The 288,358-nt window shown below is 45.2% G+C and overlaps 1 protein-coding gene across 1 annotated transcript; it reads left to right on the top strand.

Moving 5' to 3' along the window:
* The first annotated feature begins 99,911 nt into the window (after nt 1–99,911).
* Nucleotides 99,912–220,970, top strand: LOC140186299 (prostaglandin G/H synthase 1-like). The gene is made up of 11 exons (XM_072240392.1): nt 99,912–100,021; nt 100,121–100,171; nt 137,828–137,944; nt 143,713–143,856; nt 193,665–193,808; nt 201,327–201,508; nt 207,845–207,928; nt 208,905–209,151; nt 215,025–215,311; nt 217,481–217,628; nt 219,469–220,970. The coding sequence occupies exons 1-11, from the start codon at nt 99,994–99,996 to the stop codon at nt 219,825–219,827; spliced, it is 1,791 nt and encodes a 596-aa protein (XP_072096493.1). The 5' UTR covers nt 99,912–99,993; the 3' UTR covers nt 219,828–220,970.
* Nucleotides 220,971–288,358: the final 67,388 nt, after the last annotated feature.

The following is a 288,358-nucleotide window of genomic DNA, read 5'->3' as shown; positions in this document are numbered from 1 at the left end:
GTGTTGTGTGCTGTGTGTGACTGTGTGCTGTGTGTGACTGTGTGTGACTGCTGTGTGACTGTGTGCTGTGTGTGACTGTGTACTGTTTGCTGTATGTGATGGCTGTGCTGCGTGTGACTGTTGGTATTGTGTTTTGCACTTTGGGCCCGGAGTAACACTGTTCAGTTTGGTTGTATTCATGGATATTCATGCGAGATTGAACTTCAGCTTGAACTGCACTGCATTTTTCTGTGGCTTTCACATTTTATTCTGCATTCTGCTGTTGCTTTAGCTTACTCTACCTGTGCTGTGTACTGATCTGCTGTATGCAAGACAAGATTTTTAAAATCAGAATCACATTTATTGTCACTGAAATTTGTTGTTTTGTTGCAAGAGTACAGTGCTAAAGCTTCTGCTGGTCCGGATCACACATGGATGTTGCATCCTATTGTCCAGGAACGCAAGTCAGGGCAGTACAATATGGAGAGCAAGCTGTCACCCATCTAACAAGCTCCCCTTCTCCACACAACTGATGAACCCAAAGGAACGGCAGAGGCTGACTCAGTTTGGTAGCAGCAGCATCACAGGAGTTGCCAGTCAGTGTGGAACTCAATGTAGGTCTGCCTTAGGGACTCCAGCTCCGGATTTTTCCTTGGGATTTACTCCTGAAGCCTTCCCCGTGAGAGAGTGAGAGGGTATAGCTACAAGGCAGTGGAGGTTTGAGATCAAAGTTTTCCTTCTCCTAGATGAGCTGCCAACCACGGCTGCCAAGCCCCATCTGCCCAAAGCGACTGGTTTTAAGGCGCCTGTAACCCACCTTTGCCCCTTCTCCTGTCAGTAGGAACAGTTGGCAGGTCTGATAGCTTGCTTTCATATTTCATCTTTTCCCTCCTAATGATTCTTTTAGTTGCTCTCTGTAGAGTTTTAAAAGTTTCCCAATCCTCTATCTTCCCACTACTTTTTGCTTGTTGTATGCCCTCTCTCTTGCTTTAACATTAGCTTTGACTTCCCTTGTCAGCCACGGTTGTACTATTTTGCCATTTGAGTATTTCTTTGTTTTCGGAATACATCTATCCTGCACCTTCCTCATTTTTTCCCAGAAACTCACTCCATTGCTGTTCTGCTGTCAACCCTGCCAGCAGCTCCTTCCAATTTACTTTGGCCAGCTCGTCTCTCATACCACTATAACTGCCTTTACTCCACTGAAACACTGCTATGTCAGACTGTACTTTCTCCCTATCGAATTTCAAATTGAACTGAATCATACTGTGATCACTGCCTCCTAAGGGTTCTTTTACCTTAAACTTCCTAATCACCTCTGGTTCATTACATAATGCCCGATCCGGTATAACTAAATCCTTAGTAGGCTCAATGACAAACTGCTCTAAAAAGCCATCTCGTAGGCATTCAACAAACTCTCTTTTGTGATCCATTACAAACCTGATTTTCCCAATCGACCTGCATGTTAAAATCTCCCATACCTCTCATTGCGTTGCCCCTTTGACACGCCTGTTCTTTTTCCTGTTGTAATCTGTGGTCCACATCCCGGCTATGGTTGAGAGGCCTGTATATAACTGCCACCCCTTAACCAAGAAAGGATGTACTGAAACTGGAGAGGGTCCATGGGAATAATCCTGGGAATGAAAGGGTTAACACATGAAGCGTGTTAGATGGCTCTGGACCTGTGCTCACTGGAGTTTACAAGGATGAGGGGAGAGCTCATTGAAGGGTCTAGTTAGAGTGGATGTTACCCATGGCGGGGGAATCTCGGACCAGCGGCACAGTCTCAGCATACACGGACGTTCCTTTAGAAAAGAGTGGAGGATTTATTTCTTTAGCAAGTGGGTGGTGAATCTGTGGAATTCATTGTCATGAAAGACTGTGGAGGATGAGTTGTTGGGTATATCTAAAGCGGAGATTGATAGGTTCCTGATTAGTCAGGGTGTCAGGGTTGCAGGGAGAAGGCAGGAGAATGTGTTATTTATTTTTTTTATTAAGATGCAATGTGGAGTTGGCCCTTCCAGCCCTTCGAGCCACGCCACCCAGCAATCCCCCGATTCAACTCCGGCCCAATCACAGGACAGTTTACAATGACCCATTAACCTGCCAACCGGTACGTCTTTGGACTGTGGGAGGAAACCAGAGCACCCGGAGGAAACCCACGTGGTCACGGGGAGAACGTACAAGCTCCTTACCGGCAGTGGTGGGAATTGAACCGGGGTCGCTGGGACAGTAAAGTGTTGTGCCACCATTGCCTGAATAGGGTTGGGAGGGGTAATAAATCAGCTGTGATGGAAAGCCAGAGCACACTTGATGGGCCAAATGACCTAATTATGCTTCTTATGGTGCTGGGCTGGTAGACTTTCTGGACTACTGAATACTACTCTGTACAATTCTGGTCATTTCTACTAAAGTAAATAGAGTGCAGAAAAGATTTACCAGGTCGTTGCCTGGACTTGCGGGCCTGCATTACACAGAAGTTGTGTAGCCGAGGACTTTATTCTTGTAATGTAGGAGATTGAGGGATCACCTGATAGAGGTATATATTATCATGAGGTGCATAGACAGGGTGAAAGTACATAGTTATTCCCCCAGGTGCTAAAAACAAGAGGACAGAGGTTTAAGATCAGAGGTGAGAAATTTAAAAGGGAAACAAGGGAAACTTCTTCACACAGAGGGAGGTGCCTATTTGGAATGAGCTGCCAGAAACAGTGGCTTTGGCTGGCTCATATCAGCATTTAAAAGCTTTGACAAGTGGGCTAACTCAGGTGAGGGTAGCCGGCGGGTCTCATGCCTGTCCCAGCTCGTAAAGTCAGCTCTGATGGACCAGGCAGATGAGATCTACAGTGAAGTCCTACGGCCAGGAAGGAGGATCTGCAATGCTCCGTGGAGAGCGAGGGCATGATGAGGAAGAGAAGACGTCATGGTCATCCACTGCAACCAAGGAAGACCCCAGTTTGTGATGACTACTCGTACCACTGGACCGGAAGCTGAGGTCGAGAGAGTGGAACTGTTATATGACCTTCCCGCTTTAGACTCTCCTGCACAAGTTTCTCAGTCATCATTGGGTATGATGGACAACCTCCACATACTGTAAGTACAGGGATAGGAGAAGTTTAAGAGCTTTTGGCCAAACATAGTCAGATGGGACAAGCTTGCTAGGCAACACAGTCAGCATAAACGAGTTGGGCCAAAGGGCCTGTGTGACTGTGATTCTGTACCAAAATACATATTTAGTTCACTTCTTTCACCTTTTACACAATAGAACAATAATATTTATGGTGAACCCACTGAGTTTGAAGGGAACAAAAAATATACAGGCATTCTGAGGGGTATCAATAGGGTAAATGCAGACTTTTTCCACTGAAATCGGGTGAAATGAGAGCTAGAGGTCATAGGTTAGGGGTGAAAGTTGAAACTTCACTCAGGGGATGGTGTGTCTATGGAATGAGGTGCAGCGGAAGAGGTGGATACGAGCTCGATTGCAGCATTTAAGAGAAATTTGGCCAAGTACGTGAATGGGGTGGGGGTGTGAGGGCTGTGGGCTGGGTGCTGGTTGATGGGACCAGCAGAGAAAAAGTGTGGCCTGGTCTAGGTGGCCCATGTCTGTGCTGTAGATGACTCCATAACACTCTGGACTCCAGTTCGGGCTGAATATCCACCCCTGTTCCTGACGCCAGGCATTCCAGATCCTGAACACAAAATAATCTGCAGATGCTGTGATCAAATTGAATGATCAAATCATTCCAGATTCTGATCTGGGCTTCTTTGACATCCCTTGCTCGTGGCCAGGACGGATGACTCACGTTCTGATTGACTAATATGCCATCTGGATGCTGAGCAAAGAGGAGTTTTACTGTGCATACCAACTTCAGAAATTATTGCAAGAATAATCAGGAAATGTTTGTGGACTTCAGGAAGGGGAAATCGAGGGAACACGCACCAGTCCTCACCAGGAGATCAGAAGTGGAAAAGATGAGCAGTTTCAACTTCCTGCGTGTCAACATCTCTATCCTGGCCCAACATATCGATGCAGTTACAAAGAAGGGACAACAGCGGATATATTTCATTCGAAGTTTGAGGTGATTTGGTATGTCACCAAAGGCACTGCAAGCTTCTACAGATGTACCGTGGTGAGCATTTTAACTGTTGCATCACCATCTGGTATGGAGGGGCCACTGCACAGGATCAGAAAAAGCTGCAGAAAGTTGTAAACTCAGCCAGCTCCATCATGGGCACCAGCCTCTCCAGCATCCAGGACACCTTCACAAGGCGATGCCTCAAAAAGACAGCATCCATCATTAGGACCCCGACCACCCAGGACATACCCTCTTCTCATTACTACCATCAGAGAGGAGGAACCAGAGCCTGAAGACACACACTTAACATTTTAAGAACAGCTTCTTCCCCTCCTCCATTAGATTTCTGAATGGACAATGAAACCAGGAACACTACCTCACTAATTTTTCCTCTTGTTTTGCACTTAATTGATTTAATTTTCTTTTTTTATATACTTATTGTGATTTATAGTTTCTTATTATTATGTACTACAATGTACTGCTGCCGCAAAACAACAAATTTCATGACATATGCCAGAGATATTAAACCTGATTCTGATTCTGAACTTAAACAGTCTTTGTATAATCAAATATTCAATAAAAATAAATAATTTTGTAGGAAGGATTGAAACAGTAATTAGCTTAACAAATATCTAATGGTGAGTAGCAATGGTTTAATTCTGTCAAAACGAAAGTAGAAAGTGTTTAATTACTGGAAGCAACACTCTGACAAACTGTACACATACGTCTCTTCAAACACATGGTTTAGTTTTGGAAGCCAGATTTGTTGTGTGGCAGCTGCGAGATCAGCGGACCATTCTGAAGCAATTTTTTATAAAATAAACTCTTAAATCAGGTAACTGATCCCATAAGGTAAATTATTTCCTTCCATCAGATGTCTCTACAAACAACTGACCTAAAGAATTCACTGTAGTTAGTCAAACATGCAGTCAATTACAGGGGAAGTTCAGCCCAGTCGAAAGAAAGGTAGAAGTTCTTCGATGGCACACATTGCCTTCCTTAGACAGAGCTTCTTTGAATGAAAGTGGTTAAAATGTCATTTCAAATCTGCTGGATATCACGATTGGCTGATATAGAGAGATTGTATATTTAGTTTTGTGTCTGTGGCAATTTCCTGACCTCCAGCCCTGATCCTCTGCGACGTGATGTTTAGTATTGATCCTTCTGTGAGTACTGTACTCACGGCCTGTCTCCGTAGAACCTTAAACTAAGCTATTGTTCAGTTTTCTGATTTGTGACTGCAATTAGGTTGGATTTGAAACGTCAAAGCATATTTTAGTCCAACTTAATTAAGAAATCAGAAACTCAAGGGGATTCTGGTGTTTCATTTATATCCAAGGGACGTTGTGGTCCAGAGCAGAGTTAATATATCTATTGAAATAATTTTAATCAGTTCTTCCCTATTTGTAGTCCCCAGTAGTTTGATATTGGTTTTGTGTATGATCCATAATGATTGGACATTGGTAATGTAGAATACTGCATGTCTGGTTCACTGTTTCATTAGTGAGACTGACGGTGGGGAAGCTGTGTGACCTCGGTTGCAGCTTAGGCCTCATCTCTTGGGGTCACCTGCTGCAGCTGCCCAGGGGAGGAGACGTCGGAGGCGGTGTGGCACCGGTGTCCTTGCTGGGTAGGGGACTGACCCCGGCCACTGGTGCTGTCCTCCAGTATTTGCTCGGTTGAAGACAAGCTGGAGCGTTTGTCTGTGGACTGCAGTGAGTGTCTTCTTGCCAACAACATCCATGCACCATCAATCTAAAGGACATGACACCCAGGAATTTGGGCTAGATTATTATTTGTTGGGTGTGACTGCCTGTTTACTGCTATCGTAATTATATGTGCCACATATGCCTTGTGCTGTGTTTGACTGTTGGTACTGAGGTTTGCACCTTGACCTTTAGACTAGGGGTTCTCAACCATGTTTATGTCATGGACCAATACCATTAGGCATGGGGTCCATGGACCCAAGGTTGGGAGCCCCTGGCCCAGAGTAACGCTGTTTCATTTGGCTCTATTCATGGGTATTCATGTATGGTTAAATGACAATTAAACCTGAACTTGAACTTAAAAGGGGATCTTGTACATTTATTTGTCACATGTATATTGAAACATCAAAATATACCGTGAAATGCATTGTTTGCGTCAACTACCAACATAGTATGAGGAAGCGCTGGGGGCAGCCTGCAAGCGTTTCCATGTTTCTGCCGACAACATCGTATGCCCACAACTCACTAACCCCAACATGTCCACAACTCACTAACCCCAACATGTCCACAACTCACTAACCCCAACATGTCCACAACTCACTGACCCCAACGTGTCCACGACTCACTGACCCCAACACGTCCACGACTCACTAACCCCAACACGTCCACGACTCACTAACCCCAACACGTCCACGACTCACTAACCCCAACACGTCCACGACTCACTAACCCCAACATGTCCACGACTCACTAACCCCACACAAACAACAGGAATTCTGCAGATGCTGGAAATTCAAGCAACGATAACGGATGCTGCGTTTCAATGTGAATGTGTTCAATGGTGGAAAGGGCTTTACCCGTGATGTGCTGGGCCGTAACTACTACTTTTTTTAGTATTTTCCATTAAAGAATATTGGTGTTTCCATACCAGGTGGTGAAGCAGCCAGTCAATATACTCTCCACTACACAGCTGTAGAAGTTTGTCAAACTTCTAGATGTCATGCCAAATCTCCACAAGCTCCTACGGAAGCAGAGGCACTGCCGTGCTTTTCCATAATTGCACCTGTACTGGTCCCAGGACAGATTCTCCAGCTGTGTACAAACATCTATTGATGCTTCTGGACACATCTTCAGTGACGTTCCTGGAATCATCGGGTGTTTCGGGTCTTTCAACATCATACACCCTCCTCCAGGTGACCCAGCCGGGGCTGATCAGACCCCAGCTTGTGTCCAGATGGCTAGCTACTTATGACTCCATGGCTCCCCTCTTTTGAGCCACAGCCATCTTGAGACCCTCTCTGCCACATCGGTGGTACTGTGGATGGCTCTCCTCTTCCTCTCTCCCTCGATGCCCAAATTGCTGAAGGCTCTAGCTAAGGAATGGGCTGCGAATCCCCTACAACCAACCTCCACTGGGAGACAGCTCGCTCTCCATCCAGCCTGCTGACTGTTGCTGACCAGTCCTGCGTACTTGGAGAGCTTCCTTTCAAAGGCCTCTTCCAAGCGATCTTCCCATGGGACTGTCAGCTCCAGCAGCACCACTTGCTTAGTAAACTCAGACACAAGAACAATGTCTGGGCCCCAGACAGTCCTTCCAGGTGAGGCGACACTTCACCTGTGAGTCGGCTGGGGTGGTATACTGCGTCCGGTGCTCCTGATGTGGCTTTCTATTTACTGGCGAGACCCGACGCAGACTGGGAGACCATTTTGCTGAACACCTATGCTCTGTCCGCCAGAGAAAGCAGGATCTCCCAGTGGCCACACATTTTAATTCCACATCCCATTCCCATTCTGACATGTCTATCCACTGCCTCCTCTACTGTAAAGATGAAGCCACACTCAGGTTGGAGGAACAACACCTTATATTCCGTCTGGGTAGCCTTCAACCTGATGGCATGAACATTGACTTCTCTAACTTCCGCTAATGCTCCACCTCCCCCTCGTACCCCATCCGTTATTTATTTTTATACACACATTCTTTCTCTCACTCTCCTTTTTCTCCCTCTGTCCCTCTGACTATACCCCTTGCCCATCCTCTGGGTCCCCCCCCACCCCTGCCTTTCTCCCCAGACCTCCTGTCCCATGATCCTCTCATATCCCCTTTGCCAATCACCTGTCCAGCTCTTGGCTCCACCCCTCCCCCTCCTGTCTTCTCCTATCATTTTGGATCTCCCCCTCCCCCTCCCACTTTCAAATCTCTTACTAACTCTTCCTTCAGTTAGTTCTGACGAAGGGTCTCGGCCTGAAACGTCGACTGTACCTCTTCCTAGAGATGCTGCCTGGCCTGCTGCGTTCACCAGCAACTTTGATGTGTGTCACTAACCCAACATGCCCACAACTCACTAACCCCAACACGCCCACAACTCACTAACTCCAACACGTCCACAACTCACTAACCCCAACATGCCCACAACTCACTAACCCCAACATGTCGACTCACTAACCCCAACATGTCCACAACTCACTAACCCCAACATGCCCACAGCTCACTAACCCCAACACGTCCACAACTCACTAACCCCAACATGTCGACTCACTAATCCCAACATGCCCACAACTCACTAACCCCAACATGTCCACAACTCACTAACTCCAACACGTCCACAACTCACTAACCCCAACATGTTGACTCACTAACCCCAACATGTCCACAACTCACTAACCCCAACATGCCCACAACTCACTAACACCAACATGTCCACAACTCACTAACCCCAACATGTCGACTCACTAACCCCAACATGTACATCTTTCGAATGTGGAAGGAAACCCACGCGGTCACAGGGAGAAAGTATAAAATCCTTAAAGACAGCAGTGAGAATTGTACCTCGTCACTGGCACTCAAAATGTTACACTAACCACTATGCTACTGTACCGCTCTGTAGACATAGAGACAAAATATGATTTATCACATTGACAATATGATTTATTTATTGATAATTTGATTTATGATTTATCATATTGACAAAGTCTGCATTGGAGGCCCGTGACTCAGTAGGTCACTCACTTGCAGTTCAGGAAGTTATGATGCCTCCCAATAGGATATTTTCATTGGTGCATCAGTAAAAACTGACAATGAAAGCTCTGGAAGAAGTACATTGGATCAGTGTAGACAAGCACTTAATGTTTGGCAGAGTCATTTTGTGCTGTTTGATGCCATGACTATAACAGCCCAAAATCAGTTAATGGGAGTGGAGCATCAATAATTTGTCATTTGTAATGCTGAGGCTTCATCAGACACTAGTGAGGCCTCACTTGGCATAGTGTGAGCAGTTTTGTGATCCTTATCTAAGAAGAGACGTGCTGACATTGGAGAGGGACAAGAGGAGGTTCATGAAAGTGATTCCGGAAATGAAAGGGAATGAAATATGAGGAGTGTTTGATGGCTCTGGGGCAGTACTTGCTGGAATTTAGAAGAATGAGGGGGGACCTCAATGAAAGCTATGGAACGTTGAAAGGTCTAGATGGAGTGGATGTGGAGAGGATGTCTCCTATGGTGGGAAGCCTAGGATCAGAGGGTACAACCTTAGAATAGATGGATGTCCATTTAGAATGGAAATAAGGAGAATTTTCTTCAGCCAGAACGTGGTGAATCCGTGGAATTTGTCACCACAGGCAGCTGTGGAAACCAGGTCATTGGGTATATTTAAGGCAGAGGTTAATAGGTTCTTGATAAGTGAAGGCATGATAGGTTATGGGGAGAAAGCAGGAGAATGGGGTTGAGAGGGAAATGGATCAGCCATGGTGAAATGGTGGAGCAGATTTGATGGCCTAATTCTGCTCCTAAGTTTTATGGTATTATGGTCTAACTTATAATAATATGGACAAATATTTCCATATTAATTAATTTTAGATTTCACAAATATTATGCACACTTGGTGTAAACATCTCCTGGGTTTCAGAGGGGCATCAATTGAGGATATCAATCTTGAAAAGAATGAGGGGGTATCTCATTGAAACCTATGAAATATTAAAGGGTCTGGATAGAGTGGACGTGGAGAGGATGTTCCCTATAGTGGGGAAGTCTAGGACCAGGGGACACAGCCTCAGAATAGAGGGGCATCCATTTAGAACGAAGATGAAGAGGAATTTCTTTAAGCAGAGGGGGGTTGAATCTGTAGAATTCATTGCCACAGATGGCTGTTGAGGCCAATTCATTGGGTGTATTTAAAGTGGAGGTTGATAGGAAAAAAATTATACCAAATCCTTAGAAAGAGGTGACATAGGATTGGAAGATGTAGAATCCTTGTGGGTAGAGTTAAGAAACTGCAAGGGTAAAAATACCCTGATGGGAATTACATACAAACTTCTTAACAGTATCCAGGATGTGGGCCGCAAATTACAACTGGAGATAGAAAAGGCATGCCAAAAGGACAATGTTACAATAGACAAGGGGGATTTCAATATGCAGTTAGATTTAGAAAACCATTTTGGTGCTGGGTCCCAAGAGAGGGAATTTGTAGAATACTTACCAGATGGCTTTTTAGAGCAGCTCATGGTTGAGCCCACAAGGGGAAAAGGAATTCTGGAATAGGTGTTGTGTAATGAACTGAATTGATTAGGGAACTTAAGGTAAAGGAATGCTTAGGAAGCAGTGATCATAATATAATAGAATTCACTCTGTAGTTTGAGAAGGAGAAGCTAAAGTCAGATGTATTAGAATTACAATGGAGTAAATGGAATTACAGAGGCATGAGAGAGGAACTAGCCAAAGTAGATTGGAAGGGGGCACTAGCAGGGATGATGGCAGAACAGCAGTAGCTGGAGTTTCTGGGAGCAATTTGGAAGGTGGAGGATAGCTACATTACAAAAATGAATAAGTATTCTGAAGGGAGAATGAGGCAACTGTGGCTGACAAGAGAAGTCAAAAGCAGCATAAAAGCAAAAGAGAAGGCATGTAATACTGCAAAAATTAGTGGGAAGTTAGAGAATTGGGATGTTTTTAAAAACCAACAGAAGATGACTAAAACGCCATATGGATGGAAGATAAGTCACCTGGACCAGACAGACTCTACCCCACGGTTCTGAAAGAGAGAGCTGAAGAGATTATGGAGGCATTAGTAATGATCTTCCAAAAATCACTAGATTCTGGAATGGTTCCGGAAGACTGGAAAGTCGCAAATGTCACTCCATTCTTCAAGAAAGGAGAGAGACAGAAGTAAGGGAATTAGTTTGAGCTCAGTGGTTGGGAAGATGTTGGAGTCTATCATTAATGATGAGTTTTCGGGGCACTTGGAGGCACATGATAAAATAGGTCAAAGTCAGCATGGTTTCCTCAAAGGAAAATCTTGCTTGACAAACTGTTGGATTTCTTTGAAGAAATAACAAGCAGGATAGACAAAGGAGAGTCAGTGGCTGATGCTTACTTGCATTTTCAGAAGGCTTTCAACAAGGTGCCGCAAATGAGGTTGCTCAACAAGATAAGAGGCCCTGGTATTACAGGAAAGATTCTAGCATGGCTAGAAGATGGGCTGACTGACAGGAGGAAGCAAAAAGTGGGCATAAAGGGAGCCTTTTTTGGTTGACTGCCAGTGAGTAGTGGTGTTCCACCGGGGTCAATATCGGGACTGCTTCTTTTCACGTTATATGTGAATGACTTGGATGATGGAATAGATGGCTTTCTGGCCATGTTTGTGGACAATACAAGGATAAGTGGAGGGGCAAATAGTATTGAGGAAGCCTGCAGAAGTGAAGAATGGGCAAAAAAGTAGCAGATGGAATATAGAGTCGCGAAGCGTTTGGTCATGAACTTTAGTAGAAGGAATAAAGGCATAGACTATTTTCTAAACAGGGAGAAAATTTAAAAGTCAGATGTACAAAGGGACTAGGGAGTTCTCATGCAGGATTCCCTGAAAGTTAACTTCAAACTTCAAGGTAAATTTATTATGTCAGCATATACAACCCTGAAATTCATTTTCTTGTGGGTGTACTCAGTAAATCCAATAACCATAATAGAATCAGTGAAAGACTGCACCAACAGGGGAGGACAACTAGTATACAAAGCCAGGTTGAGCCGCTGGTAAGGAAGGTAAGTACAATGGTTGCATTGAGTTTGAGATGAAAGTGTTTAATAGCACTGGGCTTGTATTCACTGAAGTTTGAAAGAATGAGAGGGAAACAAGTCAAATATTGAAAGGGTTAGATAGAGTGGATGCGGAGAAGATGTTCCCTATATTGGCTGAGCCTAGGACCAAAGGGCACAACCTCAGAACAGGGAGACGTCTATTTAGCACTGAAATGAGGAGGAATTTCTTTAGCCAGAGGGTGGCGAATCTGTGGAATTCATTCTCACAGCGATTAGTGAAGGCCTAGTCATTGAGTATGTTTAAGGCAGAGATTGATAGGTTCCTGATTGGTCAGGGGTTAAAGGTTACAGGGAGAACATGGGAGAATGGGGTTGAGAGAAAAACCACTCATGATGGAATAGCAGAGCAGACTCGATGGGCCCATTGGCCCAAATCTGCTCCTGTACTTTATGGTCTGATGAGGCAATGAGCTTCCTCCTTGGTTACATCTGAGGCTTCTGTTTTATTTTCTGGGCCAATTGTTTTCGTTTCAGCCACGTTCTGCTGCTGTGACACCGTCTCTCAGATCTCGCCTGCCGAGCATTAGGCTTGAAAGCTCCTCTCCAGTGCCATAGATTAAGACTGACTCCTAATCCCTGTGGGCAACAGAGATCAGGAAAAAAGATTCCGAGATTGTGGTGGGATTCACATATTTTATACCCGTCAGGTTAATATAAGCAGACAGGTTTATTCCTGATGTTTGCGGAGTTTCCTTCCCTGCAGCTGTAACTTGTAAAATTGTGAAATCCAGGAAAGAGTTTTGAAATGTTTGTGTGGTCCTCCAATTCAGGAACTAAAAATTGTGTCGCTGTGCGTGCATCAGAGCATGAGTTGTTTTAGCGTGCAGTAGATGGGTATGGCCCAAAATCAGTACTCTCTGTACCAGGGTCATTTACACCTTTTACAAGCACAAGACACTGCTCGATATTAAGAACGTCAAGTACTGCAGCCCTATCCCATCAGCGAGTTTCTCGATCATGATGGAACACATACCATGTTGTCACCTGGACCTGTTGTGCGGGGGCAGTGCGCGGTCCAGCAAAGGATGCAAATGATTGTCCTGGGCGTTTTTAAGGTGATCGCAAGACTCTGTTGGACATTGGTAAAGTAGAATACTGCAAGTCTGGGTCACTGGTTCAGTAGTGAGACTGTCGGCAGGGGAGTTTTGTGTGGCCTCGGTTGCTGCACGGACCAGGTCCTCATGCCGTGGGGTTGCCTGTCGCAGCCGCTCAGGGGAGGAGATGCCAGAGGCAGCTGTGTCCCATTGGATTCTGAGCTGGGTTGGGGGCTGGCCTTCGGTATCCGCTTGGTGGAAGGCATGCTGGATTGCATACATCTGTGGCCGCACTAGTAAGTGCTGAGGATCTGCTGTGGGTTTGTTCATGCAAAAACGTGGCTCCAGGGCATCACTGAGCTGCAGGCCATGACATTCAGGGACTGGGGCTGTATTATTATTTGTGTGACTGTTTTTTTTATTGCTATCATAATTATATGTACTATATGTGCTGTGTGCTGTTGGTACTGTGCTTTGCACCTTGGCCCCAGAGGAACACTGGTTCGCTTGGCTGTATTCATGTGTATAATCGAATGAAAATTAAACTTGAAAATCCTCACTGGAGATAGAGACTGATGAATGAGTGAATTCTCACCATCGAAAGAGGAACTTTGAATCATATAGACTCCACAGAGAGCAAACTTCTCAGCTTCAAACAGGACTCGGCACTGTTAGGATTGCCCTGTACATTCAGTGTGAGTGTGTACTTCTACATCCAAGACCATATCAAACAGGTCAGCATCTCCAGAGCAAGAGCCAGCAGCCTTTCACTAACATAAGAATGAATAATGCTTGAATTTCAATCACAACGGAGGCACGCCAACAACTCTACTTCAGTAGGATTTTGAGGTGATTTGGAGGAGGAAGGAGAAGATGGCGGTGCGACACAGTGCACGTGGCCGTTCCGAATGATATTGTATCTGTGAAGTAGGATGCCGTGCACAATCCTGATTTGATAGATACAGATGTGAAGAAGCACGAAGGAACATCTGGAGAAACTTCTGAAATGCCTGCTTCGCTGCCGCTGCTACTGTGCGATCGAGAATCTCCGGGGGGAAGACCCCAAATCCTCAGCCTTGCCTATTGTTTGTTGCTGGGGCCGGGGTCGAAGCGCTCGGCAGAGATGGTGCTCGGTGCTTAGTGTCGGAGAGCTGGTTGGAGGCTCGGAGTTTTCGGACGGATTCAGAGTCGGACTGTGGTCGGATGCTTCCAGGATGCTGCACCGGCAAGTTGGCGGCGCTGGAGGTTTACCGTCTGTGTGAGATGATGGGATTTCGAGAGACTTTGAGACTTTTACGGTGCCCATGGTCCGTTCTTATCAAATTACGGTATTGCTTTGCACTGTTGTAACTATATGTTATAATTAGAAACATAGAAACATAGCAAATAGGTGCAGGAGTAGGCCATTCAGCCCTTCGAGCCTGCACCGCCATTCAGTATGATCATGGCTGATCATCCAACTCAGAAACCTGTACCTGCCTTCCCTCCATACCCCCGATCCCTTTAGCCACAAGGGCCATATCTAACTCCCTCTTAAATATAGCCAATGAACTGGCCTCAACTGTTTCCTGTGGCAGAGAATTCCACAGATTCACCACTCACTGTGTGAAGAAGTTTTTCCTCATCTCGGTCCTAAAAGGCTTCCCGTTTATCCTCAAACTGTGACCCCTCGTTCTGGACTTCTCCAACATAGGGAACAATCTTCCTGCATCTAACCTGTCCAATCCCTTTAGGATTTTATACGTTTCAGTAAGATCCCCCCTCAATCTTCTAAATTTCAGCGAGTACAAGCCTAGTCAATCCAAGTCACCCTGCATCCTCTTAGCATCCTCCTCACAGCTAACACTGCCGCCCAGCTTCGTGTCATCCGCAAACTTGGAGATGCTGCATTTGATTCCCTCGTCTAAGTCTTTAATATATATTGCAAACAACTGGGGTCCCAGCACTGAGCCTTGCGGTACCCCACTAGTCACTGCCTGCCATTCTGAAAAGGTCCCGTTTATTCCCACTCTTTGCTTCCTGTCTGCCAACCAATTCTCTATCCACATCAATACCATACCCTCAATACCGTGTGCTTTAAGTTTGCACACTAATCTCCTGTGTGGGACCTTGTCAAAACCCTTTTGAAAATCCAAATATACCACATCCACTGGTTCTCCCCTATCCACTCTACTAGTTACATCCTCGAAAAATTCTATGAGATTCATCAGACATGATTTTCCTTTCACAAATCCATGCTGACTTTGTCCGATGATTTCACCGCTTTCCAAATGTGCTGTTACCACATCTTTGATAACTGACTCCAGCAGTTTCTCCATCACCGATGTCAGGCTAACCGGTCTATAATGTGGTTTTTGTCAGTTTTTCAGTCTTGGTTTGTCATGTGTTTTCTGTGATATAATTCTGGAAAAACATTGTATCATTTCTTAATGCATGCATTACTAAATGACAATAAAAGAGTGTCCTCATAATCTAATCTAATGTCATCCAAAACTCCAACAAATACCTGTAGATATAGCATGGAGAGTATTCTGACTGTTTACATCACTGTCTGGTCTGGAGGGGCCACTGCAGAGGAGCAGAATAAGCTGTAGGAAGTTGCAAACTCAACCAGCTCCATCATGGGTACAGCCTCCCCAGCAATGAGGACACCTTCAAAAGATGATGGCTGAAAGAGGCAGTGTTCACCAGCCAGGACCTGACCTCTTCTCATTGCTACCGTCAAGGAGGAGGTACAGGAGCCTGAAAGACACACACTCAATGTTTCAGAAACAGCGTCTTCCCCTCCACCATCAGATTTCTGAGTTGTCCATGAATCAGAGAACTCTGCCTCATTATTCCCTTTTAACGTGCTTTTTTTTGTAATTTAAGGATATTTATGTATTTGCACTATATGGCTGCTGCAAAAACCTTTTCATTCTGGTTCCGAGTCCGCTCCACCCCTCACTGAGTTCACACTCAATCTCTTACCTTGCATTCACTTCCCTGCACTAACACATATCCTTCGATTCCTCTAGTATCCAAAAAATTATCGCTGTCTACTTTCGATATGCTCAGTCACTAAATGACTGAGGCTCCCAGCTGTTCACCACCCTCTGGGTGAAGGCTTCTCATCTCATTCCAGTCCTGAATTCCCATTCTGACATGCCTATCCATCACCTCCTCCACTGCCACGGTCACATTCAGGTTAGTTTAAATAATCTCCAACCTGATGGCACAAACATCAACTTCTGGTAATTTCTCCCCCCCCCGCCTCTTTTTCCATTCCCCATTTTAGTTCCCCTGTCAGCTCATCTCTTCTCCTCACCTGCCCATCACCTCCACCCGGTATCCCTCCTCCTTCCTTTTCTCCCCGGTCCACTCACCTCTACTATCAGATTCCTACTTCTCCAGCCCTTTACCTCTTCCACCTATCACCTCCAGTTTCCTTGCATCATCACCCCCTCCCCTACTCACTTATCTCCCTCCTCTCCTGATTTCAGCTATCACCCGCCAGCTTGTACTCCTGCCCCTCCTCCAGCTTCTTATTCAGTTTTCTGCCCCCTTCCTTTCCTGTTCTGATGAAGAGTTTTTGCCCAAAACATTTCCACAGATACTGCCTGACCTGCCGAGTTTCTCCAGCATCTGTAAAATCTCTTGTATTTGGCACATGGATGATAGAAAAGCGGAGGGTTATGTGGGAGGGAAGGGTTGGATTGATCTTCGAGTAGGTTAAAAGGTTGGCGCAACATTGCAGAGGATTAAGGGAGATTTGATAGAGGTATAGAATTATGAGGACTGTAATTAGGGTCAATGTCAGCAAGAATTCTTTCAATGAGGTTAAGTGAGACTAGCACTAGAGGTTATAGGTTAAGGGTGAAAGGTGAAATGTTTAAAGGGAACCCGAGGGGGAACTTCTTCATTTAGAGGGTGGTGAGAGTGTGGAACCAGTTGCCAGTGGAACTGGTGGATGTAGGTTCACTTTCAACATTTAAGAGAAAATTGAATAGGTTCATTGATGATAGAGGAATGGAGGGCAATGGTCTGGGATCAGGCCAATGGGACTAGGCATTTCAATACAGACTAGATGGGCCAAAGGGCCTATTTCTGTGGTAGTGTTCTATGGCTATAACATTCTGGGCTGAAGGGCTTGTGCTGTTCGATGTTTCTGAATAGCTGTGTTTGTAGTTTGAGACCCCTTTAGAAACTTCTCTCCTGCATCCACTCTGTCAGACCCCATTCGAATCTTGTTTGTCTCAATGAGATCACGTCTCATTCTTCTGAACTCCAGACAGCAAAGGCTTTTTTTATGATTAATAACCACGCAACAACAGCACAACTAGGCTGCAGCCAAAACTTCCTTCAATTCTGTAACGTGAATCTCAGTTAAGCAATGAAATACAGGATGCTAGAGTGATCAATAATGTATAGCATTTCTGCAGACTTTGCTTTTTGAGAAGATGATGTGTTTTCAACGCATGACCATGTACATATTTCCTGTATCACTTCACCTTATACAGCCTCTCGTTCACTTGAAAGCCATACCTCTCTATAAACCTCTCTTTTAATCCCCTAGAGGCCCTCCGTTGGTCATGGTCGACCTCGGATACTGTGTCCTAGCTGTCTACGCGATACACAAACCAGGGCAGTACGATACCGCGTCCTAGCTGTCTACGTGATACGCAAACCAGGGCAGTGCGATGCTGCGTCCTAGCTGTCTACGCGATACACAAACCAGGGCAGTACGACTTGGAGGGCAGCAGGCGCTCCCTCTCCACACAGCCGATGAACCCAAAGAAACGGCAGAGGCTGACGCATCAGCAGCGTCGTAGGAATTGCCGGTCAGCATTGAACTCAACGTAGGACTGCCTTCAGAACTCCAGCTCCGGATTTTTCCTTGGGGTTTACACCCAAAACCTTCGCCGTCAATGGGTATAGCCAGAAGACAGCGGAGGTTTGAGATCAGAGGTTTCCCTCTTCTAGTTGAGCTGCCAACTACGGCTGACGAACCCCATCTGCCCCAACACAATTTTCCCCACTTTACGTATTACATTGACTAAGTGTCTGTTCTGACAGACCCCAAGTCATTGAAGCAAACTAGAGATGGGAACATGAACCCAATGTGTTATACACCCATGGAACAGGCTCCGCAGTAAATTATAGAAACCAAAGATAATGAATTCTTAGCTCTGGCATTTGCCTGTGATTCTACTCTTTTCACTGGGGTGTATGGGGTGCCCAGGGAGGGGTAGCATCTCTGGTGACGGGGCTTGTTGGGTCCACTCTGGGGCAGCTGACTCACTCACAAGTGAAAACAGAGCATGCCCACAACTCACTAATGGAATGTGAGAGGCAACCCATCCAGTCATGGGGAGAAAATACAAATTCCTTACAGTCAGTGACGGGAATCGAATCCCTATCAGTGACCGGTGGCTGGCACTGTAAAGCAATGCGCTAACCGCTTCACTACAGGGCCTGCGCCTTCACACCATCAGTACATAAATGAACACAGACCATAGACCAGTACAGCACAGAAACAGGCCCTTCGGCCCACAGTGTTGTGCTGAACAAATTAAATGCCCAACTAAGCTAATCTTTTCTGCCTATATGATGTCTGTATCCTTTGAGTTGTTGCTTTTAGAACGTCCCTATCATACTTCTCCTGTGCGTTTTCTCCAGGTGCTCCAGTTTCCTCCCTCAATCCAAAGATGTACCAGTTAGAAAAACTGGCCAAGAATTAATTGGTCATTGTAAATTGTCCTGTGATGCGGCTGGGGTTAAATTGGTGGGTTGCTGGGTGCTGCGGCTCGTTAGGCTGGATGGGCCTGTTCTACGCTGAATCTCCAAATAAATAAATGAATAAATATTTGTCTCCACAATACCCTAGGCACCCACTACTCTCTATGTAAGAAACGTACCCCGTACATCTACTTTGAATGTCAAGTTCATACTCTCCGGTGTTAGACAGATAATTACTGCATCATCAACATTCTGTGCTGTGTCGTATGACGTGGGCGATCGTGGCCTTTCCATGACCGTGATTGTTCTTGGCCAGTTTTTCTACCGAAGTGGCTTGCCATTGCCTTCTTCTGGGCAGTGTCTTTACAAGTCAGGTGAGCGCAGCCATTATCAATATTCTTCAGAGATTGTCTGCCCAGTGCATAACCAGGACTTGTGACTTGCACAAGCTGCTCATACAACCGTCCACCACTGGCTCCCATGGCTTCACGTGACCCTGATCGGGGGACAAAGCTGGTGCAAGGCCCAAGGGTGACCTGCAGGCTAGGGGAGGGAAGGAGTGCCTTACCTTCTTTGGTATCTCCATCTTGCCACCTAGATTACTACGAAGATCCCAGTAGATGTCTCTCTGTCGTCTGGAATTGCAAGTTTGGGAGCTGAGGATTACTGTCCCTCCTTTAACCACGATGGTTCACCATTAGCGGGACACTTTTGCAGCTCAGGGCATTCTGGAGCTTGGAGATCAATTCCAGCGCCATTCTGTAGGAGCTTGTACGCCCTCCCCGTGGAATGCATGGGTTTTCACTGGGTGCTCTGGTTTCCTCCCACAGTCTGGGCAGGTTAGGTCATTGTAAATTGTCCCGTGACTAGGTTAGGGTTAATCGGGTTCGTTGGGTGTCGCTGGGGCAGTGGGGCTCGAAGGGCTGGAAGGACCGACTTCGCACCGTATCACTAAATAAATGAATAATCTCCGCTTTAAATACACCCAATGACTAGGCCTCAACATCACCTGTGGCAATAAATTCCACAGATTCACCACCCTCTGGCTAAAGAAATCCCTCCTTATCTCTGTTCTAAAGAGGTACATCTCTGTACGGGAGGACAGGGAGCACTGCTGGCAGCACACCATGAGTTTGTTTGGACATCTGTGGTCTTTGTGAGCAGGCACAGTAGCCTAACATTATTAATAGCATCAGCAATTCCTGCTGCTGTCTGCAAGGAGTTTGTACGTTCTCTCCAAGACCCCGTGCGTTTCCTCTGGGTGTTATGGTTTCCTGCCACATTCCAAAAACATACAGGTTAAGGTTAGTATGTTGTGGGCACGCTCTGTTGGTGCTACAAGCACGGCGACACTTGTGGGCTGCCCCCAGCTCATCCTCGGAGTGTGTCGGTTGTTGATACAAAGCAAGGCACTTCACCGTGTGTTTCGATGTGTGCATGACAAATAAAACAAATCCCTCTTATGGAAGCCTTCAGTTTACTCATAACTTCCACTACAAGATTTTCTTCAAAAGCAAGTACGTAGCTTACGTCCCCCATTGAAGATTCTTTCCCTGTTGAGGTACTGGAGCAGAGGAGTACGGAGATTCAGTTTCTTCAGAGCGTACATTTCATTGCACCTTCCTTACCATTCCTTAACATCGAAGAGCAAGAGGCCAGCAACCAGACTACACTCGGACTGCTGAGTTCATTTCTGGCTGCCTCATTATAGGAAGGATGTGGAAGCTTTAGAGAGGGTGTAGAAGGGATTTACCAGGATGTTGCCTGGATTAGAGAGTGTGTCTTATGAGGAAAATTTGAAGGAGCTAGGGCTTTTCTCGTTGGAGTGAAGATGAGAGATGACAAGATGATAAGAAGCATTGATGGAGTGGACAAGCAAAGGCTTTTTCCCAGGGTGGAAATGGCTAATACAAGGGACATAATTATTTGGTGATTGGAGGAAGGTATAGGGGGTTTCAGAGTTCGGTTTTTACAAAGAGACTGGTGGGTGTATGGAATCATGGAATGCATTGCTGGGGTTGTGGTAAGAACTTGTAAGAGAATCTTAGATAGGCACATGAATGAAAGAAAAATGGAGGATTATGTGTGAGAGAAGGGTTAGATTGATCTTGGAGTGGGTTAAAAGGTTATCTTTTGTAACTACAAAACATTAAACTAACTCAGATCCAGGAGTCCGGGAAAGCTGGTCTAACGTCATGCTTACTTTAAGCGAAGCGCGCACGTCTCAAGTGGTAACAGAATGACGTATGCAATTCACATATTTATACAATAACCCGTAATTAATTATTGAAACGAACAAGAATGCTTAATCAACCATTATATGTACAAACGTTACTGAAATATTAAATACACACCATTGGGGGCCGAAGGGCCTGTACTTTGCTGGACTGTTCTATGTTCTGTATTCATTTATTTGTTGTTTTAATCAAGAATAATTAAATTAAAAATCAGTGTAGCATCTGACCAAAGTTATACAGCACAGGACACATGAACTACCACACACTTTTGTCAGAAGCCAAGATGTGGGACAAGCTGGAAATTTGACTTTTCCGAGACATGCCTAAGAGTCTGGTTATGTTATTTGTGTAATCTGGATGATAAATATATTAACACAAAAATAAACGTGTTCTTTAAGTGCCATTTTGAGTTTTTTCACCACACAAGGTCATATGCAAGGAACAGGACCCCCTGAGGAAGTCTGGGATTAGCGAGAGACCCTGACTGTGTTTGGGCTCATTAAACCCCAAGGCTATCCTCCCTCCTGTGACAGGTGAAACTGTCTCGGGACTGAGGAGAGGTGCATAAGGCTTAGTAAATGTTAGGGTAGCAGAACAGCTCCATAGGAACGCAAACATTGTTTACTTTAAAGCTATTTTGCGGCATAGGAAATAGCTGTCACCGAATTAAATAATAAACCTTCAGCTCTGAGCTAGAGCAGGCACGGAACAGAAAGAACATCTTTCACTCTGAGAGCTCGCTGCCGTAGGAAAGTGGTGACGGGCAATCCAGAAATTAGGACAAATTACCCGCTCGGCAGCACTTTGTCAAGAAATGCAAATGTTACAGGTTTGTGGATGAAATTAGTTCAGCACTTGCAGACTGGCAGCCAGTCTAACAACAAAACCTCGTTGACCACTGCCTCTGAGTACTGGGTGATACCCACAAAATCTCTTTGGTAAATATATCAAAGTTCAAGCACATTCATTATCAAAGTAGTTGTACAGTCCTGAGATACAATAGAATCAGTGAAAACCTGCACTCAAAGACTGACAAACAGCCCGTGTACGAAAGAAGACAAAGTGTTCAAATACAAAAATAATAAGTAAGTAGATCGAGAGATAGATAGATCCATAGACAGATAGATAGATGTAGTATTGTGCAAATGTCTTAGGCACAAATATATAGCTAGAGTGCCCAAGATCTTTGAACAATACTGTAGTAACTTTATATATTGTACTGCATGGCTGAGACAAAAAAAAACAAATTTCATGACATGTGAGTGATGATAAGCCTGATTTTGATATGGGTCTCTATAGTGGATTGAGAGTGAGAAGGGGCAGGGAGAAGGGAATCATGTTTGGGAAAAGGGGAAGGAGGGAGTGGAGAACATCAGAGAGACATTCTGTAATGATCTATAAAACAATTGTTTGGAATCAAACAACCTTGCCTGGTGACTCAGGGCTGGGCGTGTCTGCACCCGTGCCACTCCCTACCCCTGGCACTCCTCCTCTGCCACCTGTCCCACACCCCTCCCGTGGTGTTCCACCCTCACCATTCCCAACATCCTTTGCTCCCACCAGATTTACAAATTCGGATTCAGATTCATGTATTTCTCGGCGTCGAAACAGAACGTGAAATGGATCAGTTGTGTAAACAACCAACACACCCGAGGATGTGCTGGGGACAGTTCACACTCCCGTGCCAGAATTTGTGGTACCACAGTAACTCAGTGGTTAGCACAATGCTATTACAGCTCGGGTGTCGGAATTTGGAGTTCGATTTTGTTGTCCTCTGTAGGAAAGTTTGCATGTTCTTCCCAAGTGCACTTGGGTTTTGCCCGGGTGCTCCAGTTTCCTCCCACAGTCCAAAGACGTACCGGCTAGTAGGTTAATTGGTCATTGTAAATTGTCCTGTGGCTAGGCTGGGGTTAAATAGGTGGGTTGTATATGGTGACATACAGTATGTACTTTGATAATAAGTTTACTTTGAACTTTGAACATGCTTCTTAAATGCTTTAAATTTTACAATACAAGTATTTTTAAAAATGGGTTGTGCTAATGTTGCTTCTGAAGAAGGGTGACATGGTTGTGTAGCAGTTAACACTTCACAGTGTCAGTGATCACCAGTCAGGATTTGCTTCCCACCGCCGTCTGTAAGGAGGCTGTCCATTCTCCCTGAGGCTGAGTGGGTTTCCTCTGGGTGCTCTGGTTTCCTCCCACATTCCAAAGACATACAAGTTAGGGTCTGCAAGTTGTGGGCATGCTATGTGGTACGGGAAACGGTCATTTAACTATATCGATGTATACTGCCAAACGAGAGAGCATTTCTCCAGACCAGGGTATAAAGCACAGTAACACAGATAGCACACATATAACACAATAACTTAAGAAAGTTAGAATTAAATCTACAAATGAATTATGCATAGATAAATAAAGCAAAGTGCATAAATTAAATATTGTAGGTTGCAGAACAAATTAACCGGTGGCTCTCTGAATGTGATGCAGCCGGGAGTTCAGAACCTTAATAGCCTGGGGAAGAAACTGTTCCTCATCCTGACCATTCTTGTTTTTATACATCGGAGTCTCCTGCCTGATGGTAGTAAATCAAAAAAGGATGCTGGATGGATGGGTGGGGTCCTTGATAATACAAAGAGCCCTGCACAGGCAGCGCTCCTGATAAATGTTCCCGATGGATGGTAGGAAGATCCCTATGATCCTCATGGCTGTTCTCCCAGTCCTTTATAGGGACTCCCGGTCCGATGCTCGGCTGCTCCCATACCAGATAGAGATGCAGCTTGTCTGGACGGCCTCAATATTCGATGTACATGTGACAAATAAAGCTAATCTTTAATTCTTATATTGTTTCCTCATTTTCAACTTAATGACATAGTCTAAATGGGAATAAAAGATCTACTCCTGGGGCAGAGGCTGGAGACGGCAGCTCGGCAGATATTCTTGTTGTGTGTGAAAGGTTGATTGTCCCTGTGGCTTTCACTTTCATCACATGACTTTATACGTCTTCCAGACAAAGATTATTCCTCTCCCCGGGATGAGGTCTTTGGAACTTCTGTAGCTCTGGGTTTTCACAAGATGGGATTGCTAGCCCTGTGCCCAGCCCTCCTCCTTTTGCAGCCGTCCATGGTGGAGTTAACAAAAGATCCATGCACAACATTTTATCTGTAACTGTGGCAGATCATGAAATAATTACAGATGAGGAAGTCCATCTTCAATTACCCGAAATGAGCCAAGCACTCACATTGTAAAATACGATTGTTTTTAAAAATTATTCCCAGATTTTTGCTTCCACTGCTCTGACCATGGATCATCGCCTGTGTGGAGGAGAATTTCCTGAAATCAATCCTAAAGTTGCATTTACCAAGTTTAAAGCCTGAGTTTCTTGCACTGGTCCACATGATAAAGTATTACTGCTAAATAATACTTGGAATCTACTTTTCATTACTTTACGGCAAGTAGGAACAGATTCTGATGTACCCTGTGTTCGTGAATTGGTATGACCAGAGTCCGAGGCCTATTTTTTGGGGTACTGCCAATGGCAATTCTGGATTTCAAGGCCTAGTTTTCAGTGATCTGTGTCCTGGGATCGAGGCCCGAAGGTTGACTCGGAAATCCAGAAGTTGAGGCCATTTGGCTAGCGCCAAGTATTTGAACGTATACAAGTCCACTGGAGAGGTCAAAGCCCAATGTCTGCAGGCCTGAGTCCACTGGAGGCTTCAGGCCTGTCCTGGTGTTAGAGGACCGTGTATGTGTGTGGGTAGGAGGGAGGAAAGGGGCTTGTTTAGCTGTTGTTTTGTTGCTTGTGTGTGTTCTGTGTTGTTCTGCTGAGCATTGTGGGCAGGTTGTGTTGGTGGCGGAGTGTGTGGGGACACTTGCGGGCTGCAAGCAGTTCAATCCAGGAATGTGTTGGTTGTTAACACAGATGACTTATCTCACTGTTTGCTTCGATGTAGAAACTGCGTGGGTTTGCTCTGGGTGCTCTGGTTTTCTCTCTCAGTCCAAAGACGTACTGGGTAGTTGGTTAAATGGTCACATGGGTGTAACTGGGTGGTGTAGACTTGTTAGGCCAGGAGGGCCTGTTAAACTATAAACATCAGCCTGCAATGAAAGAATTGCATTTCTATAGCAACTTAATGGAGTACTTTCTGAAGAAGTCACTAAAGTCATACAGGAAATACAGTGACCAATTTGTACAATAAATCCCCACGAAATGACTCTCACTCCTTCTCTTCTCACCTATACGAGATGCTGGAAACCCAGAGTAACACACACAAAAAGCAGGGGGACCTCAGCAGGTCAGGCAGCATCTGTGGAAAACAGTTACTGTTTCAGGCCAAGATCCTTCTTCAGCACTTCACCTCGCCTGCTGCTCACCTCCTTCCGGCGCCCCTCCTCCTTCCCTTTCTTCTATGGCCCTCTCTCCTCTCCTATCAGATTCCTTCTCCTTATTGACTTTACCTCTTCCACTTATCCCATCTCAGCTTCTCATTTCATCCCCCCTTCCTTACCCACCCACCCACCTTCTTTCTCACCTGGCCTCAGCTCTCATCTGCCAGCTTGTGCTCCTTCCCCTCCATCCACCATCTTATTCTGGTTAGTGTCCCCTTCGTTTCCAGTTCTGATGAAGGGTTTCAGCCTGAAACGTCGACTGTTTATTCCTCTCCATGGATGTTGTCTGACCTGCTGAGTTCCTCCATCATTCTGTTTGATTTGCTCTGGATTTCCAGCATCTGCAGAATCTCTCGTGTTTAAGATTCACCAGGATAAGATCATAACCATAAGATATAGGAACAGAGTTAGGCCATTTGGCCCATGGAGTCTGCTCTACCATTTCATCATGGCTGATCCATTTTTCCTCTCAGCCCCAAAAACCTGCCTCCCCCATCCCTGTATCCTTTCATGCCCTGACCAATCAAGAATCTATCAACAAATATACATAAAAACTTGGCCTCCACAGCTCCTCATTTCTATACTAACAGGACACCCCTCTATCCTGACGTGTGTCCTCTGGTCTTAGACTCTCCCACCATAGAAAACATCCTCTCCACATCCACTCTGTCAAGGTCTTTCACCATCCGATAGGTGTTAATTAGTTCACCACTCACTCTTCGGAATAAGGGGTGAACTAATTGCCCAGAGCCATCAAACGCTCTTCATCTGACAAGCCAATCAATCCCGGAATCATTTTTGTGAAGCTCTTTTGAACCCTCTCCAGTTCAGCATTTCCTTTCTAAGATAAGGGGCCCAAAACTGCTCACAATATATTAAGTGGGGCCTCACCAGTGCTTTATAAAGTTTCAACATTACATTCTTGCTTTTATATTCTAGTCCTCTTGAAACGAATGCTATCATCGCATTTGCCTTCCTCACCACAGACTCAACCTGCAAATTAACCTTTAGGGAATCCTGCACAAGGACTCCCAAGTCCGTTTGCATGTCTGCTTTTTGTACTTTCTCTCCATTTAGAAAATAGTCAACCCCTTAATTTTTTCTACCAAAGTGCGTGACCATACACTTCGCAAAGTTGTATTCCATTTGCCAATTCGTTGCCTATTTTCCTAATCTATCTGTCCTTCTATAGCCTCTCTAATACCTCAAAAGTATCTGCCCTTCCACCTATCTTTATATTGTCTGCAAAATTTTCAACAAAGCCATCAATTCCATCATCCGAATCATTGACATATAATGTAAAAAGAATCGGTTCCATCACAGACCCCTGTGGCAGCCAATCAGAAAAGGCCCCTTTTATTTCCACTCTTTGCCTCCTGCCTCCTGCCAATCAGCCACTGCTTTATCCATCTTTCCTGTAATACCATGGGCTCGTAGCTGGTAGCCTTGTGTACGGCACCTTGTCAAAGGCTTTCTGAAAGTCCAAGTACACAACATCAACTGATTCTCCTTTGTCTATCCTGCTTGTTATTTCTTCAAAGATTTGTCAGGCAAGATGTTCCCTTGAGGAAAACATGCTGACTAATATTTTGCATCAGTCTTCACTGTAGAAAATACTAGCAGTATGGTGGAAATTCCAGGTGTCAGGGGTCATGAAGTGCATGAAGTTACCATTACTAGGGAGAAGGTTCTTGTTTTATCATGTGCCTCCAAGTACCCCAAAAACCACATCCTTAACAATCGACTATAGCATCTTCCAACCACAAAGATCAATGTAACTGGCCTATAATTTTCTTTATTCTGCTTCTCTCCCTTTCTGAGGAGTGGAGTGACATTTACAATCTTCCAGTCTTCTGGAACCATTCCAGAATCTAGTGATTCTTGAGAGATCAATACTAATGCCTCCACAATCTCTTCACCCACCTCTTTCAGAACTCTCTGGTCCAGGTGACTTATCTACCTTCAGACTTTTCGGTTTCCCAAGAACCTTCTCCTTAGTAATGGTAACTTCATGTCCCCGACACCTAGAATTTCCACCATACTGCTAATATCTTCCACAGTGAAGACTGATGCAAAATACTATTCAGTTTATCCATTATTTCCTTGCCCCCCCGCCATTACTACCTCTCCAGCAATGCTTTCCAGTGATCCAATATCCACTCTCGCCTCTTTTTTACACTTTATGCATCTGAAGAAATTCTTGGTATCCTCTTTAATATTATTGGCTAGCTTACTTTCATATTCCATCCTTACCATCTTAATGACTTTTTTAGTTGCGTTGTGTTGGTTTCAAAAAGCTTTTCAATCCTCTAACTTTCCACTAATTTTTGCTCTATTATATGCCCTCTCTTTGGCTTTGATGTTGGCTTTGACTTCTCTTGTTAGCCATGGTTGTATCATCTTGCCTTTGGAATACTTCTTCCTCTTTAGGATGTATATATCCTGGGCCCTCCAAATTGCTTCCAGAAATTCCAGCTACTGCTGCTCTGCCATCATCTCTGCCAGTGTTCTTTTCCAATCAATTTTGGCCAACTCCTCTCTCATATCTTTGTAATTCCCTTTACTCCACTGTATGTTGTCTGGGATCCAGTTATAAGGAGACTGGTGTTTTTTTTTACCAGAGCAGGGACCTATTAGAGATCACCAAATCATAAGGGCCTCCAAAAAGACCACAACTTTGTTGTGGTTAGAGGCTTGTGTGCCTCAATGACCCGAGAGCTATGTTGGCTGGAGTCAGGGCTTTATGCTTTGGCTCTTGGTAGGGTCACCCATGCCAAACAGGTCAAAGGGAGAGGCCAGACTAAGAGTGGACCACCAATCCTCCAGGTTCAGGGGTTCAGATGAGGGCTAACAACCCGGATCAGTCAAACAAAATTGTTACAGAAACAGCAATGAACAATCTGAGTGTGACAGTACTCCCAAATCTCCACCCAGGACTTGCATGACTGATGGCAGTGAAAATCGAGTGGAAGATACTGACACGATGAAGGAAATCCGGAACACTGCCAGAGACGGAGGGGCCTCATTGCTGGCCGAAACACCAGGGGCATCTTGGGCAGTAAGTAAATCACGTGGGGGAGTTTTGGAGTCGATTCTAGCTCTTTCGCATGGTAGGGGTGTCTAAGATAATTGGGCACAAATAAAAAAGCTGAGAGGTTGAAGATTAGAAGGGACCTGAGACCATAAGAACATAAGGCAGGAGCAGGAGTAGGCCATTTGGCCCATCAAGCCTCTCCAACATTTTTTCACCCAGAGAATGGTTGGAGTCGGGAATGGTGGTGGACACCATAAGACATGGGAGCAGAATTCATCCATTTGGCCCATTGAGTCTGCTCCACCATTTCTTCAAGGTCGATTTATTACCCCTCTCAAACCCATTCTTTTGACTTTTCCCTGTAACCTTTGACGTCCTGATTAATCAAAAAACTATTAACCTCCACTTTAAATATACCCAATGATTTGGCCTCCACAGCTGTCTGTGGCAATGAATTCCACAGATTCACCACCCTCTGGCTAAAGAAATTCCTCCTCATCTCTATTCTAAATGGACGTTCCTCTAGTCTGATGCTGTTCCCTTTGGTCCAAACTTACGCACTATAGGAAACATCCTCTCTACATCACTTTCAATATTTGATAGGTTTCAAAGAGATCTCCCATCATTCTTCTAAACCCCAGTGAGTACACACCCAGAGCCATCAAACTTGCCTCATACCTTAACCTTTTCATTCCTGGGGTCATTCTCTGGACCCTCTCCAATACCAGCACATCTTTTCTTAGATAAGGGATCAAAAACTGCACACAATACTCTGAGTGTGGTCTGACCAATGCCTTCCAAAGCCTCAGAGACTGTCAGAGCCAAAACTTCATTCACCAGAGCTAAGAAAGCTATGGACCGAATGTGGTGAATTGGATTAGAGAGGTAAGGACAGAGTGATCAGACTGAATTAGACAGAATGAATTAGAGTGGTAGGGACATGGACAGAATGAACAGAGTGGGCCGAGAGGCCTGTTTCTGTTCGAGGGCATACTATCACTCCAGTCAGGGAGTGTTTTCCCCAGGTTCAGATTCATTTATTTCTCTGCATTGAATCAGAAAGTGAAATGGGTCCGTTGTGTTAACAACCAACACACCCGAGGATGTGCTGGGGACAGTTCACGCTCCCGTGCTGGAATTTGTGGTGGCACGGTAACACAGTGGTTAGCACAACGCTATTACAGCTCGGGTGTCGGAGTTCGGAGTTCAATTCCAGCGTCCTCGGTATGAAAGTTTGCACGTTCTTCCCAAATGCACCTGGGGGCTCCAGTTCTGTCCCACATTCTGAAGGCGTACTGGTTAGTGGGTCTAATTGGTCATTGTAGATTGTCCTGTGGTTAGGCTGGGGTTAAATAGGTGGGCTGTGGGGTGGTTTGGCTGGTGGGGTGAGAAGAGACTGTTCAGCACTGCATCTCTAAATGAATAATCATGCGGAACGGACGCAGCAAAACAGAACACAGAAAGCAACAGCACAACAAGCCCCATTCCTCCCCCCCTCCCTCCGTCCCTCCCACCCACCCTCACATATACACAGTCCTCTCGCCCCAGGACTAGCCCCGAGATGGCTAAAGTGTTTGCTCATTAAGTAATTGGGTTTTGAACTCCTCAGCATTCCTGCAGCCAATCCAGGAGGGACCACATCCGGCCTGGGATTGAAGCCCCCGTGTAAAAACAATGTCATGATTTGGTCAATGATGATGCTCCGAGATCACCAAAATCCACAGGAGAAACAGGAGGGATATCAAACTGGAAAATGATCAAGGATGGGGTAAACAGTTAGCGTGGTCTTTGTTCAGTATGACCCACTCGTGGTCCTTTGAACTGAGGAAATTGTTGAATCTAGTTACGGGGCTGCCAAGCGTCAAGAGGCAGGGCTAGATGAGACTGTGCCCAGTTTTTATAATAATGCGGTCACATCCACATCATTTTGTCCCTGTCGACCCTTACCAATTTATGTCAATGCACCATTGAAAGCAGCCTATCCAATGCACAAACAGGAGAAAATGTGCAGATGTTGGAAATCCGGGCAACACGCACAAATTGCTGGAGGAACTCAGCAGGTCAGGCAGCATCTATGGAAACTAATAAACAATCGACGTTTCGGGCCGAAACGCTTCAGCAGGACTGGTCTGGACAGTATTTTGTGTGTGCTGTCTAGATGCATCAACTGGTCTGCCTGTGACTGCAAGATACAGCAGGGAGTAGTGGACACAGCTCAGCACATCACGGAAACTTGCCTACCCTCCATGGACTCCATCTGCACTTCTCACTGCCTCGGTAAAACAGCTAGTATAATCACATTTGGGTGGCGACATGGAGATCCATCTCTACCCAAGGAGGAGGTGTAAAGTGCTCCATCCCTCTGCTAGCCTGCAAATCACCCTAGGGCAAGATGTAGCACCTGCTTAACCCTCTCCCTCCCGATCAGGGCCACGTGAAGCCATGAGAGCAGCTGATGGTTGCTCGTGAGACCAGCTGGTGCACATCACAAGTCCTGGTTATGCGACCACTGACACCAATCTAGGAGGAGCATTGATAATGGCTGGGGTCACCCGTCTTGTAAAGACACTGACTACCACTTCTGTAGAAAAATTTGCCAAGAACTATCACGTCATAAAGACCACAATCGCCCGGACCTTATGACGCAGCATGTAACAAACAAATGAGTGATTAATCAAAGACCCCACCCACCCTGGTCACTACCACTTCGTCACCCATTCCCTACAGTCCTCAGCTCCCCTTCAGTCCAAAGATCTGAATATATTCCCTGACATTACCGCCCTTGCATCTTACCTTATTGCCTGCACTGCACTCTCTCTGTGGCTGTCACACTTTATTCTGCATCGTTATTGTTTCACCTTGTTTACCTCACTGCACTGTGTAATGATCTGATCTGTGTGACCAGTGTGCAAGACAAGCTGTTCACTGGATCTCAGTACAATGATAAATAAATTTACCAATTTACCTCTCTCTGTCCATCAATCACCTCATGCAGCATATACAAACTTATATTTGATTTGCTGCTCCATTTAAAGTTTAGCCCATTCATGTAAATCATCTTTGGAAAAATGATCTGATGCAAATGGCCATTTAATATTGAAGGAGCTCTGACACAGGAAAGCAGCACCTCACTGTCCAGGCCACACACTCTTCTCACTGCTACTATCAGGAAGGAGGTACAGGAGCCTCCACACCACCAGGTTTAGGAACAGTTATTACCCCTCAACTATTAGTTTCCTGAACTTCACTCACCTCAACTCTGCACTGATTCCACAACCTATTGTCTCATTTCTAAGGACTCTATTTCCTGAGGAGACTGAGGTCCTTTAACATCTGCCGGATGATGCCGAGGATGTTCTACGAGTCTGTGGTGGCCAGTGCGATCATGTTTGCTGTTGTGTGCTGGGGCAGCAGGCTGAGGGTAGCAGACACCAACAGAATCAACAAACTCATTGGTAAGGCCAGTGATGTTGTGGGGATGGAACTGGACTCTCTGACGGCGGTGTCTGAAAAGAGGATGCTGTCCAAGTTGCATGCCATCTTGGACAATGTCTCCCATCCACTACATAATGTACTGGTTGGGCACAGGAGTACATTCAGCCAGAGACTCATTCCACCGAGATGCAGCACAGAGCGTCATAGGAAGTCATTCCTGCCTGTGGCCATCAAACTTTACAACTCCTCCCTTGGAGGGTCAGACACCCTGAGTCAATAGGCTGGTCCTGGACATTTCCTGGCATAATTTACACATTACTATTTAATTATTTATGGTTTTATTACTATTTAATTATTTATGGTGCAACTGTAATGAAAACCAATTTCCCTTGGGATCAATACAGTATGACTATGACAATGACTATAACTCATGTTCTTGATATTTATTGTTTATTTATTTATTCTTTCTGTATTCGCACAGCTTGTTGTCTTTTGCACAACACACATCAAAGTTGCTGGTGAACGCAGCAGGCCAGGCAGCATCTCTAGGAAGAGGTACAGTCGACGTTTCAGGCTGAGACCCTTCGTCAGGACTAACTGAAGGAAGAGTGAGTAAGAGATTTGAAAGTCTTTTGCATGTTGTTTTTTTTGGTCCATTTCTGTTACGTGCTGTTTTTCATTGATTCTATTCTATTTCTTTGGTCTACTGTGAATGCCTGTGGAAGAGTTAATCTCAGGGTAGTATATGGCGATATATATATTTGGAACTATGAGCAATCTTTGGAAATATGAATCATTTGAACGAATCTTCCATCCGGTATACATGCGCCATCACGTTAGCATCTCACATCGCCCGTCTCCTCTGCGTTCTCGCAGGATCTGCTTTCTCGGTGTTTTTGTCTTCCCCAGCTAACAGAGATTCAGTCCATAAGTGGACTGGCCGCTTGCAAACCTGATCCAGGTTTTAATAAAACCCTTCTCTTCCTTCTCTGCCTCTCATACGACTAATTTCCTGTGGAGTGTGTCAGGGCTGACAGAATCCTCGAACATTCTGTCTCCTTGAACTCATTGTCCCAAAGCTTCTCTCCCGTTCCTCAGATTGTTGTTGCAGCTACTGCCCACATTACCAACAGTAACCAAATGACTGCTCTTTACATTCCCCCTTGCTTGGGCCATTGGGAACTGTGGGATCTCAGTTTCATATCCGCTGATCTCAGGGGGGACTATCCCGTTCTTGCATTTGGAGTAATGTCAGCAATTCTGGGGGCCGTATCTAAGGAAGAATGTGCTGGTCCTGGAGAAGGTCCCAAGGAGGTTTACTAGAATGATTGCTGGAGTAGAAGGATTAATGTAGGAGCAGTGTTTGATAGCTCTGGGCCTGTATCGCTGGAGATTAGAAAGAAGAGGCGGTGGGGGGAGGGGAATCTCTCTGGATACTAAAAAGCCTCAACCGAGTGGCGATGGAGAGGATGCTTCCAAAAGTGGGAGGACAAAGATTTCCAACCTTTTTTATGCCATGGACCCTTACCATTAACTGAGGGGTCTGTTGACCCCAGGTTGGCAGCTCCTGGTCTAGAATCAGAAGGAGCAGCCTCAGGTTGGAAGGACAACCCTTTAGAACGGAGATGAGAGTAGAGACCAGCACTGAACTGCAGAGTTTACCAGCATTCCTCAGTTGGCCTGATTGGTGTACGGGAGATCCAAGGGGCAAATTCCGCACACGCTGGAAACCAGAAAGAAACACAGAGATATACTGGGAAATATTCAGCAGGCCAGGCAGCATCTGTGGGGAGAGAAACAGAGTTGTTGCTTTGAGTCAATAAACTTTCATCAGAATTTGCATAATCTGCATAAACACAAAATATTCTACAGATGCTGGAATTCCAGTGTAATACACACAAAGTGCTGGGAAATATTCAGTAGGCCAGGCAGCATCCTTGGAGGGGAATAAACAGTTGAACTTTCAAGCTGCAATTCTTCATCAGAACCCATTTCAGCGCACGATAGCGTAGTAGCTAGTCTAACACGAAACAGCAGCAGTGACCTGGGTTCAGCTTTCACCACTGTCTGTAAGGAGTTTGTGTGTTCTCTTCGTGACCACATAGATTTCTTCCAGGTGCTCCAGTTTCCTCCCACGTTCTAAAAACGTATGGATTAGGAGTAAGTTGTGAGCATGCTCTTTTGGCAACGGAAGCAGGGCGACGTTTGCAGGCAGACCCCAGCACACCCTTGGACTGTGTTGGTTGTTGACGCCTTTAATCTTTACTGAGCAAGCTGCTGGAAGTTGCCGTCTGAGGAGTCTTGTTGAGTTGCTGCAGTGCATCCTGTAGACAGAGCACACTCTGTTTCAGTGCTGGGGGTGGGTGGCATGTCACCAAAAGGTCTGATATTTCAAAGCAAAGTCAAACTCGAGTTTATTGTCTTCTGTACAAGTGCAGGGAAAAACTTGCTTGCAGCACCACAGGCACAGAGCATCAGATAAGCAGGTCACAAGAAAGACATAACTTTCATGTAAGTGAAACAAAATTATACAAGTAAGAAAAGTTTGGAACATAAAAAGTCAAATGAATAAACAAAATCTCATTTGGCATTGAATATCCTGAGTGTTTTTGAATCTGCAAATATTAACTGTGGTGCTGGTGACAGTGAATCAGAATCAGAATTAGGTTTAATATCACCAGTATATGTCGTGAAATTTATTGTCTTTGCAGCAGCAGTACAATACAATATATGATAAATAGACAAAAAGAAATGTAAATTACAGTAAGTGTATGTATGTACATTAAATAGTTAAATTAAATGAGCTAAAACAGAAATAAAAAAAGGTAGTGAGGTAGTGTTCATGGGTTCAATATCCGCTCGGAAATCAGATGGCAGAGGGGAAGAAGCTGTTCCTGAAGCGTTGAGTGTGTGTTTTCAGGCTCCTGTACCTCCTTCCTGATGCTAGCAATGAGAAGAGGGCAGGTCCTGTGTGGCGGGGGTCCTTGATGGTGGAAGCCACTTCTCTGAAGTTTAAGGAATGGTTAGGCGACGGCACAAGATGCAGTCAGCATACTTTGGATGTCAGACTCCTGTAGCCATGAGCCGATTTCCCTTTAATAATAGAGTGAATGTCTTATGAGGATAGGCTGAGCGAACTAGGATTTTTCTCTTTGGAGTGAAGAAGGATGAGAGGTGAGTTGATAGAGACGTATAAGATTGAGTGGACAGCCGGAGACTTTTTCCCAGTGAGGAAATGGCTAATACGAAGGGGCGTAACTGTACGTTGAATGAAGGAAAGTAAAGGGGGTATCAGAAATAGAGTGCAGCGGGTGAGTGGAATGTACTGCCGGGGGTGGCGGTAGAGACAGTCAAAGAGACTCTTAGATAGGCACACGGATGATAGAAATTGGAGGACTTTGTGGGAGGGAGGTCCTATTTATTTATTTGGGCATACAACGTGCAACAGGTCCTTCTGCCCCAACGAGCTGCACCACTCAACAACGCACCGATTTAACCCTACCCTAACCATGGGGCAATTTAACCCTACCCTAATCATGGAGCAATTTAACCCTACCCTAATCGTGGGGCAATTTATCCCTACCCTCATCGTGGGACAATTTAACCCTACCCTCATCGTGGGACAATTTAACCCTACCCTCATCATGGGACAATTTATCCCTACCCTAATCATGGGACAACTTACAATGACCAACTACCCTCCTAACCACTATGCCTTTGGACTGTGGGAGGAAACTGGAGCAGCCGGAGGAAACCCAGCCACTCGTGGGAAGGACGTACAGTTCCTTACAGACAGAGTTGCCGCCGAACTCTGTGCCCCAGATATAACAGCGTAGTGCCAACCACTGCACGCCAGTGGCGCAAATGAATCTTCGAGGAGGTGAAGAGGTCAGCAGAACATTGTGGACCGAAGGGCCTGCAGTGTGCTGTACTGTTCTGTGTTCGAACCTCGCCCTGCCTGAAGCTTCCAGCCACAGCGAGAGTTGGTGGAGTACACACTGGTGTCTGAACCTGCAATCCCTCCGACCAGCGAGTCTCTGGTTTACGGCAGGACCCACAACCACCCATGATGCGCCTCACTTTCAAAGTTCAAATAAGAAACAAATATTGAGGTCGGTCAGGAAGTCTGTTAACCAGTAATCTAATACGAAGGAAGGAAGGACACAGGAAAAAGCTTTCAGACCTTTCAGCAGTCATATTCATCATTTTCCACCATCCAAACGTACCAGCCACACACTGCTTCACTCAACTAAACATCTTTCTTGAGAGAATAAATGCTTCCAGGTTCTCTCGAACAAGGGTCAAGGAAGCATCTGCTGCCAATTATCGGGGTGATGCTGTGCGGCTTTGGGCTGGTTGCCAGGGTAACTCAGTCACAAACAGGAAGTGATTGGAGGTTTGAATTGGGATGTCTGGGGTACCCTCCTTGAGTCAGACGGTTTCATGAACTTGACTAGATTATGCCAGCTTTGGGACGGTTATTAGGCGGCACGATGTTCACAATGCTCATAGACTTATCGAGCGCTCGAGCACAGAAGCAGACCCTTTGGCCCATCTAGTCCATACCAGCCTCATCTGCTAAAGTACTTCCCCAATCTATAGACCCACTTTCAATGACTCTTCATCTCATGTTCTTGAGACGTATTGCTCATTTTTTTATTAATATTATTTAGCTTTTTTTGTCGTTTTTTTGATTTTACTGTGAACGCCTGCAAGAAAATGAATCTCACAGTTGTATGTATGGGGTGACATATTTGTACTTTGATAATAATTTTACTCTGAGCTTTTGAGGGTTAGTCTCACCTACCTGCACCTGGTGTTATGAGCCCTGTGGGACTCTGCAGCGAGTCGTGGAGCACGGGTCTAGATTTCTTCAGCACCTGTATTCACTAATTGTTGTCTTAAGTGGCATCGTTAAGCCCCCTGTGCCTTCTGTTTAGTCTTGCCAAGTTAATTGTGACTGACATGGGTTTTCTGCATTCCGTGCTTATTTAAAGCGGTCCCTTGTTTTGTGCTTGGCAGAATCCGCGTGGGTTTAGAACGATTTGTCGTGTGGTGTTATTTGGCTGTGCCATTGGTGCTCTGTCGGTATCCTTGTGATAGTGAGCTCTTGTTTCATTCTCCGCATGGGAGTCTGCTGTTCCTCCTCACCTGGGTAGTTGCCAGTGCTCATCGTGACACCTGGAGCATTGACTCCCATACCCCTCTCGTCCATACACCTATCCAAACTACTCCTAAATGAATAGTCACGCACTTTAGTACAAGGAGTAAAGGTGTAGACTAGTTTCTAAATGGGGAATAAATTCAGAAATCAGAGGGACTTGGGATGCAGAATTCTCTAAAGGTTGAGTTGCTGGTGAGGAACCAACGTTCGCATTCATTCTGAGACAATCTGAATACAAAACGTGATGCTGAGGTTTTATAAGGTATTGGCCAGACCGCACTTGGAGTATTGTGAGCGGTTTTCAGTCCTTTATCCAAGAAAAGATGTGCTGGCAATGAAGAGATTCCAGAGAAAAGTTTCATGAGAATGAACCCAGAAATGAAAGGGTTAATGTAGGCGGAGCATTTGATGGCCCTGTGCCTGTACTTGCAGAAGTTCAGAAGAATGAGGGGGTGGGAGTGGGATCTCATTGAAAGCTATCAAATATTAAAAGGCCAAGATAGAGTGGTGGTGGGGTGGAGATATGTCTCTACCAAAGGAGGTATAAGGTGCTCCTTCCCCCCACTAGCCTGCAGGTCACCCTAGGACAAGTTGTAGCACCTGCTTAGTCCCCCAACCCCCTCGATCACAGTCACATAAAGTCATGGGAGCAGCTGGTGCATGTCATTATGCGACCACTGGTTATGTGACCACTGATGCCAGGTAGACAATCTCTGAAGAATATTGATAATGGCTGGGGTCACCCATCTTGTAAAGGTACTGCCCAGCAGAAGATAATGGTAAACTGTTTCTGTGGAAAAATGGAAAAATTTGCCAATAACAATGATGGCCATGGAAAAACCACAATCACCTATGTCAGATGACATGGCATATAATGAGGATGATGATATATATATATATATATATATATAAAAGCAGTGGAAAAAGTGAGCAAAGATACTGAGGTTGTGTTCATGGGTTCAATGTCCATTCAGAAATCTGAAGGCAGAAGGAAAGAAGCCGTCCTTGAAACATTGAGTGTGTGTCTTCAGGCTCCTGTACCTCCTTCCTGAAGGTAGCAATGAGAAGAGGGCATGTCCTGGGTGATGGGGGTTCTTGTGATGCATCCACCTTTTTGAAACATCGTCTTTTGAAGATGTCCCCTATGCTGGGGAGGTTAGCGCCAATGATGGCTGAGTTTACAACATACTGTAGCCTTTTCTGATCCTGTGTAGTGTAAGCACACGTGTGTAGCTCAGCCTTCCTGGTGCAGTGTGGAAGATGCTCTTGGACAGTGCACCAGCTCAGAAACTGATGTACTTCAGGGCAGCACCGTGGTGCATTGGGTACAGCCAGAGACCCCGGTTCGATCCTGACCTCCGGCACTCCCTGTCTGGTGTTTGCACATTCTCCCTGCCACTCGCTGGGGTTCAGGGTCTTTCACCCCAAAGATGTGCATGTAGCCAGGTTAAATATCCGCTGTTAATCCCCACTACTCCTTCGCTCAGAGGGCGGTGAGAGTGTGGAACGAGCTGCTGGCAGAGGTGGTGGATTTCAACATGTAAGAGAAATTTGGATAAGTATATGGATGGGAGAGGTATGGAGGGCTATGGTCCCGATGCAGGTCAATGAGACGTGGCAGATTAATAGTTGGGCATGGACTAAATGGGCTGAAGGGCCTGTTTCTGTGCTGTGAGCTCTATGTAAGTGGCAGAACGTGATGGTCGTTGTGCAGTTGACTGGAACGTGGAGTGTGTCGGATTAGTGTAATGTGATTGTTGACTGAAAGGCCTTTCTCCGCACCGTATAACTTTGTGACTCCATCTCAATCCCACTCAGTGTTCAAGGGGTTAACCTGGTTTATTCTGGTTAAACCAGTACTGAACCTCCTCTTTATTCCAGAGTCCAAACTGTCAATCCTTCCCACCGCACCAAACATGGACACAAACCTTCTGTTGATTGTGGTGCGGGGTTGGGATCGGTGTGACTGAATGGAAGTGGTGTTGTGGTACAAGGTAATGTCACAGAGCTACACGTCGTGCAAAACAGGCCCTCCAGCCCAATCGTTCATGCTGACCCAGTGTCCTACCTGGCTGCTCCCAATTGCTTGCCTTTGACCCACACCTCTTTAAATCTTTCCTCTCCATACTGTGATCTATTTAGTGGCAGGAACAAAGGGCCTCCTGATGCTAAAAGATCAAAGATGAGCTTTATTTGTCAACTGTTCATCAGAACATTGAAACATACAGTGAAATGCACCATTTGTGTCAACGACCCACAAAGTCGGAGGATGCGTGTAAGTGTCACCACACTTCTGGCGCCAGCGTGTCATGCTCACAACTTACTAACCCTACCCGTACATCGTTGGAATGGGGGAGCACTCGTAGGAAAACCGCGCAGTCACAGGAAGAACGTACAACGTTCTCACAGACTGCAGCGGGAACTGAACCCTGATCCTACAGCTGGCTCTGTGAAGTGTGAGTGTCGCCACGCTTCCAATGCTAACATGGCCACAACTTACTAACCCGAACCCTAATCGGTACGTCTTTGGAATGTGGAGGAAACCCACACGGTTTGAACCCCGATCTTGTATCTGGCGCTCTAAAGCACTGCACTACAAACGCATGACTGCTCTCTTTTCCCTTCCTTGGTGTCCAGATGCCAATGACTTGGATCCCAAATGCACTTAATCTCCTGTGTTCACTTCTTACACTGTGGCAGTGTCTAGGCAATCCTAATTTTCACAGATGCTCTGTGGAAAGTGCCCTATCTGGATGCACCACAGTTCGGTATGGCATCTGGACTGCTTGTGAATGCAAGGAACTGCAGAGCTGCAGACAGAACCCATACTTGGAACTGTGAACACAGCTCGGCACATCACTTGTACTAGGCTCCCCTCCATGGACTCTACACTGTCTCACTGCCTCAGTAAACCAGCCTCCCCATACGCACTCAGTTCTCCTAAAGCTGCCAAACCTTCTGGGCTGGTTAGAGGTGGTGAGACATGCTATACAAATGCAATTCTTTCAAAGTTCAGTGCTAATTTATTATCGGAGTATGTAGAGTTCATTTTCCTGCAGGCATTCACAGTAGAACAAAGATATGCAGTAGAATCAACGATAAAACCACACACACACACACACACACACACACAATCAATATGCAAAAGAAGACAACGTAAATACAAAAATAACAACTAATAGTAATAAATAAATAGTAAATAGGTACGGAGGAAATGAGTTGTAGAGTCCTGGAAAGTGAGTCCATAGGCTGTGGGAGTAGTTCAGTGATGGGGTGAGTGGAGTTATCCCCCCTGGTTCGAGGGGTAGTAACTGTTCCTGAACCTGGTTGTGTGAGTCCTGAGGCTCTTGTACCTCCTTCCCGATGGCAGCAGCGAGAAGAGAGCCTGGCCTGGGTAGTGGATGCTGCTTTCTTGCGTCAGCACTCTGTGAAGATGGTGGGGAGAGCTTTACTGCGTCGGACAGCAGTTTACTCGGGACAGGCTGCAGTGAGAAACGGCCTCGTGAACAGAGAATGGGACGCTCTGATACCGATTCTGGCTTTGTATAACAAAGCGCCGCACAAGGTTCAGCCGCCGCCGTGCAGAGCAGCAGTGCATTAGCTGCCAGCTTTCATCTCTGCGCCTGAGCTTGTTGCTCCGGTAACACAAAGCTACAAACCTTCCCTTTTGAACTGAGCGGCTTTAATGTTGGAGATTGCGTCTCCCTCGCCAGGAGTCAATGTCGGGAGCAGGGAACTGATGTTTCATATTATTCAGAGTGTCCCAGTACGCAGGCAGAATTATATTGTAACAGCAACTCAGGAGAGAGATTCAAGATTGTTTAATGTCATTTCCAGTACACAAGTATAAAGGAGAACGAAATAATTGTTACTCCAGATCTGATACAGCACAAAAAAATCTACAAAAGATAAAGACACAGTATTAAAAATCAGTAAATATGAATGCGTCAGAGCGCTTGTAGACATTGATTGTATGTCCATAAAGTAACACTAGGCTCTACACAAGGGATAATAAAGTAGTGGAGTTAGTGGGTGGAAGTGGTGATCAGCCTTACTGCTTGGAGAAAGTAACTGTTTTTGAGTCAATAGCAATTAATATTTTTGAAAAATTCTAAATAAAATATTATACATACTATTTATTACAACTTACTATAAATTTCACATTGCATATTCAGACATATGTAACGTGAAGATTTTCACTCCTCATCTATGTGAAGGATGTAAGAAATAAAGTCAATTGAAGATGTGGTGGTGAAATGTCTAAGTAAGTGTGAGCACAGACATTCCTTAAGGAAACAAATCTCTTCCAGTCATTGCAGTGTGTTCCCACTGACTGACAGAGAACTGGACAGGTTTTATAAAGATGACAGATCTAAAGGCGAACTTTATTTGTCACATGTACCTTGTAACATCAAAATGTACAGTGAAATGCGTTGTTTGTACCAATGACCCACACAGATCGAGGATATGTTTGAGGGCAGCCTGCAAGTGTTGCCACACTCCCAGTGCCAATGTGACATGCCCACAACTTACTAACCCTAGCATACGTCTTTAGACTGTGGGAGGAAACTGGAGCACCCGGAGGAAACCCACAGGGTCATGGGGATAACGTATCGCCACCACAGACGCTGCCGTAGAGTCGGGCAGCTGAAAGGAGGTGGCAATCACGCTCATGAGAATGAAAAAGCTCCAGCCAATTAGAGTTTCGTTGTAATTGTATTTAACTCCCTTTCATTTGTGCCAGTCTTGCCATGACTGGATCAAAGCACAGCGACAACCAGTAATATGCCAATCAGTACGTTACTGTGCTGCCCTTTACGCTCCTGTGCTGCCCTCTACGCTACTGTGCTGCCCTCTACACTACTGCGCTGCCCTCTATGCTACTGCACTGCCCTCTGCACTACTGCACTGCCCTCTACACTACTGCACTGCCCTCTGCGCTACTTTGCTGCCCTCTACACTACTGCACTGCCCTCTACGCTACTGTGCTGCCCTCTGCACTACTGTGCTGTCCTCTATGCTACTGCGCTGCCCTCTACGCTACTGTGCTGCCCTCTACACTACCTGGCCATCCTCATCCTCACGGACTCTTAAGGTAACACTCCCTACTTATGTTAGTCCATGTTCCGGGAAAGGTGAGTTTCTGAGAAGGAAGGTTAGTGATTTAGGTACGTGCTGGTAAAACAGTGGTATTAATTTAGTTCCAGGTTACTGGTTTTCAGCTGTAGTGACAGCATTAGTTTTTAGTTAGTTTGAGAGTTTTTAGTTACCAGCCCTGTTATTTTCCTTTGTTCTGTACAATCCTTATTAAACCTCAGTGAACCGTTTGTTCTCTGTCTGTGTCTCCCCTGCTGCACTTGGGCTGTCACTGAATTCCTATCGGAACATACAAACTCCTTACAGACCGTGGTGGAAATTGAACCTGGATCACCGGTGATGTCAGTGTGGACATGGTGGAGGATTACAAATACCTGGGGATATGAATTGACAATAAACTGGACTGGTCAAAGAACACTGAGGCTGTCTACAAGAAGGGTCAGAGCCACCTCTATTTCCTGAGGAGACTGAGGTCCTTTAACATCTGCCGGACGATGCTGAGGATGTTCTATGAGTCTGTGGTGGCCAGTGCGATCATGTTTGCTGTTGTGTGCTGGGGCAGCAGGCTGAGGGTAGCAGAGACTAGCAGAATCAACAAACTCATTCGTAAGGCCAGTGATGTTGTGGGGATGGAACTGGACTCTCTGACGGTGGTGTCTGAAAAGAGGATGCTGTCCAAGTTGCATGCCATCTTGGACAATGTCTCGTCAATCCAATATAATGTACTGGTTGGGCACAGGAGTACATTCAGCCAGAGACTCATCCCACCGAGATGCAACACAGAGCGTCATAGGAAGTCATTCCTGCCTGTGGCCATCAAACTTTACAACTCCTCCCTTGGAGGGTCAGACACCCTGAGCCAATAGGCTGGTCCTGGACTTATTTCCTGGCATAATTTACATATTACTATTTAACTATTTATGGTTTTATTACTATTTATTATTTATGGTGCAACTGTAACGAAAACCAATTTCCCCTGGGATCAATAAAGTATGACTATGACTATGTTACGCTAACTAGTACACTACTGTCCCGCTCTCTACTTTCCCCGGGCCACCTTCATCCTCACGCATCCTCTCTCCCCCATCCCAGCGTCCCGATTAAGCAGGCTGACAGCTGTTGGTTGCACCGTGGACGGGATTGCTTTGCATTGCTAGACTGGCACAGTGGAACGTAAGCGGCCATTTGGAGAAGTGGGATTGTTCAGTAATGATTCCAGAATGCTCAGTCCTATTCTCAGCTCAGAGTCAGGACCGGGATTGTTACCAGTGTCCGGTATTGTGTGAAGAGAACGTGGAATATAGAACACTGCAGCTCTGTACAGGCCCTTCGGCCCACAATGCTGTGCTGATCCTTTAATCCACTCTAAAATCAATCTAAACCTTCCCTCCTGTATCGACCTCCATTTTTCTACACACGTGATGTGAAATTTGTTGTTTTGCTACAGCAGTACAGTGCAAGGACATCGAAATGACCAAGTGAGGGAGAAATGGCATATGCAAATACCCAAATCTGAAGTGTTACACGTTGTTAGGTCAAATGTAAAGAGACAGAGCAGTGTTCAGGGCAACACAGTGTTGGTGGGTAGAGGGGTCTTGGGGTCCAAGTTCATAGCTCGCTGAAAATGGCTACGCAGATCGATTGGGTGGTTAAGAAGGTATATGGCAAGTTACCTTTGTTAGTTAAGACATTGAATTTAAAAGTTGGAAAGTTGTGTTGCAGCTTTATAAAACCCTGGTTAGGCAGCATCTGGAGTATTGCACACAGTTCTGCTTGCCCCGGAAGGATGTTGAGGCTCTGGAGGGGGTGCAGAGGAGGATTACCAGGATGCTGTCTCGATTAGAGGGCCTGTGCCATAATGAGAGGCTGGAGAAACTTGCTTTGTTTTCTCTGGAGCGGCAGAGACCGAGGGGAGATCTGATAGAGGTTAAAAGATCATGAGCGACACACACAGCCAGTCTTTTTTCCAGGGCTGAAATGTCTAACACCAGAGAGCATGCGTGAGTGAGGTGAGAGAAGTGAGTGAGGTGAGAGAGGTGAGTGAGGCGAGAGAAGTGAGTGAGGTGAGAGAAGTGAGTGAGGTGAGAGGTGAGTGATGTGAGTGAGGTGAGAGAGGTGAGAGAGGTGAGTGAGGTGAGAGAGGAGAGTGAGGAGAGTGAGGTGAGTGAGGTGAGTGAGGTGAGAGAGGTGAGTGAGGTGAGAGGTGAGTGAGGTGAGAGAGGTGAGTGAGGTGAGTGAGGTGAGAGAGGTGAGTGAGGTGAGTGAGGTGAGAGAGGTGAGAGAGGTGAGTGAGGTGAGAGAGATGAGAGAGGTGAGTGAGGTGAGTGAGGTGAGTGAGGTGAGAGAGGTGAGAGAGGTGAGTGAGGTGAGAGAGGTAAGAGAGGTGAGTGAGGTGAGAGAGGTGAGAGAGGTGAGTGAGGTGAGAGAGGTGAGTGAGGTGAGAGAAGTGAGTGAGGTGAGAGAGGTGAGTGAGGTGAGTGAGGTGAGAGAGGTGAGTGAGGTGAGAGAAGTGAGTGAGGTGAGAGAGGAGAGTGAGGAGAGTGAGGTGAGGTGAGAGAGGAGAGTGAGGTGAGTGAGGTGAGTGAGGTGAGAGAGGTGAGTGAGGTGAGAGAGGTGAGAGAGGTGAGTGAGGTGAGTGAGGTGAGAGAGGTGAGAGAGGTGAGTGAGGTGAGAGAGGTAAGAGAGATGAGTGAGGTGAGTGAGGTGAGAGAAGTGAGTGAGGTGAGAGAGGTGAGAGTGGTGAGTGAGGTGAGTGAGGTGAGAGAGGTGAGTGAGGTGAGAGAAGTGAGTGAGGTGAGTGAGGTGAGAGAGGTGAGAGAGGTGAGTGAGGTGAGAGAGGTGAGTGAGGTGAGAGAAGTGAGTGAGGTGAGAGAGGTGAGTGAAGTGAGTGAGGTGAGAGAGGAGAGTGAGGAGAGTGAGGTGAGGTGAGAGAGGAGAGTGAGGTGAGAGAGGAGAGTGAGGTGAGTGAGGTGAGAGGTGAGTGAGGTGAGTGAGGTGAGAGAGGTGAGAGAGGTGAGAGAGGTGAGTGAGATGAGAGAGGTGAGTGAGGTGAGAGGCGAGTGAGGTGAGGTGAGGTGAGAGAGGTACAAGAGGGCAATTTCAAAGGAGAGGTGAGTGAAGTGAGTGAGGTGAGAGAGGTGAGAGAGGTGAGTGAGGTGAGAGAGGTAGAAGAGGGCAATTTCAAAGGAGAGGTGAGTGAGGTGAGTGAGGTGAGAGAGGTGAGAGAGGTGAGTGAGGTGAGAGAGGTGAGTGAGGTGAGAGAGGTGAGTGAGGTGAGAGAGGTGAGAGAGGTGAGTGAGGTGAGGTGAGGTGAGTGAGGTGAGAGAGGTGAATGAGATGAGTGAGGTGAGTGAGATGAGAGAGGTGAGAGAGGTGAGTGAGGTGAGAGAGATGAGTGAGGTGAGAGGTGAGTGATGTGAGTGAGGTGAGAGAGGTGAGAGAGGTGAGAGAGGTGAGTGAGGTGAGGTGAGAGAGGTGAGAGAGGTGAGTGAGATGAGTGAGGTGAGTGAGATGAGAGAGGTGAGAGAGGTGAGTGAGGTGAGTGAGGTGAGAGAGATGAGTGAGGTGAGAGGTGAGTGATGTGAGTGAGGTGAGAGAGGTGAGTGAGGTGAGTGAGGTGAGAGAGGTGAGTGAGGTGAGTGAGGTGAGAGAGGTGAGTGAGGTGAGAGAGGTACAAGAGGGCAATTTCAAAGGAGAGGTGAGGGGCCAAGTCTTTTCACACAGAGAGCGGTGGGTGTCTGGAATGCCCTCCCTGCGGTGGTGGGAGAGGCAGGTACATTAGGGAATTTTAAGAGACATTTAGATAGACACGTGAATGTGAGGAAAACGGAGGGGTATGGACATTGTGCAGGCAGAAGGGATTAGTATAGTTGCCCATTTGAATACTAATTTAATTGGTTCAGCACAACATTATGGGCCGAAGGGCCTGTTCCTATGCTATACCGGTCTGTGTTCAGTCAATGTTGCCTTTGTTCTCCTTTCCACTGATGCTGCCTGACCTGCTGAGTTTTTCCAGCTTGTTCTGCTTTGATTTCAGTTCTGCAGCATCTGCAGTATTTTGCTTTGGTACCACGATCCGGCCCTGGTTCCCGGGCAGCTCCTTCACACTCCAGACTGACCTCAACCCCACGAGAGGCTTCTCCAAATGGCCCCCTGGGTCAGTGGTCTAGATGTTGGAAATCCAGTATCTGCAAGTCTGCAAGACCGGGCTAGGGACTGAAGGTTGGCCCGGAGGGAGACTGTCTTGGAGTTAGAGGCCTGTCGGTATGTGTGGTGTATTTAATATTTCAGTAATATTTGAATAATATTGCAAACATATTGCGTGATTAAGCATTCCTTGTTCATTTACATAATTTATTACAGTTTAAATAGTGTGAATGGCGTATATCATTACTACACCATGACATAAGTAAGTGCTTCACTGAAGGAAACGTAGGTAAAATCAGTCGGCCCATTTTCCGGCTCGGTTTCCCATGTTTCTTTTCAATGGGTTTCTGGAGTTACAAAACATAACAAGTGGGTGAGTGGGAAAGGGGATTGTTTTTCTGTTGCTTGTGTTGTTTTCCTGAGTGTGATGGGTATGCTCTGTTGGTGTCAGAGTATTTGGCGACACTTGCAAGCTGCCACCAACACATCCTTGGGTGGTGTTGGTTGTTCAGGCAAACGACACATTTCACTGTATTTTTCAATAAATAAATGAATCTGAATGTGATACTGAATCACATCACCCACACACTCACAACCCGTCAAAGATCTAACATCACACCTTCCTCAGAGCCACTCCTTATCCTCATTCACTATCAGAACACCTGTTTCTGTGTAACACTATCTCACTAACATCTGCTTGTAGTTCCAAGTCACACTCTCTTCTCGCTGTTGCTATCAGGAAGAAGGTCCAGGAGCCTCAGGACTCGGGCATAGTTATTACCCCTCAACCATCCAGAACCAGCAGGGGTTCACTCAACCCATCACTGAATTGTTCCCACAGCCTATGGACTCACAAGAATTATTCATCTCATGTTCTTGATATTTATTGCTTATTTAATTTTTTTTTTCTTTGTATTTTGCACATTGATTGTTTGTCTTGTTGGGTACAGTTCTTCATTAGTTCTATTGTGTTTCTCTGTATTTGCAGTGAATGCCCACAAGAAAATGAATCTGAGGGTAGTTTATAGTTTATAATTTACTTCCAACTTCTCTCCCTGTATAGGAACAGTGACAATGTACAGCCTACTTACTGTATCTCCTCAAGTGACCCAGATAATGGACCCTGGAACTCAAACCCAATGGCTGCAGAGATGTAGTATTACTCAACGTGATCTGATAAGCTCTCTTATTTCTGGGTATTATTCTGGGTATCTGATAAGCTCTCTTATTTTTAGGTATTCGACAGAAACAGTGAGGGAAACAGGCTGGGAAGCCAGTTACACATTTTGTAAAAAGTTTCAAAGCATTTTGTATCAAATCTGGGAGGAGCATGTGGCTTATCCCCGAGATATGTGGAGAAGTCGTTTGATGTCTTTTGTGCGACTACTTTTTCGTTAGTAGACATAACAAGGCAGGCGTCTCTTACCTTAAGTTGAAAACTGGTCTCCCACATCATTTTGCAAAGCAATAAAAGCACTCTCACAGAGGTAGGCCAGTCTGTGGGTCCCTCTCACAGCATAATAGGTAACTATGTTAAACATGTGGCTTTTTGTCATCCACGCCCTACCAGCAGAAATAACTGTGTCTTCACCTGATGTTTATCTGGCCGTGCGGGCCGACAGCTCCCGTAATGGCTCCAATCCCACTCCAGAACTCCCTGTTGTCGGAAAGGCTGCTGCGCGTTGTGCAATGCATGTTGTTGCAACATGTGGACCGCCTCGCACCAGCACTAAGCCAGGCTTTTGCAAACCCAGTTACATGTTTATGAGATTATGAGAGGCATCGCTAGAGTAGACAGACAGTATCTTTCTCCCAGGGTTGAATGCCTAAGACCAGAGGGCATGTATTTAAGGTGAGAGGGTTAAGTTCAAAGGAGAGGTGAGGGGCAGGTTTTTTTAACAGATGGAGTGGTGGGTACCAGGACTGCACAGCCTGGGGAGGTGGTAGAGGCAGAAACATTAGAGAATTTTAAGAAACATTTAGATAGACACATGAAAGTGAGGGAAATGGGAGGATATGGACATTGTGTAAGCAGAAGAGATTAGTTTAGTTGGCCATTTGATTACCAAGTAATTGGGTCAGCACAACACTGTGGGCCGAAGGGCCTGTTCCTGTGATGTACTGTTTGATGTTCTGTGTTTATTTGTTGAGATACAACATGGAACAGGCCCTGCCAGCCTTTCAAGCTGCGCAGCCCAGCTATCCCCCAATTTAACCCCAGCCTCACCCCTGAACACTTTACAATGACCAATTAACCTACCAACCAGTACATCTTCAGACTGTCGGAGGAAACCAGAGCACTTGGAGGAAATCCACAGGGAGAATGTACAAACAGACAGTGGCAGGAAGAAGAAGAAGAAGAAGAAGAAGGAGAAGAATACCTTTATTGTCATTGTTGTGGAGCAATGAAACACAGTTTAGCAGCTCAACGTTTTGCAGCATGACAAAGAATATATACATAAAATAAACTCTAAAACCTCAGGAGTGCAGTCCAAAATTAATAATATATGGATGGGGGGGATAGGACTATTGCACACCTGCCATTCCTGGAAGTGTGATGCATTTAGCTGCCGCCGTCTTAGGAGGGGGGCAGGAGAAGGGAAGGGGGTGTTATACATTTCACTGCTTGTGGGTAGAAGCTGTTAAGGAGTCTCTTTGTTTTTGACCTTAATGCTCTGTACCTCTTCCCAGAAGGTACAGGGGAAAACAGGTGATGTCCAAGATGAGTGGGCTCCTTTGAAATACAAGTAGCCTTCTTTTGAAGTCTGCCAGTATAAATGTCTCTGAGGGAGGGTAATCTTGTGCCAATAACCTGCTCTGCTACCCTCACCACCCACTGCAAGTCCTTCCTGTTCTGTTCTGTGCAGCTGGCAAACCACACTGCACAGCAATACGTCAGGAGGCTCTCTATAGTTGTCCGATAGAAGTTGATCAGCAGGTGATGAGGGAGGAGAGCGTGTTTTAGCTTCCTTAGGAAGTAGAGCCTCTGTTGGGCCTTCCCCACCTGAAAAGAGATATGGGCAGTCCAGGTGAGGTCAGCCGAGATGTGGACGCCGAGGAACTTGAAACTCTCTACTCTCTCCACCTCGTTCCTGTATATGTGCAGAGCGGAGTGCTGGACGCGCTTTGATTGAACCTGGGTCACTGGTACTACGCTATTGTGCCGCCCCAAACACGTTCTAAACTTTGAAATAACATGCAATTTTCTAGATTCAAGATTCCAGACCATTTATTGTCATTCATCAGTATATGAGTGTAAAGGACACAGAAATGATTGTTACTCCAGAATTGAATTGATTTTATTACTTACATCCTTCATATACATGAGGAGTAAAAATCTTTACGTTACATCTCTGTCTAAATGTGCAATGTGCAATTTATAATAAATAGTATGTACAACAGAACGGTCAATATAACACAGAAATACATTTGTATCAGCATGAATTAAGCAGTCTGATGGCCTGGTGGAAGAAGCTGTCCCGGAGCCTGTAGGTCATGGCTTTAATGCTGTGGTACCGTTTCCCGGATGGTAGCAACTGGAACAGTTTGTGGTTGGGATGGTTTGGGTCTCCAATGATCCTTCAGGCCCTTTTTACACACTTGTCTTTGTAAATGTCCTGAATAGTGGGAAGTTCACAACTACAGATGCACTGAGCTGTCTGCACCACTCTCTGCAGAGTCCTGCGATTAAAGGAGGTACAGTTCCCACACCAGGCAGTGATGCAGCCAGTCAGGATGCTCTCAGTTGTACCCCTGTAGAAAGTTCTTTGGATTTGGGGAGTCATACCAAACTTCCTCAACCGTCTGAGGTGAAAGAGGCGCTATTGTGCCTTTTTCACCACACAGCTGGTGTGTACACGGCACGTGAGATCCTCAGTGATGTGTATGCTGAGGAATTTAAAGCTGTTCACCCTCTCAACCCCAGAACCATTGATGTCAATAGGGGCTAGCCTGTCTCCATTCCTCCTGTAGTCCACAACCAGCTCCTTTGTTTTTGCAACATTGAGGGAGAGGTTGTTTTCTTAACACCACTGTGTCAGGGTGATGTCTTCTTCTCTGCAGGCTGCCTCATTATTATTTGAAATTAGGCCAATCAATGTAGTGTCATCAGCAAATTTAATTAGCAGATTGGAGCTGCGGGTGACAACACAGTCATGGGTATACAGACGGTACAGGAGGGGGCTTAGGACACAGCCCTGAGGGGCTCCTGTGTCGAGGGTCAGAGGGGCAGAGGTGAAGGAGCCCACTCTTCCCACCTGCCAGTGATCTGACAGGAAGTCCAGGATCTAGCTACACAGGGCAGTGTCAAGTCCGAGGTCTCCGAGCTTCTTGTCGAGCCTGGAGGGAACTATGGTGTTGAATGCTGAACTGTAGTCCAAAAACAGCATTCTCACATAAGCATCCTTCTTCCCCAGATGTGTAAGGACAGAGTGTAGAGCTGTGGCTATTGCGTCATCTGTCAACAGGTTATGTCGGTAGGTGAATTGTAGGGGGTCCAGTGTGGGTGGTAGCATGTTGCAGATGTAGTCCTTGACCAGCCTCTCAAAGCATTTGCTTATGATTGAGGTGAGTGCGACAGGACGCCAGTCGTTCACATGTTATCTTGGTTTTTTTAGGTACAGGGACAATGGTGGATGTTTTGAAGCAGGAGGGCACTCCACACTGGGAGAGGGAGAGATTAAAAATGTCTGTAAACACCCCTGCCAGTTGTGCCGGGCACACTCTGGGTACCCGCCCTGGGGTGCCGTCCGATCCCATAACAACTGTCCGCTCGTTGGAAACACCTGCGTACTCCGGCCTCCGAGATGACCAAGCTGCAGGTCACATCAGCGGCTCGGTGTTGGCAACATCGAATCGAGTGTAGAAAAGATTTAGCTCATCCGGGAGAGAGGCAGCAATGTTGGAAACTCCACTACACTTAGCTTGGAAGTCTGCGATGGTGTGCAGACCTTGCCATAAGCTGCGTGTGTTGTTGGGGGAGAGTTGTGTCTGGGTCTAGTCTCTGTGTTGTTATTTCGCTGCTTTGACTTTGCGCAGATCGTAGCTACACTTCTTGAGTTCCCGTTGGTCACCGGCAACGTAAGGTCTGTGTCGCAGGCTAAGTGCCTCATTGGAGCTGTTCCCTCTTTATTGCGTCGTTTCCTGTCAGAATCACCTCAGGTACAGATACTCCTGCACCTTGTGCACAAGCAGTCCATCAGGCCATAAGACATAGGGGCAGGATTAGGCCATTCAGCCCATCGAGCCTGCTCTGTCATTCCATAACGACTGATCTATTATCCCTCTCAACCCCATTCTCCAGCCTTCTCCCTGTAATCTTTGAGTCATACAGTGGTACCGCACATAACCAAGCCCTTCAGCCCTTCTCCTTCATGCCAAACTGTTTATTTGGCTAGTTCCATCGCCCTGCATCTGGGCCATTGCCCTCCACACCCCTCCTGTCCATGTAATCCAAATTTCTCTGAAATGTTGAAATGGAACCCATGTCCACCACTTCCACTGGCAGCTCGTTCCACACTCTCACCACCCTCTGAGTGAAGAGGTTTCTCCTCAGGTTCCCCTTAAATATTTCACCTTTCACCCTTACCCCATGACCTCTACTTCTAGTCTCATCCAACTTCAGCAGAGAAAACCTGCTTTGACACCCTTATTAATCAAGAACCTTCATCCTCTGCTTTAAAATGCATCCAATGACCATATCCAATGAATTCCACAGATTCAGCTCACTCTGGCTAAAGAAATTCCCCCTCATCTCCGTTCTAAAGGGACATCCCTCTATTCTGAGTCTGTGCCCCCTGGTCCCAGACTCCCCCACTGTAGGAAGCATCCTCTCCACGTCCACTCCATCTTGGTCTTCCAATATTCAATAGGTTTCAATGTGATCCCTCCCTCTTCATTCTTCTAAACTGCAGCAAATACAGGCCCTGAGTCTTTGAAGTTAAACGATATGTGAACCCTATCATTCTTCCTCATTGAAGCTGAATGCTATATTAACCCTTATCATTCTTATTTTTATCATTAAAGTTGAATGATATATTTCTGGGATCGTTCTTATGGGTCTCTCTCTAATACCAGCACAAAGGGCCCAAACCTGCTCACCGTGTCACAATGTCTCTGCACGTAACCTAATCTTATCTATATATACGGCTACATTCAAACAGTTACTTGCACAATTGCTTTTATACAGATATTTATCGTGTTTATACTGTATTGCAGCCTACGGAGAAATCATCACCCTAACACAGTGTTGTCAAGAAAACAACCTCGTCCTCAATGTCACAAAAACAAAGGAGCTGCAATTGTATTTCTGGGTTATATTGACTGTCCTGTTGTACATACTATTTATTACAAATTACTACAAATTGCACATTTAGATAGAGATGTAACATAAAGATTTTTACTCCTCGTGGATGTGAAGGATGTAAGAAATAAAGTCAACCGAATTGAATTGTGGTCTGAATGTCGGCATCAGCTTCTGCACAGCGGATAATTAATGGCTGGGCTGCCGAAGGAGCGAGGTTTGTCTACGATGACTCACACATCAGAGCCTCTGCCTGTGTAACTACAATTCCCTGTCCTCAGAACACTTTGCCAGGAGCCCTGCGGGCCTCTGTGGCCTGATGTGAGGTGCCGGGCTTCTCAGGTTCTCGAGCTCACGTCTTTACTAATTGTTGTCTTAACCAGAGTTGTTAAGCCGCTATGCTTTCTGTTTCGTCATGACAAGTTAATTGTGACCGCCACGGGTTTTCAGCATTCTACGATTATTTAAAGTGGATTCTCGTTCAATGCTGCTTGCAGGGTCCATTTGTGGAGAATGATTTGTTTCGTGGTGTCGCTCGGCCATGCCTCTGACGCTCTGTTGGGATTCCTGTGTATAACCTCTTGTTTCTTTCTCTATGTGGGAGTCCACTGTTCCATCACACCTGAGTTCATTCCTGCTAGTGACCACCGTGACTACACTTAGTCACTTTGTGAGAGAGGAAAACTATTGAATTACATACCCGAGATGAAAAGTTATACTTAACACATTACAGTTTCAGCAGAGATTAGAATATCGTGCATCTGGGGCAGTCATGGTACAAATATTATAATTTGTTGGACTGTATTTTCATTGCTTTATAAAGATACAGTGACAATTCTTCAAAGCCTACGTAACAATCGCTGTTACATTTTCTCTTTTTAATTTCTCGCTCACAATCGTTTGCTTTTTTCTCAGTTGACCCTTCTCCCCCACTCTGTCCTGCTGAAGGGTCTCAGCCTGAACCGTTCACTGTGACTCCTCTCCACAGATGCTGCCTGACTTCCCGAGTTCCACCAGCATTTTGTGTATGATTCGGGTATCCGTGTTGCACCAGCATCTCACCTCCCGTCCGTCTGTCTATTCCTCTCTTTCTCACACACACACAGACTTCCATTCTCACTGCCTATTTCTCACTCTCTCTCCCTCACGTTCCCAGACAAGCTCTCTGTCCCTACCTCCTTCGCTCAGTCAGTCACTCTCATGCTGCTCCTCTCGCTTTCTCCCTCTCCCTCTCTCTCTCTCTCTCTCACACACACACACATTTGAATCCACAAGTTATTGTTCATAAATTAACATAAAATTTGGAAGCATCATCGGATCTGCGGGTTCAAAGTGTACGCCAGACATAAACTGCCGATGAAGAAGCCAGGAAATGTTACGAGCTCGCTGATGTCACATCGATACACTGACCAGGAGTACAAGGTCACTGATGTCGCACTGATACACTGACCAGATTACATCTCTCTGATGGCACACTAATACACCGACCAGGTAAGCAATCTCTCTCTGATGTCACACTCAAACATTACCAGGTGTCCCATCTCTTCCTTATGTCACACTGATACACTGACCAGGTGTACAGTCTCTCTCTGTTGTCACACTGATACACTGACCGTGAGTACATTCCTTGCCTCACAGAGCGAAATGAAATGTTTTGTCCTTGGTGCCTTTGGTAATTTCTCTGTGCTCGTAGCTAACAGGTGCAGGAATGATGGTCGAATTGCAATGGCTGGACTTTTTGGGAGCAGTTAGGAAGGTGCAAGATAAATGCATGTCAATGAAGAACTCTAACTGTAGGATGATGCCACTGTGTTTGAGAAAGCAAGTTAAAGACTACAAAAAATCATTACAGAGGGCATATAATAGAGCAAAAATTAATGGGAAGCTTTTAAAAACCAACAGAATGCAACTAAAGTTGCCATCAGGAGGGAGCAGGTGGAATGTTGGGATCATTTGAATGGCATGATTCTTACCCTATCTCTTTTGGTTTTAGCGGTGGTGCCACAGTCGTGTTATCCTTTCGGGCGCCAGCTCTCAGCGTAAGTATTTCATAGCTCTGTCGCCATGACAGAAAGTCTACGTTGGTGAATTCAGACGGCCACTGAACACCAGCATTGCAGAGCACAAGAGAGACTTTACAAAGTTGAGAGCAGAACAAAGCACGATCACTGAACACTGCCTATCGTGTTCATGTAGAGCAAAGTTTGATGAGGCCAGCATCCTTGGCAAAGAAGAGAATGCCTGAAAGAGAAAGACTAGGGAATCACTGGAGATGGAGTATGTGGGGGACCTAAATGTCTGTTCTAAGTGTGTGGAGATAGATCCCGTCTGGGACCACTCATCTTTAAAGAGGGTTTGGCCTAAAGTATCAACCAATCAGAACAAGGACAATTCAGTCTAACAAATCAGGAATAGGCAATTCAGATCCAGCCAATAAGTGGGAATGGTACTTGACTAACAATGGCTGAGGAAGACGGTAACGTCTACTGTTGAAATGTTGCAGTCAGTGTCTGTAAGTACGTGACTGTTAAGGCCAAAGGATAGCGTGGATAGATTTGATAACCAGGCACAACGCTTCCACAGTCAGTGGGCATGACATGTTGGTACAGGAAGCATGGTGACTCTTGCAGGCTGCCCCCAGCACATCCTTGGTCTGTGTTGTTTGTCGACGCAAATGATACTTTTCACTGAATGTTTCGATGTGCCTGTGACAACTGAAGCTCTCCTTCGAAATCAGGACACCAATCTGATGGACCCCAGGCAGACCGGTCTGCAAAGGACTGGACTAACCTATCACACACATTAGCACCAAGTGCCCTGGAAGTCGTGGGAGGGGATTAGTTATGAAGAGGGTCTGATGTTTTCTGTGGAACCTCTCCACCATCACCAAAATATGCACGGCTCCGATCTAGGGAGAGGGTCTGAGTGGACAGAGGCAGTGAGGAGCTGGAGAAGATGGGGAGATGTCCTGGCCTCCCCTAACCCAGGCAGCAAATCCTGGTAAACCTCTTCTGCACCCTTTCCAAAGCCTTGGCATCTCTTCCTATAAATAGGGCCATCAGAACTGTTTGCAATACTCCCAATGGGGGCCTAACTAGGTTTATAAAGCTGCAACGTTACTTCCTGACTAATAGTCATTGCCTTGATTAATAACTGCAAGCATGCCATACACCTTCTTAACCACCCTGTCATCTAAGGATTGGGAAGACATTGCACTGAATAGATGCATCTGGAGGAAATACGTTCAAGAGGGAGCTGTGCTACGTGAGAACGACCTCTGCTGTGACGCAGAGAACAGACGGGAGCTGTGCAAGGAGAGACTGAACAGCGAAAAGACCCAACCACTGACCACGGCCACCACTCACCCCTGGCTACAGTCCAGCAGAATGTGTGGGTCCCAGATCGACCCCTGCAGCCACCTCAGGACCCACTGATAGACGACCCTTTACAAGGACATTACAACTAACTCAAGTGATCACATTACTTATACCATGAAAGTGCTCTCGGGTTGGTGGAGGGATGGGGGTCTCTGGTCTGGTGACAGGAAACCCACTGGTGGTTTATTCAGCTCTGTAGGCAAGCTAACCTGTACTTTCACACCACTGAAAGGGACAGTGGGTCACAGTTAAGAAACATGACCGGCTGCAATAGCTTCTCTCAGTCAAGGATCTGACAATCCAATTGAGTGTAATTTTCAGTCCTGGAGATTGCATTTCATGCCTGCAGATAAAGAATTGAAACAAATGGGACCTGATGATCAGAAATCTCAACTTATTTCAGTTTGTTGTGAATGATGGGCGAGGCTGAAAGGCTTTCTGTTGAGTTATAATTGAACACATCGACACGGAATGCCTCTGCAGGAGAGCAGTATCCTTCACCAAGGGTCCCCACCACCCAGGATATGTCCTCTCTTCACTGTTACTGTCAGGAAGCCTCTGGACCCACACCACCAGCTTCTGAAACAGTTATCTCCCCTCAACCATCAGGCTCCTGAACCAGTGTGGATAACTTCACTCACCCCAACACTGAACTGATCCCACAACCTACACACGCCCTGTCAAGGACTCTACAACCCGTGTTCCCAATATCATTTATTACTTTATTTTTGTATTCTCACAGTTTATATTCTTTAACACATTGGTTGCTTATCTCTCTTTGTTGGTGTGTAGCTTTTCATTTACCTTATCGTATTTCTTTGTCCTAGCATGAATGCCTGCAAGAAAATGAATCTAATGGTAAGATTCCATGCTGTATTTCTAAATAAACAAACAGACCTTTTGGCGGCAGCAACTACTAATGGACAGTTAGCCAAGAAGGTGGTGTTTTTGAAAGCAGGAACATGGCGAACTGAACAGCGAAGGTTAAACCTGGTACTCTCTCAGGCTGGAGGGGCATCGCCTCACTCCGTCTCGGCAGCCTTCAACCTGATGGCATGAGCACTGATTTCTCTAACCTCCGGTCAATTTTTCCACCTCCCTCTTCCCTCTACTTCAATTACCCACTCTGGCCTCTGACTATTTCTCCTGACCCCTGCCTATCACCTCCGCCCGGTGTCCCTCCCCCTTCCCTTTCTCCCATGGTCCACTCCCCTCTCCTATCAGGCACATTCATATAACCATAACCATATAACAATTACAGCATGGAAACAGGCCATCTCAGCCCTTCTAGTCCGTGCCGAAATCTTACCCTATCTTAGTCCCACCGACCTGCACTCAACCCATAACCCTCCATTGCTTTCCTGTCCATATATCTATCGGATTTAACTTTAAACGACAACATCAAACCTGCCTCAACCACTTCTGCTGGAAGCTTGTTCCACACAGCTACCACTCTCTGAGTAAAGAGGTTCCCCCTCATGTTACCCCTAAACCTTTGTCCTCCAACTCAGGGGTCCCCAACCTTTTTTGCACTGCAGACCGGTTTACTATTGACAATCTCCAGCCCTTTACCTTCTCCTTCCCCCACCCCCACCTTGTTATCCTGGCACCTTTGCCCCCTTCCTTTCCAGTCCTGATGAAGAGTCTCAGCCCGCACGTTAACTGTTTATTCATTTCCACGGATGCAGACTAAACTGCTGGGGTTCTCCAGCATTCTGTGTCTGTTGCTCACATCCGAGATCCTGGTCATCGGATTCAGATCTATTTATCAGATGTACATCGAAACGTCTAGTGAATTGTGTTGTTTGTTGACAACCAACACAACTGGTGATTCACTGGGGGCAAGTGTCACTGCGCCCTCCGGCACTGACATAACCTGTCAGCAGTGTTCAGCAGAACAACACAAACAACAACAAAACAAAACTAAACCAGACTACAACAGCAAAACAAACCTTTGTCCGAACTCACATGTACGGAGAAGCCTCCAACCCAGAACAGGCCGCCTCTGGGCCTGTAACTCCTGTCCCTGGATTCACAGATCAGGCCTCCATCTTGGTACTGCCCCCCAGGACTCATATGTTTGACTTTTGGGCCTTAACCTCTGGACTGGTATCGACCTCCAACCCCAGTGACCTGGGCCCTCATCACTGCCCCAGTGGTCTATGACTTCTAGGCTTCTGCCTCCAGACCTGTCAAGCTGTGAATTTCTACCTTTGGCTTTGCCCTCTGGACTTAGTCAGATTTAACCACTGGGGCATCACTTCAGGATTCACATGGACCTGTGAGCTCAGTTTCCCAAAATGGTGAACAAATCTACTGAAAAAATGTAGGCGTCCGATATTCCTTCAGCAAGTAGATTCTGGGGTTCATGAGTCAAAAGTATAATCAATTTAACCTGATGCACAAAACAGGTTTATCATCACATGTGCCAAGGTACTTCGTTTTGAGTGCCTTCCTTACTTCAAGGTGGTGCAAGGGAAAAGCAATGAGAGAATGCAGAATAAAGTGTCACAGCTACACAGAAAGAGCAGTGCAGGCTGGCAATAAGGTGCAAAGTCATAACGAGGTGGATTGTGAGGTCAGCAGTCCATCTTATTGTTCTAGGGGACTGTTCAATAGTTTTATAACCGCAGGATAGAAACTGTCCTTGGGCCTGGTGGAAGGTGATTTTGTACCTGCTGCCCGATGGGAGGGGGAGAAGTGAGGATGTCTGTGCTGGGAGGTCTGGTTGTCTCTGAATGGGACATACATTCCTGTGTTGGGCTCTGACCCTGTTACTTCTCATAATACACTCTTGACCAATTGGTCTGCTGCTACCAAGCAACAAACTTCACCTCATAATTTGTGTTCATAAATGTGATTCTGGTTGAAAGTTTCAAAGTAAAGTTATTATTGGAGTACGTACACCACACACTTCATCTTCTTGCAGGCAGCCACAAAACAAAGAAACACAGTTGAATTCACGAAAACCCCGCACAACCAAGACCAACAAACATCCAATGTGCAAAACAAGGACAAATCGTGCAAACAGATAAAACAAATAACAGACAGAGCATGAATGGCGGATTGCCCAAAAGTGAGTCCGCAGAAATGGAGCCGAGTGGAGATGGTCCAGGAGCCCTGTGCGGCCCACAGCTCGTCGCTGAGGTGAGTGAGGTCAATCCCGGAGCCCCGCAGCTGCAGGGCAACACCACCCCCAAACCTGCCGGCGGTCAGGGTGCTGATCTGATGTCAGAGATACTCCTCGGACTGATTGTTGTTTGTACAACACTCAATAACTTTAAATAACTTTATAGTTGCCAAGTTGAAAGCTCTGGGATACCCGATCAATTCTGAAGACTGGAATTGGTTTATTATTGTCACATATACCAAGATCCAGTGAAAAGCTTGTCTTGTATACTGTCCAGACTGATCGGATCATTGAGGTAGAACAAGGTGAATCAATAACAGTGCAGAATAAAGTGTAACAGCCACAAGAGAGAGTGCAGTGCAGGCAGATGGTAAGGTGCAGGATCATAACCAGGAGTCTATCTTATCATACAGGCAACCGATCAATCGTCTGATAACAGCTGGATAGAGGCTGTCCTTGAAGCTGGTGGTGCGAGAATGTCTGGGGTGGGTGGGTGGGGTCTTTGGTTTTGCCAGTTGGGAGAGAACGTCTCGGGTGGGTGGGTGGGTGGGGTCTTTGGTTACACTGGCTGCTTTACTGAGGCAGTGAGAGGTGCGGACAGAGTCCAGGGAGGGGAGGCTGGTTCCTGTGATGTGCTGAGCTGCGTCCACAACTCCCTGCAGTTTCTTGTGGTCACGAGAGAGCAGTGACCGTACCGAGCTGGGATGCATCTGGATAGGATGTTTTATGGGGTGCATCGATAAAGACTGGTGAAGGTCAACAGGGAGCGTTGGAGTTCATTAATTAAAGTTATTTGAAATTTTAAACATTAAACCAACTTGACACAGCAATAACAAGAAGTAATTTTCTTTGGTGGGAATGGTCAGGAAAGGAAGGGACATCACATAAGGACAGACACTGGAAATCCTGAGCCGCACACAGAATGCAGGTTCGCCAACACCCATGGAATCGCACAAACAATCGACATTTCAGGCCAAGGGCCATCTTCAGCACTGGATAGGAAGAGGGAAGGAGCCGGAATGAGAAGCTGGGGAGAGGGGAAGGAGTACAGGCTGACTGGTGATAGGTGAGACCAAGTGAGGGGGAAGGTGGGTGGGTGGGGAAGAGGGGGAAGGAGTGTGGGGGGAAGAAGGGGGAAGGTGGATGGGTGGGGAAGAAAGGGGGAAGGTGGGTGGGTGGGGAAGAGGGGGAAGGTGGGGGGGATGAGGGGGAAGGTGGATGGGTGGGGAACAGAGGGGGAAGGTGGGTGGGTGGGGAAGAGAGGGGGAAGGTGAGTGGGTGGGGAAGGGGGGTAGGTGGGTGGGTGGGGAAGAGAGGGGGAAGGTGGGTGGGTGAGGAAGGGGGAAGTTGGATGGGTGAGGAAGGGGGGAAGAGGGGAAGAAACAAGGAGCTGGGAGGTGACAGGCAGAAGGAGGAATCAGATGGACAGGAGAACGGACGATGGGATAGAGTGGAGGAGGGACACCAGAGGTCGGAGATGGGCAGGTGAGGCGATGAGGAGGGGTAAGAGGAGATCCAGAGTGGGGAATGGGAAAAAAGAGGAAGGGGTGGGGTAATAAATTACCAGCTAGAGAAATCGTTGTTCATTACATGATGGGTTTGAAAATCAGGAAATGAATAAAGGATTTAAGATCAGCTGCAATGTAATTCAACAGTGACCTGTTCTTTGCTTCCGGGGTCTCAAAGCAGAAGGTGCATCTGGTGGGTCAATGTGTTCCTGCTGTCACCTAAAGTATCTTAGAGGGATTTCAAGTTTTAAAACCACCTGCGAACAAAATAAAGCAGGGGTCTCTCTAAACTTTTACAACTCACACACACGCACACACCCACACATATACACACACACTCACACACACATACAGACATATACACACATACACACTCATACATACACACACACTCACACACACATACAGACATATACACACTCACATACACACACACACACTCACACACACATACAGACATATACACACATACACACTCATACATACACACACACTCACACACACATACAGACATATACACACATACACACTCATACATACACACACACTCACACACACATACAGACATATACACACTCACATACACACACACACACACACTCACACACACACATAGATACACACACACATACACACTCACATACATACACACATGCATGCACACATACACAGATATACACACTCACACTCACACACACCAACACACGGTTCTTTAACTGCAGTACTGGCTGTATGTACTCTTCGACCTCCAGTGGACTCAGTGAGAAGGGACAAAGGTTTTGGGGGAATGAGGAACCATGGCAAGAGGCTTCCCTTCAACGAGAAGACCATCTCGATTTGAAAGTATATCACCACTGGTCTAAACCTGCAACCCTCCCGTCTCCACCCTGAACAGAGACTTGTCGCAGGTAGATAGGGTTCTGAAGAGAGCTTTTAGCATATTAGTTTTCATAACTCAGGGTACTGAGTATAGGAGTGGGGGATGTTATATGAAGTTGTATAAGACGTTGGTGAGGCCTAGTTTGAAGTGTTGAATGCAGTTTTGGTCACCTACCTCCAGGAAAGATGTGAACAGGGTTGATAATTCAAGTTTAAATTCAGCTCATTGTCATTCAGCCGTACATGTGTACACCAGCAAACGAAACAATGTCCCTCTGACCAAGGAGCACAGCACCGTACATATAGCTCACAAACATAACACACAAAGTAATATTACCATCAATAAATTAACAAATAATTAGGTGCGTTTATGACACAAGTTAAAAAGTAAACAGTAAATACGTGATGAGATCTGGGTGATGGCAGGGAGTTCGATGGTCTTATCACCTGGAAGAAGAGGTTGTTTCCCATTTTAACAGTCCCAGTCCTGATGTTACGGCACCTCCTGCCTGATGGTAGGGGTCGGAGAGATAGTTGGACGGATGGGAGGGATCATTGGGAGTGCCAAGGGTCCTTTTAATAAATGTTCAGTGGATGGAGATAGACCCTGATGATCCTCACGGAACTTTAGTGGGTCTTGCAGTCAGACGCCTCGTAGTTCCAGTGATGTAGCTGGTCAGCACTCCTGATGGCGTTGCTGTGAAAACCGGTTGAAGTGTGTGGGGAGAGTGAAGGAGTCTCACTCGCCTCAGTCCCCTTGGGAAGTGGAGATGCTTCTGAGCTTTTTAATTCTGTTACTGTTTTACCTTGTTCTACTGCAATGCACGGCGTAATGAACAGTAGCAAGACAACCTTTTCACTGTATTTCAGTAAGTGTCACAATAAACCAATTCCATTCCACAATTTGAACAAAACAACACAAAATCTATTTCAGTGCAAAGTGATTAGTGTGGTCGTAGTCAATGTCCCTCCAGTGTTTTTTACAGCTGCACGGACCAACCATTGCACTGAGCCCGAAAATTGTGCTGCACTTTATATTAACATTATATAAAAGAAAGTTTCCGCTGCAGGGCAATGAAGGCTATGTGCACGGGAACATTTCAGTTACTGGGCAGCCACACAGCTCATAGTGTTGCGGTGCTGAGATTGTGACCAAGTCAGTGATTCCTGTGAGCTGTATCTTGCTGCAGCCTCATCACCAGATCAGAAGCTACAGGAGCAGAATTTAGTCATTCGGCCCATCAAATCTGCTCCACCATTTCATCATGGCTGATTTATTTTCCCTCTCAACCCCATCTCCTGTCTTCTTCCCATAATTTTTCATACCCTGACCAATCAAGAACCTATCCAACCCTGCATTAAATATACCCAGTGACGTGGCCTCCACAGCTGTCTGTAGCAATGAATTCCACAGATTCACCACCTTCTGGCTAAAGAAATTCCTCCTCATCTCTGTTCTAACGGATGTCCCTCTATTCTGAGGCTGTGCCCTCTGGTCCTAGGCTTCTCCACCATAGAAAGCATCCTCGTAACATCCACTCTATCAAGATCCTCCACCGTTCCATAGATTTCAATGAGGTCACCCCTCATTCTTCTGAATTCCAGTGAATACAGGCCCAGAGCCATCAATCACTCCTCGTATGTTAACCCTTTCATTCCCAGGATCACTCTCATGAACCCCACCTGAACCCTTTCCAATGTCAGCACATCCTTTCTTAGATAAGGGGCCCAAAGTTGCTCACAGTAAAAACAAAGGCACAATGTTAATCTTTGTAGAACGTGTGGCATTAATAAATAGATGTTGGTTCCAGTCATCAGCTCATTCCTGACTGTCGTCTTGTTCTGGATGCACACACACCTATTCAGGGTCTGAACAAGTAAATGCTCAGAGGCCTGCCCTTTGGAAGGACAGAGTGTGAGAACAGATGATGCAGGTGATGGAACACAGTTGAACAACCCAAATTATTTCGTTAAAGATTCAGTGTGGAGCAGGTCCTTCTCGCCCTCTGAGCCACGCCGCTCAGCAATCCCCGATTTAATCCTAGCCTAACCACAGAACAATTTACAATGACCAATTAACCTACCAAAGGCCGCTCCCTCCCCAGACTTGCTGACCCCTCTGCGACCTCTGCGACCCCTTTGACCTCGCAGGCCCAGCCTTAGCTTCACGCTGCTCTGAGCCCCCTCTCCTGTGGACCAGGTCTCCCCAGGCATTTCCCCACTCCCTTCCCTTCCAATCTCCCAATCTCCTTCAGCCGTTCAGTTCTTCAGCCATCACCACCACTTTCCTTTACAGCAGATTTTGTATTCATAAGACATGGGAGCAGAATTAGGCCATTCGGCCCATTGAGCCTGCTTCGCCATTCCATCATGGCTGATTTATTATCCCTCTCAACCCCATTCTCCTGCCTTCTCCCTGTAACCTTTGACGCCCTGACTGATGAAGAACCTATCGACCTCTGCTTCAGTTACACCCAATGACACAGCCATTTGTGACAATGAATTCCACAGATACACCAGCCTCTGGATAAAGAAATTCCTCCTCATCTCTGTTCTAAAGGGATATCCCTCTATTCTGAGGCTGTGCCCTCTGGTCTTAGGCTCCCTCACTATAAAAACATCCTCTCCACATCCACACTATCTAGGCTTTTTGAGTTCAACGCTATTGCAGCTCGGGAGATCAGTTCCAACATTGTCTGTAAGTAGGTTGTACGTTCTCCCATGACCATGTGAGTTTCCTCTGGGTGCTCTGGTTTCCTCCCAAAGTCCAAAGGTGTACCGGTTAGCAGGTTAATTGGTGATTATAAATTTTAATCATTTTATTCTTTTTCTTTTGTTCTCCTTGTGTCCCTTCCTACGTTGTTCTGTGTAATTTGTGTTTTTATATAGTTTTTTCTGTGTTTCTGACGCTCTACGCCCGTGATGCCGCTGCAAGGAAGTTATTCATTGCACCTGTGCACACATGAACTTGTGCAGATGACCATGAACTTGACCATGACTTTGAATACAGTCGATAGTTCCTACAGACGTTCATCCACTGGGCTGTACCTGGGATGAATCTGTCTAAATGCCAGGGAGCCAGGGCCATGTCCACACAGCGGGACCGGACTCACACCCATTTGCACTGAAAAGCAAAATAACAGATACCGTGCACCCGAGACACGGAATACCAAGGTGAAGCATCGACTCTGTGGACGCTGCCTGTCCTGCTGAGTATCTCCGTTACTTACCTGTTCTGCACTGGTGGCAGAAAGGTCGGTCTCTGTCGACAGAGCTCTCGAACAGGACAACACTGTGGAACGTTCTTCCACTACGCAGTCAGGCACACAGCTGCCCTGTGACAGCAACAATCTGCAGAGTTGTGGTTGTGCATCGGGTAGTAAATTTGACTCCAGATTTCATTTCATTATTTCTATTTAGTTATTGGTTGATTGATCCATTTATTTATTTACCTACTATCTATATATTTGTTTATTTATTTCCCTCATGTATATCGAAACACACGGTGGAAGGTGCCATTTCTATTAACAACCAACACTGGTGCCCACCCGCAAGCATCACCACACATCCCGGCACTTAGAAACAGCAATAAATGGGAGAATGGAGTTGAGAAGATTCATAAATCACCCATGACTGAATGGCAGAATGAACTCAATGGGCCGAATGGCCTAATTCTGTACAGTACCTATGTCTTATGACCATTTGTCTCCAAGGAGCGATGCCTCAGAAAGGTGGCATCCATCGCTAAGGACCCCATCACCAGGACATGCCCTCTTCTCATTGCTACCATCAGGTAGGAGGTACAGGAGCCTGAAGTCACACACTCAGTGATTCAGGAACAGATTGTTCCACCACCAGATTTCTGAATGGACACTGAACCCATGAACTACTTTGTTTTTCTTTTTTTGTACTATTTATTTTACTTTCATATATATATATACTTACTGTAATTTACAGTTATTATTATGTATTGCATTGTACTGCTGCCACGTCACAATAAATTTCAGACATCTGCCAGTGATATTAAACTTGATTCTGATGTCTCTGACTTTCACCTTTCACGGACTCATCCTGAGCTGCTAAATATTTTGAGCATTATTGCTTTATGGATCCAGGAGGAGCTTGTCTGGAAGTTGGGGAATGTGGATTGTTGATGCAGTTATCAGTGAGGCGAGGAAATCTAGGCACTGGAAATACTCCTTTGTGCTGGAAGAGGTCTGGGCGTTGCTCCTGGTCACTGGAAATTTGCCTTCAGATGGTGGATGTCTCCCTCTGGTGGCCGTTCACAATATTACAGAAATAAACCGAAATCAAATACTCAATCTCAAAGTTCAAAGCTTAAAGTAAATTTATTAACAAAGTCAAACACGAGGAAATCTGCAGATGCTGGAATTTCAAGGAAAGTATTAACAAAGTACATATATGTCACCGCACACAACCATGCAATTCATTTTCTTGTGAGCATTCATAGTAAATACAAAGAAACAGAAAAATAATAATAAATAAGAAATAAATATCAAGACTTTAGATAAGGAGACCTTGAACTTGAGCTCACAGGCTGTAGGAACGGTTCAGTGTTGGGGCGAGTGAAGTTATTCCCTCTGGTTCAGGGTCTGGTGGTTTGGGCCCTGAGGTTTCTGTACCTCCTTCCTGATGACAGCATCGAGAAGAGGACGTGGCCTGGATGGTGGGGAATCCTAATGGTGGACGCTGCTTTCTTGTGACAGTGCTCCATGCAGATATGCTCAATTGTAGGGAGGGCCTTACCGGTGATTGATTGGGCCGTACCAACTATTTTTGTAGGATTTTCAATTCTAGAGCATTGGTGTTTAGAGACATACAGAAGTATAGCAAAGAAACAGGCCATTCAGCCCATCTAGTCCATGTTGAAACCGTTTGAACTGCCTACTCCGATCGACCTGCACGAGGACCATCACCCTCCATACCCCTACCATCCATGTAGCTATCCAAGCTTCTCTTAAACATTGAAATCGAGCTCACATACACCACCTGTGCTGGCAGCTCATTCCACACTCTCACCACCCTCTGAGTGAAGAAGTTTTTCCTCATGATCCCCTTAAACATTGCACCTTTCACCCTTAGCCCATGACTTCTGGTTGTGCTCCCACCCATGTTAGAAATAAAATCAGAAAGGGCTGAGGGAATTGTTTGTGAGTACAGAAAGTACATTAATACTGAAGTCATATATTATTTGGAAGGAACAGGGAAAGACCCACGCCCGTCAGAGAGGAGGCTACGTAACATCCACACCAGGACCACCAAACTCAATGCAGTAACCTTCCCCAAGCAGTAAGGCTGATCAACACCTCTACCCCTCTGTACCCCCAACCACCACTACTTTATGCAGTAGGGAAATTCTAGGCAGCTTCATGGTCGGTTACATGGTCAGCGCAATATTGTGGGCCGAATGGCCTGTTATGTGCTGTAACTTTCTAATGTTTATTATTTCCTATCAGAGCCACCTTGTGTACAAACACACCTGTGCTTAACATTACTTTATAATATAATAGTTAGTCTCGTGAGACCACGGATTTGTGCCTTGGAAGGTTTCCAGGGTGCAGGCCTGGGCAAGGTTGTATGGAAGACCAGCAGCTGCCCATGCTGCAAGTCTCCCCTCTCCACGCCACCGATGTTGTCCAAGGGAAGGGCATTAGGACCCACACAGCTTGGCACCGGTGTCATCGCAGAGCAACGTGTGGTTAAGTGCCTTGCTCAAGGACACAACACACTGCCTCAGCCAAGGCTCGAACTAGCAACCTTCAAATCACTAGACAAACGCCTTAACCCCTTGGCCACATGCCATCACAACATTACTTTATGGACATACAATCAAGCTATGTATATAAACGATCTTACATATTTATATTTATTGTGTTTTTAAATTATTTTTATTGTGTTCTTTTTCTAATTCTGTGGTTTTGCACTGCATTGGATCTGGAGTAATAATTATTTTGTTCTCGCTTACACTTGTGTGCTGAGAATGGCATTAAACAATCTTACCTTGAATCTTGAAAATGTTGAAGCTGCAGGGTAGCAGATGATTTAAGCTCCTTCATGGTAGTCCTGGGTGCTGATGAAGGGTCTCAGCCTGAAATATTGATTGTTTATTCCCCTCCATAGATGCTACCTCATCTGCTGAGTTAAAACACTCCAGCATTTTGTGTATGTTGCTCTGGATTTCCAGCATCCTCTGTATTTAAGTAACATGCATCTTTGATATAACTCCCATAAAGACTCTGGAGAGCATCTGTGAATGGTGCAGGGTATGATTACGTTGCTCTCCAGGGTGGTCTAGGGTGGGGGCAATGATCCACATATCCTGAAACATCAACTGTCCATTTCCCTCCACAGACGTGTGTTCCTCCAGATGTTTGTATGATCCAGAGGCTGGTGAGACTGTGGAACAAGATGCCAGCAGAAGTGGTGTAGATTTGCAGGGAACTTGGAGGGTTTTGAAGGGCTATGGTCTGGGTGCGGGTTGATGGGACTAGGTAGAATAACAGCAAGGCATAGACTAGATGGGCCAAAGGGCCTGTTTCTGTGTAGTGGTGCGCTATGACATTTAAGGAATGGCTTCTTACCCTCTGCTATCAGATTGCTAAATGGACAATTAACTCTTGAACAGTACCTCACTAATTTTGCAACACACATCAAAGTTGCTGGTGAATGCAGCAGGCCAGGAAGCATCTCTAGGAAGAGGTGCAGTCAACGTTTCGGGCCGAGACCCTTCGTCAGGACTAACTGAAGGAAGAGCTAGTAAGAGATTTACTATCTCTTACTCCTGTATCCAGTAAACTAGCCACTGAGTGTACAGTATGCTAAATTGAGTGTTATGTAATGAATCGGAAACGATTAGGGAGCTTAAGGTAAAAGAACCCTTAGGAACCAGTGATCACATTATGATTGTGTTCAACTTGTAATCTGATTGGGAGAAAGTAAAGTCTGACATAGCAGTATTTCAGTGGAGTAAGGGAGATTACAGTGGTATGAGAGAGGAGTTGGCCAAAGTAAATTGGAAGGAGCTGCTGGCAGGGATGACAACAGAGCAGCAATGGTGTGCGTTTCTGGGAAAAATGAGGAAGGTGCAGGATAGATGTATTCCACAAATGAAGGAATATTCAAATGGCAAAATAGTACAACCGTGACTGACAAGGGAAGTCAAAGCTAATGTAAAAGCAAAAGAGAGGGCATAGAACAAAGCATAAATTAGCGGGAAGATAGAGGATTGGGAAGCTTTTAAAAAGCTACAGAGAGCAACTAAAAGAATCATTTGGAGGGAAAAGATGAAATATGAAAGCAAGCTAGCAAACAATATCAAAATGGCTAGTAAAAGCATTTTCAAGTATGTAAAAAATAAAAGAGAGATGAGAATGGATATAGGACATCTAGAAAATGAGGTTGGAGAAATAATAACAGGGACAAGGAGATGGCTGATGAACTAAATGAGGATTTTGCACCAGTCTTCACTGTGGAAGACACTAGCAGTGTGCCAGATGTTGAAAGGTGTGAGGGAAGAGAAGTGAGCGCAGTTACTATTACAAGGGAGGTGGTGCTCAAAAAGCTGAACGACCTAAAGGTGCATAAGTCACCCAGACCAGATGAACTGCACCCTAGGGTTCTGAAAGAGGTAGCGGTAGAGATTGTGGAGGCATTAGAATGATTTTTCAAAAATCCTTGGACTCGGGCATGGTGCAAGAGGACTGGAAAATTAGGAACTAAATTAGGAACTATTAGGAACTAATTCATAGTTTTATAGTACTGTAGTAGTATTGGTATGGGAGGTGAAGGGCACTCCTTCCCTCTGCTAGCCAGCAAGTCACCTTTGGGCAAGGTGTAGCACCTGCTTAGCCCCCCAATTGGGTCCCGATGGTCGTATGAGCAGCTGGTGCACATCACCAGTCCTGGTTATTCGACCACCGACGTCAGGCAGACACTCTCTGAAGAGTATTGATAATGGCTGGAGTCACCTGTCTTGTAAAGACACTGCCCAGAAGAAGGCAATGGCGAACCTCCTGCAGGAAAAGACCATGATTGCCCATGTCATACAACATGGCCATAGTGAACGAATTGTATTTGCAATGTTCTAATTTGTTTTGTGTTTCATTTATATTCACAATTTGTTACTCAGTTAAAGAGTAATCTGACTTTTTTTTAGTATCTTTTTAACTATTTCTATGATGCTTGGGTTAATTGGGGCAGCTGCTTAATTAAACCAAAATGTACTGGTCCAGTTGTGTCCCAATGAACTGGAACCCACTGCATTACCAAGCAGGTGTAGCTAATGAAGTGTTATTATAATTTATAGTCTGTTTTCTTTATTGTACTGTGCTGTTGCCTGTGAACAACAGAATTCTGGGCGTATGTCAGTGATAATAAAGTGATTCTGACTCTATACCTTCAATATCACAGAGATTCTTGTGGGGCCACAGACAGGTGGGAAGGTTTGCTGCACACCTTTGTACCTTTGTAGCAGTCACCTGCTCCGCAGGTTTGTGCTCTCGAGTGGCTGATCGCTCTGTGCGATAAGGTTGCTTTCTTTACTGTCTTGTCTGAGTTAGTTTCCTGTCACTCCCTGGCCCATTATCACTGCCAGGATACACCGTGTAAAAACACAGCGGCAAACAACACAGGTGTCGCCAACAGATTCCCTCCTGTAGTCACGGAAACACTTTAGCAAAGGCCATACCACAGAAAACACCAGCACTTCAAAGCAACCCTTTGTCAGCGCTCACCGTGCTTAACCCTGTCGTTCCTCAAACTTTGTGTGGGTTAATCAGCCTCCAGCTCATCGCCCAGGTTCTGCCTGTTGGGATGGGTGGGGGGGGGGTCAGAGTGAGAGAGGGGCAAACCCCTTTTCTATTAAGAATGAAGGGGGGAGGTGGGAGCGAGAGAGGAAAAACAAAGAAGGCACTACAGCGGTTTGAATTCATTGGGAGTTTGAGGAGATTTGGTATGGTACCAAAGACTTGAGCAAATTTCTACAGATGTACCGTGGAGGGCGTTCCAACTGGTCGTCTCATTGTCTGGTATGGAGGGTCCACCGCACAGGATCAGAAAAAGCTGCAGAAAGTTGTAAACTCAGCCAGCTCCATTATGGGCACTGGCCTCCCCAGCATCCAGGACACCTTCAAGGAACAGTGCCTCAAAAAGGTAGCATCCATTATTTAGAACCCTCATCACCCAGGACATGCCCTCTCCTCATTACTACCATCCAGGAGGAGGCACACACTCAATGATTCAGGAACAGCTTCTTCCCCTCTGCCATCAGATTTCTGAATGGACAATGAATCCATTCTCCCTTTTTGTACTTCCTGTTTAATTTAATTTCTATGTGTATTTCTTATTGTGATTAGTTTGTTTAATTATGTATTCTTTACCATGTACTACTGCCCCAAAACAACAAATTTCACAACATATACCAATGATGTTAAACCAGATTTTGATTCGAATTTGGATTCTGGAGGGTGGAATGAGGGCAGGAGGTGGAAGGGTTGAGGGAGGGGAGAGAGAAGAGGAGGGAGGAAGGAGGGAGAAAGGGAGGGCGCAGTGAGGGAGAGAAAGTTGTCCACTCTGTCTTGGCCTCTCAGTTTCCACCGCTGCAGAGAAAACAACCCACGTTTGTCCTACTGATACCGTAGATACAGAAAGGTGCTGGAAAAGGGCCAGTATCCTCATGAAGGATCCCACCCACCCTGCTCATGGACTGTTTGTCCCTCTCCCATCAGGGCGGAGGCTACGTAGCATCCACACCTGGACCACCAGACTCAAAAACAGTTACTTTCCCCAAGCAGTAAGACTGATCAACACCTCCACCCACTAACCTACCCCTCCACACCCCCAACTACCACTACTTTATCATTTCCTGTCAGTCACCTTATGTACAGACACTCCTGTGCCTAGCACCACTTTATGGACATACGATCAACCTATGTATATAAGCTATCTTATGTACTTATGTTTATTGTGTTTTTTATTGTGTTCTTTATCTTACCGTGTTTTTTTTGTGTTGCATCAGAGGGGACAGACTCATGGACGATGATGTTGGAGTCATAGTACAGAAACTTCAGCCCATCTAGTCTGTGCCAAGCTATTAGTCTGCCTCGTCCCTTCAGCCTGCACCTGGACCAGAGCCCTCCATGTCCCTCCCATCCACGTACCTATCCAAATTTCTCTTAAATGTTCAAATCAAACCTGCATCCACCATTTCTAGCAGCTTGTTCCACTCTCACACCATGCTCTGAGTGAAGAAGTTTCCCCTTATGGTGCCCTTAAACGTCTCACCTTTCACCCTTAAACCATGACCTCCAGTTGTAGGCCCACTCAACCTCAGTGGAAAAATCTTGCTTGCATATACCCTATGTCCCTAATAATTTTGTATACCTCTGTCAAATCTCCCCTCAATCTTCTACGCTGCAGGGAATAAAGTCTGAAACTGTTGAAGTTTCCCTCTTACTTAGGTCCTCAAATCCTGGCAACATCCTTGTAAATTTTCTCTGTACTCTTTCAATCTTATTTACATCTTTTCTGTAGGTGGGTGACCAAAACTGGACACAATACTCCAAATCAGGCTTCACCAACATCTTGTACAACATCAACATAACATCCCATCTCCTGTACTCAGTACTGTGATTTACGAAGGCCAAGGTGTCAAAAGCTTTCTTTATGACCCTACGTGTCTACCTGTGAGGCCATTTTTAAGGAATTATGGATCTGTATTCCCAGATCCCTCTGCCCTCACACTCACTGGGTGAGTCCTATCCTGGTTGGTCTTTCCAATGTGCCAAAACTCACACTGTTCTGCAATAAATTCCATCTGCCCATTTTTGCAGCTGATCCAGATCCTGCTGCAAACTTTGATAGTCTACCTTGCCATTCTCTACAGAGGCTCAGCTTTGATAGTCTACCTTGCTGCCCCCTATGGTGGATCAGCTGAGGACGGGGGAGGGGGGAGATGCTGTGAATCGGTAAGTGACACGTAACACAGCGGGGGAGGAGACAGAGAGCAGGACACGACACGCCAGGGAGAAATGTTGACATATGCTGTATTACTGTTGCTAGATGCTAATGTCGTGACATCAGCTCTGGACTTCGAGGCAAATGGTCCCAAGTTTGAACCCAGTTCGAAGCTCCTTGTACGCTTTCCATCTGTGCTGGGTTGAGTGTCGAGCTGGCAATTCGGCCTCGTAAAAAACAGACAAATGCTACGGAAACAGCAAAAATGCTGCCTGATATGCCACCGAGTGTGAAAAAGCAACAACAACAGTATTACTACGGACAATTATGGTGGCGGGGTGGGGAGGTGTAAGGTTCTCCACCCTGCAGCCTGCAGGCCTCCCTTGGGCAAGCTGTAGTACTTGGACAAGGTGACGCCTCCCCGATCAGGTCACGTGAAGCCATGGAGCAGCTGGTAGATGGTCATATGAGCAGCTGGTGCATATCTCTCTTTCTCAAACCTTACGCCTTCTGAACACATTACCCTCCACTCTCTCCACACCAATCCCAACCTGACCATCAAACCTGCAGATAAAGGAGTGGCAACTCTCGGACATCCTCACACGTACCCCTTGAAGAGAATCGCACTCCGGACCGTCGGAAAACTGCCTCTGACACAATCACTGACCTCATCAACCCTGGGGAATTCCCACCCACTACCACTGAACTCATAGTTCACTTACCCTGCACTGTTGGTCCAGATCACACGTCCTGGTTACGCGACCACTGACACCAGGCAGACAATCTCTGAAGTGTATTGATAACGGCTGGAGTCCCCTGTCTTGTAAAGACACTGCCCAGAAGAAGGCGATGGCAAATCTCTTCTGTAGAAACATATGGCAAGAACAATCATGGTTACCCTGATCGCCCAGGTCACAGATACGGCACATAATGATTATGACTATAGACATTATCACAGTACACTGTGCAAAACTGCTCTGCCTGTGACCACAAGGAACCACAGAGAGTCGTGCACACAGCTCAGCACTTCACAGGAACGAGCCTCCCTTCCATGGACTCTGTCTACACTTCTCGTTGGCTCAGTAAAGCTGCGGCTGTCTGGTGGCACAGTGACATCAGCACCGGGCTTCGGAGCGAAGGCTCCCGAGTTCGAATCCAAGTTGGGCCACCCCCCCAAGCATGCTTTCCACCCATGCCAGGTTGAGCGTTGAGCTAGCCACTTGGCCTCGTAAGAAATAAGGGTCGAGTCAGGAACGTTCATATCGTGACCCGATTAACCCAAAAGGAGACCAATCCTGACACTACGCGCCAGACAAGAATGGCTGACTGTCTGGTGCGTCACGCAAATCAGTGAAATCAGAGACCCCACCCCCCAACCCTGGACATTCTTTCTCCAATCGGCCACAAGATACAAAAACCTGAAACCACATACCAGCAGGCTCAAGGCCAGCTTCTATTCTACTGATGAATGGTTTGTACCTTCCCCCCACCCACCCTGGACAGAAATGCAGTGAGGCATTTGAGTTTTAAAAAAGGCAGAAAGTGGGCAAAATCCACAGTCCATAAACAGTGAGTACCAGGTAACAATAATAAATAAAAACAAGCGGAAATAGTTGATAACATTGGAAAGATAGACTTGTTCAATTGCACAACAGATAACTGGCTCATGAATACTGAATAAATTGCATAGTATGTCAAAGTAAATGGAATAGCTGATGAAAAGTGAGTGCCAGTTTTGCTGAATGCAATTGAGTGGAAAAGCATGCAGTTAACTTAGAAGTTTGACTGCTCCAACCAAACCAGCCGAAATAAGCTTTGCTGATATTGTGAAAGTAATGTAGGAGCATTTAGAACAAAAACTGTTGTTGATTGCAGAATACTTTAGGTTTCATAAGCAGAATCAAAAGGAAGAGGAGTCCATTTCAGCTTACGTGGCTGAATTGAAGAAATTGTCTGAGCATTGTCAGCTCAGTGATGGACTTAGTGACACATGGGAGATCATTTAGTTTTTGGAATTTTACAAGAAGGCATTCAAAAATGGATCCTAACTGAAGCACAACTCATATTTAAAAGAACTGTGAAATCGCTGTATCAATGGAAACAGCTGACAGAGACATAATTGAGTTCTAGTCAGGAATGAAATTGAGTGTGAACAAAATTGTAATGTCTAAACAGAAATCTGTCTGGCCTAACCAATTGTGTTACCATTGTGGCGGTGGTTCATATACACCAGACCAATGCAGGTTTCAAGATGAAACTTGCAGAAAATGCAATGAACTAGGACACATACAAAAAACTTGTCAGTAGACAAAAATAAATGTGCTGCACAGGGACAAGAAAAAGATAAAATGTCAAGTTGCATTTTCAAAAAGAGCACTGATCTGTATGCTGTTGATGAAAAATCTGATAATGATGAGTGACACAGGACTGAGTAGCCTTAAGATTTACAAAGTGAAAGCTAACAATAAACAAGCAGTATGACACGTCAGAAGTAACGGCAAATTAATTAAAATGGAATTGTACACTGGCTCGGCTGTTTCAGTCATTCCACAAATTGAGTTTGAATGACATTTCAAAGGTACAGAACTGAAGCCTGCAGATAAGCAATTAAGAACTTATCCTGGAGAAAATTAACTCCTATGGGAATGACATTTATAATAGTGAAACACAACAACCAACTTGTATGTGGTAAAAACAGGAGGGCCAGTAGTGTGGGGCCGTGATTGGCTGGAACAACTACAATTTAATTGGTAATCCGTTTGCCACTTACATGCCACATCCACTGTAGTAGCATCAACTGAATGTGAATTAAGAAATGTACTTGATTATCAAGATGGCATTGGAAATCTTCAAATATATCAAGGGTAAGATAGCGTTAAATGAAAATCTAAGGGACTGGATATATCAATTTTTGGATAGACATGGACCGATTAAGGACAGTTATCATGGCTTCGTGTGTTCTAGGTCATGTCTAACCAATCTTATAGACAGTGGGGAATCATAAACACAAAGTACTCTGCAGATGCTGGGGTCAAAGCAACACTCACAACACGCTGGAGGGGGAGCAATGAGAGAGGGTCTCACTGAACTCCCGTCGAAGGGAAGATTTAAACCGTCAGGGTAGACATACCTCGAAGAGACCTCGCAGCGGAGTAGCAAATCGTAAACACAAAATACTCTGCAGATGCTGGGGTCAAAGCAACACTCACAACACGCTGGAGGGGGGAGCGGTGAGAGAGGGTCCAGCCTTCTCCTTCCCATGCTCCTCCCACCTTCCTTATAGGACCTCTGCTCCTTCCCTCTTCAGTCCTGACGAAGGGTTCCGGCCTGAAACGTTGACTGATCGTTTCCACGGATGCTGCCAGACCTGCTGAGTTCCTCCAGCGTGTTGAGTGTTATAGAAAGTGGGTGAAGGCAAGGTAGTGGATGTTGTCTACATGGACTTTAGTAAGGCACTTGACAAGGTCCAACATAAAAGCCAAGGAAAGGGCATGTAAGGTAGCAAAAGTCGGTGGGAAGTTTGATGATTGGGAAGTTTTTAAAATCCAACTAAAGGCAACTAAAAAGCTATAAGAAGGGAAAAGTTTAAATACAAGGGCTGACTAGCCAATAACATAAAGCAGGATACCAAAAGATTTTTGTTATATAAAGAGTAAAAGGGAATTGAAAGTTGATGTTGGACCATTGGAAAATGATGCTGGTGAGGTAGTAATGGGGAACAAAGAAATGGCAGATGAACCTAATGAGTACTTTGCATCAGTCGTCACCGTGGAAGACACTAGCAGTGTGCCAGAGGTCTGTGAGTGCCAGAGAGCAGGAGTGAGTGCCATTGATATTACAAAGGAAAAAGTGCTAAGCAAACTCAAAGGTTTTAAGGTAGGTAAATTACCTGGACCAGATGGACTACATCTCTGAGTCCTGAAAGAGGCTACTGAGGAAATAACAGATGCATTGGTCATGATCTTTCAAGAATCATTTGATCCTGGCATGGTCCCTGAGGACTGGAAAATTGCAAATGTCACTCCACTATTTAAGAAGGGAGGAAGGCAAAAGAAAGTAAGTTATAGGCCAGTTAGCCTAACCTTAGTGGTGGGAAAGTGTTGGAGTCCATTATTAAGGATGAGGTTTCAGAGTACTTGGGGACTAATGATAAAATAATTCAAAGTCAGAATGGTTTCTGTGAAGGGAAATCTTGCCTGACAAATCTGTTAGAGTTCTTCGAGGAAGTAACAAACAGGGTGGACAAAGGAGAGGCAGTGGATGTCAAGCAACACACACAAAATGCTGGTGAATGCAGCAGGCCAAGCAGCATCTATAGGAAGAGGTACAGTCGACGTTTCGGGCCAAGACCCTTCGTCAGGACTAACTGAAAGAAGAGATAGTGAGAGATTTGAAAGTGGGAGGGGGAGGGGAGCCCGGAGGATGGAGAGCAGACAAGGAGTTATAGTGAGAGGGACAGAGGGAGAAAAGAGAGACAGAGAAAAAAAGGGGGGGAATATTAATATATAAAAAATATATTAAATAAACAAATAAGGGATGGGGTATGAGGGGGAGGAGGGGCATTAACGGAAGTTAGAGAAGTCAATATTCATGCCATCAGGTTGGAGGCTACCCAGACGGAATATAAGGTGTTGTTCCTCCAACCTGAGTGTGGCTTCATCTTTACAGTAGAGGAGGCCGTGGATAGACATGTCAGAATGGGAATGGGATGTGGAATTAAAATGTGTGGCCACTGGGAGATCCTGCTTTCTCTGGCGGACAGAGCGTAGATGTTCAGCAAAGTGGTCTCCCAGTCTGTGTCGGGTCTCGCCAATATATAAAAGGCCACATCGGGAGAACTGGACGCAGTATGTCACCCCAGCCGACTCACAGGTGAAGTGCCGCCTCACCTGGAAGGACTGTCTGGGGCCCTGAATGGTGGTGAGGGAGGAAGTGTAAGGATATGTGTAGCACTTGTTCCGCTTACAAGGATAGGTGCCGGGAGGGAGATCGGTGGGAAGGGATGGGGGGGACGAATGGACAAGGGAGTCATGTAGGGAGCAATCCCTGTGGAAAGCAGAAAGAGGGGGAGAGGGAAAGATGTGCTTGGAGGTGGGATCCTGTTGGAGGTGGAGAAAGTTACGGAGAATTATATGTTGAACCTGGAGGCTGGTGGGGTGGTAGGTGAGGACAAGGGGAACTCTATTCCTAGTGGGGTGGCGGGAGGATGGGGTGAGAGCAGATGTGTGTGAAATGGGAGAAATGTGTTTGAGGGCGGAGTTGATGATGGAGGAAGAGAAGCCCCTTTCTTTAAAAAAGGAAGACACCTCCTTCGACCTAGAATGAAAAGCCTCATCCTGAGAGCAGATGCAGCGGAGACGGAGGAATTGCGAGAAGGGGATGGCATTTTTGCAAGAGACAGGGTGAGAAGAGGAATAGTCCAGGTAGCTGTGAAAGTCCATAGGCTTATCATTTACTTGGATTTTCAGAAGGCATTTGATAAGGTGCCACTCATGAGGCTGCTTAACAAGATAAAATCCTGTGGCGTTACAGGAGAGATACTGGTATGGATAGAGGACCGGCTGACAGGCAGGAGGAAGCAAGTGGGAACAAAATGGCCCTTTCTGGTTGGCTGCCAGTGACTGGTGGTGTTCCTCAGGGGTCAGTATTGGGACCACTACTTTTCACATTGTTTGTCAGTGATTTAGATAATGGAATTGATGGCTTTGTGGCAAAGTTTGCGGATGATACGAAGATAGGTGGAGGGGTAGGTAGTGCTGAGGAAGCAATGCGATTGCAGCAGGACTTGGACAATTTGGAAGAATGGGCAAAAAAGTGGGCAGGTAGAATTCAGTGTTGAGAAATGTATGATAATGCATTTTAGTAAAAAGAACAATTGTGCAGACTATTTTCTAAATGGGGAGAAGGTTCAAATATCAGAGGTGCAGAGGGACTCAGGAGTCCTCGTGCAAGACTCCCAGAAGGTTAATTTTCGGTTGAATCTGTGGTAAAGAAGGTAAATGTTGGCATTTATTTCAAGGGGAATGGAATATAAAAGCAAGAAGATAATGCTGAGACTTTATAAGACACTGGTCAGGCTGTACTTGGAGTATTGTCAACAGTTTTGGGCCCCACGTCACCGAAAGGATGTGTTGTCATTGGAGAGAGTCCAGAGGAGGTTCGTGAAGATGATTCCAGAAATGAAGGGGTTATCATATGAGGAGTGTTTGGCAGCTCTGGGCCTGTCCTCACTGGAACTTAGAAGAATGCGGAGGCGGGGGGGAGGGAATGATCTCATTGAAACCTACCGAATGTTGAAAGGACGAGATGGAGTGGATGTGGAGAGGATGTTTCCTGTGGTGGGGGTGTTCAGAACTAGAAACCACAGCCTCAAAATTGAGGGGCGACCTTTTAGAACAGAGGTAGGGAGGAATTTTTTAGCCAGAGAGTAGTGAATCTGCAGAATGCTCTGCCACAGACTGCGGTGGAGGCCAAACCTGTGTGTATATTTAAGGTGGAAGCTGATAGTTTCCTGATTGGTCAGGGCATCAAAGGATATGGTGAGAAGGCAGGTGTATGAGGTTGAGTGGAATCCGGAATCAACCATGATGGAATGGCGAAGGAGACTCAATGGGCTGAATGGCCTAATTCTATTCCTATATCTTATGGTCTTACGGAGTGTGGTAAGACACAGGGATCTGGGAATACAGGTACATAATTCATTGTTCGTGGTGTCACTGGTAGATAAAGTCGCAAAGAAAGCTTCTTCACATTGACCTTCATAAATTAATGTACTCTGTACAGGAGCTGGGATGTTATGTTGAAGTTGTATAAGACAGGGGTCCCCAACCTTTTTTGCAATGCGGACCGGTTTATTATTGACAATATTCTTGCCACCGGCCGACCCGGCGGGGGGGCGGAGAGTTGCCAACGGACAACAGTAGCAGTCAAATACGTTGTGTTTACCCAGGGAAAGACTACAATGACCATGAAGCCTTGCGCGGGCAACAGTGCACATGCGTGACTTGCACATGCATGTACGTGCCGATTTTTTTTTCTACAAATCGTTTTTGGCAATTTTGTTCGGGGGAGAGTGTTAATCACGACCAGAATATAGGTGATAAGTGGTTAATACACTCAGTTTTGTTTCTAAAATTGTTTATTTAACGAATTTAATATTAAACACACAGCACATATTTTCCTCGCATGAATATGGTGATAAGTCAATTATCAGGGGAGGACAGGGGAGCTCGAAGTAAGTGTTGAACGAACTTCCAGTAGAAGTGGTAGAAGCAGGTTCGATATTATCATTAAAGAAAAATTGGATAGGTATATAGACAGGAAAGGAATGGAGGGTTATGGGCTGAATGCAGGTCGGTGGGACTAGGTGAGAGTAGCGTTCGGCACGGATTAGAAGGCCAGAGATGTCCTGGTTATATAAGTCACTTATAAGTCAATGACATTATAACATTTTAAGTAACGTTTGGATATTAAACATACAGCACATATTTTCCCCGTATGAACATATAAAATCATTGCAACACACCAATATCGGTGAATCAGTGGGAGCCCTGGGCTTGTTTCCCTGTAACAAGACGGTGCCATCAAGGGGTGACGGGAGACAGCGATTCTCGAAGGGGGTTCCTTATGTTCAGTCTATTCTGCAGTTTAGTGTTCGTTGCATTCATTGCAGAGATACGTTGGAAATGGAAGCAACATTTTCAGTGCTTTCCCAGCTATCTCAGGATATTCAGCCTTGACTTTGATCCAGAATGCCAGCAGAGATGTTATGTCAAACATACTTTTCAGCCCACTGTCATTTGCAAGCTCGAGGAGTTGATCTCCTTCCCGCGCTGACATGGATGACGTGTGCGTAATGACCTCGCGTGTGTTCAAGTTCAACAGTGGGCGTGACAGAGAATGAGGAAAGGTGCAGCTGACTCATATTGCCAAATCATATTGTTTCCTCGCAGCCCGGTAGCGCATACTTCGTGGCCCGGTGGTTGGGGACTGCTGGAGGCCTAATTTGGAGCATTGTGAGCAGTTTTGGTCACCTACCTACAGGAAAGATGTAAATACGGTTGAAGGAGTACAGAGAAAATTGACAAGGATGTTGCCAAGACTTAAGAGCCTGAGTTATTGGGAAAGTTTGAACGAGTTAGGGCTTCATTCCCTGGAGAATGGGAGAAAGAGGGGAGATTTGATAGAGGTAGACAAAACTATTAGGGATATAGATAGAGTAAGTGCAAGCAGACTTTTTCCACTGGGATCGGGTAGGACTACAACTAGAGGTCATGGGTTAAGGGTGAAAGGTGAGAAATTTACGGGGAACTTGAGGGGATATCTCAGAGGTTGTGAGAGTGCGGAACGAGCTGCTGCCAGAGGTGGTGCATGCAGCTCTGTTTCAACATTTAAGAACAGTTTGGATAGGTACAGGGGTATAGTCCCGGTGCAGGTCAATAGGAGTAGGCAGTTTAAGTGTTTCCAGCAGGGACTAGATGGGCCCAACGGCCTGTTTCTGTGCTGTATTTCTCTATACTGTAACTCCATGACTATGATACATCCAAGTTTTACAAAGCCTTCCCTATACCACCTGTGATAAAGTAGCCAGTGAGCGAGATCACATGGAGGCTGAAGGAATTCTTTCCAATGTTGAGTGGAGCCCATGGTCAATGCTTGTGGTTCCAGTAGCCAAGAAGAAAGGGTCTGTCAGGATTTGTGGTGATTTTAAGGTCACCATCAACCCAGTACTGAAAGTAGATCAATACCCTCTGCCCAGGATAGAGAATATCTTTGCAAACCTTTCTAAAGGAAATCTCTTCAGCAAAGAGGACTTAGCTGAGGCCTACCCACAGATGGAAATGGAAAAAGAGCCTCAGTGTTTCTCGCCATGACTACTGGTTGGGCACAGGAGTACATTCAGCCAGAGACTCATTCCACCAAGATGCAACACAGAGCGTCATAGGAAGTCATTCCTGCCTGTGGCCATCAAACTTTACAACTCCTCCCTTGGAGGGTCAGACACCCTGAGCCAATAGGCTGGTCCTGGACTTATTTCCTGGCACAATATACATATTACTATTTAACTATTTATGGTTTTATTACTATTTAATTATTTATGGTGCAACTGTAATGAAAACCAATTTCCCCCGGGACCAATAAAGTATGACTGTGACTATGACTATGACTTTATTGCTATAATAGGCTTATTTTGGGAGTAGCATCTGCACCTGATCTACATGGAAACATAGACATAGAACATAGACAACCTCCAGTACAATACAGACCCTTCGGCCCACAATGCTGTGCCGAACATGTCCTTACCTTAGAAATTATCTGGGGTTACCCATGCCCTCTATTTTTCTAGGATCTCTGGCAGAAATCTATGGATCAAGTGCTGTAATACTCTCCAGGCACTTAGTTTACCTGGATAACATCATTGTTACCGGTAATGATGACAAGGAACACCTTTAAAATCTCAAGACAGTGTTAAAAAGATCGGAAGATTATGAGCTCAGGGCATGACACAACAAGAGTGAATTCTTTAAACCAAGCATCGCATAATTGTGGTCACATTATTGACATGCATAAATTGCCAAGTGTGCTCAGAAAATCTAAGCAGTGGTAGGAACCCTGAGGCCAAAGTATTTGTCACAGTTACGAAACTTTTTAGGGTTTGTCAATTACTACAACAGGTTCCTGCCAAACCTGGCTGCTGTGCTCCACCCCTTTAACTCTTTACTACAGATGGGGAAGAAATGGGAATGGACAAAGCAGTGAGAGGTGGTTTTTAATAAAAGATGCCGTCATGTCACATGTTATGAGTGATGGAAGTGAATGCCCCATAGTCTTTGCTTCATGTTCCCTTACCACTGCAGAGAAAATTATAGACGATAGACAATAGGTGCAGGGGTAGGCCATTCAGCCCTTCGAGCCAGCACCGCCATTCACTGTGATCATGGCTGATCATCCACAATCAGTACCCTTTTCCTGCCTTCTCCCCATATCCCTTCACTCCACTATCCTTAAGAGCTCTATCTAACTCTTTCTTGAAAGAGTCCAGAGAATTGGCCTCCACTGCCTTCTGAGGCAGAGCATTCCACAGAACCACAACCCTCTGTGTGAAAAAGTTTTTCCTCAACTCCGTTCTAAATTGTCTACCCATTATTCTTAAACTGTGGCCTCTGGTTCTGGATGCCCCCAACATCGGGAACATGTTTCCTGCCTCTATCTTGTCCAATCCCCTAATAATCTTATATGTTTCAATCAGATCCCCTCTCATCCTTCTAAATTCCAGTGTATACAAGCCCAGTCGCTCCAATCTTTCAACATATGATAGTCCCGCCATCCCAGGAATTAACCTCGTGAACCTATGCTGCACTCTCTCAATAGAAGCATAGAAAATAGGTGCAGGAGTAGGCCATTCGGCCCTTCGAGCCTGCACCGCCATTCAGTATGATCATGGCTGATCACCCAACTCAGAACCCTGTACCTGCCTTCCCTCCATACCCCCTGATCCCTTTAGCCACAAGGGCCATATCTAACTCCCTCTTAAATATAGCCAATGAACTGGCCTCAACTGTTTCCTGTGGCAGAGAATTCCACAGATTCACCACTCTCTGTGTGAAGAAGTTTTTCCTAATCTCGGTCCTAAAAGGCTTCCCCTTTATCCTCAAACTGTGACCCCTCGTTCTGGACTTCCCCAACATCGGGAACAATCTTCCTACATCTAGCCTGTCCAATCCCTTTAGGATTTTATACATTTCAATAAGATCCCCCCTCAATCTTCTAAATTCCAGCGAGTATAAGCCTAGTCGATCCAGTCTTTCATCATATGAAAGTCCTGCCATCCCAGGAATCAATCTGGTGAACCTTCTTTGTACTCCCTCTATGGCAAGAATGTCTTTCCTCAGATTAGGGGACCAAAACTGTACACAATATTCCAGGTGTGGTCTATATTGACAGAGAGACATTGAGTCTGGTTTGGGGTGTGAAATGTTTCTGCATTGGTGTTTGCTGGCAATAACTGAACTCAAGTGCAGAGGAAAGACAGGTTTCGATGGAGAAATGGCGACCAGGGTTTATTCATGAGTTCCAGCCTCCGCGGCTCAGCAGGGCGACACTGCAAGACGTAACATTCTCAAAGCTAGGAACCGGCGGTAAGTGCCAATAATCACAGTATGTGGAAAACCCGTGCCAGTCAAATTAAACTTCACAAGATTAAACAGAAAGCACAATGGCTTAACAACTCTCATGAAGACAATAAATACAGGGGCTCTAGAAGCCTCAGAGGCCAACGCTCTACGGCTCTCTACACAGGCTCAAAGGGCTCATGACAGCTTCAGCCAGTACTTGTATGGGAGAGAGTTTACCCTCATTATTGATCATCAACCACTCGCGTCCATTTTCAATCCACAGAAGGGTGTCCCACTGACAGCAGCAGAGATGGCTCTGTTTCTTAGAGGACTCAAAATACAAGATCGAATTCAAGAGGACAACTAATCATGGAAGTGCTGACAGATTGTCCAGTCAAGATGGCGCCTGTGATCAATGCTCCTTTGGTCGACATCTTCTGGGTAGATTTAGAAACCATACGTTTCATTTCTTTTATGTCTGTTACATTTGCTTTGTGTCTTGAGGTTGTTTGGGTGTTTCAGTGCTCCGAGATGATTCTTGGTGACAGAGGTGAACCTCGCAGCAAGTGAGGACAGGGTGGGACAGGGTGCCATGCAGTGAGGACAGGATGAGGACAGGGTGGGACAGGGTGCCATGCAGTGAGGACAGGGTGAGGACAGGGTGAGGACAGGGTGGGACAGGGTGCCATGCAGTGTTCGACTCTATTTTGCCGATTAAAGTGACAAGGGAGATTGAAACATCAAGGTGAATGCAGAGGTGAGTGCGGCTGCCTGCCTTTTGAACACTGGTGGGATCGCTCTGCTGCCGGAGAGGGGAGATTGTGGATTTCAGGAAGGGTAAGACGAAGGAACATATATCAGTCCTCATAGAGGGACCATAAGACAGCAGCTATACTTTATTAGGATTTGAAGGGATTTGGCATATCAACAAATACACTCAAGAACTTCTATAGATAGTCATAGTCCTAGTCATAGTCATACTTTATTGATCCCAGGGGAAATTGGAGATGTACCGTGGAGAGCATTCTGACGGGCTGCATCACTGTCTGGTATGGAGGGGCTACTGCACAGGACCGAAAGAAGCTGCAGAAGGTTGTAAATCTAGTCAGTTCCATCTTGGGTACTAGCCTACAAAGTACCCAGGACATCTTTGGGGAGCGGTGTCTCAGAAAGGCAGCGTCCATTATTAAGGACCTCCAGCACCCAGGGCATGCCCTTTTCTCACTGTTACCATCAGGTAGGAGGTACAGAAGCCTGAAGGCACACACTCAGTGATTCAGGAACAACTTCTTCCCCTCTGTCATCCGATTCCTAAGTGGACATTGAAGCTTTGGACACTACCTCACTTTTGTTTTAATATACAGTATTTCTGTTTTTGCACGTTGTTAAAAATCTATTCAATACACGCAATTGATTTACTTGTTTATTTTTTTTCTGTTTTATTTTATTACTATTATTATTATTATTCTCTCTCTGCTAGATTATGTATTGCATTGAACTGCTGCTGCTAAGTTAACAAATTTCACGTTACATGCCGGTGATAATAAAACTGATTCTGATTCTGACTTTCGAGTGCTGGTACGATCACTCTGCTATTGGAGAAGGGATTCTGACTTTCGATCACTGGTGGGATCGCTCTGCTGCCGGAGCAGGGAGCAGGGAGAGGCTGCTGTTGTGCCTGGAGAATATTAACCAGGTTTTCTGCATTTTGGATATGGACTTGGACTCTAGACTTTTCCCCAGTCTTGTTTTTTTTTAATATTCTGTGTTTTTCACCCAATCTTTCTTGTTTTTTTTTGTGTGCAAGGGAGAGGGATTTGGGGCTCAATGTGCCTGTTTCGTTTTTGTTCATTTTTTTGTGCGGGGAGGGTGCTGCTGTTCTTTTCATTCTTGGTTTCGTGGCTACCTGGAGAAGAAGAATTTCAGAGTTGTATACTGTGATAATAAATGAACCTTTGAACCGTTTACCCTTGGAAAAGACAATATCTGAAACATTTCCAAAAGAGGAAACTCCTGGAAGCATTCTCCTTAAAGCAAATCGAAAGGCCCTCTAATATGGCAGAGATGAATTAAAGTGCCGGCTCGAAACTCTGTCTGGTGGCCCAGGAGAGATCAGCAGCTCGAGCAGCGTGCCTTACACTGTACGGGAAGCCAACACATCCAGAAGATGCCAAGAGCAGCATCTCTCTATCCGTGGGAATGGCCAGCATTGCCCTGGCGGAGGATTCATGTAGATTCTGATGGACCATTTATAGGCACAAATTTCTTGGTGGTAGTGGATGCAGCTACAAAATGGCCAGAAGTGTTTCCAGTGGCCTCCACTACGATCTCATCAGAAGTAGGAATGAATAGACACTCAGCTCCTGGTCTCCTGTATGCTTATTTCGATTAGTTTTATGCTTTAGATTTACAAAACTATTAACGTTTGAGAAACACACCTCAAAGTTGCTGGTGAACGCAGCAGGCCAGGCAGCATCTCTAGGAAGAGGTACAGTCGATGTTTCGGGCCGAGACCCTGCGTCAGGACTGTTTGAGAAGCCTCTTCTCAAGGACTGGTGTTCTAGAGCATTTCTGGAGCACAGTTTGCTGCAGAACAGTTTCAGTCATACCTGAAAGTGCATGGAATAAGACATATTCCATCAACATCCGGCTACAAACGGCTTTGTGGAAAGGTTTGTCCAGAGTCTAAAGAATGTACCATGAGCAATGTCAGCAGAACACACTATACTGACACTGAATCAGAATTGCCAATTTCCTCCTTGCGTATTGTAATGCAGCACACTGCACAACCAACAACTCACCAGCTATACTGTTCCCGAGTCATCCCTTGTGTTCATGCTTGAATCTCCTCAAACTCAATCTCAGAAGAATTATACAGGACAAACAACTGAGACAAATTGAGGGCTCCTCCACTCCTGGACCAACAGTTCTGGTGAGGGACTACAGAGGTGATCGGAAGTGGGTATTCGGAAAGACTGGACCTCTCTCCTACACAGTGGAGATAGCATCTGATATCATCTGGAAGTAACACATCGATTGTTGAGGAGAGCAGAGTCAATTGTTCAAAAAGAAATTTGCTCAAAGGTGTCAAAACTACTTCCTGAGGTCCCAGATTCATCTCCAACAACCAACACAGAAACCTGACATTGTTTTACAGCCACAAGTCTCAGCTGCCAAGCAGAGTGATTCCACACCCACTCCTCCCCACCCCCATCGGGGAAGACATTATCGCACAACAGTGATTAAATCTTTAGCATGAATGGGACAAGTTAAAACTTACTATGTCGTGGATGTCTATATAGTATTTGTATTATGCATTCTCTATTGAGTTGGCGTTTGACGTTAAGCAGGAAAGAGTGTTATATTTAATATTGAAGTAATATTGTAAATATTGTTTGATTACTTATTCTTTGTCGATTACATAATTCAATGTGGGTTATCTGTAAAAGTACATAAATGGCATTATGCCACCAGGTCATGTCTGCACCTGACAAAGGTAAGATCGAAGTGCTGTAAACACACGTATCCATAGCTTGCATTTTTCTTTCAATTAATTTAGTGTTTTGGAGTTACAAAACATAACCGACAGGAAAGGTTTGGAGCCGAGGTTCCCAACCTTTCTTACGCCATGGACCCCTACCTTTCGCCGGTGGGCCCCAGGCTGGCAAATGGGACCAGCTCAGGAGGGTACGTTGTCAGCAAGGAATTAATAGCGGACTTCAGGAAGGGGAAGTTGGGAGAACTTTGCCAATCCTTATTCAGGGGTCAGTGGTAGAAAGAACGAGAAGCTTCTAGATCCTACGTAATAATATCTCTCTTACTTATTTAATCCCATCACCCCTACTGGGGTACGGGCCACTGGCAGCAGCTCACCAGAGTCCTCTGTCCTGGGCCAGTCTTTCAAGTTGTTCCCCTGCTATCCATCTCCCAGGCAAAGATCCTTCCTCTCCCAGGGATGAGGTCTTTGGAGCTTCTGTTGGCATTTCTATAGCTGTGGATTTTTACAGGATGGTATTGCTAACCTCATGCTCAACCCTCCTCCCTTCACAACCAGGCTTGGGAACGTCTAGGCTGGAGCTGCGTTAGCATCTTGGGCCCAACCCATGGATGCAATCAGAAAGAAGGCATACCAGTAACTATACTTCATTAGGGGTCTGAGAAGATTTGATATCACCAAAGACTCTTGGAAATTTCTAAGATGCACCGCAGTGAGCATTCTTTTTTTAAACTTTATTAATTTACGGGATGTAGGCTCGCCAGCTAAGCCAGCATTTATTGCCCATCCCTAGTTGCCCTCGAGAAGGTGGTGATGAGCTACTTCTCAAACCGCTGCAGTCCCTGAGGGGTAGGTACACCCACCGTGACTTTGGGGAGGGGATTCCATGATTTTGACCCAGCGACAATGAAGGAATGGTGATATGTTTCCAAGTCAGGATGGTGAGAGACTTGGAGGAGGATTTCCCAGTAGTGGTGTTCTAACGGGCTCCATCACCATCTGGTACGGAGGGGTCACTGCACAGGATCGGAAAAAGCTGCGGAGGGCTGCAAACTCAGCCGGCCCCATCATGGGTACCAGCCTCCCCAGGATCCCGGACACCTTCAAAAGGCGACGCCACAAGAAAGCAGCATCCATCACTAAGGACCCTCCCCATCAGGAATGTGCCTTCTTGTTGTTACTGCCACTGGGGAAGAGGTACAGGAGCCTGAAGATCCACACTCAACATTTTAAGAACAGTTTTTCTTCCTTCTGCTATCAGATCTCTGAATGGTCCATGTGGTTAGCGTGACCATAAGACGTAGGAGCAGAATTAGGCCATTTGGCCCATCAAGTCTTCTCCACCATTCCATCATGGCTGATTTATTATCCCTCTCAACCTCATTCTCCTGCCTTCTCCCTGTAACCTTTAACACCCGGACTAACCAGGAACCTGTCAACTTCAGCTTTAAATACACCCAGTGACTGCCTGTGGCAACGAATCCCACACTTTCACCACCCTCTCATCTCTGTTCTAAACAGATGTCCATCTATTCTGAGGCTGAGCCCTGTGGTCCTAGACTCCCCCAGTGTAGGAAACATCTTCTCCACATCCACTCTATCGAGGCTATTGGAGTTCGGAGCTCAATTCCAGTGATGTCAGTAAGGGTCTGTACGTTCTCCCTGTGAACATGTGGCTTCCCTCCAGATGCTCTCGTTTCCTTCCAAGGACAAAAGTTGGTTAATTGGTCATTGAACGTTGTCTTGTGGTTAGGCTAATGTTAAATCAATTGGTTACTGGGCAGCTCGGCTGCTGGGCCAGGACAGCCCATTCCAGGCTATATTTCTAAATAAATAAATGAACAATTCCTCATTATTCCTTCTTTTTTGCTCTACTTATTTATTTTTTTAATTCATTGTAAGTGCTTTATGTTGAACTGTACTGCTGCCAAACAATAGATACGTCTGTGATAATAAATACCCAGATTGTGAGTCTGACTGTTCTTATCTCCCTGACTTGCTGGCAGCTCTCTGAAACACCACTGGGTGGGGACAGAGTGCAGGTTTCAATTCTTGGCAAATGCGACCAAATTCACCAAAGTCGGCTGTCTCGTTAAGCCCAGTCTGAAAAGATTCAAGATTGCAGGTTGTTTCATGTCATTTCCAGTACACAAGTGTAAAGGAGAATGAAATAACTGTTATTCTGGATCCGATGCAGCACAAAAATACACAAGAAGGTTAAAAGTCCACAATGATAATTAAAAAAACACAATAAATATAACTCAAGTTGAAATTTAATTGTCATGCGACCATATACAGTACATGAATGCTGTACAGTCAAACAAAACAGTGTTCCTGGGCCAAGATGCAAAACACAGAACCACTGTTACACACAGCCACATCAGATTTAATTCGGACAACAGAAAAAGAATATTGAAAATATTGCAAAAAATATTGAAAAATATTTATATAGCTCAAGTCCCTGAGTGTCAGGCCTGTAGATGATGATGCATGGATCTTAGTCCTGGATACATAAATACATAAGATAGTTTATATATATAGATTGATTGTATGTCCACAAAGCAACACTGGGCACAGGAGTGTTTGTACAAAAGGAGACTGGCGGGAAATGTTGAACTAGTGGAGGGGAGGTGTGGAGGGGAGGTTAGTGGAGGGGGGGTTGGTGGAGGGGAGGTTAGTGGAGGGGGGTGTGGAGGGGGGGTTAGTGGAGGGGGGTTAGTGGAGGAGGGGTTGGTGGAGGGGGGTTAGTGGAGGGGGGTGTGGAGGGGGGTTAGTGAGGGGGGTTAGTGGAGGGGGGTTAGTGGAGGGGGGGTTAGTGGAGGGGGGTTGGTGGAGGGGGGTTAGCGGAGGGGGGTTAGTGGAGGGGAGGTTAGTGGAGGGGGGTTAGTGGAGGGGGGTTAGTGGAGGGGGGGTTAGTGGAGGGGAGGTTAGTGGAGGGGGGGTTAGTGGAGGGGGGTGTGGAGGTTAGTGGAGGGGGGTTAGTGGAGGGGGGTGTGGAGGGGGGTGTGGAGGGGGGGTTAGTGGAGGGGGGGTGTGGAGGGGTGGTTAGTGGAGGGGGTTTAGTGGAGGGGGGTTAGTGGAGGGGGGTTAGTGGAGGGGGGTGTCGTGGGGAGGTTAGTGGAGGGGGGTTAGTGGAGGGGGGGTTAGTGGAGGGGGGGTTGGTGGAGGGGGGGTTAGTGGAGGGGGGTTGGTGGAGGGGGGTTAGTGGAGGGGGGTTAGTGGAGGGGGGTGTGGAGGGGGGTTAGTGGAGGGGGGTTAGTGGAGGGGGGTTGGTGGAGGGGGGGTTAGTGGAGGGGGTTAGTGGAGGGGGGTTAGTGGAGGGGGGTGTGGAGGGGGGTGTGGAGGGGGGTGTTAGTGGAGGGGGGGTTAGTGGCGGGGGCGTTAGTGGAGGGGGGGTTAGTGGAGGGGGGTGTGGAGGGGGGTGTGGAGGGGGGGTAGTGGAGGGGGGTGTGGAGGGGGGTTAGTGGAGGGGGAGTTAGTGGAGGGGGAGTTAGTTGAGGGGGGGTTAGTGGAGTGGGGTTAGTGGAGGGGGGGTGTGGAGGGGGGGTTAGTGGAGGGGGGGGTTAGTGGAGGGGGGTTGGTGGAGGGGTGTTAGTGGGGGGTTAGTGGAGGGGGGTTAGTGGAGGGGAGTTAGTGGAGGGGAGTTAGTGGAGGGGGGTTGGTGGAGGGGGGGGTTAGTGGAGGTGTGGTTAGTGGAGGGGGGGTTAGTGGAGGGGGGTGTGGAGGGGGGTTAGTGGAGGGGGGTTAGTGGAGGGGGGGGTTAGTGGAGGGGGGGGTTAGTGGAGGGGGGTGTGGAGGGGGATTAGTGGAGGGGGGTGTGGAGGGTAGGTTAGTGGAGGAGAGGTTAGTGGAGGGGGTTAGTGGACGAGGGTTGGTTAGTGGAGGGGGGTGTGGAGGGGGGTTAGTGGAGGGTGGTGTGGAGGGGGGTTAGAGGAGGGGGGGTTAGTGGAGGGGGGTTGGTGGAGGGGGGTTGGTGGAGGGGGGTTGGTGGAGGGGGGTTAGTTAGTCTACACCCACCTGGACAAGCCAGTGCGCATTGTGAGGGTCATGTTTTTTGACTTCTCCAGTGCGTTCAACACCATCCGCCCTGCTCTGCTGGGGGAGAAGCTGACAGCGATGCAGGTGGATGCTTCCCTGGTGTCATGGATTCTTGATTACCTGACTGGCAGACCACAGTACGTGTGCTTGCAACACTGTGTGTCCGACAGAGTGATCAGCAGCACTGGGGCTCCACAGGGGACTGTTTTGTCTCCCTTTCTCTTCACCATTTACACCTCAGACTTCAACTACTGCACAGAGTCTTGTCATCTTCAGAAGTTTTCAGATGGCTCTGCCATAGTTGGATGCATCAGCAAGGGAGATGAGGCTGAGTACAGGGCTAAGGTAGGAAACTTTGTCACATGGTGTGAGCAGAATTATCCGCAGCTTAATGTGAAAAAGACTAAGGAGCTGGTGGTGGACCTGAGGAGAGCTAAGGCACCGGTGACTCCTGTTTCCATCCAGGGGGTCAGTGTGGACATGTTGGAGGATTACAAATACCTGGGGATACGAATTGACAATAAACTGGACTGGTCAAAGAACACTGAGGCTGTCTACAAGAAGGGTCAGAGCTGTCTCTATTTCCTGAGGAGACTGAGGTCCTTTAACATCTGCCGGACGATGCTGAGGATGTTCTACGAGTCTGTGGTGGCCAGTGCTATCATGTTTGCTGTTGTGTGCTGGGGCGGCAGGCTGAGGGTAGCAGACACCAACAGAATCAACAAACTCATTCGTAAGGCCAGTGATGTTGTGGGGATGGAACTGGACTCTTTGACGGTGGTGTCTGAAAAGAGGATGCTGTCCAAGTTGCATGCCATCTTGGTCAATGTCTCCCATCCACTACATAATGTACTGGGTGGGCACAGGAGTACATTCAGCCAGAGACTCATTCCACCGAGATGCAACACAGAGCGTCATAGAAAGTCATTTCTGCCTGTGGCCATCAAACTTTACAACTCCTCCCTTGGAGGGTCAGACACCCTGAGCCAACAGGCTGGTCCTGGACTTATTTCCTGGTATAATTTTCATATTACTATTTAATTGTTTATGGTTTTATTACTATTTAATTATTTATGGTTTTATATTGCTATATTTATATTCTATTCTTGGTTGGCGCAACTGTAATGAAAATCAATTTCGCTCGGGATCAATAAAGTATGACTATGTCTATGACTGTAATTTATAGTTTTTTTATTATTATGTATTTCAATGTACTGCTACCACAAAACAGACAGATGCCAGTAATTCTGATTCTGATCCTGGATATCTCTTGTGACACACCTGATTGTGTTCCCCACAATCTTCATATCTCCTTTCTCTCCCCCCAAAATATATTGATTTCAGCTTTGACAAGGCTTGACTACTGAGCTTATCTGGTCTGAGTCCTCTCCATCTCTTCATCTCTTCATGTCCTCCCACAAAGTAGAAACACACTCCTGTTGACAGGAACAAACAAGAGAGGTGGGGGCAGAGTGGGTGGAACATCACTCTACAGCGCTGTCAACCCAGATTCACTTCCTGCGGCTGCCTGAAAGGAGATTGTACATTCTCCCAAAGTTCAAAGTGCGATTATTATCAAAATATTTATACGTATACAACCTTGAGATTTGTGTCTTTACAGGCAGCTACAAAACAAGAAACCAAAAGTTTCTCTTAAAAAGAAATACAAACACCCAATGCACACAGAGAGAAAAAACACAAATTGTGCAAACAACAAAAGCAAGCAACAGCTTTCAGAATGAAGGTGAGTCCACAGACACGAACCCTGCAGCAGACCAACAATCTCAGCCTCAGCACATCACACAGCGGGGTGAGTCACAGTGGAGCAGCAAGGAGAACTGGCCTGACCCTCACCTCCGGTCCTCACACCCTCTCCTTTCAATCCATCCAGCCTGGCATTTAAATTGTCAGCCTCAGCATTCAGGTCACTCTTCATTCTAAGATGTGGGCCCTGTCGATACTCTCTGGGCCTGCAGCCCACTGCCACGTCTGGTCTCGCACCTGACCTTTCCAAATCAACCTGCATTTGGCTCAATCAAACCTCTCTCTCAGTTTAGGTGGACGGGCTTGGATCTCCTCTGCTCCGCACGCCCCGACCTTGCTCTGACTTTGCATCGTATCTGCACGCCTCGTCCTTCGTGTCACCCTTGCCTTAGCTTGCCTCTTCATTGCTTGCAGTGATTGTTTGCCATAATCCTTTAAAGAAAATGTGTTGTTAATAAAATATTTAGTTGTATTTCTTGATTTGAGAACCTCCAGTAAGTTGTCACATGCCTTCAGCAGCACTATCTTAAACCGTTCCCTGTGACCACATCGGTTGCTTCTGGGGGCTCTGGTTTCCTCCCACATTCCAAAGACATACAGGTGAGTTGGTCTCATCAAAGTTCAAAGTAAATTTATTATTAAAGTACACACATATCACCATATACAACCTGAGATTCATTTTCTTGTGAGTATTCACAGTAAATACAAAGAAACAAAATTAATAATAATAATACCACTGAACTTAAATAAAAGCGCAACACAGAAAAACAAAGACATTATCACATTATCAAATGTCAACCAATGGAAGAGCATGACCCTACTTGGGAGACGTCATCAGGATCCGAGCAAACTAGCCGTCATCATGGGAGCATTGAACGCCTGGCTCAGAGTTGGGGAGCTCTTCCCAGAACCAGAAGAGGTCCTTGTGGCAATACAGGACCAGGTGGTTAACATAAAAATTATTAAAAATACATAATAAAACAACAACAAATTCAAGATGATAAATCTAGAAAATGCCCAAAAAAAGCCAGAAACAATCTAACACATTACAGGATCCTGCAGCAGTTTAACTCAATCTGATTACTTACACAGGCACAATCAAGTGGCAAACATCATTCACCAAACTCTTGCTTTAAAATACAGACTCACCATTCCTTACTATAAATACATGCCTGATCCAGTTTTAGAGTCAAAGTCCGACAAATTATATTGCAACTGATCCATTGTTACAGATGGGACAATCCATAATGACCATCCAGATATAATATTACAGGATAAACAAGTAAGAACAACTTACTTAATAGATACAGCAATTTCAAACACACATAATATACAGAAACCAACAGTGTCAAACACCAGAAGTATGCTGAATTAAAAAGGGGAAATTGAAAGACGGTGGAACATGAACCAGGTATCCCTTGTCTAGATAGTAATATCTATAACTGGTGTCATCCCAAAGGCACTACACAATAGCATTAAACAGTTATGGCTACACAGTGAAATCTATGTAAATCTTCAGAAAGCCACATTAGTAGACTCCACTTGAATAGTCTGAAAGTTCCTAGCAATTGAGAAATGAGTGTGCTTGGCTCTGCCCGTCCCTCAGGTTTTACCAACAGCTGAGAAAAACAACTAACAAACAAATAAATGAATACAATGGTGGCATCTGTTAGTCTCGCAAGACCATGGATCTGCGCCTGGAAAGGTTCTCCAGGGCGCAGGCCTGGGCAAGGTTGTATGGAAGACCGGCAGTTGCCCATGCTGCAAGTCTCCCCTCTCCACGACACCGATGTTGTCCAAGGGAAGGGCAAGGGCCGATACAGCTTGGCACCAGTGTCATCGCAGGAGTTGCCAGAACAAGGTTGAAGGCAACGTCGGACTGCTTTAGGGACTCCAGCTCCGGATTTGTCCTCAGGGTTTACTCCTGAAGCCTTTCCCATGAGTGGGTATGGCCGCAAGGCAGCGGAGGTTTGAAATCAGAGTTTCCCCTCTCTTAGATGGACTGCCTTCCCAGGCTGATGAGCTCCAACTACCCGAATGAATACAATGAATGAATAAATAAATAAATAGATGGATGGATGGATGGATAGATAGATAAATAAATAAATAGGAAATAAAAAACTGAGAACATGAGATGAAGAATCCTTTAATGACAGTTCAAAGTTTATGGGAATAGTTCGGTGTTGGGTTGGGTGAAGTTGAGTGAAGTTATCCCCACTGGTTCAAGAGACTGTTGGTTGAGGGGTAATAACTGTTTGTGAACCTGTTGATGTGGGTCCGGAGGTTCCGGTACCTTCCTGCCGATGGCAGCAGTGAGAAGAGAGCCTGGCCTGGGTGGTGGGGTTCTTGATGATGGACGCTGCTTTCCTGGGACAGTGCTCCATGTAGATGTGCTCAATGATGGGGAGGGCTTTACCCATGATGGACTAGGCCAAAGCTACTATTTTTTGTAGTCTTTTCCATACAAAGACATTGGTATTACCATAGCAGGCTGTGATACAGCCAGTCAATATACTCTCCACTGTACATCTGCAGAAGTTTGCCTAAGTTTTAGATAGCATACTAAATCTTCACAGACTTCTAAGAAAGTAATTGGGTGGCGTGGGCACGTTGGGTGAGGAGGGCCTGTTGCCATGCTACATCTCTAAAACATTAAAAGTACAGAAAAGGCCAGAGAGTAGTATCATACTCAGAGATAGAACAGTTCCAGAAAGTTACATGAATGAAAGTATAATTAACTGAAAACACGTTCCCTAATTACAGAGGTAAGCATTCTTTAAGTACAATTCCACCCACAGGACATGATGAAACTGCAGTTTATATCAACCAATTATACTTGGCAGCAATATTTACATAACATTAAAATGTTAAATTCAAGATTGTTTAATGTCATTTCCTGTACACAAGTATAAAGGAGACAAATAATTATAACTCTGGACCTGTCATAGCACAAGAAAAATCACAATAACATAAAGAACAAAATATGATAAAGAACACCATAATTATCAAAACACAGTAAGTATAAATATATAAGATAGACATATATTTAGATTGATTGTACGAATATTGATGGATGATTGATAAGTTCATGGCCTAAGGTAGAAGGAGTCAATTTTAGAAAACCTAGCACATTTATTTTTCAACATAGTCCCCTCCTACATGTACACACTTAGTCCAGCGGTCGTGGAGCATACGGATCTTGGACCTCCAGAAAGTGCCCCCAGCAGGGGTGATTGATAAGTTCGTGGCTTAAGGTAGAAGGAGATGAGTTTTACGGCTCTTGTTCAACTCTGAGTGATTATGCAGAAAGTTGAAGTTAATAACTCATCTCCTTCTACCTTAGGCCACGAACTTATCAATCAACCCTGATGAGTTATTAACTTCAAACTTTCTGCATAATCACTCAAAGAGTTAAACTGCATGTGCATGTAGTGAGAGCCGTATAACTCATCTCCTTTTACCTTAGGCCACGAACTTATCAATCACCCTTCGTATGTCCGTAAAATGAGACTAGGCACAGGAGTGCCTGTACATAAGGTGAATCTGACAAGAAATGATAAAGTGGTGGTGGTTGGGGCTGTGGATGGGGGGGGGGGTTAGTGGGTGGAGGTGTTGATCAGCCTTACTGCTTGGGGAAAGTAACTGCTTTTCAGTCTGGTGGTCTTGGCCTGGAAACTACATAGCCTCCTCCCTGATGGGAGTGGGACAAACAGCTTATGAACAAGAGAAAATCTGCTGATGCTGGAAATCTAAGCAACACACACAAAACACTGGAGGAACTCAGCAGGCCAGGCAGCACCTATGGAAAAGAGTAAACAGTCAACATTTTGGGCCAAGACCTTAGATTAGATTAGATTAGAGCATGAGGACACGCAGTCCTCTTTTATTGTCATTTAGTAATGCATGCATTAAGAAATGATACAATGTTCCTCCAGAATGATATCACAGAAACACAAGACAAACCAAGACTAAAAAAACTGACAAAAACCACATAATTATAACATATAGTTACAACAGTGCAAAGCCATACCGTAATTTGATGCAGAACAGACCATGGGCACGGTAAAAAAAAAAGTCTCAAAGTCTCTCGAAAGTTCCAACATCTCACGCAGACGGTAGAAGGGAGAAACTCTCCCTGCCATGAGCTTCCAGCTCCGCAAGCTTGCCAATGCAGCACCCTGGAAGCACCCGACCACAGCCGACTCTGAGTCCGTCCGAAAACTTTGAGCCTCCGACCGGCCCTCCGACACTGAGCACCGAGCACCGTCTTTGCCGAGCGCTTCAACCCTAGCCCCGGCAACAGGCAATAGGCAAAGCCGAGGATTTGGAGCCTTCCCCTCCGGTGATTCTCAATCGCACAGTAGCTGCGGCAGCGAAGCAGGCATTTCAGAAGTTTCTCCAGGTGTTCCTCTGTGCTTCTCACGTCTGTCTCCATCAAATCAGGATTGTGCCTGGCATCCTACTTACAAATACGATATCATTTCGGAGCGGCCGCGCGCACTGCGTCGCGCTGCCATCTTCTCCTCCCCTTTCATCAATACTGGAGAGAAAAAGATGAGGAGTAGAGTTAAAAGGTTGGGGGAGGGCAGTAAAAAACACAAGGTGATCGGTGAAACTGGGAGGGGAAGGGTGAAGTAAAGAGCTGGGAAGTTGATTGGTGAAGGAGATACAGGGCTGGAGAAGGGGGAGTCTGATAGGAGAGCACAGAGACCATGGAAGAAAGAAAAGGGGGGAGGAGCACCAGAGGAAGGCAATGGGCAGGCAGGAAGATAAAGTGAGAGAGGGAAAAGGGAATGGGGACTGGTGGGTTGGGAGGGGGGGGGGCGCCATTACCGGAAGTTTGAGAAATCGATGCTCATGTCGTCAGTTTGGAGGCTACCCAAATGGAATATACGAGGGGTGATTGAAAAGTTTGTTGCCTAAGGTACAAGGAGTAATTAAATGCCTAGCTGTTATAATCCCTACTGTCCAATCTCTTTAATGTCCCTTCAATCTCAACACATTCATTTGGCTATAAAAGATGAGCTTTATTTGTCACATGTACATTGAAACACACAGTGAAATGCATCGGTTGTGTCAACGACCGGCACAGTCTGAGGAAGTGCTGGGGGCAGCCCGCAAGTGTCTCCCCACTTCCAGCGGCAAAATTGCATGCCCACAACTTACTAACGCTAACATGTATGTCCTTGGATCGGGAGTGAAACTGGAGCACCAGAGGAAATCTAACGCAGTCACAGGGAGAACATACCCAAACACCTTCCAGACAGTGGCGGGCGTTTGTCGTAAACATCGCTCTTGTTTTCGCCTTCCCTACCACCCCTGGCAATGTGTTACAGGCACCCACAACCCTCTGTGTAAAAAAAACTTGCTCCACACACCTCCTTTCAACTTACCCCCTCTCATCTGAAATGCAAGCCCTCTGGCAGTCTGGGAGAAAGCTACCAGCTCTTCCTTCTATCCATGCCTCTCATAATCTTACAAACCTTTATCATGTCTCCTCTCAGCCCCCCCTGCTCCAGGGAAAACAACTTCTTGTTATAGTTGATCCTCTCCAACCCAGACAACATCCTGGTGAACTTCTTCTGCACCCTCTTTAAAGCCTCTGTGACCTTCCTGAGGAACACAAAATGCTGGAGGAACTCAGCAGGTCAGACAGCTTCTACGAAGAGGAGTAAAGAGCTGATGTTTCGGGCTGAGACCCTTCATCAGGACCAAAACTTAGGCTCTTTAACAGTGCAAACACGAGGAAATCTACAGATGCTGGAATTTCAAGCAACACACATCAAAGTTGCTGGTGAACGCAGCAGGCCAGGCAGCATCTCTAACAACTTTATAAGGCAAATTTTATGTGTGTTGCTCTTTAACAGTCTCCATTGATGCTACCTGACCTGTTGAGTTCCTCCAGCAATTTTTGTAGGTTACTCCTGATTTCCAGCATCTGCAGAATCTCTTGTGTTTTTGTCCTTCCTGTAACAGGGCAACCGGAATTCCAGCATCTGTAGTGTTTTTGTCTTTTAGTATTCCAGGAGGATGTTTTCTGAGATTGTAACCTTTCATGCCATTGGCACTCTTTATTACAAAAATTATATTTGATAAAACTACAACAAACTCAGCGACAATAACTAACACAATCATGATCGTGAACTGAATTAAAATGTTCCCACCCCTGTCACGGATGACAGTTTAACCCCTCTGGTGCCCAAAAGCCATGGGCACCCCCTGTTCCCTCTCCATGGTTACCCGGGCATGCGCATACCACCGGGATATCCCCAGGCAGACTCTCCACTACCAGCTTCCAGGACCAAAACCTTTACTACCATATCCTCATCCCTCCTTACAGAGCGCCTGTGTGTAGGGCACCACAGAAATGCCCTCACTCGTGTGCGCTGAGAACACATGCCAATCCTCACTGAGGGGCAGCAGTGGAACTGGTGAGCGGTTTTAAATTCCTGGGTCTCAACATCGCTGAAGATCTATCCCGGGTCCAACATATTGATGAAATTACAAAGAAGGCGCGGCAGTGGCTTTATTCATCCGGAGTTTGAGGAGATCTGGTTTGCCACCAAAGACACTCGCAAATTTCTGCAGATGTATCACAGAGAGCATCCAAGCTGGCTGCATCGCCGTCTACTGTGGATGTGGGCGAGGGGGTGACTGCACACGATCGGGAAAAGCTGCAGAAAGTTGTAAACTCAGCCTCCCCAGAATCCTGGACACCTTCAATAGGCGACGCCTCAAGAGGGCGGCATCTTCAGTAAGGACCTCCATCACCCAGGACAAGCCCTCTTCCCTCATTACTACCACCAGGGAGGAGGTACACGAGCCCGAAGAGCCACACTCAATGATTTCTTCCCCTCTGCCATCAGATTTCTGAACGGGCGATGAACCCATGAACACTATCACTATTTTTGTTACTCTCTCTTTTCACTCCTTAACTTCATTTTAAATGTCCACTCTTTCTGTAATTGATAGGGTATACAACTCATTATGGATTGCAGTGTACTACCGCCATAATACATACAACATATTTCATACAGCAGTCGGATTAAACCTGATTCTGACTCCCCAGACTGGGGGGCGTTAGGGAGACCCTCGCTCGGGTTACAGCTAGTGTACCTTCCCCGAGGCAGGACGCAATTTGCAGATCAGAGCTCTGGGGAGTGGGTGGGGGTTGCAACTTGCGGCGCTGTGGGAGGAGGGATCCCGCCTCTTTGGCCACTCGTCAGGGAGTGTGTAAGTGCTGGGGGGATCCGGCGATGCAGCCACTTGACTGCACGAGTCGTGCGGGAGGGAGAGCTCGGTCAGGCGGCGGATGAGAGCGGTCTCTGCGCCAATGGACGGTAGGGTCCCGACTTTCCTCCCCTTGGGGAGGCGGGGGGGGGGGAGCTGGGACTCGGGTTTCGCCTGATCTTTACCATTTTTTTTGGTCTGTGTTTCAGCCGCCAGGAGCCTGTTGTTTCTGATAAGTGTGCTGGAGGTGGGAGCAGCCGGTGAGTTTCCTGAGCGTCCGGCGTCGGGAACCGCGGAGTTCCCGAGAGAGATTCCCCAGGGGGTGGGCGCAGATACAGCTTTGCGCTCTTCGGGCGGGATAACGGGTCAGTGACTGCGCTCCCCAAGAACGAGGGAGCGCCTGTCCGCGAACCAGGGGCGCATCTTCGGCTCTTGTCTCTCTCTGCTCTCCTTTCCTACTCCGGGGGGTGGGGGGGGGGGAAAGATCCCCATCCATCAGTCCGGGACAGGACAGGACAGCCGAGAGGTGGGACAGGGGAGCGGCGTCCGACGGTGCTGCTGTCCTCCGCAGTTTCGCGGCTTTTCTCGGTTTCGAGGCAAGGGAGTGTCCGCACTCAGCATCCAAATTCAATGCCGAGGGAGCGCCACACTCCGTGAGGGGTAGTGCTGAGGGAGCGCCGTACTCCCCGAGGGAAATTGCCGAGGGAGCGCCGTACTCCGCGGGGAATTGCAGCACCTTAAACGTCTATAGTGACACTAGTTGACCTTGCTGAGGCGTTTAACTCTTAATTGGCCGTAGGCAAAGTTAGCGTCTATTTCGAGAGGACTAGAATATAAAAGCAAGGATGTAATGCTGAGTGTTTATAAGACATTGGTCAGCCCACACTTGCAGTCTTGTGAAAGGCTTTGGGCCCCTAAGAAAAGATGTGCTGGCTTGGAAAGGCTCCATTGAAGGTTCACAGGAATGAAAGGGTTAATATATGAGGTTGATGTTCTGGCTGGAGTTACAAGCATGGGGTTGGGGGTCCTCATTCAAACTTATCAAATATTGAAAGGCTAGATAGAGTGAATATGGAGAGGATGTTTCTACAGTGGGGGAGTCTAGGTCCGGAGGACACAGCCTCAGAATAGAGGGGCATCCATTTTGAGCAGAGATGAGGAATTTCTTTGGTCGGAGGGTGTTGAATCTGTGGAGTTCGTTGCCACAGACGGGTGGACTTAAAGTGGAGGTTGATAGGTCCTTCATTAGTGAGGGCATCGAAGGTTATCGAGAGAAAGCAGGCAATGGAATTGAGAGGGATAATAAATCAGCCATGATAGAATGGTGGAGCAGTCCTGATGGGCCAAATGGCCTCATTCTGCTCCTTTGTTTTATGGTCTTATTGTTAAATACTTAAGACAGGATTTGTATTGGTGCCCATTTCGTGAACCTCATCACCGTGTGTGAACTGATTCCTGCACTTTTATCGAGAGCGGTGAGCCTATGCACGTATCAATTTAAGTTCAAGTTTATTGTAATTTCAACTGTACGCAGATACACTGCTAAATGAAACAACATTCCTCTGGACCAAGGTGTACAACACAATACATATAACTCACACAGAAAACACATGAAGTAATATTACATAGTCATAGTCATACTTTATTGATCCCGGGGGAAATTGGTTAAATTAGTTACCACAAATAAATTAAAAATAATGAGATACAGTTGCATAGCACAAGTTGAAGCTTGTGTGTGTATGTAAAAGGCAAGGATAACAGGTTTAGAGAACCTTGGTTTTCAAGAGATATTGAGGCCATGGTTACGAGTAAAAAGGAGGTGCATTGCAGATGTAGGCAAGTAGGAACAAATGAGGTACTTATGGAGTACAAGAAATGCAAGAGAACACTCAAAAAAACCAGGAGGGCTAAAAGAAGGCATGAGGTTGCCTTAGCGAACAAGGTGAAGGAGAATCCTAAAGGATTTTTCGGATATTTCGGATACATTAAGAACAAAAGGATTGCAAACGACAAAATTGGTCCTCTGGAAGATCAGAATTGGTAATCCATGTGTGGAGTCAAAAGAGATGGGGGAGATCTTAAATGGATGTTTTGCATCTGTATTTACTCCGGATTTGGACAGGGTCTATAGAAGTGAGGTAAAGCAGCGTTAACTTCACGGTCTCAATACTGATTTCTGAGGGTGAGGTGTTTGCTGTCTCGAGGCAAATCCCCACGGCCTGACCAGGTATTCTCTTCGACCCTGGAGGGAGCAAGTGCAGAAATTATAGGAGACCCAGCAGAGATAATTAAATCATCTTGGTGATGAGTGACATACTAGAGGACTGGAAGGTAGCCAATGTTATTCTGTTTGAAGAATAAGGCAGGAAATTATTGGCCATTGAGCCTGACGTCTGTAGTGGGAAAGTTAATGGAAGGTATTCTATGAGACCGATATGAGTATTTGGATAGAGAGGGATTGATTAAGGATAGTCAGCATGGCTTTGTGCATGGTAGGTCGTGTCTAACCAACCTTGTAGATTTTTTGAGGAAGTTACCAGGAAAGTTGATGAAGGCAAGGCAATGGATGTTGTCTATGTGGACTTTAGCAAGTATCTGACAAGATCCTGCATGGAAGGTTGTTCAAGAAGGTTCAATCACTCAGCATTCAAGATGAAAATTGGATTAGACATTGGCTTTGTGGGAGAAGCCAGAGGGTGATAGTAGACGGTTGCCTCTCTAATTGGACTCCTGTGACCAGTGGAGAGCTGCAGGGATCAGCTTAGGGTCCATTATTGCTTATCTTCTATATCAACGATCGGGATGATAATATGGTTAACTGGATCAGCAACTTTGTGGATGGCACTAAGATTGCAGGTGTAGTGGACAGCAAGGAAGACTTTCAAAGCTTGCAGTGAGATCTGGACCAGCTGGAAAAATAGGCTGAAACATGGCAGATGGAATAGATAGATAGACATACTTTATTGATCCCGAGGGAAATTGGGTTTCGTTATAGTTGCACCAACTAAGAATAGAGTATAAATATAGCTATATAAAACCTTAAATAATTAAATAATGATATGTAAATTATGCCAGGTGGAAATAAGTCCAGGAACAGCCTATTGGCTCAGGGTGTCTGACCCTCCAAGGGAGGAGTTGTAAAGTTTGATGGCCACAGGCAGGAATGACTTCCTATGACGCTCTGTGTTGCATCTCGGTGGAATGAGTCTCTGGCTGAATGTACTCCTGTGCCCAACCAGTACATTATGTAGTGGATGGGAGACATTGTCCAAGATGACATGCAACTTGGACAGCATCCTCTTTTCAGACACCACCGTGAGAGAGTCCAGTTCCATCCCCACAACATCACTGGCTGATGCTGATTTCATGCTGATGAGTGTGAGTGTTGCACTTTGGAGGAATCAACCAGAGTAGGTCTTTCACAGTGAGCAATCGAGCACTGAGGAGTGTGGTAGTGATAGGGCACTGAGGAGTGTGGTAGTGATAGGGCACTGAGGAGTGTGGTAGTGATAGGGCACTGAGGAGTGTGGTAGTGATAGGGCACTGAGGAGTGTGGTAGTGATAGGGTTCTAGGAATACAGGTCCATAATTCCTTGCAAGTGGCACCACAGGTAGATAGGGTCGTAAAGAAAGCTTTTGGCACATTGTCCTTCATTGATCAAGTATTGAGTATAGGAGCTGGGATGTTATGTTGAAGTTGTATAAGATGTTGGCGAAGCCTAATTTGGAGTATTGTGTGCCGTTTTGGTCACCTACCTACAGAAAAGATGCAAATAAGAATGATAGAGTGCAGATAAAATTTACAAAGATGTTGCCAGCACCAGAGGATGTGAGTTATAAGGAAAGACTGAGTCGGTTAGACAATTACTCCTCAGAAAGTAGAAGATTGAGAGGTGATTTGATAGCGATATACAAAATTATGAGGGTATAGATAGGGTAAATGCAAGCAGACTTTTTCCACTGAGGTTGGGTGAGACTACCAGTAGAAGTCATGGGTTAAGAGTGGAAGGTGAAATGTTTAAAGGAAACATGAGGGGAAATCTCGTCACTCAGAGGGTGGTGAGAGTGTGGAACGTGCTGCCAGTGCACGTGATGGGTGCGATTTCGATTTCAATGTTTAAGCAAGGTTTGGATAGGTACATGGATGAGAGGGGTATGGAGGGCTTTGGTCCAGGTGCAGATCGATGGGACTAGGCAGTTTAACTGGTCCAACATGGACTGATTGGGCCAAAGGGCTTGTTTCTGTGACACTCTGACTATAAGGTGCTCCACACGAGGCTGCTAAATAAGAGCCCAGAGTCCACACTGAAAGATACTAACATGGAAAGAAGATTGGTTGACCAGTAGAAAGCAAAGACTGGGAGTAAAGGGAGTCTATTCTGGTTGGCTGCTGGTGACTAGAGGTGTTCTGCAGTGATTGGCATTGGGACCACTTCTTCTTTTCGTGTATATGTCAAAGATCAGGTTGATGGAATTGATGGCCACAAACTTCGTGGTCTAGAAGTTTGTGATAATACATAAATAGATGGAGGGGCAGAGAGTTTGCAGAAGGACTTGGACAGATTAGGAGAATGAGTAAAGAAGTGACAGGTGTAATCCAGTGCAGGAAAGAGTATGGTTATGCACTTTGTTAGAAGGTAGGCACAGACTTTCTTAAATGGAGAGTGAATTCAGAAATCGAAAGTGCAAAGGGACTTGGAAATCCTAGTGCAGGATTCCCTAAAGGTTAATTTGCAAGTTGAGCTGGTGGTAGGGAAGGCAAGTGCAATGTTGGCATTCATTCCAAGAGCATTAGAATATAGGAGCAAAGATATGATGCTGATGCTGTTCAAGAATGATCCTGGGAATGAAAGGGTTAATATATGAGGCGTGTTTGATGGCTCTGGGTCAGAACTTGCTGGAGTTTAGAAAAATGAGTAGGGATATTATTGAAACCTATCGAATATTGAAAGGCCTAAATAGAGTGGATGTGGAGAGGATGTTTCCTATAGTGGAGGAGTCTAGGACCACAGGGCACAGCCTTAAAGTACAAAGACTTCCCTTTAAAACAGAAGTTAGGTGGAATTTCTTCAGCCAGAGGGTGGTGAATCTGTGGAATTCATTGCCACATACGGCTGTGGAGGCCAAGTCATTGGGAGTATTTAAGGCAGAGCTTGATAGGTTCTTCATTAGTCAGGGTATCAAAGGAGTACTTGTTCATCAGTCTCTGAAGGTGAATGAGCAAGTGCAGCAGGCAGTGAAGAAGACTAATGGAATGTTGGCCTTTATTACAAAGGGAATTGAGTACAAGAGCAAGGAAATCCTTTTGCATTTGTACAGGACCCTGGTGAGACCACACCTGGAGTATCATGTGCAGTTTTAGTCTCCAGAGGGCATGGTTTATGAATAAGGGGTAGGTCATTTAGGACAGAGTTGAGGAGGAACTTCTTCTCCCAGAGAGTTGTGGAGGTGTGGAACGCGCTGCCTCAGAAGGCAGTGGAGGCCAATTTTCTGGATGCTTTCAAGAAGGTGTTAGATAGGTATCTAGGGGAATCAAGGGTTATGGGGACAAAGCAGGAACCAGGTATTGATAGTAGATGATCAGCCATGATCTCAGAATGGTGGTGCAGGCTCGAAGGGCCGAATGGTCTACTTCTGCACCTATTGTCTATTGTTATGGGAGAAGGCCAGAGAATGGAGTTGAGAGGGATAGTAGATCAGCCATGATCAAATGGTGGAACAGACAATGGACAGAATAGCCTAATTCTGCTTCTATATATTATGGTTTTATTCTTTGGAACCAGTGTATTCCTACATCCCAAAGCCGTAACTTGGTTGTGGACTCTGAGTACAAGGGACGAGCCAGATCTTTCGCCAGTGACATTAAACTTAGTTCTGGTGAGATACCTTCATCCTGAAGTGTTGAAACTGGTCCTGTCTCCAGAGATGCTACCCAAACAGCTGACTGTTGCTGGCATGTTCTGTTTTTATTTCAGATTTCCAGCATATGAGGTATTGTTATTTTCAGAAGTTAAGTTCAGAGACACATGAATGCAATATGGAAATTAGCAATTCTCCTTTGATTGAGCTAAGAAGTAATTAGTTTTAAATCTGAGAATTATAGAACTTTGGTGAGGGAACACGGGTCAGTCCTATTCTGACATAAGGGCAGAAACACTGCCCCTATCCCTACATTCCTGTGTAGTTTCTGATTGTTATTTTGGACATGAATCAGCATGAATAACTTCACTCACCTCTACTCTGAACTGATTCACAACCTACGGACTCACTTTCAAGGACTCTACAACTCGTGTTCTCAGTATTATTTATTGGTTTATTTTTGTGCAGTTTGCCCGCTTCTGCACATTGGTTGGTTGTCAGTCTTTGTGGGTGTGTGTAGTTTTTCATTGAATCAGAGATTTAAAACACTTATTATCAAAGAATGTACAAATTATACACCTTGAAATTTGACTGCTTACAGGCAGCCACAAAGCAAGGAACCCGAATAACCCAATTTTTAAGAAAAGAGCAAAAAAAAAACACCGTGCAGAGAAAGCAGGAGGGAAAAAACACAAATCATACAAACAATAGAAGCAAGCCAACAGCATAATGAACCAGACTGAGTCCCCAAATCTTCTCCTGGAGCAGCCAGAGTATGCCAAAGCCGTGGTCCCAGTTCATCACACTAGCGGAGCAAAAACGCACGGAAGCCAGATCAGTTCACAGCCTCGGTGCTGCAGAGGAAGGGATGAACATTCACGGGGGAGGGAGCGAAATCAGCCTGACCTTCACCTCCTTTCCCAACACTCTGGCCTCCAGTCTATCTGTGCTGGCGTTTCAATTGCCCAAGCACTGGGTTGTGCCTCGCTCTAGGTACCAGACCCTGTCACCATGATACGCCTGAGCTGCCCAACCCAAAGCCGTTCTCAATCTTACCAAATCAGCTTGGCACTTGGAGTGATCCAACCTTCCAGCTTGGTTAGGTGGACGGGAATCGAAACTCTTCCGCATCGACTCCTCTCCAAATCCCTCACTCCATCTCCAACAGCAATACGAACTCTGTCTGTGACCCCGGTCCAAACACATTGTGTCTCACAATGCCCCAACACGGTTCATCCCCCGAACCAGCTTCACCTCTGCCTGCCTCCTCACTGTCTGCGGCCATAGTTCACCACAATTTGCTTCAGAAAATATGTTATTAGTAATGTTTTTAGGCAAATCTCTAGCCTTTTGAACTACTAGTAAGCTGTCGCTTGCCTCCTGTAGCACTGTCTTAAACTGGATTCTATTGTCTTTCTTTGTATCTACCATAAATGCCTGCAAGAAAATGAAGTTCAAGGCAGTGTATGTGTGTGCTTTCGTAATAAGTTTACTTTGATTTTGACTTTGAAGTATCTATGGAACTTAGAGATCTCAGATATTTTGTCAAGTAAATGTGAAATGTTGAAGAACAGTTTGCATCGGTGTTTTTAATATTGTGAGGTGCAAGGAGGCTTCGCAAAGCAAACATGTCTCATGAGGATAGACTGAGCAAGTCAGGGCTTTTCTCTTTGGAGTGAAGGAGTGTTAGAGGTGTACAAGATGGTAAAAGGGTCAACGGCCGGTGACTTTTTCCCGGGACAGAACGGGCATCACAAGGGGCATCATTTTAAGATGTTTGGAGGAAAGAATAGCGGCGATGTCAGAGGTGAGATTTTTTTTTTGTTACACAGAGTGGTGGTTGTGTAGAGTGCCCTGCTGGTGGTGGTGGTCAAGGCAGATACGTTAGGGACATTTAAGAATCTGTTAAACAGATGCATAGCTATCAGGCCAGCTACAAGCCTGAGCCACCCCACCACCACGACTTTATCATCTCCAGTCAGTCACCTTATGTACAAAGTTCTTCCTTTCTTTTCAAATCTTTTTATTATTATTATCCAAAATTAACATTACATCGAAGTAAGCAACACTTACAATGTCTCAAGAAAAAAAAACATTATTTTAAAGATTTAAAAAATTTTGGTGATTTAAAAAAAATAATCCCTACTAAGCAAGAAAAAGTGGGGGAAAAAACCCCATTAGGTGTTCAACCCCGGAGCCATGCATCATACAAAAAGCTTCCAAAGATAAACATCAACCACCAGCAAGAAAAAAATGTACCAAAAATTTACAATTAGATCATGGAGGAAATCTATCAATTAACTCAAATGATAATAACGAGCAAATGAACCCCATCTTTTCTCAAAATCAAACATAGGTTCAAAGGTTCAGCTTCTAATTTTCTCCAAACTAAGACATAGCATTACTTGAGAGAACCATTGTGACAAAATGGAGCTGATGTATCCTTCCAGTTCAACAAAATGGCCCTCCTAGCTATCAATGTAACAAATGCAATAACATGTTGGTCAGACACAGAGATACCACGGATATTTTGAGGAATTATTCCAAAAAGCACAGTTAATTTGTTAGGTTGTAAATTAATTTTAAGTGCTTTAGGAATTGTCGAAAAAACTGACTTCCAGAACTGTTCCAATATAGAACAAGACCAGAACGTGTGTCAGTGTAGCTGTCTCAATTTTACATCTATCGCAATAACTATCAACATTAGGGAATATTTTAGACAATCTCTTCTTCGTCAAATGGTAACGATGTACAATTTAAAATTGAATCAGTGAATGACTAGCACAGATGGAAGAAGAGTTAACCAGCTTCAGAATCCGCGTCCAGTCCTCCGTCATAAAAGTCAAATTGATTTCCTTTCCCCAATCTTGTTTAATCTTAAATAAAGGATGCTTATCCCATTGTAATAGTAAATTATAAATTTTTCCAATAGAACCCTTCATCGAAGGGTTCATACTCATAATAGTATCTAACAGGTCAGCATCCAAAATGTAAGGAAAATTACTTAAATATTTTTGTAAAAGATGTCTAATTTGAAGGTATTGTAAAAAGTGTGAGTATGAAAGGGAGTATTTATCAATTAATTGTTCAAAAGTCATCAGTCTATCTTTAAATAAATCCAACAAATTAATACCTTTATTTTTCCGAAGTAAAAAAATTGGATCACTCAAAGAAGGCTTAAAAAAGTAATTTCGATAAATTAAACTACAAAGTTTAAATTTTTTAAGATTAAAAAAATTGTGGAACTGGAGCCAAGTTTGTAAAGAATGCTTAATCACAGGGTATAAGTTTAAATTAGCAACTTTAGCTAATTGTATAGGTAAAGCAGCTCCCAATAACGAGGTTAAATAAAACTGTTTCACAGCTTTCAATTCCAAGTCTACTCAAATTGGCCGATGGTTCTTATCAACCCAATATAACCAAAAGGACAAGTATCGCACATTAACAGCCCAGTAATACATTAAAAAGTAAACTTATTTTCAAAGTAAATGTGTGATTCCTTTTCTTGCTGGCTTTCACAGTAAATGCAAAGATACACAACAGAACCAATGAAAATCTGCACACAACAAAGACGGGCAAACAGTCAGTGTGCAAAAGACAGCAAATAGTGCAAATACAAATTAAATAAAATTGAGAGTCTTCAGAAATGAGTCCTTTGGCTGTGGAATCAGTTCAGCGCTCTCCTGTACGTAGCGTCACTTCACGCACATACAATCAGTCTTCATAGACAAGCTAATCTCGTGTGTTTATATTTATTGTTTTCTGTATGCTTTTATATTGTGTTGGATCCAGAGTAACAATCGTTTTATTCCCCTTTACATATAGAAACATAGAAACATAGAAAATAGGTGCAGGAGTAGGCCATTTGGCCCTTCGAGCCTGCACCGCCATTTATTATGATCATGGCTGATCATCCAACTCAGAACACCGCCCCAGCCTTCCCACGAGTAAATTCCAACGAGTACAAGCCCAGTTCATCCAATCTTTCTTCATATGAAAGTCCTGCCATCCCAGGAATCAATCTGGTGAACCTTCTCTGTACTCCCTCTATGGCAAGGATGTCTTTCCTCAGATTAGGGGACCAAAACTGCACACAATACTCCAGGTGTGGTCTCACCAAGGCCTTGTACAACTGCAGTAGTACCTCCCTGCTCCTGTACTCAAATCCTCTCGCTATAAATGCCAGCACACCATTTGCCTTTTTCACCGCCTGCTGTACCTGCATGCCCACTTTCAATGACTGGTGTATAATGACACTCAGGTCTCGTTGCATCAATGACTGGTGTATAATGACACCCAGGTCTCGTTGCATCAATGACTGGTGTATAATGACACCCAGGTCTCGTTGCAAACTGATATGTAAACTGATGAACGACAATGAACAGTCTTGAATGATTAAAAACAAGCTTTATGTGGGAGGGAAGGGTTAGATTGATCTTAGAACAGGATAGAGGGTCAGCACTACATTGTGGGCTGAAGAGCCTGTATTGCGCTGTGGTGTTCTATGTTGAAGGTTGAACTGATACGAGAAGGAGGACAGTTGTATGGGAAGCTGCGTACATCAGAGAGCATGTCTTATGAGGAAAGCTTGATCAGTCAGGGGCTTCTGTCTCTGGAGTGAAGGAGGATGAGCAGCTTGTTAGCGATGGACAAGATAATAGGAGGTAGAGGTAGAGTGGACAGCCAGAGATTTTCCCTGGACTGAAATGGCAAATTTGAGGTGGATAGGGAATAATTTTTTTTAGATTATGAAGACACGTAGTCCTCTTTTATCGTCATTTAGTAATGCATGCATTAAGAAGTGATACAATATTTCCTCTGGTGTGATATCACAAAACACAGGACAGACCAAGACTGAAAAAACTGACAAAACCACATAATTATAACATATAGTTACAACAGTGCAACAATACCATAACTTGATGAAGAAGTCCATGAACACAGTAAAAGTTCAAAGTCTCTCAAATATCCCACATCTCACGCAGACGGGAGAAGGAAGAAAATCTCTCCCTGCCATACCCGACCACAATCCGACTCTGAGTCATCCGAAAACTTCAAACTCTGATCAGCTCTCTGACACCGAGTACTGAGCGCCATCTCTGTCTGAACGATTCGACCTCAACCTCGGTCGCCAACAGCAGGCAAAGCTGGGGATTTTGAGGCCTACCCTCCAAAAGATTCCCGACCACGCAGTAACGACAGCAGTGAACGAGCATTTCAGAAATTTCTCCAGATGTTCCTCTGTGCTTTCACGTCCATTCTCCATCAAATCAGAACCGTCCACGGCCCCTATTTAACAGATACGATATCATTTTTCACCAGAGGGCTGTGCACGTGCGCAGTGCGCTGCTCTCTCTCCTCACGCCTTTTAAAGATCATTAGAGGAACGTGTAGATGAGATGTAAGAGGTAGGGTTTTTTACCCAAAGAAGGTATGTGCGTAGAACCTGCTGCTAGGAGTGGTGTCAGAGGCAATTAAGATGGACACATAGGTGACAGAAAAATATAGCTCTAAGTGTGTGGGAAGTGTTTGATTTATGGTAGAATTGGTTAAAGGGTCAGCACAACATTGTGGGCCGAATGCCCTGTACTGTGCTGTATTGTTCTATCTATACCAACGTCAGTGACTAATTGTGTGAACACAATGCAGTGTGTTTATTAAGGAAGGAACACAGGAAATGTGACTGATGGCTTCAGGAACAATGGTGGCTCATTAAGCCTTTCCTCCCTCTCTGCCGTGTGCCATTTCTACATTTAGCTTCCTTAGCTTACTTTGCATTTTCACACCAAGGCTGCCAGTAATTTAGTTATTCCAGGATGACAGGGCCGGCCCTTGCTGCTGTACCAGGAAGCTTGCCGACGATCACAACGAGCCCAGCCCTGGACAGGGAGAATAAAGATTTTTGTTTTTGGATTGAGCGTGAGAGTGTTAATAATGGGGAAAGTTATATCCTACAGCTATCCCCAGGCAAACGTTCGACTCATAATAAAAGTGCCAGGGGAATAAAGAGTTATCTGTCTGTTTCCTTGTCAGCACGAGTGCTGTGTGGTGTTGGATTCCAAACTGGTCAGTACATGTTTTTAACTCCATCCGCCTCCTGGGCTTTTTTCCCATTTAACATTCTCATCCAGTAAGCATGCTCTTTCACCTTGCCCAGGACTGAGGATTACCTAAAAATGAGGAAATCTGCAGATGCTGGAAATTCAAGCCACACACATAAAAAATGCTGGTGAACGCAGCAGGCTAGGCAGCATCTATAGGAAGAGGTACAGTCAACGTTTCGGGCGTCCTGACGAAGGGTCTCGGCCTGAAACATCGGCTGTACCTCTTCCTATAGATGCTGCCTGGCCTGCTGCGTTCACCAGCAACTTTGATGTGTGTTGCTGAGAATTACCTGCTGCTTTTCTCTAGAGGAGTGGGATACATGGTCAGGAGGTTCAGTTGTTGCTCAGACCAGAAGAAATGTGATCAGAGTGACTTTGACTGAGGAGTGATTGTTGGTGCTAGATGGGGTGGTTTGAGTATCTCAAAATCTGCTGATCTTCTGGAATTTTTGTGCACACCAGTCTCTAGAGTTTACAGAGAATGGTGTGAAAAACAAAAAAAAAACATCCAGTGAGCAGCAGTTCTGTGGGTGAAAATGCCTTATTAATGAGAGAGGTCAGAGGTGGGCGACCAGACTGGTTCAAACTAACAGTAAGACGACAGTAACTCAGATAACCACACGTTACATCAGTGGTGTGCAGAAGAGCATCTCTGAACACACAACGTGTTGAGCTTTGAGGAGGATGGGCTACAGCAGCAGAAGACCATGAGAACACCGTACACTCAGTGGCCACAATATTAGGTACAGGTATGTGGTAAAGTGGCCACTGAGTGTATGAATTTACTAACTTGTCCTGCACATACTCTGTCTCCCCACTCTCCATCCACCTCTTCCCCAACGGATAGCAGGTTAATTGATGACATGGGCGTGATCGGGTGGCGCAGCCTCGTTGAGCTGGAAGGGCCTGTGACTATGCTGTATCTCTACGTAATAGCTGGAGGTACAATTAACTGAGGCCAGACAGGGAGCTGAGGCAGAATGGGCCTGATGTCCTGAATGACAAAGTTCAAATAGAGAACAACACACTGGAGGAACTCAGCAGGTCAGTCAGCGTCTCTGGAGGTTACAGGGAGAAGGCAGGAGAATATCCAGCTCTGGTCTGTCATTGATTCTATTTTGGTTGCTATTTTATCATGGAGTTATTGAGTATGCTGCCAAGAAAGTGAATCTTGGGATGGTTATATGGTGACATATAGGTACTATGTACTTTGATAATAAATTTACTTGGAACTTTTGAACTTCAAACTGGCTAATACAAGGGAGGATAATGTTAAGGTGATTGGAGGAAAGTATAGGGGGGATAGAAACATAGAAACATAGAAAATAGGTGCAGGAGTAGGCCATTCAGCCCTTCGAGCCTGCACCGCTATTCAGTATGATCATGGCTGATCAGGATGTCAGGGGTAAGTTTTTTTTACACAAAATGGGGGGGTGTGGAACACCTTCCCTGGTGTGGTGAAAAAAGTGGGTGTATTAGGGGGATTTAGAAAACTGTTAGATAGACACATGGATGATAGAAAAATGTAGGAGGGGAGGGTTAGATTGATCTTGGAGTAGGCTAAAAGGTCAGCACAACATTGTGGGCCGAAGGGCCTGTACTGTTCGATGTTATATTTTCTATCTGTGAGTAGCAGAAGACTGGAGAATCGGTAATGTTGTTCCTTTATTTAAAAAAGGCAGCAGGGACAGGCCAGGTGACTACCGGCTGGTGAACTTTACATCAGGGGTAGGGATACAATACAAACGGAGAGCATTCTAAGGGATAGATTTGGTGCTCATTTGCAGAGGCAGAGGCTGGTCACGGATAATCATCATGGCTTTCTGTGGGAGGAGTTTAGTTTCACTCACTCCACTGAGTTTTTTTAAAAGGTAACTAAGAAGGCAGAGCAGTAAATGTTGTCTACATGAACTTCAGTAAGACTTTTTTGACAAGGCCCTGCATCACACACAACATGCTGGAGGAACTCAGCAAGTCGGGCAGCATCTCTAGAAATGAATAAACTGTTGAGGTTTCGGGCAGAGACCCTTCATCACCATTGGAAAGGAAGGGGGAGGTGCCAGAATAAGGAAGTTGGGGGAGGGGAAGGAGGGCAAGCTAGAAGGTGACAGGTGAAGCCAGGTGGGTGGGGGGAGAGAGGATGAAGAAAGAAACTGAGAGGTGATAGGTGGAAAAGGCAAAGGACTGAAGAAGAAGGAATCTGATAGGAGAGGAGAGTGAACCATGGGAGAAAGGGAAGGAGGAGGGGTGATAGGCAGGTGAGGAGGCGAGGTAAGGGGCCAGAGTGAGGAATTAATGAAGAGAGGAGGGGGAGGGAAGAAAGTTAAGGGAAGTTGGAGGAATCGATGTTCATGCCAACAAGTTGGAGGCTACCTAGATGGAATAAGGTTCTGCAGATTAGGCTGGGCCAGAAAATTGCAGCACATGGGATGCATGGTCACCTAGCTAATTGGATCCAAAGTTGACCTGGTGATCCAGGGCAGAGGGTGGTGGTGAAGAGGTGTTTTTCAAGTTGAAGTTCTGCTCATTGTCATTCAACTGTGCACGTGTACACCACCAAACGAAACAGTGTTCCTCCGGACCTAGGTAGACAACATGGTACCTATAACTCACACAATACATAAAGTATTATTACTTTATCTGCTCGAGGTGGGGGAAGAGCACCTTTCTGACCCACTGCTTTTATGACTAAGTTAAAAAGTAAAACAGTATAATGCTACGGGCACTTCACACATGATAAGACTTGGGTGCCGTTAGGGAGTTTATTAGTCTCACAGCCTGGGGGAGAAAAGGTGTTCCCATTCTTTACAGCTCATGGCCTAATGCTACAGTACCTCTTGCCTGATGGGAGGGGATCGAAGCGATAGTTGGATGGATGGGGGGGGGATCATTGACAGTGCCTAGGGCCCTGATAAATACCTCTGATGGGTAGAAGAAAAACACTGATGAGCGTGGCTGGATGTGTTTGAGAGGCAGTACTGGGTACCTGTTTGAGATACAGATCGAGGACTTGGAGATGGATGTAGGAAGTATGGTAAGTAGGTTTTACCTGTTATTGCTCTGAGGGTGATTAGTCTATAGTTGCTTGGTCCGCCCTTTATCTTTTTGTAAAGAACCAGCACGTTAGCAGCATCTGAAACTTGTTGGGAGCTACTACCCTTCAAGCATCAGTCTCCTGAACTGGTGTGGATAACTTCAATCTGAACTGATTCCACAACAATGAACTCACTCTCAAGGACTCTAAAACACATGTCCTCAATATTATTTATTTATTATTTGTTTTTTGTTTTGTCTTTTGCACATTAGTTGTTTGTTGGTCTTGTGTGTAATTTTTCATTGATTCTATTGCATTTCCTGTTCTACTGTAAATGCCTGCAAGAAAATAAATGTCAGGGTAGTTTTTGGGGGCATGTACATATAGAACTTTGAACTCTGAATCCATGAGTGACTGGATATCAATGTAATCCCCATCACTCCTCTGAGCAGGCCTTGTTAGTTACTTCACTTAATAATACTGCTGTCTCTATTTTTACCTTATCTAATATTTCACACCCTTCCTCCCAAGCCAATAGTTATCAGTATCGTTCTGTTGCTGAGATGGGCTCTAAGTGTTGAACTGGGTACTGCTGCTGCATTCTCTGTCGTTCCATCATCTGCTCGGTCCGAAAGATACAGCTGTCTTCAGTTTCGACCTCCTCCCTTCTCCCTATTCCTCAAAGGTCTTTGCATTTCCCTGGGTTTTCTGTCCCGATTCTTCTGCATGCCACCACTTTGCCTCGCTAATTGTTTAATCAGTTCTACACTCAGCTTCAGAATCAGGTTTAGTATCACTGATATACATTGTAAAATTTGTTTTAGACAGACACGCACACTCACACTCAGTGGGAAATTTATTTGGTACAGGAGTGGAACCTGGTGTGGTCTCCTGCTGCTGTAGCCCATCCACTTCAAGGTTCAACATGTTGTGCATTCAGAGATGCCCTTCTGCACACCACTGTTGTAGCGTGTCATTATTTGGGTTACTGTCACCTTCCTGTCAGCTTGAACCAGTTTGGTCATTCTCCTCTGACCTCTCTCAGTAATAAGTCTTTTTTGTCCACAGAATGGCTGCTCACTGGATGTTTGTTTTTGTTTTTAGTTTTTCTGTAAACTCTAGAGACTGTTGTGCATGAAAATTCCAGGCGATCAGCAGTTTCTGAGATACTCAAGCCATCCTATTTGGCACCAACAATCATTCCACAGTCAAAGTCACTTAGATCACAGTCAAAGTCACTTAGATCACATTTCTTCCCCATTCTGATGTTTGGTCTAACAGCTGAACCTCTTGGCCATGTCTGCATGCTTCTATGTATTGAGTTGCTGCCATTTGATTGGCTGATTAGAGCACATGTACAGGTATATCTAATAAAGTGGTCACTGAATTATATATATAGCCTCTGGCAATGATCATAGCGTCATCAATAGGGATGGGAGAGGTTCTGGGGGATTGGAGGATTGCATATGTTGTTCCCTTGTTCAAGAAAGGGAGTAGAGATAACCCAGGAAATGATAGACCAGTAAGTCTTACTTCAGTGGTGGGCAATTTGTTGGGGAAGGTCCTGAGAAGCAGGACTTATGAACATTTGGAGAGACATAATCTGATTAGGGATAGTCAGCATGGCTTTGTCAAGGGCAGGTCATGCCTTACGAGTCTGATTGAGTTCTTTGATAAAGTGACCCATGCAAGGCTTCTTCAGAAAGTAAGGAAGCATGGGATCCAAGAGGACATTGCTTTGTGGATTCAGAATTGGCTTGCCCTCAGAAGGCAAAGGATGGTTGTAGATGGTTTGTATTCTGCATGGAGGTCAGTGACCAGTGGTGTTCCGCAGGGTTCTGTTCTGGGACCCCTACTCTTTGTGATTTTTATAAATGACCTGGACGAAGAATTAGAAGGGTGGATTAGTAAGTTTGCTGATGAATCAAAGGTTGAGAGTGTTGTGGATAGTCTGGAGGGTTGTCAGAGGTTACAGTGGAACATCGATAGGATGCAGAACTGTGCTGAGAAGTGGCAGATGGACTTCAACCCAGATGTGTGTGAAATGGTTCATTTTGATAGGTCAAATTTGAAGACAGAATTTAATATTAATGGTAAGACTCTTGGCAATGTGGAGCATCAGCGAGATCTTGGGGTCCATGTCCATAGGACACTCAAAGCTGCTCTGCAGGTTGACAGTGCTGTTAAGAAGGCGTATGGTGTGTTGGCCTTCATCAACCGTGGGATTGAGTTCAAGAGCCATAAGGTAATGTTACAGCTATGTAATACCTTAGTTAGACCCTACTTGGAGTACTGTGCTCAGTTTTGGCCACCTCACTACAGGAAGGATGTGGATACTATGGAGAGAGTGCAGAGGAGATTTACAAGGATGTTGCCTGGAATGGAGGGTGTACCTTATGAGAATAGGTTGAGTGAACTCGGCCTTTTCTCCTTGGAGTGACAGAGGACGAGAGGTGACCTGATTGAGGGGTATACATGGATCTTGTTGATAGTCAGAGGCTTTTTCCCAGGGCTGAAATGGCTAACACAAGGGGACGTAGTTTTAAGGTGCTTGGAAGCAGGTACAGAAGAGATGTCAGGGATATGTTTTTTCTGCAGAGGAGGGTCAGTGTGTGGAATGGGCTGCCAGCGGTGGTGGAGGCGGATACAATAGGGTCTTTTAAGAGCCTCTTAGATAGGTACATGGAGCTTAGAAAAATAGAGGGCTATGCGTTAGGGAAATTCTAGGCAGTTTCTAGAGTAGGTTGCATGGTCGGCACAACATTGTGGGCCGAAGGGCCTGTAATGTGTTGTAGATTTCTATGTTCTATGTTCAATAAAAACAAAAGAAAGGGTGTATAATAAAGCAAAAAATAGTGGGAATTTAGAAGATTGAGAAGCTTTTAAAAACCATCAGAAGGAAATTAGAGGAACAAATAGATTACATATAAAAGAAAGCTAGCTAGCATTATCAAAGAGGATCCAAAAAGTTTTTTTCAGATATGTAAAGTGTAAAAGAGTGGATATTGGACTACAGGAAAACGATGCTGGAGAAGTAGTAATGGGGGACAAGGGAATGGTGGAGGAACTGAATAAGTAATTTGCATTCATCTTCACTGTGGAAGGCACTAACAGTATGCTGGACTTTCGAGAGTGTCAGGGGCAGGAGTTGCTATTGCTAGGGAGAAGGTGCTTGGGAAACTGAAAGGTTTGAAAGTAGGTAAGTCATCTGGACCAGATGGTGTACACCCCAGGGTTCTGAAAGAGGAGGCTGAAGAGATTGTGGAGTCATTAGTAATGATCTTTCCAGAATCAATGGATTCTGGCATGGTTCCGGAGGACTGGAAAATTGTAAATGTCACTCCACTCTTCAAGGGAGAGAAGCAGAAAAAAATAAACTATAGACCAGTTAGTCTGACCTCAGTGGTTGGGAAGGTGTTGGAGTCGATTGTTAAGGATGTTGTTTTGGGGTACTTGGAGGCACATGATAACAATAGGCTGTAGTCGGCATTGTTTCCTCAAGAGAATATCTTGCCTGAGAAATCTTTTGGCGTTCTGTGAAGAAATTAACAAGCAGGATAGACAAAGGAGCATTGGTGGATGTCATGTACTTGGATTTTCAGAAGGCCTTTGACAAAGTGCCACACATGAGGCTGCTTAACGAGTAAAGGGCCCATGGTATGACAGGAAAGATTCTAGCATGGATAAAACAGCGGCTGATTGGCAGGAGGCAAAGAGTGGGAATAAAGGGAGCCTTTTCTGGCTGGATGCTGGTGACTAGTAGTGTTCCACAGGGGTCTCTGTAGGGACCGATTCTTTTTACGTTATATGTCAATGATTTGGATGAAGGAATTGATGGCTTCGTTGCACAGTTTGTGGATGACACGATGATGGGTAGAGGGGCTGGTAGTGCTGATGAAGAAGCAGGGCTGCAGAAGGATTTTGATTAGGGGAATGGGAAAAGTGGCAGACGGAATACAGTGTCGGGAAGTGTATGGTCATATGCTTTGTTAGAAGGAATAAAGACAGACTATTTTCTAAATGGGGGGGAATCATAAAATATGAGGTGCAGAGACTTAGGAGTCCTCATGCAGGATTCCTTAAGGGTTAACTTGCAGGCTGAATCGGGGGCGAGGAAGGCAAATGTAATTTTAGCATTAGTTTCAAGAGGACTAGAATGTAAAAGCAAGGATGTAATGTTGAGTCTTTACAAAGCACTGGTGAGGGCTCACTTGGAGAATTGTGAAACGCAAACATGAGGAAATCTGCAGATGCTGGAAATTCAAGCAACACACATCAAAATTGCTGGTGAACGCAGCAGGCCAGGCAGCATCTCTAGGAAGAGGTACAGTCGACGTTTCGGGCCGAGACCCTTCGTCAGGACTAACTGAAGGAAGAGCTAGTAAGAGATTTGAAAATGGGAGGGGGAGGGGGAGATCCGAAATGATAGGAGAAGACAGGAGGGGGAGGGATGGAGCCAAGAGCTGGACAGGTGATAGGCAAAAGGGATATGAGAGGATCATGGGACAGGAGGCCCAGGGAGAAAGAAAAGGGGGAGGTGGGAGAAAAGCCCAGAGGATGGGCAAGGGGTATAGTCAGAGGGACAGAGGGAGAAAAAGAGGAGAGAGAAAAAAAATGTGTGTATGTAAATAAATAACGGATGGGGTACGAGGGAGAGGTGGGGTATTAGCGGAAGTTAGAGAAGTCAATGTTCATGCCATCAGGTTGGAGACTTTAATTAAAATGTGTGGATGTGTAGATCGTTTTGCTGAACACCTACGCTCTGTCCACCAGAGAAAGCAGGATCTCTCAGTGGCCACACACTTTAATTTCACGTCCCATTCCCATTCTGATGTGTCTATCCACGGCCTCCTCTACTGTAAAGATGAAGCCACACTCAGGTTGGAGGAACAACACCTTATATTCCGTCTGGGTAGCCTCCAACCTAATGGCATGAACATCGACTTCTCAAACTTCCACTAATGCCCCACCTCCCCTCGTACCCCATCCGTTATTTATTTATATACACACATTCTTTTTCTCTCTCTCCTTTTTCTCCCTCTGTTCCTCTGACTATACCCCTTGCCCCTCCTCTGGGCTTTTTCCCCCCTCCCCCTTTTCCTTCTCCCTGGGCCTCCTGTCCCATGATCCTTTCGTATCCCCTTTGCCAATCACCTGTCCAGCTCTTGGCTCCATCCCTCCCCCTCCTGTCTTCTCCTGTCATTTTGGATCTCCCTCTTCCCTCCCACTTTCAAATCCCTTACTCACTCTTCCTTCAGTTAGTCCTGACGAAGGGTCTCGGCCCGAAACATCGACTGTACCTCTTCCTACAGATGCTGCCTGGCCTGCTGCGTTCACCAGCAACTTTGATGTGTGTTGCTGGAGAATTGTGAACTGTTTTGGCTTCCTTATCTAAGAAAGGGTGTACTGATGTTGGAGTGGGTTCAAAGGAGGTTCATGAAAATGATTTGTGGAATGAAAGGCTTGTCATATGAGGACCGTTTGATGGCTCTGGGTCTCTTCTCACTGGAATTCGGAATAATGTTGGATATCCTTGAACCTATCAAGTGTTGAAAGGCCTAGATAGAGTAGATGTGGAGAGGATGATTGCTGTAGTGGAACAGTCTAGGATCAGAGGGCACAGCTTCAGAATAGAGGGACATACATTTAGAACAGAGATGAAGAGGAGTCTCTTTCGCCAGAGGGTGGTTAATCTGTAGAATTCCTTGTCATGGGTGGCTGCGGAGGCCAAGTTATTTGGCGTGTAATTAAACTGGAGGTTGATAGGTTCTGGATTAGTAAAGGATTGAAAGGTTATGGGTAGAAGGCTAGTGAACGGGTTTGAAAGACAATGGATCAACCATGATCAAAGGGTGGACAGAATGGATGGGCTGAATGTCCAATTCTGCTCCTACGTCTTATGGTCTTATAATAAAAAAACATGTTAATATGATAGCTTATACAGATGTATTGACTGTATGTCCATTGGAGTGTCTGTACTCAACGTGACCAGCTGGGTCAGTGATAAAACAGTTCCAGAAAGTTACATAAAAGAAAATGTAATTAACTGAAAATACATTCCCTAATTACAGAGGTAAGCATTCTTTAAATACAATTCCAACCACAGGACATGATGAAACTCCATTTTATATCAACCAATTATACTTGGCAGCAATATTTACATAACATTAAAATGTTAAATTTAAGTTTGTTTAATGTCAGTTCCTGTACACAAGCATAAAGGAGAACAAAATAATTATTACTCTGGATCTGATGCATCACAAAAAACACAATAAAATAAAGAGCACAATAATAATAAAAAAGCATAATAAATAAAAATACTTAAGATAGCTTATGTACATTGATTGTGTGTCCATAAAGTGACGCTAGGCACAGGAGTGTCTGTACATAAGGTGACTGACAGGAAATGATAAAGTAGTGGTGGTTGGGGGTATGGAGGGGCGGGTTAGTGGGTGGAGGTGTTGATCAGCCTCACTGCTTGGGGAAAGGAACTGTTTTTGAGTCTGGTGACCCTGGTGTGGATCTGTGTAGCCTCCTCCCTGATGGGAGTGGGACAAACAGTTCATGAGCAGGATGGGTGGAACCCTTCATGATGTTACTGGACTTTTTACGGCACCTTTCTGTGTATCGTTGGAGCTTTGTTGAGAACAACGAGATTCCAGTGCTGCCCCATTCAGTGCAAAACAGCAAACTGACAATTCAGTTACTATAAACTCAATGACTACATTTAAAATGTCTGAGATATTCAGAATGACATCTAATTTACAACTGAATTAACCCTTAGATTAGATGCAACAGTGGATGTCCCAGTCAAGTATTGCACATGTCCATGTTATAAAACACAATGATTAAATATAAAATAGCATCTAGAATTATACCCATGTACTGCACTTGGAGACTGTATTGCCCATAGTGTCTATGAACCATGGGTGGGTGGGGGGCATTGTTCAGTTGAACGACAGCCCTGGGAAAACTGTTTTTCAGTCTGGATTGTTACGTACCCCGTAACTGGGTTGCCAAATCAGCAGAAATGGATCACTCAGTTGGAGTCTGGATTACTAGAACTATGAAAGTTTTATTAAAGAAACAAGCAACACAGTACTCTAATCAAAAGGATAATGAATGCAACAGTTCAGCAATGGTAAACACACATGTACACAGAATTAAGATAACAGGATCAATCAAGCTCTATCATTGTCTAGGGGTAAATGACCAGTTTCAAAGTGACACAAAGTTCAGTTCAATTTAGTTCAGTTCAGTTCGCAGTAATCGCTGCCATGCGAGATGGACAGTGTGGGAGAAGGAGAGAGAGAACAAAACGAATGACTATTCAAAATGGCTTCCACACAGACCTTCGCAGTCAGCTTTCGGGCGAGTCCTTTGTGATGTCATCTGAGGTCACCGACCGTGACCCCTCCGTTTCCAGATACGATCGTTTCTCTGCGGTGAACCTGGCACCCAGTGGACACACACCAGGTTCCCGCCGATCATGCCTTCCCACCCTGAGCGTCTATGGCTTGATCCCGCGATCAGCCGTCCAAGAACTTCCCACTGGCTTGTGGGAGACGCACCGCTTCCAGGGTCTCGTTACCTCGGGGTGTCGTGTGTGTGTCCTGCCTTAGCGAACCTGTCGCTTTTTATCCCCCTACTGGGGTATCGCCTGTCCATCACTTCAAACAGTTCAGGGTTCAAAGGGGGAGCCGATCTTGACAGCTCTCCTTCCCCTTCATTACACATCTCCAAATGCTGCTCCATTGTTTTCCTTATCTCTCTCTCTCCTGAAGACAGGTGGCAGACCAACTGCTGATCCCAATGGTGCCAGCACAGGACAGCTACATCTTAATCTATGTGTATTCTTGTCACAGGATGTCCATGCAGAGATGATTTTGTATCTCCTGACTGATGGTAGGAGATTGAACAGGTGATAACTGGGGTGGGATGAGTCCATCACAATGTCACGAGCCCGCCGTAGACAACGTGAGGTGTAGATGGTTTCCATATCTGGTAGTTGTGTCTCAATGGTATTCTGTACAGTCCTGATTACTCATTGATTCCTTTGAGCCTTTTCGATGGCTTTGAATGAAAATCCCTGCAAATGGTTGTAGGTTCAGCACAGTCCATCACGGGTAAAGCCCTCCCAACCATTGAGCACATTTACATGAAACACTGTCATAGGAAAGCTGCATCCATCATCTGAGATCCTCACCACCCAGGCTGTGCTCTTTTCTCACTGCTGCCATCAGGTAGAAGGTACAAGAGACTCAGGACTCACACCACCAGGTTCAAGAACAGTTACTACCCCCCGACCATCAGGATTTTGAACAAAAGAGGGTAATTACTCATCTATTGAGATGATCCCACAACAAATGATCTCATTCTCATGTTATTTCATGCTATTTGCATAGTTTGTTGTCTTCTTTGCTCTTCTCTTTCATTGATCCTGTTCACAGTTACTATTCTATAGATTTGCTGAGTATGCCCGTAGGAAAAAGAAACCCAGGGTTGTATGTGGTGACTTATATGTAGGGTCAACGGCCATCTAGCAAACACGTGCCGTGAAGCGCGGAAAGGGCATCCCTTGCATCGAGGCTTGGTCTGGCCATTCACTGCAACAGAACTTCCCCCGGCCGTCTTGGACCCCACCGTGCCACTGGATCTGGGAGGGGAGGTCTGGACCTGTGCAACCCCCTACTCACCTAAAATCCACTCACACACATGCTGTTCCTTCCTGAGGGGTGGGGTATCCTCAACACACCCAAGTCATGTAGCGACGGACAAGTGGTGGAGCGATAGGCTTGACCAGCTGGGAGCTGTAGTCACAAGTCTGCGTGCAGGCAGCAGGGGGAGAGTGGTCACACATAGATTACAGAATGGAGATCCGGTGAGGCAGCAGGGGAGAGTGGTCGCACATGGATTACAGAGTGGATATCCGGTGAGGCAGCAGAGGAGAGTGGTCGCACATGGATTACAGAGCGGAGATCCGGTGAGGCAGCGGAGGAGAGTGGTTGCACATGGATTACAGAGTGGAGATCCGGTGAGGCAGCAGGGGAGAGTGGTCACACATGGATTACAGAGCGGAGATCCAGTGAGGCAGCAGGGGAGAGTGGTCACACATGGATTACAGAGTGGAGATCCAGTGAGGCAGCAGGGGAGAGTGGTCACACATGGATTACAGAGTGGAGATCCGGTGAGGCAGCAGGGGAGAGTGGTCACACATGGATTACAGAGCGGAGATCCAGTGAGGTAGCACCCTCTGCGTCTGAGCAGCCCTGTTCAGGGAGGCACTGCTCACCCTATCATTAGGGAAGGGCCTAGAAAAGGTGGCTCAAACAAAGCCCGCTCACACCAACCTGGCCAGTCTGCCGCTACTGGCGGGTTGTCCAACTCTAGCGGTAAGAATCACAAGCAGATTCTGATCGTCGCCTCATGAAACATACGAACCCTGTTGGACAATGCTAACTCAGATCGCCCAGAGAGACGCAATGAACTTGTTGCTCATGTGCTCAAGGACTATAGAGTGGACATTGCGGCTCTCCAGGAGTCCCGAGTCGCTGGTGAGGGCGCACTTTGTGAAGAGAAAGGAGGGTACACATTCTTCTAGTCTGGCAGGCCCGAAGAAGAACGAAGAGAATCTGGTGTGTGCTTGGCTATCAAGAACTGCCTCACAGCAAAGCTACCAACCCTGCCTGTTGCTGTAATGACCGAATACAGACCTTGCGTACACCTTTGCAAGGAAAACGCCACCTCACCATAGTCAACGCTTACGCCCCAACTCTGACTGATCCCAGTGAAGATACAGAGGCATTCTACAGTGAGCTGAAAACCACCATCAGTAGCCTGGCAACTTCCGATAGGCTGCTGTTGCTGGGAGACTTTAATGCTTGGGTTGGCAAGGAGTCCACTGTGTGGCCTGGTGTGATTGGACGCCAAGGGGTTGGTAACGGTAACGGTCTACTGCTCCTCTCGATGTGCACAGAATTCAAACTGTGCATTACTAACAAGCTCAAATGCACATGGATGCATCCACGATCTAAAAGCTGGCAGCTCATTGACTATGTCATCACCCAACAACGAGACATCTCTAACATTCGTATCACTAGAGTTAAGCATGGAGCTGAGTGCTCAACTGATCATCAAATGGTGTGGTCGGATCTATGTCTATCGATCGAACCTCCACGCAGACTGAATGCTGCCAAACCACCCAAAAAGCTGAACATCACCAAATTGAAACATCGCGAGTGTGTTGATGCCCTGAAATCCTCTATAGAATCTGCTCTGGGCAGACTGGTTGAGCATCCAGCAGACGATATTACTTTCCACTGGAATGCCTTCAAAGAAATGGTCCACAGTGCTGCCCAGGACACCTCGGGGAAAGCCAAGCACAAGCATCAGGACTGGTTTGGTGAGAGAACCAATCTGTGCAAGACCTTCTAAGAGCTAAGGCAGCTGCACACCGGGCTCTTCTTCAACACCCAAACTCAAGTTCCAAAAAATGTGCCTTTCTGAGTGCAAAATCAACTTTGTAGAGGCAGCTCAGAGCTATGAAAGACCAGTGGTGGGCAAACAAGGCCAAGGAGTTACAAGCCTTTGCTGACTGTAATGACTCAAGAAGCTTCTATGAAGCAATCAAGGTTGTGTATGGTCCATCACAACTCCTGAGCAAGGACAGTACATTAATCTTCACTGAGAAGTCAGAGCACATGAAAACATGGCAAGAACACTTCCACGAGCTGCTGAACAGACCAGGAACCATCATCGATGAAGCACTGGGCAGAGTACACCCTCGACCCATACTGTTCGAACTAGATACTCACCCTACTCTTCACGAGGTCATTAAAGCCATCAAACAGCTAAAACCCAAAAAAGCACCAGGGCCTGATGGTATCACAGCCGAGATCTACTAGTATGGTGGTCATACACTGACATCATGCCTGCACCAGCTGTTCACAAAGTTGTGGAGAGCTGCAGAACTACCACAAGACTTCAAAGACGCATCATTCGTGACCATCGGCAAGAGCAAGGGAGATAAGAGAGACTGCAACAGTTGCCATGGCATCTCTCTACTGTCAGTTTTGGGAAAATGCCTCGTGAAAATCATCCTTAGACGCTTGGTGTCCAACATCAGTGACAACATCCTTCCAGAAAGCCAGTGTGGTTTTCAAACAGGCCGTAGTACAGTGGACATGATCTTTTCACTGAGGCAGCTCCAATAGAAATGTGTTGAGCAGCAGAGAAGTCTCTATATCACATTTGTTGATCTAACCAAAGCGCTTGACACTGTTGGTAGAGATGGCCTGTGGGAGCTCCTACCAAAATTCGGTTGCCCCCCACACCTAACCAACATCATCCGTCAGTTCCATGAAGGCATGAAAGGCTGCATCAACGTGTGTGGTGAGTTGTCAGACCCATTTTCCATCAGCAACGGCGTAAAACAGGGTTGTGTTCTGGCTCCTACTCTGTTTGGACTATTCTTCGCTGCTGTTCTTCAGGATGCCACATCAGACTTGAAGTCAGGGGTCTTCCTACAAACGAGGGCTGATGGCGAGCTCCTCAACCTCGCAAGATTGAGGGCAAAAACAAAAGTCAGGGACATTGTGGCGTGTGAGCTATAATTTGCCGATGACTGTGCACTGGTTGCCCACTCTCTCAAAGACTTACAGGAGATCACCAGTTGCTTTGCCAGTGCAGCCAAAAGCTTCGGACTGACAATCAACCTGAAAAAGACGGAAGTTTTGTACCAACCGGCTCCTGGCTCAAGCTACGAAGAACCAACTGTCCTAATTGATGACACTCGTCTCAGTGCTGTCAACATGTCTTGCTACCTGCGCAGCATAATAGCATCCTCGGCTTCTCTGGATGTAGAGATTGAGTCAAGAACCAGAAAAGCCTGCTTTGCCTTTGGTCAGCTGAAAGATCGAGTTTGGTCACAGAAGATCAGGTTGGCCACCAAGTGCAAGGTTAAATGGGGCCGTTGTCATATCAACCTTGTTATTTAACTATTTATGGTTCTACTACTATTTATTATTTATGGTGCAACTGTAACGAAAACCAATTTCCCCCGGGATCAATAAAGTATGACTACTACTACTACTTATACGGATGTGAGACATGGTGCCCATATCAGAGACACTTACGCCAGCTTGACCAACTGCAGCAGCGTCACCTACGTTCTCTGATGAAGATCACCTGGCGAGACAAGGTCTCCAATACCAAGGTCCCCTCTCAAGCTGGAATGCCAGCAGTTTCAACCTTGGTGATGTCAGCCCAACTGCACTGGGCAGGACATGTTGTCAGAATGCCTGACGGAAGACTGCCCAAGGACATTTTGTACGGCCAACAGTTTACCTGAAAATGAGGAGGCCAGTGACTATGGTACAAGGATGTTTTGCACAGGAGCCTCAAGAAAGCTGACATTTCCCCATCAACATGGGAGGATCTGGCTCAAGATCGCTCACAGTGGAGGGACGCCATCAGAAAAGGTGTGGATGCTGCTGAGAACAAGCTCAATGAGGCAACAGAGGAAAGACACAGGAAGCGCCACATAAGAGCTTCTGCCCCTGCTGCCCCTCCAGGCCTCACCTGCCAAGTATGTGGCAAGTGGTACCTATCAAGGATCGACCTGTACAGCCACTCCAGGACGCAGATATCAAACCCTACTAACTGACTGAAAGGAACCATCATCATCCTATGGGATGGATAATGAGAGAAAGAGAGAGAGAGACTCTCTGATAATAAAATTTACTTTGAACTTTGAGGTGCTTTCTTTTTGATCGTGTTGCAGCTGCTGTACCATGCTCTCATGCAGTAGATCAGTTTGGCACATCGACAAAAGCTTACCAGCAGCTTTTGGGACAGATTTGCTCTCTTTAAATTTCTAAGATAGTATTGGCACTCTGAAGAACTTTAGCTGGAGATCCTTTCCACTGCTGCATCGTTTATGAGTAGTGGAACTTGTTCATACCTTCTTGATTTCCTGAAGTCGATGTTTTTTTTTTGCTGTTTGATGTTGAGTGAAAGGTTATGGTTATTGCAACATTCAGACAGTTTCTGCATTTCCTCTCTGTATGCTGTTTCATTGTTATTTCTAATTAATCCAATCACTGTGGTGTCATCTGCACATTTAATGATGGAGTTTGTGGCAAAGGCAGAGCCACAGTCATGGGTGATTAGAGTGGGCTCCGTACCCGTCCCTACGTTAGCCCGGTGTTCAGGGTCAGGGAGGCTGATGAGTACCTGCCTAGTCTGACTGTCTGGCTGTGATTGGTAAGAAGGTCCACAATCAGTTGCAAATTGATGTATTGAGTCCCAAACTGTGTAGTTCAATGGTCAACTTGTTGCAGAGTATGATGTTGAAGGCAGAACTACAGTCGATTAAAAAGCATTCTGGCATGGGTGTCCTTATGCTCCAGGTGTTCCAGTATGGTGTGGAGAGCACTGGAGATGGCATCCTCAGTTGATCTGTTTGGCTTATAGGCAAACTGGTGCAGGTGCAGAGTATCAGGAATTGCCTTCTTAATGTGGGACAAAACCAATCTCCAGGCACTGAGCGGCTATGGGGGTGAGAGCAATCAGTCTGAAGTTGTTGAAGCATGTTACCGCTGACTACTATGGGATTGGTATGGTGGTTGATGTTTTGAAGCACGCATTGATCACAGCAAGGGACAGGGAGAGGTTATAGATTTCAGTAAAAGAGGACCTGTCCAGTATGCAGTCTGGTCCAGCAGGTCTGCATGTGTTGATACTGCAGGGGGTACATCTCACCTCATGTCCTCCTCGGGTGTCTAGGCCTTCATCACTGGTCCGTTGCTGTCTCTGTCAAACCCAGCAGAGAAGTTGTTTCACAAACAGGAGAAAATCTGCAGATGCTGGAAATCAAAGTAACACACACAACGTGCTGGAGGGACTCAGCAGGCCAGGCAGCATCTATGGAAAAGAGTACAGTCGACGTTTTGGGCCGAGATCCTTCATCTGGACTGGAATAAAGAGCTCAGCTAGTGTGGTGTCACTGTTGGCAGAGCAGCAGAATTTTTCTTATTTGCTTTTGGTCAGTGATGGACCTGATATCTTTCCACATGTGTTGGAGGTTGGTGGCTTTATTGAAGAGTGTCTTTATCTGTTGTTTGGTAGTTTTAATGCCTTTTAAAGTTTGACCTGGTGTCGCTGTATGCTGCAGCCTCACTGGATCTTGAAGCAGCATCTTGAGCCCTGAGCATGTTCCCAACATTGTTGTTCATCCATGGCTACTGATTTGGGAATGAACAGATGTTTTTATTGCTGGTGCCATTGTCTGTGCTGTATTTCACATAGGCCATAACCATAGGGGAGCATTCCTCTCAGTCAGCTCCCATATCACGCATTGCTTGGAATGCAAACAGGTTCCGATCTCTGCAGTCAAAGCATTCCCGAAGCCAAGAGATAACTCCCTCGGGCTATGCTGTCCCTGCTTTCGTAAATGGTTTTGTCTTCCTTACCACTGGTCTGTAGACTGGAGTTAGATGGTCTGTAGACTGGAGTTAGATGGTCTGTAGACTGGAGTTAGATGGTCAATGTAGACTGGAGTTAGATGGTCTGTAGACTGGAGTTAGATGGTCAATGTAGACTAGAGTTAGATGGTCTGTGGACTGGAGTTAGATGGTCAATGTAGACTGGAGTTAGATGGTGAATGATGGCAGGTGGGCTGGAGCCAGTGATGCATTCAGCCCTTTTGACTACTCATTGTAGAGCGTTTCCGTAACTAGGTTAAACTCGAATGATCTCTGCATTCAATGCCACTGGTCCAGGTACCTCCCTATTAGTAATATTGCATTTACTTTTGGTCACCCTGATGTGAGAAAGATGCCATGGTGCTGGAAAGAGTGTGGGGAGATGCTGTATATGAGGATGTTTCCGGGACTCGAGGATCTGAGTTATAGAGGGAGGTTGCATAGGTTGGGACTTTTTCTTTGGAGTCGAGGAGACGGAAGAGCTAATGGAGGTGTATGAAGTCATGAGGGTCATGCATTGGGGGAATGCTGACACTTTTCCCAGGGTTGAGGAAACAGAACCAGAGATCATAGGTTTAAGTTGAGTGAAAAGACATACCTGTGGGAGAACCTTTTCACCTAGAGGGTGGTCAGTATATGGAACGAGTTGCCAGAGGAGGTGGTTGACCGTTAGATCGTAAGGCCATAAGATATAAGAGCAGAATTAGGCCATTTGGCCCATCGATTCTGTTCTGCCATTTCATCATGGCTGATCCACTTCCGTATAGCCCCAGTCTCCTGCCCTGACTAATCAATAATCTATCAATCTCTGCCTAAGTATACTCAATGACTTGGTTTCCACAGCCAACTGTGTAATGAATTCCACAGTTTCACCACTCTCTGGCAAAAGAAATTCCACCTCATCTCCGTTCCAAAAGGATGTCCCTCTATTCTGAGGCTGTGCCCTCTGGTCCTAGATTCCCTGACTATAGGAAACATCCTCTCCACATCCACTCTATCGAGGCTTTTCAACATACAATAGTTTTCAATGAGACCCCCCTTCATTCTTCTGAATTCCAGTGTGTAAAGCCCAGAACCATCAAATGCTTCTCATACAACAAGCCTTTCTATCCTGGAATCATTTTCATGAACCCTCTCCAATGTCAGGTTGAGGCAGGTACATCAACAATATTAAAAAGGTACTTGAACAGGTAGATGGATAGGAAAGGTCTAGAGAGATGTGGGTCAAATACCTCTATACCTCTATCAAATCTCCTCTCATTCCCCTACGCTCCAAGGAGTAAAGTCCTAACCTATTCAGCCTTTTCCTGGTACTCAGGTCCTCAATTCCTGGCAATATCCTTGTCAATTTTCTCTGCACTCTTTCAATCTTTATCTAGGTGCGCAGTAGCGTAGCAGTTAGTGCAATTGGTTCATTGCGCCAGCAATCAGAATATCTGGACTGAATTCTGACACTATCTATAAAGAGTTTTCTCCCAGTGAACACTTGTCCAGGTGCTGTTCAATATTAGTAGCGAAGATGGCTCATAGATCTTGTTACACACGCAGCATGCTGGAGGACAGTGTCTATAGAGGGAAATGGGTAGAAAGCGTTTCAGGTCATGACCCTTCAGCGTAGCGAGACGGTTAGCGCACCGCTATGACAGCTCAGCGTTGGAGTTCAGAGGTCAGCTGTGAGGAGTTTGTACATTCTCCTTGTGTGTGGGTGAGTTTCAGTTTCTCCAGGGTGTTTCGGTTTCCTCCACAGTCTGGTAGGGCCTGTTCTGTGCTATACCTCTAAATAAAACAAAAATCAGGACCGGTAAAAGGAAAGGGAGTCAACAAACAACTTCTTCCTCTCCATCGTCAGTTTCTGAACGGACAATGCACCCTTGAACACTTTCTAACTACTTATTTAACGATTGTGCATTATTGTGATTTATAGTATATTTTATGTATTGTGCTGTACTGCTGCCATAAACCAACAAATTCCACAACGTAGGGGATAACTGCATTCAACTTCACTTGCACCATCATTGAAATATTCCCATAAACTATGGGCTCACTTTCAAGGACTCTTCATCTCCCTGTCCGTGATATTTATTGTTTATTTATTTGTTTGTGTAGCCCCCCCCCCCGGCCAGCCTCAGGGTCGCTCGGCTCGCTGTTGTCTAGGGAAACAGCCCTCGGCCCCACCAAACTGGGTAACCGTTTGTGTGGATGCTGTGTGATGTACCCCACCCCACCCAAATAAAAGACAATACACCAGATATGATTAAATGATTTACAGTTTATAGATGTTACTGGAACTATATAATTAATAGAGAATAAAATATAAAAGGAAAATAAAAGGCGCCACACTTATCAAAGTTCAATCTCTTCGTGCACAAAACAGTTGGAGCTCAGGACCCTCCTTCTTCACCCTGCGACCCCTCGGACCACCCCGACCGGCCGCCTGAGATCAAAAACGGTGGTCAACCAGACGCTCCACACGAGTTCGTCTCCGTCTCCTCTCCTCGCCGAACACCCTCCTCGGGGTCCAACCCCGTTAGCGGATTCACAGCACCTGGTCCATCCTCTGCCTCTCTCTCCCGCCCTCTGCCCCCAAAACCCACGCATACAATCTCTTACAGACACCCCACAGGCATAACAACTAACCCAATTGGTTCATTTGTCCTCTTATCAGTAGATAATCCAAAACAAGCTGCTATCGCAAGAACTTTCTCAGTGTTTATCATAACAAAGAAGCATTCCCAAGTATAGCATAACAAAGAAGCCATTTCAATTAGCCTATACAGTAACATAAAAGACAAAATCCCCTTACATTTGTTTATTATTATTTCTTTCCTTTTGCTTTCGCACAGTTTCTTGTCTTCTACACACTTGTCGAGCACTCCAGTTGATGCAGTCTTTCACTGATTCTGTTATGGTTATTAGTCTGTAGTGTTGGCACATGGCCAACTGGTTAAGGCATTCGTCTGGTGATCTGAAGGTTGCTAGTTTGAGCCTTGGCTGAGGCAGCGTTTTGTGTCCTTGAGCAAGGCACTGAACCACACATTGCTCTGCGACAACACCGGTGCCAAGCTGTATCAGCCCTAATGCCCTTCCCTTGGACAACATCGGTGTTGTGGAGAGGGGAGACTTGCAGCATGGGCAACTGCTGGTCTTCCACACAATCTTGCCCAGGCCTGCGCCCTGGAACCTTCCAAGGTGCAAATCCATGGTCTCATGAGACTAGCGGATGCCTGTTATTATTCTGTTGTGGACTGATTGAGTATGCTTGCAAGGAAATGAATCTCAGGGTTGTATATGGTGACATTTTTGTACTTTGATAATAAATTTACTTTGGACTTTGATACATCAGTGATAACAAACCTGATTCTGATTCAGTATAAAAGAGAGGGGGTTAGGGAATGGACTGGGAGCAGTTGGGGTGGGTCCAGTTCAAAGACATTTGGTGGTTTTGTACACACAAGAGATTCTGCAGATGCTGGAAGTCTAAGCAATGCTTCCAAATGCTAGATGAACTCAGCAGCTATGGAATTGAATAAAGAGCTGACATTTTGGGCTGAGACCTTTCATCAGGACTGGAAAGGAAGGGGGGCGATGAGTGGGGAGGATAAATTAAAAGGTGATAAGTGAAGCCAGGTGGGTGGGGGAGGGAAGTGGATTGAGGAGCTGAGATGTGATGCGTGGAAAAGGTAAAGGGCTGGAGAAGAAGGAATCTGATAGGCGAGGAGAGTGGACCATGGGAGAAAGGGAAGGAGGAGGGGCACCGGGAAAGGTGATAGGCACGTGAGGAGAAGAGATAAGAGGCCAGAGTGGGGATTGAAGAAGAGGGAAGGGGAAGGGGGGAGGAATTACTGGAAGTTGGAGAACTCAATGCTTATGCCATCAGCTTGGAGGCTATCCAAATGGAATATGAGGTGTTGCTCCTCCAATTGATGGTTTGTGTGTGTTACTGTAGTTAAAGTGCTGATGCAGCAAACAATTTGCTAAGCAATCAATTTGTTGGCCTATAGTGCAAGAGGATTTGAGTTCAAGGGAAGAGATGTAACTGTATAAGTTGTGTGAGACCATATTTACAAATGGTGAACAGATCTGATCTTGCTGCCTAAGGAAAGATATACTTGCGATAGGGAGAGTGAAGCTAACGTTTACCAGATCAGTGGTTTAATGTACCAAGGAGGAGCAAACAGGACTCTGATATCTGATCTCAGTCCTAACAGGGTGAAGTTGCAAATAATGTTTTGTCTAGTTAGTATCCAGAGCCTTAAGAACTAGAAGCAGGAGTCGTCCCTCTAGCCCGTCAAGCCTGCTCCACCATTCAATAAGATCATGGTTGATCTGGCATGGACTCAGCTCCACCTACCCGCCTTTTCCCCATAACCTGTTATTCTCTGTTGTGCAAACATCTGTCTAACTGTGTCTGAAATATGTTTAATGAAGTAGTCTCTACTGTTTCTCCAGGCAGATTCACTACTCTTCGGGAAAAGCGGTTTCTCCTCTTCTCCATCCTAAATCCTTTCCTCTGAATCTAAAGGCTGTGTCCCCTCATTGTAGTCTCACCTACCAGTGGAAACAATTTTTCTGTCTCGATCTTATACATCCTTTTCCTAAAGGAAAAAACCTCTTCCTTTGTAAGCTGTCCAAAGTCTTGGTCTCAAGTCTTGGCCATTGTGAAGTTTATTCACCCAAAGGTTGGTGAATCAGAATTTGCTACCCTAGGGAACTGTGTCCGGTGCTCCCGGTGTGGCCTTCTATATATTGGCGAGACCCAACGCAGATTGGGAGACCGCTTCGCTGAACACCTACGCTCTGTCCACCAGAGAAAGCAGGATCTTCCAGTGGCCACACATTTTAATTCCACGTCCCATTCCCATTCTGACATGTCTATCCACGGCCTCCTCTACTGTCAAGATGAAGCCACACCCAGGTTGGAGGAACAACACCTTATATTCCGTCTGGGTAGCCTCCAACCTGATGGCATGAACATTGATTTCTCTAACTTCTGTTTAATGCCCCTCCTCCCCTTCTTACCCCATCCCTTATTTTTTTATTTCCCTCTCTTTCCCTCTCACAATCACTCCTTGCCTGTTTTCCATCTTTCTCTGGGACTCCCCTCCCTCTTTCTTTCTTCCAAGGCTTCCCGTCCCATGATACTCCACCTTCTCCAGCCTTGTATCCCTTTTGCCAATCAACTTCCCAGCTCTTGGCTCCATCCCTCCCCCTCCTGTCTTCTCCTATCATTTCGGGTCTCCCCCTCCCCCTCTCACTTTCAAATCTCTTACAAGCTCTTCCTTCAGTTAGTCCTGACGAAGGGTCTCAGACCCAAAACGTCGACTGTACTTCTTCCTATAGATGCTGCCTGGCCTGCTACGTTCCACCAGCATTTTGTGTGTTGCTCAGAATACATGGTCATCGATTTAGAAAAGAGATGAGGAATTTCTTTAGCCAGAGGCTGCAAATCTGTAGAATTCATTGCCACAGAGGACTATGGAGTCCGAGTCATTGCTGCATATTTAAAGCGAAGGTTGACAGGTCCTTGATTAGTCAGTGCGTCAAAGGTTATGAGGAGAAAGCAGGAGAATTGGGTTGAGAGGAGTAATAAATCAACCATGATGGGATGGCAGAGCAGACTCGATGGGCTGAATGGCCTAATTCTGCTCCTATGTCTTATATAAGTAAGTACAAATGCCATCACTTTAGGAAGGATATACTGGATCAACCTACTCTTCAAGAACTGTGTTTGCTTCCACCGTAATGTCTATCTGTCAGTAATCACTATTTGAGTGGTGGTTCCCAGCCCTACCAAAGAGGATGTCAATAAGATTGAAGGAGTACAGAGGAAATTGAGAAGGATGTTGCTGGGACTTGAGGACCTGAGTTGAGTTTGAATAGGTTAGGACTTTAGTCCCTAGAATGTAAAAGATTGAGAAGAGATTTGACAGAGGTTTACAAAATTATGAGGCGTATAGATAGGATAGGCGTCAGCAGGCTTTTTCACCTGAGGTTGGGTGAGACTAGAACCAGAGGTCATGGGTTAAGGGTGAAAGGTGAAATGTTCAAGGGGAACATGAGGGGGAACTTCTTCACTCAGGGAGTTTGGAGCAAGTTGCCAGAGCAATTGCGGATGCAGGGTTGATTTCAACATTTAAGAGCAATTTGGATAGGTACATGGATGGGAGGGCTATGGTCTGGCTGCAGATGGGTGGGACCAGGCAGACTAATGATTCAGCATGGACTAGATGGGCCGAAGGACCTGATTCTGTGCTGTCATGTTCTATGACTGACTATGAGGCGGTACCTTCAGCTAACAAAGAAGTTTAAACACAGTTTATTTTACTTTTAGTGTCACAAGTTTAATTTAGACAAATGATTCCTAACAGGCTGAAAACTTGAGGATTTCTACTTTATAAAAAAAATGTCCATATTTACATGTCACCCACCCAGATCGTTTCATGACAACAACACATTGATGCAGTAGAAGGTAAAGGGTAACACCATTCTATGCTTTGCTACTAGTTCAGAAGTTGCAGAATCCCACAATCCTGATTGAGAAGTTGCAGAACCTAGGCCTCTGTACCTCCCTCTGCAATTGGATCCTCGACTTCCTAACTGGAAGACCACAGTCTGTGCAGATTGGTGATAACATCTCCTCCTCGCTGACGATCAACACTGGCGCACCTCAGGAGTGTGTGCTTAGCCCACTGCTCTACTCTCTATATACACATGACTGTGTGGCTTGGCATAGCTCAAATACCATCTATAAATTTGCTGACGATACAACCATTGTTGGTAGAATCTCAGGTGGTAACGCGAGGGCGTACAGGAGTGAGATATGCCAACTAGTGGAGTGGTGCCGCAGCAACAACCTGGCACTCAACGTCAGTAAGATGAAAGAGCTGATTGTGGACTTCAGGAAGGGTAAGACGAAGGAACACATGCCTATCCTCATAGAGGGATCAGAAGTGGAGAGAGTGAGCAGCTTCAAGTTCCTGCGTGTCAAGATCTCTGAGGATCTAACCTGGTTCCAACATATCGATGTAGTCATAAAGAAGGCAAGACAGCGACTGTACTTCATTAGGAGTTTGAAGGGATTTGGCATGTCAACAAATACACTCAAAAACTTCTCTAGTTGTACCGTGGAGAGCATTCTGACAGGCTGCATCACTGTCTGGTATGGAGGAGCTACTACACAGGACCGAAAGAAGCTGCAGAGGGTTGTGAATTTGGTCGGCTCCATCCTGGGCACTAGCCTACAAAGTACCCAGGACATCTTTAGGGAGCAGTGTCTCAGAAAGGCAGCGTCTGTTATTAAGGACCTCTAACACCAACAGCATGCCCTTTTCTCACTGTTACCATCAGGTAGGAGGTACAGAAGCCTGAATGCACACACTCAGCGATTCAGGAACAGCTTCTTCCCCTCTGCCATCCGATTCCTAAATGGACATTGAATCTTTGGACACTACCTCACTTTTTTTAATATATAGTATTTCTGTTTTTGCACATTTTTAAATCCATTCAATACACATAATTGATTTACTTGTTTATTTATTATTATGTTTTATTTTTTTTTTCTCTCTGCTAGATTATGTATTGCATTAAACTGCTGCTGCTAAGTTAATAAATTTCACGTCACATGCCGGTGATAGTAAACCTGATTCTGATTCTGATCCTGGTCCCAGCATCTTCTCCCCTTTGTTTTCAGCACTGCCAATATTAACTATAGAGGAAATAAAGGCAGGGAATTGCCAGGCCAGATGAATGAGTCCAGCCTGAACCATCGACTGTTCATTTCCTTCCATAGATGCTGCCTGACTTGCCGAATTCCTCCAGCATTTTCTGTGTGTTCCATCTTCAAATTAATTTATCAGTGTTTCCTTTTACTATGCTGCAGGAGCTCATAGAGAGAAAACCTGTGAATAGACCTTTTTGGCAAATGCGATCTCTCGGAACTTAAATCTGAAACCTATTCCATATTGAAAGTCCTAGATAGAGTGGATGTGGAGAGAATGCTTCCTATACTGGGGGAGACTAGGAACAGAGGGCACAGTCAGAGTGGTGTGGAGAGGATGTTTCCTACAGTGGGGGAGTCTAGGACCAGAGGACACAGCCTTAGGATGGAGGGAGGTCACTTTAGAATGAAAATGAGGGGAATTTCTTTAGCCAGAGGGTGGTGAATCTATAGAATTCATTGGCACAGACAATTGTGGAGGCCAAGTCAATGGATATATTTAAAGTAGAGATTGCTAGGTTCTTGATTAGTCGGGGTGTCAAAGGTTACGGTGAGAAGGCAGGAGAATAGGGTTGAGAGGGATAATAAATCGGCCATGATGGAATGGCAATGCAGATTCGATGGGCTGAATGGCCTAATTTTGCTCCTACAGTATGTCTTTTATATCTTATGTCTCATAGTCATAAATCGACTTTTAACTTGGTTTGGCTTTTTTGCAGTGAATCCCTGCTGTTACTGGCCCTGTCAGAATAAAGGAGTTTGTGTTAACGTTGGCCTAGAAGGTTATGAATGTGACTGCACACACACTGGCTATTATGGAGTTAACTGCACCGTGCGTAAGTTGTTTTCAAATTACTGTTCTTTGTAAGATTTTGCATTGTAGCTGTATTTAACGTTTTGAGGTTGAAAGTCAAACAGCAGGTTTGATGATGTTTATAACATTGAAAAAACTCCAGCATGACTTATCTTTAGAGTTTTGTCATGATGGAACTGTGTACTTAAAAGGAATTCCTTTTTCCTAAATGTTTTCATATATTAAATATCCAAACGGAGAAAACCTCTTCCTTGATGTGGCCCATCTCTATGGGGAGTGAAGAGCTTAAGGAGAGACGGAATAGGCTGGGACTTTTGTTCCCTAGAATGCAGGACTTTGAGAAGTAACCTTTAAAGAGTCTTATAAAATCATGGGGGTCTAGATAAAATGGTTGATTGGTTGCGGTCCTTTCCCCAGGTAGGCAAATCTAAAACTAGAGGGAATAGGTTTAAGGTGAGGGGTGAGTGATTTACAGGAGACATGAGGGGCAGGTTTCATACATAGGGCGGTGGTATATGGAAAAACTTGTCAGAGGAGGTGTGATAACAACATTCATGAGACATTTGGACAGGTACAAGGAAAAGACACAGAGGAATGTGAGCCAAACACAGGCAAATGTATCCAACTCAGATAGGCATGGATGAGCTGGATTGAAGGATCTGTTTCTAAAGTTCTTCTTGGTATCTTAATTAAAACACTGCTTACAAATGCTCCATTCTCATGAATTTTGAAAATTTGTGAATTTAATTTTGCAGACTGTTAAGCTTCTCAGAAATTGCGAGAGTGATGGGATTCAGTAATTGGTTAAAGATTCAGATGTTTGAACCTGAGGTGTCTTCAGGAGTAGCCATTTTGAGGCCCTCCATTGGTCAGGAGTGACCATGGATGTTGTGTTCTAACTGTCTATGTGATACACAAGCCAGGGGAGTGTGACATGGAGAGCAAACTGTTGCTCGTGCAGCAGGCTCCCCCTCTCCACGCAGCTGATAAATCCAAGGGAATAGCAGAGATCGGAACAGTTTGGCACTAGTGTTGTTGCAGGAATCACCAGTCAGCAATGAACTCAATGTAGGGCTGCCTTATTGACACCAGCCCTGGATTTTTCATCTGGGTTTACTTCCAAATCCTCCCCCATGGGTAGATATAGCCACAAGGCAGTGGAGTGTAGGGAAAGAAAACCCCGGAGGAGATACTTTGGTAACATTGCTTGCACAGTGGATGGGATTACTAAATGGTCAAAGGGTATTAGATCCAACTGTTTAATTCTTAGGTTGGACAGTTTAGAATCATAAAAAACTACAGCACAGAAACAGGCCCTCTGGCCCATCTAGTTCATGCCAAATCATTTAAACTGCCTAGTCCCTTCAACCTGCTCTGGGACCATAGCATCCATACCCACCCATGTACCTATCCAAACTTCTCTTAAATATTGAAATTGAATCACTTGCACCACCTCCACTGACAGCTCGGTTTAAATGTTATTTTCTTTGCAGTTGAACAATTAATTTTTTACTTATATTTTAAGTAGCCTCTAGTAGTGATACGAAGTATAATTCTGGAAAGCTCTGGAAGCTTCTTTGTTCTGAATTACTTGAATAAGTGCTTTTGCATTGCCTAACTTGGTACTTCAGTATTGAATAAGTGCTTTCTAATTGGTTAATTCTTATCTATAGATTTAAATGGAATTTTCTTCGCCTCTGTGGGTATAAAATAACTGAACACAAAGCAGCACCATCTTAATGACAGGAGACTGTGGCTGTGAACGGGACACCCAGATGCCAGGGTCAGGGACATCTCAGATCGTGTCCACAGCATGTGAGGGAGAATAGCCAGATGTCTTCATACATATTGGTACCAATGACATAGGAAGGAAAAGCTATGAGGTCCTGAGGAGAGAATTTAGAAAGCTGGGAAGCAGGACCTCCAGGGTAGTAATTTCTGCATTGCTACCTGTGCCAGTGAGGGTAGAAACAGGATGATTTGGTAAATAAATGCGTGGCTGAGAAGCTGGTGCAGGGGCAGGGCTTCAGATTCTTGGATCATTGGGATGTCTTCTGGGGGAGGTATCACCTGCATAAAAGGGATGAGTTGCACCTGAACCCGAGGGGAACCAATGTTCTTGCGGGCAGCTTTGTTAGAACTGTTGAGGAGGGTTTAAACTGATTTGGCAGGGATGGGAACCGGAATGAAAGGGACTCAGGATATGATGAATGGTAAAAAAGCAAAGATAGTGTGCAGTCAGATTGTCAGGAAGGGCAGGCAGATGACAGAACAAAATTGCACCCAGCAGGGTGAGTATCAGTGCATTAGGGATGCAGAATCAAAAAAGGTTAGCAAATATGGTACTCAAAGTGTGATATCTCAATGCACAGAGTATAAGAAATAAGGTGGATGATCTTGCTGCACTTTTACCGATTGTTGTGCTATCACTGATTCATGGCTGAAGGATGGTTGTAGTGTGGAGCTGAAGGTCCAGGGTTACACGTTATATTGGAGGGATAGGAAGACAGGCACAGGGGGTGGTGTGGCTCTACTGGTAAAGAATGGCATTAAATCAGTAGAAAGATGTGACATAGGATCGGGAGATTTTGAATTCTTGTGGGTTGAGTTAAGAAAATGTAATGTGGACTGTAGATTATAACGAGATATTGAAAAGGCATGTCAGATGGGCAATGTTATGATAGTCATGGGAGATTTTAACATGCAGGTAGCTTGCGAAAATCAGGTTGGTAATGGATCCCAAGAGAGTGAATTTGCTAAACATAGAAACATAGGAAACCTACAGCACAATACAGGCCCTTCATCCCACAATGCTGTGCCGAACGTGTCCTTACTTCAGAGATTACCTCAGGTTGCTCATAGCCCTCTAATTTTCCAAGCTCCATGTACCTATTCAGGAGTCTCTTAAAAGACGCTGTCGTATCTGTCTCCACCACCGTGGCCGACAGTCCATTACATGCACTCAGCACTCTCTGCGTAAAAAAAAAACTTGTTGAATGTCTTTGAGATGGCTTTTTAGAGCAGTTTGTCGTTGAGCCTACTAGGGGTTCAGCTATATGGGATTGGGTGTTATACAATGAACTGGAGGTGACTAGGGAGCTTAAGGTAAAGGAATTCTTAGGAGCCAGTGATCACAGTATGATTAAGTCAAACTTGAAATAGGGAGAAAGTAAAGTCTGACATAGCTGTATTTCAGTGAAGTAAAGGAAATTACAGTGGTATGAGAGAGGTGTTGGCCAAAGTAAATTGGAAGGAGATGCTGGCAGGGATGACAGCAGAGCAGCAATGGTTTGAGTTTCTGTGAAAATTGAGGAAAGTACAGGATAGCTGTATTCCAAAAACAAAGAAATACTGGAATGGCCAAATAGTATAACCGTGGCTGACAAGGGAAGTCAAAGCTAACGTAAAAAGCAAAAGAAAGGGCATAGCACAAAGTAAAAATGGGTGGGAAGATAGAGGAGTGGGGAGCTTTTAAAAACTTACAGAGAGCAACTAAACGAATCATTAGGAATGATAAGATGAAATATGAAAGCAAGCTAGCAAACAAAATCAAGGTGGATAGAGAAAGCTTTTTCAAGTATATAAAAGAGAGGAAAGTGGATATAAGACCACTAGAAAATGAGGCTGGAAAAATAATAACAGGGGACAAGGAGATGGCAGATGAACTAAATGAGTATTTTGAATCAGTCTTCACTGTGGAAGGCACTAGCAGTGTGCCAGGTGTTGAAGGGTGTGAGGAAAGAGAAGTGAGTGCAGTTACCATTACAAGAGAGAAGATGCTCAAAAAGCTGAAAGACTTAAAGGTACGTAAATCACCTGGACCAGATGAACTGCACCCTAGGGTTCTGAAGAGGTAGCGGTAGAGATTGCATTAGAAAAGATCTTTCAAAAATCATTGGTCTCTGGCATGGTGCCAGAAGACTGGAAAATTGCAAATGTCACTCCACCCTTTAAGAAAGGAGGAAGGCAGCAGAAAGGAAATTATAGACGAGATAGCCTGACCTCATTGGTTTGGAAAGTGTCGGAGTCAATCGTTAAGGATGAGGTAATGGTGTCACAGGACAAGATGGGGCAAAGTTATCATGGTTTCCTTAAGGAAGATGTTGCCTGACGCACCTGTTGGAATTTTTTGAGGTGTAGGATGGGAACATGTAGATAAACAGGATGCAGTGGGTGTTGTATATTTGGATTCTTAGAAGGCCTTTGACAAGGTGCCACACTTGAGGCTGCTTCCCAAGTTAAAGAGCCCATGGTATTACAGGATAGTTATTAGTATGGTTAGAGCATTGGCTGATTGGTAGGAGGCAGCGAGTAGGAATAAAAGGATCCGTTTTTGGTTGGCTGTCAGTGACTAGTGGTATTCCGCAGGGGTCTGTGGTGGGACCACTTCTTTTTATACTGTATATCAGTGATTTAGATGATGGAATAGATGGCTCTGTTGCCAAGTTTGCAGATGATACAAAGATTAGTGGAGGGGCAGGTCGTGTTGAGGAAACAGGTAGGCTGCAGGACTTGGACAGATTAGGAGAATGGGCAAGAGAGTGGCAAATGAAATAGAATGTTGGAAAATGCATGGTCATGCACTTTGGTAGAAGAAATAAATATGCAGACTATTTTCTAAATGAGGAGAAAATCTAAAGATCTGAGATGCAAAGTGACTTGGGAGTCCTTGTGCAGAACACCCTAAAGGTTAATTTGCAGATAGAGTAAGTGGTGAGGAAGGCAAATGTAATGTTAGCATTAATTTCAAGAGGTGTAGAATGTAAGAGTAGGGATGTGATGCTGAGAGTTTATAAGGCATTGGTGAGGTCTCACCTTGAGTATTGTGAACAGTTTTGGGCTCCTCATGTAAGAAAAGATGTGCTGGCATTGGAGAGGGTTCAGAGAAGGTTCACAAAGGTGATTCTGGGTATGAAAGGGTTATCATATGAGGAACGTTTGATGGCTCTGGGCTGGCACTCGCTGGAATTTAGAAGGAGGAGAGGAGATCTCATTGAAACCTTTCAAATGTTGAAAGCCTAGACAGAATAGATATGGAAAGGATGTTTCCCATGGTGGGGGAGTCTAAGACAAAAGGGCATACTCTCAGGATAGAGTGGCATCCATTTAAAACAGAGATGTGGAGAATTTTCTTTAGCCAGAGGGTGGTGAACTTGTGGATTTTGTTACCACAAGCACCTGTTGAGGCCAGATTGTTGGGTGTATTTAGGGCGGAGATCGATAGGTTCTGATTGGACACGACATCAAAGGTTATGGGGAGAGGCTGGGGAGTGGGGCTGAGGAAGGGAAAGCACATACAAAATGCTGGAGGAATCAGCAGGCAAGGCAGCATCTATGGAAAAATTACAGTCAATGTTTCTGGCTGAAACCCTTTGGCAGGAAGGATAGGCCAAGACTGAATGGCAGAGCAGACTCTCTAGACTATATGGTCTAATTCTTCTCCTATGTCTTATGGTTTTAATCTTCTTAGTCTTTTACTTAGCATCCTGTCGCTGTCTGTCCAACTTTCCTCTGTTGTATCAACTCTTAGTGAAGTGATCATGACGCAACAAGTCTTGTGTTTCTTTCCCTACTTCATAAACGGGGGCTTCCAGCCTGGGCTCAGTGGACCCCTCTGTTAATGGTAAGGCTCCATAGCGTAAAAAAGGTTGGGAATTCCTGTTCTAAAAGAACTCTGGATCAAAAACATCAGGGTCCGACAAAGGTAAAAAGTAGCCTTCTATAAGCCATTGTCTTCCTGTACTTCATGTGATCTTTGCTGTTTCCTGACTGATGTATTTTTAATTGCAGCTTATTTCTGGACAAGAGTTTACACAGTGTTGAAGCCAAGCCCTGCTTTTGCACATTATCTACTGACACACTATAAATGGATGTGGGATATTGTAAATAAGATTTCGTTCCTCAGTGACAACTTGATGCGTCTGGTTTTAACAGGTTTGTAGAACTTATTGAATTTGTTATCTGAGTTTTGGTAACTGTTATGGATTAATTTGCTTCCTTGTCAAAGATGAACACAGACATTATTTAAATTGAAGTGGGGATCAAAGACCAGTAATCAGGTCAAATGTGATCAGTCGACTGGAATTTAGACATATAAATTTAGTTTCTTTTTGACTCGTTTATTTAGTATCTTTCACAATGCCCAAGACACAGAGAAGTATAATTAAAGTGGTGTCACAGTTGTAATGTTGGAATCGTGAACATTAGCTCCCAGCTGCAGATACTGTATATGGCAATGTATTAGTGCATGGTATTTGACAAGTGAATTTCAATTTCATCAACTTTGCCTCCAACTTCCATCCTGCCCTTAAATTCACTTGGTCCATCTGAGCCACCTTCTTCCTCTTTCTCAATCTCTCTGTCTCCATCTCTGAGACAAGCAGTTGACCAACATCTTTTATAAACCTACCAATTTCCACGGCTATCTTGACTATACTATCTTGACAATCTCTTGGCAGAGAGTGATAGGTATCTGAGTAGCCAGGGCATCAAAGGTTATGGTGAGAAGGCAGGGGAGTGGGACTAAATGGGAGAATGGATCAACTCATGATAAAATGGCGGAGCAGACTCAATGGGTCGAATGGCCAACTTCTGCTCCTTTGTCTTATGGTCTTATGGTCTATACCTCTTCTTACCCTGACTCCTATAAAAATGCTATTTCCCTTTTCTCAGTTCCTTTGTCTCCACTGTATCTGTTTCCAGGAAGAGGCTTTCCTTTCCAGGGCATCTGAGATGTCCTCCTCTTCCAGAAAATGGGGTTTCCTTTCCTTTACCATTGATGCTGCCCTCACCTGCATCTCCTCCATTTTCTTGACATCTGCATTCACTCTGTCTTCTCACCACCTTAACAGTCCTCTTGTCCTTACCTACCGCCCTACGAGCCTCCACGTCACTCTCTACAACTTCCGCCACCTCCAAAGGGATCCTACCACCAAACATGTCTTTATTCTTCCCACTCTCCACTTTCAGCAGGGATCACTCCCTCCATGATTGTCTTGTCAATTTCTCCCTCTCCACTAATCTTTCTTGGCATTTATCTCTGAAAGCAGCCAAAATGCTACACCTGCCCATTCACCTCCTCCCTCATCTCCAATCTGGGCCCCAACAGGTTCTTTCCAGAACACCTTCCAGTGCAACACCTCACCTACAAATCTGCTGGAGTCGTCTATTGTATCCGATGATCCCGATGCAGTTTCCTCTACGTTGATGCAACCCCTTGTAAATTGGGGGATCGCTTTGTTGAACAACTCCACTCCATCTGTCAAAAGCAGAACTTCCCGGTGACCAAACATCTTAATTCCGATTCCTGTGCTGCCATGTTTGTCCTTGGCCCCCTCTTGTGCCATGATGAAGCCACCCTTAGGGTGGAGGAGCAACACCTTATATACCGTTTGTATAGCCTACAACCTGATGGCAGGAATATCAATTTCTCCTTCCAGTTAAAAAAAATTCCCTCCCCCCTTCCCTCTTCTTCTGTTCCCACTCTGACCTCGTACCTCTTCTCACCTGCCTTTCACCTCCCCTCGAGTCCCCTCCCTCCCTTACTACTATCCTTGAATCCTTTTATTCTGAGAATCACACTATTTCCGCAGGAAGGAGGTTCTGCTTAGACCATAACACATAGGAGGAGAATTGGGCCATTCAGTCTGCTCTGCCATTTCATCGTGGCTGATTTGTGAGTGGCATGGTAACACAATGGTTAACATGACGCTTTACAGCAGTTAGCTATAAGATTAGGGTTCAATTCCACTGCTCTCTACAAGAAGTCTGTATGCTCCCCTGTGACCATGTGGGTTTCCTCCCACATTCCGAAGATGTACTGGGTAGGGTTGGTGAGTTGTAGGCATGCTAGGTTGGCACAAAAGCATGGCAACACCTGCAGGCTGACCTCAGCTTCTCCTATGAACTCAATTTTAAGGACTCTGCAACTCAAAAACTCATGTTCTCAGTATTTTTTTTTGTATTTGCATTTGTTGACTTTTGCATATTGGTTGTGCATCTGTCTTTGTGTGCAGTTTTTTATTGATTCTATTGCGTTTTTTTTGTATTTACTCTGAATGCCACAAGAAAATGAATCTCAAGGTTGTATATGGTGACATATATGTATAAGTTTAATTGTCATTCAATCGTAAATGACTACCCATGAATACAGCCAAACAAGACTGTGTTCCTCTGGGCCAAGGTGCAAAACACAGAACCAACAGTCATACACAGCACAAAGCACATGTAGCCAAATACAAGATATCAGTAAAATACAGTCACGCAAAAAAAATGTAATCCAAGTCCCTGAGTCCATGAAGGTTGTCGCAGTCTGCAGTTGAACAAAATAAATACTTTGATAATAAATTTACTTAGACTTTGACAGATTCCTTACTGATTAAGTGACCTTTAAATCAGCACATGGATGACTGAAACATGGAGCGTTATGTAGGAGGGAAGGGTTAGATTGATCGTGGAGCAGGTTAAAGGGTCAGCACAATTGAATTGACTTTATTTCTCACATCCTTCACATACATGAGGAGTAAAAATCTTTATGTTATGTCTGTCTGAATGAGCAATGTGCAATTTATAGTCATTTTTAATAAATAGTATGTACAATAAGACTGTTGATATAGCTTAGAAATACATTGTATCAGCATGAGTTAATCAGTCTGATGGCCTGGTGGAAGATGCTGTCCCGGAGCTTGTTGGTCCTGGCTTTAATGCGCGGTGCCGTTTCCCAGATGGTGGCAGCTGGAACAGTTGCAGGGCTGTGTGGGAGGGAAGGTTGATACTGGAGTAGGTTAGAAGGTTGACACAACATTGTGGGTTAAGAGGTCTGTTCTGTATTGTATTGTACGTTCTATTCAGCTTCCACATTTTGCAGCTTACCTTCAGTTTGGCAATAAGCAGAGCTGAACACTGAACTCCCACCCAGAGGGTTTGCAAGGAAGAGACTCTAAACCAGGGATTCCCAGCCTCGGGTCCACGGACTCCTTGGTTGGTGGTATTCGTCCGTGGCATAAAAACGGTTTGGAACCCGGGATCTAAAGTGACAAATGCAGCATCAGTAACATTCAGTCAGGTCCGGGATCCAGGTGGTGAAACACACGGGGGAGGCTCAACTGAAGCAGTGGTCTGCACGCTCTTCCTCGGACCCACAGTACTCTGGTTTCAAAGCCATGTGAGTTGGTTAACCAGGGCGGCACGGTAGCGTAGGGGCACATTGTGTTGCTCCGGTTTCTAACACTTCCAGCAGGCTGAACAGCATGATCGGACGTGCAGGAACGGGTTACAATACAGACGTAGACTGACCTGAGCCCACACACCACACGCTTGCTCTTTGCCAAGGCTGCCTTGCAGTATTGAGTGTGTAATGGGAAACTCAGAGTGACATGTAGCTTATTCCTAAGTCATCCAGGAGCCTCATGGCCACAGGCTGTAGCCATGGAGCCAGGCCAGCACTGAGCCGAGTGAGGCCAGTCCAGGAGCCTCATGGCCACAGACCACAGTCATGGACCCAGGCCAGAGCTAAGGCATATAAAATCTCTTGGAGTAGTGGAACAATGTTTGTTTGCAATGCTGCAACTGAGTTTAATTTGCAAATACAGGCTTTGGGCAAGGCAGTCAAAAGCTATGAACTCAATATTTAGTGACCATACATACACAAGATTCTGCAGATGCTGGAAATCCAGAGCAACACACTCAAAATGCTGGAGGAACTCAGCAAGTCAGGCAGCATCTATGGACAGGAATAAACACTCAACGTTTCGGGCCAAGCCTCTTCATAAGGACAGGAAGGAAAGAGGAGAAGTCAGTGTAAGACGGTGGCGGTGGGGAAAGATGACAAACTAGAAGTTGATAGGTGAGTGAGGGAGATGGGGACGAAGAAAGAAGCTGGGAGACGATAGGGGAAGAGATAAAGGGCTGACAAAGAATGAATTTGATAGGAGAGGACGGTGGACCATGGGAGAAAGGGAAGGAGGAGGTTCACCGGGGGAGGTGATAGAGAAGAGGAAGGGTAAGAGCCTGGAGCAGGGGAATGAAGAAGAGGAGGGGGAGGAGTACAAGCTGGCAGGTGATGAGTGAGACCAACTGAGGGAGAAGGTGGGATGAAGTGAAAAGCTGGGAGGTGATGGGGCAAAGAGGTAAAGGGCTGAAGAATAGAGGAGAGGGGAGCTATGGGAGAAAGGGAAAAAGGATGTTTAGTTACTGAATGCAGAGGAAGCTCAGCTAACATGTAAGATTATAGTTGATACTACAGATGATTGTTTTAAATATTTATGTTTAGGAAGTTGAGAATGTTATTTAAAAAGGCCTTCCCTTTTTGTGAGTTCCTGACAATAACACATCCAGAGTGCTTTTAGCACAGAGCTGGCCAGAACTCAAGTGATGCAGGAGTTTTCTAAGTACTTATTTTAATATGTTGGAATACACCAGAAGACTCAAGTGAAAGCAATGCAAAGACCAATGTTGGTATAGTGCCTTGCTCACCCCTTTCCAGATGTCCCAAAGTGTTTTGTAGACAACGAAGCAGTGGTTTCTAATTTGTGCCTGCTTGGCGATCATCGTCCGTCCCTGCTCCCACCAGTGTTTACGAACGAACTGCAAGTTGCTTGGATCTGCTGTGAAGAGGTGAGCCAAGGTATAAGGTTCAAGGTTGTTTGATGTCATTCCCAGTACACAGGTGTAAATAGGAACAAAGTAATTGTTACTTCAGATTCGATGCAGCACAAAACAAACACACACTATAAGATAAAGAATACTAATATAAAAAAGCACAATAAGTTTAAATGTCCATAAAGTGACACTAGGCACAGCATTGTCTGTACATAAGCTGACTGCCATGAAATGATTAAGTAGTGGTGGTTGGGGGTGTGGAGGTATGGGTTAGTGGGTGGAGGTGTTGATCAGCTTTTCTGCTTGGGGAAACTAACTGTTTTCAGTCTGGTGATCCTGGTGTGGATGCTACGTGGCCTCCTCACTGACGGGAGTGGGACAAACAGTCCGTGAGCAGGGAGGGGGAGATTCTTCATGATGTCACTGAATATGAAGCAATGGTTCCCTGTCATGTGTCCCCGCTCCCACTAAAGTTTCAGAAGGAACCTGTAAGGTGGCTTGCAACCACAGTGAAGAGGTGAGCTGAGACAGACGGTGTGCAGTCACAGGTTGTGCCCACTACTGGAGTCGGCGTCTTCCCTTGCCGTAAGGACCTTGGCAGTGGGCGAGGGGATGCTCACCACCGTACTATGGGCACTGCTGTGTGACCTGTTGGTTTGGACTGCTTCAAAAACTCCCCTGTACCAGCTGCCTTTGACCCCTCGGCTTTAGAGGTCCTGGGGAATTTGAACCGTGCCAAGAGGCAGTGGCTGGACACTGGTTATTTTTGTCACTGGCTGCAGGCTTCCTTTGGACTGAATGGGGGCTTGGTCATTGGGACCAATATTGGTTTATTATCATTGGGTAGGGGTTTAATGAGGGTCCCTCCACTCACTCATTCCGCAGCCTCTTCTTCACTCCTCTCCTCCCCCTCCCTCATTCCTATCCTCCCCTCCTCTCCCTTCCCTCCCTCATTCACCAGCCTCTTCCTCACTCCTACCTTCCCCATCCCCCCTCGCCCTCCCCTCCCACCACACCATCCCCTCCCGTCTCGCCATCCCCTCCCCCCCTTCCAACCACACTCCTGCGTTTTTTATTCAGGCAGAGCAATGCACATTTATATGCACGTTTAATGATCCTATCCTGCAGAGTCACAGACAGGTTTGGATCCTGATAAACAAAGTACAATATTAAAAGTTACAGAAGAGCTTCACGGCAGGGTAGTGGTTAGTGCGACACTGTTGCAACTCGGGGTGTCGAAGCTCGGAGTACAATCCCAGTGTCCTTGGTAATGAGTCTCCATACGTGATCGCTGTGAGATATGTGAGTTTTCTCCGGCGCTCCGCTTTCCCCGCTCAGCCCAAAGACTTGCTGGGTAGGTTAACTGGTCGTTGTAAATTGTCCCGTGATTGGGTTAGGGTTAACTGGGTTTGCCGGGGATTGCCATGTGGTAGCTCAGAGGTTTGGAGGGACCCACTCTGCACTCTACTGCTAAATAAAATAAAAATAGTTTCCTGGTTGACATTCTGTACAAGGAAACAGAAAACAATTCTGCAAGGTAGTGACATTCATACAGCCAGTTGAAACTCCCGGTTTACTGTAGGTGGAGTCGCCTAGTTGGATACGAGTAAATCCATTGCCTTTGAAAATTCCAAAGCTCATTGCTGAGAGCACAAGTACAGTGGCAATAGCCTATCGAGCCAGTGTGTAACAGATTTGGGAACAGCTTCTTTCCAAATGTGATAAGACTGCTGAACGGATCCTGACCTGGATCTGGGCCGTACCCTCCAAATATCCGGACCTGCCTCTCAGTTTTTTTGCACTTCCTTACTTTCCATTTTCCTATTTTCTATTTATGATTTATAATTTAAATTTTTATATTTTCTAATTTTTACTATTTTTAATATTTATTATTTGTAATCTAGGGAGCGGGAAGCGCAGAATTAAATATCGCTGTGATGATTGTACGTTCTAGTATCAATTGTTTGGCGCAATAAAGTACAGTGGCAACAGCCTATTGAGCCAGTGTGCAGCTGAAGCTCAGGAAAGAGCCGGCTCTTGGGACAATTTCTGAAGAGGCATTGGCAGACAGGACAATTTGCGCCGAGGATCTGGACTAACTCTGACAGTGACGTCCCAGATCTGTTGATGGTCGTGTTCCAGAGCAGTCCATCTCACCTCTCACTAACAGTGATATCTCAGTAATGACACTTCAGTATAACTACACCGTTTTGGATACTGTTGTGGCGGATGACCTCCCAAGGGAATGCCACAGAGACCAGGTTACTGGCGTTGAGCATGGGTCCCTGGTGCAGAAGGGAAAGAGAGGACAGATAGAGATAGGGGACTCAATAGTCAGAGGAAAGGACAGGAGATTCTGTGGTCGTGAACGGGACGCCCGAATGGTATGTTGCCTCCCAGGTGCCAGGGTTAGCGATGTGTCAGATCATGTCCCCAGCATTTTAGAAGAGGAGGGAGAACAGCCAGCTGTTTTGGTACATATTGTTAACAATGCCATAGGAAGGAAGAGAAAAGAGGTCCTGAAGAGAGAATTTAGAGAGCTAGGAACAAAGCTGAAAAGCAGGATGTACAGGGTAGTAATTTCTGGATTGCTATCTGTGCCGTGCACCAGTCAGAGTAGAAACAGGATGATCTGGCAGATAAATGTGAGTCTGAGAGTCTGGTGCAGGGGGAAGGGCTTCAGGTTCTTAGATGATTGGGATCTCTTCTGGGGGAGGCGTGACCTGTACAAAGTGACGGGTTGTACCTGAACCCGAGGGGGGACCAAAATTCTTGAAGGCAGGTTTGTTGGAGCTGTTGGGGAGGGTTTAAACTAATTTGGGAGGGGGATGGGGAATGGAGTGAAAGGACTCAGGATATGACTGATGGTGAAAAGGCAAAGATAGCGTGCAGTCAGGCTGTCAAAAAGGGCAGGCAGATGACAGGACAAAATTGCAGCCAGCAGAGTGAGAATCAGTGTATTAGTGATGCAGAATCAAAAAGGGTAGCAAATACAGTATTCAAAGTGTTACATCTCAATGCACAGAGTATAAGAAATCAGGTGGATAATCTTATTGCCCTATTACAGATGATCATGTATAATGTTGTGACCATCACTGAATCATGGCTGAAGAACATTTGTAGTTGGCAGCTGAATGTCCAAAGTTACACATTGTATCGGAGGAATAGGAAGGCAGGCGGAGGGGGTGGTGTGGCTCTGCTGGTAAAGAATGGCATCAAATCAGTAGAAAGATGTGACATAGGATCGGAAGATGTTGAAACCTTGCAGCTTGGGTTAACAAACTGCAAGGGTAAAAGGACCCTAATGGCAGTTATATACAGGCCTGCAAGTTGTAGCTGGAATGTGGACTACAGATTACAACAGGAAATAGAAACGGTGTGTTAAAAGGGCAATGATATGATAGTCATATGGGTCTCGAGAGTGAGTTTTTTGAGTGCCTTCGAGATGGCTTTTTAGAGCAGTTTCTCATTAAGACTACTTGGAGCACCAGCTATATATATTGGATTTGGTGTTATGTAATGAACCAGAGGTGACAAGGGAGCTTAAGGTAAAGGAATCCTTAGGAGACAGTGATAACAATATGATTGTGTTCAACTTGAAATTTCATAGGGAGAAAGTAAAGTCTGATATAGCAGTGGTTCAGTACAGTAAAGGAAACTACAGTGATATGAGAGAGCAGTTGGCCAAGGTAAATTGGAAGGAGATGCAGTGGAGTAAAGGAAACTACAGTGGTATGAGAGAGGAGTTGGCCAAGGTAAATTGGAAGGAGATGCTGGCAGGGATGAAAGCAGTAGATCAAAGGCTAGAGTTTCTGGGAAAAATGAGGAAGGTGCATGATAGCTGTATTCCAAAAACGAAGAAATACTCAAATGGCCAAATAGTATAGCCGTGGCTAACAAGGAAAATCAAAGATAGCGCAAAAGCAAAAGAGAGGGCATACAACAAAGTGAAAATGGGTGGGAAGATAGAGGAGTGGGGAGCTTTTAAAAGCCTACAGAGAGCAATTAAAAGAATCATCAGGAATGAAAAGATGAAATATGAAAGCAAGCTAGCAAACAAAACCAAGATAGATGGAGAAAGCTTTTTCAAGTTTATAAAAAGTAGAAGAGAGATGTGTCAGATCGTGTCCACAGCATTTTACAAGGGGTTATTTGGGAGGCAGGGTTTGAGGGTCGGCACAACATTGTGGGCTGAAGGGCCTGAACTGTGCTGTACTATTCTATGTTCTATGAGAGTGGATGTCGGACTGGTAGATAGTGAGGCCGGAGAAATAATAACAGGGACAAGGAGGTGGCAGATGAACTAAATGAGTATCTTGCATCAGTCTTCATTATGGAAGACACTAGCAGTGTGCCAAGTGTTGAAGAGTGTGAGGGAAGAGAAGTGAGTACAGTTACTACTACGAGGGAGAAGGTGCTCAAAAAGCTGAAAGACCTGAAAGTACGTAAGTTAGCCGGAACAAATGAACTGCAACCTAACGTTCTGAAAGAGGTAGCGGTAGAGATTGTGCAGGCATCTGTAATGATCTTTCAAGAATCAGTGGACTCTGGCACTATTCCAGGCGACTGCAAAATTTCAAATGTCTCTCCGCTCTTTAGGAAAGGAAGGAGGCAGCAGAAAGGAAATTATAGACCAGTTAGCCTGACCTCAGTGGTTGGGAAGATGTTGAGGTTATGAAGTACTTGGTGACACAGGACAAGAGAGGACAAAATCAGCATGGTTTCTTTCAGGAAAATCTTGCCTGACACACCTGTTGGAATCCTTTGAGGAGATTACAAGTAGGATAGATAAAGGGGATGCAGTGGGTTTTGTACATTTGGATTTTTAGAAGGCCTTTGACAAGGTGCCACACTTGAGACTGCTTACCAAGTTAAAAGCCTGTGGTATTACAGGAAAGTTATTAGCACGGTTAGAGCATTGGCTGATTGGTAGGAGGCAGCGAGTGGGAATAAAAGGATCCTTTTCTGGTTGCCATCCAGTGACTAGTGGTGTTCCTCAGGGGTTGGTGTTGGGACCAGTTCTTTTTATGATGTATATAAATGATTTAGATGATGGAATAGATGGCTCTGTTGGCAAGTTTGTAGATGATATGAAGAGTGATGGAGGGGCAGGTAATGTTGAGGAAACAGGAAGGCTGCAGAAGGGCTTAGACAGATTAGAGGAATTGGCAAGAAAGTGACAAACGAAATATAATGTTAGAAAATGCATTTTTATGTAATTTGGTAGAGGAAATAAATGTGCGGACTATTTTCTAAATGGAGAGAAAACCCAAAAATCTGAGATATAAAGGGACTTGGGAGTCCTTGTGTAGAACACCCTAAAGGTTAACTTGCAGGTAGAGTCAGTGGTGAGGAAGGCAAATGCAATGTTAAAATTCATTTCAAGAGGTCTAGAATACAAGAGCAGGGATGTGATGCTGAGGCTTTATAAGGCACTGGTGAGGCCTGGCCTTTAGTATTGTGAGCAGTTTTGGGCTCTTCATCTTAGAAAAGATGTGCTGGCATGGGAGAGGGTTCAGAGGAGGTTCACAAGGATGATTCTTGGAATGAAAGGGTTATCATACGAGGAACGTTTGATAGCTCTGGGCCTGTACTTGCTAGAATTCAGAAGGATGGGGGGGGTCGCGGGATCTCATTGAAACCTTTCGAACGTTGAAAGGCCTAGACAGAGTAGATGTGGAAAGGACTTTTCCCATGGTGGGGGAGTCTAGGACAAGAGGGCATAGCCTCAGGATAAAGTGGCATACTTTTAAAACAGAGATACAGAGAAATTTCTTCAGCCAGAGGGTGGTGAATTTGTGGAATTTGTTACCACAAGCAGCTGTGGAGGCCAGGTCGTTGGGTGTATTTAAGGCAGAGATTGATAGGTTCTTGATTGGTTATGGGAGAAGGCCGGGGAGTGGGCTGAGAATGAGAAAAATGATCGGCCGTGATTGAATGGTGGAGCAGACTCGATGGGCCAGCTGGCCTAATTCTGCTCCCGTGTCTTATGGTCTCACAGGTAGACCTGTTGGGGCTCGCGGTCCAGCCCAGCACACCTCCCCTCATCCCTCCCCTGTCCCATCCCCCTGAGCTCAGTGTGAATACAGAGCCATTTTTGGAGATTGTAGTTAATGAAACAGGAACCGGGAAAAGGGAAACCCATTGCAGAAGTCGATGAAGAGGAGGAGCCTGTAGGCTGTTGAGGAACACTGCCAATAGCCTGCTCCTTTGCTTCAGTCATCATTAATTTGTGTTGATCAGACCTGCAGGAGAATTGTTTAAACAGCTTGATAATAATACCAAGACACAAGCATGACTTTCCAGAAAAATCAATTCCATTGGAAGCGTGTTCCAACGTAGCCCGTCTTGTTCTTTGGGGCTTCAGACACCACCTGGCAGTGTGTCCAGTGATTCTATCCTGTATGGGATGGAAACGCTGCCAGGTTTAATCTGTGCTTGCCTTTGGGGCACCACGCACCATAGTGGTTAGCATGCTGGAATTACAGCTTGGGGTGTCAGAGTTCATTCTGAATCTTCTGGAAGGAGCCTCTATATGACCTCCCTTTTGAATGCATAGGTTTTCTCTCAGTGCTTCTGATCCTGTTGGCCCATGAAGGAATCAAAATATGGAAGGAAATGTTGAACTTGAATGGGTCAAGGGCAGTGGAAGCAGACGAAGCAATTGTCTTTGTTCTTGCCATGTGGTGGAAGGAATGGAGGCTGCCATTTTGTGAAGCTGCTCTGTAACCTCCATTTTGTGAGCTGTCTTGTAAACAGATTTTGCTCAGGAATAGTTCTATCAAAGCGCTTTAAAGTTGACACAGTGTTGCTCCTGATAATCTGCTGAACTAGAGATAATTTCCAAGTGAGAAGATATTTGTGAGGTATTCTTTGGTATGATAGAAGATTCAGGTTTATGTATAGGGGATTCTGTGTCTGGCCTGAGTAACTCAAGCCTAGTGGCTGGCTGATTCAGAACGAAGCAACATTAATTACAAGTTGTCACTTGCAGAAAGGCAATAAATTTGTGCTGGCTTGGACTACATCCAATGAGAATCTGATACATGTCAGTCAGATAATTTGAGCCAATGAGACTGAAATAAAACATTTGAACTGATAAGCAAAGACTGTAAGAATGAGGGTCTTGGGATGCAAAGCAGCGAGAACTCCTGAGACTAACTGATGCACACAAGACTCCCATGGCAGGGGTTAAGAGAAGAAGGATCAATTGTTTAGTCAATGAGAGATCAGTCGTTTGGCCAGTGAGAGATCAATTATTTAGCTAATGAGAGATCAATTGTTTGGCCGGTGAGGGATCACCCATTTGGCCGGTGAGGGATCGCCATTTGGTCAATGAGAGATCACCCATATTGCTAGAGATGAACAGCAGAATTCGTGTTTTAAGCTGTTGGCCTGTGGTCAACGTAGTTACATTTAATTGTCTCTGCACAAACATCAGTGCAAGCTTTGATTAATTTAGAGATGCGGAGTGAATTGCCGAAACCTAAACCAGTCGATGATTGGTCAGCATTCCGACAGTCCGTAGATGCACTGAGTAGGTTAATTGCCCGTGAGCAGGTTAGGGTTAAATTGGGCTGTGGGGTGGTACAGCTCAAAGAGCCGGAAGGACCTATTTCATGCTGTATCTTTAAATAACTCGCCCCAAGGAGCTGAATTAACATTGACAGTGACGTCTGTCCCAAACCTGTGAGTGGTCATGTTCCAGACCAGTCCATCTCCCCTCACATTAACAGTGACATCTCACAGGTAGACCTGTTGGGGCTTGCAGTCCAGACCAGACCAGCCCACCTACCCTCATCCCTCCCCTGTCCCATCCCAGTTAGGTCAGTGTGAATACAGAGCCATTTTTGGAGACTGCAGTTGATGAAACAGGAACTGGGAAAAGGGAAACTCATTGAAGAAGTCGATGAAGAGGAGGAGCCTGTAGGCTGTTGAGGAACACTGCCAATAGCCTGTCAACATTAATTTGTGTTGATCAGACCTGCAGGAGAATTGTTTAAACAGCTTGATAATGATACCAAGACACAAGCATCACTTTCCAGAAAAATCAATTCCATTGAAAGTGTGTTCCAACGTAGCCCGTCTTGTTCCCTGGGGCTTCAGACACCACCTGGCAGTGTCTCCAGTGATTCTATCCTGTATGGGATGGAAATGCTGCCAGGTTTAATCCGAGCTTGCCTTTGGGGCGTCTCAGTAGTGTAGTGGTTAACACGCCGCAATTACAGCTCAGGGTGTCAGAGTTCAGAGTTCAATTCCGTAAGAAGAGTTTTATATTTTCCCTGTGAACTGTGTGGGTTTTCTCCCGGTGCTCTGGTTTCCTCCCATAATCAAAGACATTCTGCTTAATAGGTTAGTTGACCACTGTAAATTGTCCTGTGATTGGGCTGGGGTTTAAATCGGTAGTCGGCTGTGTTGTGCGGCTTGGTGGGCCAAGTGGGTCTGTTTTGTGCTGTATCTCGATATAAAACAAGAAGAAAATTCACTGCCTCTGGGCTGGGGAGAGGGCACAAAGATCTGCTGATCATCTTCACCACCATGAACTCCTCTCGGTGTCAGCAGTCGCAACATGGCCCAGGTCCATGTGAAACTGCAGTTCAGAAACCTGTACCACCCCGCACAGTGTCGGAAACCTGTACCACCCCGCACAGTGTCGGAAACCTGTACCACCCCGCACAGTTTCGGAAACCTGTACCACCCCACACAGTTTCAAAGAGGACAGATCTGCAGATTAGAGCCTGGTTTGTTGTCACTGATAGATGTTGTGAAACTTGTTATCTTCTGCAGCAGGAAAGTGCAATGCATAAAGATTACTATAAATTACAAAAAGAATAAATAAGTATTGCAATAAGAGACCAAGTAGTGTGGTACTGTTCATGGGTTTATGGACTATTCAGAACCTGTTCCTAAAATGTTGTGTGTACATCTCAGAATCAGAATCAGGTTTAATATCACTGGTCTATGTCATGAGATTTGTTGTTTTTCAGCAGCAGTACAGTGCAATATATAGTAATAAAAGCCGTAAATTACACTAAGTACATATGAAAAAGGAAAAGTAGATAAATAGTGCAAAAGGACAAGGAGACAGAGTTTGTGTTGGAGGGTTCAGAAATTGAACGGAGGGGAAGAAGCTGTTCCTGAAACACTGAGTGTGTGTCTTCAGGCTCCTGTACCTCCTCCCTGATGGTATCAATGAGAAGAGGGTATGCCCTGGGTGATGGGGGTACACTGATGGATGCTGCATTTTCAGGGCATTGCCTTTTGAAGATGTCCTCGATGGTGGGGAAGCTGGTGCCCATGATGGAACTAGTTGAGTTTATAATGTTCTGCAGCTTTTTCAGATCCTCTGCACTGGCCCCTCCATACCAGATGGTGATGCAACCGGTTAGAATGGTCTCCATTGGAGATCTGTGGAAGTTTGCTAGTCTTAGTTGACGTACCAAATCTCCTCAAGCTCCTAATGGAATATAGGCACTGTTGTACCTTTGTAATTGTGAAATCAAGTGGGAATGACCTCTGCTGTGTCGCAGAGAGAAAACAAAAGTAGAGACTGAACAACTAAAAGACCTGACCACTGACCATAGCCACACTTATTCTTGCCCACACTGCACCAGAATATCAGCCTCTACAGTCACCTGAGGACCCACCAATGGACAACCCCTTAGGAGAACATCTTACTTGACTCGCGTGATCACACCTACAATATGCAGGGCTCACGATAAGACTTTTGAGATAGAATGAAGCCTTTTTGAAACCTTTTAGTTTGTTAGGAACCTTGGCTTCTGCACTAATGTTTGCAATGTTAGAACAAACATCAGTGTTAAGTTATTCCTTAAGGATGAGGAACAGCAGCTGGCCCCATATTCCTGTTAATATTTCCTGTTTAGTTCAGTGTTCAGTTTTGGCCATCCTGCCATGGAAAATTGCAATGACTACAGAGAAATACGAGGAAGTTGCTGGCATTCCATGAACTGAATTACAGGAAATGTTTAAGTTGGTTGAGACTTTTCCATCAGAGTGTTGGAGAATGAACGACGATTTTCCCCACTGGCACTTGGTTCCTCGAGTAATAAAGGCAAACGTGCCATATACCTTCTTTATTGACCTATCAATCTGTGTCGCATTTGGAATATTGTTTGGTTTTGGTCACCTACTATAGGAAAAATGGCATTTAACTGGAAAGGGTGGAAGATGTAAACATGATGCTTGGAGTCAAAATGAATCTAGGAAGCGGAAAAGTGTGTATAGAACCGGAGGTGATAGCAGAGGTACTTAATGAATACTTTGCTTCAGTATTCACTATTGAAAAGGATCTTGGCGATTGTAGTGATGACTTACAGCAGACTGAAAAGCTTGGGCGTGTAGATATTAAGAGGATGTGCTAGAGCTTTTGGAAAGCATCAATTTGGATAAGTCACTGGGACTGGACAAGATGTACCCTTGGCTACTGTGGGAGGTGAGGGAGGAGATTGCGGTGAGTCTTACTTTAGTGGTTGGTAAGTTGATGGAGAAGATCCTGAGACGCAGGATTTATGAACATTTGAAGAGGCATAATATGATTAGGAATAGTCAGCATGGCTTTGTCAAAGGCAGGTCATGCCTTATGAGCCTGATTGAATTTTTTGAGGATGTGACTAAACACATTCATGAAGGTAGAGCAGTAGATGTAGTGTATATGGCTTTCAGGCATTTGACAAGGTACCCCATGCGAGGCTTATTGAGAAAGTAAGGAGGCATGGGATCCAAGCGGACATTGCTTTGTGGATCCAGAACTGGCTTGCCCACAAAAGGCAAAGAGTGGTTGTAGATGGGTCATGTTCTGCATGGAGGCCAGTGACCAGTGGTGTGCCTCAGGGATCTGTTCTGGGACCCCTACTCTTCTTGATTTTTATAAATGACCTGGGTGAGGAAGTGGAGGGATGGGTTAGTAAGTTTGCTGATGACACAAAGGTTGGAGGTGTTGTGGATAGTGTGGAGGGCTGTCAGAGGGTACAGAGAGACATTGATAGGATGCAAAACTGGGCTGAGAAGTGGAAGATGGAATTCAACCCAAATGAGTGTGAGGTGGTTCATCTTGGTGGTCAAATATGCTGGCAGAATATAGTATTAATGGTAAGACTCTTGGCAGTGTGGAGGATCAGAGGGATCTTGGGGTCTGAGTCCATAGGACACTCAAAGCTGCTGTGCAGGTTGACTCTGTGGTTAAGAAAGCATACAGTGCATTGGCCTTCATCAATCGTGGGATTGAGTTTAGGAGCTGAGAGGTAATGTTGCAGCTATATAGGGCCCTGGTCAGACCCCACTTGGAGTACTGTGCTCAGTTCTGGTCACCTCACTACAGGAAGAATGTGGAAACCATAGAAAGGATGCAGAGGAGATTTACAAGGATGTTGCCTGGATTGGGGAGCATGCCTTATGAGAATAGGTTGCGTGAACTCGGGCTTTTCTCCTTGGAGTGACGGAGGATCAGATGTGACCTGATACAGGTGTACAAGATAATGAGAGGCATTGGTCGTGTGGATAGTCAGAGGCTTTTTCCCAGGGCTGGAATGGCTAGCACGACGGGGCACAGTTTTAAGGTGCTTGGAAGCAGGCACAGAGGAGATGTCAAGGGTATGTTTTTTTACGCAGAGAGTGGTGAGTGTGTGGAATGGGCTGCCGGCGACGGTGGTGGAGTCGGATACGATAGGGTCGTTTAAGATAGGTAATTTCTAAGGTAAGGACACGTTCAGTACAGCTTTGTGGGCCGAAGGGCCTGAATTGTGCTGTAGGTTTTCTATGTTTCTATGAAGAGTCTACGAGAACTTCAATAATTGGCATGTAGGGGGATGCTGCATGTCCTTATGGAGGTATATACAATCATGAGGGACGTAGGTAAGGTGAATGGGAAATCAATAACTGGAGGGTACAGGCTTAAGGTGAGAGAGGAGAGATTTCATAGGAACCTGAGTGGTAACTTTTTCACCCTGAGGATGGTCAGTGAATGGAACGAGCTGCCAGAGGAAGTGTTTGTGTTGAGGCAGGTACATTAACAATATTTAAAAAGGCGCTTGGACAAGTACATGGATAGGAAAAGTTTAGAACAGGGGTTCACAACCATTTTTATGTTATGGACCCATACCATTAACCGAGGGGTCCAGGTAAAATGTGGATGTGGGACAAGTGTGGATGGGAGTCGTGGTTAGTCTGACTGGTGGGTGTGAAGTGCCTGTTTCTGTATGCTATAATAGTTCCTGTTCGGTAATAGATACTCCATATATTTGTTTAAGATTGTATATTAACTGTGTGGTTAGACCACACTTGGAGTGTTGTGTTCAGTTCTGGTTGCCTCATTGTAGGAAGGATGTGGAAGCTTCAGAGAGGGTGCAGAGGAGATTCACCAGGATGTAAAGAGTGTGCCTTATGAGGGTAGGTGGAGTGAGCTAGGACTTTTCTCTTTGGAGTGAAGGGAGATGAGAGGTGACTTGATAACATTGTATAAGATGATAAGAGGCATAGATGGAGTGGACAGTCAGGACTTTTACCCAGGGTGGGAATGGCTAATACGAAGGGGCATAACTTTTAGGAGTTAGGAGGAAACCTATAAGAGGGGTCTCAGAGGTAAGTTGTTTTAGACAGAGTAGTGGAAGTGTGGAGCATGCTGCCAGGAGTGATGGTAGAGGTGGGTACATTAGGGGCTTTTAAGAAACTCGTAGATGGATGATGGAGAAATGGAGGGAAGGGTTAGATTGAGATTAAAAGGTTGGCACAACTTTGCGTGCCAAAGGCTCTGTATGAGCAGTAATGTTCTATGTTCTAACTCTGAATATCAGCAGTTACTTCCTGCTCATTGTACTTCATGCTTTATCAACTCCTGTCTTGTACTTCATTGCTTCTTTTAGATTTAAGACCCTTGTTTTGAATTGGACTAAATCATCTTCTGTCCTTATGTAAAATTCAATTATATTGGATCACTGTTGTGGAAAGGCCTCTTTTCTCACCACACAATGCAAAATCTAGGGAACATTAGGGGGGGGCTTCTACACACAGAGAGTGGTGGGAGTGTGGAATGAGCTGCCAGACGAGGTGGTAAATGCGGGTTCTTTTTTAACATTTAAGAATAATTTGGACAGATACATGGATGGGAGGTGTACGGAGGGATATGGTCCGTGTGCAGGTCAGTGGGACTAGGCAGAAAATGGTTCGGCACAGCCAAGAAGGGCCAAAAGGTCTGTTTCTGTGCTGTAGTTTTTCTATGGTTTCGATTGTAGTCCCTATCAATGCCTCAACATACTGATGCAGAAAACCATCTAACTCGTACTCCAGATCCCCCTGCGGATCTCCAGTTAAGCCGATGGATCAGCAACTGAATACAAAGCATGAGCAACGTAGTCCTTGTTGGTCCATGGCCTCCTCTGCTGCTACAATGAAGTTAGAGGAACAATACCTCAAAATCCATCTGGGTAGCCTCCAACCTCATTGCATAAATGTGTATTTTTCTAACTTCTGGTAATTTCTCCTGCTCTCCCCCTTCTCTCTTTTTCCATTTTCCATTCTGGTTTCCCTCTCACCTCTTCCCTTCTCTTCATCTGCCCACTTGTCACCTCCCAGCTTATCTCATTCCCCCTCTCCCCCCACCCTCACCTGGTCTCAACTGACACCTACCGGCTGGTGTGCCTTCCCTTCCTCCACCTTCTGCAGTGACAGAGCAGTGAGCCCACCCCTCCAGCTCTTCGAGCCCCACTGCCCCAGCCCGATTGACCCTAACCTAATGTACAATGACCAGTTAACCTAGCTGGTATGTCTGGACTGTGGCAGGAAGCCAGAGGTCCTGGAGAAAACCCATTCATTCCACATGGAGGGTGTACAAATTCCCTACAGAACAGTGCCGGAATTGAACTCCCAAGTCCAGAACACCCCAAGCTATAACAGCATCGTGGTAACGGCTACGTTACCATGGCACCCGATATCCTGCCTTCCACCACTCCCTTTCCAGTCCTGATGAAGGGTCTTGGCCCGAAACATCGACTGTTTATTCCGCTCCATAAATGCTGCCAGACTTGCTGAGTTCCTCCAGCGTTTTGTGTGTGATGCTGGAGATACTAGTGACCAGCAGTTTGTGCATATGACCAGTTCCCAGCAAGAGATTTGAATAAGTGCTGGGCGGAGATGAGCTCTCCTCAAAGCTGGTGTGTATAGTGTCTCCCGTGGCCTGTCGAGGCACTCCTCCCTCTCCCTTCCTGCATAAAGCACCGAGTTCCTGATTCTGTTGATAATCTTGGCTGCTTCCCATCCCACCAAGTGATGTGCTTTAAGACCAGGCAGTGGTTGTTAACATCTGTGATAAGTCCAATCGGAGTGGTGCTTGATCTTGTTGCTGTTCCAAGAAATCCTTGCATGACAAAATGATCTTTCATTCAAGATAGTGCTGAGCTGCACTTCCGTCAAGGTCCCAGTTCAAATGTAGTCATGTTCTTAGTTGTTTTTTAGGTTCATATAGATACTTTTAGGGGCACAGAGAGCAGTTAGAGTCATAGTTATAGAACATTACAGCACAGAAACAGGTCCTTTGGCCCATCTAGTCTGTGCTGAACCATTAATCTGCCTAGTCCATCAACCCACACACAGACCACAGCCCTCCACACCCTTCCCATCCATGTACCTATTTAAATTTCTCTTAAATGATGAAATCGAACTCACATCCACCACTTTTGCTGGCTGCTCATTCCACAGTCTCACAACCTCTGAGTGAAGAAGTTCCCTCTCATATTCCTCTTAAACATTTCACCTTTCACCCTAACGCATGACATCTAGTTCTAGTCTCACCCAACCTCAGTGGAAAAAGCCTGCTTGCATTTACCCTATCTTTACCGTCATAATTTTGCATCCCTCTATCAAATCGCCTCTCAATCTTCTATGTTTTGGGGAATAAAGTTTGAAGCTATTCAACCTTTCCTTATAACTCAGGTCCTCCAGACCTGGCAATATCCTTGTAAATTTCCTCTGTACTCTTTCAACTTTATTTACAGCTTTCCTCTACATAGCCGACCAAAACTGCACATAACATTCCAAATTAGGCCTCACCAATGTCTTATACAACTTCTACATAACTTCCCAACTCCTGTACTCAATAGACTAATTTATGAAAGCCAATGTGCCAAAACCTCTCTTTATGACACTATCTACCTGTGGTGCTACTTTCAAGGAATTATGCATCTGTATTCCCAGATCCCTCTTTCCTAACGCACTCATCAGTGCCCAAATACTCACCATTTAAGACCTACCATGGTTGGTCCTTCCAAAGTGTAACATCTCAGATGTTTGCATTAAATTCCATCTGCCATTTTTCAGTCCAATTCTTCCACCTGGTCCGCATCCCACTGCAAGCTTTAATCGTCTTCCCCGCTATCCACTGCACCCGTAAACCCGGTGTCATGTGCAAATTTAGAGGCCAGGTCAGCTTTTGGGGATGTGGATATCCTGTTGTATTCTGTGTTGCTCTGCCGAGCGTGGTGGGCATGCTATGTTGGCGTCAGAATGTGTGGCGACATTTCCATGCTGACCCCTTCACATACTTGACTTGTGTTGATGTTAACACGAGCAACACATCTCACTGTATCTTTGATGTACATGTGATAAATGATCTTGAATCTTTGCATCCCAAATGCAGTGGCACTTTTAATTTGACAGGAAGCCTCAGAAAGAACTTTAAAATGATTAATTTCCTGTCTGTCTGAAGGTAAAAGTAGAATAGTGTGCCATTAGTGTTGAGTACATGATGTTTGTAACTGTGATCCTAAACCTGTTCAAACAAGTTACCGTGACAGGACATCTGTCAGAGAAGTCTGGAATGACGACATGAGCAGTATGATCTTGTATCTCAATTCCACGCTGTTTCAAAAAAAAACATAAGGCAAAGGAGCAGAATTAGGCTATTCAGCCCATCAAGTCTGCTCCACCATTCCACCATGGCTGATTTATTATCCCCCTCAACCCCATTCTCCTGTCTTCTCCCCATAACCTTTGATGCCCTGACTAATCAAGAATCTATCAACTTCCACTTTAAATACACCCATTGACTGGGCCTCCACAGCCATCTGTAGCATTGATTTCCACAGATTCACCACCCTTTGGCTAAAGAAATCCCTCTTCATCTCTCTTCTAAATAGACTTCCATCAATTCTGAGGCTGTACCCTCTGGTCCTAGACTCTCCCACGACAGGAAACATCCTCTCCACATCCACTCTATTTACGATTTACAGTATTCAATAGGTTTCAGTAAGATTCGCCTCATTCTTCTAAACTCCAGTGAGTACAGGCCTGGAACCATCAAATGCTCCTCACATGTTAACTCTTTCGTTTCTGGAATCATTCTTGTGAACCTCTTTTCCCATTCTCCTAATCTGTCCAAGTCCTTCTGCATACTCCCTGCTTCCTGAACACCACCCATCTGTCTATTGTCCACTCAGGACTCCTGCTGCCCATGAACAGAACTGTCACTCCATGAAGGGTGAAGGTTTATTTACTTAGAGATGCAGAATGGAACCAAGCTACCCAGCAACCCACCAACTTAACCCCAGACCAGTCTCAGGACAATGTACAATGACCAACTAATCTACTAGCCAGGGCATTTTGGACTGTGGGAGGAAACCGGAGCACCCTGAGGAAACCCACACTATCATTGGGAGAATGTACAAACGTTACCGAGAAGACCAGAATTGAACTCTGACCTGCGACCCCTCAGGTTGTAATAGTGTAGTACTAACCGCAATGCTACCTGAGTGCTGTACAGTCCCTGAGAGATTAGCTTCATTTGCCACATGTAAGTCAAAACATAGAGAGAAATTTATGTTAACGACCAACGCAATCAAAGGATATGCTGGGGGCAGCCCACAAGTGTCACCATGCTTCTAGCAACAATATAGCATGCTCATAATTTACTAACAGTAATTCATAAGCCCATAATGGGGGGACGGGAACCGAAGTGAAGAGACGGAGGAAGGGGCAGTCGGCTCAAAAATCGAAAGCTTGGGGACAGTGCGAGAGGGAGGAGAGACAGGTGATAGAGAAGGGACATGCTCAGAACGATGGTTTGAGATGTGTCTATTTTAATGCAGAGAGTATCATGAAGAAAACAGATGAGCTTAGAGCATGGATCAGTACTTGGAGCTATGATGTTGCAGCCATTACAGGGACTTGGATAGCTCAGGGTCAGGAATAGGTACTTCGAGTGCCAGGCTTTAGATGTTTCAGAAAGGACAGGGAGGGAGGCAAAAGAGGTGGGGGCGTGGCACTGTTGATCAGAGATAGTGTCACAGCTGCAGAAAAGGAGGAAGTCATGGAGGAGTTGTTTACAGAGTCTCTGGGGGTGGAAATTAGAAACAGGGAGGGGTCAATAACTCTACTGGGTGTTTTTTATAGACCACCCAATAGTAACGGGGACATCGAGGAGCAGATAGGGAGACAGACTCTGGAATGGTGCAATAATATTTTAACATCTGCCGGATGATGCTGAGGATGTTCTACGAGTCTGTGGTGGCCAGTGCTATCATGTTTGCTGTTGTGTACTGGGGCAGCAGGCTGAGGGTAGCAGACACCAACAGAATCAACAAACTCATTCGTAAGGCCAGTGATGTTGTGGGGATGGAACTGGACTCTCTGACAGTGGTGTCTGAAAAGAGGATGCTGTCCAAGTTGCATGCCATCTTGGACAATGTCTCCCATCCACTACATAATGTACTGGTTGGACACAGGAGTACATTCAGCCAGAGACTCATTCCACCGAGATGCAGCACAGAGCGTCATAGGAAGTCATTCCTGCCTGTGGCCATCAAACTTTACAACTCCTCTCTTGGAGGGTCAGACACCCTGAGCCAATAAGTTGGTCCTGGTCTTATTTCCTGGCATAATTTACATATTACTATTTAACTATTGTGTTATTACTACTTATTATTTATGGTGCAACTGTAACAAAAACCAAATTTCCCCCGGGATCAATAAAGTATGACTATGACTATGACTATAACAGTGTTGTAGTGATGGGAGATTTTAATTTCCCAATATTGATCGCTATCTCCCTCGAGCAAGGGGTTTAGATGGGGTGGAGTTTGTTAGGTGTGTTCAGAAAGGTTTCTTGACACAATATGTAGATAAGCCTACAAGAGAAGAGGCTGTACTTGATCTGGTATTGGGAAATGAACCTGGTCAGGTGTTGGGGCTCTCAGTGGGAGAGTATTTTTGAGATAGTGATCACAATTCTGTTTCCTTTACCATAGCATTGGAGAACGATGGGAATAGATAGGAAAGCGTTTAATTGGAGTAAGAAGAAATATGAAGCTATCAGGCAGGAACTTGGAAGTATAAATTGGGAGCAGATGTTCTCAGGGAAATGTACGGCAGAAATGTGGCAAATGTTCAGGGGATATTTGCATGGCGTTCTGCATAGGTACATTCCAATGAGACAGGGAAAGGATGGTAGGGTACAGGAACTGTGGTGTACAAAGGCTGTTGAAAAGCTAGTCAAGAAGAAAGGAAAAGCTTACGAAAGGTTCAAAAAACTAAGTAATGATAGAGATCTAGAAGATTATAGGGCTAGCAGGCGGGAGCTTAAGAATGAAATTAGGAGAGCCAGAAGGGGCCATGAGAAGGCCTTGGCAAGCAGGATTAAGGAAAACCCCAAGGCATTCTACAAATATGTGAACAGCAAGAGGATAAGGCATAAGGGAATAGGACCAATCAAGTGTGACAGTGGAAAAGTGTGTATGGAACCAGAGGAAGTGCAGAGGTACTTAATGAATACTTTGCTTCAGTATTCACTACTGAAAATGACCTTGACAATTGTAGGGATGACTTACAGTGGACTGAAAAGTCGTTGAGCATATAGACATTAAGAAAGAGGATGTGCTGGAACTTTTGGAAAGCATCAAGTAGGATAAGTCACCAGGACCAGATGAGATATACCCCAGGCTACTGTGAGAGGTGAGGGAGAAGATTGCTGAGACTCTAACAATGATCTTTGCATCATCAATGGGGATGGGAAAGGTTCCAGAGGATTGGAGGTTTGCAGATGTTGTTCCCTTATTCAAGAAAAGGAGTAGGGATAGCCCAGGAAATTATAGGCCAGTGAGTCTTACTTCAGTGGTTGATAAGTTGATGGAGAAGATCCTGAGAGGGCCACAGAAGGCAAAGAGTGGTTGTAGATGGGTCATATTCTGCATGGAGGTCAGTCACCAGTGGTGTGCCTCAGGGATCTGTTCTGGGACCCCTAATCTTTGTGATTTTTATAAATGACCTGGATGAGGAAGTGGAGGGATGGGTTGGTAAATTTGCTGATGACACAAAGGTTGGGGGTGTTGTGGACAGTGTGGAGGGCTGACAGAGGTTACAGTAGGACATTGATAGGATGCAAAACTGGGCTTAGAAGTGGCAGATGGAGTTTAACCCAGATAAGTGTGAGGTCGTTCATTTTGGTAGGCCAAATATGATGGCAGAATATAGTATTAATGGCAAGATTCTTGGCAGTGTGGAGGATCAGAAGGATCTTAGGACACTCAAAGCTGCTGCGCAGGTTGACTCTGTGGTTAAGAAAGCATACAGTGCATTGGCCTTCATCAATCGTGGGATTGAGTTTAGGAGCCGAGAGGTAATGTTGCAGCTATATAGGACCCTGGTCAGACCCCAGCTTGGAGTGCTGTGCTCAGTTCTGGTCACCTCACTACAGGAAGGATGTGGAAACCATAGAAAGGGTACAGAGGAAATTTATAAGGATGTTGCCTGGATTGGGGAGCGTGCCTTATGAAAATAGGTTGAGTGAACTTGGCCTTTTCTCCTTGGAGCGACGGAGGATGAGAGGTGACCTGATAGAGATGTATAAGATGATGAGTTGCATTGAATGTGTAGATAGTCAGAGGCTTTTTCCCAAGACTGGAATAGCTAGCATGAGGGGGGTACAGTTTTAAGGTGCTTGGAAGTAAGTACAGAAGAGATGTTAGAGTTAAGTTTTTTCTGCAGAGAGTGGTGAGTGTGTGGAATGGGCTGCCGGCAACAGTGGTGGAGGCGGAAACGATAGGGTCTTTTAAGAGACTCTTGGGTAGGTATTTGGAGCTTAGAAAAATAGAGTAATTTTTAAAGTAAGTATGTTTACGTCACAGCATTGTGAGCTGTAGGTTTTCTATGTTTCTATAAGATATAGGAGCAGAATTAGGCTGTTTGGCCCATCAAGTCTGCTCCGCCGTTTCATCAAGGTTGATCCATATTCCCTCTCAGCTCCAATCTCCTGTCTTCTCACCGTATCACTTCACGCCCTAGCCCATCAAGAATCTATCAAACTGTCCTTAATATACATAAAGACTCAGCCTCCACAGCTGTTTGTGTCAATGAATTCCACAGATTCACCATTCTCTGGCTAAAGAAATTCCTCCTCATCTCCATTCTAAAAGGATGCCCCTCTATTCTGAGGCTGTGCCCTCTGGTCATAGACTCTCCCAGCATAGGAAACATTCTCTCCACATCCACCCTACCAAGGCCTTTCTCTATTCGATAGGTTTCAATGAGGTCACCCTTCATTCTTCTAAATTCTAGTGAATCCATACGTCTTTGGAATGTGAGAGGAAACCTGAGCATTAGAGGAAATCCACATGGTGATGGGGAGAGTGAACAAGCCCCTTACAGACAGTGGTGGAATTGAACCCAGGCCACATAAAGTGTTGTGCTGTAGTCCCATGCTGCCCTGGTGACTCAGTATGGACTTAGCACTCTCACTGTTACACCGGATACTGTCACCTTGCTCTCTGTGCAAACTTCTGCTATGCAGCTGTGTTACCAACGTTACAAAGTGTGAAAGTATAGTACAGCAGCTGCAACTAGATCAAAAGGAAAGCACTTCAAAGTCAAGTAAAATCTACTATCGGAGTACATGCACATCATCACACGAATCCTGAGATTCTCTTTCTGTGGGCATACTTACCAAGAAAAGCAACTGTAAACAGGATCAATAAACAACAAACTGTGCAAGTGCAAGTATAGATAACAAGAGCATGAAATAACAAGATAAAGTGTCCTTAAAGTGAGACCACCGGTTGTGGAAACACCAGAACTAGTTACCCCTTTTGTTGAAGAACCTGATGGTTGGGGGTAGTTACGGTTGTTGAACCTGGTGGTGTGAGCCCTGAAGCACTTGGACCTTCTACCTGACAGCAGCAGCAGGAAAACAGCATGGGCTGGGTGGTGAGGATCTTTGATGACGGTCGCTGCTTTTCTATGACAACGTTTCATGTGGATATATATGCTCAATGGTTGGGAGGATTATTGCGCCGAATCCATTGCCTTTTGTAGCATTCTTGCACTCAAAGGCATTGGTGTTCCTCTCCCAGGCTGCATCACAGCACGGGCTCTGGGACAGTGGGGCACCCTGAGACTCTATGAAAATCAGGGATCTGAGGAGATTCACCAAGATGCTAACTGGATTAGAAAGCACATGTTATGAGGATAGGTTGAGCAAATTAGGGCTTCTTTTTCTGGACAGGACTTGATAGAGGAGTGCAAGGTGATGAGGCATAGACTGAGTGGACAGGCAGAGGATTTTACCAGGGTGGAAGTACCTCATACCAGGGGGCGTAATTTTAAGTTGACTGGAGAAAAGTATGGGGGGGGGGTGGATATCAGAGGTAGGTTTTCATCACAGTGAGTGGTGGGTTCATGGAACATGCAGGCAGGGTTAGTGGTAGAAGCAGACGCATTAGTGACATTTTAGAAGACTCTTATTTAGGCACATAGATGATAGAAAAAAGGAGGACTACATTATGTGGGAGGGAGATAAAATTAAAGTGTATGGGCCACATCATTGCATGGAATTGTACCTATTAGTTTTAAAGCTCTCACTGTTCACGCCTTGATGCAGAACAAATAATTAAACCTCCCCCCTCCCTTTATTTTGCTAATTTGCTTGTTGGTGGTTGAGGCAGATACATCAGGGACATTTAAGAGGCTCTTAGATAGGCAGATGGATGACTGAACTATGGAGGGCCGTGTAGGAGGGAAAGGTTAAATTGATCGCAGAGTTGATTGAAAGGTCGGCACGACATCATGGACTGAAGGGCCTGTACTGTGTGAGACTGACAGCTGACCTACATAAGAATGCAGAGCTGGCAATTCCCCTTCCATCCAATCTGTCATTCAGCAATTCTTAGTGGTTTTGTGAGGCTTCTCATGAACCACAACTTCTCCCCAAGCATTAACTGGAAACCTCTGTAACTGATCTCATTGACTGAGCAAGCTGATAACATAGCGAGAGCAAAAACTCACCCTGACAGATAGACATACTTTTTACACATCACATCTTCGTGTCGGTGAATCTGGATATTGCTCTCATAGGTCGTGGTACAGTCTGATATAATCACCATGCTTCATAGTTTGAAGTACAGTAGTAGATCAGTAGAACTACTAGGACCTGATGTTTCAATCCCTATGGAAAGTCGGCACTCTCGATGTTGGCAGTGGGCTTGGAGTGGTGACAAGGAGGGAGGGTAGGTACGTCATCGGGGTCATCAGGTGGGCACCCTCCTTCTTTGACGTTTCGTTGATAAGCCCACGACGTCTCCAGAGGGCTCAACGGTGCTACCTGGCGTCCCAGATACAACCCCCCTCAGTCCCATACCCTCCTCTCTTCATCTTGCAGCCCAGTTGTTTTCTTTCCTTTTAATCCAAATCCAATTGCTGGTTTCTTCTCCTGCGTTTGACAGGGACTTGATTGCTTGTTGGAGGGAGTGACCCCTCACCCCCATCTTCAATAGACTGGTCGTAGATGTAGCAATGAATCCCCTGCATCCCACTTCTACAGGGAAAATCTTGGTCTTCCAGCCATTCTGGGCAGCTTCAGTTGCCAGTTCAGAGTACTTAGTCATAGTCATACTTTATTGATCCCGGGGGAAATTGGTTTTCGTTACAGTTGCACCATAAATAATAAATAATAATAAAACCATAAATAGTTAAATAGTAATATGTAAATTATGAAATAAGTCCAGGACCAGCCTACTGGCTCATGGTGTCTGACCCTCCAAGGGAGGAGTTGTAAAGTTTGATGGCCACAGGCAGGAATGACTTCCTATGACGCTCTGTGTTGCATCTCGGTGGAATGAGTCTCTGGCTGAATGTTCTCCTGTGCCCACCCAGTACATTATGTAGTGGATGGGAAACATTGACCAAGATGGCATGCAACTTAGACAGCATCCTCTTTTCAGACACCACCGTCAGAGAGTCCAGTTCCATCCCCACTGGCCTTACGAATGAGTTTGTTGATTCTGTTGGTGTCTGCTACCCTCAGCCTGCTGCCCCAGCACACAACAGCAAACATGATAGCACTGGCCACCACAGACTCATAGAACATCCTCAGCATCGTCCGGCAGATGTTAAAGGACCTCAGTCTCCTCAGGAAATAGAGACGGCTCTGTCCCTTCTTGTAGACAGCCTCAGTGTTCTTTGACCAATCCTCTCATAAGCTTCTTCGACACCATCTTCCCGTGGTACTGTCAATTCCACAACATATGCCAGCTTGGCTGTTGTGGACCACAGGACCATGTCTGGCCGGAGTGTTGTAGCCGCAATGTCTGGGGGAAACACAAGCTTTTTTATCGAAGTACATGCATGTCCCCATATACTACCCTGAGATTCATTTTCTTGTGGGCATTCACTGTAAATATAACAAGCACAATAGAATCAATGAAAGACCGCACACGACAGGACAGACAAACAATGTGTAAAATAGAACAAACTGGACAAATACAAAAAGAAAGAAAAAGTAAGTAATACTAATAATAAATAAATAAGCAATAAATATTGAGAACATGAGAATAGTGATCAATAGGCTGTGTGAATAGTCCGGCGTTGGAGATGAGTGAAGTTATCCCCTCTGGTTTAAGAATCTGATAGTGTGGGTCATGGGGCTCCTGTACCTTCTTCCTGATAACTGAGAGGTAATAAATGTTCCTGAATCTGGTGGTGTGAGTTCTGAGCCTCCTTTACCTCCATAGGCATTTAAACATGTAAATAGGCAAGACATAGAATGATGCAGCTCTAATATGGACAAAACGGTGTTATTAATTAATAATTAATTTATTTAGAGGTACAGAATTGGCACTGAGTCCAGCTCTGGGACTCAGAAACATCAAGGGGAGAGAAGAGGCATGCTGTGGTGATAGGGAATTCATCAGTTAGAGGAACAGACAGGAGGTTCCGTGGGCGTGAACAAGGTTCCCAGATAGTATGCTGCCTCCTGGGTGCCAGGGCCTGCTACATCTCATATCAAATCCTCAGCATTCTTAAGTGGGAGGGGGAGCAGCCAGAGGTTGTGGTCCACGTGGATACCGTTGATATGGGTAGGATGAGTGACGAGGTTCTGCATAGGAGGTTCAGGGAGTTGGGTGCAAAATTAAAGGCAGGACCTCCAGGGTTGTGGTCTCAGGATTGCTACCCGTTCCACGTGCCAGTGAGGCCAGAACTAGGAAGATTATACAGTTTAACACATGGCTAAGGAGTTGGTGTGGGGGGTGGCGGGGGTGGGACCTGTACAGAAGGGATAGTTTTCACCTGAACTGGAGGGGAACTAATATCCTGGCGGGAAGGTTTGTTAATACTGGATGGTGGGGTTTAAACTAGAGTTGCAGGGGGATGGGAACCAGAGTGCCAGAACAGATAGTGGAGAGGTTGTGGAGGCAGATGTTGGTAAGACATCAGACAAAGTCAGGAATCAAAAGGTTGAGCATGGTGTGACTTGTGTCCTGAGCTGCGTACATTTCAATGCAGGAAGTATTGTAGGAAAGGCAGATAATAGTGCTGAAGATGAGGTAGCTGGTTTACAGAGACAGTGTGTAGTGAGGAGAGGCTGTTGACAGGGCAAAATTGCAGTCAGCTGGATGAGTTGCAATGTAAATGGTGGACAAAATCGAAAAAGGTGAATCCAGGACTGGATATTTCAATGTGCACAGTTAACAGAATAAGGTAGATGAACTTGCAGCACAGTTGCAGATTGGTGGGCATGACGTTGTAGGCATCACAGAATCCTGGCTGAAAGATTATAGCTGGGAGCTTAATGTCCAAGGACACATATTGTATCAAAAGGACAGGCAGGAAGGCAGAGGGGGCTGCGTGGCTCTGTTGGTAAAATATCAAATCATTGGAATGACCTGACCTAGCAATGGAGGATGTTGAATCATTGTGGATGGAGCTAAGGAAGTGCAAGGGTAGGAAGAGCCTCTTGACATTGGTTAGGGTGAAAGGTGAAATATTTAAGATCATGGGGGGGAGCTTCTTCACTCGGAGGACAGTGAAAGTGTGGAACGAGCTGCCGGGAGAAATGGCAGCTGGGAGTTCAGTTGTAACGTTTATGAGACATTTGGATAGGTGCGTGGACGGGAGGGGTGTGGAGCGCTCACCCAGTGCAGGTCGGTGGGACTCAGCAGAAATCCAGACCAGTAAGGACTAGATGGGCCAAAGGGTATGTCTCTGTAGTGCTCTGTGACTGGACAACATGGTCCAATGGGCCTGTTTCTGTGCTGTAGAGCTCTGTGACAGAGTGGCACAGTAGCGCGTGGTTAGCATAATGCTATCACGGCGCTACTGGCTCGTGTTCAATTCCCACCTCAGTCTGGAAGGAGGTTGTACATTCTCCCTGTCACTACGTGGGTTTCCTCCGGTTCTCACCCCACCCCCAGTCCAAAGATGTACCAGGTTAATTGGCCACGTGGACGTAATTAGGCAGTGTGGGCTCGTTGGGCTGCAAAGCCCATTACCGTGCTGCGTCTCAAAATAGCTAAGGCTCTAGTGTAGCTGAACAAGAGGATTGGCAGAGATGCGACAAGCCAAAGTGCCTACTTCTACACTATGCCATTCCACAGCTCTAAAATCTCTTTTTTGATTAGCCTAGCAGAATTTTGTAGGTTTAGTTTGTTGGTTAAGCTAGTCAGTGTTGATCAAATGGCATTGATGATAAGATTAGTGTGTTGATAATGAAGAAGATAGTCATATGTTCGAGACTGATACTGATCTGCTGATATTGGAATGAGCAATAATTGGACCCTCAGAATCAGCTTTGTTATCAATCTCTTATACAATGTGGAATTTGCTGTTCAGTGTGGCAGCAGTGTAGTCCCAAGATGTACAGTGACTGTAAATTACAAAATAGTGCAAGAAAGGAATAACAAAGTAGTGTATAGGAACTTTTCAGAAACCTGCTGGCAGAGGGGAAGAAGTTGTTCCCGAGTCATTGAGTCTGGGTGTTGTACCTCCTCCCTGAAGGTAGTAACGAGAAGAGGGCATGTCCTGGGTGGTGAGGGTCCTCTGAAGCTGCACCCCTTGAAGTTCTCCTTGATGGTGGGTACAGTTGGCTCCACGGTGGACGTACTCCGCACGCACTGTCTGGCTTCTGTTTCACTGTCGCTGAGCCAGTCCAGGCATCGACTTGGGGGGTTAATGGCTGAGAACTGGAAATGAGATGGCGGAAGATGGAGTGACCTAAATTTAATTGGCCAATCCCCATCACTCATCGCTATTTATCCTGCTTAGCAAATTTTCATCAAGTAGCTCTGGTGGAAAATTACTGAACTGATATTTACTGTGTTAAGCTATCTTATGTATTTATATTTATTTGTGTATCAATTTTATTGTTATTGTGCTCATCACGTAATTGCGTGTGATTTTTTTTTTGTGCTGTATCAGATCCAGAGTAACAATTATTTCATTCTCTTTGCCACTTGTATACCGGAACTGACATTTAACAATCTTGGAGTCAATTGTCAAGAAGTACACTGGTTCTTACTTTGTAAAGTAAGGGTTAAGATATGTTTGTTAGAACATAGAACATAGAATAGTACAGCACAGTACAGGCCCTTCAGCCCACAATGTTCTGCCGACCCTCAAACCCTGCCTCCCATATAAGCCCCCACCTTAGACTCCTCCATATACCTGTCTAGTAGTCTCTTAAACTTCACTAGTGTATCTGCCTCCACCACTGACTCAGGCAGTGCATTCCACGCACCAACCACTCTCTGAGTGAAAAACCTTCCTCTAATATCCCCCTTGAACTTCCCACCCCTTACCTTAAAGCCATGTCCTCTTGTATTGAGCAGTGGTGCCCTGGGGAAGAGGCGCTGGCTATCCACTCTATCTATTCCTCTTATTATCTTGTATACCTCTATCATGTCTCCTCTCATCCTCCTTCTCTCCAAAGAGTAAAGCCCTAGCTCCCTTAATCTCTGATCATAATGCATACTTTCTAAACCAGGCAGCATCCTGGTAAATCTCCTCTGTACCCTTTCCAATGCTTCCACATCCTTCCTATAGTGAGGTGACCAGAACTGGACACAATACTCCAAGTGTGGCCTAACCGGAGTTTTATAGAGCTGCATCATTACATCGCGACTCTTAAACTCTATCCCTCGACTTATGAAAGCTAACACCCCATAAGCTTTCTTAACTACCCTATCCATCTGTGAGGCAACATTCAGGGATCTGTGGACATGTACCCCGAGATCCCTCTGCTCCTCCACACTACCAAGTATCCTGCCATTTACTTTGTACTCTGCCTTGGAGTTTGTCCTTCCAAAGTGTACCACCTCACACTTCTCCGGGTTGAACTCCATCTGCCACTTCTCAGCCCACTTTTGCATCCTATCAATGTCTCTCTGCAATCTTTGACAATCCTCTACACTATCTACAGCACCACCAACCTTTGTATCGTCTGCAAACTTGCCAACCCACCCTTCTACCCCCACATCCAGGTTAAAACTCGCAGTTAGTTTTTACAATGTCCCCTGAAACGGTGATGTGCCTCTCATGTGAGATGTGGCAGTCTTGGGGAAACGCTCCTCTCCCGCAGAGTCACATCTGCCAGAAGTGCATATGGCTGGGCAATCTGGAAGACCGTGTAAGGAATCTGGAGCAGCAGCTGGATGACCTTCGACTCATAAGGGAGAATGAGGCAGTCATAGATGAGAGCTACAGGGAGGTAGTCACACCTAGGCTGTCGGAAGCAGGTCGTTGGGTGACAGTCAGAGGGAGGAAAGCGAAGGTGAGCAGACAGGTAGTGCAGAGCACCCCTGTAGCCATTCCCCTGAATAATAAGTTTACCGTCCTGGATACTGTTGGCGGGGACGACCGGCCAGGTGTGAGCCATGGTGGCAGGGCCTCCGGCACTGAGTCGGACCCTGTGGTGCAGAAGGGTGGGACGGAGAAGAGGAGAGCTGTCGTCATTGGAAACACTATAGTCAGGGGAGCAGACAGGAGATTTTGTGGACGTGAGAAGGACACCCGCATGGTTTGTTGCCTCCCGGGTGCCAGGGTCCGGGATATTTCTGACTGGGTGCACGACATCCTGGTATGAGAGGGAAAGCAACCAGAAGTCGTGATACATGTTGGGACCAATGACATAGGCAGGAAGAGGGATGAGGTCCTGAAGTGTGAGTTTCAGAAATTAGGCAGAAGGCTGAAGAACAGGACCTCAAGGGTGGCGTTCTCAGGATTGCTGCCAGTGCTACGTGACAGAGATGGTAAGAATTGGAGGAGATGGCAGTTGAATGCGTGGTTGAGGAGTTGGTGCAGGGGGCAGGGTTTTAGATTTTTAGATCATTGGGATCTCTTCTGGGGAAGGTGGGACCTGTACAGATTGGATGGGTTGCACCTGAACTCGAGGGGGAGAAATATCCCTGCAGATAGGTTTGCTAGCATGGTTCGGGAGGGTTTAAACTAATTTGCGAGGGGGATGGGACCCAGAGCGATAGAGCAGTGAAAGAAGTGCATGGAGTAAAGCCAGATCTAACATACAGAGAGGCTTTGAGGAAAGAGAAGCAGAATAAACGATGTAAAGACAGTTAGGTAGAAGGGCTGAAATGTGTGTACCTCAATGCAAGAAGCATCAGGAACAAAGGTGATGTACTGAGTGCTTGGATACATACATGGAATTATGATGTAGTGGCCATTACAGAGACTTGGCTGGCACCAGGGTGGATTTCAGTGCTTTAAAAGGGATAGAGAGGGTGGAAAAAGGGGAGGAGGGGTGGCATTACTTGTCAGGGATACTATTACAGCTACAGAAAGGGTGGGTAATGTAGCAGGATCCTCTTTTGAGTCAATATGGGTGGAAGTCAGGAACAGGAAGGGAGCAGTTACTCTACTGGGGGTATTCTATAGGCCCCCTGGTAGCAGCAGAGATACAGAGGAGCAGATTGGGAGGCAGATTTTGGAAAGGTGCAAAAATAACAGGGTTGTTACCATGGGTGACTTTAACTTCCCTAATATTGATTGGCACCTGATTAGTTCCAAGGGTTTAGATGGGGCAGAATTTGTTAAGTGTGTCCAGGATGGATTCCTGTCACAGTATGTGGACAGGCCGACCAGGGGGAATGCCATACCAGATCTCGTACTAGGTAATGAACCGGGTCAGGTCACAGATCTCTCAGTGGGTGAGCATCTGGGGATAGTGACCACCGTTCGCTGGCCTTTATAATTATCATGGAAAAGAATAGAATCAAAGAGGACAGGAAAATTTTTAACTGGGGAAAGGCAAATTATGAGGCTATAAGGCTAGAACTTGCAGTTGTGAATTGGGATGATGTTTTTGCAGGGAAATGTACTATGGACACGTGGTCGATGTTTAGAGATCTCTTGCGGGAGGTAAGGGATAAATTTGTCCCGGTGAGGAAGATAAAGAATGGTAGGGTGAAGGAACCATGGGTGACAAGTGAGGTGGAAAATCTAGTCAGGAGGAAGAAGGCAACATACATGAGGTTTAGGAAGCAAGGATCAGCTGGGTCTATTGAGGAATATAGGGAAGCAAGAAAGGAGCTTAAGAAGGGGCTGAGAAGAGCAAGAAGGGGGCATGAGAAGGCCTTGGCGAGTAGGGTAAAGGAAAACCTCAAGGCATTCTTCAATTATGTGAAGAAAAAAGGATGACAGGAGTGAAGGTAGGACCGATTAGAGATAAAGGTGGGAAGATGTGCCTGGAGGCTGTGGAAGTGAGTGAGGTCCTCAATGAATACTTCTCTTCGGTATTCACCAATGAGAGGGAACTTGATGATGGTGAGGACAATATGAGCGAGGTTGATGTTTTGGAGCATGCTGATATTAAGGGAGAGGAGGTGTTGGAGTTGTTAAAATACATTCGGACAGGTAAGTCCCCGGGGCCTGACGGAATATTCCCCAGGCTGCTCCACGAGGCGAGAGAAGAGATTGCCGAGCCTCTGGCTGGGATCTTTATGTCCTCGTTGTCTACGGGAATGGTACCGGAGGATTGGAGAGAGGCGAATGTTGTTCCCTTGTTCACAAAAGGTAGTAGGGATAGTCCGGGTAATTATAGACCAGTGAGCCTTACATCTGTGGTGGGAAAGCTGTTGGAAAAGATTCTTAGAGATAGGATCTATAGGCATTTAGAGAATCATGGTCTGATCAGGGACAGTCAGCATGGCTTTGTGAAGGGCAGATCGTGTCTAACAAGCCTGATAGAGTTCTTTGAGGAGGTGACCAGGCATATAGATGAGGGTAGTGCAGTGGATGTGATCTATATGGATTTTAGTAAGGCATTTGACAAGGTTCCACACGGTAGGCTTATTCAGAAAGTTAGAAGGCATGGGATCCAGGGAAGTTTGGCCAGGTGGATTCAGAATTGACTTGCCTGCAGAAGGCAGAGGGTGGTGGTGGAGGGAGTACATTCAGATTGGAGGATTGTGACTAGTGGTGTCTCACAAGGATCTGTTCTGGGACCTCTACTTTTCATGATTTTTATTAACGACCTGGATGTTAAAGGCAGATTGTACCCAATAAAGTTCTGGATAAAGTGAGTAAAAGTGTCCATGATGTTAGATATTCCTGTGGCCCCATTAGAAGTAAATGTATTTGTTTATTTAGAGATACCGCGTGGAGCAGGCTCGTCTGGCCCACCAAGCCACACCATGCAGTAACCCCCGATTAATCACAGGACAGTTTACAATGACCAATCAACCTACCAACTGGTAGGTCTTTGGATGTGGGAGGAAACCAAGGCACCCGGAGGAAACCCACACGGTCACCGGGAGTATGTACAAACTCCTTACAGGCAACAGGCGGGGATTGAACCCTGGACCGTACACTACTGTGAAGTGGTATGCTAACCACTGCGCTATCATGCTACCCTGAGTAAAAGTCAAGATTCAAGATCACGTAATGATATTTCCTGTACACAAGTGTAAAAAGAAACAAGATAATTGTTAATCTGGTTCTGATGCAGCACAAAATAACACAATAACATAAAGAACACAGTAATAATAAAAAACACAATAAATATAAACACATAAGGTAGCTCATACATGGATTGACTAAATATCCATAAATTGACACTAGGCACAGGAGTGTCTGTACGTTAGGTGACTGACAGGAAATGGCGACTGGGGGTGTGTTGAGGTGAGTTATCAGCCTTAACTCAACACCTCCAGCATTACTGCCTGGGGAATGTAACTGTTTCGGAGTCGGGTGGTCCCAGTGTGGACGCTGCTTCACCTCCTCCCGATGCCAAAGTCGAGTTATTCTCAAATACACGTGTGCATGGGTGCAATAAAAAACTTGCAGCAGCATTCACAAGAGAAATGTAAATTATACGTGATCTACACGAGAAAGGAAAACTGGCCGCTTTGGTGCAAAGAAAAGATACTTAACAGAGCAACAGAAAATAATTACTCATAAAACAGAAACTCAAAGGAGTTAACAGCTCATAAGAGACAGAGAGATGACGAACATCTTTTTCAAACTGAGCACCAGGTGTTACCCGGGAGATGTAAATTAAGACAAGTGTGTCAAGTTTAGACCTTAAGACCGTAAGATAGGCCATTTAGGCCATTTGACCTATTAAGCCTGCTCTGCCATTGGCTGATTCAATTTCCCACTCGGACCCAATCTCCTGCTTTCTCTCTGTATCCCAGCATGCCCTGACCAATCAAGAATCTGTCAACTTCTGCTTTAAATATAGATAAAGACTTGACCTCTACAGCTGTCTGTGCCAAAGAATTCCACAGTTTCGTCACTCTGGCTAAAGAAATCCCTCTTCAACTCTATTCTGAGGCTGTCCTCTAGTCTTAGACTTTCCCACCATAGGAAACATTCACTCTATCAAGGCCTTTCACCATTTGATAGGTTTCATTGAGGTCACCCCTCATTCTCCTGAATTCTAGTGAATACAGGCCCAGAACCATCAAACACTTTTCATATGAGAAGTCATTCAATCCTGGAATCATTTTCATGAACCTCCTTTGAACCCTTTCCAGTTTCAGCACATCCTTTCTAAGGTAAGGGGCCCAAAACTGCTCACAATACTCCAAGTGAGGCCTCACCAGTGCTTTATAAAGTCTCAACTTTACATCCTTGCTTTCATATTCTAGTCCTCTTGAAATGAATGCTAACATTGCATTTGCCTTCCTCACTACAGACTCAAACTGTAAATTAACCTTTAGGAAATCCTGTACAAGGACTCCTAAGTCCCTTTGCAACTCATATTTTAGTAATTTCTTTCCATTTAGAAAATAACCAGCCCTTTCATTTCTTCTACCAAAGTGTATGACCATACACTACCCGACTCAATATTCCATCTGCCACTTCTTTGCCCATTCTCCTAATCTGTCATTCCCTCTGTAGCCTCTCTACTTCCTCAAAACTACCTGCCCCTTCATCTTTCTTCATATCATCTGAAAATTTTGCAACAAAGCCATCAATTCCATTATCCAAATCATTGACATATAAAGTTGTGTCAAAGAATACAATTGCTCCTTTGGGATACAGATACCCTGTATCTTCCAAAATGCTTTCTGAAATTCCTACCATTGTTGCTCTGCCATCATCCCTGCCAGTGTTCTTTTCCAATAATTTCTGGCCAACTCCTCTCTCATGCCTTTGTAATTCCCTTTACTGCATTATAATACTGATACATCTGACTTTCGCTTCTCCTTCTCAAATGTTAGGGTGAATTCGATCATATTATGATTACTTGCCCTAAGCTCTCAAATCAATTCTAGTTCATTGCACAACACCCAATCCAGAATAGCTGATCCCCTAGTGGGCTCAACCATGAGCTGCTCTAAAAAGCCATCTTGTAGGCAATCTAGAAATTCCCCCTCTTGGAATCCAGCACCAATCTGATTTTCCCAGTCTACCGGTATATTGAAATCCTTCATGACTATTGTAACATTGCACATTTGGCATGCATTTTCCATCTCCTGTTGTAACTTGTAGACCACATCCTTACTACTGTTTGGGGTCGGTATATAACTCCAATCAGGCTTTTCTTACCCTTGCAGTTCCTTGGCTCTATCCACAATGATTCAACACCTTCTGACTCTATGTCACTTCTTTCTAATGACTTAATTTCATTTTTTACCAACAGAACAATGCAGCCCCTCTTCCTTCTTGCCTGTCCTTCCAAAACAATGTGTATCCTTGGACATTAAGCTCCCAGTTAAATCTTCTTTCAGCCATGATTCATTTGTGCCCACAACCTCATTCAAGCCAATCTGCAACTATGCTACAGGTTTATCTACCTTATTTCATAAACTGCATACATTCAAATAAAACACCTTCAGTCTTGTATTTGCTCATTTCAATTTTGGCTGCCTTTTATATTGCAACTCATCCTGTTGACTGCAATTTTGCCCTGTCAGCAGCTTCTCCTCACTGCACATTGCTTCTGTTTCTAAATGCTACCTCATCTTCAGCACTATGATCTGTCTTTCCTACGATACTCCTTGCATTGAAATATACACAGCTCAGGACACTAGTCATACCATGCTCAACCTTTTGATTCCTAACTTCGAGGTCTTACGAACATCTGCCTCCGCAACTTCTTCACTAACTGTTTTGGCACTCTGGCTCTCAACCCCCTGCAACTCTAGTTTAAATCCCACCGTGCAGCATTAACAAACCATCCCGCTAGGATATGTCCCCCTTCACTTCAGATGCAAACTGTCCCTCTGTACAGGTCCCACTTTCCCTGGAAGAGAACCCAATGATCCAAAAATCCTATGCCCTCCCTCCTACACCAATTCCTTAGCCACATATTAAACTGCGTAATCCTCCTAGTTCAGGCCTCACTAGTACGTGGCACAGGTCGCAACCCTAAGATCACAACCCTGGAGGTCCTGTCCTTAAACATAGCACCCAACTCCCTGAACTCCCAATGCAGACCCTCGTCCCTCGCCCTACCTACGTGGACCATGACTTCCGGCTGTTCACCCTCCAACTTAAGAAAGCTGAGGACTCAATCCAGGAAGTCCCATGCCCTTGTATCCGGAAGGCAACATACCATCCGGGAATTTTATTCTCGCACCACCGACCCCCCCGTCGGTTCCCTAACTAATAAATCCCCTTTCTCCCCAGTGCACAGCTTCTCCTCCCTCCTGTTCTGAATTACAGAGCCAGACTCAGTGCCAGAGACCCAGCCACTGTGACCTTCCTCTGTCAGGTCAACCACCCCAACAGCATCCAAAGTGATGTACCTATTGGTGAGGGGGATGACCACAGGGGTACCCTTTTTCCTTTCCTGACTGTCACCCAGTTTCCTGTGTCCTGCGCCTTGGGTGTAACTACCTCTCCATATGTCCTAGGTTTGTAAAGAGATTGGGTACATGCGGACAATTCCACTCTTTAGGCCAGGGGATGTTCCACATTGGTGCAGCGAGCTGTGACATCCGCGACGACCACAAGGCTGTAGGTTGAGTATCGAAGTTTTCCTTGTCCTAGACTGACTGCCTGGCAAGGATAATGAGTCCCATCTACCCAGGTTTGGAACGGGAGTTGTCCTTCTCCTGCGTTGGCTGCCAGACAAGGCTGATGAGCCCGGCCTGCCTGCTCAGTTATACAGCTGGACACTCGGTCATGCCATGACATAGCAAACTGAGTAAGAATAAGGATGCTACATGAAGGCATTACTATGGGCACAGTAGTGTAGGAGAGGTCATATCTGAGTGACCTCCTGCATGGCAAGCCAAACCGTGGTCCTGCAGCCATCACTACACCCGGAAAGGAGAGGCTATAGAAGACGCTTCACCTTCCTTAAGTGAGAAGAACATCCAGCCCAGACTCACATCCCCATTTTTTCACACATAGCCCATAATTAATTATTTAAATGAACAAGAACACAATCAAACTAGTTTTAAGGTGCTTGGAAGCCGGGTAAGAGGAGATATCAGGGGCAAGTTTTTTTTACGCAGTGAGTGATGAGTGCGTGGAATGTGCTGCTGGCAATGGTGGTGGAGGCAGATACGATAGGGTCTTTTAAGAGACTCTTGGACAGGTACATGGAGCTTAGAAAAATAGAGGGCTATGGGTAACCCTAGGTGATTTCTAAAGTAAGGACATGTTCGGCATGACATCATGGGCTGAAGGGCCTATATATATAATATTTACTCAAATATTATTGAAATATTAAATACACAACACATACCACCAGGTTCAGGAATGGTTATTTCCCCTCAGTCATCAGGCTCCTGAACACTATTCCCTCTAAGATGTGCAGGTGCGTGGCCGCACAGTAACTGAAATGCTCCCACGCACATAGCCTTTATTGCTGCTCGGCTGGAATTCTCTTAATGTTCACACATTCAAAGTACTGCTCAGTTTTCAGACCATGTTAAAAATTTCCTGCTCAGAGCTGTGGTTGGTCTGCGCAGCTGTGAAGGAAAATGGAGGCAACGACCTTCGGAATCGGCGTGCATAACTACACTCACCTCCATGCTGAACTGACTCCACAGCCCTTGGGCTGCCTTTCAAGGACTCTACAACTCACATTCTCAGTACTTCTTATTTACGCAGTTGTTATTATTATAATTATTTGTATTTTTCTATTTGCCCAGTTTGTCTTTTGCACCTTGGTTGTTTGTCAGTCTTTGTGTGTAATTGTTCAATTCTATTGTATTTCTTGTTCTACAGTGAATGCCTGCAAGAAAATGAATCTCAGGTGACATATATGTACTTGATAATGAATTTACTCTGAACTTTTAAACTTTGAAAATACAGTGAAATGCATCAGTTGCATCTACAACCAGCACAGTCTGGGGATGTTCTAGTGGTAGCCCACAAGTGTCGCTAACGTAACATGCTCACTAATTACTAACCCTAACCAGTACACCTTTGGACCCATCCTTGACCTCAAGGGATAGCCACAATGATGACTCCTTTGGAGTGCAGTGACGGAGAGAACGTACAAACTCCTTTCATACAGGAGCAAGAATTGAGCCCAGATCGCTGGCACTATAAAGTGTGGTACTAACCACTCTGCTACCACGCTGCTCACTAGTAACAGGGGTTGGTTGTAGAGGTTGATGTTTATGGATAGTATGAGTCTTTGAAGAGTTTCAGGAGGTTTGGTATGTCACCAAAGACACTCGCAAATTTCTACAGAGCATTCCGGCTGTGTGCATCACCGTCTGGTATGGAGGAGCCACTGCACAGGTTCGCAAAAAGCCAAGAACTCTGTCAGCTCCACCTTGAGCTCTAGCCTCCCCACCATCGAGAACACCTTCAAAAACGATGCCACAAAACCCGCAGCATCCATCACTAAGGACCCCCACCACCCAGAGCATGCCCTCTTTCCATTGCTACCACCAGGGAGGAGGTAGAGGAGCCTGAAGACACAGACTCAACATTTCAAAAACAGCTTCTTCCCCTCTGCCATCAGAATTCTGAATGGACAATGAACCCGTGTACACTACCTCATTCCATCGAGATGCCACACTGAGCGTCATAGGAAGTCATTCCTGCCCGTGGCTATCAAACTTTACAACTCCTCCCTTGGAGGGTCAGACACCCTGAGCCAATAGGCTGGTCCTGGACTTATTTCCATCTGGCATAATTTACAGATTATTATTTAATTATTTATGGTTTTATATTGCTATATTTATACTCTATTCCTGGTTGGTGCAACTGTAATGAAACCCAGTTTCCCTCGGGATCAATAAAGTATGTCTGTCTGTCTGTCTCACTATTTTTTTTCTCTTTTTGCACTAATTCATGTGCGCGAGTGTGTGTGTGCGTGTGTGTGTATGTATGTGTGTGAGTGTGTGTGTGTGTGTGTGCGTGTATGTATGTGTGTGCGTATGTGTGTGTGTGAGTATGTGCGCGTGTGTGTGTATGTGTGTGAGTGTGTGCGTGTGTGTGTGTGAATTTACTGTGATTTCCAGTTTTTATTAGATATTGTAATGTACTGCTGCTTCAAAACAACAGATTTTACAACATGCGCCGGTGATGGTGAACGTGATTGTGATTCCAACCTGCATAAACAGAAGGACGGGGGACTGGTGAGATGGGCAGAGACGGCAGGATCCATTTAGAGTGTAAACGTGAAGTGGAGGACTTGGGAGGAAGAGCAAAAGGAGGCAAGGGTTTTACACTCAGTGACCACTTTGTGAACATCCTGTACCTGATAAGTGTGTGTCCATGGTCTTCTGCTGGAGCCCATCCACTTCAAAGTTCAACGTGTTGTGCATTCAGAGATGCTCTTCTCCACACCACTGTTGTGGCATGTGGTTATTTGAATTACTGTCACCTTCCTGTCGGCTTAAACCAGTCTGGCCACCTTCCTCTGACCTCTCTCATTTTCAGCGCATTTTCACCCACAGAATTAGATAGATAGATATACTTTATTGATCCCGAGGGAAACTGAGTTTCGTTACAGCCGCACTAACCAAGAATAGAGCATCAATATAGCAATACAAAAACCATAAACAATCAAACAACAAAATGCAAACTATGCCAGATGGAAAATAAGTCCAGGACCAGTCTATTGGCTCAGGGTGTCTGACCCTCCACGGGAGGAGCTGCAAAGTTCGATGGCCACAGGCAGAAACAATCTCCCATGACGCGCAGTGTTGTATCTCAGTGGAATATGGCTGGAGTCCAACAGCAAAAAGTTCAATATCCGGTCTACAAACACGTTCCTCGATCACTGGATTTTTTTTTTTTGTTTCTCACACCATTCCTTGTAAACTGGAGACTGTAGTGTATGAAAATCCCAGGAGATCAACAGTTTCTGAGATACTCAAACCACCCCATCTGGCACCAACAATCATTCCACAGTCAAAATCACTTAGATCACATTTCTTAACCATTCAGATATTTGGTCTGAACAACAACTGAACTTCTTGAAGTGTGTATGGAACCGGAGGTGATAGCAGAGGTACTTAATGAATACTTTGCTTCAGTATTCACTATGGAAAAGGATCCTGGCGATTGTAGGGATGACTTGCAGCGGACTTAAAAGCTTGAGCATGTAGGTATTAAGGAAGAGGATGTGCTGGAGCTTTTGGAAAGCATCAAGTTGGATAAGTCACCAGGACTGGACAGGATGTACCCCAGGGGGAAGCGAGGGAAGAGATTCCTGAGCCTCTGGCGATGATCTTTGCATCTTCAATAAGGACGGGAGCGGTTCCGGAGGATTGGAGGGTTGCGGATGTTGTTCCCTTATTCAAGAAAGGGAGTGGGGATAGTCCAGGAAATTATACACCAGTGAGTCTTACTTCAGTGGTTGGTAAGTTGGTGGAGAAGATCCTGAGAGGCAGGATTTATGAACATTTGGAAAGGCATAATATGATTAGGAATAGTCAGCATGGCTTTGTGAAAGGCAGATCATGCCTTACGAGCCTGATTGAATTTTTTGAGGATGTGACTAAACACATTGATGAAGGTAGAGCTGTAGATGTAGTGTATATGGATTTTAGCAAGGCATTTGATAAGGTACCCCATGCAATGCTTATTGAGAAAGTAAGGAGGCATGGGATCCAAGGGGACATTGCTTTGTGGATCCAGAACTGGCTTGCCCACAGAAGGCAAAGAGTGGTTGTAGACGGGTCATATTCTGCATGGAGGTCGGTGACCAGTGGTGGCATCAGGGATCTGTTCTGAGACCCCTACTCTTCGTGACTTTTATAAATGGCCTGGATGAGGAAGTGAAGGGATGAGTTACTAAATTTGCTGATGACACAAAGGTTGGGGGTGTTGTGGATTGTGTGGAGGGCTGTCAGAGGTTACAGCGGGACATTGATAGGATGCAAAACTGGGCTGAGAAGTGGCAGATGGAGTTCAAGCCAGGTAAGTGTGAGGTGGTTCATTTTGGTAGCTCAAATATGCTGGCAGAATATAGTATTAATGGTAAGACCCTTGGCAATGTGGAGGATCAGAGGGATCTGGGGGTCCGAGTCCATAGGACACTCAAAGCTGCTACGCAGGTTGACTCTGTGGTTAAGAAGGCATACGGTGCATTTTCCTTCACCAATCGTGGGATTGAGTTTAAAAGCCAAGTGGTAATGTTGCAGCTATATAGGACCCTGGTCAGACCCCACTTGGAGTACTGTGCTCAGTTCTGGTCGCCTCGCTACAGGAAGGATGTGGAAACCATAGGAAGGATGCAGAGGAGATTTACGAGGATGTTGCCTGGATTGGGGAGCATGCCTTATGAGAATAGGTTGAGTGAACTCGGCCTTTTCTCCTTGGAGCGATGGAGGATGAGAGGTGGCCTGATTGAGGTGTATAAGATAATGAGAGGCATTGATCGTGTGGATAGTCAGAGGCTTTTTCCCAGGGCTGAAATGGCTAGCACGAGAGGGCACAGTTTAAAGGTGCTTGGAAGTAGGTACAGAGGAGATGTCAGGGGTAAGTTTTTTACGCAGAGAGTGGTGAGTGCGTGGAATGGGCTGCCGGTGGCGGAGGAGGCAGAAACAATAGGGTCTTTTAAGAGACTCCAGGATGGCTACATGGAGATTAGAAAAATAGAGGGCTATGGGTAACCCTAGGTAGTTCTAAGGTAAGGACATGTTCGGCACAGGTTTGTGGGCTGAAGGGCCTGTATTGTGCTGTAGGTTTTCTACGTTTCTATGTTTTTATGATAGAATGGCAGGGAAGCCTCAATGGGCCGAATGGTCTAATTCTTCTCCTATGTCTTATGGTGCCCTGGATGGCTTTGGGACCTCTAAGCACCAGGTTAGCACAGCAACCTTCCTTTGCTAAAGGACATTTGTGAATGGGGCAGGTTTTAACCACAGCCCAGCTACTAAGACTTCATTGCAGATTTATCTGAAAGATTTAAGTTGCCCAGCTGCTGATGTGGGTCTGAACTCTCACATCCACACAATCAGACTGGCCGTGGGATTACTCAGTTACAGAACAACTGAGCTGACAAACCCAGGGGCTGGTCAACAGGTCACCACTATCCAGAGCCTCACTCCTTGCCCTGTTACACCCGCTGCGCCTGCACAGAGCTCTTGCCCAGCCCCGGATTGTAATCACTCATACCATGTCCCCTCTGGCTGCCTCCCAGACTGTTCCCACAGCAACACAGGCATGAATGTTTGATTAATAACAGAGAACTTTTCATTCAGAATCAGGTTTGATATCTCTGGCATATGCTGTGAGATTTGTTGTTACATGAATTATAAAGAATAGATGTGTAAAAATTAAATAAGTATTACAAAAAGAGGCAAAAATACTGAGGTAGAGTTCATGGGTTCACTGTCTGTTCAGAAATCTGATGGTGGAGGGGAAGAAGCTGTTCCTGAATCATTGAGTGTGTGTCTTCAGCTTCCTGTACCTCCCCCTTGACGGTAGCAATGAGAAGAGGGCATGTGCTGAGTGCTTGGGGGTCCTTAACGATAGATGCCGCCTTTTTGAGGCATCGCTCCTTAAAAGGTGTCCTGGAGGCTGTGGAGGCCAGTGCCCATGATGGAGCTGGCTGAGTTTACAACTTCCTGCAGCTTTCTCCGATCCTGTGCGGCGGCCCCTCCATACCAGACGGTGATGCAGCCAGTTAGAATGCTCTCCGCCATACATCTGTCGAAATTTGCTATTGAAGTTTAGAAACCAGCTCAGCCACTTTGGAAGCAGTTTCAGCATTTGTTTAGGAAATAGGAAGTCATTATGAAGGCTTTGGGGGAATTTATTTTGTGATAATTCCAATGATATCAGTAAGACAGGTGACAGGTCATTCTCTGACATCTGACCCATTTCAATAACTTATATTCCCAGATCCTCTCTCAATCACTTCCAAAAATAATAGCACATCACAGGAATAAGCCCGCCATGACTGTGCCAAACACCATGCCAAACTAGAGTAAACACAAGAATTCTACAGATGCAGGAAATCCAGAATGCTAGAGAAACTCAGCAGGTCAGGCAGCATCAATGGAGAGGAATAAACAGCCTACATTATGGGCCGTCCCTTCATCGGCCTCCTTTAAACTTCCCCCATTTCTCCTCAAAGCTATGCCCAAACTATTAGACATTTCTAGACCTCGCTGGGAGGGTGGGGGGAAGATACATCCCTACCAAAGGAAGTGTAAGGCTAACAAGACAATCAAACATCCAATGAGTGAAAAAGAAAGAACAAATCGTGCGAACAATAAAAAAACAATCCACAGTACATGAAACGTAGGGTCTCTGAAAGTAAGACTGCAGCCATGGAGACAGGTTCAGTGCCTGACGACTGTACATCACAGCTATGATTATGATTATGAGGACACGCAGTCCCCTTTTATTGTCATTTAGTAATGCAAGCATTAAGAAATGATAAAAGTGTTTTTCCAGAATGATATCACGAAAACACATGACAAACCGACTTAAAAACTAACAAAAACCTCATAATTATAACATATAGTTACAACAGTGCAAGGCAATATCGTTATTTGATAAGAACAGACCATGGCACGGTAAAAGTCTCAGAGCCTCTCAAAAGTCCCATCATCTCACGCAGACGGTGAACCTCCAGCGCCGCAAACTTGCCGATGCAGCATCCCGGAAGCATCCGACCACAATCCGACTCCGAGTCCATCCGAAAACTCCGAGCCTCCGACCACCTATTCGACACCGAGCACCGAGCACCATCTCTGCCGAGCGCTTTGACTCTGGCCTCGGCAACAAGCAATAGGCAAAGCCGAGGATTTGGGGCCTTCGTCTCCGGAGATTCTCGATCGCACGGTAGCAGCGGCAGCGAAGCAGGCATTTCAGAAGTTACTCCAGATGTTCCTCTGCGCCTCTCACGGCTGTCCCCATCAAATCTGGATTGTGCACGGCCCCTAGTTACACATACGATATCATTCGGAACGCCCGCGCGCGCTGCGTCGCGCCGCCATCTTCTCCTCCCTCCTCCTTCAGCTACAGAGCTGGTTCAGTGCCTGATGACTGTACACCACCATTACGGAGCTGTTTCAGTGCTGAGGCAAGTGAAACCACCCGGAGTAGCCAGTTGAACACCACTACATCCTTCACCCTTGGCCTCAACACCATAACCTTTTTAATCTGCTGATTTAACTAATTCTTTCTATCTGCACATTCATGTGCCTATCCAAAAGCATTTGAAATGCCTCTTATTGTGTCTGCCTCCATCACCATCCTTGGCAATCCAGATCCAAGCACCTGATTAAAATAGACCATGCACACATTTCCTGTCAACAGAACTATTCAATATCACATTTCTGAATGAACAATGAACACACTATATTTCATTCTGCTCTCTTTTCACACTACTTAATGAATTACATTTTATCTATACTTAGTGTCATTTATAGGTATCTTTATCATTTTGCATTACAATTTACTACTGCCACAGAACATTTCACAACATATGCCGTTGATACTAAACGTGTCTCTGATTCCTGCCCGGTGGTGCCGGAGAGAAGATGCTGTGGCCCAGGTGGTGAGGATGATTGATGACAAAGGTTGCCTACTTGAGGCAACGCCTCCTGTGGATACTGTACTTCCGACGGCGGGGAGGGATGTGGCTGCGCTCCATTACTCTCCGCAGCTTCTGGCATTCCTGTGCATTTGAATTGCCGTAACAGGCTGTGATGCAGCCAGTATACATACCTGCATCAGTGCACCTGTAGAAGTGTATTCCATGTCAGACTGAACCTCCTTGACCTGCTTAGAACCATAGTCATACTTCATTGACCCCGGGGGAAATTGGTTAATCCAGTGCTTAAAAAAACAAATAAAACTCTCTCCACCAGCATGTTAGAGAGGGTGCAGATTCAACGTGTTACCATGAGAAAAAAATACAACAAATAACTAAGTTAAAAAGTTTAAAAGTAAGAAACTACAGAGCAACTGTAACAGGCTACATGCGCGACCAGCGCATGCACACAATAAGAAAGTAAAAACACAAGTCTTTGATCAAGTTTATTGTCGTCTGACTGTACATATATACAACCACCTTCTCCACCAATTCACCAATGTAGATCAGCACACGTTCACCCTCCTTTCCCTTTCCTGATGTCAATTGTCAGTTCTTTCACAGTCAGCAGGAGGTTGAGTAAGAGGACACACTTGGGTCCTGTAGGGTTAGATATGGCCGTCCGTAAGAGGCAGTCAGAACAGGGAATGCTGCCAGGTGTTCCACACATCCAAACTTTCAACGAAAGACCATGAGACATTGTAGCAGATTCAGGCCATTCAGTCCACTGGGTCTGCTGACCCATTCCATCATGGTTGGTTTATTAACCCTCTAAACCCCATTCTCCTGCCTTCTCCACGTAACCTTTGACACCCTGACCAATAGAGAAACTATCAACTTCCGCTTTAAATATACTCAATGACTTGTCCTCCACAACCGTCTGTGGCAATGAAATTACAGATTTGTCACTCTCTGGCTGAAGAAATTCCTCCTCATCTCCATTCTAAATGAATGTCCCTCTATTCTGAGGCTGTGCCCTCTGGTCCTAGACTCCCCCACTACAGGACACATCTCAATATCCACTCCATCTAGGCCTTTCAATATTTGATAGGTTTCAATGAGATCTCCACTCATTCTTTTAAACTCCAGCGAGTACAGGCCCTGAGCCATCAAACACGCTTTAGACATTAACCCTTTCATTCCCAGAATCATTCTTGTGAACCTCCTCTGGACCCTCTCCAATGTCCACACATCCATTCTGAAATAAGGGGCCAATGTTCCAGGTCAATCACAAACAAGAGAAAATCTGCAGATGCTGGAAATCTGGGCAACACACACAAAATGCTTGAGGAGCTCAGCAGACCAGGCAGCATCTATGGAAAAGAGTACAGTTGACGTTTCGAGCCAGTCTTGTCCAAAACATCGACTATACTTTTTTCCATAGATGCTCCTGGCCTGCTGAGTTCCTCCAGCATTTTGATTCCAGGTCAATGATTCTTGGTCAGAACTGAGAAAGGTTTGGGTTGAAGCAACTGTTACAATGTACAGGAGCATGAAGGGAGGGGTTGGGGATGACAACAGAAAGGGATGTGTATTGATATTCAGGGGGAGTGCATGATGAAAGAGCTGGTAATGTACTTGTAGGAAGGGCAGTAACAAACAATAAGCCTGTTGGAAGTATGAATGACAACCACAGAATTGTTATCTGAAAGTAAAAGAAATTCGCAATGCAAAGGTTACTTTCAATTCCTGTCAGAAATGCCTTAGCAACAAGGAGGAAAAGGCTTGGATCCCCTACTCGAACTAAATACATATAAGCAGCTTGTCAGCCCCTGATGATAGAAACAACAGTCAAGAAATCCTCCTCTTCCTCCCAATGGCCCAATGTATGGATGCAATTGCAAAGAAGGACACGACAGCAGCTATATTTTATTAAAAGCTTGAGGAGACTTGGTATGTCTCCAGAGACTCACAGATTTCTACAGATAGATGTACCATGGAGACCATTCTAACTGGTCGTCTCATCGTCTGGTATGGAGGGGCCACCGCACAGGATCGGAAAAAGCTGCAGGAAGTTGTAAACTCAGCCAACTCCATCACGGGCACTGGCCTCCCCAGCATCATGGACACCTTCACAAGGCGATGGCTCAAAAAGACAACGTTCATCATTAAGGGCCCCCATCACCCAGGACATGCCCTCTTCTCATTACTACCATCGAGGAGGAGGGACAGGAACCTGAAGACAAACTCAATGATTCAAGAACAGCTTCTTCCCCTCTGCCTTCAGATTTCTGAATGGACACTGAACCCATGAACACTACTTCACTACTTTCTGTTCTCTTTTTTTATTTAATATTTATATATCCTGTTATTGTAATTTTTAGGTTTTTATATTATTATGATGCATTGCAATGTACTGCTGCCACAAAGCCACAAATTTCACAACTCATGCCACTGATATTACACCCGATCTTGATTCTGAAATGGGATGTTTCTTCTCTCACAGTGCGGTCGAACCTGATTCCCAGCCCTCCAACATACAACTCGGACTACAGCTACCTCACTTGGGAAGGCTACTCTAACGTGAGTTACTTCACCCGCTTGCTTCCCCCCGTGCCAAAGGACTGTCCAACCCCAGCCGGAACTAAAGGTAAGGACACTGTTCAATGGTTCCCTCCTGGAGACGGATTAACCAAATAACGTTATTTTCTGCTGTTCACAAGGGGTGTCCCAACAGTTTCTCAGAAAGGATTGAAACCAAATAGGGTTGGTCTCCCTGAGCCTACTTTAGCTACACACACAAAGTGCTGGAGAAACTCAGCAAGTTAGCCAGCATCTATGGAGAGGAATAAACAGTTAACATTTCAGGCCAATATCTTTCATCAGGGCTGGAAAGAAAGGGGGGGGGGGGTCTGAAACCAGAATAGGAAGTTAGGGGGAGAAGTACAAGCTGGCAGGTGATCAGGTGAGATCAGGTGAGGGGAAGGTGAGCTGGTAGGAAGGGGATGAAGTAAGAAGCTGGGAGACGATAGGTGGAAAAGGTAAAGGGATGAAGAAGGAGGAATCTGATTGGAGAGGAGAGTGACTATGGGAGAGGGGGAAGGAGGAGGGGAACCATAGGGAGATGATGGACAGGTTAGACAAAAAGGTGTCAGAGGAGAACCAGAATGGGGAATGGAAAAGAGAGAAGGAAGAGGGGAAATTACTGGAAGTTAGAGAAATTTCCAACCCTTTACCTCTTCCACTTATCACCTCCCAGCTTCTTACTGCATCCCTCTTCCTTCTATTCCTCTCTTTGTTGTCGGGGCCTTGTACAGAGTCGAGCAAACGGAAAGATTGTAAGCTGAAACATCAAATTCAAGTGTATTGTCACCTGACTGTATGTACAGTTGAAGTTGTAAGTTTACATACACTTAGGTTGAGGTCATTAAAACTCACTGTTTAACCACTCCACAGATTTCATATATTAGCAAACTATAGTTTTGACAGGACGTTGAGGACATCTACTTTGTGCATGACACGAGTAATTTTTCCAACGATTGTTTACAGACAGTTTATTTCACTTTTAATTGACTATACCACAATTCCAGTGGGTCAGAAGTTTACAAACAAAATCAAAAGAAATCAGCCAAGACCTCAGAAAAAAAAATTGTGGACTTCCACAAGTCTGGTTCATCCTTGGGAATAATTTCCAAAAACCTGAAGGTACCACATTCATCAGTACAAACAATTGTAAACACAAGTATAAACACCATGGGACCACGCAGCCGTCATACCGCTCAGGAAGGAGACACATTCTGTCTCCTAGAGATGAACGTACTTTGGCGCGAAAAGTGCAAATCAATCCCAGAACAACAGCAAAGGACCTTGTGAAGATGCTGGAGGAAACAGGTAGACAAGGATCTATATCCCCAGTAAAACGAGTCCTATATCAACATAACCTGAAAGGCTGCTCAGCAAGGAAGAAGCCACTGCTCCAAAACCACCATAAAAAAGCCAGACTACAGTTTGCAAGTGCACATGGGGACAAATATCTTACTTTTTGGAGAAATGTCCTCCGGTCTGATGAAACAAAAATTGAACTGTTTGGCCATAATGACCATTGTTATGTTTGGAGGAAAAAGGGTGAAGCTTGCAAGCCGAAGAACACCATCCCAACCGTGAAGCATGGGGGTGGCAGCATCATGTTGTGGGGGTGCTTTGCTGCAGGAGGGACTGGTGCACTTCACAAAATAGATGGCATCATGAGGAAGGAAAATTATGTGATATATTGAAGTAACATCCCAAGACATCAGCCAGGAAGTTAAAGCTCAGTCACAAATGGGTCTTCCAAATGGACAATGACCCCAAGCATACCTCCAAATTTGTGGCAAAATTGTTTAAGGACAACAAAGTCAAGGTACTGGAGTGGCCATCACAAAGCCCTGACCTCAATCCGACAGAAAGTTTGTGGGCAGAACTGAAAAAGCGTGTGCGAGCAAGGAGGCCTACAAACCTGACTCAGTTACACCAGTTCTGTCTGGAGGAATGGAACAAAAGTCCAGCAACTTATTGTGAGAAGTTTCTAGAAGGCTGCCCAAAAAGTTTGATCCAAGTTAAACAATTTAAAGGCCATGCTACCAAATACTAACAAAGTGTATGCAAACTTCTGACCCACTGGGAATGTGATGAAATAAATAAAAGCTGAAATAAATCATTCTCTCTACTATTATTCTGACATTTCACATTCTTAAAATAAAGTTGTGACCCTAACTGACCTAAGACAGGGAATGTTTTCTGGGATTAAATGTCCTGATGCTCCTGTGCCTCCTTCCTGAGGGTAGCGGGTCGAAGAGTTTGTGGGAGGGGTGGTTCAGATACTCAACAATGCCTCAGGCCCTTTTTATGCAACGCTGCTGGATTTGGTTTGGTTTGAGCCGTTAGCTCCCAAGTGGAGCACAGGGTTCTGATGACCTCCCATCTCCATTATCCTCTGAAATTGATGGTATGGTTGGAGTTCATCGGTGTTTCTGTTATCCATTCTATCCACCGTACGGGGGGTTGGCCTGTACAGCTTCACCAGAATCCTGTTACCCGGCCTCCCCTGTTTCCACCTCTCATGACGGGTTGGATTTTCAGAGGAAATGCTCCCAGTTAATGTCACAAACATTGGGACAGGTGGTCCCAGTGATCCTCTTGGCAGTTTTTACTCTCCCCTGTAGGGTCTTGTAGCTTCCAAACTGCACAATGATGCAGTCAGCTAGGACATTCTCGATGGTGCTCCTGTAGAAATTGTTGGAATGGAGACAGGGAGCCTTGCATGCCTCAGTCTCCTCAGGAAGCGTAGACAGTGCTGTGCCTTCTTGACTAATGAGGTGTTGTGGGTCCAGGTTAGATCATCCATTATGTCCATCCAGCAGGATTAAAAGTAAAATCGCAGGGACTGCAGAAAGAAGAGGGACTTACAATTGGAAAAGTCTTTGGCTCCTGCTGGGATTACGGAACAGGATGATGGCACTAAACAGTGTGTAGTGTGTCCTCCGTCCAGTTCCGTCCTCTTACTCACCAGGTATTGCCTTTGACCACAAAAAACCCTGCGATTTCAAACAAAGCGTGGTGAATAAACTTTACAGGTGCCACAGTAACGTTGCAGTTAGCGCAATGCTACACATCTTGGAGCATGGAAGTTCGGTGCTGTCTACAAGGATTTTACGTTTCTTCCCATGAAGCATGTGGGTTTCCTCCCGACGTTCTGGTTTCCTTGCACATTCGAAAGATGTACCAGTTAGTAGGTTAATTGGTCATTGTAAGTTGTCCTCTCTTTAGGTCAGGGTTCAATCAGGGGTTGGTGAACAGTGGTATTCCACCTGGACCTCAAATTTACCTGGTCCATTTCTGACACCTCCCTCCCCTTTTTTGATCTATCTGTCTCTATCTCTTATCCACTGATGCCTATTACAAACCCACAGAGTCTCACAGTTACCTGGACTATGTCCCTTCCCACCCTGTTACTTGTAAAAATGCCATTCCCTTTTCTCAATTCCTCCATCTCTGCCCACATCTGCTCTCAGGATGAGGCTATTCATTCTAGAACAAAGGAGATGTCCTCCTTTTTCAAAGAAAGGGGCTTCCCTTCCTCTACCATCAACGCTGCCTTCAACCGCATCTTTTCCATTTCACGCACATCTGCTCTCACCCCATCCTCCCGCCACCCTACCAGGGATAGGGTTCCTCTTGTCCTCACCTACCACCCCATCAGCCTCTGCATTCAGCACATGATTCTCAGTAACTTCTGCCATCTCCAACTGGATCCCACCACCAAACACATCTTTCCTTCTCCCCACTTTCTGCTTTCTGCTGGGATTGCTCCCTATGCAAATCCCTTGTCCATTCGTTCCTCCCCACTGATCTCCCTCCTGGCACATCCTTGCAGGTGGAACAAGTGCTACACCTGCCCCTACACCTCCTCCCTCACTACCATCCAGCACCCTAAACAGTCCTTCCAGGTGAGGCAACACTTCACCTGAGAGCCTGTTGGGGTCCTATACTGTGTTCAGTGTCCCTGGTGTGGCCTCTTGTATATCGGTGAGACCTGACGTAGATTGGGAGATTGCTTTGATGAGCACCTACACTCTGTCCGCCAGAAGAAGTGGGATCTCCCAGTGGCCACCCATTTTAATTCCACTTCCCATTCATATTCCAGCATGTCCATCCATGGCCTCCTCTGCTGTCACAAAGAGGCCACACTCAGGTTGGAGGAGCGACACTTTGAGTTCCATCTGGATAGCCTCCAACCTGATGGCATGAGCATTAATTTCTCAGACTTCCAGTAATCGCCCTCCCTTCTCTATTCTGCATCTCCGTTTCCCTCTCACACCTTATGTCCTTGCCCACCCATCACATTTCTCTGGTGCTGCTCCACCAGCCTTTTCTTTCTTCCATGGCCTCCTGTCCTCTCCTATTAGATTCCCCCTTCTCTAGCCCTCTATCTATTTCACCAATCAATTTCCCATCTCTTTACTTCACCCTTCCCTCCCTCCCAGTTTCACCTACCACCTTGTGTCTCTTCCTCCCCTCCCCTGCATCTTCTAACTCTGACTCCTCAGCGTTTTTCTCCAGTCCTGATGAAGGGTTTCAGCCCAAAACGTCGACTGTGCTTTTTCTCATAGGTGCTGCCTGGCCTGCTGAGTTCCTTCAGCAGTGTGCATGTGTTGCTTTTTTGCCGGAAGGCTCTATTCTCCACAGCCCAGACACGGGTCGGATGAACTTGAACACAGAGATATTGTTCAGCAACAGTCCATATTCTCAGCTTTAGTAGCCAAGTATGTGGATTGGCACAAATAATTATTCCCCTTAGATTTTTATGGGAATGACAATGACTGAACAACAGGAAATATAATACCTTGCAGCAGGAAAAGCTGCCATAATATGTGCTGTTCACACTGGGGAGGCTCTGCACAGAACTCGTGCTGGAGGAACAATACCTCATACTGTAGAAGGAATAAAGAAATGGCCAATACACAGGATCGGGAAGACCTGCAGAGGGTTGTAAACTCAGACAGCTCCATCATGGGCACGCGTCTCCTCAAGCATCGAGGACATCTTCAAAAGGCGATGCCTCAAAAAGGCAGCATCCATTATTAGGGACCCCCATCACCCAGGACAGGCCTCCTTCTCATTGCTACCATCAAGGAGGAGGTACAGGAGGTGAAGACACACACCCAACGTTTCACGAACAGCTTCTTCCCCTCCGCCATCAGATTTCTGAATGGTCCATGAACACATGAACACTACCTCACTATCTTTTTTCTTTTTTTTTTTGCTCTCTTTTTGCACTACATATTTAATTTTTTATATATTTCTTATCATCATTTATAGTTTTTTATTATTATTAATGTTTTGCTGCTGCAAAACAGCAAATTTCACAACATTTGCCGGTAATATTAAACCTGATTCTCTTTCTCCTTCTGACTGCTTTGCAAATGGTGAGAACATTCAGAAATCAGAGTTGCAAATGGACTTGGGTCTGTCGTGCAAGATTCCCTACAGGCTGAGTCAGTGATGAGGAAGGCAAAGGCAATATTAGCAGTCATCTTGAGAGGAGCAGAGTATAAAAGCAAGGATGTCATGCTGATGCTCTAACGCAAGGTCAGACCGCACTTGGAGTATTGTGAGCTCTTTTCAGCCCCTTACCTAAGAAGGGATGTGCTGGCATTGGAGAGGGTCCAGAGGAGATTAATGAGAATAATTCCAGAAATGGAAGGGTTAACATATCAGGAGCATTTGATAGCACTGGGCCTGTACTCGCTGAAGTTTAGAAGAATGAGGGGCGGATCTCATTGAAACCTATCAGATATTGAAAGGGCTCGATAGAGTGGATGTAGAGAGGATGTTTCCTATCATGGGGGAAATCTAGGACCAGAGAGCACAGCCTCAGAGTAGAGGGAGGTCCCTTTAGAACAGAAATTAGGAAGGATTTATTTAGCCAGAAGGCAGTGAACCTGTGGAATTAATTACCACAGATGGCTGTGGAGCCCAAGTCATTGAGTATATTTAAATCAGAGGCTGATACGTTCTTGATTAGTCAGGGCACCAAGGCTTATGGTGAGAAGGCAGGAGAATAGGGTTGAGAGGGAAAATAAATCAGCCATGAGGGAATGGCGGGGAAGACTCAATGAGCCAAGTGGACTAATTATGCTCCTACATCTTATGGGCTTATTGTTCTTATATTTGTCTGGGTAGCCTACAACCTGACGTAGTGAAAATTGATTTCTCTAACTTCCGGTAATTTCTCCCTGCTCGCTTCTTCTCTATGTTTCCATACCCATTATAAGTCCCTTCTTACCCCTTCTCTTCACTTGTCTATCACCTACTTTCGTCCATAGTCCATTCTCCTGTCCTATCAGATTCCTCCTTCTTCAGCCCTTTATCCCTTCCACCTATCAGCTCCCAGCTTCTTACCACCCCCCCTCCCCCACACACCTACCTTCCCCGTCACCTGGTCTCACTGTCACCTGTCAACTTGTACTCCTGCCCCTCCTCCCGCCGCCTTGTTCTGGCTTCTGCCCCCTTCCTTTCCAATTCGCGATGAAGGGTCCTGGCCGAAAGGGTCGACTGTTTATTCATTTCCGTAGATGCTGCCTGGCCTGCTGATTTCCTCCAGCACTTTGTGTGTGCTGCTTGGATTCACAGCATCTGCAGAATCTCGTGTTTATGACCTGCAGTGAGTTTTGTGTGTTCCTGTGGCGTTAATGTCCAGCTGTATTCCATTCAGTGAACAGGTAATGACTTTGACATCCGGATGCAGAGAGCTCCATGGACGTACAGGTAGGGTGAGTGAGTTCTGAACATGTAATGTTGGCGCCAGAAGTGTGGCATCACCTGTAGGCTGCCCCCAGCACACCTCAGACTGTGTTGGTTATTGTCACTAATGATGCATTTCACTCTACGTTCAAAGTATATTTATTATCAAATACATCTATATTACCAAATACTACTGTGAGATTCATTTTCTTGCAGACATCTACAGGAAAATAAAGAAATACAATAGAATTTATGAAAAATTATACATTAACAAAGACTGACAGATAACCAATGTGCAAAAGAAGACAAACACGACAAAATCGGTGGGGGGGGTGGGGGGATACCATAAATCCAAAGCAACACACACAACATGCTGGAGGAACTCAGCAGGCCAGGCAGCATCTAGGGAAAAGACAACACTTCGGGCCAAGACCCTTCATTGGGCCCGGCTCGCTGAGTTCCTCCAGCGTTTTGCGTGTGTTGCAAAAGAAGGCAAATCGGGCATGAGTGGGCAGATAGATCATAGTGAGATGAGCTGCAGAGGCCTTGAAATTGAGTCTGTAGGTTGTGGAATCAGTTCAGAGTGAAGTTGGTGCCAGTTCAGGAGCCCTGATGGTTAACTGTTTCTGAACCTGGTGGTGTGGGGCCTGAGGCTTCTGTACCTCCCTCCTGATGGTAATACCAATAAGAGAGCCTGGCCTGGGTGTTGGGGTCCTTGATGATGGATGCTGCTTTCTTGTGGCAGTGATCCTTGTAAGTCTGCTCAGTGTTGGGGAGGGTTTGACCTGTGAAGGGCTGGGCTGTGTCCACCACTCTCCGTAGACGTGCTGTGATGTGATTTTTCCAAAGCCACACAACTGATGGAGCTCTCTGTGCTTTGTCGTAGGATTCAAGACACGGCCTAACGCGACAAAATTAGCAGAGGAGTTCTTGCTGAGGCGGGCGTTCATTCCAGATCCCCAGGGCACAAACCTGATGTTTGCTTTTTTCGCTCAACACTTCACACATCAGTTCTTCAGAACCAACTTTGATCGAGGTCCTGGCTTCACAAAAGCTTTGGGTCACGGGGTAAGTGGTTGGACCTCTTGTGTGTTAACTAACCTTCTAACCACAGCAACACAAGTGAAGGGTGTCAGTAATACTCAGCGGGTGGGGCAGCACGCAAAGTGACAGAAATAGAACCAAATGTAGAACTGTCAGGAAATGTAGAAGAGGCTCTACCCAAATGCAAAGCAGCAGAGACGATTCAATGATGAATGACAAGTTTAATAATAAACTGAAAATAACAAGCCACAAGAGACCACAAAACAAGGGAGAATGGATACTAAACATCACAGGCAACAAGGTAACTGGTTGAGGCAGGCTGGTCCATATGAGTGAACAAGGACTGTGGAATGAGAGCTGGGTTTAAATGGGCTGCAAGTCATGGATTGGAAATGAGTGGCAGGAGACTTCTGTTAGCTGAGTGGAGACTGGAATGTGCCTGCATGTCCTGACAAGAACTGGGCACATGAGGAACCAAATTAGTTGTACCTCCTACACAGAAATACAACACCTCAGCTCTAATCTGGACACAATTCAGCCTTTGGGCAACTTGTAATTCCTATTTACACCATACACTCAGTTGCCACTTTGTCAAGTAAGTCCTGTATCTTATAAAGTGGCCACTGAGTATATGCTCATGGTCTTTTGGTGCGTAGCCCATCCACTTCAAGGTTCAACATATTGTGAATTCAGAGATGGTCTTCTACACACCACTGTTGTAATGTTGGTTATTTGAGTTACTATCAGCTTCCTGTCTGCTTGAACCAGTCTGGCCATTCTCCTCTGACCTCTCTCACCAACAAGGCGTTTTCACCTACAGAACTGCCCCTCACTAGATTTTTTTTGGTTTTTTTTGCACTATTCTCTTGAAACTCTAGAGACTGTTGAGCATGAAAATCCCAGGAGATCAGCAGTTTCTGAGATACTCAAACCTCCCCATCTGGCACCAACAACTATTCCACGGTCAAATTCACCTAGATCACATTTCTTCCCCATTCTAATATTTGTTCTGAACAACTGAAACTCTTGACCCTGTCTGCATGCTTTTATGCATTGTGTGGCTGCCACGTGACTGACTGATTAGATATTTGCATTAACATACAGGTGTACTGAAGAAAGTGGCCACTTAGTGCATGTAGAACACTATAGCATAGTACAGACCCTTCAGCCCACAATGTATTGCCAACTTTTTATCCTACTCCAACCTTTCCCTCCCAAACAGACTTTCATTTTTTTCTCATTCATGTGCCTTTCTAACAGTTTCCAAAATGTCCCTAATGTCCCTCAATGTATCTGCCTCTACCACCAACCCTAGCAGAGCGTCCACACACCCACCATTCTGTGAAAAAAAAACTACCTCTGACATCCTTCCTATACTTTCCTCTGATCTCCTTAAAATTATGCCCCCTTGCATTAACCATTTCCACCCTGGGGGAAAAAGTGCTTGTTGTCCATTCTTATCATCTTGTACAGCTCTATCAAGTCATTTCTCATCCTCCTTCACTTCAAAGAGAAAAGCCCCAGCTCGCTCAACCTATCCTCATTAGACACTCACTCTAATCCAGGCATCGTCCTGGTAAACTGCCTCTGCAGCCTCCCTAAAGCTTCCAGATCCTTCCTGTAATGGGGTGAATGGAACTGAACACAATACTGCAAGCGTGATCTAACCTGGGGTCCATGGACCCCTTGCTTAATAGTTTTTGTCCATGGCATAAAAAAGGTTGGGGACCCATGAGCTGAAGTTTTATCGAGCTGCAACATTATCTGGCAGCTCTTGAACTCAATCCAGTAACTTATGAAGGCCAACACACTGTACATGTTCTTACTCATCCTGCCTTGCGCAGCCACTTTGAGAGATCTAAGGATGTGGACCCCATGATCCCACTGTTCCTCCATAGCCATCTCAGAAATGGCTCCTTATGCAGTAAGATCATCCACCTGCAATTTTCCTCTCCCTGCAGGCACTGGCCATTACTTGGATTAGCGAGCAAGTGCTGCAGGGAAGGGTTGGACAAGCTTGGTTTGTTTCCTTTCCTTACAGCTCATTCCCTGTGATCCAGATGGTGTGCTGGTGAACCTCTTCTGCAACCTCTCCAAAACCTCCACATCCTTCCTGTAATGGGGTGACCAGAATTGACCCTGATATTCCCGATGCAACCCCACTAAATTTTTAAAAGCTGCGATCGAATTTCCTGACACTTGAGCTCAGTGCCTTGACGAATGAAGGCAAATATGGCACGCGCTTTCTTTACCGCCCTATCAACCTGTGCAGCCAACTGCTCTTGAGCAAAGCTACAGAGAGGTGTGGGACTGGGACCAGGATCAGAATCGGAATCAGGTTTAATATCACTAGCATATGTCATGAAATTTGTTGTTTTGCGGTAGCAATACACAGAAACATAGAAAACCTACAGCACAATACAGGCCCTTTGACCCACAAAGCTGTGCTGAACATGTCCTTACCCTAGAGGTACCTAGGCTTACCCATGGCCCTCTATTTTTCTAAGCTCCATGTGTCCATTCAGGAGTCTCTTAAAAGACCCTGTCGTTTCTGCCTCCACCGCCGCCGGCAGCCCATTCCACGCACTCACCACTCTCTGCATAAAAAACGTACCCCTGACATCTCCTCTGTACCTACTCCCAAGCACCTTAAGCTATGCCCTCTCATGCTAGCCATTTCAGCTCTGGGGAAAAGCTTCTCACTACCCACTCGACCAATGCCTCTCATCATCTTATACACCTCTATCAGGTCACCTCTCATCCTCCATCGCTCCAAGGAGAAAAAGCCGAGTTCACTCAACCTATTCTCATAAGGCATGCTCCCCAATCCAGGCAACATCAGTGTAAATCTCCTCTGCACCCTTTCTATGGTTTCCATGTCCTTCCTGTAGTGAGGCGACCAGAACTGAGCACAGTATTCCAAGTGGGGTCTGACCAGGGTCCTTTATAGCTGAAACATTACCTCTTGGCTCTTAAACTCAATCCCACGATTGATGAAGGCCAGTGCACCATATACTTTCTTAACCATACGGTCAACCTACATAGCAGCTTTGAGTGTCCTATGGACTCCGACCCCAAGATCCCTCTGATCCTCCACACTGCCAAGAGTCTTACCATTAATACTATATTCTGCTATTATAGTTGACCTACCAAAATGAATCACCTCACACTTACCTGGGTTGAACTGCAACTGCCACTTCTCAGCCCAGTTTTGCATCCTATCAATGTCCCACTATAACCTCTGACAGCCCTCCACACTATCCACGACACCCCCAATCTTAGTGTCATCGGCAAATTTACTAACCCATCCCTCCACTTCCTCATCCAGGTCATTTATAAAAATCACAAAGAGTAGGGGTCCCAGAACAGATCCCTGAGGCACACCACTAGTCACCAGCCTCCATGCAGAATATGACCTGTCTACAACCACTCTTTGCCTTCTGTGGGCAAGCCAGTTCTGGATCCACAAAGCAATGTCCCCTTGGATCCTATGCCTCCTTACTTTCTCAATAAGCCTTGCATGGGATACCTTATCAAATGCCTTGCTAAATTCCATATACACTACATCTATGGCTCAACCTTCATCAATGAGTTTAGTCACATCCTCAAGAAATTCAGTCAGGCTTGTAAGGCATGACCTGCCTTTCACAAAGCCATACTGGCTATTCCTAATCATATTATGCCTTTCCAAATGTTCATAAATCCTGTCTCTCAGGATCTTCTCCATCAACTTACCAACCACTGAAGTAAGACTCACTGGTCTATAATTTCTTGGGCTATCTCTGCTCCCTTTCTTGAATAAGGGAACAACATCTGCAACCCTTCAATTCTCCGGAATCTCTCCTGTCCTCATTGATGATGCAAAGATCATCGCCAGAGGCTCAGCAATCTCTTCCCTTACTTTCCACAGTAGTCTGGGGTATATCTCGTCTGGTCCCAGCAACTTATCTAACTTAATACCTTTCAAAAGCTCCAGCACATCCTTTTTCTTAATGTCTATACGCTTAAGCATTTCAGCCCCCACAATTGCTAAGGTCCTTTTCACTAGTAAATACTGAAGCAAAGTCCCCACAGTAGCCTGGGGTACATCCCATCCGGTCCCGGTGACTTATCCAACTTGATGCTTTCCAAAAGCTCCAGCACATCCTTTTCTTAAATATCTACATGCTCAAGCTTTTCAGTCCACTGCAAGTCATCCCTACAATCGCCAAGAATATTACAATAAGAAATATCGAAAAAATAAATTGCATAAGTCATGCAAAAAGAAACAAACAAAAGTACTGAGAGAGTTCATGGGTTCATTGTCCATTCAGAAATCTGATGGCAGAGGGGAAGAAGCTGTTCCTGAAACATTGAGTGTGTGCCTTCAGGCTCCTGTACCTCTTCCTTGATAGTAGCAATGAGAATAGGACATGTCCTGGGTGATGGGGGTCCTTCATGATGGATACTGCCTTTTTGAAGCATTGCCTTTTGAAGATGCTCTCAATGCTGGGGAGGTTGGTGCCCATGAGGGAGCTGGCTGAGTTTGCAACTTTCTGCAGCTTTTTCTGATCCCGTGCAGTGGCCCTTCCGTACCGGATGGTGATGCAACTGGATAGAATGCTCTCCACAGTGACCCACCCTTCACTATCATGCTGAAGTAGAAGTTGGTTTGGCAGTGAGCCACATCCCTAGCCTGCAACCTCTAACATAAGGAGGTGTTAGGCAGCAGTCGCAGGGGAACACCGCCACCAACAGGTTCCCACCCAAGGCCCACACCATCCTGACTTGGAAATATTTCTTAATTCCTGCATTATCCCTGAGTCTCAATCCTGGAGCTCCCTCCCCAACAGCTCTGTGAGACCATCTTCACCAGATGGACCACAGTGATTCAAGGAATCTGTCCGCCACCCAACCTCCTGGGCAGCTGGGAATGGTCAATAAAAGACTCCTTCACGAGCATTCATGGATGAACACAAGGAAACAATCAATTGTGTTGAAGTTACCTTGGATTTTGCTGGCTGAGAATGATGGTTATGTTGAACATAGAACATAGAACATTGCATGCTGAACATAGAACAGTACTGCACTGTACCGTGGGCAAGCCAATTCTGAATCTTCTCCAATAATTTGCCCACCACTGAAGTAAGACTCAGTGGTCTATAACTCCCAGGGTTATCCCGCTCCCTTTCCTAAACAATGGAGTAACATTTGCCACCATTTGATCTTCAGGTACTATTCCTGTGGCCAGTGAAGACACAAAGATCATTGCAAAGTAACAAGATGCAGTTGTTAAATATTTGTGTTTTGCTCCACTGGACTCTTACACATTGAGCTGAGCATTCAGGTGGGATGGTAGCGTTATGATTGGTGTACTGCTTTATAGCACCAGCAGTCCAGGTTCACTCCCCAGAGCTGTCTATGAGGAATTTGTATCTTCTCCCTGTAATTCTGTAGGTTTCTCCTAGGTGCTCCAGCTTTCTCCCACGTTCCAAAGGAACAGGGTACTGATTGTGGATGATCAGCCATGATCACAGTGAATGGTGGTGCTGGCTTGAAGGGCCGAATGGCCTACTCCTGCACCTGTTGTCTATTGTCTAAAGTTGGATGGCTTATTAAGTTCTGAACATGGTATGTTGGTGCCTGAAGCATGGAGACACTTACGGGCTGCTCCCAGCACATCCTCGGACTGTGTTGGTTGTTGATGCAGATGACACGTTTCACTGCACGTCTTGATGTACATGTGACCCTCTTCTCATTACCACATCGGCAGGGAGTGGGGAGGGGAGGGTTCAGGAGCCTGAAGACACACACTCAATATCTCAGCTTCTTCCCCTCCACCATTAGATTTTTGAGCAGACAATGAACCCATGAACACTACCTCACTACTTCCCTTTCTTTTTGCACTACTTGTTTAATTTATTTTTATATATATCTCTTATTGTAATTTATTGTTTTTTTTAATGATCATGTATTGCAATGTACTGCAACCAGAAAACAACAAATTTCACCACATACAGTACAGTACGTCCGGGAGATTAAACCTGATTCTGATTCTGGTCCGTCACGGTGGCATAGTGATTAGGGTAGCGCTATTTCAACTCAGGCCATGGGAGTGCCGGCGGAGCCCGTGAGAAAGTTCGTGCATTCTCCCCGTGAGTGCATGGGTTTCCTCCGGGTGCTCTGGTTTCCTCCCACAGTCCAAAGAGGTACCGGTTGGTAGGCTAATTGTTCATTATGAATTGTCCCATGATTGGGCCGGGGTTAAATCAATCGGTGGGTTGCTGGGTGGTGCAGATCAGTGAGCCGGAAGGACCTGTTCCGCACTCTGTCTCCGAATAAATAAATAAACCTAATCATTATCTTTGAAATGTTGCGCAGGTGGACCTCAGCCACGTTTACGGAGAATCTCTGGACAGGCAGCACCATCTGAGGCTTTTCAAGGACGGAAAGCTCAAATTTCAGGTAAGCTCCCTGAACCCACTGTCCTCGATTGCTGGACGGTTGTGCCGTGGGTCAGTCTGAGACCCGCCTGTTGGAACTGCGCGATGCAGGTCTCAACCTCCACCCCAAGGCGGCTCCCCGTTCCTGTGGCACCACGTCACTGGGACCGGACAGGAGACAGGAAACAAGAGTCCTTCTGAGCAACACGCGCAAAATGCTGGAGGACTCAGTAGGTCAGGCAATTCCCAGGAGGGGAATAAATAGTTGACATTTTCAGCTAACACTGGTCCTGATGAAGGGTCTTGGCCTGAGACATCAACTGTTCATTCCCCTCCATAGATGCTGCCTGACCAGCATTTTATGTGTGTTGCTCTGGATTTCTGGCATCTGTAGAACCTTTTCAGGTGCAGGAATCTGGAGCAACACAGACAAGGTGAAGGAGGAACTCAGTGGGTCAGGCAGCATCTGTGGGAGGGAATGAATTGTCAACATCCTGGGTGAGGACTGAAGCAGGGTCTCAGCCCTAAACATCCACCATTCCTTACCCTACACAGATGCTGCTCAACCTGCTGTGTTTCTCTCGTGGATTCTGTGTTGCCTTGGGAGCGTCACACAATGTTGTTTATAAAGACTTAACACCAATAACACACCAATGAACACAGAGCTCCACAGCACAATCTGTGCCCTTTTTCCCACAATGTTGCACCAACCTTTTAACCTACTCTGGGATCAACCTAGCCCATCCCTCCCACACAGCCCTCCATTTTTCTATCATCCATGTGCCTATCTAAAAGTTTCCTAAAAGCCCCTAATGTACCAGCTTCTACCTCCACGCTGGCAACACTTTCCAGCCCTCGCCGCTCTCTGTGTAAGAGAATTTACTTCTGGCATTCCCCCTGTACTTTCCTCCAATCATCTTAAAAGCATACCTCCTTGTACTGTATTAGCAAAATTAGGAATGAAGGGAGCAATGTCTAATTATCTGTTCTGCACCAAGGTGGTGAATGGAGAGATCTTCCCCCCATCGGTAAAGGACTGCCCAGTGAAAATGAAGTATCCGAAAACCCTGCCCGTGGAGAAGCAGCTGGCTGTTGGTCACGATTTATTCGGGCTGATTCCCGGGCTGCTAATGTACGCCACGCTCTGGCTGCGGGAACACAACCGCGTCTGCGACATCCTGAAGGAGGAACATCCGACTTGGAGTGATGAGCAACTCTTCCAGACCACCCGGCTCATCCTGATCGGTACAAAGCCCCACCCTCCCTTCTCCCGGTGAATGTGTGTGTGTCTCTCTCTCTGTCTCTCTCTATCTCTCTCTCTCTCTCTCTCTCTATCTCTATCTCTCTCATCCACCCGGCTCATCCTGATCGGTACAAACCCCCGCCCTCCCTTCTCCCGGTCAATGTGTGTCTCTCTCTCTGTCTCTCTCTGTCTCTCTCTCTCTCTCGCTCTCTCTCTCTCTCTCTCTCTCTCTCTCTCTCTCTCTCTCTCTCTCATCCACCCGGCTCATCCTGATCGGTACAAACCCCCGCCCTGCCCTCCCTTCTCCCGGTGAATGTGTGTGTCGCTCTCTCTGTCTCTCTCTGTCTCTCTCTCTCTCTCTCTCTCTATCTCTCTCTCTCTCTCTCTATCTCTCTCATCCACCCGGCTCATCCTGATCGGTACAAAGCCCCGCCCTCCCTTCTCCCGGTGAATGTGTGTGTGTCTCTCTCTGTCTCTCTCTGTCTGTCTCTCTCTCTCTCTCTCTCTCTCTCTCTCTCTCTCATCCACCCGGCTCATCCTGATCGGTACAAACCCCCGCCCTGCCCTCCCTTCTCCCGGTGAATGTGTGTCTCTCTCTGTCTCTCTCTATCTCTCTCTCTCTCTCTCTCTCTATCTCTCTCATCCACCCGGCTCATCCTGATCGGTACAAACCCCCGCCCTGCCCTCCCTTCTCCCGGTGAATGTGTGTCTCTCTCTATCTCTCTCTCTCTCTCTATCTCTCTCATCCACCCGGCTCATCCTGATCGGTACAAAGCCCTGCCCTCCCTTCTCCCAGTCAATGTGTGTGTGTCTCTCTCTGTCTCTCTCTCTCTCTCTCTCTGTCTCTCTCTATCCCTCTCTCTCTGTCTCTCTCTCTCTCTCTCTCTCATCCACCCGGCTCATCCTGATCGGTACAAACCCCCGCCCTGCCCTCCCTTCTCCCGGTGAATGTGTGTCTCTCTCTATCTCTCTCTCTCTCTCTATCTCTCTCATCCACCCGGCTCATCCTGATCGGTACAAAGCCCTGCCCTCCCTTCTCCCGGTCAATGTGTGTGTGTCTCTCTCTGTCTCTCTCTCTCTCTCTCTCTGTCTCTCTCTATCTCTCTCTCTCTGTCTCTCTCTCTCTCTCTCATCCACCCGGCTCATCCTGATCGGTACAAACCCCTGCCCTGCTCTTCTCCCGGTCAATGTGGGGGGTGTGTGTGTGTGTGTGTGTGTGTGTGTGTGTGTGTGTCTGTCTGTCTGTCTGTCTGTCTCTCTCTCTTTCTCTCTCTTTCATTCACCCGGCTCATCCTGATCGGTACAAAGCCCCGCCCTGCCCTTCTCCCGGTGAATGTGTGTGTCGCTCTCTCTGTGAAGGGAAATCTTGTGTGACAAACCTGTTAGGCTTCTTCGAGGAAGTAACCCACAGGATGGAGAAAGGAGAGGCAGTGTATGCCATTTACTTGGATTTTCAAAAGGCGATCCAGAGCAACACATAAAATGCTGGTCAGGCAGCATCTGTGGAGGGGAATGAACAGTCGATGTCTCAGGCCAAGACCCTTCATCAGGACCAGTGTTAGCTGAAAATGTCAACTATTTATTAGATAAGGTGCCATACATGAGGCTGCTTAACAAGATAAAATTCTATGGTGTTACAAGAAAAAGACTGGCATGGATAGAGGAATGGCTGACAGGGAGGAGGCAGTGAGTAGGAATAAAAAGGGCCTTTTCTGGTTGGCTGCCAGTGACTAGTGGTGTTCCTCAGGGGCAGTATTGGGACTGCTGCTTTTCACATTATTCGTCAACGTTTTGGATAATGAAGTTGATGGCTTTGTGGCAAAATTTGCAGTTGATATGAAGATAGGTGGAGGGGTAGGTAGTGCTGAGGAAGCAATGCAATTGTAGCAGGACTTAGACAAATTGGAAGAATGGGCAAAGAAGTGGCAGATGGAACAGTGTTGGAAAATGCATGATAATGCATTTTGGTAAAGGAACAATAGTTCAGACTATTATCTAAGTGGGGAGAAAATTCGTACATCAAAGGTACAGAGAGACTTGGGAGTCCTCATGCAAGGCTCCAAGAAAGTTAATTTACAGGTTGAGTCTGTGGTAAATGCAATGCTGCCATTTATTTCAAGGGGAATTGAATACAAAAGCAAGGAGATAATGCTGAAGCTTTATAAGACACTGGTCAGGCTGCACTTGGGGTATTGTCAATAATTTTGGGCCCTACATCTCTGAAAAGATGTGTTGTCATTGGAGAGAGTCCTGAGGAGGTTGACGAGGATGATTCCAGGAATGAGGGGGTTAACATATGAGGAGCGTTTGGCAGCTTTGGGCCTGTACTCACTGGAATTTAGAAAACTGTGTAGGGATCTCATTGAGGATATCTAGAAATAGAGGGCACAGCCTCAAAATTGAGGGGTAACCCTTTAGAACAGAGGTAAGGAGGAATATTTTTAGCCAGAGAATAGTGAATCTGTGGAACGCTCTGCCACAGACTGGTGGGGACCAAGTCCGTGAGTATATTTAAAGTGGAAATTGATTTTTCCTGATTGATTAGGACATCAAAGGATATGGCGAGAAGGCAGGTGTATGAGGTTGAGTGGGATTAGGGATCAGACACGATGGAATAGCGGAGCAGACCTGATGGGCTGAATGGCCTGATTCTGCTCTTATGTCTTAAGGTCTGATGAGTGACTGTGTGAGTGTGTGCATAAGTCGTAATGTGTGTGTGTGTGTGTGAGAGAGAGTGAGTATGTGCATCTTTGTGTGTGGGAGAATGAGTGTGTGCATTGTGTATATAAGAGTGAGTGTGTGTGTGCAAGTGAGTGCATGTGTCATTGTGTGCAGCACTGTGTGTAAGAGTAAGTGTGTGTGTGTGTGAGAGAGAGTGGGTGTGTGTGTCATAAAGTCAAGTCACTTTTTATTGTCATTTCAACCATAACTGCTGGTACAGATCATAGTAAAAATGAGACAATGTTCTCCAGGGCCATGGTGCTACATGAAACAATACAAAAACTACACTAGACTACAGACCTACCCAGGACTGCATAAAGTGCACAAAACAGTGCAGGCGCTACAATAAATAATAATAAATAATAAACAAGACAATAGACACAGTAGAGGGTATAGCAGGCTCTGGCTATTGGGGTGGGTGGGTGTGACCCTCTCCTCTTTGTGATTTTTATAAGTGACCTGGATGAGGAAGTAGAAGGGTGGGTTAGTAAGTTTGCTGATGACACAAAGGTTGGAGGTGTTGTAGGTAGTCTGGAGGGTTGTTAAAGTTTGCAGCGGGACGTTGATAGGATGCAGAACTGGGCTGGGAAGTGGCAGATGGAGTTCAACCCAGATAAGTGTGAATTGCCTCATTTTGGTAGGTCAAAAATGAAGACAGAATATAATATTAAAGGTAAGACTCTTGGCAGTGTGGAGGATCAAAGATATCTTGGGGTCCGTGTCCATAGGACACTCAAAGCTGCTGCGCAGGTTGACAGTGTTGTTAAGAAGGCCTATGGTGTGTTGGCATTCATCAACCATGGGATTGAGTTTAGGAGCCGAGAGGTAATGTTACAGCTATGTAGGACCCTGGTCAGACCCCACTTGGAGTACTGTGTTCACTTCTGGTCACCTCACTACAGGAAGGATGTGGATACTGTAGAAAGAGTGCAGAGGAGATTTACAAGGATATTGCCTGAATTGGAGGGCGTACCTTATGAAAATAGTTTGAGTGAACTTGGCCTTTTCTCCTTAGAGTGACGGAGGATGAGAGGTGACCTGATAGAGGTGTATAAGATGATGAGAGACATTGATTTTGTGGATAGCCAGAGGCTTTTTCCCAGGGCTGAAATGGCTAACACGAGGGGGCAGAGTTTTAAGGTGCTTGGAAGTAGGTACAAGGGGAATATCAGAATAGGATTTCCACACAGAGGGTGGTGGGTGCGTGGAATGCACTGCCAGTGACGGTGGTGGAGTCAGATACAATGGGGTCTTTTAAGAGACTCTTAGATAGGTACATGGAGCTTAGAAAAATAGAGGGCTGTGCGGTAGAGAAACTCTAGGCAGTTTCCAGAGTAGGCTACATGGTCGGCACAACATTGTGGGCCGAAGTTGTGATGTAGTTGTCGATGTTCTATACTCCGTGGCTACTATTAGGTAGCTAAGAGAGTGGCCACTGGGTGTGTGTTCATGCTCTTCTGCTGTAGTAACCCATCCACTTTAAAGTTTAACATATTGTGAATTCAGAGATGCTCTCCTGCACACCACTGTGTAATGTGTGGTTATTTGGGTTACTGTCACCTTCCTGGTAGCTTGAACCAGTCTGGGCATTCTCCTCTGACCTCCCTCATAAACAAGGTATTTCTGCCCAGAGAACTGCTATTCTCTGGATATTTTCTGCTTTTTGCAACAATCTTTGTAAACTCTAGAGATTGTTGTGCATGAAAATCCCAGGAGATCAGCAGTTTCTGAGACACTCAAACCTCCCCATCTGGAACCAACAATCATTCCACCTTCAAAGTCACTCAGATCACATTTCTTCCCCATTCTGATGTTTGGTCTGAGCAACAACCGAACCTCTTGACCATGTCTGCATGCTTTTATGCATTGAGTTGCTGCCACATGATTGGCTGATTAGATGTTTGCATTAATGAGCAGGTGTACAGGCGTAAATAAAGTGGCCGCTGTGTGTATGGTCTAGCATTTAAGATGAGAGAGGGCAAGTTGAAAGACATGTGCAGGGCATTTTTATATACGCAGAAGGGTGGGTATGTGAAACGCATTGCCAGGGTGGTGGTGAAAGCAGGTACTCCAGGGGCATTTAGGAGACTCTTAGATAGGCTCATGGATGTGCAGAGACTGGATGGATATGACTTTGTGTAGGCAGAAAGGGGTAGTTTAACCTCAGGTTTAATTAGCTTGCAATAATGTTGTGTGCTGAAGGGCCTGTATCTGTGTGGTACTGTACTGTTCTGTGCTCTTTGAGTTGATAGGGTGGTTATAAAGGTGTATGGTGTGTTGTCCTTCATTAGTCAGTGGATTAAGTTCGAGAGCAGTGAAGTAATGTTGCAGCTCTATAAAACCCTGCTAAGACCACACTTGCGGCATTGTGTTTAGCTCTGGATGTAGAAACTTTAGAGAGGGTGCAGAGGAGATCTACCAGGAGGCTATCTGGATTAGAGAACAAGTCTTATGAAGATTGGCTGAACGAGCTGAGGAGTTTCTCTTTGGAGTGAAGAATGAGAGGTGACTTGATTGAGGTGTACGAGATGATAAGCGATAGAGTGGATTTTTCCCAGGGCAGAAAATGGCTAATATAAGAAGGTATAATTTTAAGGTGATTGGTGGAAAGTATGCGGGGGTGTCGGAGGCAGGTTCTTTACACAGAGAGTGGTGGGTATTTGGATTGCCCTTCCAGGGGTGGTGGTAGAGGGCAGATACATTAGGGGCATTTAAGGCACACGGATGATAGAAAAATGGAGGGCTGTGTGCGAGGGAAGGGTTGTATTGATCTTAGAGTAGGTTAGAAGGTCGACTCAACATTGTGGGCCAAAGGACGTGCTCTGTGTTCTATGTATTTCAAGTTTAAGTTCATTGTCACCTGACTCTATAACCAAACGAGAAAACGTTCCTCCGGACCACAGTACACCCTCAAAACATATACCACACACGGCATATAAAGCAAAATATTAAACTATAAATAAGTCAATAAAATAGAATTCAAATGCCCAGTGGAGGTAAACAGTAAACAGCTTGCTGTTCTAGTGACAAGACCTTGGTGACGGTAGGGTATTCGTTAGTCTCACAGCCTGGGGGAAGATGTTACTGTTTGAAGTTCTTGAGCTGGTGAACATCAGTTTGATTTTATACGTCTGTTTACTCCTCTCCACCACAGGTGAAACTATTAAAATAGTGATCGAGGACTACGTCCAGCATCTGAGCGGTTACCACTTCAGTATGCAGTTTAATCCAGAGCTGCTGTTTAAGGAGCAATTTCAGTATCGGAACCGGATTGCCGTGGAGTTTAACCACCTGTACCACTGGCACCCGCTCATGCCTGACACCTTCCAGGTCAAAGGGCATGACTACAAGTATGAAGACTTCCTCTTCAAGCCGAACGTACTGTTGGATGAAGGAGTGGACACTTTACTGGAATCGTTCACGGTGCAGAGAGCAGGACGGGTAAAAATAATTTTTTGGCTCTAGGTGACTGAATTGGCAGAGAATTAGCATGAGATATTGGTGTGTCTCAATCAGGAGCAGGGTACAACAGTGGTTATGTTACTGGACCAGCAGCCAGAGTTCCCATCGAACATGGAATGTAAAACGTAGAACATGAGCTGGAGGGAACAGGCCCTTTGGCCCCAATGTTGTGCCAAACCAACTAAATTTGTAATCAAACACTCATCCTTTCTGTATACCCAATGTCCATATCCCTCCATTTATGTGCCTGTCTAAATATCTCTTCTAGTTTCTGTGTGCTACCCTTACGGTCTCTCATTTCGGGAGTGGGCAGTAAGTACCCCTCTCCATGGCTCCATGAGCCATTAATTGATGCTTCATTCTCCAAGTCCGGCTTGGAAACAGAAGCGACAGTTAATGATCTTGTTTGGTTCTACAGAAGAGCCATGAACCGAACAGTTGACATCCAATGACACACACAGAAAGCTGGAGGAACTTAGCAGAGTCCATGAAAATGATCTATGGATGTCTGACATCTTCATTTTTAGCCTTGATGAAGGGCCTCAGTTAGAAACATTGACTGTTTCTGTGTGTTGTTTGGATTTCCAGAATCTGCAAATTTTCTCGTTTGTTATTGGATTTCCTCAGCATTATATCCTTGCTTTTATATTCTCACCCTCTTGAAACATTGCATTTGCCTTCTTCACCACTGAGTCAATCTACAAATTAACCTTAAGGGAATCTTCCACAAGGACTCCAAAGTCCCTTCACAACTCAGATTTTTAACTTTCTCTCCATTTAGAAAATAGTTGACCCTTTCATTTCTTCGACCAAAGTCCATGACCATACACTTCACCCTAATGCGTGGGATCCATTGAGGGAATAATCATGGAATAACTTTCCCACACCAGGTGCTAAACAAGAACTCCTCTCTCCCAAGGGCAACTTTCCCATCGCTGAGCACATCAACAAGGACCACAGCTGCAGGAAAGTAGCATCCATCATCAGGGACCCCACCACCCAGACCATGCTCTCTTCTCACTGTTGCCATCAGGAATGAGGTACAGAGGCCTCAGCACTCCCCCCTTCATGTTGAGGAACAGTTATTACCCCGCAACCATCAGGCTCTTGAACCAAAGGGGAAAACTTCATTCAAGCACCGACCTGTTCCCACAAACTATGAACTCACTTTCAAGGACTCTTCATCTCATGTTTTCAATATTTATTGCTTATTTATTTATTATTACTCTTTTGTCTTTAGTATTTGCTCAGTTTGTTGCCTTTTATACACTGATTGTCCATCTTATGTGTGGTTTTCCACTGATTCTATTGTGCTTCTATTTACTGTGAATGCCCACAGGAAAATGAATCTCAGGGTTGTATATGGTGACATATATGTACTTTGATAATAAATTTACTTTGAACTTCACAAGGACTTCTGTCCCAAGGTCCTGGGGCCGATGGTTCCCTCCCCATCACCATCAGTAGTACAAGTTGTTGCTGTTTGTGTTTATAGAGTCATACTGCCCAGAGCAGGCCCATCGGCCCAACTCATCCATGCTGACTGTCTATCCAAATTCTGTTATTAGAATAGATTAGCCTTATTTGTCATATGTAATTCGAAACATCAAAACACACACACAAAATGCTGGAGGAACTCAGCAGTCCAGGCAGCATCTATGGAAAAGAGTACAGTTGATGTTTCAGGCCAAGACCCTTCAGCTGGTCTTGGTCTGAAACGTTGACTGTACCTTTTTCCATTGATGCTGCCTGACCTGCTGAGTTCCTCCAGCATTTTGTGTGTGTTACTTGGATTTCCAGCATCTGTAGACTTTCTCTTGTATACAATGAAATATGTTGTTTGTGTCAACGGCCAACAGGGGCAGCCTCCATATGTCACCATGATTCCGTTGCCAGCATAACAAGCCCGCAATTTTGTTACCCTAACCCATATGTCTTTGGAATGTGGGAGGAAACAGGATCTCGGAGGAAACATAAGGGAGGACATACAAACTCCTTAAAGACAGCATTGTGAATTGAACCCTGATTGGTGATTATGGGTGCTGTAAAGTGTTCCGCTAACCACTATGCAACCAATAATCAACAATACAAACTTTTCCATAAAGAAACGATGAATCAATTTTTAAAAAGTCCAACTTCTTGCCACAGATCGGCGGGGGAAGAAACATAAACAAACACGTACTGAATGTGGCCATCAGCGTCATAGAGCATGAGCGACAGCTGAGACTGCAGCCGTTCAACGAGTATCGCAAGTGGTTCGGCCTGGTCCCCTACAAATCTTTCCAGGAGCTGACAGGTAAAGACAGCACCACAATCCCAACCCGATATCACTGGCATATGTCGTGAAATTTATTGTTTTGTGGCAGAAGTATATTGTAATACATAATAAAAACTATAAATTACGGTAAGAAGTATAGGTAAAAAAAATTGAAGTAAGTAGTTCAAAAAGCGAGCAAAAGGTAGCGAGGTGGCCTTCATGGGATAAATATCTGCTCAGAAATCTGATGGCAGAGGGGAAGAAGCTGTTCCTGATACATTAAGTGTGTGTCTTCAGGCACCTGTACCACCTCCTTGATGGTAACAATGAGAAGAGGGCATGTCCTGTGTGATGGGGGTCCTTCATGGATGCCACCTTTCTGAGGAATCACCTTTAATCACCTTTTGAAGGTGTCCTGGATGCTGGGGAGGCCAGTGTCCATGATGGAGCTGGCTGAGTTTACAACTCTCTGCAGCTTTTTCCGATCCTGTGCAGTGGCCCCCCCTTCCCATACCAGACAGTGATGCAACCGGTATGTTTCACAGCTCTGAGGGCTGTGAGGTCCACAGTCAACTGAAGGAGTGGCAGGGCGAGGTGCACGCGAGATGTACCAACAGGCAGGTTTATACAGGCAAATTCCAGGCAATGGCCTCAGTTTCAAGTGACTGACAGAAGGCCCAGCATGATGCTACCTGAGGGGTTGGAGGGGTGGATGGAATGAGGAAGTGGAGAGAAGTGGAAGTTGAGGAGATGGAAAGGGTGTGAGAGAATGGGGAAATGGAGAGTGTTGTGAGGGGCAGGGGTGGAGATTTTGGTGGGTTGAGAAGTGAGGATGAGAGATGCAGGGCTGAGGATGTGGAGGCAGTAGATGAGGATGTAGAGGGGTGGGGTAAATGGAGGGGAAAGGAAGTGAACGAGAGAGTGATGGAAGAGGTGACGGAAGGACGAGTTGGAGGGGTGCAGAGGTGGGGGATGGTTGGGAATGGAGGGCTGAGGAAAATAGAAGAGATGAGGATGTGAAGAGAGGGGTTGAAAAGAATAGGTGAGAGAGGGAAGCAGTTGAGGATGAAGGGATTGGGAGTTGGAGAGGAGGGAATGAGCTGGAGGCAGTAGAAATAGGGAGGGGAGAAGCGGGGTAATGAAGGGGGTGAGAACGTGGTGCACTTACCTTGCATGGACCTTCCCCAGAACCCAAGTCCACCCAGAGCTACTGGACTATGTCCCTGTGAAAATGACCTTTCCTCGAGGTGCTGGACCCTGTGCGTCACTGACCGACACAAAGGAGACACCTGTCTGCCATCGCCACCAGAGTAATTCCAGTCCATACATTCACCTCCCCGATCTTCCAACAGGAGGTTACAGATGATCACCCTGACACAGGGGCTCAACCCAAAACATCAACAATTCCTTTTCCCAGTAAATCCTTCTTCCCTCCATTGAGAAAAGCCCTAGCTCGCTCAGTACCTCATAAGACAAGCTCTCTATTCCAGGTGGCATCCTGGTAAATCTCCTCTGCACCTTCTCCAAAGCTTCCACACCCTTCCTATTATGAGGTGACCAGAACTGAACACAATACTCCAAGTGTGGCCTAACTAGGGTTTTATAGAGCTGCAACATCATCTCATGGCTCTTGAACTCAGTCCCTGACTAACGAAGCCCAACAGTATACACCATTTTATACACACTATCAATTCAAAGAACATAGAACAGTACAGCACAGGAACAGGCCCTTCAGCACGTAAAATAGTTCCAAACTAACTAAACCCGATTAATAAAGACCCAACACACCATACACCTTCCTAATCCCCGTCTTATATTGATTTGTTGAATGTTTAAAGGCTGATACTACTGCAGCTGCTGTTCATCCTGCTCTCCACAGGGGAAACTGAAATAGCCGCAAGACTGGAGGAACTGTATGGAGACATTGACGCGATGGAATTTTTTCTTGGTTTGCTCCTGGAGACTCCATACAAGAACAGCATATTTGGGGAGAGCATTGTGGAAATGGGAGCTCCTTTCTCCCTCAAAGGCCTCCTAGGCAATCCAATCTGCTCTCCCTTTTATTGGAAGCCAAGTACGTTCGGAGGACAAACGGGGTTTGACATAGTCAAGTCTGCAACACTTCAGAAATTGGTCTGCCTCAATACCAAGAGATGTCCACAAGTAGCTTTCCAGGTCCCCACTAATGTAGGTAGTGAGTCGGAAGAAGGAAGGGAGAGTCCCAAGAGTGAGTTCTAACCAAGAAAACATCAAGGCTGACCAGGTTTGCTCCATATAATTCTAGCTTTAACCAGATTTAGATTTATTATCAATAACTTAAATTTGTTGTCTTGTGGCAACAGTACCATTCAAAGATGTAAAATCACTGTAAATTACAAAATAAAAACTACTTTTTCTTAAGCCCATCTTCCCTGCAGGGGCACAGGCTGCTGGCAGAAGCTAGTCAGAGTCCTGTGTCCTGGTCCACACTTTCAGTCCTTCAAGGTGCAACTCATCGAAAATCCTCCCTTTCTCAGGCCTCGGGTCTTTGGAGCCTCTGCTGGCGTTTCTGTGATTTTTTACAGGATGGGGTTGCTAGCCCCGTGTCCAACCCTCCTCCTCCTTCCGCAGCCAGGCTCGGGACCGTATATGGCGGAGTTACAAAATGAACAGACAAGTAGGGCCAAAAGAAAGATAGTGTTCACGGATTCATGGGGGGTTCAGAAATGGGATGGTGGAGGGGAGGAAGCTGTTCCTGCATCATACAGTGTGGGTCTTCAGGCTCCTGTAGCACCTCCCCAATGGTAGTATCGAGAAGAGGGCATGTCCTGGATGATGAGGGTCTTTAGTGAAGGATGCCACCTTCTCGAGGTATTGCCTTAACAAGCATGGTAACCAAGTCATAAAAGGAATACATTTATTTGGATCGCCATTCGGATTCGACAAGAACACAGTGCCTGCAGTTTATAACAACACTATAACTGGAATCCCTGAGGGCATTTCACTCAGATTGTCATCATCCAGGTGGCGGGGTGTCACCTTCGTGTAGGGGCTTCCTTTATCTTCTGTTACTCTCCAAACCCTCATGCTAAGATAAAGACATCCATTCCGCAGAAGAACAGTCCTTCCAAATTCAAGTTCACCACATCGGCTCCAGGCATATCTGACAAAAGACAGATATCAAGTTCTCTGAAGCTCCACCCATTCTATCGCAGAAACAAAGTTGATTCAAGATCTTTAAGTCAATAGAAAAGATTCCAAAATTCAGAGGGTAATAGTATTTTAATAAAAACGAGCACAATTCTGTTGCCAACCTAGGGACAATTGTCCATGATGTCTGCATTTTCCCCCAACAACTGTGTCCCCATTTAACATGTCAATAAATTGGTGATGTTTGTCTTACCTTCATCTTGTGCATTTTTTGTGTCTTCTTCACATCTTTGATTAAGTGAGTTCAAAATGTGTCTCCCATAATGTCGTTCCATGTCTCTGGTTCACATTTCTTAGAATGAATATTCGACCTTCCCTCCCCCCTCCCGTTGATTGTCAGTGAACCCTGACCTCAATGAGATGCTGCAGATTGGCCTAACTGATCCTCAGTCTTGTAAAACCTTCCAAAGACGTTTTGTTTCTGGGTTTGCTTTGGGAGAATTTGGGTTTGTCTATGTGAGAGTATGCACTAAATGAAGACATCAAAGTGAACATCGGCCAGCATCACACAAATGGAGGGAGATGTGCAGTGGTCCAAGCTACCAACATACACAGTGGCCACTTTATCAGGTACACCTGTACACCCGCTCGGTAATGCAAGTATCCAATCAGCCAATCATGTGGCAGCAACTCAATGCATAAAAGCATGTAGACATGGTCAAGAGATTCAGTGGTTGTTCAGACCAATCATCAGAATGGGAAAGAAATGTGATCTAAGTGACTTTGACCATGGAACGATTGTTGGTGCCAGACAGGGTGGTTTGAGTATCGTATCTCTAAAACTGCTAATCTCCAAGGATTTTCATGTATGACAATCTCTTGAATTCACAGAGAATGGTGGGAAAAACAAAAAAAAATTCCAGTGAGTACAGGTTCTATGAGCAAAATGCCTTGTTAATGAGAGAAGTCAGAGGAGACAGGCCAGACTGGTTCAAGCTGACAGGAAGGCGACAGTAACTCAAATAACCAAGTGTTACAACAGTGGTGTGCAGAAGAGCATCTCCGAATGCACAGCATGTTGGACCTTGAAGTGGATAAGCTACAGCTGCAGAAGATCATGAACATACATTCACGGTCACTTTAATAGACCATAAGATACAGGAGCAGAATTAGTTCATTTGGCCCATCAAGTCTGCTCTGCCATTTCGTCATGCCTGATCCATTTTCCCCTCAGCCCCAATCTCCTGCCTTCTCCCCATATCCCTTCATGCCCTGACTAATCAAGAACTTATTAACCTCTATCTTAAATACACCCAATGACTTGACATCCACAACTGCCTGATTCCACAGATTCACCACCCACTGGCTAAAGAAATTCCTTCTCATCTCTGTTCTAAATGGGCCTCCCTCTATTCTGAGGCTGTGTCCTCTGGTCCTAAACTCCCCCACTATAGGAAACATCATCTCCACATCCACTGTGCCTAGGTCTTTTAATATTTGATAGGTTTTAATGAGATTTCCCCCCCCCCCACCTTCTTCTAAACTCCGGTGAGTACAGGAGCAGAGCCCTCAAACGTTCCTCATACACTAACCCATTCATTCCCAGAATCATTCTCATGAACCTCCTCTGAATTCTCCCCAGTGACAGCACATCCTCTCTTAGATAAGGAGCCTAAAACTGCTTACAATACTAGATACAGGAGGAACCTCATAACGTGGCATAACTGACCTTCATTTTGATGGAGTCATTGAGTAGAAACCGGCCCTCTGCCCCATCTAGTCTGGGCTGTACTATTATTTTGTCTGATCCCATTGATCTGTACCTGGATCATGTCTTCAATACCACTCTCATCCTTGTACATAGCCAACTTCCTCTTAAATGTCCAAATTGAGCCCATATTCACCGCTTCCATTGACAGCTCATTCCACACTCTTACTGCCCTCTGAGCGAAGTTCTCCCTTTCACCCTTAACCCGTGAACTCTTGTTCTAGTCTCACTCAACATCGGTGAGAAAAGCCTGCTAGCATTTCCACTATCTATACCTCTCATAATTTTGTAAACCTCTATCAAATTTCCTCTCATTCTGAGTTAGAGGGAAGGATTGAGTAAGTTAGGACTTTAGACCCTACCACATAGAATGAGGGGAGATTTGAGAGAGGTGTACAAAATTACGATGGGAATAGAAAGGGTAAATGCAAGCAGGCTTTTTCCACTGAGGGGTGGGTGATGGCTAGGGGTCATGGCTTAAAGGTGAAAAGAGAGAGGTTTAAGGGAACATGAGGAGAATATATAAATAGGTGTGTGTGTGTATTAGTTTGTTTATTTATTTATTTATAAATTTGGAAATGATCTGCATCCATTTCTATAACTATCTAATCTTTCAGATATCAGAATCAGAATCTTAATGAGGTTTATTATCACAGACATATGCTGTGAAATTTGTTTTGCACGCAGTGCATAAATGCAATAAGAAATGTACATTCAAATTAAATAAATAGTGCAAAAATAGAGAGGTAGTGTTCATGGAGTTGTTCGTTGTCTATTCAAAAATCTGATGACAAAGAGAAGAAGCTGATCTTAAAATGTTGACTGTGTGTCTTCACGCTCTTGTACCTCCTCCATGATGGTAGCAATGAGGAGAGGGCACGTCCTGGGTGGGGAGGGTCCTTAGTGATGGATGCCGCCTTTATGAGGCACTGCCTTTTGAAGGTGTCCTGGATGCTGGGGAGGCCAGTGCCCATGATGGAGCTGGCTGAGTTTGCAATCCTCTGCAGCTTTTTCCGATCCTGTGCGGTGGCCCCTCTGTACCAGACAATCATGTAACCAGTCGCAATGCTCTCCCTGGTACTTCTATAGAAATTTGCTGGAGTCTTTGGTGACATACCAAATCTCCTCAAGCTCCATAACATATAGCTGCTGGCATTCCTCCTTTGTAATTGCATCCATATGTTGGGCCCAGGATAGATCTTCAGGGTTGTTGAGACCAAGAACTTGAAATTGCTTAACCTTTCCACTGCTGACCCCTCAATGAGGACCGGTGTGTGTGCCCCCAACTTCCCCTTCCTCAGTCCAAATCAATTCCCTGGCCTTGCTGACTTGCTGACTTTGAGTGCAATGTTGTTGCTTCCACACCGCTCAACCAGACGATGTATCTCACTCCTCTACACTTCCACAACCCCACCTTCAACAGCAGTGGTGTCATCAGCAAGTTTATCGATGGTGGTTGAGCTGTGCCTAACCACACAGATATGACCATAGATGGGTACGCCCATGTATGATATGATTGCTGTTTCCTCATGTTCCCCTGCTGACACTGGCATCATTTGATCGGGCCCATTTCCTGGAACCAAGTCCAGCAATACTTTTGGTGTGAGGGTAGAAAAACTGCCAAACCTAAACCAACACGTCACAGACATGGAGTGTGTGTGCCCTCACAGACGGGCAGCTGAAAGGTCAGCAATGATGCTCGTCAGTATGTACATTCCAGCTAGTTAAGTTTTCTTTGTGGTTGTACTTAACTCCCTTGCTTTCATTCCAGTCTTGTCAAGTCTTAACAGAAGCCCAGCGACAGCACTCCCTGCTTACCTTAGCCTTTGTTCTGGGAAAGAAGATTACAATTAGTGACACTGCGAAGGAGCTGGAGTAATTTAGCATGGAGTTACTGCTTCTGAGCTGCGGTGACGGTGTAGATTTCAGTTCGAGGAATTTAGTTAGTAACCCTGCTGACCTAGCATCTGATATTTCCCTTTTGTTCTGAACAGTTCTTATCGAAACTCAGTGAACTCTTCATTCCACTTCAGTGTCTCTCCCTCTGCACACAGGCCATCATTGAACCCACCAAAACAAGTCAAATGCCAGAGTAAAAGAGCACACAGAAGGCCATGGAGCAACTAGCAAGTTAGTCCAGCTGCTTCGGAACAGCCCGTTCAGTGTACCATGTCTGTGTTGACCATGATGCTAATTTAAGTTAATTCCCTCAGCCTGCATGTGGTCTAGATCCCTCCTGATCCCTCAGCCTCCATGTGGTCTAGATCCTTCCTGATCCCTCTGCCTCCATGTGGTCTAGATCCCTCCTGATCCCTCTGCCTCCATGTGGTCTAGATCCCTCCTGATCCCTCTGCCTGCATATGGTCTAGATCCCTCCTGGTCCCTCGGCCTGCATGTAGTCTAGATCCCTCCTCACCCCTCTGCCTGTCCTGCAAGAATAGAACACGCTGGAAATGTTCAGCACGCCAGTCAGCATCCACAGGAGAGATTGAGTCATCTGGGACTATACTCACTTGAATTCAGAGGACAGAGAGGGAATCTTACATAAAATTATGAAGAGAAGAGATATGATATCCTGAAGTCCTGATGAATGGTCTCGGTCTGAAACGTCAACTATCTGATCATTTCCATGGATGCTTCCTGACCTGCTGAGTTCTTCCAGCACTTTGTGTGTGTGTGTCTGGATTTCCAGCATCTGCAGAATCTCTTGTGTTCTAAATGAAGGACTTAAGCCACGCACAGTACTCATCACCAATATCTGCAAGATCTCAGATCCTATAATCAATGTCCTGACTGATGAAGGCCAGCATGCAAACAGTTTCTTCACCACTCTGTCTATTTGTGACACCAATTTTAAAGAACTACACAGTTCCATGGATGGAAGTGATCTGCTTTACTCCAGTCCTGAGGAGAGGAAGCCGTTTACCCCTGAGTTCCTGTAACACAGGAAGAAAGTTGTCCACCAGCTCCTGGTCTAATGGCTGGAGTTGGTGAACAAGAGTAAACAAATTTATGTGGTTTATAAACAGGGTAAATGCAAGCTGTTTTTTTCCCCCACTGAGGTTGGGTGAGACTAACACTAGATGTCATGAGTGAAGAATTAAAGGTGAAATCTTTAAGGGGAACATGAGGGAGAACATTGTCACTCAGAGGGTGCTGAGAGAGTGGAACAAGACGCCAATGGAAGTGGTGAACGCGGGTTTGATTTCAATATTGAAGGGAAGTGTGAATAGGAGGGGTATGGAGGGTTATGGTTCAGGTGCGGGTTGATGGGACTAGGCAGAGTAACAGTTCAGCATTGACTAGATGGGCTGAAGGGCCGAAGGGCCCATTCCTGTGCTCTAGTGCTCTATGACTGCCACCTCCAGCCATGCCACACTCCCTCATTAGGGCCAACCAAGATTTTGGAACAACTTCCCAAACAGCAGGGACCGAGGAAAGATAACACCAGCCAAACCCAACCAGGGTAGACTCTTTGGCATCTCCTGAGGGAGTGATTTTTGCCAGAAAATTGACCGGTCCTAAAAACAAACTGTTCCTCAGACCCTCACCTTGGCTCCCCCGTCACAATCTCTAGGTAAGGACATGTTCAGCACAGCTTTGTGGGCGGAAGGTCCTGTATTGTGCTGTAGGTTTTCTGTGTTCCTAATCTCCCTCTTTATGCCTCCTCCCCTCTTCCCCCATTCAGCTACCACCCTCTTTGCCTCATCCCTCACTTACTTGCTTCCCCTCTGGACTCCTCTTTCCTTCTCCCCCCTCCCCAGCTGCTGGCAGAGTGAGTCCACCTTCCACTCCCACTAACGCACCACCACTCTCCCTTCCCAATTCTTCCCCTTACTCCCAGCCACTCTTCCCACCATCCCAACAAATGCCGTAGTCCAGGGCAGGCTCGGGAGAACATCAGAGGTCCTTTAGGAGATTAGGGTATTTCCAAGGGACTGGGAATCTTCCTGACTCGTGAAGATGACTGCATCCTCCGCAGAGAGGAGACCCTTGTTGAGCCACACCCAGGGCTTCCAGCTTCTACCTGACACCAGAAGAGGATGAAATCACCAGTGCATCTGATCAGAGTTCGGAAGGGAAGAAATAGCAAATAAAGAAAGGAGCAACTCCAGAAGTCAGAGGTGCAAAGGGACTTGGGAGTCCTCATGCATACAGGATTCCCAAAATGTTACCTTGCAGGTTGAGTCAGTGGTAAGGAAGGCAAATACAATGTTTGCAGTCTTTTTGAAAGAACTAGAACATAAAAGCAAGGATGTGATGCTGAGGCTTTATAAGGCATTGGTCACACTCCACTTAGAACATAGAACATAGATATAGATAGAACATTATAATATACAACACTTGGAGTATCGTGAGCAGTTTTGGGCCCCTCATCTGAGAAGGGATGTGCTGGCATTGGAGAGTGTCCAGAGGAGGTTCACGAGACCTATTCAGGGAATAAGAGGGTTAACATACCAGGAGCATTTGATAGCCCTGGGCATGTACTCGCTGGAATTTAGAATAATGAGGGGGGATCTCACTGAAACATATCGAATGTTGAAAGGCCTGGATAAAGGGGATGTGGACAGGATATTTCCATTGGGGAAGGAGCCTAGAACCAGAGGACACAGTCGCAGAATACAAGCGCCTCCATTTAGAACAGAGCTGAAGAGGAATTTCCTTATCCAGAGGGGTGGTGAGTCTGTGGAACTCACTGCTGCAGATGACTGTGGAGGCCAAGTCATTGGGTGTACTTAAAACAGAGGTTGATCAGTTCTTGATTAGGGAAGGTATCAAAGGTTACAGAGAGAAGGCAGGAGATTGGGGCTGAGAGGGACAATAAATCAGCCATGATGGAATGGCGGAGCAGGCTCAATGGGCTGAATGGCCTAATTCTGTTCCTATGTCTTATGTTCTCAGGAACTTTTCCTCTAGGGAATGAATTGGGACACACAAACAGATAGCTCAAGTGGGAGGGAGAGCAGCCAGAGGTGGCGGTCCACCTTTGTACCAATGACGTAGGTAGGAAGGGTGGCGAGACCCTGCAAAATGAGTTCAGGGAGTTAGACGCTAAATTAAAGGACAGCACCTCCATGGTTGTGATCTCTGGATTGCTACTCGTGCCACATGCTAGTGAGGCCAGAAATAGGAAGATTATACAGTTTAATGTGTGGCAATGGAGACGGTACAGGAGGGAGAGCAAAGGGTTTTAGGATCATTGGGCTCTCTTTCAGGGAAGGTTTACACCTGAATTGGAGTGGGACTAATATCCTAACGGGAAGATTTGCTAGTTCTGTATGGGGCTGGGGGGAGTTTAAACTAGAGTTGCAGGGGTTGGAAACCAATGTCGGAACAGATAGAGGAGAGGCTGTGCAGACAGATGTTACCAAGCCTCCATACAAAGACAGAAATCAAGAGGCTGAGCATGAAACATAGAAACATAGAAAACCTACAGCACAACACAGGCCCTTCGGCCCACAATGCTGTGCCAATCTTGTACTTACTTTAGAAATTACCTAGGGTTACCCATAGCCCTCTATTTTTCTAAGCTCCATGTACCTATCCAGGAGTCTCTTAAAAGACCCTATCGTTTCCGCCTCCACCACCATCACTGGCAGCCCATTCCACGCTCTCACCACTCTCTGCATAAAAAACTTACCCCTGACATCTCCTCTGTACCTACTTCTGAGCACCTTAAACCTGCTGTCAAGTACCTGGTGACGAGAATAAAGAACCAGCAAAAGTGGAAAACACTTTGGAGTCCGGTATTGCTATAAACTAATAATATTTATTAGTAACTACACAATACAGTAATATAAATGTAGATAAATCAAACAGGTTAGCAATGAATATATATATGAGTACGTAAATCAGTAAGTGTGGAAATGTATGTATGATAACCAAGCTTCTTTAAGTCTAGGGGTAAAAAGATACAGTCTTACAATGTTGAGTAAAGTTCAGTTCAGTTCAGTTCGTGGTATTGAGTTGAGTAGTGATGGAGAGAGAGAGAGAGAGAGTGAGTTGAGTCTTCAGGTGAGCTGATACCGTCGATCTTCTCGTCGTCCTCCGAAACCCTTTACAAGTCACCGACTGTGACTGTAACCAGGGGGACCGGTTTTCCTGTGGTGGAGCTATCACCCCGGCAAGGGTGGACACATAGACAACTCCCACCAGTCAACCCCTTCTCCTACGCTGGAATAGCAATTTGGATCAATCCGCCTGATCGATCCTCCAAAACCCACTTTCTCTGCGGGCACAACAATGCTCATTCAGTGTCCAAAACATGTGTCTGAGGTCTGTATCACCTGACCTCCCATTTATTTCACCAGGCTGAGCATCACCTGTCATTCAAAGAGTCCCTTCCTCCTTTGTCTGTAAAGGAGTGCACAAGCAGGCAACAAGTCCTTGAAGAAATATCAACAACCTGCTGAAAATCATAACATCGAGTGTCCATTAAATAACACCGCCTTCGGTCACCATAGCAACTTATGAGCTGCTCGGTGCTGTCTCCAACTCCAAACTCAGTAAAAATCCAAAGTTACTTCCAATGCCTTAAAGTGACAGTCCAACCATTAATCTTCGTCTCTCTCTCTCTCTCTCCTTTCCAAACAAACCATCAATGATGAATGTCTCTCCCTGTCTCTCTTCAAACAGTTAATAGGGGCACTCCTGGATCCCCTCACACTGCGCCCTCTCGTGTTAGCCATTTCAGCCCTGGGAAAAAGCCTCTGACTATCCACACGATCAACGCCTCTCATCATCTCATACACCTCTATCAAGTCGTCTCTCATCCTCCGTTGCTCCAAGGAGAAAAGGCCGAGTTCACTTAACCTATTCTCATAGGGCTTGCTCCCCAATCCAGGCAACATCCTTGTAAATCTCCTCTGTACCCTTTCTATAGTTTCCACATCCTTCCTATAGTGAGGTGACCAGAACTGAGCACAGTACTCCAAGTGGGGTCTGACCAGGGTCCTATATAGCTGCAACATTACCCCCTGGCTCTTAATCCCACAATTGATTAAAGCCAATGCACCGTATGCCTTCTTAACCACACAGTCAACCTGCGCAGCTGCTTTGAGCGTCCTATGGACTCGGACTCCAAGATCCCTCTGATCCTCCACACTGCCAAGAGTCTTACCATTAATACTATATTCTGCCATCATATTTGACCTACCAAAATTAACCACCTCACACTTATCTGGGTTGAACTCCATCTGCCACTTCTCAGCCCAGTTTTGCATCCTATCAATGTCCTGCTGTAACCTCTGACAGCCCTCCACACTATCCACAACACCCTCAACCTTTGTGTCATCAGAAAATTTACTAACCCATCCCTCCACTTCCTCATCCAGGTCACTTATTAAACTCACAAAGAGAATTCTTCGCGATTTTTATAAATGGTGAGACTAATGTTCTCAGCTGTGGATTTCAGTGCAAGGAGTATTGTAGGAAAGGCAGCTGAGCTCAGGGGATGGATCGACACCTGGAATTATGACATTGGAGCTATTAGTGAGACTTGGTTGCAGGAGGGGCAGGACTGGCAGCTCAATATCTCAGGGTTCCACTGTTTTAGATGTGACAGAGCGAGAGGGATTAACAGAGGAGGGGTGGCATTACTAGTCAGGGAAAACGTCACAGCAATGATCCATCAGGGCAGACTGGGGAACTCGTCTAGTGAGGACTTATCGGTGTAACTGAGGAAGCAGAAAGGTGTGCCCACGTTAATGGGGCTATATTAAAGACCACCCAACTGAGGTTTAGAGAAGCAAATTTGCAGAGAGATCACACCAAATCAGATTATTGTGATAGTAGATGACTTTAACTTTCCTCATATTGTCTGGGACTTCCTTACTGTAAAAGGTCTGGATAGGAAAAAGTTTGTCTAATATGTTCAGGAAAATTTTCTTAATCAGTATGTCGAAGTCCCTGCTACTGGGGAATAAGAGGGGGCAGGTAATAGAAGTTTGTGTAAAAGAACAATCTGCATCTAGTAATTGCAATGCCATTAGTTTTAGGGTAATCATGCAAAGAGGTAGGTCTGGTCCTTGGATTGAGATTCTAAATTGGAGAAAGGCCTATTTTGATGGTATCAGAAAGGATCTGGCAATCGTAGATCAGGACAGGTTGTTTTCTGGCAAAGGAGTCCTTGGAAAGTGGGTGGCCTTCACAAGTGAAATTTTAAGAGTACAGAGTCTTTATGTTCCTGTCAAAATAAAAGGTAAGGATAAGAGGTTTAGGGAACCTTGGTTTTCTAGAGATATTAAGGCCCTGGTTAAGATAAAGGAAGGAGGTGCATAGCAGGCACAGGCAGGTGGGAACAAATGAACACACACAAAATGCTGGAGGAACTCAGCAGGTCAAGCAGCATCTATGGAAATGAATAAACAGTCAAAGCTTTGGGCCGAGACCCTTCTTCAGGTCTGAAAAAGAAAAGGGGAAGATGCCTTTGAGGTTGGTGAGACTGAAACTAGAGGTCAGGGGTTAAGGGTGAAAGGTGAAAAGTTTAATGGGACCATGAGGGGAAATTTCTTCACTCAGAGGAAGGTGAGAGTGTGGACGAGCTGCCAGATTTAATTCCTACATTTAAGAGAAATTTGGGTCAGTTCAAAAGTACCAAGGTTTAAAGCTCCAAAGGCTAATTTTATTATCAAAGTATACAGCTCTGAAATTATTCAATTCTCTGTGTTGGCATGAAACCAAGAAAGAAAAGAAAGGCAGCACGTTCATTAACCTCCAAATCCCGCACAATAAAACAATAGGAGGGGAGTGCAGGGTTACGGTCCGTCCAGCTGCAGTTTGAGGGGTCTAGACAGATTAATCTTCAGCAGAGACTAGATGGGCTGAAAGGCCTTTTTCTATGTGGTAGTGTTCTATGACTCTATGGCTTTGAGATTAGATTTTTCTGATGGGACCAAGAAGATGGGAACCAGTATGAGAGAGCTGAGGATGAGCCAGCAGGTTTACAAGTAGATGATGAGTGTAACATGAATGTAAGGAAGGACAAGCCAATGATTGGGTACAAATGCAGACAGAGTAAAGGGTTAAATTGTACCATAGAGGCAAAATTCAAAAGAGTGAAGAATGCAAGACTGAAGGTGCTGAATCTAAATGCGTATAGCATTCAGAATGAGGTGGATGAGATCATGCCACAATTAGAGACTGGTAGGTATGACGTTGTGGGCATCACTGAGTTGTGGCTGAAAGAAGACCATAGTTGGGAGCTCAACATCAAAGGATATACTTTGTATCAAAAGGACAGGCAGGGAGGCATAGACGGTGGTGTGGCTCTGTTGGTAAGAGATGGAATTACATCTTTAGAAAGAGGTAACATAGGGTCAGGGAATGTTGAATCTTTGTGGGTGGAGTTCAGAAACTGCAAGGGTAAAATACCATCATGGGACTCATATATAGGCTTCCAATTAGTGGCCAAGATGTGGGGTTGAGATTGCAAAGGGAGCTGGAAAAGGTATGTCATAAGGGTAATATATTTGGGGACTTCAATATGCAAGGGGATTGGGAAAATCAGGTTGATGTCAGATCACAAGAGAGGGAATTTGTTGACTGCCTATGAGGTGGCTTTTCAGAGCAGCTTGTGCTTGAGCCAACTCAGGGAAAGACTGTCTTAGATTGGATGTTGTGTAATAACCCAGATCTTATTAGGGAGCTTAATGTAAATGAACACTTAGGAGGCAGTGATTATAATATGATTGAACTTATACTGCAATTTGAGAGGGAGAAGCCTAAGTCACATGTGTCGGTATCGCAATGGAATAAAGGGAATTACAGAGGCATGAGAGAGGAGCTTGCCCAGGTGGAATGGAAAGGGATACTGGTGGGGATGACAGTAGAGCGAAAATGGGTGAAGTTTCTAGGCAAAGTGCAAAAGGCGCTGGATAGATATGTCCCACAGAAGAAGTTATTCTCAAGTGGCAGGGGTGGGTAATCGCTGCTGACAAAGAAAGTAAGGAAGTTAAGGACTGCATAAAAGCCAAGGAGATGGCATATAAGATAGTAAAAGTCAGTGGGAAGTTGGACGATTGGGAAGCTTTTAAAATCCAACAAAAGGGAATTAAAAAGCCTTAAGAAGGGAAAAGATGAAATATGATGGGAAACTAGCCAATGATACAAAGCAGGATACTGAAAGTTTTTCAGTTATAGTAAAAGTAAAAGGGAGGTGAGCGTTGATATTGGACCACTGGAAAATGATGCTGGTGAGGTAGTAATGGGGGACAAAGAAATGGCAGATGAACTTAATGGGTACTTTGCATCAGTCTTCTCAGTAGAAGACACTAGCAGTGTGCCAGAGGACTGTGAGTGTCAGGGAGCAGAAGTGAGTGCCATTGCTATTACAAAGGAAAAAGTGCTAGGCAAACTCAAAGGTCTTAAGATGGATAAGTCACCTGGAGCAGAGGGATTACATCCAGAGTTCTGAGAGAGCTTGCTGAAGAGATAACGGATGTATTGGTCATGATCTTTCAAGAGTCACTTGATTCCGACATGGTCCCAGAGGACTGGAAAATTGCAAATGTCTCTCACTCTTTAAGATGAGACAAAGACAATAGAGAGGAAATTACAAGTCAGTTCGGCTAACCTCAGTGGTTGGGGAAGTGTTGGAGTCCATTATTAAAGTTGTGGTTTAAAGGGACTTGGGGACTAATGACAAAATAAATCAAAGTCAGCATGGCTTCTGTGAAGGGAAATCTTGACTGACAAATCTGTTAGAATCCGTTGAGAAAGTACCAAGCAGGGCGGACAAAACAGAGGCAGTGACGGTGGGGAAGGTGGTGCCGGTGACGGTGGGGAAGGTGATACCCGTGACGGTAGGGAAGCTTGTGCCCGTGATGGTGGGGAAGGTTGTGCCCGTGGTGGTGGGGAAGGTGGTGCTGGTGATGGTGTGGAAGGTTGTGCCCACGACGGTGGGCAAGGTTGTGCCCGTGACGGTGGGGAAGGTTGTGCCCGTGACGGTGGGGAAGGTTGTGCCCGTGGTGGTGGGGAAGGTGGTGCTGGTGATGGTGTGGAAGGTTGTGCCCATGACGATGGTGAAAGTGGTGCCCACGACGGTGGGGAAGGTTGTGCCCGCGACGGAGGGGAAGGTAGTGCCCGTGATGGTGATAGTGGTGAAGGTGATGCCCGTGATGGTGGGGAAGGTTGTGCCCATGACAATGGGGAAGGTTGTGCCCGCGACAGTGGGGAAGATGGTGCCCGTGATGGAGGGCAAGGTGGTGCCCGTGACGGTGGGAAGGTTGTGACGGTGATAGTGGTGAAGGTGATGCCTGTGACGGTGGGGCAGGTGATGCCTATGACGGTGGGGAAGGTGATGCCGGTGACGGTGGGGAAGATGGTGCCCATGACGGAGGGGAAGGTGGTGCCCGTGACGATGGGAAGGTTGTGACGGTGATGGAGATGGCTGATTCTACAACCCTCTACAGTCTCCTCCAATCCTGTGTATTGGAGCCTCCATGCCAGACAGTGATGCAGCCAGTCAGAATGCTCTCTATGCTGCATCTATAGAAATTTCCAAGAGTCTTTGCTGACATACTAAATCTCCCCAAACTCTAAGTAAAATAAAGCTGCTGGTGTCTTCTTCTTGTTGTTCTGGGCTGGAAAGGCCCCACACCATTGGGTTACACTTCAACCATTGGGCTCCTGAACCAACGTGGATAACTTCACTCAACTCAACACTGAACTGATTCCACAACCTATGGATTCACTGTCAAGGACTCTACTTGGCAGTAGTATTTGTGTACTGTGACGGGATCCTGAATTATCCCTTTGAACTGTGCTTTTATTAAGAGAGAGAGAGAGGTGTCCAACACAGACACCTTGTTATTAAGAGAGAGAGAGACGAAGACTGCTTGGAGATGGTGTTATGGTTTCTCTGCAGCATGTTTACACTTCCGCAAGGACACTGACAGCTTCTAAGTTCTTACAGAGAGAGAAGGGAGGAACTACTTGGTGGACAACTGGTGTTCAGCACGGTGAGATAAATAGAAGGTCAGATGATAGACACAGAGACACGTGGTTTTGGACACTGGATGAGTTTTGTTGTGCCCGCAGAAAGGTGGATTTTCGGAGGATCGATCAGGTGGATCGAACAGTATCTCTCACATTGTGGAAAAGGAGTGACCGGTGGGGAGTTATTCATGTGGCCAACCCTCGCCTGGGTTGATAATTCCATCACAGAAGTACTGTCCTCTTTGTTGTGGTCACAGTTGGTGACTTCCAAAGGATTTCGGAGGACAACAGGAAGATCGACAGCATCAGCTCACCTGAAGACTCCACCCTCTCTCTCTCTCTATCATCACTCAACTCCATACCATGAACTGAACTGAACTTTACTCATCACCGTAAGACTGTATCTATTTAACCCTAGGCTTGAAGAAGCTTGGTTTTATATATTTCCACACTTATATACATATAATCTTTGCTAACCTGTTTAATATATCTGAAATTATATTACTGTATTGTGTAGTTACTAATAAATAGTATTAGTGAATAGCAATAGCAGACTCCAAAGTGTTTTCTATTTCTGCTGGTTCTTTAACCCGTCACGAGTTACATGACAGAACTGTTTATGTATTTATTTATTTATTTATTATCATTATTACTTGTTTTGTTTTAAATTTGCACAGTTTGTCTTCTTTTGCACATTGTCTCTTTGTCGGTCGTGTGGTTTTTCATCAACTCTATCGTCGTTCTTTGTTCTACTGTCACTGAAGCTTGGTATAGTACAGGGGTTGTTGCTGTTGTTCCTCTCTGTGCCTTGTGTCACTTCGGGTGCCAGCCTTGTCATTTCTTTAGCATTTTTATCTTTTTTTCATGAGGCCTAGTTGCCTGCTTGACGCTCAACCCAGCTCGGGTGGAAAGTGTGCAAGGAACTGGCTGGATTTGAACCCAGGACCAGTCGCCTCAAAGTCTGGTGCTGATGCCACTATGCAACCGGCCAGAATAGTACAGGGGTTCCCAACTTTATTAACCATGGACCCCAGGTTGGGTACCTCTAACATGGGGGTTAACTTCACCATGGATGGTCTGGTCCCAAACCCCACTGTGAAAGGAGAAGGGTTGTACATGGGCCAGCGAACCCCGTCCCATTAATCCCAGAGCTGCAGAAGCACCAACAGAATCTCCAAAGACCTCATCCCTGGGAAAGTAAGGATCCTCAGAAATGGGCTACACCTGCAGACAGTTTGAAAGACTGGCCCAGGACAGAGGACTCTGGTCAGTGGTCTATGCCCCAGGAGATGAGATGAGCCAAGCAAGTACACGTACTTTGAACTTTGTATCCAAAATGTATCCAGTCCAGATGAAGGGTCTCGACCCGAAACGTCCACTGACCACTGCCCTCCACAGATACTGCCTGTCCTATTGATTTCCTCTGGCAATTTGTTTTTGACTCCAAATGTACGGTCTCTTGCATCTCTAAAGTCAACTGGATGACTTGTGTTTCAGAATTATGCTGGAAACACGGTACTGGAATGGACTCAAAATCTGCTCCACTGGAAGGTGTGACAAGAGTCTCAGAGAGTAAAAGGGTTAATGAATGAGAAGCCTTTGATGGCTCTGGGGCTGTACTTGCTGGAGTTGAGAGGAATGAGGGGGATCTCATTTAATCCTACTGAATATTGAAAGGCTGGGACAGAGTGGATGTGAGAAGGTGTTTCCTACAGTGGGACAGTCTAGGACCAGAAGGCACAACCTCAAAACAGAGGGGCGTCCATTAGGAACAGAAATAAAAAGGAATTTATTTAGCCAGATGTGGTAAATCTACGGAATTTATTGCCACAGGCAGCTGTGGAGGCCAATTCAGAAAGTATGTTTAAAGCAGAGGTTGATAGGTTCTTGATCAGTCAGGATATCAAAGGTTACAGGGAGAAGGCAGGAGAATAGGGTCGAGGGGGATAATAAGTCAGTCATGATGGAATGGCGGAGCAGACTCGATGGGCTGAATGGCCTGATTCTGCTGCTAGGTCTTATGGTAACAATCCTGGTGATAGGATCGGTATCAAGGAAGGAAGTTCCAGAAGCCTTTTTGGTCACCAAGAGGATAAATAACTCAAGGGACCAGCAAAGATTTCATATGGTGACTGATTTATTGGGGAGGATGAAGTTTTTCGGAACTTTGAAATTAACAGTGAAAGGTATCACCCATCAAGTTTAAACTTGGTGCCTGTTTGTCATTTCTTGTCAGTCCTTAGCTGCCTGAACTGGATTTATCTCTCTCTCTCACACAGGAAGTTCAAACAAACCCTAATCCTTACTGTAACCCCACAACGAATGGTGGTAAGGGCAGGGAGCAAGTTGTTAATGATCAGCCATTCCTTCTGAACTGAGGGTCAAACTCTCTAACAGTCTCTAGCTCTGTGGGGTGACTTTCTCTCCCACAGCAGGATGGTTCACCCAGTAGGAGAGGCCCAACAAGCCCTCATTATACTGAATTGATAGGAACACAAAAGCACAAAACGTGGCCTGAGGGAACTGCTACAGTGTCGCCTCAGAGGGTCAGCCATGACCGCTGTGCAGCCCTGACGCCGACAGCGTGCTACAGTAGCACAGTGATTAGCGTAACACTTTATGGCTTCGTTGATCCGTGTTCAATTCCCACAGCCGTCTGTAAGGAGTGTGTACATTCTCTACGTGACTGTGTGGGTTTCCTCCGGGTGCTCTGGTTTCCTCCCACAGTCCAAAGACGTACTGTGTGGATTCGGGTCAGCAAGTTGTGGCCGTGCTATCTTGGTGCCAGAAGCATGACCCCAGCTCATCCTCGGACTGTGCTGGTCATTCGCACGAGTGGTGCGTTTCAGTGTACGTTTTGATGTACGCGTGACAAATAAAGCTAACCTTTTCAAAAACGTTAGGAACACCAGTGAACACGGAGCAGGTGCAGATATCTTTGCAGGTGAACCTCCACCTGGCACTGGAAAGAATGGGAAGCTGAGACCTGGGGAAAGACACAGACATCGAATGCAGTCCCTGGGCTTCCCCTGTGCGCATCCATCACGGGTAAAGACCCCTCCACCACTGAGCACATCTACATGGAACGCTGTCGTAGGAAAGCAGCATCCACCATCCAGGCCAGGCTCTCCTTCTCACTGCTGCCATCAGGAAGGAGATACAGGAGCCTCAAGACTCACACCACCAGGTTCAGAAACAGTTATTACCCCTCAACCATCCGGCTCTTGATCCAAAGGGGATATTGTCACTCAACTTCACTCACCCCATCACTGAACTGCCCCCACAACTTGCAGACTCACTCTCAAGCATTTCCTCTCATGTTCTCAATATTTATTGCTTATTTATTTATTATTATGAATATTTGTGTTTTTATTTTTTGTTTACACAATTTGTTGTCTTTTGCACATTGGTTGTTTGCCTGCCTGTTGTGTGCGGTTTCTCATTGACTCTATTGTGTTTCTTTCTACTTACTATGAATGCCTACAAGAAAATGAACTTCAGGGTGGTACTGAGTGACGTATATGCACCCTGATAATAGATTTACTTTGAACTCTGAACTCTGTCCAGACTGGTACTCGGCCAGTCGCCCGGAGTGGACTCGGTGTGGCCCTGTGGCACCCCAGGGTAAACGAGCGGCCGGAGGCTGAGGTGAGAGGATTCGACTGTCTCACTGTCCAGAGGCAGACCAGACATCCTGATGGGCTGTTCCGCCCTCTTCCCCACGTACCAGGGGATAGACTTTGACCGGGTGGGCACCTCTCTCTTCCTGTAAGGACTGTTACTGGGCTCCACCATCATAACGGCAGTCAACGGCCTTCCCTGGACCAATGCACTCCGCTCCCAGCTCTCAGTGCCTTCACCACACGGAGACCTGCTGCCTCCTGGAACAGCGATTTCTGAATCCTGAAGAACAAGAGGAAAACAGCGATTGCAGGGTCAGAATGCTCAGCATGAATGTCACTGGACAGATGTACGCAGGGCCAGTTACATTATGAAGGATCCCACCCACCCTGCTCATGGACTGCTTGTCCCACTCCCATCAGGGAGGAGGCTACGTAGCATCCACACCAGGGTCACTAGACTCAAAAACAGTTACTTTCGCCAAGCAGTAAGGCTGATCAACACCTCCACCCAATGACCCACCCCTCCACACCACCCAACCACCACTAATTTATCAGACATCCCACCTCTCCTGAAAGTTCCGGAAGTCTCCTGCATATTAATAGTGGCTCCCCGATGCCTGCAAATTATATACAATGTCCCGGAAATCAATTTTTTTGAGAGCAAGTGAGCGAGAGAGTGTGAGAGAGAGAGAGAGAGCGAGAGAGAGAGAGAGAGAGTGCGCGTGCGCCATGGCAGAGTGTTCCAAAAAAAGAAAATATAAAACGTACGTCACCCCAGACTACCCTAAAGTGTACCCCTGCCTAATAGGGGTCAAAAATAATGACAGTGTTGCTCGCTGCACTGTTTGCAACAGTGACTTTTCTATTGCCCATGGTGGGTTAAGACTGTAAAAGACATGTTGAGGTGAGTTTAACAGGTGTCATTCGTTCATTGGCATAGCTAACGTTATTTAAACTAGCTGGCTGGCTGCTCTATTGCAAACATCCCACCTCTCCCAGAAGTTCCGAGAGTCTCCCGCAAATTGATGGTGCTACCTCCCTGAAGTGAGTTTTTGCAGGGTGGGATGTCTGCGTTATCATTTCCTGTCTGTCACCTTACGTACAGACACTCTTGTACCTTGGGTCACTTTATGGACAGACAATCAATCTATATATATAAACTATTGAACATTTTTATATTTATGTGTTTTCTATTATTATTGTGCTCCATATCATACTGTGTTTTTGTTTGTGCTGCATCGGATCTGGAGTAACAATTATATCGTCCTCCATTGCACTTACGTACTGGGAATGACATTAAACAGTCTTGACCATCTGCAGCAGAGGAACACGTCTGCTGTTGCTGGCTGCATAGGAGCTCATTAATAACAAGTGATCCAGTGGCTGTTGTCCTGAACATAGAACATTACAACACAACACAGGCATTTCAACTCACAATGTTATACCCACCCTTTAAACTACTCTAGGATCAACTTAACCCTCCCCTCCCACACAGCCTCCATTTTTCTTTCATTCATGTGCCTATCTAAGAGTCTCTTAAATACCCCTAGTGTATCTGCCTCAACCCCCACCCCTGGCAGTGTGCTCCACACACCCACCACCCCTGATATCCCCCTATACTTTCCTCCAATCACCTTAAAATTACACCCTCTTGCATTGATTATTTTTACTCTGAGAAAGGGGTGCTGTCTGTCCAATCTATCAATGCCTCTCAATCTTATACACCTCTCATCCTCCAAAGAGAAAAGCCCTGGCTCGCTCAGCCCATCTCAAGACATGCTCTTTAATCCAGGCAGCATCCAGGTAAACTAGCGAAAGGCCCTGCTCACTTTTTAAATCCTGTGCTCATTCACCTGAACCAACAGATTGTTCAAGATATCTCAGGCCCACCGTGGCCAAGCACAGCTCAAATGCCATCTGCTGATGATCCAACAACAAGTCAGAGTTTCAGATGGTGACGAGAGGGGATACAGGAGTAAGATATACCAGTTAGTTGAGTGGTGCTGCAGCAACAACCTTGCACTGACCGTCAGTAAAACCACAGAACTGTTTGTAGGGAACACACACCAGTCCTCACAGAGGGATCAGAAGTAGAGAGAGCAATTTCAAGTTCCTGGGTGTCAATATCTCTAAAGATTGAACTTGGACCCAACATATTGGTGCAATTACAAAGAAGGCGTGACAGCGGCTATTATTTCATTAGGAGTTTGAGGAGATTTGGTGTGTTGCCAAAAACACTCACAAATTTCTATAGTTGTAACGTAGAGAGTTTTCTAACTGGCTGCATCGTCATCTGGTATGGGGGTTGCGTGGGGCTAAGGATCGAAGTAAACTGCAGAGAGTTGTAAACTTAGTCAGTTCCATCATGGGTCTTTGGCACTACTTACTAAACTGTTGAACATAGATACTTACCATAATTCACAGCTTTTTCTCTATTGTAATGTAATGCTGCCTCAAAGTTAACAAATTTCACCATATGCCAGTGATATTAAACTTGGTTCTGATTATCATTCAGAAACTTCTTATTAAAAGATACTATTGTATCTGCCTCAACCACTTCCTCTGGCATCTTGTTCCATATACTGACCACTATCTCCGTGGAAAACCTATTGAATTTTTCCCCGCTCACCATAAATCTATATCCCCTATTTTTGGACTCCCCACCCTGGGGAAAAGACTGCTAGCATCCACTTTATCTATGCCCCTATAATTGTAAACACTTCTATAGGGTTGACCTTTATTTGTTCTGAGGAATAAAGCCCCAGCCTCACCAACCACTGCCGGTAAGTCAGGCCCTCTTAGCCCAGCAACATGCTCATAAATCTTTTCTGCACTTTTTCTAGTCTAGCCAGGAAAATTAAACTTTCCAGTTTAACCTGCTTTTGCTTTCTCTTGTGCTGGTCCAGGAAAGACCATCAGAAGCTTAACAAGTAACATCCCATCTTCAATCTCGACAGGTCCCAGCCTTTAACAGAACCACACTACCATAATAACGAACACCATTCAGCAGCACTATGATCACTCTAATAACTTTTGCACTAAAATGGACTTCTTAATCATTCCGATCTTTCTTGTAAAAATTGTGTATAATTTATGGTTGATGAGTTTTTTCTTGTGGAGTTGTGTATCTTTTTTAGTCATAGTCATACTTTATTGATCCCGGGGGAAATTGGTTTTCATTACAGTTGCCCATAAATAATAAATAGTAATAGAACCATAAATAATTAAATAGTAATATGTAAATTACGCCAGTAAATTATGAAATAAGTCCAGGACCAGCCTATTGGCTCAGGGTGTCTGACCCTCCAAGGGAGGAGTTGTAAAGTTTGATGGCCACAGGCAGGAATGACTTCCTATGACGCTCTGTGTTGCATCTCGGTGGAATGAGTCTCTGGCTGAATGTACTCCTGTGCCCAACCAGTACATTATGTAGCGGATGGGAGACATTGTCCAAGATGGCATGCAACTTAGACAATATCCTCTTTTCAGACACCACAGTGAGAGAGTCCAGTTCTATCCCCACAACATCACTGGCCTTACGAATGAGTTTGTTGATTCTGTTGGTGTCTGCTACCCTCAGCCTGCTGCCCCAGCACACAACAGCAAACATGATCGCACTGGCCACCACAGACTCGTAGAACATCCTCAGCATCGTCCGGCAGATGTTAAAGGACCTCAGTCTCCTCAGGAAATAGAGACGGCTCTGACCCTTCTTGTAGACAGCCTCAGTGTTCTTTGACCAGTCCAGTTTATTGTCAATTCGTATCCCCAGGTATTTGTAATCCTCCACCATGTCCACACTGACCTCCTGGATGGAAACAGGGGTCACCGGTACCTTGGCTCTCCTCAGGTCTACCACCAGCTCCTTAGTCTTTTTCACATTGAGCTGCAGATAATTCTGCTTGCACCATGTGACAAAGTTTCCTACTGTAGCCCTGTACTCAGCCTCATCTCCCTTGCTGATGCATCCAACTATGGCAGAGTCATCCGAAAACTTCTGAAGATGACAAGACTCTGTGCAGTAGTTGAAGTCTGAGGTGTAAATGGTGAAGAGAAAGGGAGACAAGACAGTCCCCTGTGGAGCCCCAGTGCTGCTGATCTCTCTGTCGGACATGCAGTGTTGCAAGCACACGTACTGTGGTCAGCCAGACTGGTAATCAAGAATCCATGACACCAGGGAAACATAGAAACATAGAAAATAGGTGCAGGAGTAGGCCTTTCGGCCCTTCGAGCCTGCACCATCATTCAGTATGATCATGGCTGATCATCCAACTCAGAACCCTATACCTGCCTTCTCTCCATATCCCCTGATCCCTTTAGCCACAAGGGCCGTATCTAACTCCCTCTTAAATATAGCCAATGAACTGGCCTCAACTGTTTCCTGTGGCAGAGAATTCCACAGATTCACCACTCTCTGTGTGAACAAGTTTTTCCTCATCTTGGTCCTAAAAGGCTTCCCCTTTATCCTTAAACTGTGACCCCTTGTTCTGGACTTCTCCAACATCGGGAACAATCTTCCTGCATCGAGCCTGTCCAATCCCTTTAGGATTTTATACATTTCAATTAGATCCCCCCTCAATCTTCTAAATTCCAGCGAGTATAAGTCTATTCGATCCAATCTTTCATCATATGAAAGTCCTGCCATCCCAGGAATCAATCTGGTGAACCTTCTTTGTACCCCTTCTATGGCAAGAATGTCTTTCCTCAGATTAGGGGACCAAAACTGCACACAATACTCCAGGTGTGGTCTCACTAAGGCCTTGTACAACTGCAATAGAACCTCCCTGCTCCTGTACTCGAATCCTGTTGCTATGAATGCCAGCATACCATTCACCTTTTTCACCGCCTGCTGTACCTGCATGCCCACTTTCAAGGACTGGTATACAATGACACCCAGGTCTCGTTGCACCTCCCCTTTTCCTAATCAGCCATCATTCAGATAATAATCTGTTTTTCTGTTCTTGCCACCAAAGTGGATAACCTCACATTTATCCACATTAAATTGCATCTGCCATGAATTTGCCCACTCACCTAACCTATCCAAGTTACCCTGCATCCTCTTAGCATCCTCCTCACAGCTAACACTGCCGCCCAGCTTCGTGTCATCTGCAAACTTGGAGATGCTGCATTTAATTCCCTCGTCTAAGTCATTAATATATATTGTAAACAACTGAGGTCCCAGCACTGAGCCTTGCGGTACCCCACTAGTCACTGCCTGCCATTCTGAAAAGGTCCCATTTATTCCCACTCTTTGCTTCCTGTCTGCCAACCAATTCTCTATCCACATCAATACCTTACCCCCAATACCGTGTGCTTTAAGTTTGCACACTAATCTCCTGTGTGGGACCTTGTCAAAAACCTTTTGAAAATCCAAATGTACCACATCCACTGGTTCTCCCCTATCCACTCTACTAGTTACATCCTCAAAAAATTCTATGAGATTCATCAGACATGATTTTCCTTTCACAAATCCATGCTGACTTTATCCGATGATTTCACAGTTTTCCAAATGTGCTGTTATCACATCTTTGATAACTGACTCTAGCGTTCACTTTGGAGAAAATCAAACAGCAGCTACCGATCAAGTAAATGAGGAAGGATACAGATTCGAAGGATGATGTGCTGGATGTGTGGTACGTGCCTTTCGTTAACTTCCCCTTGATTGAGGAAGAGACTTTTGGCCCTTCTCCCACTGAGTCAGGTGTAGTGGGGAGGGCTAGCTGTGGGCAGCCTGGGTTACAGCAGGACCCGGAAGGAAAAGAAGTGGGGCCCCAGACATGGGAAAGGGGGCTCTGAGTTGCAGTGGGGGCATGAGTGAGAGATTGAGAGAGGAGTCAGCAAGCAGACCCGAGGTATCCCCAGTAGTGTCCGAGCCTTAAGGGTTTAGGTGATGGGGTACGAAGGTCTCGAAGGATTAGGAAACTCCCAGATAGGTTGGCCTATGTAGCGCCCATGGGACCAGGCGTAAGGTCCACTGTTTGGGGAGCAATGTCACTGTTTGTACCTGGATTGGGTTTTTGTATCTGCAGGAAGGGTTGGCAAGTTATTTAGAAGTCATGAGGACATGACTAAATTTGGTGGGAGGAGAATGTAAGGGTTTCTTCTCTTATGTTACTGTTAAGGTGAATAAAATGGTTTCTCTGTACTGTTAACCGCTGAGACAGTGGTTCTTTATAGCTAACAACAGGAATTCTGCAGATGCTGGAAATTCAAGCAACACACATCAAAGTTGCTGGTGAACGCAGCAGGCCAGGCAGCATCTGTAGGAAGAGGTGTAGTCGACGTTTCAGGCCGAGACCCTTCGTCAGGGCTAACTGAAGGAAGAGTGAGTTCTTTATAGCAGTATGTTTGGATTATAATTAGTGATAACGAGACTTATATTCATTTGTTAACCAATTGGGATAGATGGTATTCTTTCTGTCTGCGTGAAAGCTGTTAGTTCGCGCGGGCTTCGGGGGGAGAAGGCGCGAGGAGGATGAAGAGAGAAGACGTGGCTTGAGGAGACGGTTGCTGGACCCGCTGGGCCTGGGCTCAGGGCGAGAGCCCAGGGGTCAACGACGAGCAAAGGAGGATCAGTGAAAGGGAATCCGTGAGCTCCAATGTTTGTGCACTGGACAGGTTGATGAGATTATTGACGCCTTTTATTTGTTTTCCTTTTCTTTTGTCCTCTACTAACCCCATACTTAAATATAAAATCTTAATCGTTTAATGGCACCTTGTGGACTGAATGTTATTTCGGGGTACTGATGTTATACAGGGGACGCAATACACAGCATCCACCCAAACTTGATTACCCAGTTTGGCGGGGCCAAAGGCTGCCCCCCAGACAGAAGTGAGCTGAGCGAGCCTGAGGCTTACCGGGGGCTACATTGCCCTTTTTTCTGTTCATTTATCTTAGCTTCGTTCCTCAGCTCTTTATTTAGTTTGCTTCATATCTGAATGGTGGTTTGTACTTTAAAATAAATGATTGTTAAGAATTAAAGCTGCCTGCTATTCTTTGCTCCTGGATGAACCCTAAGGATTGGAAAATAAACAGGCATCCAACAGTGTTTAAAGACCAACTGCACAGAGTACAGGACAGGTATGTTCCAGCAAGAAGAAAGGACAAGGAATGGCAAGGCAAAGGGAACTTTGGATGCCAAGAGAGGTGATGAATTTAGTCAAGAAGAAAAAGGAAAAGTAGGTAAAGCTTTTGAAGCTGGAGTCAAACAGAGCCCTTAGAGATTGTAGAGAAGCCAAAAAAGAACTCAAGAAGGGAATTAGGGAAGCCAGGAAGGATCATGAAAGTCCTTGGCAAGTAAGATAAAGAGAACCCAAGTCATTCTGTACATGCAACAAGAGGAAGAGGATAACCAAGGAGAGGGTTAGATCACTTGAGAATATAGGAGTAACATTTGCTTGGATGCGGAGGATGTGGGTGAGGTCCTTAATCAATACTTCAATCAGTATTTACCATGAAGGACGTGGAGGACAGGGAGATCAGTGCTGAGCTTATTGATAAGCTTGGGCATTTTGAGGTAAGGGAGGAGTTAGGACCTGATGGGATATATGCCGTTATTGAAAAAGGCAAGAGAGGAGAATGCTGGGGCCCTGACCAATACCTTTTTGTTCTCTCTAGCCACAGGAGAGGTCCCAGAGGACTGGCAAAAGCTAATGTTGTGTTACTGGGGAGAATTCTTAGGGATAGGATATGTAAGCATTTGGAAAACCATGGACTAATTATGGAGAGCCGGCTTGGCTTTGTGCAGAACAAGTCGTGTCTTACTAACTTGACTGAGTTTTCTGACAAGGTGCCGAGGGGGACTGATGAAAGTAGAGCTATGGACATTGTCTACATGGATTTTAGCAAATCAATTGACAAGGTCCATCATGGGAGGCTCAGCCAGAAGATTAAGATGCATATGATCCATGGTGAATTGGCCATTTGGCTTGCCCATAGATGACAGAGGGTAGTGGTTAAAAAGATTTATTCTAGCTGAAGAAGTGTGATTATGGTCTTCCGCAGAGTTCTATACTGGGACCTCTGCTGTTTGTGATGTACGTAAATGACATGATGATAATGTAGAAAGGTGGGTTAGCAAGATTGCAGATAATACGAAGATTGGTGGTGTTCTGGATAGCATAGAATATTGGCAAAGAATACAACGGGATATGGATCAGTGTTGTATCTTGGTGGGTCAAATGCAAAGAGACAGTACACTGTTAAGGACAAGGTGAGGAGATGAGTTGTACAACTCTTGATACATGCACGTGCAGTTCAACTCTTTGAGTGATTATGCAGAAATTTGAGGTCAATAACTCATCAGCGGTGATTGATAAGTTCATGGCCTAAAGTAGAAGGAGATGAGTTGCATAATTACTCAGAGTTGAACTGTATATGCATGTAACGAGAGCTGTATAACTCATCTCCTTCTATCTTAGGCCACAAACTTATCAATCACCCCTGCTGTGGGCACTTTCTGGAGGTCCAAGATCCGTATACTCCACGACCGCTGGACTAAGTGTGTAAATGTAGGAGGGGACTATGTTGAAAAATAAATGTGCTAGGTTTTCTAAAATTGACTCCGTCTACCTTAGGCCACGAACTTATCAATCACCCCTCGTAAAAGTCGTGTGGTGTGTTTATGTAAGTGAATAAACATTTTTGGGCAATTTAATAAGATAGAACCATCAGTTGTGAAAGGTAGTTACTGGCAACTTGGGGTGCCAGTGGGTTGCGTGTGCACTCATTCAGGGAAACTATATAGCAGCAGACTCATTTGCAAGTGTGCTTGCGTGTCTTGAGAATAAGTCTGTAACCTTGGTGCAACAGTTTTTAAATGCAAAGAAATACAGCAGGCATTATGAGGTCAGAACCACACGAGCGGCAGATTACAGAGTATGCACGCTGCAGTATAAGTATGTACAGTTTAATTTTTATCCATCATTTACATTTTGTAGATATTTGAGGACGTTTATACCCAGATATATAGGTCGGGATGGCACTTATTGATGTTAGGCAATGTCAGGTCGAGAACCCTGATGACCTGTGCCAGCCTGACCTTGATTACAACCATCCATAAGCCCTTCACCCCTGAGGAAAAACAGAGTATTTTGTCAGAACTGCCCTCACCTAAAGTTATGCATGGAAATGCAGAATTCTGGCGCAATCTCCAGGAAATGATTAAGTTAATCAGGTGCATCCCAAAGATATACATGTGCTGGTAAAAGTGAAGCGCTTGAGAAATATGTGGCAGAATGGGGCCCAGGGAGTGCACGATGGTACATGGACAACTGCAGGTAATGAAGAGAGGTATCGCTTCTTTAAAGGGGAAGTAAGGCTGCGGGGAGGGGAGGGCAACTGGGGAACGATAATGTCAGTGGTTCGGAGAGTTGATAGGCCAGCAATGGATTATACAGAACACAACTATCAAGCTTATGAGGAGTATTCAGAGTTGGATGATCCAGGGAAGGGTGCTGATGAAGCCTGAGCTCAGCCCACCAGGATGTTTGAGACTTTGGGATAGAGGTGGGATTAACCTACCCCACAACAGGAACATGGGCCAGTGAGACAGACCAGAGAAAGGGAGAAGAGAAGACAGAAAGTAGTTGCTGTGACAGCATGGAGGACTTGCTTTGTATGCCAGCAACCAGGACATTTAGCAAGCAGCTGCTGGAAGAGACACAGAGGGGAAGGAGATCATTTGTAACAGCTGTGGCTTCTCAGGCCATGATTGGAGTTAGTGTCCGAAAAAGAAAGGAAAGTGCGGAAAACACTCACCAAAACAGGCAAAATCCAGAGCAGCAGCTGCTCTCTCTGATTTGACTGCTGACCAGATTATAGAGCTGGTGAGATCAGATGGCAGCCTCTGGTGTAAGTGGTAGTCATCCATAGATGTACACAAGTTTATTGGGAGGCCAGCAATGTGAAATGTCAGTGACAAGGGGTCATCAGTATCGATAACTGATCTTCCCTTGTCCACGACTGGAGAGGTGATTTACATCACCAATGCAGGAGGTGAAACAATGAGGTCAGATAAAAGTCAGTCCCAGGTGCTTGAGATTGAGGGGAGTGCAGCTTCCTTTAGATTTCTGGGTCTGTCCAAATAAAGAGGATACTATCCTTAGGAATAGACATCCTAAGAGAGGCAGAGGCCATTATAGACTTTGAAAAAGGGAGAAATAATATGGACAATGCAGGGGCAACGAACATGTACAACCAACAGAGTACACAACCTAGCCAGCATAGCCCGCAGTCACTCTGATATTCAGGGACTGGAGTCAGGATGGTGTCGATGAGTTACTTTGATAGCAGTTCCCAGTGGTGTGGATAGACACAAGCAAGATTGTGGTGGAATGAACACAGTAAAAATAGAGGAGGGCCTGCATAACTCCCTTAAGCATTATCCTATAAAAACTGATGCCCTGACAGCGTTTCAGAGTACAGTGAAGGAACTAAAACTACAGTGGATACCAAGAGAGATTGTGTCAACCACTAACTAGCCTATATGGCCAGCAAAGAAACCAGATGGATCATATCGGTTAAAAATATACACGACCACCCTCAAGACTGCATCCCGTTGTGGCGAGCCCTGTTACAATCCTGAATGGCCTGTCTCTAGAACATAAATTTTTCTCAGTCCTGGATACCGCTAATGGATTTTGGGGGCTCCCCTTGTGGGAAGGAATCTAAGTTACAGCAGAGACATCAGATTCCATAACTTTGATGGCATGGCAGACTGAGAAAGAAATTACACACAGCATCTGAAGGCAGTCACCCCAGTTGGAATGGGGGGGGGGGTGAATACAAATGAGCTAGGCTTTTTTAGTGGTTGTGCCAACAATCGAATGGACAGTTCGGAAAGGGGTGCCATCAGGGAGAGGTCCTTGCAGTCATTTGAATAGAGATCACCCTAATCCCTCATGTACATCAATGAGAGGGTCTGAGGGACTAGTTATCAAGATTCTGATAATGCTGTCATGACCTGGAGTGTGGACTATTGCCTGTGATCCTGCTACCCCTGATACACTGATGCCCCTAACCAGACAGTAACCACTGCTGAGTTTTAGCTCTCAGAGAATAGAGGGGTGAAGATGAACATGATTAAACTCCAATCGGCCAGCAGGAAAGCTGGAAACAAACATATGAATGAAAAAGATGCATATTAAAAACATTTGGCCAAATTTCTGGAACAACCTGTGATTAGAGTCTTGTGAGTAGCCATCAGGGAAGGTAGCGGAGATGTAGGAATAGGATAGATAATCGGTGAAGCAGGGTCCGAAATACATGGCACTTTTTCTGCTCTCTTGAATTAGATCCTCCCTTGAGTTTGGGCTTTCCTAGAACAAAGTTATTTTTGTCCAGTAGGGCCAAGAGGAGGGACTGTTGGGGCGTATTTTGGCATATATGTGTATCCCTTCCTCCCTCTCTCTCTCCTTCCTCCAAAGGCTGCCAGCTTATGTGTGTCCCAAACAAAAACCAGAACAAACCAAAAATGGACAAGCCTTGTTCTAGACTTTCAGCCTCTCACATGTTACATAATTTCACTCATTTCTCCCCCTCACTGCTGCACTTTGCATAGTGACACAATTTGGATTTCCAATGCCTCCCGTCGATGATTTGATCTCTCCACATACAGTGCCCAGGCCGGTCGGTTATTTCCTGTATTTTCAGTTTTTAACTCATCTTCTCGTTTCTACCAGGACTTCGTTAACAAACTAAATTAGGTATCACTGTTGTGTTTATTGAGACCCACTGCTGTCTCACTGCACAATCTTACTAAGAGTTATAGAGCTAGCTAAAAAAAAAACCAAACCAAAGAGCCAGGCAGAGCTCTGCAACTCGAATGCAAATCGCTTTCATCTGATAAACACGACAGATCAGAAAATAGCAGAGCAGCTAGTTTTGTGGGACGTGGTCCATGAGCTTGTATGTGGGCCGTGAACCCACATGTGGGACACGAGCTCTCGTGTGGGATGTGGGCTGTCATGTGGAACGTGAGCTATCACGTGGACAATCTTGTTACGCTATTACAGGTTGCCAAGTATGATGTTGTGACCATCACTGAATCGTGGCGGAAGGATGGTTGTAGTTGGGAGCTGAATGTTCAAGGTTACAGGTTGTATCGGAGGGATAGGAAGGTAGGCAGAAGGGGTGATGTGGCTCTACTGGTAAAGAATGGCATCAAATCAGTAGAAAGATGTGACATAGGATTGGAAGATATTGAAAACTTGTGGGTTGAGTTAAGAAACTGAAAGGGTAAAAGGACCCTGATAGTAGTTATATACAGGCCTCCCAACAGTAGCTGGGATGTGGACCACAGATTACAACGGGAATTAGAAAAGATGGGTCAATAGAGCAATCCACAGAAAGGAAATTATAGTCTGACCTCTGTGGTTGGGAAGATGTCGGAGTCGATTGTTAAGGATGAGGCGATGGAGTAGTTGGTGGCACAGGACAAGATAGGACAAGGTCAGCATGGTTTCCTGAAGGGAAAATTTGTTGGAATTCTTCGAGGAGATTACAGGTAGGATAGATAAATGGGATGCAGTGGATGTTGTATATTTGGATTTTCAGAAGGCCTTTGACAAGGTGCCACACATGAGGCTGCTTACCACATTAAGAACCCATGGTATTACAGGAAGTTACTAACATGGCTGGAGCATTGGCTGATTGCTCAGAGGCAGTGAGTGGGAATAAAAGGATCCTTGTCTGGTTGGCTGCCAGTGACCAGTGGTGTTTCACAGGGGTCAGTGTTGGTGTTTCTTCTTATGCTGTATATAAATGACCTTGGAATAGATGACTTTGATGCCAAGTTTACAGATGATATGAAGATAGGTAGAGGGGTAGGTAGTGTTGAGGAAACAGGTAGGATGCAGAAGGACTTAGACAGATTAGGAGAATGGGCAAGAGAGTGGCAAATGAAATACAATGTTGGAAAATGCATGGTCATGCCCTTCAGTAGTAGAAATAAATGTGCGGACTATTTCCTAAATGGGGAGAAAATCCATAAATCTGAGATATAAAGGGACTTGGGAGTCCTTGTGCAGAACACCCTAAAGGTTAACTTGCAGGTTGAGTTGGTGGTGAGGAAGGCAAATGCAATGTTAGCATTCATTTCAAGAGGTCTAGACTATAAGACTGTACACTTGGCGCGTGGCCAAGTGGTTAAGGTGTCGGTCTAATGATCTGAAGGTCGTGAGTTCGAGCCTCAGTTGAGGCAGCGTGTTGTGTCCTTGAGCAAGGCACTTAACCACACATTGCTCTGCGACGACACTGGTGCCAAGCTGTATGGGTCCTAATGCCCTTCCCTTGGACAACTTCGGTGGCGTGGAGAGGGGAGACTTGCAGCATGGGCAACTGCTGCTCTTCCATACAACCTTGCCCAGGCCTGCGCCCTGGAAACCTTCTAAGGTGCAAATCCATGGTCTCACGAGACTAACGGATGCCTATTATTATTAGACTGTAAGAGCAGGAATGTGATACTGAGGCTTTAGAAGGCACTGATGAGGCCTCACCTTGAGTATTGTGAACAGTTTTGAGCTCCTTATATAAGAAAAGATGTGCTGGCATTGGAGAGGGTCTAGAGGAGGTTCACAAGGATGATTCCAGGAATGAAAAGGTTATCATACGAGGAACGTTTGATGGCTTTGGGTCTGTACTCGCTGGAATTCAGAAAGATGAGGGTGGATTCTCATTGAAACCTTTCGAATGTTGAAAGGGCTAGACAGAGTAGATATGGAAAGGATGTTTCCCATGGAAAGGAAGTATAGCACAAGAGGGCACAGCCTCAGGATAGAGGGGCATCCATTTAAAACAGAGATGCGCAGAAGTTTCTTTAGCCAGAGGGTGGTGAATCAAAGGTTACAAAGAGAAGGCCAGGGAGTGGGGCTGAGGACGGGGAAAGGATCCGCCATGATTAAATGGCAGAGCAGACTCGATGGGCCAAATGGCCTAATTCTGCTCCTACGTCTTATTATCCTATGGTCTATGTGGGCTGTGAGCACTTGTGTGGCACGTGGACTGTTGTGTGGGACGTGAGCTCTCGTGTGAGATGTAGGCTGTCGTGTAGAATGTAAGCTCTCATGTGGGACGTGGGCTGTCATGGTATCTTGTTGGACGTGTGATGTCGTGTGGGATGTGGAGTTCTCATGGTGGATGTGTGATGTCGTGTGGGACGTGGCGAGGCGTTACTGGCAAGCTTCACTGGACAATATGGATCATGATGTGTCAGACAGTGTCTGATGTCACCATTTTGTTTGCCTTTTGGAAAGCCACCTCCCACTGCTTTGTCCACTGCCATTTCTCCTGATCTCTAGTAATGAATTCAAGGGATGGAGCACAGGGGTCAGGCAGCTGTTGTAGTAATTGTCAAATCCTGAAAAGAACCACAACTATGACACAGCCTTTGGCCTGGGGGCATTCACCACTGCTGGAATTTTCTCAGCACACTTGTGTAATCCTTGCGTGTCGATAGTGTGACCACAGTAAGTGACGCTGTTTAAAGAATTCACATTTGTTGCATTGTACTCTCAACCCATAATCTTCTAACCTTTTTAACATTTGGAGACACTCCTTGTCATCGTTACTGGTGACAATGATGTCATCCAGGTAACAGTGAGTGCCCAGTCAGCCTTGCAACACCTGATCCATAGCTTCCTGCCAGAGTTCAGGTGCAGATGCCTTCTATAGCAATGTCGGTTTATGGTGAGAAACACTTTTAACTCTTCTTTCATCCCCATCTGTAGGTAGGCCTCAGCCAAGTCCATTTTGCTGAAGTGTTTTTCTCCAAAAAGGTTTGCAAAGATATCCTCTGTCCTGGGCAGAGGGTATTGGTCCACTTCTAATATTGGGTTGATGGTGACCACAGATCACCACAGATCCTGACAGACCTGTTCTTCTTGACTATTGGAACCACTGGCATTGCCCATGGGCTCCACTCAACCTTTGAAAAAATTCATTCAGCCTCTATGTGATCTCGCTCACTGGCTATTCTATCACAGATGGTATAAGAAACCGGATGGACTTTGCAAAACTTGGGTGAGGCATTTTCATTTAACAGCATTTTACCCTTTAGGTTTTCCAATGTCACCTCTGAACATGCTGTGGCATCATCCAGTGCCTTTCTTCATTCACTTTCAGTTGACTATTGCAGAGGATGTGACATGCAAATGGTGGATGGATCTCCAATCAAGTTGTAGTTGTCTCAGCCAATCACAACCCCACAATTCTAACCCTCCTGTTTTTACCACATACAAGATCAATGTGGCTTGTTGATGGTTGTATTTCCCTGTTACGAATGTCATTCCCACAGGAGTTATCTTTTCTCCAGTATAAGTTCTAGCTAGATGTCTGCAGGCTTCAGTTTAGTATCTTTGAAATGCCGTTCAAACTCATTTTGTGGAATGACTGAAACAGACAAGCCAGCGTCAATTCCATTTTAATTAATTTGTCATTCATTTCTGGTGTAAGCCACATTGCTTGTCTCCTGTTAGTTTTCACATTGTAAATCTTAAGGCTACTCAGTCCTCCATGACTCATTATTATCAGATTTCTTATCAACAGCATAGAGATTATTGCTCTTTTTTGAAACTGTAACTTGACTGTGTATTTTTTTCTCTATCCTGTGCGGTCCATTTATTTTTGTCTGTCAACATGCTCTTTTTATACATCCTACTTTGTTGTGTCTTCTGCAAGTTTTGTCCTTAAACCTGCGTTAGTTGGTTGTATATGAGCCCCTGCCACGACGTTAATACAATTTGTTCAGCCAGGTTGGTTTATGTTTAGATGTTGCGGTTTTGATCACACTCACTTTTATTCCTGACTGCAACTCAATTGCATCTCTGTCTGCTGTTTCCATTGATACAATGGTTTCAACCGCTCTTTTAAATGTGAGTTTTGCTTCCATTAGGAGCTGTATTTGAATGCTTTCTTCTAAGATTCCACAAACTAAATGATCTCTCAGTCCATTATTATGCCCATCACTGAATTGACATTGCTCAGACAATCTTTTCAATTCAGCCATGTATGCTGAAATGGACTCTCTTTCCTTTTAATTCTGCCTGTGAAACCAAAACCATTCTGCAATCAACAATAGTTTTGATCAACAATAGTAAATATTCCTACATTATTTTCATGATATCAGCAAAGCTCGTTTTGGCTGTTTTTGGTGGAGCGGTCAAAATTCTAAACAAACTCTGCTCTTCCACCCAAAGCACTCAGCCAAACTGGCACTTGCTTCTTGTTGGCTATTTCATTTGCTTCAAAATACTGTTCAATTGGTTCCATGTACAGTACCCAGGTATCTTTTGCTGCTCCAAAGGAAACAACCCATGTTCGTCCAGCTTTTCATGAAAGCACATGCCCTCTAATCCAGGCAGCATCCTGGTAAATCTCTTCTGCACCCTCTCCAAGTCTTAACTTCCTTCTTATGGTAGGACAAACAGAACTGTGTGCAATACTCCAGATATGGCCTCATCAGAGTTTTAAAAAGTAGCAACATAACCTCCTGACTTTTGGACTCAGTTCCTCGACGAATAAAAACAAGCATTCCATAAGCCTTCTTAACCACCTTATCAACCTGTGTAGCCACTTTCAAGGAGCTATGAATGTGGATCCCAAGATCGCTTTGCTCATTGGTTACAGTGAGCTGGGGCATTGATTAAGAAAAAAGAAGGTCTTGGTAGAACTTTATTAAAGATTGGTCAATCCAAACTTGGGGTACTGCAGCAACAACCAAGATATCGGAGGAACTCAGTGGGTCAGGCAGTAACTGTGGTGGGAATAGACAGTTGACGTTTCAGAATGAGACTCTTCATCTGCCCATTTCACTCCAAGATGCTGCCTGACCCGCTGGGTTTCTCCAGCATCTTGCTCTAGATCCCAGAGTCTGCAGTCTCCTGTGGCTCCAACTAGGGACTCTGTATGGCACTGATCACCAGAAGAAGGTGGTGATCTCACTAGAGACAGTGTAGAAGAAATCCGCCAGGTTGTTGGCTGGGATAGACTGGTTCAGTTACAAGGAGAGACTGGAGAGGCTGGCTCTGTTCTCCCTGGAGAAGAGGAGATTGGGGGCAAGGAGGGGTACCTGATAGAGGTGTACATTGTGAGCATAGATAGAACATCAGTGATGGCGTTCAATTCCTGCCGCAATCTGTGAGGCATTTGTATGTTCTCCCTGTAATTGAATGGGTTTCCTCTTGGTGCTCCAAATTCATCCCATGTTCCAAAACCGTACAGGTTAGGGTTAGTGAGATGTGGGCATGCTGTGTTGGCACTGAAAGCATTGGTAATATTTCAAATCAAATCAAATCAAGTTTAATTATGGTTCAACCATATGTGGATATAGCCAAAAGAACAAAACAGTGTTCCTCTACAGCCAAGGTGGAAAACATACATAGCATTCAAAATAACAAGCAAAATAAACATATATATAGTCCAAAACTCAGAGCGACATGTCCTGCAAATTGATGGTACAGTTCCCAGCAGCCCACCCTCTCATTCCACCAATCGAATACTGGAGGGTAGCACCAATGGGCAAGGCCAGCCCCCAACTGAGCAAGGATACCACGCTACACCGCCTCCGGCATCTCCTCCCCTGGACTGCAGCGGCAGGCAAGCCCACTCGCGGGCTTTAGATGTTTAAATATATCCAAACAACACACACAAAAAATGCTGGTGAACGCAGCAGGCCAGACAGCATCTATAGGAAGAGGTACAGTCAATGTTTTGGGCCGGGACCCTTTGTCAGGACTAAGATAAATATATCCAATGGCTTGGCCTCCGCAATTGTCTCTGGCAACGAATTCTACAGATACACCACCCTCTGGCTGAAGAAATTCCTCCTCATCTCTGTTCTAAAGGGATGTCCTTCTACTCTGAGGCTGTGGTCTAAACAGAGTGCATGTTATGTTGGCACTGGGATGTATGGCGATATCTGCAAGGTGGTGTTGGTTGTTAACACAAACAATACGTTTCACTGTATGTTTCGATAAACGTGATAAATAAATCCGATGTGGAATCAGAATCTGATAGCCAGTATGAGGCGAAGGATCTGTTTGTCTGCCATGAATCTCACTGACTCTACGACACGCGCTCACCTGTGGCTCTCCCTCAGGAGGGCTTCTGTACGGGATCGCAACATCGCTCTTTCCACTGATTGGCAAAAGCTGCTCGCTCTGACTGACCAGGGCAAACTCAGCTCTGACGGTGATGGATTTAACAGCTGGCTGTTTCTGGGAGGGGGGTGATGTCGACCCCCTCTCACCATGGCTCAGCTCTGTACCAGCTTCTGCACTGTCCCCAACAAAGACCCTGCGAGTGAGATAAGAATCTGGCAGTCACATCATCTCTAGGTAGAACTGACAAGACGAGACCTTCACACTATAAACACAAGAGATTCTGCAAGTCAAGTCAAATCCAGTTCATTGGCATTTATCTATAACATATATAACCATAAAATTGTAGATAGAAACAAGACGTTTCTCCAAACCAGGGTGTAAAGCACATAACACACGATAACTTATAAAGGTAAGGATAAAATCTACAGAAGAATCACACATAAATAACAAACTAAAGTGCATTAATATTAAATGTTGTACTGGAACAGATTAACCAGTGACACTTCGAATATGATGCAACAGGGAGTTCAGAAGCCAAATGGCCTGGAGGGAGGAAATTGTTTCTCATCCTTAACATTTTTGTTTTTATACATCATTCAGATTTTTATGCAGACACTAGAAATCCAGAGCAACACACACAAAATGCTGGAGGAACTCAGCAGGTCAGAGCTGAGGATGCTGTCTGACCTGCTGAGTTCCTCCAGGAATTTTGTGCGTTGCTGTGTTCATTATTGAGGGAGGATGCAGAGCACACCAGGATATCAGCATGCAGGACACTCGACTGAACTTTATTGATGACCCTCCTTGTACAGTTGTGAACTCCTCCCATGTGAGAGTGGGTAACTGAGTGGTGTAGGAATAACGCCATTAACTACCACCACATGTGTTGTTCAGGGTTTCAAAGTTCAAAGTAAATTTATTATCAAAGTCGCCATATTCAACCCTGAGATTCAGTTTCTTGCAGGAATTCATGGTAAACACAAAGAAACACAATAGAATGAATAAATGACCACACTTAACAGGATGGACAAAAAACCAGAGGGCAAAACATCAAATTGTGCATATATTAAAAAGGAAAAAAAAGAAATAATGGTAATAATAAAACTGGGATCATCCGAAAGGCACTACACAAAAGCTTGCGCTAATGCCGGCCGGTTTAGCGAGCAGAGTGGCGGACACCCCTGCTAAAATCTGGAGGAAAACACACAGAGGATGCAGAGGGGGATCACAAAGGCGAGGAAAGGGGACCGGGTTGAGACAACAGAGACTTATGGAGAAGAGGAGTTCGGTGGGTAATAAAATGGACGAGTTCACAGCACTAGCCAGGCATCAGAGAACATTTCGGGACAGCAGTGTGATGTGTTTACTGGAACGGGGCTGCATGAGGACATACCCGATCAAAACTTTTCCATGGACGGCTTCCAGACCGTTCTGACTAACCGGAAGTGAACTGAGAGCGGTAAGCGTAAAGGAGTTGGGTGCTTACTGTTCTGGTTAACAACAGATGGTGCAATCCGGGTCCTATTATGATCAAGGAACGTGTTTGTAGCCCAGATATTGAACTTTTTGCTGTTGGACTCCGGCCATATTCCACCGAGATACAACACTGGGCAGCACGGGAGGTCGTTCCTGCCTGTGGCCATCAAACGTGCAGCTCCTCCCGTGGAGGGTCAGACACCCTGAGCCAATAGGCTGGTCCTGGACTTATTTTCCATCTGGCATAGTTTGCATTTTGTCGTTTGATTGTTTGTGGTTTTTGTATTGCTATATTTATGCTCTATTCTTGGTTGGTGCGGCTGTAAGGAAAACCAACTTCCCTCGGGATCAATAAAGTATATCTATCTATCTATCTATCTAACTAAACAATTAGGCCTATACAGCAATATTTGTGTAAATCGTCAGAAAGCCACTAGAATAGTCCTAGCAGCTGAGAAATGAGCATGTTTGACTATGCCTATACCTTAGGTTTTACCAGCTTGAGTAGAGAAAAAATAAGACAAATACAATAATAATAATATTATAGTAAATAAGCAATAATTATTGCTAACATGAGATGAAGAGTCCTTGAATGTGAGGCCGTAGGTTGTGGGAATGGTTCAGTGATGGGGTGAGTGACATTGAGTGAAGTTACCTCCTCTACAGAGGGGATAAATAACTTCACAAACTGCTCTGTAGAGACACAGAGAGCATTGCCCACATAGCAGAATGTCTGGCCCCCATCCCAATCTTGATTATACAAGCACTCAGTGCTGTATGCAGTGGTTGTTGCTCATTTACACATTGCCTTTTCACCCTGAGGTTCCCAAGAACTACCGGGCAGGTGGGAGCAGTTCAGAAGGGTGACACTCCAGCTGACAGGCTTTGCATTACTCTTCTGTTGAGTTAGAGATGCCCTTAGCGAATGAAGTCGATGTAACACTGGGGTCAATGGGAGGTTAATCAAAGGGCTGTTTCTACAGTTATTTTTATGATTTTGACACTGGTTTGTATGAAACTTCCTGTGTTACCCATAAAACTTCGCACATCAAATTCTGCACGTTGTAACTCACACCTGCATCTGAGGCGGCATTGATATTTTCAGAAAAAGTATGGGCTCCGCAGTAGCATAGAGTTCGTGCAATGCTGTTACAGTTGGGGCGTCAGAGATACAAGCTCGATCCCAGCATCCTCTGTAAGGAGTTTGTGCGTCATCCCTGTGGAAAGTGTGGCCATTCTCCCGGGGCTCTGGCTTCCTCCCACAGTCCAAAGAGGCAACAGCTAGTAGGCTAATTGGTCATTGTAAATTGTCCCCTGATTAGTGTAGGGTTAAATCAGCGGATGCTGTGCAGTGCACTTCAAAGGTTCAGATGTGCTGCAACTCTAAATAATAAAGACATACAGACACACATAAAATCTAGGAAAGAGAAATTACGAAAATTGCTGCAGGTACCTGTTGTCATGTGTGTTTATCTCCAGACATCCTTCCCCTTGGCTTTGCCTCCTGGAGTCTGGCAGCACTGAAACACCACACAATGAATGTCAGCAAGTGTTGTCTAACATCTTGTATTTCTGCATAACACATTGAGTACTCTGCAAAAGCCTTAGGCACATGTAAAAAAAAATTCTGTAAAGTGATGATGCATGCAAAAGAAATGAAACGAGAAGTTTCTAAATGTCAAAAAATTCATTGTAAAGAACAGTAAACGGTAAAAAACTAAATCAAATCAGTATTTGGTGTGACCACCCTTTTACTCTAAAATGACATCATTTCTCTGGGGTACATTGTTGTCCAGGTTTATAAGAAAATCAACTGGTAGCTTGTTCCAATCATTTTGGAGAACTCAGTTCTTCTGTGGACAATGGCGAGATTTCCTGCTGGTGGCTGATGGAGTAACAGCAATCTGCCGTTGCTCCAACTCTAATTATCTTATTATTTCCAACCTGTCCTGAAACTTCTTTTTTAAGTGTGATATTCTTTCATTATGGCTGGAAGGAGTGCCAGAGGTACTAAAAAGGATGATTTTCCTGCCTCTTCGGATTCTATTATGCATTTGCTGCAAAGTCATACACGAGAAGCCTCCGAGAAGTTTCAGCGATTCAGCACTGAATTTAAACAAATAGATGGTAAATTGGATTCTATTCAACAAACTCTTAATGAACACGATAAACCTATTAAAATTAATGAGGAAATTTTGTCGGCTCTGGAAACGGAAGTGGATGAATTGCAGAAGCTTTGTGAAAAGCGATTGAAGTCCAACGAAAAGTTAAGACAGAAGATTATCAACCTAGAAAATGGAAGTAGAAGAAACAACCTACGGGTTCTGGGTCTCGAAGAATTAATCGAAGGTAACCATCCTCTGGAGTTTTTTGCAAACTTTTTCCAAGAGTTATTTCTGGAGATTTTGAGGTCTGTGCCTATGATCGATCGAGTTCACAGACCTCCTGCGTTTAGACCTCCTAACAGTCAGAGACCAAGATCAGTAATAATCTGTTTTCAGGAATTTAAAACAAAGGAACTCTTAATTCGTGAATCTCGTCGAAGAGACATGATTGACTATAATGGTCGCAAGACTAGAATTGTCAAAGATTATTTGCCTTAGGTTATGCAGGAATGTGTTAAGTTCAAAGAAGTTATGTCTGAGCATCTTAATAAGGGTTTCAAGCCTTCCATTCGCTACCCAGCCGACTCAGAATCACACTTGAAAACGGTTCTTTTGAATGGTTCCACTCAACTGTTGAAGCACAAAAGTTTTTAAAATCCGAAGGCTAGCTGTTTAGTTTCTCCTTACATGAAGACACAAGATTAAATGAAAAACTTTTAATTCGCAAGTCCTGTCGAAGCGGCATGATTAGTTATAGGGTAGAATATTAAGATTCTCAAAGATTATTCTCTTGAGGTTATGCAGGAATGTGCTAAATTTAAACAAGCTTTGTTGGAATTTTTTTAACAAGGGTTTTAATCTGTCCCTTGGCTACCCAATTTGATTGAGAATCTCATTAAAAATGGATCCTTCGAATGGTTTCATTTGAATGCTGAAGCACAAAGATTTTTTAAATTTGAAGGCCAACTGCTTAGTCTGTTTTTCCATGAAGATATAAGATTAAATGTTTAATGTCTATCTGTATGAATAATTGTATCTTTTACTTTTGGTAAACCTTTGTAACTAATTTCCTTTCGTATTTTTTAATACTGTATTTTTGATATACGAGAATTGAATCTCTTGTTTGAGTATTGCTTAGTCTAGGTTGGAATATAAATAACCTCGAAACTAATTGCAGCAATCACCAGGTTTTTTTGGGGGGTTGTCCGTAGTTGTAGATGCTGACTTTCTATTGGTCGGTTTTCTTTCTTTGCGAGGTGGGTGAGGGTGATTTTTTTTTCCAGAAGCTGTTTTCGAATTTTTAGCCAACTTGTTGCTTGGTTACCATTTCTCAAGGTTTATGGCTTGGTTTTTAACTTACATTTTAACCCTTCCTTTAAATAATATTAAAAATGGACCAAACTATTAATTTACTCAGTTTTAATGTGAAAGGGTTAAATCACCCTGTTAAACATAATAAGATTTTTGCTTAGATTAGGAAATTTAAGGTCCTTGTTATTTTTTTACAAGAAACTCACATACGCAAATGTGATAATCTATGTTTTTTTAGCCATTGTTCTCACTTTGCTTTCACTCTGCTTTTCAGGCCAAATCTAGAGCAGTTTCGATTCTCATAGATAATACACTTTCCTTTGTCCAACATAAGGTAGTGTCTGATACTAATGGACGTTTTGTTATAGTTTCAGGAAAACTAAATAATAAATTAATAGAATTTGCCAATGTGTACGCCCCAAATGTAGATGACCCAGGATTCTTTGAACTTTTTTTTTCGTTTTTACCAGATTTTAATCTTTATTCTCTGGTGATGAGAGGAGATCTTAATTGTTGGCTAGACCCAATTTTAGACTGATCATCTTCTAAACCAGCGTCTCTTAATAAACCGGCGTGTGATGTCGGGCAGTGAAACGCGGAAGATTTAAAAGGACAGAAATCCTGATTCGGGTGTAATTTGGAGAAGGAAGTCTGAGAATCGGAACGGGAGTGCGGAGGAAGCCACTTTTGAATTTTTCGGTTTTTTTTTCATCGGCGTTCAGAGAGGCGGGACTGCGCAGGCATGTGACTTCGGGCAGTGAAGTGCGGAAGATTTAAAAGGAACAGAGCCTTATACAGCAGGCAGTGTCGTTTTGCGGGCAGTGGAGCGAGCTGGGAGCAGAGTGAAGGCTTAAGGGCTTTGGCTCAATGGGTTTAGGTGGAAATGGGAGAGGTGAAGAGGGTTTGGTATTCATTTTTTGTTGTTATTTGAGGAGAGGGAAGTATGAGTGTGAGGGCAGCTTGTTGTTCTCAGTGCCGAATGTGGGAGGCCCTGGAATCTCCAATGACATAGGTAGGAAAAGGGGAGAGGTCCTGAAAGGAGAATATAGGGAGTTAGGAAGGGAGTTGAGAAAAAGGACCGCAAAGGTAGTAATCTCGGGATTACTGCCTGTGCTACACGACAGTGAGAGTAGGAATGCAATGAGGTGGAGGATAAATGCGTGGCTGAGGGATTGGAGCAGGGGACAGGGATTCAAGTTTTTGGATCATTGGGACCTCTTTTGGTGCAGGTGTGACCTGTACAAAAAGGATGGGTTACACTTGAATCCTAGGGGGACCAATATCCTGGCAGGGAGATTTGCGAGGGCTACTGAGGTGACTTTAAACTAGAATGATTGGGGGGTGGGAATCAAATTAAAGAGACTAGGAGAGAGGAGGTTAGTTCACAAATAGAGAAAACTAGTAGACAGTATGTGAGGGAGGATAGGCAGGGGACAGAGGTCAAGAGCACTCAGACCAAAGATGTAGGGGACAAGGAAGAAAAAGATAACAAAGTTGTTTGCTCCATTAGGGATAAACAGAGAGTAAGAGGTGGAGAGTTTCTTAAATGCTTCTATTTTAATGCTAGAACATTGTAAGAAAGGTGGATGAGCTTAGAGCATGGATTGATACCTGGAAATATGATGTTGTAGCTATTAGTGAAACGTGGTTGCAGGAGGGGTGTGACTGGCAACTGAGTATTCCAGGATTTCGTTGCTTCAGGTGTGATAGAATAGGAGGGGCAAGAGGGGGAGATGTTGCATTGCTTGTCAGAGAAAATATAACAGTGGTGCTCTGGCAGGATAGATTAGTGGACTCTTCCAGGGAGGCTATTCGGGTGGAATTGAGGAATAGGAAAGGTGTAGTGACGCTTATAGGGGTGTATTATAGACCACCTAATGGGGACCGAGAACTGGAGGAGCAAATTTGTAAGGAGATAGCAGAAATTTGTAGTAAGCACAAGGTTGTAATTGTAGGAGATTTTAATTTTCCACACATAGACTGGGAAGCCCATTCTGTAAAAGGGCTGGATGGTTTGGAGTTTGTAAAATGTGTGCAGGATAGTTTTTTTGCAGCAATACATAGAGGTACCAACTAGAGAAGGGGCAGTGTTGGATATCCTGTTAGGGAATGAGATAGGGCAGGTGACGGAGGTATGTGTTGGGGAGCACTTCGGGTCCAGTGATCACAATACCATTAGTTTCAATATAATTATGGAGAAGGATAGGTCTGGACCCAGGGTTGAGATTTTTGATTGGAGAAAGGCTAACTTTGAGGAGATGTGAAAGGATTTAGAAGGAGTCGATTGGGACAATTTGTTTTATGGGAAGGATGTAATAGAGAAATGGAGGTCATTTAAAGGTGAAATTTTGAGGGTACAGGATCTTTATGTTCCTGTTAGGTTGAAAGGAAAGGTTAAAAGTTTGAGAGAGCCATGGTTTTCAAGGGATATAGGAAACTTGGTTCGGAAAAAGAGAGGGATTTACAATAAATATAAGCAGCTTAGAGTTAATGAGGTGCTCGAGGAATATAAAGAATGTAAAAAGAATCTTAAGAAAGAAATTAGAAAAGCTAAAAGAAGATACAAGGCAGCTTTAGCAAGTAAGGTGAAAATAAATCCAAAGGGTTTCTACAGTTATATTAATAGCAAAAGGATAGTGAGGGATAAAATTGGTCCCTTAGAGAATCAGAGTGGACAGCTATGTGTGGAGCCAAAAGAGATGGGGGAGATTTTGAATAATTTCTTTTCTTCGGTATTCACTAAGGAGAAGGATATTGAATTGTGTAAGGTAAAGGAAACAAGAAGGGTAGTTATGGAAAGTATGTCAATTAAAGAAGAGGAAGTACTGGTGCATTTAAGGAATATAAAAGTGGCTGAGTCTCCGGGTCCTGACAGGATATTCCCTAGGACCTTGAGAGAAGTTAGTGTGGAAATAACAGGGGCTCTGACAGAAATATTTCAAATGTCATTAGAAACGGGGATGGTGCCAGAGGATTGGCGTATTGCTCATGTGGTTCCATTGTTTAAAAAGGGTTCTAAGAGTAAACCTGGCAATTATTGGCCTGTGAGTTTGACGTCAGTGGTGGGTAAATTGATGGAAAGTATTCTTAGAGATGGTATATATAATTATCTGGATAGACAGGCTCTGATTAGGAACAGTCAACATGGATTTGTGCGTGGAAGCTCATGTTTGACAAATCTTATTGAATTTTTTGATGAGGTTACTAGGAAAGTTGACAAGGGTAAAGTGGTGGATGTTGTCTATACGAACTTCAGTAAGGCCTTTGACAAGGTTCCACACGAAAGGTTAGTTAGGAAGGTTCAATCATTAAGCATTAATATCGAAGTAGTAAAATGGATTCAGCAGTGGCTGGATGGGAGACGCCAGAGAGTAGTGGAGGATAACTGTGTGTCAGATTGGAGGACGGTGTGTAGCGGTGTGCCTCAGGGATCTGTACTGGGTCCAATGTTGTTTGTGATATATATTAATGATCTGGATGATGGGGTGGTAAACTGGATGAGTAAGTATGCAGATGATACTAAGGTAGGTGGAGTTGTGGATAATGAAGTAGGTTTTCAAACCTTGCAAAGAGATTTAGGCCGGTTAGAAAAGTGAGTTGAAGGATGGAAGATGGAGTTTAATGCTGAAAAATGTGAGGTGTTACATTTTGGTAGGACTAATCAAAATAGGACATACATGGTAAATGGTAGGGCATTGAAGAATGCTGTAGAACAGAGAAATCTAGGAATAATGGTGCATAGTTCCCTGAAGGTGGAATCTCATGTGGATAGTGTGGTGAAGAAAGCTTTTGGTTTGCTGGCCTTTATAAATCAGAGCATTGAGCATAGGAGTTGGGATGTAATGTTGAAATTGTATAAGGCACTGATAAGGCCAAATTTGAAGTATTGTGTACAGTTCTGGTCACTGAATTATAGGAAAGATGTCAATAAAATTGAAAGAGTACAGAGGAGGTTTACTAAAATGTTGCCTGGGTTTCATCTCCTAAGTTACATAGAAAGGTTGAACAAGTTGGGTCTTTATTCTTTGGAGGGTAGAAGGTTGAGGGGAGACTTGATAGAGGTGTTTAAAATTATGAGGGGGATAGATAGAGTTGATGTGGATAGGCTTTTTCCATTGAGAGTGGGGGAGATTCAAACAAGAGGACATGAGTTGAGAGTTAAAGGACAAAAGTTTAGGGGTAACATGAGGGGGAACTTCTTTACTCAGAGAGTGGTAGCTGTGTGGAACAAGCTTCCAGCAGAACTGGTTGAGGTGGTTCGATGTTATCATTTAAAGTTAAATTGGATAGATATATGGATAGGAAGGGAATGGAGGGTTAAGGACTGAGTGCAGGTCGGTGGGATTAGGTGAGAGTAGGAGTTTGGCACGGACTGGAAGGGCCGAGATGGCCTGTTTCCGTGCTGTAATTGTTATATGGTTAGGCGGTTAAATCAGCTTTGTTTATTCAATCCTTTTTATTGAAGTGTGGTATAGTTGATGTTTAGCATTTTTTACATCCTTTAGATAGGGAGTATTCGTTTTTTCCCATGTTCATTATACATATTCCAGGATTGATTTTTTTTTATCGATAGTCAAATGATTTCATCAGTTCATTCCTGTGAATGTAAAGAGATTGTTATTTGAGATCATGCTCCTATATTTCTACCTTTAAAGCTCCCTGGTCTTCCTCAAACAAACAGATTTTGGCATTTTGATACAACTTTGTTATCTGATAAGGAATTTTTAACATTTCTATAGAAGCATATTATTTTGTTTTTTGAAGAGAATAAAAAGGAAGAGACTTCCAATCATTGTATGGGATACTTTCAAGGCCTATATTAGAGGACAGATTATTTCTTATACTGCGAGTGTTAAGAATAAAGCTAATGAAGAAAGAATTGAAGTAGCCAATCAATTGAAACAATTAGATAAAAAATCTGCTATAGCTCCAGATCCTGTTTTATATAAAAGACGTGTTGAAGTTAAAACTAAATATGATCTTCTGTTAACATATCCAATTGAAACTCAACTTCTTAAAGATAAGACTCAATTTTACATTCACGGAGATAAATCAGGCAAAGTATTGGCCAACCAATTAAAAACTTCTGTAGTTAAACGACAAATTAAAGAAATTTGCAAAATTATTGGTAATAGGACAACTGATTACTCTGAAAAAAATGATACCTTCAGAGAATTCTATTCTAAACTTTATAGTTCTGACTCCCCTAAAGAAAATACTGTAATGAATAATTTCCTAGATCAATTAAATATCCCTGCATTTTCTGCAAATAATTGCAAACAGGTGGATCATCCCATTTCTTATGAGGAAATCACCGAGGCTATACGTTCATTACACTTGGGGAAGGCTCCGGATCCAGATGGATTTTCTGGAGAATTTTATAAGGCTTTTACTTCATTAATTACACCGCAGTTACACTTAGTCCTTTTGGTTTCTTTCAAATTGAGTAGTTTGCCTCAATCTTTTTATGAAGCTTCTATTTTGCTTATCCTAAAAAAGAGCAAGGACCCAGCTGAATGCTCTTCATATAGGCCAATTTCATTACTCAATGTTGATACTAAAATTCTTTCTAAAGTTCTGGCTCGTAGGATTGAAAATATTTTACCTTCTATTATTTCTGTTGATCAGACTGGGTTTATTAAAAACTGACATTCCCATTATAATATACACCATGTATTAAATGTTATTTACTCTCCTTCTCAGGGGATATCAGAATGTGTGATATCCTTGGATGCTGAGAAGGCCTTCGATCGGGTTGAATGGAATTATTTATTTAAAACCTTAGAAAAATTTAATTTTGGACCAGATTTTATTCAATGGATTAAATTATTTATCTCCTTCTGCTCAGGTTCTTCCTAATTATCAAAATTCCAAACCATTTAAACTTCACCGCGGAACTAGACAAGGCTGTCCTTTGCTTTTTGTTCTAGCTTCAGAACCCTTTGTCATTGCTTTCCGAGAATCTAATGATATCTATGGTATTTTAAGGAGAGGGATCACCCACAAAATCTCACTTTACGCTGATGATATATTGCTTTTTATCTCTAATGTTGAGACCTCGTTACCTTGCGTACTTTCTTTACTCTCCCGTTTTAGCCAGTTTTCAGGATATAAACTGAACCTACATAAGAGTGAATTATTTATTTTAAATAATTTGGTATCAATTAATACTAATCTCCCTTTTAAAATAGTAAGGAATCAATTTACTTATTTGGGTGTAACAATCACTAAGAATTACAAACAACTGTTTAAAGAAAACTTCCTTACTTTATTGAACCATGTAAAAAAGATATTATTAAATTGGTCACCTCTTTCAATATCATTGATTGGACGAATTAATTCTATTAAAATGAATATTCTACCTAAATTTATATATCTTTTTCAGGCTTTGCCCCTTTTATTCCTAAATCTTTTTTTGTCTCTCTTGAATCTATTTTATCTTCCTATATATGGAAAAATAAACATCCTCGTTTAAATAAAGTTCATCTTCAAAAACCTAAAAAGTCTGCAGGTTTAGCCTTACCTAATTTTACGTTTTATTACAGGGCAGTTAATATACGTTATCTTACATTTTGGCTATATTATATTAATTGTGTAGACTGTCTGGTATGGGTTTCTTTAGAAGTTAACTTTGTTAATAAATTTTCTATTATTTCTCTTCTTGGATCCTCACTTCCTTTATTTGTAAGTAAACTAACCGATAATTTAATAGTTAAACATACTCTGAGGATCTGGATACAATTTAGAAAACATTTTGGTTTATTGAGATTTTTCCTTTCTAGTCCCATTTATTCTAATTTTTTTAACTCTCCATGATTGATTTAGTTTTTAAAGAATGGGACAGGTTGGGTATTAAATGTTTTTGGGATCTGTTTGTTGGAGGAAATCTTTTTTCATTTGAGCAATTGTCAGCTAAATAAAGCTTTCGTAAAACTCACTTTTTTAGATATCTATAAATCAGAGACTTTCTAAGATCTCAATTATGCACATTTCCTATAAGCTCAGATAAGAACTTACTAGATGTAATTTTTAATTTGACACCTTTTATAATGGTTCAATATCTAATATTTATTGTATGTTACTGGAGACGAGGAATGTTCATTTAGATAAAATTAAGAATCTCTGGGAACAAGATTTACAGACATCAATATCTGAGGAAACTTAAAATGAAATTTTTTAATTGGTTAATACTTCATCGTTATGTGCTCGCCATTCCCTCCTACAATTTAAGGTGGTACATAGAGTCCATATGACTAAAGATAAGCTATCTCGATTTTATCGGATATATCTCCCTACTGTGACAGATGTAATAATGGAGAAACATCATTAATTCATATGTTTTGGACTTGTCCATGTCTTGAAAAATATTGGAAGGAAGTTTTTCTAACTTTTTCTTTACTTTTCAAAGTCAATTTTAAGCCTAATCCTCTGACGGCCCTATTTGGTATTGTTGCAGGACAAGATATCAAGCTGAAGACATCAGATTTACATATTTTGGTCTTTAGCTCTCTTATAGCTAGGAGGGCGCTTTTGTTTAAATAGAAAGATGTTTCTCCTCCTACTCATGCTCAAAGGTTATGCGGCGTTATGTCATGTTTAGATTTAGAGATTCGTTGTTCAATTTCCGAATCTCGTCAAGACTTTCAAACATTGTGGGGACCCTTTCTGAACTATTTTCAAAACTTTCAAAACCCTCAATTCGCTGCTTAAATTTAGATGTTGGCTATTATTAAATTTTATTATACGAGAAGGTATTTTACCTTTTTTCCTCCTTAATAAACAGCTTCGGTCTTGGTAGGGGTTAGAATCTTTTTTTGTAATAAATTAGTATATTTCAATATAACTTTGACATGAATACAAGGTATTGAGATTGTTATTATGAATAGATACAATGTAATTGGTAGTTTTTTTAACCTTTATATTTACTTTCTTACTATATACAAGAATACAGTGTATTCTTGTATATAGAAACTAATAAAAATATTGAAAGAGACAATGGCTACCTTGCTTGCTTCTGTCGCTCCAGGTAATCCCAGACAGCCTCAATAATGTTGAGACAGCCTCTGTGGAGGCCTTAATACTGGAAACCATATAAAAAACCTAAGGTTCCTCTGACTTTTGCACATGTACAGTGCTATAAAAAGTATTCACCCCCTCCCCTTGGAAGTTCTCATATTTTATTGTTTTACAACATTGAATCACGGTGGATTTAATTTGCTTTTTTTTTGACACAGATCAACAGAAAAAGATCCTTGCGTGTCAAAGTGAAAACAGATCTCTACAAAGTGACCTAAATTAATTACAAATATAAAACATAAAATTATTGATTGCGTAAGTATTCACCCTCTTTAATCTGACACACCAAATCGCCACTGGTGCAGCCAATTGGTTTTAGAGGTCACATAATTAGTTAAAGGAAATCACCTGTGTGCGGTCAAGGTGGTTCAATTGATTCTAGTAAAAATAGACCTGTATCTGGAAGGTCCAACTGCTGGTGAGTCAGTATCCTGGCAAAAACTACACCATGAAGACAAAAGAAAACTCCAAGCAACTCCATTATTGAACAGCACAAGTCAAGAGATGGATACAAGAAAATTGCTGTCACTGAATATCCCTTAGAGTACAGTTAAGTCAATCATCAAGAAATGGAAAGAATATGGCACAGCTGTAAATCTGCCTAGAGCAGACTGTCCTCAAAATCTGAGTGACCATGCAAGAAGGGGACTAGTGAGGGAGGCCACCAAGAGACCTATGACAACTCTGGAGGAGTTAAAAGCTTCAGTGGCTGAGATGGGAGAGACTGTGCATACAACTGTTGCCTGGGTGCTTCACCAGTCACAGCTTTATGGGAGAGTGGCAAAGAGAAAGCCACTGTTGGAAAAAACACTCACATGAAATCTCAGCTAGAGTTTGCCAGAAGGCATGTGGGATATTCTGAAGTCAGCTGGAAGTAGATTTTCTGGTCTGATGGAACCAACATTGAACTTCTTGGTCATCAGATTAAACACTATATTCAGTGTAAGCCAAACACCACATGTCATCAAAAACACACCATCCCTACCATGAAGCATGGTGGTGGCTGCATCACGCTGTGGGGATGCTTCACTAGAGCAGCCCCTGAAAGGCTTGTGAAGGTAGAGGGTAAAATAAATGCAGCGAAATACATGGAAATCCTGGAGGAAAACCTGATGCAGTCTGCAAGAGAACTGCACCTTGGGAGATTTATTTTCCAGCAAGACAATGACCCCAAACATAAAGCCAGGGCTACACAGGAAAGGCTTAAAAACAACAAAGTTAATGTCCTGGGGTAGCCAAGTCAGAGTCCAGACCTCAATCCAATTGAGAATTTGTGGCTGGTCTTGAAAAGGACTGTTCACTTACGACCTCCATGCAATCTGACAGAGCTTCATCAGTGTTGTAAAGAAGAATGGGGAAAATTTCAGTGTCCAGATGTGCAAAGCTGATAGAGACCTGTCCACACAGACTCAAGGCTGTAATTGCTGCCAAAGGTGCTTCTATTAAATATTGACTTGAAAGGGGTGAGTGATTATGAAATCAATTATTTTGTTTAATAATTATAATAAATTTATACTAATTTGTAGAAAATTTGTTTTCATTTTGATCTGTGTCAAAAAAGCCAAATTAAATCCACTGTGATTCAATGTTGCAAAACATGAAAACTTCCGGGGGGGGGGTGCACATTTTTAATAGGCACTGTAAACGGTGGTACAGAAGCAGGTCATAGAGACCCCCACACGTACAGTTCTGGTCATCTACATACAGGAAAGATCTCAACAAGACTGAAAGAGTTCAGAGAAAATCTACAACAGTATTGTCAGGACATGAAAACCTGAGTTATAGGAAATGATTTAATACTCTAGGACTTTATTTTGCTGGAGCATAGGAACATAAGGGGAGATTTGACAGAGGCCTAGAACATTACAAAGATATAGAGAAAAAAAAGAAAGCAGGCTCTTTCCACTGAGGTTGGGTGAGACCAGAACAAAAGGTCATGGGTTAAGGGTGAAAGGTGAAATGTTTAAGGGGAAACTTCTTCACTCAGAGTGTGGAACGAGCTGCCAGCAGAAGTGTTGGATGCAGGTTCAATTTCAACATGTAAGAGAAGTTGGGATAGGTACATGGATGGGAGGGATATGGAGGGCTATGGCTCGGGTACAGATTGATGAGACTAGGCAGAATAATAGTTTGGCGTGGACCAGTCCTGTAACACTGACTCATGGTCTCAGTGACCTGTGTGATCTCCTGCTCTGCCTGAGATGGCAGCTGAGCTCCCAGTTCAAAGTCTCGGATGAAAGACCGAGAAACGTAGTGTTGTTCTGGAAACTCCACATTTTATAAAATGTGTGCGTCTCTGCCTACAGCCAGCTAGCCAGACATCTGCATATTCCTCTGAAGTATCACAGAGTCATATAGCAGGGAAATGGGCCATTCAGCCCATCTAGTCCATGCTTAACTGTTACTCTGTCTAGTCCCATTTTTACCCGTAGTCAGACCGTAGCCCTCCACTCCCCTCCCATCCATGTACCTATCCAAACCTCTCTTAAATGTTGAAATCAAACCCACATCCACTACTCCTGGCAGCTTGTTCCACACCCTGACCACCATCTGAGTGGAAAAGTTCCCCCTCAGGTTCCCCTTAAAAAATTCATTTTTCTTCTTTAACCCATGACTTATCTTTGTGTCACGTTGTTCAAACGGTACATCTGAGGCTGAGAGGAGACTGACCAATGTTTATAAAATTAGGAGAGGCAGTGTTGAGGTTGCTTCAGAGACCAAAGCAGGTCTGGTTTGGTATCTTGAATCTGCGGTTTCCCTTCAAGTTATAGAGTGCTGGAGAAGTCAAGCACAGAAACGGTCTCTTCGGCCCATCGGGTCTGTGCTTCATTCCATCGACCCACATGTGGATCATTAGCTTCTATACCCCACCTTTCCATGTACCTATCCAAAGCTCTCGTCAGGAAACTCAGGCTTGACGCAGAAGCAGCGCATCGGAGATGGTTCAGCGGTGAGTGATAACTTTAATAATAAACAGCAAAATAACAAGCCACGAGGGGTCACAAACGACAGAGAACAGGAACTAAAGACAACAAGGTAAACTTTAGGCAAGGCGAGTGAAAGCTGGGTTGTGGCCGGCTGGTTCGATGAGTGAACGTGGTCTGTGGATGAGAACTGGGGTTAAACAGGCTGCAGGTCACGAGTCTGGAACGAGCGGCATTAGATGTGTGGAAACTGAGAGGTGCCTGCAGGTTGGGAGGTGTCAATTGGAAAGGCCTGGCAGTTTGATGTGTGTGAGCAACCTTTAAGCTTATGAAACCGTGTCTGGTCACAACGGGGCACTTACTGCATCTCTCCATCTCCCTGCGCCCAGCCTTCCTCTGTTTGATGGAGTAAACACACATCGTAAGAAAGATCATAATGAGGGTCACAACAACTCCGACGACAATGGGAATGTCGTGCTTCTCCAGGGTCAGAGACGGCAGTGGCTTCTCCTGGCCTTTCCCCCTGCCAGGAGGAACAGAGTGAACTCAATGCAGTAAGTACACCCAATCTCTCCCCGTATTAATATTGCTTGTTTTGATTATTTGTTTATTGTTTAATGTAATTTCCTGTACACAAATGTAAAGGAGAATGAAATAATTGTTACTCCAGATCCAATGCAGCACAAAAAAAATCACAGTAAGCTAAAGAACACAATAATTAAAAACAATAGATATAAATACATCAGACAACTAGTACACATACATTGATTGTACGTCCCTAAAGTGACATTAGGCCAGGGGTTCCCAGCCTGGGTCGATGGACTCGTTGGTTAATGGTAAGGATCCATGGTATAAAAAGTTTGGGAACTCATGCTCTAGGCTCAGGAGTGTCTGTACATAAGTTCACTCTGACAGGAAGTGATAAAGTAGTGGTGGTTGGGAGTGTGGAAGGGTGCGTTAGTGGGTGGAGGTGCTGATCAGCCTCACTGCTTGGGGAAGCTAACTGCTTACATTTCTATAATGTCACCTCTCGGTCTCCTTCACTCCGAGGAACGCAGTCCAAACCTCTCCCTGTAACTCAGTCCCTGAAGTCCAGGCAAATCTTCTCTGCACCCTTTCCAATTTAGTAACATGCAGCATTTCCCAAAGCAGGCCAGCCAAAACAGAAGACTATATTTCAGGCGCAATCTCACCAGTATTCTGTAAACAGATCTGCTAATTCATCCAAACTATGAGGAAAAGATAAATCTGCCATGGGGAGGGAACGTCAACTCAGACCATGAGAGGCCTGCGTCGGGCATTTTCATGCCTTACAAGGCGCAGATTGGAAGTCTGTGTGGGGCACCACTCCTCGCACAGACACTAGAGCAATGTGTGGTTAAGTGCCTTGCTCAAGGACACAAACACGCTGCCACAGCTGAGGCTCGAACTAGTGACCTTCAAATGACTAGACGAACGCCTTAACCACTTGGCCACGTGCCCAACAAAGTCTGCCATGGACGGTCCAAAGCCCAGGTGTGAAAGGAGGAGGGTTGGGCATGGGTCCAGTAACCCCATCTCATAAAAACCCACAGCTACAGAAACACCAACGGAAGTTCCAAAGTCCTCAGCTTTGAAAGTGGGCTACACCAGGGGACAATTTGAAAGTCTGACCCAGGACAGGGGACTCTGGTCAGCTGCTGTCCGCAGCCTATGCCCCAGGAGGGGTGATGGCTTAAGAAGAACAAAAAAGGATAATGTCTCAGGAACACAGTTCCATCCAGCTAAGATCACAAAGTAAGAAATACCTCTGATAATCAACTTCCTTTGATCCTAATTCATCCACGGTAGCACAGTGATGCTATTACAGCTCGGGGTATCAGAGTTTGGAGTTCAAGTCCAGCATCCTCTGTAAGTAGTTTGTACATTCTTCTTATGAGTGTGTGTGGGCTTCCCCCCAGTGCTCTGGTTTCCTCCCACAGTCCAAAGACATACCAGTTAGTAGGCTAATGGTCATTATAAGTTGTCCCATGATTGGGCTGGGGTTAAATCGGTGGGTTGCTGGGCAGTGTGACTCAAAGTGTTGGAAGTGGCTGTTCCGCGCTGTCTCTTTACATAAACCGCATTGTTGACTGGGTACGCATGTCAGTGGGACCAAAAGCCGGCCATCCAGCTGTGAACAGCTATCTCACAGCTGTGTGACTGAACTCCCATCATTTATTCTGCATGAGTAAATATTTTGTTAATATGGTAAAGAGGTTTTATGTAAACCACTGTTATCCTACTGGCAAACTTCCGATAACTTGTTAGTCTGGCGCTGAACAAATAGTCAAAACATTCCAAAGTGCTTCCCATCTTCTAAACACTTTTAGTCCATTGCCCCTGACAGCTTGGATTGTCCAGGAGTTATTGCCCATCTTGTCTCCTCAGAAGATGTCTGCCTCTGACATCTCACCCAGTCCATCACTTCTTGCCTAATCTTTCAATAAGCCCACGACCCCCGCTGGGGCATAGGCTGTCGACACCTGCTCACCAGCTCACTTGCCCTGGGCCAATAGAAGGTTGATTGTCCCAGTAGCTTCCATCTTCCCTACACAACCTTATAGCAAAGATCATTCCTCGCCCAGGGAATCTTTCAATATTTCCAAAAGATGCTTCACACACTAATTGCTTTTAGCTACTGAAATGATTCTATTAGTTCCAGTTCTAATTCCAGTCTTTAAGGAGCTCAGAAAACGGCACGGAAGCATGGAGATTAGCGTGACACTTCACAGCATGGGCGACTAGGGTTCAGTTCAATTCCCCCTGCTGTTTGTACGGAGATTGTACATTTTCCTGTGACCACGTGGGTTTCCTCTGAATGCTCCAGTTTCCTCCCACATTCCAGCTCCTGTGCTGAGCAGGTCAGTAGGCTAATTGGTCACGTGGATGTAATTGGTCACGTGGGTGTAATTGGTCACGTGGGTGTAATTGGTCGCGTGGATGTAATTGGACGCATGGGTGTAATTGGTCAGGTGGGTGTAATTGGTCACGTGGATGTAATTGGTCACGTGGGTGTAATTGGTCGCGTGGATGTAATTGGACACGTGGGTGTAATTGGTCAGGTGGGTGTAATTGGTCACGTGGATGTAATTGGTCGCGTGGATGTAATTGGACGCGTGGATGTAATTGGACGCGTGGGTGTAATTGGTCACGTGGGTGTAATTGGTCAGGTGGGTGTAATTGGTCACGTGGGTGTAATTGGACGCGTGGGTGTAATTGGTCACATGGGTGTAATTGATCACGTGGGTGTAATTGGTCACGTGGATGTAATTGGTCACGTGGGTGTAATTGGTCAGGTGGGTGTAATTGGTCACGTGGGTGTAATTGGACGCGTGGGTGTAATTGGTCACATGGGTGTAATTGGTCAGGTGGGTGTAATTGGTCAGGTGGGTGTAATTGGTCACGTGGGTGTAATTGGACGCGTGGGTGTAATTGGTCACGTGGATGTAATTGGTCACGTGGGTGTAATTGGTCAGGTGGGTGTAATTGGTCACGTGGGTGTAATTGGACGCGTGGGTGTAATTGGTCACATGGGTGTAATTGGTCAGGTGGGTGTAATCGGTCAGGTGGGTGTAATTGGTCACGTGGATGTAATTGGTCACGTGGGTGTAATTGGTCGCGTGGATGTAATTGGACACGTGGGTGTAATTGGTCACGTGGGTGTAATTGGTCACGTGGATGTAATTGGTCGCGTGGATGTAATTGGACGCGTGGATGTAATTGGACGCGTGGGTGTAATTGGTCACGTGGGTGTAATTGGTCAGGTGGGTGTAATTGGTCATGTGGGTGTAATTGGACGCGTGGGTGTAATTGGTCACATGGGTGTAATTGGTCACGTGGGTGTAATTGGTCACGTGGATGTAATTGGTCACGTGGGTGTAATTGGTCAGGTGGGTGTAATTGGTCACGTGGGTGTAATTGGACACGTGGGTGTAATTGGTCACATGGGTGTAATTGGTCAGGTGGGTGTAATTGGTCACATGGGTGTAATTGGTCAGGTGGGTGTAATTGGTCAGGTGGGTGTAATTGGTCACGTGGGTGTAATTGGACGCGTGGGTGTAATTGGTCACGTGGATGTAATTGGTCACGTGGGTGTAATTGGTCAGGTGGGTGTAATTGGTCACGTGGGTGTAATTGGACGCGTGGGTGTAATTGGTCACATGGGTGTAATTGGTCAGGTGGGTGTAATCGGTCAGGTGGGTGTAATTGGTCACGTGGGTGTAATTGGTCAGGTGGGTGTAATTGGTCACGTGGGTGTAATTGGACGCGTGGGTGTAATTGGTCACATGGGTGTAATTGGTCAGGTGGGTGTAATTGGTCAGGTGGGTGTAATTGGTCACGTGGGTGTAATTGGACGCGTGGGTGTAATTGGTCACGTGGATGTAATTGGTCACGTGGGTGTAATTGGTCAGGTGGGTGTAATTGGTCACGTGGGTGTAATTGGACGCGTGGGTGTAATTAGTCACATGGGTGTAATTGGTCAGGTGGGTGTAATTGGTCAGGTGGGTGTAATTGGTCACGTGGGTGTAATTGGACGCGTGGGTGTAATTGGTCACGTGGATGTAATTGGTCAGGTGGGTGTAATTGGTCAGGTGGGTGTAATTGGTCACGTGGGTGTAATTGGACGCGTGGGTGTAATTAGTCACATGGGTGTAATTGGTCAGGTGGGTGTAATTGGTCAGGTGGGTGTAATTGGTCACGTGGGTGTAATTGGTCAGGTGGGTGTAATTGGTCACGTGGGTGTAATTGGTCACATGGGTGTAATTGGTCAGGTGGGTGTAATTGGACGGTGTGGGCTTGTTGAGCCAGAAGGGCCTGTCCCCGTGCTGTGTTTCTAAACAAATGAACAAATAAAGAAAAGGTTCACAGTCTGTTTAACCTATCACAGTTTGAGTAAGCATGTAGTACTTTCCCCCCATATATGACAAACACTCCTTGTGCCTCCAGCCGGGTACAGGTATCAATTACAACCAACGTTTCGATGGCAAACCCTGCCATCTTCAGGAATGATGTCTGGGCATGTCCAGTCTGGGGGTATTTATACCCTCATTGTCCATTCCTCCTGATTGGTTAGTCCTCATCCAATTAGGTTTCCACTGTCCTACCTTGTTTACAATCAAATTCTTGTTCTTACTTAGAGCGAGATCTTCATCTTTGTTAAAATTCTTTTCCTCTAGTTTTATTTCAATGTCTTCCTTTACCAGGCGTTCCCAAAAGCCATTGACATGGCACAATAGTTTTGTGCCGTCAAATTCAATCCTATGGCCATTGCGAATGCTACCACCGATTTCTCCAGGTAACCCAAACCTCCTGTGCTCCTTGATGCAGGTTTCCTGTCCGGCTGATCTATGCTGCTCCACATTCACAGAGAATCCTCTAAATGCCAGCCGTCCTGAGTCCCAGGTCATCTTTGAGCCACATAAGCTGTGATTTGAGCTTCCTTACCGAGTGTCTCCATGAGGAAGTGAGATGATTACGCACGACGTTCCCACAGAATGGCTACGAGGTGAAGAACCGACACAAAAACCAGGAAACCTACTAACGAGGAGGAACCAGTGGCTACCGCCTGTCTTCCCTATACTTCCACGATTTCTAGAAGGATCGCCAGGATCCTGAAGCAATAACGAATTAATACCATCCACAAACTGTAACGAAGCTCAAGTCAAAGATTCCCTAAAGGCTAACTTGCAGGTTGAGTCAGTATAAGGAAGGCTAGCCCAGTGTTGGCATTCATTTTGAGAGGACTAGAATATAAAAGCAAGGATGTAATGCTGAGGCTTTGTTCAGACTGCACTCGGAATATTGCGAGCAGTTTTGGGCCTCGTATCTGAGGAAGGATGTGCTGACACTGGAGAGGATCCAAAGGAGGTTCACAAGAACCATCCCGGGAATGAAAGGTTTAATAATGAGGAGCATTTGATGTCTCTGGGTAGTTGTTGGAATTGAGAAGGATAAAGGAAGGTCTCATTGAAGCCTGTTAGATACTGAAAGGCCTGGATAGAGTGGACGTGACGAGGATGTTTCCATTAGTAAGAGAATCTAGGATCACGTGACACAGCCTCAGAATGACGGAACATCCCTTTAAAAACTTTCTTCCAAGAGGGTGCAACTTGTTGCATGGAGGGCTATGGAGGCTAGGTTATTGAGTGTCGTTATGGAAGAGATTGATAGGTGTTTGATTAGTAAGGGAGGGAAAGGTTATGGAGAGAAGGCGCAGGAGAATGGGGATAAAAAGCAGCAATGATTGGATGGCAGAGGACCTGATGGGCCAAGTGGACTAGTTGAACTCCTGTATCTTGTGATCCTGTGTGTGTACTGGTGCAGCGAAAACCTTACTGGCAGCAGGATCATGGCACACCACCACAGATAAGCAGCATTCACAGGAAAACATACATTATAGAGAATTACGCAAGCAGGCGCAATGGAGCCAGGGGCAAACGCAATGAGAACGAAGGGAAACGCAATGCCAGATACTACTTTGCTGACAGAAGGTGAAGTCTAGGCTGTTTCTCTTTAGCTGCTTGTGTGATGGGACAATATTTACTGGAAGAACCCTTGAGTGATGAAGTAATATAAACAGAATGCCTCACAACATATTCACAGGATGTGAGTGTCACCAATGGTGCTGCTCCATTCCTCACTCGCCCTGGATGCACTGGCCCAGCTGGGACACGTCAGTGACCACAAGAAGCGAAAGGATTGTTAAGAAGACATATAGTATGTTGACCTTCATAATCGGGGAGACGGGGTGCAATTAACTTCAAAAGCCATGAAATAATGTTGCAGCTCTTTAAAACTCTGGTTAGACAACACTTGGAATGCTGTGTTCAGTTCTGGTTACCTTATTATGCAAAGAATGAGGAAGCTTTAGAGAGGGTGCAGAGGAGATTTACCAGGAAGCCACCTGAATTAGACAGCATGCCTTATGAGAAAGTATTGAGTAAGCTAGGGCTTTTCTCAATGCACGAAGGTGGGTGTGTGATGTCAGGTGGACAGACAGAGACTTTTCCCAAGGGTGGAACTGGCTAATACAAGGGGGCATAATTTTAAGGTGATTGGAGGAAAGTGTTGATAAGCAGGACGGATAGACCTCAATTTGTACGGCTGGGTAGTTCTCTGCCTGAGGTGGTGGTGAGTGGCACTGGAGCGCCACAAGGGATTGCCCTGTCTCCATTTCTATGCACACTGTACACATCAGACTTCCAGTACAACTGAGTCTTGCCACTTTCAGAAGTTCTCTGATGACTCTGCGGTGGTTGGGTGTATCAGAGATGGGCAGGAGTCGGAGCCCATCGGAGACAACTGGTGGATGAGTTTGTGGCGTGGTGAGGGAGGAATCACCTACTCCTGAATGTGGCCAAAACCAGGGAGATGGTGATTGATTTTAGGAGGAAGAGGGCTGTGACGAGTCCTGTATACATTCTGGGAGAAGTTGCAGTGGAGGAGTACGAGTAATTGGGTGTTCACCTTGACAACATACTTGACTGGAAAACCAACACCAAGACTATTTACAAGAAGGGGATGAGCAGACTCTATTTTCTAAGGAAGCTTCAATATGTGCAGCTGGATGCTGGAGATCTTTTACCAGTCTGTTGTAGCGAGTGCGGTCTTCTTTGCAGCTTTACGTTGGGGGAGCATCGGTGCTGGTGATGCAAAAAGACTAAATAAACTCATCAAAAATTCTGGATCCGTCCTTGGCTACAACCCAGACTCTTTTGAGTTAGTGGTGGAGAGGAGATCACTAAATAAACTGTTAGCCATTATGGACAATATGGCACATCCTCCACATGACCAACTGAATAAGCAGTGGAGCACCCTTTCGAACAGATTCATTCAGCTCCACTTTCGCAAGGATTGTTACAGAAGATCTTTCCTACCAAGTGCATTAAGCATATACAACAGTTCATCTCTGTGTGATAGAACACACATCATAGTACAATAGTCTGTTTTATTATTTTGTACATCATTGCACATTGGTAAATTATTGTGAGTTTCATTATCAGTTAGGTCTGCACTCTGTGTGTTTTTACATCTTGCTGCTGTAACGAAAGAATTTCCCACCCGGGGTCAATAGAGTACTTTATTATTATTATTATTATTATTAGGACAGGTTACTGCCTTTTCTACCCGTGGTGCTTAGGGCAGCAACAGGGGGATGTCAGCACTAGACTTTTTTTAAACAGGGCGTGGTGGGTGTGTGAATCGCACTGCCCGGGGTGGTGGTTGAGACAGATACACTAGGGGCATTTAAGAGACTTTTAGATAGGCACATGGATGATAGCAAAATGAAGAGCTACTTGGGAGGGAAAGGGTGTATTGATCTTGGAGTAGGTTAAAAGGTCGACACAATAGTGTGGACTGAAGGTTCAATACAGGTGGATTGGACAAGGATACTGGCAGGGATGCTGGCAGGGCAGAGATGGCTGAAGTTTCTGGGATGGCACAGGACAGACGTGTCCCACAGAGGGAAAAGTTCTCAGATGGCAGGGGTAGGCAACTGCGACTGACAAAGGAAGTTAACGACTGTATAAAAGCCAAGGAAAGAGCATGTAGGGTAGCAAAAGTCAGTGAGAAGTTGGATGATTGGGAAGCGTTTAAATTCCAACAAAAGGGAACTAAAAAAGCTATAAGAAGGGAAAAGATGAAATGTGAGGGCAGACTAGCCAATAATATAAAGCAGGATTCTAAAGGTTTTTTTCAGCTATATGAAGAGTAAAAGGGAGATGAGAGTTGATATTGGACCACTGAAAAATGATGCTGCTGAGGTAATAATGGGGGACAAAGAAATGGCAGGTGAACTTAATAAGTACTTTCCTCCAGTCTTCACTGGAAGACACCAGCAGTGTGCCAGAGGTCCGTGAGTGTCAGGGAGTGAGTGCCATTCCTATTACAAAAGGGAAAAAGTTCTAATCAAGCTAAAGGGTCTTAAGGTGGATAAGTCACCTGGACCAGATGGACTACATCCCAGAGTCCTGAGAGAGGTTGCAGAAGAGGTAACGGATGCAATGGTCATGATCTTTCAAGGATCACTTGACTCTCGCTTGGTCCTGGAGGACTGATAGATTGCAAATGTCAATCCACTGTTTGAGAAGGGAGAAAGGCAAAAGTTGTAGGCCAATTAGCCTCAGTGGTTGGGAAAATGTTGGAGTCTTAATTATTAAAGAGGAGGTTTAAAGGTACTTGGAGACTAATGATAAAATAAGTCAAAGTCAGCATGGTTTCTTTGAAGGGAATTCTTGCCTGACAAATCTGTTATAGTTCTTCAAGGAAGTAACAAGCAGGATGGACAAAGGAGAGGCAGTGGATGTCATTTACTTGGATTTTCAGAAGGCATTTGATAAGGTGCCACACACAAGACTGCTTAACAAGATAAAATCCTATGGTGTTACAGGAAAGATACTGGCATGGATAGAGGAATGGCTGACAGGCAGAAGGCAGTGAGAGTGAATAAAAGGGGCTTTTCTCGTTGGCTGCCAGTGACTAGTGGTTCCTCAGGAGTCAGTATTGGGACCGATTCTTTTCACATTGTTTGTCAATTATTTGGATAATGGAATTGATGGATTTGTGGCAAAGTTTGCAGATAATATGGAGATAAGTGAAGGGGTAGGTAGTGCTGAGGAAGCAATGTGATTGCAGCAAGACTTAGACAAATTGAAAGAATGGGCAAAAGAGTGGCAGATGGAATACAATGTTGGGAAATGGATGATAATGCATTTTGGTAAATGGAACAATAGTGTGGACTATTATCTAAATGGGGAGAAGGTTCAAACATCAGAAATCCTTGTGCAAGACTCCCATAAGGTTAATTCACAGGTTAAGTCTGTGGTAAAGAAGGCAAATGCAATTTTGCCATTTATTTCAAGGGGATTGGAATATAAAAACAAGGAGATAATGCTGAGACACTAGTCAACTGCACTTGGAGTATTGTTATCAGTTTTGGGCCCCATATCTCAGAAAGAATGTGTTGTCATTGGAGACAATCAAGAGGAGGTTCATGAAGATGATTCCAGGAATGAGGGGGTTAACATATGAGGAGCGTTTGACAGCTTTGGGCCTGTCCTCACTGGAATTTGGAAGAATGTGTGGGGATCTCATTGAAACCTACCAAATATTGAAAAGACTCAATAGGGTGGATGTGGAGAGGATGTTTCCTATGGTGGGGGTATCCAGACTAGAAGGCACAGCCTTAAAACTGAGGGGCGACACTTTAAAACAGAGGTGAGGAGGAATTTTTTAGCCAGAGAGTGGTGAATCTGTGGAATGCTCTGCCACAGACTACGGTGGAGGCCGTCCGTGGGTATAGTTAAAGCAGAAGTTGATGGTTTTCCTGAATGGTCAGGGCATCAAAGCAAATGGCAAGAAGGCAGGTGCATGGAGTTGAGTGGGATCTAGGATCAGCCATGATGGAATGGCGGAGCAGACTCAATGGGCTGAATGGCCTAATTCTGCTCCCGCGTCTTATGATCTTGTGGTAATGTTCTATGTCCTAGCAAAGTAGGAGCATTACAGTCTCCATCATGCGATAAGATCACGACGGACCTTTCATCTCGGCATTGCCCTCCTGAACTGACTCCGAACCCCGAGATTCCCCTCACATCTGTCTGTAATATCCTCAGCGTGATGATGAGTGGTGATCTGGTGTGTCATATTAAAGGGAGCGAATACATATGCAATCAATAATTTTGTGTTTTATGTTTGTAATTTATTTAGATCACTTTGTAGAGATCTGTTTTCATTTTGACCCAAGACTTTTTCTGTTGATCTGTGTCAAAAAAGCCAAATTAAATCCACTGTGATTCAATGTTGTAAATTCCAACTTTTTCTAGCCACTGTACGCTCAGTTTTTGATGCCCTGCTCTTGGAAAGATGCCATTAAGCTGGAAAGGGTACAGAGGAGATTGCAGCCAGGTGTCAAAGGACTAATTCTGTTCCTACATCTTCAGGTTGAGCAGTCTAGGACTTAATTCCTGGTAGCATAGGACACTGAGAGGTGATCTTATCAAGGTGTATAAAATCATGAGGGGTTAGATAGGGTGAATGTGCATTATCTTTTTTGCAGGGTTAGGAAATCAAGAACTGGAGGAGACAGGCTTAAGGGTGTGAGGAAGAGATTTAAGACCATAAAATATAGGAGCAGAAGTAGGCCATTTGGCCTATCAAGTCTGTTCTGCCATTCAATCATGGGCTGATCCCAATTCTTCATGTCATCCCCACTCCTCTGCCTTCTCCCCATACCCTTTGATGCCCTGGCTAATCAAGAACCTATCTATATCTGCCTTAAATGCATCCAGTGACTTGGCCTCCACAGCTGCTCGTGGCAACAAATTCCACAGATTTACCATCCTCTGACTAAAGTAATTTCTCCGCATTCCTGTTCTAAATGGATATCCTTCAATCCTGAAGTCTCTTGTCCTAGACCCTCCTACCATGGGAAATAACCTTTCCATATCTAATCTATTCAGACCTTTTAACATTTGGAATGTCTCTATGAGAAACCCCCTCATTCTCCTGAACTCCAGGGAATACAGCCCAAGAGCTGCCAGATGTTCCTCATACGGTAACCCTTTCATTCCTGGAATCATTCTCATGAATCTTCTCTGAACCCTCTCCAATGTCAGTATATCCTTTCTAAAATAAAGAGCCCAAAACTGCACACAATACTCCAAAGTGTGTTCTCACGAGTGCCTTATAGAGCCTCAACATCACATCCCTGCTCTTATATTCGATACCTCTAGAAATGAATGCTAATATTGCATTCGCCTTCTTCACAACCAACTCATCCTGGAGGTTAGCCTTTAGGGTATCTTGCACAAGGACTCCCAAGTCCCTTTCATCTCTGCATTTTGAATTCTCTCCCCATCTAAATAATAACCTGCCCATTTATTTCTTCCACCAAAGTGCATGACCAAACACTTCCCTCAATAGGGACCCGCGGGGCAATTTCTTCACCCAGAGATGGTCAGGCTATGGGACGAGTTGCCAGAGGAAGTGGTTGAGGCAGGTACAACACAGCTCTTAACAGGTACTCAGACAGGTACATGGACAAGAATGCCAGTGACAATAAACCTGATTCTGATTCTGAACAAGATGTCCCATGTTGGGACATTCCAGTTCAGTGCATGGGGTATGCCACATTGCTGTCGGCTCTGTGTCCTGCATTAAACTCGGGTTCTGTCTAGCCCACAAGGTAAAATTAAAGGGCTTAAAACTCTGGTATTCTGACTCGTAGCTGAAGCAATCTTGTATCTCTGCTGGGACATCTGCAGAAACTGACTTGTTTTCCTCAGTCAGAAGCGATGACTTCACTGAACAAGAATGTAGTTGTCTGGGACACTGAAACAATGTAATCTTGGGAAGATCTCCTTTTCCCAAATGCACAGGCCCCTTCAGTTCGGTATTAACTGGTGCACAAACCGCTTTGCAGCCTGGCAGTGAACGATAGTTTGCCTTATTGACTGAAATCAGGTCCCTGCCAAAAAATCAATCCCTCAGGTGCTGTTGGGGCTTGGCAGCTATTATCTCTCCTCTGTCCCTGAGGTTGTGGGAACAGGTCACAAAATTCTGGCCAGCCCTGCTGAGGAAGTGTGTCATGGTTGGAGGTGCCAGCTCTCATAGAGTCATAGAACATTACAGCACAGAAACAGGCCATTCATCCCATCTAGTCTATGTCAGGCCATTGTTCTGCCTAGTCTCATCCACCTACCCCCGGCCCATAGCCCTCCATACCCCTCCCGTCAACGTACCTATGCAAACTTCTCACAGGTGTTGCAATGCCCAACTAAGCTGGTCCCATTCTCTATGACAGTTGTGGTTTTCATAGTTGAGGGTGGGGCGGTGGGGGTAGACAATCAAGTCCAGCTCCTGGCCTTCACGTGTGGCTTAGCTACTAAACCTGGTGGAGCTGTTCCTATTGACAGGAGAAGGGGCAAAGGTGGGTTACTGGCACCTTAAATTCAGTCACTTCTGGCAGATGGCGCTTGTCAGCTGTGGCTGGCAGCTCATCCAGGAGAAGGAAAACTCCACAGCCTTGCAATTATACCCACTCATGGGGAAGGCTTTAGGAGTAAATCCCAAGAGAAAAATCTGAACCTAGGGTCCCTAAAGTAGTCACATTTTGGGTTCAACGATGACTGGCAACTCCTGTGATGCTGCTAGTGTCAAACTGTATCGGTCTCTGTCGTTCCTTTGGATTCATCAGAGGGGAAGCAACAGCTTGCTCTCCATATCGTACTGCGCTGGCTTGTGCGTACTTAGACAGCTAGAACGCAGCGTTCAGGGTCGACCCTGTTGGTTTGAGTTTCAGTTCAGTTCTGGTCCCCTCGTTATACTTGGAGCATTGTGTTCATTTCTGGTTATTCTCATTATGGGAAGGATGTGGAAGCTTTAGAAAGAGTGCAGAGGAGATTTACCAGGGTGCTGCCTGGATTAGAGAGCACGTCTAATGAGGACAGGTTGAGCGAGCCAGGGGCTTTCTCTTTGGAGTGAAGGAGGGTGGGAGGTGACCTGCTGAGGTGTAAAAGATGATAAGAGTCATGCATAGAGTGGACAACCAGAAACTTTTTCTCAGGGTGGGAATGGCTAGTATGAGGGGACATAATTTCAAGGTAATTAGAGGAAAATATAGGAGGGATGTCAGAGGGAAGACTTTTACACAGTAGTGTGTGGAATATGCTGGCAAGGGTAGTGGTAGAGGCAGATACAATAGGGGCATTTAAGAAAATTTTAGGCACATGGATGATAGAAAAATGAAGGATTGTGTAGGAGGGAAGGGTTTGATTGATCTTGGAGCAGGTAGAAAGGTCAGTCAAAGGACCTGTATCATGCAGTATTGTGTTCTGCTCTGTTCTATGCAACGTCAACAGTCCCCTCCCAGAGTCTGAGCTCTGTACGTTCCTACTCCGAGGAAAGGGAGTCGATAGTCTCTGCTACCCAGGTGCTTGCAGCGGCATCTACACAGAATCAAAAGGACTGACCTTATAATGGTGTGACTGCTGGTAGCTGGCGACTGTAGGAGCTCCCTCGTGGTGTGTCCGAGGTTCTGGGCAGATGGAGACTGCAAGGGCTCCCTCGTGTGTCCAAGGTTCTGGGCAGATGGAGACTGCAAGGGCTCTCTCGTGGTGTGTCCGAGGTTCTGGGCAGATGGAGACTGTAGGGACTGTCTCCTGGTGTGACCAAGGTCCTGGGCAGATGGTTCTGCTGCAGACCTGGTCAGGCAATGTAGGTAGGTCCCCAGTGTGACCTTCTCAGCAAGCTTCCTCAGTCCTTCTGTAGAACCTCCCTCACCCCCTGGATCCGTGGGCGCACGTACCTTCACTGGAGATGATGCACTGAATGTCTGGTCTGCGGCATTCACTTTTGTAAACAGCCTGACAAGATTTGGCGCATGATTGATTGGAGCTAAGTGCTGCCTCAAAATGGGAGGCTCTGCAGTGACAGACATTGCAAAAGTTGAGGACGGGTTCCCTGCAGAAACCATTTGACTTGGAAAGGGATGCACTGTAGGCTCTGGATGATTGGGACAGGATCTTGCTGTCGATATTGACTGAGGAGGCGTGGGCAGAGTCGGATGAGTAGGCAGTATCTCTGCAGATGTCACTGAAACTTCTGAAGTCATGGATGCTGCTGGGACTGAAGGCGACTGAACACTCAATGCCGGGGAGCTCTGAGTCTCAGACTGAAATCCCATTGACGCCGTGGAAATGGAGCTCTGTGACTGGAGAGGTTTCACTGGGTCTGAAACAAAGGCAATAAATGACAGGGTAACTGAGTACCCGATGGTAGGATTAGATTGATCTTAGAATAGATGAAAAGGTCAGAACAACATAGCGGCCTGAAGACCCTGTACTGTGCTGTAGTGTTCTATGTTCTATGTTCTATGTATGTGGACACTATAGAACACTACGGCACAGAAACGGGCCTTTGGCCCATCTAACACTTACTGAAATATTAACCGTCCTGGTCCCAGCAACCCATAGACGCACACCCAGACCACACCCTCCATACCCCTCCCCTCCATCTACCTATCCACAATTTTCTTAAATGTTGAAATCAACCCTACATTTGCAACTTCTTCTGGCAAATCGTTCCACACTCTCACAACCCTCTGACTGAAGAAGTTTCCCCTCATGTTCCCAGAAGACCGTAAGATACAAGGGCAGAAGTAGGCCACTTGGCCCATCAAGTCTCCTCTGCCATTCAATCATGGGCTGATCCCAATTCTTCCAGTAATACCCACTCCCTTGCCTTCTCGCCATTCCCTTTGATGCCCTGGCTAATCAAGAACCTATCTTTCTCTGCCTTAAATGCACCCAGTGACTTGGCCTCCACAGCTGCTCGTGGCAACAAATTCCACAGATTTACCACCCTCTGACTAAAGTAATTTCTCCGTATCTCAGTTCTGAAAAGGACGTCCTTCAATCCTGAAGTCTTGCCCTCTTGTCCTAGAATCCCCTACCATGGGAAATAACTTTGCCATATCTAATCTGTTCAGGCCTTTTAACATTCAGAATATTTCTATGAGATCCCCCCTCATTCTCCTGAACGCCAGGGAATACAGCCCAAGAGCTGCCAGACGTTCCTCATACGGTAACCCTTTCATTCCTGGAATCATTCTCGTGAATTTTCTCTGAACCCTCTCCAATGTCAGTATATCCTTTCTAAAATAAGGAGCCCAAAACTGCACACAATACTCCAAGTGTGGTCTCACGAGTGCCTTATAGAGCCTCAACACCACATCCCTGCTCTTATATTCTATACCTCTAGAAATGAATGCCAACGTTGCATTCTCCTTCTGCACCATCGACTCGACCTGAAGGATAATATTTAGGGTATCTTGCACAAGGACTCCCAAGTCCCTTTGCATCTCTGCATTTTGAATTCTCTCCCCATCTAAATGTTTTGCCCATTTATTTCTTCCACCAAAGTGCATGACCATACACTTCCCAACATTGTATTTCATTTGCCACTTCTTTGCCCATTCCCCTAAACTAGCTGTCTCTCTGTTTCCTCAACACTACCCGCTCCTCCACCTATCTTTGTATCGTAAGAAATTTAGCCACAAATCCATTAATCCAATAGTCCAAATCATTGACATACGATGTAAAAAGCAGCGGTCCCAACACCGACCCCTGTGGAACTCCACTGGTAACCGGCAGCCAGCCAGAATAGGATCCCTTTATTACCACTGTCTGTTTTCTGCCGATCAGTCAACGCGCCACCCAGCTAGTAACTCCCCTGTAATTCCATGGGCTCTTATCTTGCTAAGCAGCCTCATGTGCGGCACTTTGTCAAAGTCCTTCTG

This window comes from Mobula birostris, chromosome 22 (assembly GCF_030028105.1).
Source record: "Mobula birostris isolate sMobBir1 chromosome 22, sMobBir1.hap1, whole genome shotgun sequence".
In the NCBI taxonomy this organism is placed as follows: Eukaryota; Metazoa; Chordata; class Chondrichthyes; order Myliobatiformes; family Myliobatidae; genus Mobula; species Mobula birostris.
The sequence above is the reverse complement of the archived record's forward strand: the minus strand, read 5'-3'. Positions and strand labels throughout refer to the sequence as shown.

What these genes read in the sequence shown, in the direction of transcription:
- LOC140186299 (XM_072240392.1), top strand. Translation starts at nt 99,994, where the DNA reads ATGAGAGCGGTCTCTGCGCCAATGGACG. An exon ending in GCTGGAGGTGGGAGCAGCCG is followed by an intron (nt 100,172 to 137,827) that starts GTGAGTTTCCTG and finishes GCTTTTTTGCAG; the next exon opens with TGAATCCCTGCTGTTACTGG. An exon ending in CACCCGGCTCATCCTGATCG is followed by an intron (nt 209,152 to 215,024) that starts GTACAAAGCCCC and finishes TCTCCACCACAG; the next exon opens with GTGAAACTATTAAAATAGTG.